Raw genomic sequence first — 241,231 nt, 5'->3', positions numbered from 1 at the left:
CAGGCCTGCTTTAATTTTGAAGACCAATCGGCGTACTTTCCGGTTTTGATCTGGCTGGCTTGACTCTACATCTGCGCCAGTCATCTGTCCCGGCTGCCGAGCCGGTGACGCAACCGATCTTTAATCACACACACACACACACACACACACACACACACACACACACACACACACACACACACACACACACACACACACACACACAGGCAATTTGAGTGGCCTAGAACAACTGCTGGCGGAAAAACCACTAGAATGCCAATAATATACATATGAGAACTTACAGTGTAAATTATGTACACAATGGTGATTTTGATAGTACGTTTTTGTTTTTTATTGTATATTTTAGTCATATATGCACCTGTGGTATAGTGACTTTAAAGTCAAACTCACTGTATGTTTAATCCATATGGTATTATTATCGCTATAATTACATTATTATATTCACAAAGGTCTGTGGTCTGTTGAGCACAAATAGAGAAAGTGCTGTCTTGACATCTTAATGTTTGTTTGTAAGATGACCACAGACATTGTAAGCTGAGGGATTTGACATAGAAATCAGGTCTTTGAGTTCAAGTTTCCATGCAGGCGACAGGAAAGAGTTAAATCCTCAGGCGAGCGTGAGGCGAGTCATTTCAGCACCATGGACAGTTTCCAACATGTCAAGTCAATAATTGGCAACGGGTATGAGAGAAGTGTGTGTGTGTGTGTGTGTGTGTGTGTGTGTATGTGTGTGTGTGTGCCTGCCATTTCGTCATCAATCCCCCACATAGGTTTTCCTCCATGTTTTACCCACGTACACTGACCGACAGGAACACGTGCTGCAGTACAGTTGCATTTACAGCGATGCATGGACACAACAGCCTTGAACTAAAGACATTTTACCCTCAGTAATGGATTTCCTTTAAGCCCGCACTGATCAAAAGCTTTTGTTATTTTGCCTAAGATGCCCTCCATCAAGGGATTTAACCAGGATGCACTTTGGTATGTATTCTATTCAATCCTCTGTCAGCACTGAATGCACTTTGCCCTCTTGCTCTAACATTGACTTAATCTGTATGGGAGTTCAGTCAGTGGCTCAGCTCTCTTATGTGTCTGAGAAGAATCTCCCATTTCTCATCCTGAGAGAGAGACATGGTTTAAGGGAATGGGGGGGGGGGGGGGGGGGCATGAAAGGAATCTGTTATGGAAAGTGTCAGGACAAGAAATATCTCATTTTCTAAAGGTCATGCAGAAGTGAACTGCTGGACATTCATTTTTTTTTTGCCTCAGTGATGATAACATCCCGTGTCAGCATGCTCTTTACCTGTAGGCCTCTTGCAGTTACAATATGATCCATTTTGCAAAAGAAACCTTCTCTACAAATGGCATGCTGATTAAAATCTGAGCAGAATCCTGATGGAAAGAATCTACATTCATGTTTTGTGCAACGAAGTGAGACTCGTGTTGTTCTGGCTGTGCAGCTGGGATATTTACGAGGTCCCTGACGCTCACTACACAAGCCTTATGAGAAATAACCCAGAAAGTGCTGATTCAGCCAGCTGCAGCAATATACAGGGCTCCCAATAATGGAACTGAAGCTTCCTGGAAATTATGATTGGATTGGTTTGGGATTTCTGTTTATCTGTTTTTGTCTTTCTCATTTTCAGCGAGGCCGCATTGATGCAACTACAGATGTGTATGAATTTTGTATCCACTGGAATTAGTATTGATTTTAAAATGATGTTAAGAGGCGGTGAGAAAGTTCCCTTTTGGTCTCTTGCTTCTGGGCTTTTCGAGCAGATGAGCAGCCTGAGGTGTTATTAAGGAAAGCAAATGGAATGTAAAACCGCTGCACAAGAAAAATTGAGAAAATGTAAAGGGGGAAAAAAAGAACTGTGGGGTATGACTGCTGCTGCTGCAGATTCATTTTGTGGAGTATGAAAAATGATGGAAAAACTATGAACAGCCTCATAGCAACAAGAATATCTGCCTCTTGGCACTAGTTCTCTAGGTAATAGAATAGGATATAGATGAGAATAACACACACAAAGTGTAGAAGTTAATAAAGATGAATCATTTTAACAAGCATACATACTAAAAGTAATGTAATAAACAGACAGAGTTACAGCATCTTCACCACTCACTTTTTATATTACCAAGTGTATAAATGTGAAATCAAACACACTAAAATGTGACAAATCCTGCACCCTAATTTGTTCATGTCACCATTATCAGCTCTACAGGTGGAGTCTGTGCATATGTAAAAGTCACAAGTGTTCTCATGTTCTGTAAGCTGCCACCTTGGAAACTGTACAGATGGCGGTGCTGTCATGGCGACAGCTGCTCCTCGGTCCTCTCCTGCCTCTTCTGCCTCCAGCTCCTCTGTGTTTTTGGGTGCTCACCATCTCCTGTCATGTCAGACCCCTGTCTTGCCTCACATGCCCACTAGCTGTTGTCACCTGATCCAGTCATCTGACTGCTCAGCTGCTGCATATCACCTCATTAGTCCCTGTGTATATAATGGGCAGATTACCTGCTGTTGTTTGTCAGGTGTTGCTGCAGTTTCCTGTCTAATTTTCATGTATGTGTTCTGACTACCTTCTGTCTCTGATGGTTTGCTGTTTACTTCTGGATTTGTTTGTTATGCTGACTGGCAACCAGAGGGGTATTATATCAACATACACAACATAAACAGGCAACTATTTTGTTGTAAATAGCATTAACATGCCCACCTTATGTCTGATAATATATTCTTTCTCTATGTGTGAAATCTTATTCTGGAAAATAACTCACAACTACAGTAACTACTAAAACAATGTAATATCAAATTTAAAAAGTAAAGTACCAATAGATATATAGAGATGAAATAAATGTCTCCTGTTTTGTTTCTCATATCTCTGGAAACATTGTCAGAAAGAAGAAAAATAGTGTTTGGACCCAAAAAAAAGAAATAAATGAAAAATTCAATAAAATATTTGAATTTATTTTTGTCAGATCTATACAGAAAGAGCATAAACATGAGAAATACACAACTCAGGTGCAACTTGTCATTTTCTACACAACTGAAACACTGAAACTAATTCATTAATTAATTATTTAATGTTTTATTATGATTATTATGATTATTATGATGATGGTGATAGTGGTGATGATGATGATGATTCTTATTATTATCTTAGTATTATGATTATTCTTCATGTATTTTTTTCCTTAATATGCAGAATCAAGTCAATAGATGATTAATATGATGATGATGGTGGTGGTGGTGGTGATGATGGCGATGATGATGATGATTATTTTAGCATTGTTTTAGCATTAATTTAGTATAATGATTACTCTTGATGTATTTCTTTCTGCTGTCTATATCCTGCTGCCAAATAATCTGGCCAGCCAGCTCTTCTTCTTCTTCTTGGGTTTTGTGTTTAAGGCCATCATCCTGAGCTGGAGATCCTCCATCCTGATAACCAGGTTGGTCTCTCTCCGAGCCCACTCATCCTCCTTTTCCTGCAGCGCTTTTTGAAGAGAGGCCTTCTCTTCCTCTGCCTTCTTCAATGCAGCCACAAGATTTGGCCAGCCAGCTCTTCTTCTTCTTCTTGGGTTTTGTGTTTAAGGCCATCATCCTGAGCTGGAGATCCTCCATCCTGATAACCAGGTTGGTCTCTCTCTGAGCCCACTCATCCTCCTTTTCCTGCAGCGCTTTTTGAAGAGAGGCCTTCTCTTCCTCTGCCTTCTTCAATGCAGCCACAAGATTTTGGTTTTCTTTTTGTTGCCGCTCTATCTCGTCTGTGTAGATTTTTATAGAGGATGTCTCAAATTCCATGGCAGCATTTTCCATTTTGCAGCGTTCAGCTCTGACATCTTCCAGTTCAAGGCGAAGAGCCTGTTTGACTGCTCTATACTGAGCAGCCTGCTCTTCCTGGTCCTTCTGGAGCTCCTCTGAACTCTGCCTGCCATCTCCTGCCGTCTCCTGCCATTCTTTTAGGTCCTGCCAAATCTGACTGCTAAAGGAATCGCTCAGATCAAGTTTGAGCTTGTGGATCTCCTCTATAAAAGGAGAATGTGATGTCATAGAATGTGATGTCATAAATTGGTCTATGTGTGCATTCTATTCAAGTTTTTTTTTCTAACTTCAGAATAAAATCATAAAATATGAGTTTGCAGTAGGCTTTATGCTAAATTACCCATATGAAGGTCAACTGTACCAGATAACGGCATTAAAAAAGTTACAAAAGTTACTTTGACATAAATGATCCGTCTGGCTGTTTTATTCGTTTATTTGAATAAAATTCTTACCCAAATCAGAATCAGCTAATTACCCTAATGATAAATTATCATACATGAAATGAAGTTAAGTATTTATGTTATGATGTTGTGCAGGGAACATATTCGTGTTCAGTGTTCAAAACTTTATATTGACTTAGCAGAAGCAACATACATAATCAAGAAAAGCTTCTACCAGCTTCCCTCTGCTTATTGGTCTCAGTTCCTTCAGTTACGGGTGCTGAGGAAAAAAGTCAGGACGCCAAGTTATGGTGCCACATTAGCATTAACAGACAGAAGCAGCAAACTGTCTGGACATTTACCAGCAGCCTTTTTTCAAGAAATACTCAACTCAGGTGCAACTTGTCATTTTCTACACAACTGAAACACTGAAACAAATCACAATTTAATGTTTTATTATGATTATTATGGTTATTATGATTATTATTATTATGATGATGGTGATGATGATGATGATGATGATGATTATTATTATCTTAGTATTACTTTAGTGTTATGATTATTCTTGATGTATTTTTTTCCTTAATATGCAGAATCAAGTCAATAGATGATTAATATGATGATGGTGGTGATGATGATGATGATTATTTTAGCATGGTTTTAGCATTAATTTAGTATTATGATTACTCTTGATGTATTTCTTTCTGCTGTCTATATCCTGCTGCCAAATAATCTGACCAGCCAGCTCTTGCATGTTAATGCCACCATGAATTGACATACTCACTTTTTTTTCAGTATTTCCAGCACAGTTACAGGATATAAAAGGACCTAATTTCTGCCAACAGTGCAGAGCAAATGACTACTGACAGCCAAGATGTTACTTTTTAATGTGCCAAACATTAGATGAAGGTCAATAAAAGATACACAGCTTTTCTATGAAGCACATTCTAAAATATTTCCAAAAAGAAAAGTGGTGGATACACTTTTGTCCAGACTGAGAGATCATAAAAATAAGTACTTACACATTTTTCATTTTAAGAAATTTGTAATTACATCTGTAAAAACTACTGAAACATGGACTTAAGAGGCCTGCAAGTGTGATGAGTTTCCAAAGAACCTGCAAAAACTTTGGAAATGTCCAGACAGTTTGCTGCTTCTGTCTGTTAATGCTAATGTGGCACCATAACTTGGCGTCCTGACTTTTTTCCTCAGCACCCGTAACTGAAGGAACTGAGACCAATAAGCAGAGGGAAGCTGGTAGAAGCTTTTCTTGATTATGTATGTTGCTTCTGCTAAGTCAATATAAAGTTTTGAACACTGAACACGAATATGTTCCCTGCACAACATCATAACATAAATACTTAACTTCATTTCATGTATGATAATTTATCATTAGGGTAATTAGCTGATTCTGATTTGGGTAAGAATTTTATTCAAATAAACGAATAAAACAGCCAGACGGATCATTTATGTCAAAGTAACTTTTGTAACTTTTTTAATGCCGTTATCTGGTACAGTTGACCTTCATATGGGTAATTTAGCATAAAGCCTACTGCAAACTCATATTTTATGATTTTATTCTGAAGTTATAAAAAAAAAACTTGAATAGAATGCACACATAGACCAATTTATGACATCACATTCTATGACATCACATTCTCCTTTTATAGAGGAGATCCACAAGCTCAAACTTGATCTGAGCGATTCCTTTAGCAGTCAGATTTGGCAGGACCTAAACGAATGGCAGGAGACAGCAGGAGATGGCAGGCAGAGTTTAGAGGAGCTCCAGAAGGACCAGGAAGAGCAGGCTGCTCAGTATAGAGCAGTCAAACAGGCTCTTCGCCTTGAACTGGAAGATGTCAGAGCTGAACGCTGCAGAATGGAAAATGCTGCCATGGAATTTGAGACATCCTCTATAAAAATCTACACAGACGAGATAGAGCGGCAACAAAAAGAAAACCGAAATCTTGTGGCTGCATTGAAGAAGGCAGAGGAAGAGAAGGCCTCTTTTCAAAAAGCGCTGCAGGAAAAGGAGGATGAGTGGGCTCGGAGAGAGACCAACCTGGTTATCAGGATGGAGGATCTCCAGCTCAGGATGATGGCGTTAAACACAAAACCCAAGAAGAAGAAGAAGAGCTGGCTGGCCAGATTATTTGGCAGCAGGATATAGACAGCAGAAAGAAATACATCAAGAGTAATCATAATACTAAATTAATGCTAAAACAATGCTAAAATAATCATCATCATCATCGCCATCATCACCACCACCACCACCATCATCATCATATTAATCATCTATTGACTTGATTCTGCATATTAAGGAAAAAAATACATCAAGAATAATCATAATACTAAAGTAATACTAAGATAATAATAATCATCATCATCATCATCACCACTATCACCATTATCATAATCATAATAATCATAATAAAACATTAAATAATTAATTAATTAATTAGTTTCAGTTGTGTAGAAAATGACAAGTTGCACCTGAGTTGAGTATTTCTTGATATGCATATTAAGGAAAAAATACATCAAGAGTAATCATAATACTAAATTAATGCTAAAACCATGCTAAAATAATAATCATCATCATCACCATCATCATCATATTAATCATCTATTGACTTGATTCTGCATATTAAGGAAAAAAATACATCAAGAATAATCATAATACTAAAGTAATACTAAGATAATAATCATCATCATCATCATCACCACCATCACCATCATCATCATCATAACAATAATCATAATAAAATGTAGAAAATGACAAGTTGCACCTGAGTTGAGTATTTCTTGAAAAAAGGCTGCTGGTAATGGCATACTTATTCGATCATTAAGTAGGCAGTATGCAGTACATACTGATTGAGTATGTAGTAGGCAGTACGTCAGTATGTGATTTCAAACACAGCCATAGCCTACATGGAACAATTCAATGAGGTTGGCCCATGCAAGTATCGAGTGTATAAAATCTATACTGTTGTTGTCCTAACACACACACACACACACACACACACACACACACACACACAGTTCTAAAACAAACATCCGGGGCTGAAAAAATGAAGCCAATGCGGAAGTGCCAAAAACGGCAGTTCCTTAAATGGCCATTTGAGGCTGGCTCTAAAAGCGAGTCAATCCCCATAGACCCCCATGTTAAAATGCCCAACTTTACAGCAGAAATAAACATGTTTACAGCCTGGTACAAAAAAACGGTTTTGGTCTCTATAGCTTATTTCTCCTTTCATGACAACTGTACGGAGAGGGGGTTATAACTCACCCGTTTAAATTTTATTAAACCGTAAAGTTATGCATAATGAAGGACATGGCTGCTTTGAGTGACAGGTCCGCCAGCCGCTAAGTGGCTTGTTTCAGCCATTCGGCCCACCTCTTTGCCCATTTTTGATTGGCTGGGAGTTAGGCAGAGTCACGCACTGCCAAGATGGCGAGGGCCGGAGCGGCTCACTTTGAGCTTAAAACCGCTCTTCAGAAACCAACGTGCGACGTCACGGTAACTACGTCCATATTTGTATACAGTCTCAATCTGCGTTCTTGTCTGTACTTGTGAAACGTCATCAATCGCAGCCCAAGTATTGTTCCAATTCAAAGTCCGCATCCAGCCAAGTACAGTCCAAAAGCCCGGATGTGAACTTGCTCTTCCCGTTCCATCGGGGATGCATCGGGAGGTGACTTGTGTGGACTTGGATGTATTATAAGAGCTGGATATCGGACTGAAAATGGCGCCCGTTCAGTCCCGTAGGAATTGTCGCGACCCGATTTGCATCACGCAGGCGCATCACTGCTCGATCTACACTGCGCATGCACGTAAACTTTGACAGCTACGTACAGCAACTCCATTTGGACAAACAACATTTGACTTGAGTTTAACAGTTTCTGTCACTGCTCGGTACCTGATGTCACAACAGTACCTACATCCACAAAATGAAAGCTTTCGAGTATTATCAACTTTTGAGAGATTACATTTCTAACGGTGTATTTCACCTCAGTCTTTCCAGGATGGAGCGAAGTGAAATGCACTTTGCCGCTTCCAACTTTATAATTAAGGGTAACTTAAACTCATTCGGCCAGTATGCACAGTAGGTTAAGTTAACATTTTCCCGGGCAAATTAGTATATGGTGACCAGACGTTGTCCTGGTTTCGAGTTGGGTGTCCCGAGTCCCGACATATATCTGTAAAACCCTAAAATGTCCTGGTTTTCAACATTCAGTACCAAATTGTCCTGGCTTTCACCAAAATTAAAATAATAATTATATTACTATACTTGTTTTCAGCGCTTACATAGACGTGTATCATGATCTGTCTGACTCATTAACGTTATCTCACCTAACATAAGTTAACCCAATATGAAAACATAATGCATCACACGTCTGAATTCAACACTGATAATTGTCGCTGCCCGATTTGCATCACGCATGTGCGAGCAGGTCCACCATCTTGGACAGCTAAGTACGGCAACACCACTTGGACATTTAGAGTTGAATTTGTCACTGCAGGAATTGCTCGACTGGCGCATATGCCAAAAAAGTTTCTAGCTTCCGGGTTTGCTTCCGCGTTGTGTGGCCCACTGAATATGCGCTGTAATGTTTCCCCCACTGGCCCCGCCCGCGAGCTCCCGCCCGGCCCATAAGCTTTACATTGTGATGACGTCACGGATTTTTAAATCGCTTTTCTCAGTTTGAGGAAAGTTTTACAAGCATAAAACCTCCATGCATCAAAAGTTCATAACAGAGAGAGTCATAATTGACGTTGTTTGCAGTTCGAGGGGTCTTGTCAACAGTTTTTCTCTTTTACAATGGTAGTCTATGGGGAAAATCCTTTTTGGGCCGCAGGGGGATTTTTCGCTGCAATACTGCGAGTGGCCACTGGGAAAAATTGGCTGCAAGGCTGAGGGGCGGCGCCCTATCCAGCTCTTAGGGCCTTTCTCAATCTGCATTCCTCTCTGTTCTTGTGAAACGTCATCAGTCGCAGCCCAAGTACTGTCCCAATACACAAGTTCGCATTTCCCCAAGACGGTTAAAATCCCCGGAAGTGTTCTTGACACGCCCCTATTAACGAGGATGCATCGGTTGTTAACTTGTATGAACTTGTCAACACAAATATCCCAGCATTCCTTTCGGCATCCAAGGGCAGCAAGAAAGCGGCAGAGAGAGAGGCGAACAGCGGTAAGTTTTTTTAATTTTCGCATGGTATTTCATCACTAAAGTCACTTCTGATAAAATTTGAATATATTTAATTTTAATTTTAATTTTAATTTTAATTCCTTTTTGAAGAAAAAGTACTGGTAAACAGTACTACCACCGCTGTTATTATTTCATTACATTCTGAGTAATGTTGTAACAATTTTTACTTAAATCAAGGGACATCTGAGGAAACCAGATCGCTAATCGAATGGCGAGCGGCAAACGAAAGCCTTTTCACAGGTCAGAGGAATTCCCCCAAAAACGGATGGGAGTGAGTATGCCTTTTGTGTCTCTGCAAGCCAGGGGTGGTGGTTGATGGGTGTGTTCAGTTGTGTCAAAGTTGCCAGCCTCTAAGAAAATTTTGATGCATCAAAAAAGAAAAACAAATCGATACTATAAAGTTCAGAAAGCAAATATTATAAAACTAGGAATCAAAGAAGTTGTGTAAATTGTAATCTGGTTAATATATATGACTTAAAGTGGGCTTCAGCACAATATCAAACGGTGTAAAGTACTAGTGACAGGCAAAAGAAATAGCACATGTGACAATTATGATGTAGTTATCAACTTAAACACCATTACTAATACTACTACTAACATTAACAATAATAACTTATTTGTAAAACTGTCACTCGACTGTTCCCTGCATATATGTACTACCCTGCACACCAAAGTGCAATACTGCCTTTATACTGAATTTCTGCATTGTCATACCATAACTTCATCATAATCAATAGTCTCCCTCAGCTTGTGTGTTATTCACAGTAATATGATGTTTAAGTTGTCTCTTTTTTTGTTTTTTTGTTTTTTTGCTTTGTCCAGAGTATTTGTGAACAAGTCAGGCTTGGCTATCACAGCCAAACAGGCCATGAAGAAATGGTAAAATCTAAAGGAGAAATACAAGGTAATCTACCACTGTATCTGCTTTTCAATATGCAACTATTTTGACTAGTGGAGAAAACTTACTTACTATACAGATGCAATGGGTAAAGACAAATAATAAACAGATGTGCTAAAATTGTAAACTAAACTACATATATACTAACTTCTGTTATTCATCAGCTCAAACAAGTCAAGCTGGAAACAAATATTCATTCATTAATACGTTACTTTTAGGAACTTGTGGATCCTCCAACAGGGAAAGGGGTGGAGGCGGGTGGGGTGACTGCTGCCATCTCAGTGTCTTTGAGAGACTTGTAGATAAATTGTAGATAAACATGTATATAATTTTAATTTAATGTTCCAGTCATTGTTTGTTCATTTCTTGTGTTAGTAAATATTTTAGAAGTTGAGTTTCAGTCTGTATGGTAGATAAATACACAGTTGTACATAAAGTGGTAACATTCAGGTAAGACATATGTTATTGAGACTTGATGTGAGACACCAAAGCATTTGGAATGCTTCTTCATAACTATGATTAATAGAGGCGTTTTTTTCCGTTGTCAATGCCATTCTATGAAGTGCATATTTAAAAAAAACAAAATAGTTAACCATATACACAATAATTTTTAATTATTCAAGAAACAAAACAATATTGATAACAATTTTACGTCAGATAACAACTTAACTATCATGATGATATAATAATGATTGTAACAATAACATTTTCATTTTACAATGTTACTGGACATTTTTCCTCTGGGTTTACCACCTTCGTTATAATCATGCTTCCTCAGACATGCAGGCAGCTCTCGAGGGGCAGACACCTGTGCATCAAGTCTGGCACGCGGGTTATTTCCTGAGAGCTCCTGATCATCATCAGGAACGTTCCCTTGACCTTCTTCATCCTCCTCATGACGTTCCTCCTCCTCCTCCAAGATGTCGCCGGTTGACAGACAGAGGTTGTGGAGGATGCAGCATGCTGCTATGACTTTAGGGGCGGAATTTCAAAAGCTCTCAAAAAAATGGCTCGCCAGCGGGTTTTAAGTATGCCAAAGTACGCTCAATGACGCTCCTGGCCTTGGCATGGTGCTTGTTGAAGCATGCTTCAACTTGGCCTGATGAGTAAAATACAGGTAACATAAAATGTATGTAGTGTTTCAAATAGATGGATAGAAACTTCAGTGATTCCAAGGGAAGTTCAGGAATGCAAAGTAACAAATGTAATAAACAATTTACTCTGTATTCTTACCTGCTACAGGCATGGGTACCCCCTGTCTCCAAGAAGAAAGAAGCCAGCCGGTGGATAGAGGGACTCCGTGTACATCCGAGATCTCCGGAGGACAAGGGCGTCATGGACTGACCCTGTGTTGCCGATGTATGTGTTCAGAAATTTCCCACTGCTATCACACACACCCTGGAGTAACACTGAAGGGAAGAGCTTCCGGTTAATGTAGCACTTCTTTTGTGGTTCAGCAGGTGGTAGGATTTTGACGTGGCACCCATCTATTGCACCAGCCACACGGCAGAATGCCTCATGACCAGCCAGACGAGCAAAGCCTTCCCCTACCTCCTCCATCTCTTCCAGCTTGGGGAAATGATATCTGCCGTTACTCTGTATGAGGTGCCACATCCAAGCCAGTACAGACAGACGGCCACCTCAATTTCATGGCTCCATCCATGTGGCTTTTGCCGAGGCAACATCTGCACCAGCACATTGATGATGTCCCTGGAGAGCCTAAAGGCTGGTTTCAGGTCAGCCTCAGAGAATAATGTGCAGAGGATAGGCACATGTTTGTTTATTTGTGCATACCTCTTAGAAGGAGTTTGATCCTGTTTTTTTTTTTTTTTTTAAATTACTTATCATGATCAATTAACATTCTAATAGTATTTATTAATTTATGTATTATTTAATTTAATATGTAATGTATTAATAAAGGCATTGATTAAAATGTATTAATATTTATTGTTCTTTTCTCAGGCTCTCATTACACATGATCATGTACTCCATTATTCCCTTGTATTGCCTCTATTATGAAAATTTCTGTTCCATCCTGTCCTATTCATTCAGGTTTTCTCTCCCAGTATTTCAGCACAAGGTGGGCACCAATAACAGTATCGAATGATAATCTTGACTGATGTGATCCAATTGTAAAACCGAATGGTTGGAAATTTCATGAATGAAGGTGGTGGGCCTACATCGTCACTGTTACGCTGAGGGAATCCTGTTATTCATGTTTTATACATAAATATTTCTATCTACTGTATTTACTGTGTTTATTTTCCATTATTAATTTTTAAATTAAGTGCAGCTTTGGGTAAACTTATTAAGATAACTTACGTAGTCGGAGAGAAACGCAAAGGTAGCAAAATGCCTTTCCATTCTCCTCCTCATCCTGGCTCTTCTCATTTGAATTCGCCTCCTCAGCTCAGCAGCCTCCTCTTCCGCTTCCGGTAAAGTATACCGACGGTAGCCGCTAACAATGCCCGGTTCATCTTTTATCTGCAGCTGTTTTACCTATATTTATTCTTCGTTAAATAAAACGTGAATCGCGAACAACAGGTTTTACCGGGGTTTTTCCTGCTGTTGGCTCGTGATGTACAGAAAATTCGGGGAACTTTAATGCACTTTAGGAAAAAAACAACAACAAGTAGTGTGAAAGGGGAATGTCGTTACTTTATTATTATAAATAGACATTACTTTGCTAGTGTTCAGTTGTAGAGTAATCAGCTGAGTTTAGCAAATTGTACAACATCAATTGTTTTGGGCCATAAAGCCCAGCTGTTATTTTGGAGGACTGCAGGCGGCCTCTGTGCTGGGAGGTATTGCGCAATACCCGGAAGAACGCATCGTCTCAAACTGTCAACAGAGCTGTCTGTGTGCTCGTGACCTTGCGAGTTCATTCCATGGATGTATTATAAGAGCTCTTATTGTACATCCATGGTTCATTCTTCCAAGAACGACTAGCAAGAACATTCTCCCCAAAGACACAAGTCCATTCTTTGCGTTGAGAAAGGCCCTTCTAATATACATCCATACTTTTTATAGCCAGGTATCCCAGAATGCATTTCTCACACATCGGCGGCAATGGCGGAGGAAATCAAAACGTACGACTGTAAGTTATAATTTTCGAAATACTAAAGTTGTGTCTCGGAATGTAGTTATACCATTTTTAGGCGAGAGGTTAATTGTTTATACTTAAAATCTGTGGTCGATTTATCAAGATAGAGCCGCCTTGAAAATTAGCTCCGACGTTTTCGGATATGTGAGTGATGTAAGCTAGTTGTAAGTTAGCCAGCATGCCTCGTCAGCTATCAAGTTGACCGGGTGGTCAGAGCTCATGGTACCCCACTGAGAACAGCCTTATTTCGGCAAGTCATTTTGAAATTTGCCGCTGGCTCTGATGTCCATGTAGTGGTTAAATACGGTATATAACTCGTTTTGGGTATATTTAATGGGGAATCTTTGGTCTCAGTCTGAATCTGTTGTTTTTCCACGGCAAATCGGTTCGGTTGAGAGCAGTCAAAGCTAAGGTTTATAACTTTTTAACGTATATATTTATTTAACTTTAACGTTGTACTATACACAAGCACTTAAGCACTTAAACTCTTAAGTCACCTTGTTCCTAATTTCAAATGTACAGTCAAAATTCTTTTATGTTTTTGTGATGTTTTTATGTGAAGCAATGGACTGTAGCACTGTGTGCCCAAGACTAACGTATGAACAATATTTTAATCAAGGGACAACTGAGGAAACCCGGGCCCTCATTGAGTTGAGGGCTGCCAATGAGAGGGTTTTTACGAGCAGGCAGAATTCCTTAGTCTGGATGGGAAAGAGTATTGATTTTGAGTGCTTGTATCATTTCCTGTATGTCTAGTGTCCATTCATAATGATTAATATCTTATAGAAGTGGCAGTGTGTCACTCTTTGTTTATGTTTTTGTTTTTCCCAGGGACTTTGTCACCACTTCTGGCCTGGCAACAACTGCCAAACAGGCCAAAAAGAAGTAGAACAATTTAAAAGACAAATACAAGGTAACAAAGATGCAGTGGCCCTTGAAATTAAGTGCACTTTGGGATTGTGAATACATTTTAACATTGAGGTTCACAGTGTACTAACTAATTTTCTGGAGCTTAGGGACCCACCAACAGGCAAAGAGGTAGAGGCTGGTAGTGTGACTGCTGCCACCTGGCATTGGTACAGTCTCATGGATGCTGCACTCCTGGGGCAGCACTCAATTAGTCCACCCCTGGTTGTTGCAGCAAACCTGACTGCCACTACAGGTGGCACAGTCAGCACACCGGCTTCTGCCCCTTCTGCAGAAGAAGCCAGGGTCAGCCAGGGCCAACGTAGGAGGAGGCCCTGGGAGAGTGAGGCTCTTCTTGAATTCATGAAGGAACAGGCTGAGAGGGAAGAGGAAAGAGAGAGAGAGGCACTAGCGAGAGAAGAGGAGAGGGAAAGGGCAGTGTCAGAAAGAGCAGAGATACTTAGCATTGTTTGAAAAGCTAGTAAATAAATTCTGAATAAAATTGTGTGAAATTCAACCCAGGCAACTCATTCTTGAAAGCAACAGTGTATTATACATATTCACAACAAAACAAAAAAATTATATAACCTACATTTTTGTAATATTATACACACACACACACACATATATATATATATATATGTATATGTGTGTGTGTATATATATATATGTGTGTATATACACATTTATATGTGTGTGTGTGTGTATATATATATATATATATATATATATATATGTGTGTGTGTGTGTATACATATATACCTATGTATTGAGTCCTATATTTTACAGTTGTAATTATTTACAGTCATGCAGTTAGATTTAAATTAGCCAGAACAAAAAAGAATATTGCAATAAATTAACATATATATATTTATATATGTATACATATATATATATATGTGTGTGTGTGTGTGTGTGTGTGTGTACGCATATATTTTCATCTATCTATCTATCTATCTATACTTCTAGTGAGCATGACTAGATCTGTAGCGGTTTACTGTCTAGATGTAGTCATGTTCACCCAAACATGCAGGGAGTTCCACAGGATCAGAAAGCCGGGCAGCAAGCAAAAAGAAAGAATTTTTTAAAAATTGTTTATTAATTGTTATATTCATGTATTTATTCCTTATTTATGTTTTTACTATTTAATTTTTATTAAACTGCATTCCCAATATGAATTGTCTATCAATGTTGAAGTCTTTTAGAAATAAATTTCTCTCTAACATCTGACCTGTTAGATCAGGTGCTTGCTTGTGATTGAGAAGGTTTCTATGTCTTTCAATACTTGATAGGTAGTGTAAGGTCACACCTGTCCTCCCAGGTTCTGAGTCAAAAAGTTACTGTAGCCTACATAATTACTGTATCATAGACATGAAATGTCCTGTTTGTGTTAAAGTCTGTCCTGGTTAATGTATGTGTATGTGACACAGATGAGGTACAGGTACTTGCATTGATTTATGGCGATGTATATGTGTCTTAACTATATCCAGGCTGTCAGACTGAGTATCAACCTCTTGATGTTTGAGTACCAAAAAGACAAACAGCAGGTATGTATGTGGAATGTAGGCTAATACAGTACAGTACAGTTCAACAGCACCACAAATTACAGCTGACCAAAAAAAAAAAGTCAATACCTATCTAATGAAGACTTGAGACAATATTAAACTACATTAGTTTTTATCTAGGTGTACCAAGTGAACTGTCAAATCTACATAGAAATGAGTAGACTGCTTAACAGAAAAGCATAATGTTAGACAAACGTACAAACTTATAGAGACATGCTAAAATGGCACGTGTCCTCTCCATCCTCCGTCGCATCCTGGCTCTCCTCTGACGGATTTACCACCTCAGTTGGGCAGCCTCCTCCTTCTCACTGATGAGAATGGCAACCAGCCTCTGATCCATTTCGATATGAGCTTTCAAATTTTCCGATGTCCTAAGTCTACTCTCTCACTTCCTACTTTTTCTCTGTTCGTAAATTCACCACCAACAATTCCCACAAACTAATTCCCGCCACTGGCTTTTTATATGTAGGCTACAGATCGTGTAACACAAAATATATACATATTCATATTTTTTTTTAATGAAAATGAAAAGAGGCAGGGTTGTGTTTTATATCATAAGTCGTTTTATTGTAAATATACATTACATTGAAGATAACCAGCGTAGACACACAGCGAATCAGAATTCTGCTTTCGGAGAAGTCTAAACTTATTTGTTCTCCCTTTCCCGCCATCACCATCACAACTAGTGCTGTTACCGGGAGGAGTCTCGCTAGCCAATCGCTATTAACGGATTCCATTTCCATCCGGTAACTGCTGAGTCATTGGCTGCTGTGGTAACGGGGAGGGCATGAAATTGACAAAGCTGACTGTGATTGGCCAATTCTAGACTGTTACCGGGTGAATCATAATCCGCCAATAGCGATTGGCTAGTGAGATTCCTTTTCTGTTCCGGACACACACATGCACACACACGTGCAGGGATAGCGAGACAAAGAGACTTGTCCATTACTCTTTCTGGTAACTTTTTATCCACAGTTTGAACTTACAGTCGCAGGGAAATGGAATATTTGGGTGGTGTACAGTAACAAGAGGGTTTTAAATCAAATCCTTTGCATTTGATTGGACTGCTAAAAAAGTGGGCAAAGTTTAGACACTTAGACACATACAGGGTGTGTTCGAAAACACAAACTAACATACTGCCTACTACATACTCAAAGAGTATGTACTGCATACTGTCTACTAAATGAACGATTAAGTATGCTTTTACTAGCAGACAGTTTACACCATGGATGTATAAAGAGAACTGGATACAGCATCGAAGGTGGGGCCTGTTCATTCCTATGAAAGTTGCTCAGTGGCACATGAAGCCAAAAAAGTTCGACTACCGTATATAAAATTACCCGGATCTTCCGGAATCACTGGGCCCCTAGAGCACGCGCACTAGAGACTTTCGCCAGCCAAGACAGCTACTACCGGGTTAGCCCTCCGGCTAACTCGAATGTGGATAAAACAATTCAATTGTGCAGCTCTTTTAGGCTTTCGAAATGTGATCGAACTGAGCGGATCAAATTCTGATAGTGAGACGAGTCGTTTTGTGGGGGTTGTGATGCTCAAAAAAATGTATTCGCTGATTTACGGACGTCTCTTTCACAATGTAAGTCTATGGGAAAAAGTCTTTTTGGGCCCGATAGTGTCACGTGACGTTGTAATGACACGGTTTGGCCGCTATGTCTAATTGGCTTCACAGCCCGGCGCTGTTCCTGGGGGCTTGGTTTACACTGAAGTATGCAGCCAAGTATCCCAGAATGCATTTCGCACCAACCGGCAGCAATAGCAGAGATTTTAAAGCAGGCTAAAAGCTGTTGTAATTTTTGTTTTTGCACTGCTAATATGTCATTTTATTAATTTTTAATATTTTTTCAGGTGAGAAAGTAACCATGCAGATTAACAATGTGTGGTCAGTTTATCCAAATAACGCCTGTTAGGAAATTTTCTCCAACGGTTTCGGAGACGCGAGGAGCCGCCTATGGGAGCCGCTGGCTGGGACTTGCCGATCCAATGAACTGATCTGTGCAGCTCTTTGGTGATTTACTGCTGGCTCTAATGTCTCAGCAGCATTTTGATATATGATATAATTCCTTTTGGAAGATAAATGTCAGTCTAACAGATGAAATCTAACAATTGCAGCTGCCACATTAGTTTGAATGTAAAGCTACGTGTTTTTACTGGACAGAACAGCGCTGCCTCTGCGGCTCTACAGATTGTCACCACATTTCAATAAATATAAATTCATAAAATGAACAGATTAGTCTATATTAAGTTTTGTTTTATTTTTACTAAGCTACATAACAGTTTGGATTTTTATTCCAGTTTCTGTTCGAACTGAACGGATCAAACTCTGATAGTGAGACGAGTCATTTCGTGGGGGTTGTGATGCTCAAAAAAATGTATTCGCTGATTTACGGACGTCTCTTTCGCAATGTAAGTCTATGGGAAAAAGTCTTTTTTTCTCACATTGGAGTTGGGCTGCTAGCAGCTGAGATGACTGGTTGGTCCCGGCTAGCAGCTCATAGCTGGCTCCTCATATCTCCGAAAATGCAGCAGATTTACAACCAGGTGTTATTTTGATAAATTGACCACATATTGTGAATCTAAGTGGTTGCTTTCTCGCCTGAAAAAATATTACAACTTAATAAAGTGACATATTAACAGTCCGACAGCGAAAATTACACCAGCTTTTAGCCTGGCTCATCTCCTCCATTGCGCAGTCTTAAGAGACACAATGCATTGTGGGGCAGTTGAGTATGTCCAGTAAGCTCACACCGCATACTCAGAAATTCTTGCTAATGTAGTATACATCTGGGTATTTCTCGCGTACACAAAATCCACATACAGTTCGAATGCGCTACATACTCAATTTGATGTCGTACTTGGTATTCATGGTAGTATGTCATGAATAGTACGTTAGCATGCGATTTCGAACACAGCCACACGCAAACAAATAGACACACACACACACACACACACAGGTCTCAAAGTCAAATCCTCACAAAGCACTGAGCAAAAGAGCGAATCAGAGTTATGCTATCGGAGAAGTGTAATCTGATTCGTCCTCCCTTTCCCGCCATCACCATCACAACCAGTGCTGTTAGCAGGGGAAATAGACACTGTACACACAATGGAAAAGTTATGGAAGAAGTGTTCAGATTAGGAATGAGCCCAGTATTTGTATTTGGAGGAGAGACACTGAGATAGCGATATAACCGACCTGCATGCTGGTATTTGACATGTTTTGTGTGTTTTTTTTCCCTGAAAATAATGTTTGAAATATTTGTATGAAGCAAATATTCAAAAAAAAAAACGCTTTGTGCTTTGCCGAAAAACGTATTTGTATTCCAGCACACCCCTAATTCAGATCTTAACTTAAGTAAAAGTATCGATACAGCAATGTAAAAATAGTCCATTGCAAGTTTAATACTCCATTACAGTGTAAACATAAACCCCTCATCGTGTGCACACACACAAATACATGCATAGAATACTATATATATAAAATGTATATATATCAAAGCTAATGTTGTGTTAATGTTAATATTACTGTTATTGTGAAATGTTGAAATATTGGGACAAATTGTGCTTTGATGTGTTAGCAACATTGTTCTTGAAACTTTCATGCTAAGAAGGCCCTTTGTATTGAATTGAATTGAATTTAAAAACAGGGCTACAGAGGACTGTTGGTTCCACACACACCTCCTCATCTGTTGTTAAATCAGGAGGACAAGGGAGAAATGAATGAATTAGACCTCAGCCACATTGTTTTGGAAATATAAACAAAGTTTTTGCCCACTGCTATCCAAACACACATTTCCTATCTTCCTATCTCTCTCGATATTTCTCTGTTAGCTACTACGACCCACTAATGGTGAAGTGCGGTTTTATAGGCTAGCTACTCACTCAAAGTCACATTTGATTTGGTGAACTTTGTTAAACACCTCTTTGAATGCAGGATGAGCAAACATTTGAGACTGTTTTACAGGAAGAGAAATTACTGGGATTTTGAGGAAAAAATTCTCTGGTACTGATTTTATGACATGTATTTGGCATATGACGAGATAAATGAACAATTAACACAGGGACACAGGATTAAAACTGGGAAAATGTATGCTAACGGAAAAATAACACACATCTGTCCCACATATGCGCAAGTGACTTTTACAAGCAGCATCTCTATTGGTGGAAAATCTACGGAGGTGTCATCAGAATTCTTCAAGCGCAGATTCAGTGTGGGCCTGCCTATTAGAGATTCTGGCAGCCTTTCCATCATTGCTATGGTGTGGTATCATAAAACCACATAGTTGTAACCGTTTGATGATGTTCTTTCAATAAAAAAAAATGTAGATTTTACAGATTTCACAGTTTTAGCTGGTGTCTTCACTATTGTGACAGTTGCTGAGGATCATGGGTAGGCTAATGTAGCCGCACAAACTGACAAAAAAAAGAACTTAATTTCTTAGAATCGAAAGAGATAATTAAAACCGGTGGCCATAACACTAACTCATGATATTGCTGAATTATCAAGGACACTTTTGTGTTTTTGTGTTGAGAAATGTTGAGGGTATCATTGAAATAGGCAGTGAGAATAAGTTACTTTCCGGCAGTGGGCCATCCGGTCCACCAAGAGGAGTGATAAAGAAATAAAGCCAAGGATAAAATCTTGTGATTAAATGTTGAATAATGGAGCAGTTATAGTTTAAAAATGAATTACAAACGAGAAAAAAACTACAGCTTCTGTACTTCCGAGTCCTGACTGACAGAAAAAATGTTCTGCAGGCACAAAAGGTACTTCCAATTGAAATATATTCATTTGAAAGTTGTGCTGAGTGTCACGAAAAAAATGGAAAATTTGTGTCCATGTACATGAATCGATAGATTAAATTTCGTGAGTATTTCACAAATTGCTGTGAAAGTGGGTTATGTAATTACAACTTAGATGTTGACATATTTACAAGTTGGAAACTCGTAATTACGATAACTCTGATATGACTGTAATGTGACATTAGTGGGTAATGTTTGCCATTTTAGTTTAGCATGTTAGCATGCTAACGTGCTCTAATGCTGAACTGACACAATGTCTCTCCTGTTATTCCAACTTGGGAGTGTTACCCATATTACTACTCTTGCAGTCACACCATTCAATAGCCAAAATTTGCTACTTTTGCTGTCTATATATTTAGAACATATTTAGAACAAACTGCAGGTGTTGCTGCAGTTTCCTGTCTAATTTTCATGTATGTGTTCTGACTACCTTCTGTCTATGATGGTTTGCTGTTTACTTCTGGATTTGTTTGTTGTGCTGACTGGCAACCAGAGGGGTATTATATCAACATACACAACATAAACAGGCAACTATTTTGTTGTAAATAGCATTAACATGCCCACCTTATGTCTGATAATATATTCTTTCTCTATGTGTGAAATCTTATTCTGGAAAATAACTCACAACTACAGTAACTACTAAAACAATGTAATATCAAATTTAAAAAGTAAAGTACCAATAGATATATAGAGATGAAATAAATGTCTCCTGTTTTGTTTCTCATATCTCTGGAAACGTCAGAAAGAAGAAAAATAGTGTTTGGATCAAAAAAAAGAAATAAATGAAAAATTCAATAAAATATTTGAATTTATTTTTGTCAGATCTATACAGAAAGAGCATAAACATGAGAAATACACAACTCAGGTGCAACTTGTCATTTTCTACACAACTGAAACACTGAAACTAATTCATTAATTAATTATTTAATGTTTTATTATGATTAGTATGATTATGATAATGGCGATGGTGGTGATGATGATGATGATTCTTATTATTATCGTAGTATTACTTTAGTATTATGATTATTCTTGATGTATTTTTTTCCTTAATATGCAGAATCAAGTCAATAGATGATTAATATGATGATGATGGTGGTGGAGGTGATGATGGCGATGATGATGATTATTTTAGCATTGTTTTAGCATTAATTTAGTATAATGATTACTCTTGATGTATTTCTTTCTGCTGTCTATATCCTGCTGCCAAATAATCTGGCCAGCCAGCTCTTCTTCTTCTTCTTGGGTTTTGTGTTTAACGCCATCATCCTGAGCTGGAGATCCTCCATCCTGATAACCAGGTTGGTCTCTCTCCGAGCCCACTCATCCTCCTTTTCCTGCAGCGCTTTTTGAAGAGAGGCCTTCTCTTCCTCTGCCTTCTTCAATGCAGCTCTATCTCGTCTGTGTAGATTTTTATAGAGGATGTCTCAAATTCCGTGGCAGCATTTTCCATTTTGCAGCGTTCAGCTCTGACATCTTTCAGTTCAAGGCGGAGAGCCTGTTTGACTGCTCTATACTGAGCAGCCTGCTCTTCCTGGTCCTTCTGGAGCTCCTCTAAACTCTGCCTGCCATCTCCTGCCGTCTCCTGCCATTCTTTTAGGTCCTGCCAAATGCTAAAGCAATCGCTCAGATCAAGTTTGAGCTTGTGGATCTCCTCTATAAAAGATTTTAAGTGCGACCACAAGCTTTTTGTTTTCTCTTTGCTGTTCTGTGTAGGAGATTTTGATAGTTTGTATCTCAAGTGTCTGCGGTGAAAAGGGTCTGTTTTATAATCAAGAGACAGGTTCTGCTGTCCTGCTCCTGCTGCCAAATAACCTGACCAGCCAGCTCTTCTTCTTGGGCTTTTTGTCCAACATTGCGATCATCCTGGACTCAAGATCTTCCATCCTGATTTCCAGGTTGGCTTCTGTCTGAGCCCACTCGTCCTCCTTTTCTTGCATAGTCTGGGAAGTCTCGCTCCAGGCTGGTGGCTCCTCAAACCACTGTGCAGCAGAGGTCATGTTTTGCTGCTGCGACTTCTTTTTTGCCTCTTTTCAAAATTGAGGCCTTCTCTCAGGTCCTGCCAAACCTGCCTGCTAAAAGAAGCGATCCGCTCAGCTGAAGTTTGACCTTGTGGATCTCCTCTATAAAAGGCTTGGTGTTCTTGCTGCAAGCCTGCTCCAGCTGGTGTTTGAGCTCTTCAATTGTTTTATTGGCTTCTGCAGCAGAGTTGGAGCTTTTACTGCGAAGGTCCTTCAGCTGGATCTTCAAATCAAAGACCTTTCTCTCAGCAGCTACATATCTACAATAGGACAGATGCTCATGGAATTGGGACTCCTCTAGATTTAGTCTTAGAGCAGCATTCTCCTCCTTCAGATCAGATCTGACTTGGTGCTCCACGGGTTTAAAGCGGTAACGATTCCGAGAGTCTGTCCCTGTTTTTTTCTCCAGCTTTTTGTTTTGCTGGGCTTCCGTGTTCCTTATCTTTGATCGAAAAGCTGTGTATCTTGTATTGACCTTCATCTAATGTTTGGCACATTAAAAAGTAACATCTTGGCTGTCAGTACTCATTTGCTCTGCACTGTTGGCAGAAATTAGGTCCTTTTATATCCTGTAACTGTGCTGGAAATACTGAAAAAAAGTGAGTATGTCAATTCATGGTGGCATTAACATGTGGAAGCAGCAGATAAACGCTTAACTCTGTGGATATTTGAAAACTTTAAGGTTTTTATACATTAAATAGGAAGAAAATCATTAAACTAAGAGTCTATGGCGCGCTAGCTCCTCTCTGATGTTGTGCTTCAACACAGCGGTGGTTTGAGTGAAATGTAAACGTTAGCATGCTAACATGCTTACAATGATAATGCTAACGTGCTAGTGTTTATGCTGCGTTCACATCATGTGGGATGCATGGTAGAGATGGGAAAGAGCCCCGTTAAACTCATAATTACAATAACTCTGATTTGATCTGATATGACTTTAAAGAGACATTTGTGGGTAATGTTAACCATGTTTACCATTTTAGGTTAGGTTTTAGGTTAGCGTTTTAGCATGTTAACATGTGCTCTAATGCTGAACTGACACAATGTCTCTCCTGTTATTCCAACTTGGGAGTGTTACCCAAACTACTAGCCTTGCAGTCACACCATTCAAATAGCCAAAATTAGCTATTTTGCTGCCTTATATATGTAGAACATTTCTTAAACAAGTGAAACTAGATACAAGCAAACAGTGAAATGCTCGTTTTTAAATTAGCTGAATCAGTTGTATTAGTGATTATACTGGATTTTACACAGATGTAACCAAGCCTCCAGGACAGTGCTTGCTTTGAAGCCAATTTGTCATCATGGCCAAACCATGGAATTACAACTTCCAGGTCCGACACAGGCCCAAAAAATATTTTTTCTCACACACAATCATGGCAAAATGAGCAGCTGTATAACAGTGGATACATTTTTTTGAGCAAGACAACCCCTGTGAAATGATTCCTTATACTATAAGAAATTTGATCCATTCCATCCGATCACATTTCAAGAGTCTAAAAGTCACATGATTTAATTGTTTTATCCCCATTCAAGTTAGGAGGAGGGCTAAACCAGAAGTTAGCTGTCTCAGCTAGTGGAAGTCCCTAGTGAGCATGCTCTATGGGCATTGGTGGGAAATCTCATCGCTGTCAGAAATTCCCAATATCTCTAACTCGGAATTATGACCAGGACACTAATGAATATTTTTTTGGAATTGGTTGCTTGTAATTATGGCCTAAACAATATGACATGAACGTAGCATACACACCCAAGTACACCTGAGTCTGATGCCAATGTTTTTAGTTTTTGCAGATATTTGATCATAAAACAAAGTATTAGACAATTTAAAATTTTAGTTATTACAATTCATGCTTAAGGAGACATCAATGTTTGTACCAAATTTCCTGGCAATCCATCCAATAATTGTTAGAGAGGTGGATTACCCTTGTAAAAAGAGATAAATTCTGTTAGAACTTATTGTCAGGTATCCAGCAATTTTCTCTCTGCGAGTATATTAGAGCATGCTTCACAGAGAAGCTGTGTACTTTTTAATGACCTGCATCTAATAATTTTGCACATTAGAAAGTAACATCCTGGCAGTCAGCACTCATGTGCTCTGCACTGCTTTCATTAATTTACTTTCTTCATTTACATATTTTGATTGTAAATCATATTATTAGATACAATACAGCATCTTTGGTTTTAGTGCATCGTGGCTATTTGCCTCAGCTGCATGCGGTGCGAGTGACTGAGGATGTGTGAACTCTCCACCACAGGGATCCACCAGCAGGCCCTCAGACCTGCAGCGTGGCGACGGCACCATGCCAGTCTGTGCCGGGCTCCCACCACAGCCTCATCCAAAACGCTTAATCAAAAGGGACACTCTCTCCACTTGGTCCCGCATGAAAAGGAAGCTGTTGGCCCATGCTGTGTACCTTGGCAGCTAGACAGAGAATAACCCAGATTGGTCTACTATCCACTACGCTGCGAGGATAGTGGAGAGAAGGCCTGCGATACAATCTGCATTTTCTAGCAGGTAATTGAAGCTTTGGGGACATGGTTGATGGTGATGTGTCCTGCCGTGGCCTAATCAGCCTTCCTGTCTTTACCGTCAGCACTGATGGATGTTTATCGTCTCCTCAAAATAGGGCCTGCATGTCTCTTCCTGCAGAAGTTGATTCGAACCGCTGAATGAATGTCAGAGGGAAATTACTGTAATTTCACTCGTCAAGCTTTATTGTAGTATGCACCCCAATATTAAGGTCAACTCTTTCTGGCTCCACTGATTCGTTTAGACACTTCCGTGCAATTTCTCTGCCAGACACACCACATGTATGAGTCTTTGATTTTACTTTTGAGGGTGCTTCTTTCTTTATGTTGTCTCCTGGTTTCTCCTAACATTCATGCCTAATTAATGACTGGAGAAAATGTCTGAGTAATTGGTTATAAATTCCCACCCTTGTGTCAAATTGCAGTGTTGCTGTATTTGTACTTGCAGTGTCCTCCAGCTGTAGATAAAACCAATTTTACACTTTTCTTACAGATTATGGTGCAATGGATGTCAAACCTCAGGTTAACTTCACACTCCCATTGCTCCAGTCCTATCAAAATCTACACTGATAACACTATTAGGGTCTTTAGATAAGAGTGTACCTTGGAACAAATATTATTACTAGATGCAGCAGCAGCAGCAGTAGTGGTTTGTTAGCGGCTAGTGATGCCTGAAATAACGTTTTAGTCACAAAAAATAAAATAAGTGGACATATAATGGCTTTTGTTTAGTAGAATTAGTTTTCAAACTTGAAGTGTTTGAACTGCTGCTTGGCCCTGACACATTTTAAAGTAAAATACATAAAATTTAAAAAACACCGTTTTGCTCTACTTTCTCAATTTGAGATTCATTGAAAGATAAACATCGTACTTGCTCCGGGCTTTAATGCTGACAGTCCCAAGGACAGAATAAATGTACCACTTTAGATTCAAAAGGGGCGAATGGGGGAACAAACAGGAAAATATTCAGATTTAGAATAAGGGAATTAACAAGACATTAAGGAGAAGAATTGTCTAAACTTTACCAGTAAATATCTTCTAATTAACATTCCTTCCTTCTTGGAAAAACAGTTCACACAACTTTCTCATGCTGAGCGATATGAAGTGTTCAAAGCGAGTCCCTGAAGTAAAATGTGATTATTGATGTGTGTGAACTCGAGCTGTGATCAAGGAAAAATTAGAAAAAAAAATATCATATGGAGTACGTGACAGCCACCAAAGCTTTTTACTTCATTGCCTCTTCCAGCCTTTGTTAACATATATAGTACGTCTCCAACAACTGGCATATCTACCAAACAGTCATGTAATACTGGATCAAAAAGTTTAATTAGGTCAATGTGTTCTGTAGATGTCTGTTAATGGTGTTTTTCTCTTTGAACTTAATTGTGTCAAAATACTTTTTCATCTTAAAAGCTCCGATCCTGTGACTGCAGTATGATGCCTTCGTTAGAAAAGAAAAATGTGTTTGTGTGCTTGTTTAAATGTGACTTATTAGAGCCACTGTTTCTTACTCTGAAATACCACCTTGAGTCGATATTCTGACTCTAAGCGGAACATGTAGCATTAACCCCTTCATTGTATGTGCATATTTTTATGCCGTAAATCCATCAAAGGTATCATTCCATTGGTGTGAAAGACTGAAATAGGAGACGTGTTAGTTTAATGTGTATTGTGTACACACACCACACAACAGTATTGCACTCTGATAATGTCAGGGGACTTGTGAGAGGCAGATTAAAAAAAGAATGGTCAAAATCAAAGCAGCAGAAGCCGAACTATCCTGGACCCTACATTTCCCAGCATGCAACTTGATGGTGGCTTTAGTCATACCCTTCCTGTCTGGTAAATGCCCATATCTTTCAAACTCTACTACTTAATTTTACAACACAGCTTTCTGGTAAAAAAAAAAAAAAAAAAAAAGTATCGTCTCCAATGTAGAGAGGAAGCAATTAATTGATTAGTCAATCAACATAAAACTAACTATTTTGATAATCAATTATAGTCATTTATTTAGCCAGGTGCTGTGTGGTCATCCAATGTATGATCCCATGCTGTAGTACATTAGCTTTAGCTTGCATCCGATTAAGGCTAAAACAAATGTACCGTTATTACGTAGCATTCTTTAAATTCATATATATTCAGCCGCTAATGTATCTCTATGGTTATTTATTATTACTAATAACCTAAGAAAAAGTAAGAAGACTCTTACCTTCTATTGTTTGTATAGGAGGGACAGTTGAGAGAAACAGAACAAGATGACAAGGGAAAATAAGTTAAGTCGTACCACTTGTTCCACTTCTGAACCATTGAGCTGTTCCTCTAAAAGTAATTGGCCGTTGCGGACACAGCGCTGTAACACCCACTCATATGAGGGCTTTGTGTCAGAACTGAAACTGAAAAAGTAAGCAGCAAAACTGAAAAGAGTGACAACAAAAGAGAAATCCTATTCAGTGAAGAAAAAGTGGAGAATTTTTTTTTTTTTTTTTATCACTGTAGCGCTCTTGTATAGTTTTATTTTAAGTTCTGCCTTTGAGGTCTCTTTTTTTTTACTTTTAATTTCATTTTTTGATGTGATTCTTGAGATATTTTGTTCAATTATTATGACATAAATTTAATCACCTACATCGGTGAAGCTGGAATGAACAAATGTTTGGCAGTTTTTACAAATGACCTGAACAATTAATCACTTATCAAATTTGTTGATAATTAATTTTCTGTTGATCAGCCATTCCATTTATTGACTAATTCAGAGGTGATTTTAAATGGCACCTTACCACTCCCCATAGTGAATGTGAACTAGAAGTCCAGAGAGATTTCACCATGTAGTGACATGGTGCATCTTAGGAGCCTGGTTTATGCAGTCATTCAAGGGTGAGTTTAATATCAGCAAATTTAATGAGAGGATCAAAACTTAACATATTTAGCTGCAATTAGGTGCAATCAAATCAGCTTACTATCCAAAATTTTGATTGCATCTTAACAGGCATAATTAGTGTAGAAAGTGCTTGTAACCTAGAGGGGGAATAGTTTGGCATTTCAGGAAATATGCTTACTTGCTTTTCTGCGGAGGGTTACATGAGAAGATTTATACCACTCTCATGACTGTACACTAAATAGGAGGCTAAAGCCAGCGGGCAGTTAGCTCCTTAGCATAAAGAAAACAGCTAGCCTGGCTCTGTTCAAAGGTTAAAAAAATTAGCCAACCAGCACTTCTAAAGCTTACTAATTAACTAGACTCACAGGTCAATCTCTAAATGCTTTGCTCATAGAGACTCAGGACAATCTCTTAGGTTTTGTTGTTCAAACTGGGTGGAAACAATAAGAGAGTTTGAAAAAAACCCTGCATTGCAGAACCAATCCAGATTCTTTAGGGTGGCCCTCATATTGGGGCAGTAACATGCATTTCATGATGGAGGAGAATGGGGAGAATGGGGAGAGCATCATTTCCTGTAAGGCGTGTCCTTGACAAAATGTAAAGGGGGCGTAGGTTTGTTAGCGGCCGTTCTCGCCACCGTTCAGGCAACTACCATGCATTTAGAAATCCCCAGGCTTCAGTAGGTGGAGATCTCCAATTGACCGGTATTGCAAGGCTAACTAATTAACATGTTATATCTTTTTTGTTTTATCTGTACATAAACTACATGTCAACATGTTGATTTGTAGTTTTAAGGAGCTATCTGTTTCCCCATGCTTCTACTCTTTATGCTATTTAAGCTAACCACTTGCTCAAGCATCATATTTAGTGCACAAATGTGAGAGTGATATCAATCTTCTCATCTAACCCTTGCCTTTATAATACAAAATGTCCATTACCTTTAATGGGGACATATTAGGCTTTTTGTGATATTTATATATTGTTATGATGTCGGATATCTATGCTAAACATGGTCAAAGTTCCAAAACTTGAGATAACCGCATGTAGAAATGCTCGCTGCAAGTCAAAAACCAGGGCTTCAACTTGCACTAAATGTTTCATTTGCAACAATTTTTTCTACCTGTCTCCCTAACTCAGGGGCAGCTTCCAAGAGCTGGCCAATCAGAAGAGAGCAGGCTCATCAGGAGGGGGACCTTAAAGAGACAGGAGCTAAAACGACTCTTTCAGACAGAAGCTGAAGTGAGGGGCTGTCTCAAGAATCAGTATGAGTTAAATAAGGACTTTTTTTTTAACTGTAAATCATGCAAAGATATTCCAGAAGAGCCCCAGATTTTAAATATAGACCTGTAAAATGTGCATGATATGTCCCCCTTTAAATCAAATGTATTAACTTCTGGTGTGGGCTAACACCTGAATGAAAAGCATATTGACACAATTGATTTAGTTGTGGTAGGTTGTTTCCCCTCAACAGGTCAAACTGTCAATATACATCCATTGTGTTACAACATAAGACACATTATACTCAGATGAAAACACACTAGCTTCTATAAGTTTTAATGTCCTTATTAATAAAAAAAAAAATAATGATCAACAGTGCATGCAGACACAAGCACATCAGTTCATTCTGGTGAGGTTTCTTCTGAATATGGCAGTTAATGGTCCATCTAGCCGGTGTGTGTCTGTGCCAGGTTAACCATGCCTTTGAGCTGAGTCAGGGACTATCTGGGCCACATGCCAAATAACTCTGGCAGTCAACAGTTCACTATTTTACAGCCAATTTACAGCAACATTGCTTAAGACTGCATGCTGCATGAATTCGGTCATCACACATTCCAGGCACACGTATCCTGGAAAGTGTCCCGGTCTTCGGCTTTGTTTATGCTTCCATTTTCCCAAATTGCATCCATGCCAGCTACCTGGCAGCTGGGCCTCTTTGTTGTATTAGCCATGGAGATGGAATAATTAGTGTCTGGCCAAATTGTGCCACGTGTGCTCATGCCAGCGGGTCATGATTTGCACATGAACATTTGCAGGTACTTTAGCAAGTAAGGAAAAAAAAAAAAAAGATTTGTGCAGCAGTCTTAGGGTGAGGTGTGAATTGAAATAAGTCATTATCTACAGAAACACCTTCCCGAGAGGCAGCAAGGAGAGGCTTCAAAAGGATACTTTATTGTCGCAATCCAGACACATTGCAGAAAATAGGAGAAGCGTGCAGAGAGAATCTCCGAGAGGCTGGTTATGGCAAGCTGCTTAGGTAACTGCATTAGACAACCAAACATCAAAGCCTTAAATATTCAAGGAGCCCTGAGATGGCGAGAAATGTACAAATGGATTATTCCTCCTTGAGTAAACACACATAGAATATAAGCACGCGGCGAAGTGAGAAAAGGGGTCTGCAAGGGAACATTTGACAAATTGCAGTGGTTCAAGATGATGGAAAATACTGTTGAGAATGAATCAAAAAAGAAAATGTGTTCCCAAGACAAGAGGTGGTTTTACCACAGATCAAACAGAATCAGACACCTCTTACCAGTAAACCCAATTCTGCTTCTCACAATATCCAGCTGTCACCACTGACAGTATTAACATTGTGATGCGCCTGTTGTGATCTCCTCCTACATTAGGTGCCATTTCTAAGGAAACTGCTCAACAAGGCGTCTGAGGCTGTGATGAAGCATAAACCTCCAGCCTGCGGGAACAAGTCACCATATCAGAGACGAATGGAAAAATGAGTCCGTGGAAGTTCTGCGGAGCAGCGGATGTATGGGTAGGATGTCTTGTGATGAATAGCAAACCTTGTTTCCTAAACTCTGTTCCTGTGCTGCAGCTTCATCACTATGCAGCTCTATCTTCATACATCTAACTCCCTGCCTGATTTATTGGAGAGTATGGCGGAGTCGCTAGACCTTGCATCAGACGCTGAGGAATTTCGTGCACAAGTACAAATGCTTACATACTGTAGACTGGGTGAGGAAAGGTACATTTGTGAAATAGATGAAGGGAGCCCATTAGAATTGCAAAAATATTCACATACTCATTTGAAGGATTTACATGGATTTGTTTGTTTAAAAAAAACTATTTTGATAGTGAAGAAAAATCTGTCTTGTGGCCCGGCAGCATACACAAGGTTTCCTTTAATTGGAACACATTTCACACAGAAATGATGATTGATTAGTTCAATCTCAATAGCCATACCAGAAGACTGACCTTTCCTTACCTGTTAAATATTCATGCTGTCCTGTTGTGGAAGTCCCTTCAGGATAAACCCACATCAATAAGAGATATTTAGTCTGGTATTAATTGAAAGAGGATTTTCGAAATTATTCAGGGGACGGATAGTCTTTTAAAAATGGCTGTGATTCACAGTTAAGATTTGTATTATGACCATCTGGTTAAGATTCAGAATCCCAGAAAGCTTGTGTCGCCCACTCGTAAAGCTTAGTGTGTTCTATCCTGTGGCCGACTATTTAAAATGCACCCTGCATGTGTGGATTTCTTCTAAGGATAACAGCAGCCCTAATGTACAATCTAAGAAGATTGTTCTCTAAGCCTTAAAAGATCATATCTGATAGAAAAGAGATGAAACCATTTCAGACAAAGCTTAGCGTGAGCCCCAGAACCGGTGCAAGAGGTGCAAGACCAGAGGCCGGGTTATTCTCTTATCTTAGTGGCCAAAGCTCTCTGGCAAAGCACCCCTCCTGGCATTTAAAACACATGTCTGCGATAACATCATTGGTTCTTTTCTCCCTCCCTCTGGCCTCCAGAGAGAATCTCTAAGCATCTCTAAATGTCACATTAAGTGCTTCTCTTGTCCCGCACTGACACAAAAACGAGGTGCTTTCTGAATACAAAGAAGGCCCATACTGGATGTCTGCCATAGCTCAAAGAGAGCGACAGTTATCTTCTCTTCTCTTTCCTGCTCTCTCCCTCATTCGTTCAAACTGTCAAAACTAACATTTAGTCTCTAATAGGGCTACCCAAAGGACGGCAATGACTTTTACTCATGGTCCTAACAAAATTTGCTAGACTACATTTATAAAGCACAAGTCATGTGGACGGTTGGTATCAACATTATAGTCAATATAACTCCAATTAACACAACCCAACCTGTAGCGCAGGTATATTTAAGCGCAAGCAGCACACTAATTGTCCTGTAACTTTATACTAAAGAGGAGAACATAATTAGAACCTCCAGGTGTAAAATCAGGAAAGCAATGGTGTAGAAATTATGACTACTTTGAATGCTAATGTCATAACAAGGTGCAATATTACCTGCCTGGAGCTGCGCCTGAACAAGTGTTAGAGAGAAATTAGATTTCTCCTTGTTGGGTTTCTATTCATAGCAGCTTCAGCAGTGCTGCTCTTGTGTTTATTTACATACAGGCAAATTTGAACACAAGGTGTTCACCTAGAAAAACACCTAGAAAAAGAGCAATTAAAACATGTAATGTAATGCAGAAGTAATGTTAAAGTGGACATACCATGCATGTTTCCAGGTATATATTTATATGCTGAGACTCTACTATATCTTTGCATGATTTACAATTCAAAAAATTTTTATCTTTTATTGGCTCTTTATGCAGCCCCTCAGTTCAGCCTCTGTCTGACACAGGTCGTCTTAGGTCCTTTAAGGCCGCCCCGGCCCACTACCACTCTGCTCTGATTGGCCAGCTTCCAGAAGCTTCCCCTCTGCAGACTTCTGGTGGCTTGGGAGGCTACATAAATATAGTAGCAGTCAGGTTTCACTTCTTATGTGGGATACATGAACAATCTGATGTCATCACAAGGACGAAGTAAGAGGTAAGGTGGCAAACGAAGTGCTCAGAGCAGGCTGAAACCCTGGCTTTTGACTTGCAGGGAACATTTTACATACATTTACCTCAAGTTTTGGACCTTTTGACCATGTTTAACAGACATCTGACATAATAGTATAAATATCACAAAAAAGGTTGCTCCTCTAACATTTCCCCTTTAAGGCCTTGATTCCCAACATTACCAGTGTTTTTGTTTTAAGTCCAGTGTTAATTTACCATTCATTTTTGCACGAATGTTTCAGTTGAGTATTTTGTGTTTCACAATGTTATTTTGTTGAAGGGCTTCAGTCCTGTTATTTTTGAGTTGTGATGGTAGGGCAGATCGTCTTCTTAATCAGTGATAGTGACAACAGGTGTGCATCATTAGCTGCACCCAGCAGTGAGTCATTAGGCTCTGTCAAGTTGACATAGGAAGGATAAAACTGTTCTGTAGTAAATGACATTCTGTATAATTTGGTGCACTCATAGCTGTGCGTGTGTGTGTCATCATAGGAAATTGTGATTGTCAGCAGTAACAGGTCAACGTCAGTGTTGTTCTTTATGTTTTGAAAGCGTGGTATCAGTCTAGCTCACCCTATGATTAACATCGTAGATGGTACGTTCCAGTTAGGTGAGGCTAAGAAGGTAAAAGGCCAGTCACTGAGTCAGTGAGTGCATTTACATGGACTTGAGTGTCCTGGTTATGAGGTTTATCCCTGTTTTGATCATATACGGGATATGGTGTTTACATTCATATCCCCATATACATGATAAAAACTAGTATCCCAGTTTACTGATTACTGCGTGCTAATTGTGCAGTAAGCAGTGCACCTCACAACACAAACCAGCTCTGTAACTGATAACCTTGACCTCTTTAGTTTTGATGTTTGGCCACATGACCTGACTTGCTCCACTGTACATGTTGGGAAACCAGCGTCCTGTAGCCTGAATACTACAAGCTTGAATAGATCAGCATTTTGATGCAAAGCAGTACTTTAGATTGAGTGCACACACAGGGCATCATAATGTTGAATGTCCTGCTGACGATGATGCAGTTATAGCTACTCTTTAAAGTAACTTTACATGTTTAAAATCCACACATCATGGGGCTCCTTGATAACCTACAGGTTAAAACGCAATGTTCACAATTTGATTCCTTCCTTGTATACCCCTCTCTCTACTCCTGTATACTTGGAATTGTTCAGTGTGAAAGTGAAACTTAAAGGGGAGCTATTATGCTTTTTTATGTTTTCTGTTATTTATATACTGTTATACAGATATCGATGCAAAACATGGTCAAAGTTCCAAAACTTGAGGTTAATGTATGTAGAAATGCTCCCTGCAAGTCAAAAGTCAGGGCTTCAACCGCCCCTGCATGCTTCATTTGCAATAATTTTTTCTATCTTGCCGGTGAGTTGATGTCAGATCATTGCACATGCCCAGTGTTTGCATTGTTCACTCCTATATTTCAGATGGGATTGCAGCTCAAACATGTACGGATGTATTTCAGAAGTTGACATTTCTAGTAAAGAATGAGAAAAAGAAGTAAAATCCTACTACTATAGTTTATTTTATGGCTTATTTACGTAGCCTCCTGAGCGGCCAGAAGTCAGCTGTGACGCAGCTTCCAGAAGCTAACCAATCAGAACAGAGAGGGCTCATTGGGAGGGGGGCCTTAAAAACAGCCTGTTTCAGACAGAGGCTGAACTGAGGGGCTGCATAAAGAGCCAGTAAAAAATAAATAAGTATTTTTTTTAAAACTGTGAATCATGCAAAGCTACTCTAGTGGAGTCTAAGAATAAAAATATAGAGCTGGAAATGAGGATAATAGGTCCCCTTTAATGTGCAATAAACAGTCTACAGTCTTTATAATTCATGTTCCTGGGTGGAAGTCAGTTCAATAAAGTAAACTTTGATTGATTCACCCGCTGCTTGAGGCAGATGTTACTCTAAAGCTCAAATGAAACAGTGACGCTTCCTGTAAGTTTTATGAATATACACATCATCTGTCATAATGTCTCCATTAGACCAGCTGTATTTACAGTAAGTGCGTTGCAAACAACATACGCACAGTAAATACAAAGAAAAGAACCTGGAAATATCCTATCAGGAAAGTGTTTGTTTAGTTTTATTTTCTTATTTAAACAACATCACTCATTTTATATCAGACATCACTTAATAAAGTGTTCATGAAAAAAGTATGGACTAAAAAATGAACAAAAACAATCAAAACTTGTATAAAATATGTTTGTGGTTTCTCCTGTTGGTTCTTAAGATGCTCTAAACTTCCTGTGAGTGGGTAGGAGGCAACTGTTAATCATCACCATAATTTCTTAAGAAGGTAATATCTTAGCCTTAAAATACCTCTGGGAATCGTGGCCCAGTTCGTTTCAAGAATATCCTGGCCTTAAGTGTTAAAAATGTGCTACAAATACTGATTAATTGGAAGATAAATAAGAAATGTGCAGGGTTAGGTAATGCTGCAGACACACGCAGGATTCCCTACTGTGTTACAATAAATTCTGAGTTTAGTTTTATACCCATGAGCACATTTATCATGCATTACTCCCTCCATATATTCAATCTCCATTACCTGTGTTTCCTCTAAAGGATCTGCTGCTGCTGTTGCTGCTGCTGCTGCTGCGGCTGTTTTGCCCTATAGAGCCTGGGCCTCCTAGCTCAGTGGGAGGATGAGAGAAAAAAAAAACAGTGCCAACCTCGTCATTTGTCTGCTATATATAAAATTCTTTAGTGCTTCTACCTCACCTGGCCTGAGCAACATTCATAAGGGACAATGAAAGGAAACGGTGGGATGCTTCTCTCTTTCTCCCCTCCCCGCCGCGGCGCTCTTTCATCTTTCCTTCCCACAAGGCTGATTCACCACTTGTGACCCCTGCGGCTGCCTCGTTGAAAATAGACAACAAAGATGAGATGAAAACCAGCGGGCAGTTGTAGGCTAGATTGCCGCCTGGCTTCAACTCGGTCGAGCAGTGGCGAGCGAGCTGACACTTCCATTTGTCTGGATTCTCAGCGTGTAAAAGAGAGCGGGGCTGGCACTGCCACGCACCCACATCTGCCAGCATCAACAAACACCAGCCTGTCAGACCTTTGCTATGCCTATAGAAGCGCTCAAAACACTTTTGAGAAAGTTATTCTTCTGATCCAAGTCGTGGAGGCAACCTTTGACTCTGCACCCCTCCTCTGAAGTTGCATCTCCTTAAACTGTTTTGAAAGATAAAAGCGACTATATTTGAATGCATCTGTCCCTGATTTATAAATTGCATGTGCACACACGCACAGAAACAGGCCTCCTTTCACCTCTGTATCATCTGGTTCTTCAAAATATCTCAGGATGCCTATGGAGTCATTCCTATGTTCCCAGGGTCCTATCTTCCCCAGATTTATACGGCACATAATGGGAACATGACAAAGGGTCCTATGTTCCCAAGGTCATATATTTCCAGCAGGGGTGCCACCAGGGATTTTGGGCCCCATGAAAAGATATCACATTGGGCCCCACCACCCCAACCCTAACCACCTGCTGTAACCACACCTCCAGAGCCCACTCAACCCATTTAAAGCTTTAAATAACTCTACCTTTGCAGGCTTGCAACTTTCCTGTAGTCCAGTATTTACTGCATGATATTTTCTGGCAGTGAGCTGTGAAAATATAACACTGTGCAGACATAGTATACGCCATCAGCTTACCAGGGACTGCATATGAAAATCAGCCTGTAGAGCTATAACTGGCACATTTACATGATGGACCTAAGTGCTCATGTTTATTAATGTGCATTGTCCCTTCTTAAATAAAATAAACATGAACATACATGCAACATTCTGCATACAATGGAATTCACTATTTCACGCAAGACTTATGCCCTCTGTAAGAATAAGCTCATTGTTTACAGGCTAAATGTAATTTTTATGGTAAAATTCTTGAATGTAAAATTATCTTAACATTAGTGAATAATTTAAAATAAATATAACGTAAATATGCATTAACCAACTCAATTAAAATACAGACTGAATCACGCAACACCTCAAACTGTCCAGCGTGCAATACAGACTGTGGGCTGTTTGTGTTTCATGTAATGATTAGTATGCAGGAAGTGAACACAGTGTTTGAATTCTTATCATTGAAAAGGATTTAATCATTTTTCTTTTTTTTCCATAATAAATACAAAAAAGGAATTCCCACAGGCCCCCTTGCAATTATGCTAGTTGACATGTTATTCAACACAATGCTGCTCACCTTCAGCTGGGAGTTTAGCTGGTTTATTGGTAGGGGGATGGGGATAAGGAGACAGAGCTGCTGAGCCTGGAGCTAAATCAGGGACAACTGATTTAGTATGAACAGCTTGCTAAAAGTTTGCCTGTATCGATTAACTGTCGGCTAAAAGAGGAGCGAAATGTAAACAGAGTTTTCCACCTCTTGCACCATGGACTAAGCTAACAGGTTCATCTCCACCACTCACTGACTACACCCACCATTAGTTTTATTATTAGTATGTAGTATGTATCTAATGTTCTCATATTTTTTTAGGGCCCCTGCAAGTCACAGGCCCTTAGAATTGTCCTAACATGTTTTGTTACTGTTTTTGAAGCCTTGTTCCAATATAAAAAAAAAAAAATGGGTCAATTTTGACCCGAACATACTAAGAAAGTTAATGTGTGTTAACAGATTACTGAACTGGGGAACATAGGACCTTTGGAACATATATACGCTCCCATGCTTATCTGAGAACAGACAAGATAATACAGTAAGCATGACTGTACACAGCATTTCAGTATGCAGAGTGGTCTGGATCCGTCTCGTCCTACTGCAGGGGAAGATAAGAACCTCCTTCATGAATAAAGATGTTTAGGCATCCGCTCTTCTCTGCGTTCAACGTGTACTTGCTACACTGGCTATTATTTATAGTCCCACTAAGGCCCAAAATGGTGAGAGTGGGTCTCATGGGAGATTGGGAAGTGGAGCCACCGCTACCTATAGTGGGAAAGATATACCACCTCACCCCCGCTGAGAACTTTGCACAGGAAATGAACTCATAAATCAAGCAGTAAATTGAGTGTAGGGCTGTGCTTACTCATCTCAAGAGGTCCGCTCCTCTTCCTCCACACACGCCTGCTCCTTTTTTTTACTGCATGACTAATGCGACGTGGCAACTGCCCATGTGTCTCTCGCTTTAAGCTCTTATCAAAAAGTGTGGATTTTATTTTTTTTTCGAGTAAACACCATAACTCTGGCCTGGAGGCTACAGTGTAGGAACATCTAGGAAAAGGGTAGAGGGAAAAGTCTAGCGAGGGAACATCAGTGCCTCGTCCTACAGCTGAACTTCACTGCCTCATTGTGATGCCACTGGTGAGAGATGCCTGTCTTTTCCCGGACACAGCCTGTGAGGAGAGTCTCCCCTGCCCGCCTCAGGCTATCCTGACAGTCACAGGCCCTGTCCGCAGGAATTAAAATCTCTATTTATCAGGACTCGACTGAAGCTGTCTGGGGATTGGCCGGGGAAATGGCACACAGTCAGCCTTTTCCAGCAGTGGGACTCTGATGGAGAGTTCAACACGCAGGGATGTGCCCGTGCAGGTTGTTTCTTGACAGTGTGTGCAGTGTTTTTAAAGAGAAAATCTCTCATCCTCTCATCCCTGCTTCACACTTTGTTTCAGTGCCGCGCCGGCGCCAGCGCTGTTCCGAATTCAGCTCATGCTTCCCAAGAACTAAAAAGTAACAATTTAAGACTGATCCTTGAATACAAGCAGTGTATGTGTGTGCTTACGTGTGCATCCACCCTGCTGAGCTTTGCTTCCTATTAAAGCGGCGACTCTGCCGCCTCCCGCAGCTGCTCTCCATCACAGCAGCGGTAGGCAGCATTTCCTCTGACAGAGAAGGAAGACAGGAGGGAGGAATCATGGCCATCACTGCTTTCCAGTAAAACCACAGTCATTGCAGTGCTGAGTTAAGATCTCTACTGACCTCTGCTGGGGAAATACCAGTACCTGTAAGGGCGGCTTCCTCAGTCATGCATATCTACAGTATCACAATGTGTGGCTGTAAGACCCTGATATTAAAGGGTTAGTTCATCTAAATCACAACATTTGTGATTAAGCTGACCTTTAACCTCTTGCTCAACAAATATCCTTTTATAAACATGTTATTCTTTCTATTTTCTCTCAGTTTAGATCATCTTTAGTTCAGATTCTTTATTTGCTCCAATCATTGTCATTCAATTTTCCTACTATTTGAACTTGAATATTTAATTAACCAATAAACCTACTAACCTGCTGTATTCTGCTTGCTCACAGAACTAAAATTCTTGTTTTCACGACCACTTCAAAGTTATAAATATATTTTTAAAACATTTTTCAGTGTTTGAAAGTGATAAAGTACATTTACTTGTACTTGTACCTAGTACTGCACTGAAGTACAACTTAGAGGTACTTGTACTTTAATTGAATATTTCCATTGTCTGCTACTTTATATTTGTATTCTGCTACATTTCAGTTGGAAATACTTTTTATTTCATTATATTTTTGACAGCTGTATTTTCTACTTTTCAGATAAAAATAACATTTAATAAACTTATCAAATCCAATACATTTTTATAAAGTAAACTGGTAGTTTCCAGTTTTTTTGGCTTGTGATTTCTTACAGAAAAAGCAATGTCCATGACTTGTAAGCAGTTACACCAAAGAGTGATTTCATCTCTATATTTCTCAGATGGTTTCATTTAAATAACTGTTTGAGGCTCAAAGATGTAAAATTGTCCAATATTTCACAAAAAAATAATTTAATTTTTTGTAGCAAAAGTTCTCCTTTTTTTTTACCCCATTAATCATGTTTGGAGGGGTCTGACTGGACTATCTTTAATAAAGTAGTTAAAAAAAATCTCCACCTCAAACAGCTATAACTATGAAATGCTGTTTACACATTGATGCATCAGTATTAACGTTCTAATAATGTCATATATGATAATATATCTTTCACAAGGGAGTATTTTTTACTGCATCTGAATATTTCTTCCACTACTGCTGCTGTTAAAGTAGTGCCATCATCACAAGGTGTTGGGTGATGATGAGTCTAGGATTCACAGCTGCAGTTGAGTTGTGAGTAAAATCAAACCAAAGTATTCATAACTAGAATATACAAAACTGTTTTTATGCCTCTACACTGAAGACAGCCTTGGCCAGAGGCATTGTGTTTTCAGGTTGTCCGTCCGTCCTATTTTTATGAATGTGATATCTCAGGAACACCTTGAGGGAATTTCTTCAGATTTGGCACAAACATCCACTTGGACTCAAGGATGAACTGATTACATTATGGTGGTCAAAGCTCAAGGTCACTGACCTCACAAAACAGGTTTTTGGCCATAACTCAAGAATTCACAAAGTTTCACACAAAAGTCTAATAGGATAAAATGATGATGTGATGATGTTTTATATCCAAAAGGTCAAAGGTCAACTTCACTGTGACATCGTATTGTTCTGCAAAAACACTTTTCTGGCCTTTATTCAACACCATAACTCAGGATCAGAAGGGGAGATTGTGACCTTAGTTCACATTTGGTTGGATACTGAATTGGTGACTCTAATCTTGGTGCCACCTTGAAACTGTGGTGATTGTAAAAATGTTCTGTGCTGCCGGGTTGAAGATGCTTCTTTGCAGCAACATCCATATCTGAAGCATCGTCTACTGTCACAACTTTGTGTTCTATCAGAATCAGCGTTATTGTCGAAGCATTTGAACACACACACACAAGGAAAATACACTTATATTCCTTCAAAGTCTTCACTACTTATATTACATGAGTCTGGACAGACATGGATATAAACTCAAACTTGACAGGTTGACAGAGGAATACAGCCGCGAGGAGGTATTTCTAATTTAGTTTTTTGTTGTTTTGTTTTTTTTTAAAGGAAAAAGTCACCTCCAGCAGTCAATTTCACAGTATCAGGTCAATGGGGCCCAATGTGAAAAGGAGTTGATGATAACTAATTCAGCCACAAGGGGGAGCTCTTTTATAAGGCCAACACACTGCATTGAAGTTTTCGAAATCTTCACTTCCATCCCTGGGGTGGTATTGGTGGTTATTTCTGTATTTCAGCCTGACATTTGGTGTCTGCGTTTTAATAACGTTTGAATCTGTTCTATTCTGTTCTTTTCTTCAGCTTGTTCTTTTCCCAAGGTGGGAACGCCTGCAACCCCGAGTCCCTGATCCCTGTTTTCAGACCCCGTTTCAAAGCCCAGCGGTCTGCTGCTCCCCTCCCCCGCTCACTGCGGGCTGCGTCAATCGCAACAAAATAACACCGGAAATGAGCTTTTCCTCCAAAATACAGGTTCTGCATGTCTCAGTCCTAGATTGTGGTAGATGAGTGGTAGAGTGGTAGATGTTCCTATTCGTTTGGTTGGTGAATCTCGAGTCTTCTTCACAGCTATATGCTGATTTTATACAAAATAAGATGACATTTTATCCCGTGGAATTTGGTCATTTTAGCAACACACAGTAGATAAAACCTGATAAAAGAAGTTGAAATTGATGAATTATGTCAGAAACAGAATCAAGTTTGCACATACAAGGAGTTTGCCTTGTTGTTTTGGTGTATAACAGCCAAAAAAAAATAGACAAAATTAAGTAGTCCTAAACAATATAAAAAGGAAGAAATGTACAATAAAAAAAATTGTAAGAAATATTCTGAGTAACAAGAGCTGCTATTGTAAAGTGAACAGAATGAAAAGAAATGTACAAAACATTGACCAGGAGTAAACAGTGTATGCAGTGTGTATAATAAAAATAGTAATAATAATAATAATAATAATAATAATAATAATAATAATAATACAATTTGCATTAATGCAAAGTGCCATGTTTGATCAAAGATCACAGATGTGTAAATATAAGATTATGTGCTATAAATTGCATAACACATTGCATGTAAAGTATAGAAAAACAGTATTAAAAGGCTTGTAAAATATATCAGCAGGATAAAAAAAAAAAAGAATAAAAATAGATATAATTTATAATAAATTATACAAATGTCAATATATGTCTGTATAATATGCATAATTTCAAGTAACATATGACAGATGACATGAAATACGAGGACCTGCAAAATAATGTAAATTCCTTCTGGAAAATGTGCAAATATAAGAAAACAGTTACATGAATGAATTAAGCGTTCTTGCTTTTATTGTTTTTATCATTTGTTTTTTGTACTGTTGCTTGTTTACTCTGTAAAACACTTTGGGTATGAAATGTGCCTTAGAAATAAATTTGCCTTGTCTTGTAGTATTTTGTATTATGGACATATTGTACACAGTCTGTATATAAACATGTCTAACTTAACACAGATTTTGTTATTTTTATCTGTAGTATTAGTCCAGACTGTTGAATAGTTTTATTTCTCACAGGTTGTTCTTCAGTAAGCCATCTGTTTTACTTTGAAGGTTCCGGAAGTGCCGTCTCTATTGTCGTTAGCTTGACGACGGTCTCGAGCAGAGATTTAGGAATGTGGAGACCAGCTTCTACGTCACCCTCAAATCGCCTGCTGGGGTCCCGTCGTAAGAAAACTTTTTTAAAGGCCGTTAATTAATAACACCAACCACACGGTGAGTTATTTTGACGTAGTCCTTAAACATACAACCCAACATTTAATTGTCACATTTGTTGCTGATGCTTAATGCTTTTTTAAAACGTTGTTTTAAGTTTTCCCCAACACGTTGACTAAAAAAATGTCCGTTAGCTCGTCAGGCAAAGACAGGGTTTGAAAGACAGGATACATTTCGAGCTAAGTTAAGTTGAATTTCATTATTCAGAACCTTCTGGAAACGCTAACTACATGCTTTGTGATTCAAAATTGCCTTATTGTGCTCAGAAAGACATCTTAACCGTCGGGCAAGTTCAAGCATGTGTGCCATTGTTTAGGTGGAGGTCAAGCAGGAGGATAAAAAGCCTGCCCTGACTTGTAAAGGATTGTTTCAGAAACAAGAGATTAGCGGTATTCGCTGTTAGCAAGGAAACCATTTTCACTCAACCTTTTCGTGCTCAGGTAGATTTTTATTCAGCTTTACACAGTGCTAATGTTACAGTCGAGTGAGCAGTGAAATGCATTGCAGTCTTTCCCTCAGGACACACGGCTCGTCCTCCACACACTGTAGGGAAACATTTGCCCATTGCCTCGCAGTGTTTTGATAACAGTTCTCTCCCCCAGGGACGCTCGTTTATGTCTCCATGGTAACGTTGTCGCGTTGAGCCGCCTGCGAGGGGGCGGCACCGGAGAAGAGCGGCGGGTCCTCGGTGTCTTTTCTCCACGCAAAGGCGAAATCAGTCGAAGATGGTAAGAAGAGCGCGGCTGCATCAGGACAGCAACAGCTCTATAGGTAGATGGAGACTGACTGTGCTCTGCAGAACAGATGCTGCTGCTGTCTTTTTGTTCACTCTCTCTGCCTGTGATTGTGTGAGGAATATTGGGCATTTGATGCTAGTGTGAGGTGCTCTGGTTTGCATCTTTTGTCTGTTTCAAGTGAGGATTGAAAATCTCTTTGATCTTTCTTTCAGCCATTTCACAACGGAGCCTACTACCCATACACCAGTGACACCCAGGGGACCCACTCGTCAGCAGGGATCCCATCCCTCCTGAATTCTCCGCTCAGCCAGCACTCTGCAAGCAGCCATTCTGTGCCTGCACCAGGCATGACTCCATCCAGCGGCGCCTCCACCGTTCTCCCCTTCAAGTTCCGCCCGCGCAGGGAGAGCGTAGATTGGCGGCGGATCAACGCAGTGGACATAGACCTGGTGGTGAGCCAGCTGGATGTGGACGCCCTGCAGGAGCACATCAGCACGGTGACCTTCTGCAGCTTGGACGGTGAGCGATGTCAGCGGTGCCAGAGCCCTGTGGACCCTGCTCTGGTCAAGCTGTTGCGGCTGGCCCAGCTCACAGTGGAGTGGCTCCTCCACTGCCAGGAATTTCTCACAATCAACCTCCACACGGTGGAGGAGAGGCTGGCGGCGGCTGGAAGGGATCGCGAGCAGCTGCTGGCTCAGCAGAAGAAGCAAGAGGAGAAGGTGAAGACGCTGAGCAGCGAGCTCAAGCAGAGGAAGAAGGTTATTCGCACCCAGCAGTCCCTGCTCGCGCCACGAATCATCAGCAGCCAGAAGGTACTGCTGATATGCTAAACGCTCTCTCTGTTGGGGGGGTATCGGTTACCATTTGCATTTCACATATGTATGGCAAGCAGACAGCTAGCTCCCATCACCCCCACCCCCTTCTCTCCTCCTTGCCAGGGCCCCCGCTCTGTCATTGTTCCCTGCATCTATTCACAGCTCCGGCTTTGTCCATTTGACATCAGAACTTGGAAGGAATAAGGAAAATATCTGAAGGCTTTCATCAGAGCCTGACAGCATTCTTGTTATTAAAATGGTTGTTATGTATTGTAAGACCAGGCATGGCTGTGTTGTTTAGGTATGGTTATAATAAGCTTAGTTTACAGACTGGAAGAAAAGGATTTAGAGCTGTAGAGCAGATGGTGTCATTTGGTGTCAATTAGTTTTTTTCAATCCACTTACAAAAGGTTGACAAGAGCATGTCTGGCTGACTCCCACCTCCCCCACCTTCATATACACATGTTCATGTGGAGCGTTTTGTCCTGTGAGTGTGACATTTGTGTGTGTGTGTGTGTGTGTGTTTGTTTGTTAGATACTGCTGGATATATTGAAGCATTGTCCTGTCAATACAGCCTCTCATGTAGCATAGCTTTATTTAGCATAGCTACATTTTCCATCAGGTTATTTATAGCACAAATCAAAAATCTTCCCCCCTCTGTTCTTCAAGTGTAGGGCTGCTGCTGACCTGGCCAAGCGGTTGCCAAGGCAACAGATATAGTGTGTCATGACAGCATGTGGTTGCTAGGTGTGTGTTAGCAGCTCAGCTAACAGAGGCGGCTCAATAATTGATAGAGAGGCCGTGTGTGTGTGTGTTTGTTTGTGTGTGAGTGAGTGTCCTTCAAGAACCTTTGGCATTTGTTGTTGTTACATTTCCACAAAACAAACACACAGGACACGTCTGAAGATTAATTTAATTTTTAACTCCTATTTTCCACAGTTATTCCAAACCATCACTTAAAGACCTAATTATTGTAGCGGCACGTTTCAGTGCCGTGAGGCTGCCTTTCAGCCTTTGCCACCATATGGCGCGACAAGATATCAGTAGCAGCAGGTTTAACATTGAATGAAGTCACAGGCACAATGAGTGGCAGAGTTAAATGTAGCGTATGATGCGAGTGTGTGCGCGCGGAGCAGAGGCAGCGTCTATTCAGGTCTATAGTGTTAGTGAGCTGGAGTGTGGTGACGCCCGCCGCAGGGAACAAATCAGCATCACTCACGCTATCTGTCTGTACGGAAACGCATGCCTGAACTCAGTGGATGCTGCTGTTTTGAGGCTTAATCAGCTGTTTGAAACCACGCCCTCGTTCACTCGCTTTGTGCCATGGACACTATACAGTTCACAAATGTCACACTGAGAATTGGATCCAGAGAATGTCTCAAAAGGATTAATCAAATATCAAAATAGTTACCGATTAATTTAATTGATTAATCAGCTCTACTATATAGTAAATAGTATGTTAGGCCTGGGAGCTCAAGTCACTGCAATTAAAGAAAACATTGCAAATAGACAAAACACAATCAATCAATCTTCACCACTTTGACAACACATACGCAGCCTAAGAATGCAAATATAGAAAACTCAACCAAAAACAAACAGCTGTATTGTCTGTAATTGCAGCTGGTTTCTATATTTGGTTGTTTCTGTATTTTCAGCTTGTTCCCTTAAACTGCACATGTGTAATCTAACTGATGAATGTTTCTCAGTTTGCCTGTGTTTTATTTATTTGCAGTGTGTTTGTTCTTTTCTCAAATTGGCAAAATGTTCTAATCTGCTGGTGTTTTCTTAAGCTGCAGAGTGTGAGCTCTCAGGGCCTAAAATAAAGAGTGAGAACAGACACAGCCCTGATTCGTGTGAGTTGTGAACCAGTTGTTGAAGTACAATAAGAGCAAAGTGTAATAAAGTTAGGAAAATAATGTATGATGCTGTGACAAAGTGAGACCACACCATTTGTTCCTGTTGCACTTTGCAGCATTGCTTTCACATACTATCCTGGGTTTGTTTGTTTGTGTGTAGAATTGTTTTGTTATATTTATTTCTGCATTTCTGGTTTAATCAAGACAGACAAGTATTGTTGAAGTTGACCTACTGTTTATTGATTCAAGTCCTGAATGTCTTGAGTTATATATTCACTTGTTTTGTTATTTATTCACCATGCTTTCAGGAGACAAAAAGGGGAGGCACCCAACCACCTCCTGCTTTTAAGCTCTCCAAGTACAGGGGGGAATTTATTGTATTTAGTTCAATATTTGGGTTAGTATTCATGTTATTTGTGCTTATTTTGACTTATGGTAGGGAATCTGGAAAATATTGTTTATATGGGCAATGTGCACTGATACAAGTATCGTTGTAGTTGACCTGTTCTAGGTGTGGGAGACTGGAGCACCCCTGCGAGAAAGATGGTTCAGCCTAGACAGATTGGAGGGCTTATTTAAGGGGAGAGTTGTTGTTTGAGGAGAGAGTTGTGTGCATGTGATCATGTGATCATGCCATAGTTTGTTGAGTTTTCCTGCATTAAACCAGATTTCTGCCTCCGACCACCTTCCTTGACACTTCATCACAGATGCTAACTTCACTATGAATCATCAAATTCAGACCAGCGTCTCACTCAGTTCATCTAAACTGTCCTTTTTAGTTTCATGTTTCACCATATTTATGGCAACAAAGATTTGCTTTCTCTCTGCACAAAGTGATATATTAATACCCGTCTTTTTTTGTTGTTTCTTTTAGTGTCCACACTGTGATAAAAACTTCCTCAATTCCTCCTTTCTCCAGAATCACCTGCAGCGTCGCCACCCCGATGAGTATGACATCCGTAAGTCAGCCAGTCAGAAAGGTTTGCTAAGCAGTGTAGAAGAGGGACAGAGAGAGAGTGATAATACAAGAACAAAGGTAGGAGACAGATGAATTACTTGCAGCTGGAGGACACATCAAACAATTCAAGGGTGAAGTCTTGTGAAGACAGGTCATAATGTGAGACATTTTCTCACATTGTATTGTTATATACGACTTTCTTTTTCTTACTTCCCTCCAGAGTTGCGATCAGACAGTGAGAAGAAATCTCAGATCGAAAGTCTCAAACTGGAGATCAGCAATCTGAAGGAGCAAATTGTTCAGCAGCAACAAACCTTGAAAGACAAAACAGCTCAAGTAAGAAAACCAGGCCGTTGTTAAACGCTGCATGGGCCTCTTGTCACTGAGAACAGCATAAAAAAGCGTATTTGATTTCCTTTCATTTTTTCTGCTGATTCCAGGAGAAAGAGCAGCAGTCCATGCACAAAGACCTGCTGAGAGAACTGGACCGTTTTAAGGCCGAGGAGATGGCGCGCATGGACAGAAAGATAGAAGACAGCAGGGATGGCATCCGCAGGGAGATGGAATTTCTTTACACTCGAAATATTCAGGCTCTGAATGTACGCAAAGCATACTTGGATAATCCCTTCAGTAGCTTCTAAATGGCTTTTTTTTTAAATCATACCTTTTGACGTGTACTTTCATTCACTCATAGGAAGTAAACCAGAATCAGACAGCCAAGCATGAAAAATCAGCCAGCCCTGTTCACTCACAGCCCGAGAGAGACCTGGACAACTACAAAGAAATGCAGATACAAGCCATCCAGAAGCTGGAACATCAGCTGAAGAAACAGGTCAGTATAGAAGGGGGAGAACATTTTAAAACCTGATTTTTAATACAACCTAACTCACTCAAAATATCCTCTTCTAGGACAAAAAGTGGGAATTCAGGCTGCAAGAAATAAAGGCTCAACATGAGTCAGAAAAGAATCAGGTATGTTGTCATAAATATATCATCACCACAGCTTTTGTTAGTAATATCCTGGTTAAAAAATGCATCCTCTTCTCATCGTTATCCAGTTGCTGAACGAGCTGAGCAGGATGCAGTCGTCTGTGTCGGAGCAGCAGGAGCGCAGCCAGAAACTGCAGCAGGAGATGGGGAGGAGACTTCAGGAAAAGGAGCAAACCATCAAGGCTCAGAGAGAGCAGGTTAACACTGTTTCACACTCACACTCATCACCGCCCAGTGGGAGATCATGCCAAGAGAGGAAGTGACACGGAGGGTCAGCTCTTGTTCAGGATTTCCTGTATTCGCTACACTGGCTGAGATTGTGTTGTAATGAGATATGATGATACTGTATATTTGACATGGGTCATAGTGCACAGGAAGTTCATGCTTTTATTGGAGTAGTTGAACACACAAGTAGCTGAAAACTGTTATCGGTTCATTTAAGCTTTAAGCTAAGAGTTTGTTCTTTTCATTTAGTCTTTTTCAAGCATGATCATGTTGAATAATAAGTGTTTTTTTTTTTCAACTTACAGATAAGGAATATAACCTCAAATCCACCAACCAAAGTAGTTGAAGTGCCAGGTATGGATTTGTTTTTAGTTGTTTTTTTGATCAGGAAAGTATTTAACTAAAAGGAAGTTTCCCTCTGTCTGTGTGATCCTAATACACTCATCTCATTTTCTATTTTCCAGTGATAGTCAGTGCACCAGCTCCGGAGCCTAAACCAAAGAGAGTTGTACTTGGTGAGTCAGTAGAAGCCAGCAGCTGTCATGAGAAAATTAGAATATAAAAACATTATCATTCCCAGTGAGGCTGCGCATGAGCTTTTCTTGCATGAAGGATTTACATAAAGCAGTACTGTCACCACATCCCCCTCCTCGTTTTAACGCCTATTTTATCTGAATCCCTGACTTCCAATGACCTCATGTGCTGTCCAATTAGAGGAGCCCGCCTCTGCTCCTAAGCTGGATCCTATACAGGAGCTGTCAGAAGAGGAGAAAGGTAAAACAGACGCTAAAGCCAGCAGAGCCGATCGACTGCATGCTGTCTGCATGGATGCATCAGTCTGTTCTCAGCAGCCTTTTTCCTGAAAAGTGTGTCAGGACTGAGATCATCTTCATCCACACTGACGTGAGAGGCGTTGAGATGAACTCAGTGCGAGGAAGCTTTTTGGAAAGTCAGCTCACGCTCCATGATATTCTGTGATGCCTGTCATTAGTTATGAACATCACATCCATCCGTCATCTTGTCGCCTTCTTTGTGGCAAATATAAACTTGTAGACGTTCTCCTCTTCTGTCTGCACCGCCGCAGTCACATCCGTCTACCTGACTGAACATTGAGCTTGATGTGGAGTTTGGCAAATGCATGCCTCCTTTTTTTTTTCATCATTGTTGGACCCTAACTGTCGATAAACAACTGATAAAGTGAGATTTCTTTTACAGACTCAAGCATCTCTGAGTTGAGGCCAGTGGAGAAGAAGCCTGAGCCCGTACCAGAGAAGAAACAGAAGGTGTTGAGGAAGCATCCCAACATCAAGAAAGAGATGCGACTACACCTTGAGCAGGCTGTCATGGAGAAGCTGGAGAACCTGGGGGTCAAGCCTGTAAGTTCTTACACACTTTTACATAGGAGAAGAAGTTCTAATGGAAAATACTCTTAGATGTTATAATAATACAGCTCAAACCTAGAAGCTTTTTTTTCATTCCCTTTTCATCCTCTCAGGATCAGAATGGTCTAAAGAACAAGGAGCTCAGTTCCATCCTGGCTAAGGTGCATTTGAAGCGGGAGAGCATTGCGAAGGAGATGCCTGACTACTGGCGCCATCGGGAGGACCTGTCCACCTCTGTGGAGCAGAAGCTGGGCGGTCAGAGGAGAGGCAGTGACCCTGCTCCAGAGTCTGAGACCAGATCCAGACACTCAGTTCAAGGTGCTTTCCAGGACTGAGTCATTTAAGTGTAGCCTCTTAGTTCATGAGGTCATCTTTCTAAGATCTTACTCCGCCCACAGACCATGACTGAAAACACTCCACTACTACTATGCTTTACTTGAATTTAAAAACACATTTATTGACTTGGTGGGTGTTTATTGACATCTTACAATTAGGGATTTTAGTTGCACATGAATGAAGTCATATAGGTAGTAACTGGTTTTGACTGTGTATACAACACTCTATCAGTTTAATCTGTGAAGCCTGTTTACCGCCACATAAGCTGACTTAAGCTCTGACACTCTGTCAGTGACTGATCCGCTAATTGTATGTTTTCTTCTTTGTAGTGTTACAGATCCGACCTCGATCCAGTAGCCTGCCCTCCAGGGCCACCCAGGTGATGTCTGGACCTGCAGTCAAACAGCCCAAAACCCCCCAGCCGGCACCGAGGACCAAGACCACCACCCAACCCAAGACATCTACACCCAACACGAAGACTGCTCTGAGGACCTTCACAACCAAGTAAATAAAAACATTTGTGTAAAACTGTTTCTTGAGTCCTCGATAATTGAATCATTGAAGGATGCGAGAATACAGTACAAATACTAAAGCACCTTCAGAGAGGGACAACAGAGAAATTATCTGTTGTCCAGCGCAAACAAGAGACTGCAAGCAAAGTCAAAATGTGAAGAGCTTAGAAGAGGGTTATTGTGATAGTGGTAACCAAACATGGTGGTGCCACAGTGTGGAGGATCAACTAGGTCTGTATGAAAAAGACCAACGATGTATTGTCAGGTGAGCTCTTAGCACTGTGGAGACAGAACTGTACACTAATCTGTTGTAACATTATGTTTCAAAAAAAGCACTTTTACACTTAGGTCACAATCATGAGTGTGAGTTTAAGTTCACGCTGGGTGCAAAGCCAGCTAGGACGCATTTTAGATCACTTTGCATCCATGAAGCATCCCGTAGTGGTTTCGCTTTTCTTAAAGGAGCACAGCGACTCCGAACAGGTCAGCAGGTGCTTTCCACCACATTACTCAACATGTCTCAAACCAAAGAGGACGTAAAGCAGTTTAAATCAGTTAATGCCATAATGTCTTACTCCTCTAAAATAGCAATGATTGATTACTACCTTAACCTTTTCTCATAATTACCAGCTTCTAATTATCTCTTAGATAAAGATTGAGTGCTGAATGTTGTTAAAAAACATCATGTCTCTGTGATTCTTGAGGACTCCTCCTTTCAGTTCAGACGAGGAATCTGAAGAAGAGGACACGGACATGGAGGAGGAACAGCCGCAGAAACATCAGAGGGGCAAAACACCGCAGCCCAGGTTAAACCAGGCCACTCCGCTCCACATCAGAGCTAGCAAAGCTAGTCCAGTCCAGGCAAGGCAGGCTCCAGCCGGGCACTCTTTCTCCTCCAACCCCCTGCAGTCCCGGGGGTCAGGGGGTGGTGTGACCAAGACAACAGTCACAAAGATGGAGAGTGACGACGACGATGATGATGATGATGAGTGGTCAGAGGTCAGCGAGCTGCAGGAGATTGATCCCAGACAGCTCCAGAGTTACAAAGACCAGAACGGCAACGTGGATAAGAGAAACTTTGGTAAAGGTAAGTTGTCTGTTTTTAAAACTGCCAGCAAACAATGTACATTAAAGTCATTTGACTCTGTTTATTCAGTCATCAGTCTTTTTGATAGTTATGTTGTATGCATTCAGAGTTCCCAGTTTCAAACTTTAAGATCGTTAAAAGTCCAAAAATCCACAAGAATACTGGAACAAAGGAATAAAGGCCTGGATAGGAATCAGAGGGTCTGCAACATATGAAGTGATAACCCTCCTGGAAATGAGTATCACATTTGAGGGGAAAAATAGAAATACTTGCCAAAGTACTATTAAAACCATCCATTCAACAGATTTTGTTATTACAGTCACTTATGTTTCATTCATTTCTTTCAGAGAACAAAATCAACGACCTGGCCAGAAAAATGGAGAAGCAGTTTGCAGAGAGAGCGGTAAAGAAACCAGCAGGGGGCGTGAGCATCCTACCAGAGAGGAAGGACGAGGTGCAGGAACTGACGGTGAGACGACAGTGTATCGCTTCAGTGTACAATGCTGCCAGTTCATTTTATATCATGTAGTAAAAGTAACGTTAGCCTCAAGCTAGTTGGACTAGGTTTGATGTATAACAAACTTTCTGGATAGTACAATATATGAATGATTAATGAATGTTTGTGTTTGTGGTGACAGTACACAGATCTAGAGGAGAGCAGTGAGTGGCTGGTCTCCTCCTTAGAGGATAGACAGGAAAAGTCTAAACCAGCCCAAAGCTCTGGACCAATGAGGAAGAGCCTGGACTCACCCAGCACCAGCGTCTGGGGAACTTCCACAGGAAAGGCTCCCAAATCAGGTCAGTGCTCCCAGAAATCACTCACTGACCATTATGATCTTTATAGCAGGACATGCTGACAACTGGAGTATAAAAGTGAGATGATGTCCTATCTATAAACACAGCTCTCTTGTGTTTGTCAGGTTTGACTGAAGCTGGAACAGGAAGTACCCTGAAGAGCAGCCTGTGCTCCCTCAGTGACATCAGTGACTCCGAGGACATTAGCAATAAACACTACAGCTGATCAGGTGATGTAGCGCTACGCCAAGCACAGACACTAAGACCTCAGTCAACTCCTCTGACATCTGCAGTCTATGCCAAACAGCCGTATTTTATTCAGCAATACTTCTTTAGTCTGAGGGATTCAGAAGAACATATCTTTAATATTTGTAGAAATAAATGAGATTCCAGCTTTTCTTTTTCAGTCTCACCTTATGCCTTGTGCCAATTGTTTGCTTGCCTTAGACCTTTTCAGTGTTCATCTTTTAATAGATTGTCTTTTGTATATTCAGTGAAATACTCCATCTGAGGTACTGTATGTAGTTTGTGTAAAAAAACAAAGTTTGTACATCAAATTTTATAATTCCTTCATGTGTCAAATGAAGCAGTGAGATGTGACTTTTGTATAGAAAATATTTATACAAGCAATAAAAGATTTCTTTGTGGAATACACACAAACTGTTACATGAAACATTACAGTCCTGGCTTTTTATTTTGTCAAACATGCACAATAATCAATCAGCTAATTTATTTTTCAAGCTTGATTTTATAAAGAGGATTCATATTTCCAGCCATGCAGGACTTCATCAAGTCTTAGCCAAATAGAAAACAATCCAATATTTATTAAAGAAATGTTTGAAAAGGGAATTATTTTTGTGAATGATATTGTTGTTAATGATTGTAAGATAATGTCATATGGACAAGTGACTGAGATGTATGGATATGTCACTTCAGTACAAAATCATAATCAACTTCTCTTGGGCTTACCGCAAAAATTAAAAACTGAATGTGCTAAGTTATCAAAGAATAATAAATATATAATTGGTGTAAAAGGAGGAAAAAATAAAGATTTTTTAACAGAATAATAAAGGTCTCTTTGAAAGACTGTAAAAACTCAGGATAAATGTGAACATTCTTGACATACCTCTTCCATAGATTTGAATGTAGGAAACAATTATAGACTGCTTTTCACAAGAATTACTATACAGAATACTAGCAACAAAACAAATACTAAATATACAGGATACACTTGGAACAGTTGTCAATATGCAGATTTTATAACAGCATAGTCATTAACTGACATATTTTGGTTCTGCCCTCCAGTGGCATTTTTCTGGCGCAAAATTGATGATGAGCCTGATCATCCTGCTTGGAAAAATATTTATTTTCCACACAAACGGGTGTAGTAAAGCTTACACATTGTATTATTTGAACCTGCTGTAAAATTTTACTGTTCAGGGACTCTTGCCACAAATAAACACATGTAATTCAACTAACTATGTAGTAAAACTAAACTGATACTACAATAAACTTTAAAACACTTTTACATTGCTGTGTTACGATTTTTGTGTGAACACTGTAATGTCACCTAATTTCTTCTCACTTTTGAGGCTCTACACTGAAGTTACTTTGACCCTCTTGCCTTAGTTAATGATTTAAACTTGCACAGTCCCCCTTGTATTCAATAACTGCTGTTAATTCTCTCCTGTAGCTTACCACCGGCTTTAAAATGTCCTTTAGTCCATGTTAGCTCTGCCACCTACAAGTGTGAGTCATTAAATTAATAGTAACTGTCATCTGTCATGCTGTGAGACAGCAGACATTAAATCCTCTACAGCAGTGCCTCATTCTCACTGGCTCAGTCGGCCATGAACCTGATTTGTAATATGAGCGACTGGGTTTTTATGGTGAGCGACAGCTGTACTGGCAGCTTTGTCCTTCTTAAATATCATTGGCTCATGTGCGAAAGGCTGGCAGGCTGTGATAGGAGGGCTGTCAGTGCTCATGGGGCACTGCTATGTAAATGATATAGATTCTGTTTTAATTTATTTAGATATTCAGGTGCACATGAGCCAGTCTGGCTTCAGACTAAGCTTCAAAAATTAAATTCTAAATAAAAACACTTTTTCTACAGTACTGTATGCTTTTATTCACCAGACTTTTCTTCATGTCAGGTGTCTGAGATTGTGTCCAGTTTCCTCATATAATGAACAGCCCACTCATCAGTCAGGTATAGATCACTATAGATACTAATCATTCAAGACAACATGGTTGTTTGATTCTCTGATGTTGAGCGCCATCGTCTGGCGAGCAGAGACTTAACAGACAAATGTGTTGATGGAGCCACAAAGAAATTTGAAAGGAAATGAAGGGAGGGCCTGTTTGAAAGGAAACCTAAAGCTGGATTAATTTTGTCTATCACTAAATACATAAGTCTCTGAAAGCTCAATATACACTCTTAAAAAATATTTTACAAAAAAACTAATTAAAAAACATGTACAAGGAAAAACAAAGAGTATATTCCAAAGAGGAAAGTATAAATGCAGGACACAATGAAACAACACAACTAAACAAACTTGGTTCAAGTCCCGACCTCACACTCTGTGCACTGTTATTGTCTGGGGGCTACACACCCATTGCCCAAAGGTTGATGCTAGAAGTGTCCCGAACACAGCAAAATAATAAGAAAATACAGGTAGAGGGCAGAGTCGCTGTACATAGTTTTTTAGTAAAATCCTGCATAGTATAGTCTTTTCTTTGTCTCAGCCCTTCTTTGACTCAGACGAAGTCGTCCCTGTTGAAGGTCCGAGGAGTTCTCGTTGGTGTTCTGGTTGTTCTGCTCTTCCTGCCTTCATAGAACAGCGGTGGCACCAGAGTCACTCTGGAAGATGAGGCCGGTAGCATGTAGGTCCGTCTGGTGCGGGCGGTGGCGTAAGTGGCTGGTCTTCGTGGTCTTTGCGAAGAACTGGTTGTTGAGAGAGGAGATAACAGGAAGTCATTCTCTGGTTCACTATTCATGCAAAATACTTCGGTCCAAAATAAAGCTAGTTAGTTTGAGTGATGTTTAGGAGTATTCACCTTGATGGTAGGCCTTCTTTTCCAGAGAAGTAAGTCAGCACAGTTCCTCCACAGATTAGAAGGATGGAGCCTCCCCAACCAACGAAAACCGCAGCTCCGATTTCAAATCTGAACAGCACATATTGAGGTATATCAAGAGTAGTGGTTTGTTTTTCTGCACTTTTTAGTCTCTCTTTAAATATAATTTGCAGGAACCTTGTAGTTAAATTCATGCTGTTTAAAAAGTACTCACTTCTGTGCCCTGAAATGTGGATCCAAAAATTCTGTAACAACTTTGTTGGCCCACCATGAGTAGGTGATCATACCACAGAATCCTAACAGAAAACATGCCATATTTTAAACACCATGAGTGCATATTTTACACAAGTTTAATATTCTTGAAAAATATCCCAAAACCTTCTTACCTGAAACCAGGTAGGTTATACCGCCTGCAAACGTCACCCTTGAATTGGCAAGATCTGATCCGCCTATCTTAGTGCATTTCATCCCTATGAGTGTGAGGACGCCTCCGAAGAAGCCAGTGATGACGGCGCAGACAGCCAGTGCTCTGCAGGCGTGTAGAAACGCTGCAAGAAAACAGGTGACACACAAATGCAGCATAAGTTTGAAAATCTTTTAGCCATGCTAGTGGCTCTAGCGATGGCAATGTCAGTTGGTCAATCAGTCGTTCCACCACTGTCGGGTGGATTGCTGTGTCATTTTTTACAGACATTCAGGGTTCCCAGAGGATGAATCCTGCTGACTTAAGTGAACCTCTGACTTTTCTTCTAGTGCCACCGTGAGGTTGACATTTGTGGTTCAGAGTGAAATATCTTACAACTATCAGATAGACTGCTGTGAAATTTACAACAGATTTAAGTTCCCTAGAAATTTTAAGTCTTTGGTGATCCAATGACTTTTCCTCTAGCGACACCAGCAGGTCAAAATTTTCACTTATGCTGTGATATATCTTAACATCTACCAGATGGATTGGCACCAAATTTGGTGCAGACATTCATGGATCCCAGATGATATATTCTAAAGACTTTGAGGTTGACATTGTAGTTATTTATTGAAATATCTCAACCACTATTGGATGGATTGCTGTGGAAATTGGTACATTCATTGTCCAGAGGATGAAGTGTAATAACTATATCCAATACTCAGGTTTATGACCAAATACCTGCAAAACTAATGACTTTCCCGTGAACCTCAACTGTACTTTGTGTTTATTGCTATTAGCCCAAGTCTAGCCTCACAGAGCTGCTAGCATGGCTGTAGACTCTTAGTCTAATACACCTAAGCTAAAGGAATTTCTATTAATCAGTGCTTCATACTGTGCTCTATCATCTAAATATCTTTGTCACAAAATTCATGAAATATCTTTAACTGTTATGAACATTTTGTGAATAAACAGTTTTCACCGTATCCTACCAGGCAAAGCCAACATGGAGGGGTAATCCTTGCAGTCGGACACCCCCGTGGTGTCTGAGATGCAGTCCCTCCACAGGTTGGAGTAGTAGTTGGAGGTGGTCAGCACGATGCTGCCCACCTCAGAGAAAGTCCAGTACTCTGTGGGAAGAGTGGAACACACCAGGATCCAGCCACACAAGCAGGACACGAAGCAGCCGATCTCCATGTACATCACCACCGTCCTGTACTTCATGGTGAGTTTCGTTCCTCAACCAAAAACAAGCAAAAAAATGACTAACAAGGTCTTAAAATTGATGTCCAAACTTTAACCCTCACTGTGGAAAACTGGACTGAGCTCTGCCACTATGTCATTGCTGATGTGTGGGTGTCAGACCAGCAGTGTGGATGTTTGGCTTGTTTCTCATCTTATCTTTTAGACAGTTTTGCCTGGTAAGCATCCTTCATGTTCCCAGCACTCAAGCAGAAACAATGGAGGATGACGTCTTGCTGGTTCATGCTGTCATTATTGTGTAATAAGGTTTGTGTTTTGTTTTACTTCCCTATTGTTTGGGGTCCCACAGACCCCGGTGCTATATGTATAATAATTTCAAAATCAATCCATTTTTTTCTTATTTTCTGATCTTATTAAATCCCAATATGCACAAAAGTATTGAAGTTCATTTTGTCACAAACTGCACTTTAACATTTTATGTAAATGACAAAACACAGACATGCATTTTTTATATGTTTTATGGACTGTCTATGAACAAATATATTGTCAAAAAATCATTTACAGACAAAGAAATGTACAGTATTTTATCCTACTCAGTTATGTTATTATAAAACTCCAATGACGGAAAAGACTTATTTGGAATTTTGGAGGGGACCCCAAGAAACTATAGTGTGGTTTTCTGTAGCACACATCTGAAACATGTCACTAGTTCAAAATCATGTTTTTAAGCAATTCTCATAAAATTAGGAGAAGTTATGAAGTATCAAGCTGATAAAACAATGTTAAGTATGTTTTTTGAGTCACCAGGACACCCAACAGAACATTAGAGTTAAACAAGAACACTGTGTAGTTTGTTCAGAAACGTGTCAGTGTCTTAATTCTGAGAGCTCCCTGTTTTGGTGAGGTTAGAAAAATAATAACAGAGGATGGAAACTTTTTTCTTTCTTTTCAATGTTTATTTTTCCTATGTACAGATTCTTTGGTATTATTTTACACAAGACCTTATAACACCTTATATTTGAAGCGTGAGAAACAGTATTCACACACTTGCTATTCTACGCAGGGTTGTAGCTGACAATGAAAACACTGAGGCCATGTCCTCTGTTTTGTTTCTGGGGAAGTCTTACAATAACAGATAGATTACACATTGTGTTTTTTAAGTCATACTCTGGTATTGTTCACAGTCAATATCATTAAATGTGACCGTTTTTTAAGGCAAAACAAGTTAATATCATTTACTATGTTCCTGGCAGTACAGAAAATTGTAAGCTTTAACTTATGGCCTTGAATCTGTCGTGTTACACAATCACAACAGAAGACATCTTGTAGGAAGAGATGTATTTGGAGCTTTTTGATGGTGAATATTGTCTATAAATGTGCCTTTTCTCTCTCAGCACTTCTTCTTCTTCTTTTTTCTCTCTGATGGAGGGAGCTGTGGGATGTCCGCTACAGGGAGAGTGTTGTATCCAGTCAGAAAACAGCAACAAGAAACAAAACATTTGTGAAAATTTGGTCATTTTGCCAGAGCATTTCTCTTCTAGGCTTGCATTAAATAGGTAAAATGATTCAGCTAAATGTTATGTTAACAAACCTTTTTGGATGTATAACTCTGCATGCAGTTGCACAGTGAATGCTGCAGCCAAGTAAGATGAGGAAACTGCCAACCAAGCCGAGGTAGAGGGGTGGTCCAATTTCATAGCTGAGGAGATAGCACTTTTAACAGACTACTCACGTTTACTTATTAACGAGGGTTATTTAAAGACCACACATTACCTCAGTTTTGAGGGATCTGCTTTGCTGTGTAAAAAAGCTGCGGCGACTCTGTTTATGTATAAACAATAACCAGCAACGACTGATACGCCTGCATGAGGGAAGGCCGATGACACATGGGGAAAAAAAAACAAGACAAACCAGTGTGTTATGAGAAGCTGCTCTCACAGACGCTGAGGCTTTGTAAACGCAAACAGATCCCACTCACAGCTGACCAGATGGAAAGCAGACGCTGTTACTAACATCCTGTCATTGCTTCTCTGGTCTCCACCGATGTATGTGCACTCCAGTCCAAAGAACGTGAGCACTGTGCCAATCAACCCCAGGCAGAGGCCCATCATCAGGAGCCCCCTGACCGCCTGGATGTATGCTAGACGACACATATACTTGAGATACATCCAAAAACATGTCATAAATTAATGCAATCATTGTTAGAATCATCTGTGACTGGACGTCAGTGATTATATGTCAGTGTACCCACATTTGACTTTCCACAGCACCCCGAAGTCCACACAGTTCACTACAGCAGAGGAGTCTTCATAGCAGTCTTTCCACAAGTTTGACCAGTACCAGGCAGTCACCACTACAGAGGAGCCCCCTTGGCCCCCCAGCTGGGCTACCCTCCAGTGTGGAAATACAGCATATGAATGAGTGTTAACATCTACTCTAACCACAAACTTTCTCTCAATTTGCCCTCCAAGAACTTTAAGTCTATCAAAATTCAAGAGTTCATTGGTTTTTAAGTGGTTTTGTTTACAACTCTTATGACTCCAGACCAGAAGATCAACCAGTTGAGCAATGTAAGGTGTGTAATGAATAATGAAGAGTTCAACATTTTGGGAAATACAGTTATTCTCTTAATGATTGATAGCAATCTCTTATCATTACGAAGCTACAGCCAGGAGATGATTAGCTTAGCATAAATACTGGAAACAAAGGGAAACAGCTAGCCTGGCTCGGTCCCAAATATAAACAAGAGATAACGTGAGCTGTAGAGATGCTGGTATTTGTTGCCAGTTCAATAAAAACAGCCTCAATTTGATGAGAACAGGTGCTGTCCTGCTTTCAGAGAGGCTGGTCCAGTGATCTTAACTACATTCCAAATAATTGGTGACATATAAGTTAACATTTGAAGTAACTATGAGTTAACATTCACTAATTGATGATCCTTTAAGAATGAACTAATCATAAAACACATAACAACTTGATCATTTCTTTATGGTGAACGACAGGAATTCATGATCCATCCTGTGTTAAATCATTATGATCCATTAGTTAGTATAGCTATAGTATAGTTAGCATTAGTTATGCATTACTGAAGCAAATGTTTTATACTCTTATTATAGTGAATGTCTTGTGTAGTTTGGTTAAATCAGACCAGCTCTTTAGAGGTTTCAGTTCTTTTTCCACAGTATCCAAAAGTTGTTTTGAAGTTTAATCACAATCAAATTAATTTGTATCATCTGAAAATTAATTAACATTAATTGCTCACATATGAAATATCATATTCATGAAACATTGGCACTCTCAGCTCACACTTCAGCAAAAATTGTGCATTTATACTTCTTATGTCAGTTTGTTTGTCACATTAGCTATTATCTGCAGCCACATAGCCACATTCTCCCTACAGTTTTATTAGCCAGGCTGTGTAACAGGTGCATTCTTCTATTTTTTTCCTCTAACTGGTATTTGCTTACCTCCAGTGGTCCATAGCAAGGGTGCAGCCCACTAAGCACCAGCCAAGAATACAGAGCAGCAGGCCCAGGATCTGAGCCAGTCTCCTCCACATCACTTCAGTCTGGTAAATAGGAGAGCTTTCTGTTTTCATGCTTTTCATACTCTTGAATGTGTCTGCACTAATAAAAGAAGTTTCTAGCTAACAGCCAGATGACTTAAATTCAGCTGGAAAAGCAGAGCTGGTTATCTTATATGTGAAGATCATTAACGCCTCCCTACCTTGTAAAGAAAGTAGTCCACTAGTAATTCAAGAAAAATAAAAACCACAAGGGTTTTGCTTTAAAAATATTAAAGCTGCAGAGTTCCAGTCGTCTTACTGCTGCTGCTTGTGTTTATGTGTGAAGGTTTGAATAACAGCGAAGCAGACACTGTTTACTGTCAACCAGACCTGGTCGGCCTGGTGAAGTTTTATTTGTTGTCTAAAAGGCTACACAAAGGCTGACAGTTCTATTATAAATTGATGTGTTCCTTAGTTATGTGTTATATTGAATAAATATATATTATGTCTTGTGAGAGTTATTACAGATGATAAACATGAGCAACAGGCAGCAACAACCTCACACAAAACAATTCAATTAAAAAGATTTTTTAAAACATATTTTTAAACAGTTTTTAATACAAAAGACATACTGCAGAATTAGTTTTTTTCATACATTGAACATAAAAGCATCAGACATTCATTAACTTCTGTCCCTCACTAATGAGTCACATTTATTTAAATATAGGAGTTTTTGATGAACGGTGTGGTCTCACTCCTGGAACTGCCAACGAAGACACTGTCCGGCTGCTGCTGCTGCTGCCGCCGCTGCTGCTGCTCCTTGACTCAGACAAAGTTGATATACTGGACCTGGAAGAGAGGCCGGTCTCCGATCCTGACCCTGATCCTGACCCTGACCTCGACCCTCCAGACCCTGCAGACCTGGTGGTTCGCCTCGTCTTTGACGACTGCTCCGACTTTGCTGTGCGTCCAGATTTGGATGTGCGTTCAGATCTTGAGGAGATGCCAGACACGTCTGAGCGCTCAGAGTTGGACGACAACTCAGAAACAGAGGACACTTTGGTCTTGGAGGTGATCTCTGACACTGTAGATAGAGCCGTGGTGGTCTTGTTGTCCTCAGGGTCTGGTACTGGCCGGATGGTGATTACCCTGGAGAGAGACACACATTTTTGTCAAATATGACGAGGCTGTTGAACCTCATATACTGTACCTAAAAAGATAAACAATTTCTCAATTTCTCATTTCAACAATGAGCTTAAAAGGCGCTAAAACACTGTGTGGAGCTGACAAACTCTGCTTGCCAGGTTATATTGGAGGAGGAGGATGTCTAAAAACTTACGAGGAGATTTACATTTAACTGGGTGTCAGAGAGACTTTGGGAAAAGGACTATAAAGGCAAAAGTGTACGCTGCAGTTTATACTGTATATAGGTCAGCTTTGGTGTGGATTTCTGTTCTCTGAGTGCCTTCTAGTGGTAAAATTGATGCATAGCATGCAATTTTTTTCTTTCCTCATTTGCTCAGGGAAACTGTTCAACACCAGGCCAGTGTTTGTTTACACCAGTGGTTTTAGAGTTATGCTGCAGGGCGTGTACCCACAGTGAACATCTGCACGCTGTGGGTTGTGGATAAGGAGTCATGCCACTGAAGCATACGAGACGCTGGTATTTATTGAGGAAGTAGAGACTGGGTTTATTATTCACTTCCCCTAATGTGTCTGTACTCACGTGTGTTGTCCACATAGCGGTTTACACACCGACCACAGATAGAAGACACCACCAGTCATGCTAAAGGTTGAGCCCACCCAGCCGAGGAACAGCGGCGTGCCAAGGTCATACCTGTCGGTGTAAAAACAAAGAGAGGCTATGAGATGAATATTTTTTTCTTGCACATGTACAACATTTAAGCCTGTCAACTTACTTCAGTCCATTAAAGTCAGGGTTGAAGTACTCTACTGAGACATACTCCGCATAAACAGCATACCCACATGTGGATAGCAAACCTGAAGACAAAGAATGTTGAGAGAAAGAGAGAAAACCTGTAAGCTGCGCTGCATATTTATGGCTACAAATAGCAGCAAGATGGTGAGAAAAGAGGTCAGGAAGTAGTTTCATGTAATGTAGCATTCACAAGATAAGATAACAGGGTCACAAGATAAGTCTGAGGGGCCACAAAATTATCAGTAAGATAGACAAGCAGAAAAAAACATATTTCTGTTAAACAAAATTATGTTGTTTTTTTTATTGTTGTTTTTTAGACTATCCTCTAATCTTTGCTTTTTTTCTGTGATCTTGTGAATTACTGGATAATTTTACCTCCCTGGGCCTCTAAAAATATTCAAATAAAACAAGAAAAAAAATGTTGCTCTTTGGTGGAACTGGTCACAAAAGGTAGATATATATGCAACCTGTGACAAGACGTTACAAGAAGACATTGCTTCATTTTAAGGGGTCACAAGCCAAGAAGGTTGGGAACTGCTGTTCTATGATCATGGTCTCAACCAGAACTCATGCAGTCTCATATCACAAGATGATAGGAAAATGCTTCCTTTTGTCTATTTACTGAAAAATAGGTGTTTGAATGTGATTTGTGTGTTCTGTCTTATTATTCATAAATCAACCTCATTTTCAGGGTAATTCTGTTGGTAGTTGCTAACAAATCCTAAAAAATAAGCTGAAGAGGCATCCTGCCAGAACTGAGTGTAGATATCATCAGAGTGTATAATTTACATAAGATTACTTGATTTCAGATATGCATGTTAATTAATTTGAATATTGGGTTAATGAGGTTTAGCGTCAGGCTTCAAATGAAACAAATTAACATTTAAATTTGATCACCATTTCTACATTCTAGGAAAAAAGTTTAGGAATTATGTTCATTCTTCGCTGATATTTTATCTGAGTGTTATAATGCTATGTAGTTAGCAGTTAGGTTTTGTGGCAAGAAAACAAGCTAGCAATAATTGTCAGAGATGATGGCATTTGTGTCTTTTACTCAATTTTACACATGAACAAAATTCAATGGTATTAGATGTAATAAGTTATTACAATAGACCCTTTTCATGGCAAACATTTTGACATGTCGAAGCAGGAGAAGCACATGTGGAATTAATAACATTAACAATGGCAGAACCCACAAATCATTAAAAGCACTATTATAGTGTTGTTCAGAGGCCTGATTGGATGATCTCAGGTCATAAAAATCTGAATTGAGTGTGTAAAATAAATAATAAAATGGTTGTTTAGAAATGGGGCTAAAACTCTACTCTTTACATACACACAGCTGACTGTCCATTTATTAAAACTAGACATTTACCGCTGATTATGTGACACCATCCCCCGGTGTAGATCTTCTTGTACTTCGACCGGTCTTTTCCCCCAATAAAGGTGCACTCCATACCCATCAGACTGAGCACAAACCCCAGCATTCCCAGGGTAAGAGCTGCCATCAGCAGGCCGCGCACTATCTGGATGTGGCCTGGAGTCACACAGCAAGACACAAATAGACATTAATGAGAGTCTAGATGTCAGTTTGATGTCGGGGTTTCTTAGATTGGGTGGAAGATGTTTTACCTACCCTCCACAGACCAGAGCACAGGGTAGTCGTAACAGTTGCTGACAGCAGTTGAGTCTGTAAAACAAGATCTCCACAGGCTGGACCAGTACCAGGCAACCTTAATGATGGAGGAGCCCCCCATGCCCCCGATGGAGGTGATCTTCCAGCCCTCCATGGCCATGGTGCAAGCCACAAAGATCCAGCCCAGCACCGTCATGAGGAAACCCCAGATCTGGACCACACGGATCTGCATGTCTAGGCCTCTGGGTGAGTGGATTCCTATCTAGATGTCAGATCCACAGAAGCTTTTGTTATATTTTCTCAAGCTTGATCATTTATCCACAATCCAATGATTTTCTTTTCTTTCTCGTTTTTTTAATAGCGTCTTCACATGGCAGTCCCTTACTCATGCAGGAGCCGGACGTCTAGTTTTCACCTAGAAGCAATCAGATGTCGGAGTGGCCTCCTTCTCAGCTGCTGTTCTCAGAAAAGGAGAGGACGAGTGGATCACAGGTACAAGGCAAGAGTGTGCTGTTGTTTTCCAGGTATTACTGTACATGTGGGTGAGAGACAACAGTCCCTCAGGTTCCCATGGGTCATAGTTGAGTGTTGTCAAGTTTGAATCTAGACTGAGAGTGCTCACCTAAGCATGTATCTCGAATTACCAAAGACATCATGCCCTCATCAGACTGTCCTGGACTCTCCCTCACATGCAGACACAGTTTAAAAGATGGAAGATCTGTTTATAGCGTCAGTCAGTATATCTTAATTTACAATTTCCTCAATTATGAACAGCACTGTAAGTTTTCATGAATTATTTCACTTTGATAAAACTGGTACTTACTGGTCTTGTAAATCTATTTATCAACTCATAATTAGCTAAACTGGATCTGAAACCTCTCTAAACTTGATCTTTTTCTTAAAAATAAATGAAATTATTATTTAAAATGATGACAATCTGGACCACTTGAAATTATTTAAAAGGTCACATTTTTCTCAGTTCTCTTAGACTTCTTTTTTTCTAACTTTAGCATATATACCATATATTTATAATTACATTGCATTGCCTGAAATTTAACCAAAAACAGTGTATATTTCTGCATGAATGACCTTTACATGTACCATGAAATATGTAATAACACCGCTGCTATGACCTAAGCTGCTCGAAGCATCAGTCCTGACTTTGCCTCAGGCTTTAAGCTGGTTATTAGTGATTTTACCAAGACCTCACTGTGCTGTGGGTCTCATAATTACAGCATAAAGTCTCTGCGCTGTTATAATTAGAGTTAACTCTGAGGTAATGAGAGTTATGGGGAGTGATGAATGTTCTTTGAGGCAGGGATGAAAGAGCTCCTCTTTGTCTCCAAGTCCTCTCGGCTTATGACAAAGTTATTGGTATATTGGGAGATATTGGAAATGGTGGACTGCTGGGAAACCTTAATTTGTTTGGTGAGGGTGGCTTTAATTAGCTTTAATTAGCATGAGATTAAAAAAAAGGCATCTTTATACAGAATGAAAGAATCCTTATGTGACCTGAACTGATAAGGTCTCAAAGTAGCTGCAAGAAAAGCCAAGAAAAAATTACAAATGCCAAATCTGAGTGAAAGTTACTCCTATATTTGGCTCATATGGTCGCTCAATAGTTAGGTTCAAAGGACGCATTTTTAACCATTACATATTGTGAAGTTTCCTCACATCTGTCAACCATTAAATGTGCATTAATACTGCTCTCTGCTGTTTTGATTGTATTAATGCATTCAAATATTGATGGGGGAATAATGTGGCTCTGTACCCTCACACTGCATCCTTCTTTATTTTGCTGCTACAACGACTACTACAGTGGTTACAATCAACTGTGACCCCTTGATACATGAGTGGTGAGCAGTTGTGTGTGATTGTTCCTTCTTATATGGTTTTATTTGAATAATTTTTAGCCCTGCGTGGCTCTAGGAATGGATATAATGGTCGTTCAGTTGGTCAGTCCACTTTGGTCCAGAAAATATCTCACAAACTATACATTTTCAGAATTTCATGGTCCCCAGAGGATGAATCCTAATGATCTTGGTGGTCCCCTGACTTTTCCTCTATTGCCACCATGAGGTTGACAATGAAACCACTCAACAACTGTTAGATGGAGTTCCATGAAATTTGATACAGATATTCACGTTCCCCTCAGGATGAACTGTAATAACTTTGGTGATCCATCTAGTACCATCATCAGGTCCAAATTTTAAATTGTCCAGTACTTTGGTTCATGACCAAATACCTTCAAAACTAATGACATTCCCATCAGCCTCATCTGTATTTTATGTTTAATGCTAATTGGCTAATACTAGCATGCTAACATGCTAAACTAAATATTGCTATTCTAATTATTAGCCACTGCATGAATTTCACATGAAAAAGCACAGATTAGAGAATTTATCTGAAATATTAACATAACTGGGTGTAGCAGAATTTAGTTTTTCCTCATTTCCTGCCCCAGTAATCATCTCACAACCTCTTAGTTTCATCTTCTGGCCCCTCATGGGGTCCTGACCCCCAGTTTGGGAACCACTGGTCTTAGTTACCTGCTTTGTACAATTGCACTGTGAAGTTGAAGCGTACTTTCACAGTTGGGTAACTTCAGAATACACCAGAAACACGCCACAGACAGAGGAGGAAATGTATTTTCAAATTATTCCTTCAAAATGTATAATTCTACACATTATTTCCTTTAAGATGTTTAGTTGTAATCAACAACTCCATTTAGATATAACTTTTGTGAGCTATCATATACTGCATTTTAAAATTTTCTTTCAACAGAAAATAATTTAAAAAGTTTAAGCTAGAAGCAGTTTGATGCATTAGATCTGGTTTTAACATGCTTATATGTAATGCAGATAGTAGACGATACAATACCACCATTCTGCAGAGCCATGGACACCTGACACTTGTTTACGGATGCAAGGCGGCGGAAAGCACAGGGCAACTGCTCTCTGCCAGCTGGTTCAAGTATCCAACCTCTGGGCCAAAAGGTTTTGCGTAACATAGCCTGGGGTTCCTATTGATAATAATTCCTAGGTGGAGATGGATGGCTGATAGGAGGGGAAACCTCCGGTCGGTCCTCCAGATCTGCATAGCCATCTCTGGGGTCAGATGTGACCTAGTGACCTATAGAGGTCAGATCAGTCCAGACCAAGAAAGCGAGAAGGCCTTCATATGGTTCATCTTTCTGTTTAAGAAATAGTAACTGATGCAACTTTCAACTCTATTTCCTTAGAGCAACAGGAGGATATTAACTGGAGGATATTAACTGGAGTTATATCACAGCTACCCAGGTTTTAATCAATTTTTAGTCACTCATTAAAATAATATTTGGTCACATTTACACAATTTGTTGCTTCCAAAACAGCATCCTTGTAATAGGTCTCTATAATCAAAGGTAGGCATAACACAAAAATGTTATTCCATGAAGAGAAAACTGCTTTAAATGATGTTGCTTTTGGGTAAAACATACAAAGATGCATATTTCTAACCACTGAATTTCCAATGTCATGATTCCTGATTCCAATACACAATTGTTTTACAGTTTTCATTAATACATTTTAGCAAGAATTATGAAAGAAAGATGAAGTGTATGTCTAGTCTTTGTGAGACAGGTAGTAAAGACTGGCTTGTTGAAGGTGACCGGAGAGTTCGAACAGTGTTTTGTGCCAAATCAAATTTCCTGCCCTAAAAGAAAAACAAGCTTATATTTATGAGGTATTGACAGAGATTACCCAGTAAGTAGCCATATTTAAAAAGGAAGCTATATTTATTTGAGATATTTTAGAAGTATTTTTTATTGTTGTTGTACTGTCAAAAACATAAATGGTGGCTTACTGTTGTATCATAGTCTCTCATGTTTAAACAGCTAGATGAGCATATCAGCAAGCATGGCCTCTTAAAATCTATAAAATCTGTAAACTGTCACATTAATTATACTTTCCAGCATTTATTTTCATAGTTCACGCACAAAAGTTCATAAAAGTAATCGCTCCTTGCCTCTTACTGGTGAAATAGTTTCTGGTAACCAAAAACTATAATGTTAAGTTCCACAATCAGCTCAAGTAACAACAAGAGTCCAATTTCACACATAGGCATTTCTTCCAAACTGCCTTGACGGCTCCCGTGGTTCCTTGTGGAGGCTGTTGGGTGTCTTGCTGTGCTTGTTGCGTGCCGTCACAAATGATGCAGCTCCACTGTAGGAGTATTCAGCTCTGCAAAAACCAGGAGAAATGAAGAAATGAAGAGATAAGAAACAAAACTAAGATCAACAAGATGATTAATTAAATAAGCACCAGTCAAACCTAAAATGGTGAAAAACAATGTAGAAAATACGATTGAAATATGACATTTATGTTTGTTTCATGTATTAATTTGAGGAGCGTTACAGTCTCATCATTGTTCCACACGGATCTGATGTTTTTGCAATTTTTTTGTCAATTCAGTGGATTGGAAGCTTCAGGGAACATTTATGTCACATGCTTCAATTACATCATGAGTTATTCACCAAGTCTTTTCCACTGCCTTTAAAGATACATAAACCTTTCCACCTCAGCCAAGTGTAAAAACTTTTTTGCAGTGTTAAAAAATGTAACCTAATTTTGAGCATTTCCTCTCAGGTTTTGAATTGTGCACATTGAAAATGTGAATAAAAACAGTTGAATGGAAGTTTCCACATCACACTTATGCAAGTTGCATACTGGACCATGATTGGATTCCCAACTAGCTGTAAATTTTATCCTAAGGGGAGCGTGCATGTCTGTACCAAATTTAATGGCAATCCATCCAATAGTTGTTGAGACATTTCACTCAAAACCACAAATGTGAACCTCGTGATGCAATAGAAAATGTCAGGGCATGACCAGAGTCATTAGGATGCGTCCTCTGGGGTACAAAATTTCCTGTTAATCCATCCAATAGTTGTTGAGATATTACAGCCTGGATATCCCTAAAAGAGAAGGGTTGCTTTCTTAGCTCGCCTGATGCAACATTTCCCTATAGGCGCCCTCTGTCAAGGTGACTTTCACTTCAAAAAGGTCCTCATTACTCAACTGTAACAAAGAAAACATTCAGCCGTCATCCGTGGCTGAACTAATCAAAATGACGATCATACAATTTGCCCAGTAGGTACAGCAATTATGAGACAAGATGTTGAGAGAGATTACTGGATGTTTTAGCCTTTAACCATCTCTCCATTCCAGTTAAAGTAATTATTTAAATTGCCTGATTGAGTTAGCAAATCTGCAGTTTAGAGTCAATCCAAGTCCGTTTTCCTTACAGCCCTTGTGGCTGATGACAGATGTGGGATCACATTGTTAGCATCCAGCATGTTTTAAAACTAAGCAACTTGCCTGATACTGAAGCCTTCAGACAGGGAGAGACAGAAGATAAGTCCTCCTAAGATACAAAGCACAGATCCAGCCCAGCCGATAAAGAGAGCCGCTCCCAGCTCAAACCTGCAGGGTTGAAGTAAAAAAAGAAATGTATGACCAGACTTCCTTTCATCTGAATGCCCTTTTTATCTGCTGTCAAACAAACCTTTCTTTTAAATCCTAAATAGCCTACTTACTTCTGAGCAACGAAGAGGGGGTCAAAGAAGTCAGTTGTGATCCTGTGAGCATATATAGAGCATGCAGTCAAGCAGCAGAGGCCTGTGAAGAGAAATAAAAGGATTTCTACTTCAAATTCCCACTGAAGTCAAAGCAAGAGCTGATAATGTAAGATAACAGACATAGAGAAAGATATTCAACGTTAGCAGCAGAGTTTGTTTTTTTTACCACTGAGAATGAAATGGAAGCCCGAGAGGACGGTCAAACGAGCTTTGGTGGTCTCTGAGCCTCCTATTTTTGTGCACTTCATTCCTATCAAAGCGAGGATGGCACCAAAGAAACCCAGACACACAGCGGTGATCATCAGACCCCGACACACCTGGATATAGGCTTCATGAGAGAGATAGAGAAGAGGGGAGAGTGTTTTAATCTAATCGTTCTCAACCTTTTTGGCCCTACAACTAGAGGTTATGACCTCAGTGTGGTCATAGGTTGTGAGCAGTGATTTTTCCTTCTTGGATTAGTCACATTTTAAGGACATTTGGAGGCCTGAAGAGGCTATTTTAATGACTTTTAGAGGCCAAATGCAGTGAAAGTTAAGGCATTTAACTTATTTGATTTTTTTGTCAATAATTTAGATGAGAAGATCAATACTGTTTGTACAGTACATATAAAATTACAACAAGCAGCTGGTTAGCTAAGCCGTACGTCACTTTTTACACTTTGGTTTTTGTAAAAATTAAAGAAACAAGATATATTGTGTGAATTAATGAGCTTTAATATCTGGTGGGCAGATATTGTTCCTTTGGGCCTGCCAAGCCAGTGGTTTCACTCTGTTTCCAGTCTTTCCCATCTTTATGCTATGCTAATCTAAGCTAATTGGCTGCTAGCCCTTGCTTGGTATTGATCTCCTCATTTAACTCTCAACAAAAAAATGAATAAGCATATTCCCAAAATGTCAAACTATTCCAATTTTCGCTTTAGAGACCTTGAGAGTTGAAAGAATCCTATATGTTAGAAAATTTTAGAGGAGTATGGGGTATTTTGCTCATTTTAAAGCCCCCCTCTAGACAAAAAAATGTTTTTCATCTTGTTCCTTCAGTTGGATTTTTGAGCATCTCTGTGCAGAATGATGTATGTGCAGTTTGTTTTCACATTCATCTGCTGAGGGGAGACTGTTTCTCTGTGCTCACCTTAAATCTGGTTGAAACTCATGTATGCATGCATGTATGATGTATGTGACATCACAACTAGTCCGGAGCCAATCATGGTCCAGTATTCAAGTTACTCAAGTGTGATGTGGAAACTTGAAGCCTCCAGTGCACAAACACTGAATGGTTCAACTTTTAAAATGAACAACAGTTGGATAATCATAAATTTTGGAATTTTCAATTAGGAAAAGGGGTAATGAGATAAACCTCATTAGACATAAATGATTAATTTATGTCTAATGAGATAATGACATGTCTTTATATGTCTTAAAATATGTTCACCTGAAGAGGTGAGAGAATCTAGTATTTCACAAGAAAAAAAGCAAAAACTAAAATAAAATATTTTCATTAACTGTTTTTTAATCATCTGGTGATGCCTCACATTTATCTTAGGACCCCTGGAGGGGTCCCAACCCCCAGGTTGGGAACCACTGCTTTAAACCCTTGTAGGTAAAGGACCAGAGTTTAAATTTGTCCTTAATCAACACAAAGTGGCAACAGATGAATAATCTGAATAATAAGTCTTTGAACATCTCAAAATGCCATTAGAAAAATTCCATCTACAAGCAATGCCTTTCCCTATTGCTACTAGCAAGTAATAGGGAGTGAACGTGGCCTCTGTATGACTGTATGACTTTCTCAGATTGCTTCATTTGGAAACATTAGGAGGTTGTCTCAGCCCAGCTCAGCTCCTTTGCTGAAATATGCCTCTGTTGGCCTTTAGCTTTAAATGTGGTGGTTGTTTGTGGACTGAAGCCAGAGTCAGAAAAGGAAATATCAGGTTCCAAATGCATTTGTTTACAATGGTAGTCATTCATCCAAAAACAACAGGTGTTCCAGATTTTGGGCATCAGTGCTTCACTCAGATGGATATTCGCAGCTGCTTGGTTCCTCAGAAACACACAGAAAGATAGATGTACCTCTGTCTATGACCTCAGGAAGATAACATCATACACAATCACAGTCATTACCCTGAACTCACCATCCAGAGCCAGCATCGAAGGAAAGTCCTTGCAGTTGGACACACCGGTGGAATCAGTCACACAGGTTTTCCACAGGTTGGACCAGAAGGTAGCTGTGGTGATGACCGTCCCGTCCACAGAGGACACCTTCCAGTAGTCTGTCGGCAGGGTCGACGACACCAAGATCCAACCCGAGATGGTTAGGATAAAAGCGATAATCTCTGTTGCCATGTTACCCATTTTTCCTCTGGCTTGGAGGACAGAGAATTTTTGGAGGTGCTCGCTGGAGAGGATTGGTCTTTCCTTCAGAAGTGACAGAGGGGAGGTGGGAGGGTCGGTGCAGGGCAGGTGCGTCAGCGTTGGCTGTCCTGCAGAATTTTGCTTCTCCTTCACCTGCTCAGCTAAGGATCTATGCCTGAGAAGGAATACTTCATTCACCGAAGTACAATAACTACTTGTATATTGTGTTTGTGTGTGGTGGTGGTGGTGGTGGTGGTGGTAGCTGTGCGGTGGGGGGGCACACGCTACTCATCACTCCACACACTGTGCATAGGGTCTGCAAGCGGATCTGCAGGAGAAGGAAGTAATTAATTGGAAGGATCTGAAAAGTCTCTGACAGAGAAGGAAGACAAGATGAGGAACAGAGATAGGAGAGACTTGTATGGTGGATATGAATGAATGGATGGATGATGTATAGTTTGTATTCTATTTGGGGAGACAGTTCATTTCATAAGGTTCACCAGAGGTTGACAATAAATAATTTCAAGTCTTCATCATAGAAACAACACTAACTAAAAGCAGTGCCACTAGTAAGAATATAATTTTATCCTGGTTTTACCTGCAGTCATTTTGTGGCATTATGGCTCCATCAAGTGGCAACTGTCTCATTTCCTCATTTCTCAGAATATCCCTCTGCATATAGTATCAGTACATGTAATTGTAATCTAGCAGTGGTTCCCAAACTTTTTGTCCTGTCATATCCCACAGTCATATAAAATGAGATTTGAATTTTAAATAAAACTATTTATTATGTAAAAATATATAATACAATATATTTTCCATAAAAGACATATAGTAATACTAATACTATTAATAGATCTCTCTTTACATTTCCACTATTACCACATGGAGTGGCAGAAGCTGGACATTTCAGCAATTTCTGTATTGCTTTTAGCTACAGTATTTATCGAAACTTCTCTGATTACATGCTAACTATTTTTCTCGCACTCTCAATCATATCATGTGGTGTTAAAGCAAGATTGTAACTTTTGAAAGGCGAAATAATCATTTTTTTCCTCTTACAAATGAAAAGCTGAGAGAGAAAAACAAACCCTTGTTTGTTTCATCACACTCTTAGTGTTTATGCCGCTACACCCTTACTTGGTCTTGTATGACCAGTAGCTTGTGATGGCTAATGTTTGCAAAACTTTCATAGTTGTTGCTGTGTAACTGACATTTTGCAAGCTTTATGAATCATTTACCTTTGTAGTGTAATTGTCAACTGTGGTCACAGTGGTTTTTGTACAGCAAAGGTTACATACCATGGCCTCACTTTAAGGTGTTGCAGCTGACTCAGGGGGGTGTGGGAGGCATGTTTCGTGCAATTGGCCTATACTGTATAATTTTTAGTCCACTGATGTCATTTTGCAGATAAGATTTTTCTTACAAAACATATAATCAGCTTCTAAAATATGTGGTATTGTTCAATGCATAAACTCCCCCTCTTATAAAGTCATTTTAGTCTGTAATTTAGTCCTTAAATTCCTATTTTCTTTTTTAAAAAGTGAAGAAATCAGCCAGTGCAAACTCTGTTTTTAATGGAAGTGTCATTTTTCATCATTCTAGCGCATCAACCTGCCTTTTTTGTCGTTTTTTCAAGCTGCACCTATTTCTAGACAATAATTTTATGAATGAAAAACAGTTTGAAATATTATCACTGCACTGACAGTTTTTCTGTTGTTTTCCAGTAAGACGGTCAAACATTTAGGTTGTTGTTAATCGGTAGTTTTGCAGATAAAACTGCAGTAAACTATATAAAGCATATATATCTAGTGTTTTCATATCTGCTCATACAAATGTTCATGTTATGTCCTTGTTCTCTGTGATTTTTAATCTTCTTTTATCTGCGTTGTTGTCATATTCTGATATGTGCTGTTCTCTTAACAGCACACTTTGTGATTAAGTTGACACAATTTGGCTGTTACTATTGGATAACATGATTTATGTTAATAATGATCATCAACAGTAAGATAACCAGAAAAGCCGAATCAAAAGAATACACTTAAAGGCAGGAATACTGTATGATATGACAGCATTTAGTGGAGAAACACGTAATTACAGATGGAGAGGCTTCCTGTGTTTGTTGTCTCAGCTCACTTAGGGGCTGCCGGGCAACTATTAAAGCTGCAGGATTGAACTTTGAGCAATGAGTTTAAATGGGGAGGAAGGAGAGATGGGAGGCATGATGAAGAGAAAGGGCAAAGAGTGAAGGAAAGAAGGAAAACATGGTTTGAAATTAATACCAAGTCATTGAAAGACAGAGATAATTAAAGGAATCGTAAATCTACAAGTAAACAATCCACTGAGCAGAATGAGGCAGCGGGCCAGGTACAAATTAATTAAATTCCTAATCTTGTACTGAAAAACCGTTACAGTTATGAGTCACCCTCTCTTATTGCAGAGCTTTTCTAAACAAGGATTAGATCTAATCTCTGTTTGTAGAGAAAGGGGGATTGTTTCCGGGGCAAACACAGTAATTACCCCAAACATTTCCAGACACCTGAAAGCCTTCTGGTTGTAGCTGCCCCTGCTAACCCTGATCCGGGGACAGTTTCTGGGGTCATAAAATCGGTACAGGTACAGTGTTTCATGTAGTCAGCATTCCAGGAAAACTAAACCCAGGTGTTTTACTGTCAGTAAACAACGGTGAGAAGGTGCTGAGAGCATTGTTGCGTAAATCTCTTGATAGTTGAAGCCTTGATGGCGCGTTTCCATGGCTGCTGTTGCTGAGCAGTCCCAGAGGGGACCCTAATCCTGTAAACCTACTAATGAAAGGGAGGCAGCTGGAACAGGTTGTTATCTGTGTTAACCTGTTGATGACATCCCATTAATACCATGAATATGACTGTCTGATCATCGTAACCTCTCCATTGTAAGGCAAATCACTAATGCAGGACATAAGCAGGTGTCTTTATTGATAACTGCTGTAACATGGATACATTTCTTTCAGTGCAAATGCATCAATGCTGGTCCTGTCTGTCTGTTGCTTGGTCCACCGCTTTGGTTCGGACTGAAATATTGGTTGGATTGCTGTGAGATTTTGTATAGACACTCATGGTGCCTAAAGGATGAATTCTAATAACTTTAGTAAACCTCTGACTTTTCCTTTAGCACTACCATGAGGTTCACATTTGTGGTTTTGAGGGAAATGTCGTAACAACTATTAAATGGATTACCATGACACTTAGTGCAGACATTTGTGTACCCCTTAGGATGTCTCCCCTGACTCCTTCTAGCACCATCGCCACAACAAAATGTAAGTAGTCTAGTACTTTGGTTTATGGCAATAGCACCTCAGAGTGTGCCTAAGTAGACTGTGTCATCAAATCCAGACTATATACTAATTCTGAGCAGGTTTTAAGTATGTAGTGTGTGTTCATATCATTCATATAGTCAAAACAGTTGAGCCCTTCATTTCCAGTATGCTGTTGATGGACGCTATTCTTCCACAATGCAATGCACAAAGGAAATGGAGAGGCTGTTCACAGATAGAAGTTGAAAGTAATATTGGATAGTCATGAAACAGTTCCAGGAATACCCCAAAATGAAAAACAACTGTTTTATTTTTTTTTCCATGTGATGCTACTTTATATTCCCACTCCACTACATTTCAGAGAGAAATGTTGTACTTTGTACTTCTACTCCACTAGATTTATTTGACAGCTTTAGTGATTTTTCAGATGAAGATTTGACACAATGGATAATATAACAAGCTTTTAAAATACAACACATTGTTAAAGATGAAACCAGTGGTTTCCAACCTTTTTGGCTTTTGATGTCTTACAAAAAGCAGTGTGTAGTCGGGGTCACATTTCACATGTCTATGAGTTGTTAACAGCTCCACCAAATAGTGATTTTGCCCTTTAAACTTCTCACATGGTTTCATTTCAATAAATGTTCAAATGAGCCAATATTTCAGAAATCAAAGATGAGAGAAAAAAAACTGAAAACAGATTTGTGTATCAGAACTTTGTTTTTTCTTCTTTCCTCTCCCATTAATCATCTCATGACCCCTCAGATTTATCTGGTGACCTTTTAGAGGGACCCTGACCCCTATGTTACACATTGATGCTCCAGTATTAATAATTTAACAATGTCATATATAATAATATATCGGTCACAGGGTCAAACCACTACTTTACTTCAATACTTTAATACAATACATTTTGCTGCAAATATTTAAGCAGGATTTTTCATGCAGGACTTTTACTTGTAATGGAGTATTGTTACATTGCTGTATTGGTACTTTTTATTAAGTAAAGGATCTGAATACTTCTTCTACCACTGGAAAATAGTATATACTCTACTGTATATAATTAGTATGTGGTGTGGAATTGGGACACAGGTAGTCTTGTTAAATTTTTGGGAAGGTTCACTATATAAGTCTATGGCTTCCTGACCTGTCCTTTCCCCCTTGTTTAAGTCTTTTATCTGTTTTCATGCTGTAAATTAAATGCGAAATTAATATAAAATCTGTCTGTCATGTCTTATCTTTTGATATTTCCGTACTGTTTCCACATAGTGATACTTATAACTTACTCCATCTGAACCACATCAAATAGACATGCTGCATAAATCTTGTAAATTAATTTTTTAAAAAAAGATAAAACAAGGACTGTGAGCACTTCTTCTCTTGTGTTCACTGAAGGGAGAAAAAATAGGCCTATCACACGGCTGGGATAGCATGGGAAAGGAGTGTTGATCCCCTGCAGATGAATGTTATTGGGCTGAGTTCAGCTGCTTGTATTAATCTCCTGCTGGCTTTTTTCCTTTAGTCCTTTTCCCAGTCGGTGCTAGCTAAACATCAACAGAGGGATAACTTGCATGGTGTGAGGGCCAGGGCTGTCTTGTTATCATGAGCTTTTTAGTGTCAGGATAACAGTTTATCTTGGTTGCATGTGACTGAATTTCTTAGGTTCCTTTGAACAATGAAACAAGAGATGGGTGAAGTTTTATTGTCGGCCAGCAGGAGAGGAGGGAGGTGTTGTGGTCTCTCTAGTCACCAACCAGTCCTCAGTGCAGGAAACACCTGTGGTGTGTTAAGGGACATCTGTCATCTACAACCCTCTCTTTATTTATCTGATATCCGCTTTGTGTGTGTACGTCTCGTGTCTTTGTGTTTGTGTGAGGGACAAGTTAGTGAGAGACAGAGAGCAAGCAAACAAAATTTGAAATGCAGGTTTTTTTTTTCTCTGCCATGGAAAAACTAGGATTAGGAAACTGCCTAACTCTCTTGAAATCGCTTCAAATTGAGTCATTCTAAACATTATGATGGGCACGCTACTTCCGTTTATCAATAGTGACACATTCACTTTGTTATCATGAAATGAAGTCAGTCTGCCAGGCTGCATGACTGTACAATTTTGCTCGTCAGTGTGTGTGTGTGTGTGTGTGTCAGTGTGTGTGAGAAAAATAAAGAGAAACAGACAGAGCAGAGGAACTGGGGATTTCTTCTTGAGTTATTCTGATAATATTACTTTAGGTCACACACACTAAAGGAAGTTCTTGAATCATTGAACTGTGGAAATACTGAATTTGTGAAAACTAGGATATTTTCGCATGAGAAAACCTAAAACAAATAAAAATGCCTACAGTATATTTTAGAATGGTAGTAGTTGTTTTTATTTTGAACACACCTTTTTAAAAGTATTTTAACATATTATAGGCTACAAGAAACAACCTCTGAATAAATAATTCCAGTGAGACATTAAAACTTAGGCCATGTTTATGATAATAACCTTATGTTCATTTTAAACCCATATAGAGGCTACACATTTTTACTCTTACATGTTGAACAGTATTTTCATGTTATGCTTTTAAACCACATAGACCTAATGTGAAGTTGACTTCTAGAAATACTTTAACCATTGGGGTTATTATATCATTCCAATTTTTCATGACTTTGTCAATCAATTTGTTCCTAATGACTTCATATCATTGTTTTCTGTTCCTGTTTTAATTAGTGCTTTTTTAAAAATACCAATGTATTAGAGTCCTGGAGGGCCCCAGTTACTTTGCAGTTTTAATAGATGGAACTATTTATTGAGTTGTTGTTTGCCTAATTTAAAGTATCACATATTGTCAGGGGGTTAGGGGCACCCTGTCAGTCATTTTGAAGGCTTTGTGGAAAGATTGTATTTGGGATAAAAGCTGCAATTTGTATGAAAGAAAAGTATATATTTTCATTTTACTCAACATGCAAATTACCTGTAACTTTCCTTAAGTAATAAGAATCTATCTAATCTAACATATTGCTATGATGGTTGTTTCTTATAGTTTATTCTTGGGGTTCCCAGGGTAGTCCTTATATGTTAAATATGTTGGTAGGATGAGGGTTAACACCACATATATCCACAAGACCTCCACATATTGTTATGAACTGTTACTGTAAATGTCGCCCCAGCCTGTCCGTAAATCCAGCACAATACCTTGCCAACTATTTTCAAACATTATTCAAGGTAAATGTGAGTCAAATTAGTTCATGTTGATCCCATTGTTTTGCCTGTTAATGTTCTCAGCCAATCGCAGAGAACAAGACAGGTACGTCAGTGCTGCTTTCAGCCAATCAAATGTCTCCTGGGCGGACCCAGCAGAAGTGGCTCCTTATCACTAACAGGATAGCAGCTCGTGGTCAACAAGGAGTACGTAACACACCTTGAGGGTGCCGACCCCCGGTTAACATGTGCATGCTGCGGAGTTAACACCACATAGCCCGGAGCAGGACTTTTCGGAGGGGGGAGAAAGTTGAAGGGAAACAACCGTGTGAGTGCGGACGACAATGGAAAAAGTCAGTAAAGATGCCAAGACCAACCCGGCAGCGACGGCCAGTCTTTTGTCCAAGATATTTTTCTGGTAAGTCGACCAAACACACCGGTTGGTGAGCAGCGTTAGCCGCGGTTAGCGGGGGATTTAAAAAGGAGCCAAAGTGTGTTTGTCATTGACCGCCATAGTATGTAAATGTTTGTCCCCTAAGATGCAAACCGAAAGCAAGAAGTGTAGCTTTTGAGCGTGCAGTAAAGGCGTGACTACGTTTAAGTCACACATGAAAGTTGTTTGAGAGAAAATCTGATGGTAAACCTCAAACGTCCCGGACTTCATTTTCCTCCCCGTTTATGCGACGATAGTTTCCTGCTGAATCATTTGCTTTCATTGCTCAAGTCTGACGGGAAAGTTGGACATGTGTGCCGTCTCTCTCATGATACACAGACCACATTAATTACTGAAAGCTTTTTTTTATTTTTTTGGAGAAAAGTTTGACAGTAGTAATATTGACTTCAACGCCGTTCACATTATGAAGGGTTGGTTCAATACATATTTCACACTAAATATTGAAAGAGTTCAAAGTGACATAAAATGGGCAATTTGCTCACATTAATAGAATATACTAAAATGTATTATTTAGCCGAGGCAGGAAAATTGTACTTGGTGTCACTTAAAAAAATATAAACAAACATGTCCACAAGATAAAAACATCAATTTAACAGAACAAAGATTTCTCAATTGTACAACATTAGTGCTTTCATACCCTGGTCTACACTCATATTTAAATTTACTGTAGCTTGTTGATCCCATTAATTGCATTTGGGATAAAAATGCAAGGGATTTCCTTGCCAGGAGTTCTCTATAGCATCACCCTGATGGGAGCAACTCAAACTCAGGGTGGAGGGGATGTGTTTTGTCACTGATGATTGACAGGACTTTCCTGTGTACAGCTTTGCTGTAAAGGTTGGCTTTTGTTGCTGGCCTTCTACCTTTCCTGCTGTCTTAACAATCCTGAGGCCTGTACTATGAAGCAAGTTCAACATACCCAGGAAATCTTTTCATTAGCTGGCTTCACTGAGCCTAATTTTAATCTTCCAGATAACCAGTACTATGAAGCTGGCTATCAACCAGCTCAATTAACTCTGGGGTTTCCTATCCAGCTATGAATGCATTCATGTGAAAGAGGCAAAGTTGTTGATTACAATCAATATTATCAGAACCATGAATGAAGTAGGCTACTTAATATTTGATAAGAGATTAAACCGTGATACTCTGTACTTGTGGGAAACTCCTGTTTGAGGAACAACAAAAAGTCATTCAATGAAGTGAAATGTAAACAAGCCTGTTTACAAAAGAATAAGAAGATGCAGAAACACTAGAAATAATTTCCACATATTAAAAGTAGTCTAAGGCTTAAAATACATTAAGGAATTATCATATATGACTTAACTATAACTTTGCTATTTAGTGGGATGTTGATGAAATCATTCTGAATATGTCACATAAAAAAAACTTAAAAGTAATGCCAAACTGTTTCTGCTACCGAAGCAAAGAAAAAGTAGTTAATGACTGATGAGGTCTGTCTGACTGAAATGTTGCTTCTATAATCATGGGAGCCAATTAACAGTGTGTGGATGATTTTTCTAATAAAAGGCAATCTTTCATTATAATTTCCAGTTGTCATCAACTGACACCCAGGCCAACCACAGGTAATGGATTGTGGCCTACTATAGGTCAAACCAGGGCTCTGGGTAAAACTCACGGGTAAATTGCGATGGCCCCCGCTGAGGATAATGTCATCCAACTTTAGAAGGCTGTGCAGCATTTCCTCCGCTGTCTCTCTGCTTCACTGAGTTCAGTTCAGTGTGTGTGGAGGGACTAAACTTTCAAGTGAAATACAGAGAGGAGAGGAGCAAAACTAGTACGACCATAAATGACAGCAAAATGCAGTAGAGACTTGCGCCGAGCTGAAATGAGACAAGTGCACATAAGTTAGGTAAATAACATAAATAAACATTTTGTTTCTCTCAGTAGGGGGAAGGGGAATCCTGTTAAAGGAACGAGCCCCTCCAAGGCACACGCTGAGCACATAGTCGTGACATCACAACTCGTATCACTATCCAACTTTGATCCATTCGGTCCGATAACATTTGGAAAGTCTAGAAGATTACTGCACGATTAAATGATTTTATCCCCGTTCAAGTTAGCAGAGAGCTAACAGGAAGTCTCTTGTGCGCATGCTCTGTCCATAGAGCATGTATACGTTCATCTGGCTATTATGAGAATGTCAAACCCGACACCATATTTAAAAACTCTGTATCCTGTGAGAGAGATTTACCTGGTGGTGATGGACTTAATCAGCACTGTGTGAACTGGTTTGGCAAGGGCTTGAATGTAATGGATGTTTGTTTATATTTATATGTAAAAGCTCTGCACTGCAGGTTTAAAGTCACAGTTTCTGAATACAGGGTGTTTTGATACTTTCACAGTATTTATATAGCACCTAGACCTGCTTTTTATCAAAAAAGAAATGGAAATCTCTTTAAAAACAAGGATACTCTCTATCAGACTTTTCCAAAACATCAAGACTGACCCCAAACCCCTTCAGTTTCCTAATTAACAGTCTCTGACTAGCTTTCTTACATATAAAATGAGGAAAGGAGATAATAATGTCTGTGAAACAGTCAATTTTTCATCTGTGTGTTGCCAGATCCTGTTGGTCACACAGTGTCAGTGATCAGAGTGGGTCTGCTTGGTTTAGAATAAGTTCCTTCATTTTTTCCAACATTAACAATCAATGAATACGTCTAACAAGTGTTGATATCATGTTTTCCAGTCCTGCTGTCTCATCCCATCATGTAGAATTGATAATCATCTGAATTAAATCATGAAATGATGCCATGTCTCTTTCTCTCTAAATCCTCCTGCTCTGATTGCAATGTTTTTCCTCCTTCAGGTGGCTCAATCCTTTGTTCACCACTGGATACAAACGCAGACTGGAGGAAAATGACATGTATGAAGTGCTGGCAGAGGACAGGTCGCAGAGCCTGGGGCAGGAGCTGCAGAGGTAGAGGAGCATTTAAATCATCTCTCGGCATGTAATAATTACCACCGCGAATTATCCCAAGTACGGTTTAAAGTTCAGTAGTTCAAAGTTCAGTCGTTAATTCCTTGTTATTAACAATATCTGAACGATGGTTTTTGATGCAGGTACAGTATCGTTAGTTGGAATGCATTTGTAGGTTTTGAAGTGGAACCATGACTAAAATTTCAATGAGAGAGAACTTGAATATGAGGTATTTCTAGTTAAAAGACTTTCAAGAGATCTGTATAAAAGGGATCGATATATAAATTGTCAGGTAAATAGTTTTTCACCCAACCGGTCCTTCTGACACATAAGAACTCTCGAAGTTTCAGTCTGACTCAACAAACTGCTGTATTAGATATCAAAGCCAACGTCATAGGAGAGCAGTTACAAGAGTGTTTTCTTGTGTGTATCGAGAGATTTAAAAATGTAGTGTTCTCGCTGGATATTTTGCACAGCTATCAATAGGATGAAGAGCATCTCAGCCCCTTTCAATTCACAGCACACCCCTGCTGCTGTTGGCAGAACAGCCACCACCATTACTTAAAACAAAAGTGATCACTACATTGATCATTTTCCTTTTTCCTCCTGTCCGGTTCCTCATCTCATAACCCTTAAGATTTTTCTTGCATCCTTTTTAGAGGGAGTCCCAATCCCCAGGTAGGAGAGCACAAGTGTAGTCAATCAAGTGTAAGGGTTTAAAATGGCTTACCGTTATGCCAAGAATTAGCCAGTTTCAAAACCCAACCTTAGACATGTGGAAAAACCTAACAGTTAGACATTTTGTTCCCTATAAGCAGGGAAAAACAAAATGTTTGCATGGTAGGTGGTTGTAATAAGGACCCATGTTAACTAATGTTAATTCAAAGATTTCCAACATTAGCAGGAAGCTGCGTGCACAGTGCAAGTTGTGATGTTTAACTTCAGACAAGTGAAAGACAGCGTGCCAGGTTAATGAGTGAATGTATACATGTGACTTTTTTCCCTCTTTGGTCTTGTGAAGCCTTGCGTCTTCCAACACGTGCAGGCTGATAACAGGCACAGACAGAAGAGTTTGTCTGACTTCTAAACACAAACGCCCACTTCAGTAACTCTTCATAAACTCCGGGCCTGCAAAAAATGTACTGGTTGTGTTCTCCTAATGTAGAGAAAAAGAGGCTTGTTACTCAGTCTTGATGGGGACTTGACAGGATCCAGTGCCTGAATTTGGACACAGCTATTGATTACTGAGCTGTTTTTATGGTCTGTGTGCTGAGGGGTTTCTCAGTAGTAAAGTAACTGCTTATTGTCAGGCATTTAATTGCCAATGAAATCTGAATTTATCAGTGGCTGACTGAGCATGAAATCCTGTGGAGCATGCTTGACATGATTATTTGTTGCTTTTGAAGATTGCGGCCTCTGAACTGCTCTATTGACAGAGGAAAAGGAGCCATGTCAGTTCTCCAAAGATAGGAGTACAGTCTTTGCATAGAGCGCAATGAAATAAAAAATGTGTATAACAGTTCAAACATTTTATAACTGTACAAAGTCTGGTGCATTGTTTCTGAAGCAGTGTAATTTAGCTCATGATTGGATCACAAAGAAGTCTTGTGTTTCACCTCAGGACAGACTTATTCTCTATTTTTCCTATTGTCAACAAATCTCATGAAAAGACCAAAGATTTATGTCTTCAGTAAGAACCAGTGGGCTTGGGACTGAGAGCCACGGAGGAAAGGAAAGTCAGAAAGTATTGATGTACTGTCACAGTTGGTTTTGGTCTTCATTGGATTTGTTGACAGTAATATAAATATCGCCAGCCTTACCTTTTTTATGTGTATTTATCTTTAATAATCCAAAATCTTGAAGCAACAACTGAGATGTTTGAACCTAATACCCATTTGTTGAACTCATGCTTCACTGGTTTACCAGTTATGCAAATTTTCTTGAAAAGAGGAATAGTTCAGTTTTTTCAGGTTGTGAAACTGTTTCAACTTTGTCATTTTAAAGTTATGAAATTTCATATTAGGGACACAGGGGACCATCATTACTACCTCTACAGCTACCACAAGAGTTGCCATTAGCAACCAAGACTAGTGGCTGTGAATATGATAATTATCATTGCAAGTTATGACTAGCGTATGACCTCACATATTGCCTGATCTCCTATTTGTCGTGTACAGTCTTATCTCAAGCATTGCTATTAAGTGAAAGGGGAGCCGTTCTTTGATTACGCAGTTATCTGATCTGATTCTGATCTGCCTCACAGGCGAGTCCTGACTCATCTTGATGTAAGGTTCAACTTCTCATTATGCACACACACAAATAAAATAAATAAATGCACCAAGTAAATTGGCATCTTTCTGTGACAGATACTGGGATCACGAGGTTCAGAAGGCTACCAAAGAGCTGCGCCCACCTAGACTCACCAAAGTCATCATTAAGTGCTACTGGAAATCATATGCAGTGCTGGGATTCTTTACACTGATTGAGGTTAGTGTGAAGTCTGTGTTAAGCTTTGGAAACAAAGTGAATAAATTGCATCGTCTTTAGATTTTACATGCTGTTGAAAATCTTTTAAAACTATATTAAAGCATTTTACAAGCATAAAAAAATAAACTGTTCTGGTTGTATTGGTTTGTCACCATATATAACACAAAACAAATGTAACAAATAACATTAACAGCTAAAGCAGGGTGCCGTTCCACAGATTAGGACATGCTGTGATGTCTTAATTTAAATGTGACGGTCCACTGCCTCGCTGTAATTAGTGTGTGGCGATGCTCACCCCTCTTCATCCCTCCATCTCCACCCCGCATATCAGGAGGTCATCAAAGTCATCCAGCCGGTCATCTTGGGGAAAATGATTAATTACTTTGAGAATTACGACCCAGACAACAAGGCAGCCCTGTACGAAACCCTCGGCTATGCAGTGCTATTGTCTACCTGCACCATCGGCCTGGCGTTGCTCCACCACCTCTACTTTTACCACGTCCAGAGAACAGGCATGAAGATCAGAGTGGCCATGTGTCACATGATCTACAAAAAGGTCAGTAAGAGAACATCCGAAGGAGAACATTTCTGCCTAATTGTCATCGAATGCTGCCTAATTTACATGTTAGGGGTGCTACAGACCATTCCCGCATTCTTGTGTTTGGCGCAGTCTGCCAAGTTCTGTCATGTAATCCTTTAAGAGCTGACACAAAAGCAGGAGAACATTAATAACCTTTGAATGAGTTAGTTCAACAGAAAAGCCCTGAAACAACTCACTGGTTCATTTAGCATTTTATACCTCTGTCTTTTATCTGCACCCGCTCATGTGCAAGGCTGCTTCAAATACTTAATATGACCACGGAAATATAAAATGTTTTTCAGATTCGTACAGCATTCAGCAACGTGTGATTGGACAGAATTTTGATACTTAATAATTGCAATGGAGTAACTACTTTGCCCAGAGGTGTTTAGTTGCTCACGCCTCGTTGGTTTTTGAAATGCAGGTATGTGTGTGATTGATGTCGCTTCACCGATTTATCATTCCTGTCTTTCTTTCTAGGCTCTCTGTCTCAGCAGTTCAGCCATGGGAAAGACCACCACAGGCCAGATCGTCAACCTTCTGTCCAATGACGTCAACAAGTTCGATGATGTACGTGAAATTTGAGGATTTTAGAAAAGAAAGGGCACAAGGGACTGCTATTTTTGCTGCAAAGTCAAGGCCTTACAAAACAGCTGGCCTCTTATATCTCTCTCTCCCTTCCTCAGTCCTTCATGTCATCCATTCTCCAACATCTACTTCACAGTAGGGCCTCACTTCCACCAAAACCTTTCGAGCACTGTAGATGCATTTATCTTAAAGAAATGCCAAACCAAAATAAACTAGTAAAAATATACTGGGGACCTATATGAAAAGCCAATTTGGAATAGAAAGTATCAAAAAGTATCAAATGGCCTTGTGCAATAAATCACTCCATATCACACTTTTTCTGTCTTATTTGTGATAGCAAACGACCTGAGGGCTGTGTGTGTGTGTGGGGGGGGGGGGGGGGGGTTGCATTCCTCAAACATGAATTTGAACTTGGGAATCAATTTGAATCACTAAAAGGCTGCAACTGCACTTTTCTTTCTTTTGATAAGACATTTACAGTGGGTTGCATTTACCTCAGTATTCTAGTGAGACATCAGCTGTATCAGCACCATCTCCACCTGCTGCTGTTTCCTATCTCTTTCTCCCTATCTCTCCATGGTTGTGGCGGTTTGTATTTTATTTTGTGCCTTCCCTGCGTCATATTACGTCTTTATAATTTCTCAAAAAGTTCCCTTGACTTCTGTTACCTTAATAATCTAACTAAAGTTAAAGATTGATTAGGCCTAACAGATTTTCTCAGTAAATCTGGCCCTACGTTTACAGCAATGACTGGGCCATACAGTTTGCTAATGCACTTAAACTTCCTGTAGCTAAATGAAGTCCCAGAAAACCTGAAATATTTGAGAAAGGTTGATTTGGGTTTGTAGCCCATGATCAACAAATTCTAGATGTATAATACTACTTGGATGACATTCAGAAAAAGAAGTGTCGTCTGGTGACGTAAATGTGAGGAATGCATGTTTGCAAGTTACCACACATGAAGCATCTGAGGTCTTTTGCGTGATTGTAGCTGCAAGGTATACTGGTTGGATGGGTGTGATATATTGTGTGTCTGTGTGTGGTAACAATATGTCACGCCAGTGCTGTCCTTGGAAACACTCTGGGGAAACACCAGCAAAATACTCCCAGCTTGAAGTTCAGGCTTAATTATACTCTGAGATTTTGTGGCACCAAACCCAGTTTGTCTCACGCAAGTGCTGAGTTTCATTTTAAGCAGTGGGTCAGTGCCTGCTGTGAAACTCCACTTTCTTGAAGGCATTTTGTTTCTTGGCAGTAGGCTTTTAATTACACCATGCCAAGCTCTCATGCTGGTTTTGATTAAAGTCTTTGACAGTAACTGTTGAATGTCTCTACTCATCCTGTAAAATCCACCCTGTACTGGATGTTAACAGATGAGTAAACATGCTTCTTTAAAAGTGTCAGAACTAACTTGGATTTGACGTCACTGTATGATTTATGTGTTTTCCTCTGTTTTGTAATGGGAAGTTTGCTCTGTTTCTACATGCTTTTTGTGTTACTGATCATATTACAGCTCATTCATGGCAACTTCTCTTGAACAGGTGACTATCTTCCTGCACTTCCTGTGGGTGGGGCCCCTCCAGGCAGCAGCAGTAGTGGGGCTGCTGTGGGTGGAGATCGGCCCATCATGCTTGGCAGGCATGGTGGTCCTCATGTTCCTGATGCCTGTGCAAACTATGTTTGGAAGACTGTTTTCTAAGTTCAGGTAACACACACACTCATAACATCTGAGTCCAGATATTCCAGGCAGATCTTTGCAATTGACCCTTCACTGAATGCACCTGTCAAGCTTTCTAATGCAGCGTATGCAGTTTACAGTGATAAACCGTGGCAGATTTACCATCGTTTTCTCATTTCTATCAGGCAACCATTAATTTTATTGGCGGGTGACGACTATCTCCAGCAGATTTTATCAACTGGCTAATTAATACCAACTCAGTGAGCTGGATGAAAACTCTGTCTCCAGACGACTTTTTATTATTTCCTCTTTTAAAATGAGAACACTGGAAAGGGTCATAAATATGCAAATATTTGTAAATGTAATATTATCCTGTTCGGGTGCTAACTATAGCAAAACATACTTGAACAAGCAGCACAGACAGTATATGTATGACAGTAGATAAGGTTTTGAGCATAAGTACTAACTGATTAGTTCAGCAAATGTAACACTATCTCGTTTAACAAGTTTGCATGTAGTTAAACTTTCAAATCCAATAAAGAGCACAAGCAGTTCTAAATGTTAAAACAGTTAAACACACACTTTTGGAAAGGCAATAAAAAACAACCCGACCCCCCTCCTAACTACTTGAATGCTGAGTATCTTTCATAATAGAGTCACATGCACTCTGCTGCAGCATGTGGAGAAATTCAAAGCTTGACAGGTCTGCCATAGCTAGGTAAGGTTGCTAGCCTGTGATTGGACAATCACTATTTGGGGAGGAGTTTAGCAAACAGCCGTTTGAGCTAGTCATAATGTCATCTCTCTGCCTAACACACACCTTTTTTTTCTTTAATTGTTTAAATTATTATTTTTAAAATTATTCAATAGAGAAGTCATAAATGAGAACCTTGTTTATTTGTCCATTTTTAAAATTCTTGTCTCTGTTGATGGTTAATGAGCCCAGTACTGTGTGTCTATGTAGAGATATTGAGTACATACAGTCCTGTGTGTAGAGATATGGACAAGGGTCAAGTCATAATATGGTTGTAAAATCGGCCTCAGTCATAATTTATGACCTCCTCTAAAAGACAGCTGCAGGCTGAACCTGCATTATTGTAGGCAAAACTGACTGTAGTGAATAAGTACACTTTTTAAATGATTTGAAGTGGAAGTAGCTGTCCCTTATGTGACTTTTGCCTAATTGATTTTAGGAATTTGCTACAAATAACCATTTTTTTCTTGTTTTCCCAATCTCCAATCAACCAATCCAAGTTGTGTAGGAATCAGTGCACAAATGCAATAACATACAATCTCATCTTGGATGTTGTCAACTTTATTTTGTTTTAAACAATATTTCTGCAGTATTTAAGCAAACTTAACTTTCTCCTCTACAGGAGTAAGACAGCAGTCCTCACTGACAGCAGAATCCGCACAATGAATGAAGTGGTGTCTGGAATTAGGATCATCAAGATGTACGCCTGGGAAAAACCCTTTGCAGCTCTGGTGTCTGAGGTCAGAAGGTAAAAACATGAAAGGCTTCTTGTGTGAAGCAATTTTCTTCACAATAAAGATATTTTTAAATAGATCAAAGTACACATTTAAAGAGGTATGGGGCTCAGTGTAAGTGTTTTCATGTTCTTTGTCACTGGAAGCTTTAAGCATGGACACAAGAAAAAATGAAAAGTACAGATTGGGTTTAAGTATCTTCAGATGCCTAATATTTTCATTACCATTGTGCATGTAGGTAAGAACAAAAATGTTTTGGTGGACGTCAAATCAGTAATAAGGGCAAGTTACAAAATTACTGCATAATCAGTGTAAATGGAAGCTTCTAACTGCCATCTGCCCCAGTGATTTCCTACCCTGCCAGATCACTACATTCTCAGCCAGCTTCTCACAACTTTGCCAGATAATCTTAAGTTATTTATTTTTCAGTTGCATGAAAATCAAAATTTTTAGCTAAGTAAGTGTTATACTTATGATAAGGCCATTGGCCATTAGAAATACCATTAGGTGTAAATTGCTCCTATGTTTTTAGTTTTAATTTTTTGTTTGGGATGCTGGGTTTTAAAACTATTGGGCTGTGTTTCGTTACACAGAAAAATAGGTCCAAATAGGGAACAATGGCTGTGCTCCATTTGGCCCTACATGATAAACATGCTGTCTCTGAAATACAACCATTTAGAATTGTTTTATGTGAGGCTGAATTTAACCAAAAGTCAGATATCAGTGTGTGTAGTTTCTGATGCATTCCTCTGGATGGATGATTGTAAAAACGTGAGATGTGTTTTAGGAAGGGAACATTTTTAGTGTCAGATTTAATTTGCGGGGCCCAGGACAGAAGAGAGTTTTGTTTGTAATGTAAGAAGTTCTATTCCTATCTGACATACATTTCACCACTACAACAGTGTCTTTTTGTGTCTTAAGTCCATGTGGGCTGGACATGTGCATGACATAATAAATAATATAACTAACTGACATTATGAGCTTTGTGAACTGATCTGGTTTTGGACTGAGGCTGGAGGGCCTAACAAATCCCTCCACATTTGTCCAGAGAGGCAGTTATTAAAATTGTCCTGCCAAACTCCTCATACCTCTCATTTCTCTCCGCTGTCATTCCTAACTGATGTGATCTGGATCAGGAGTTTAATTCAAGGATTAAAGCAAATTAGAGTAGATTCATAGAGAGAGTAGAGTAGATTCATGTGCTTCTTATAAAGGTGTTTTTAGATTTGTTGGCAAGATGACAGATTCAACCCTCCATTACAGTGGTGCTTGAAAGATTAACCCTTTAGAATTTGCTGTATTACTGCATAAATATGACCTAAAACGTGATCAGATTTCCATACAAGTCCTAAAACTGGATAGAGACATCATTTAAACAAATGAGACAAAAATTTTATATTTGTTTATTTTATTTATTGAGGAAAATGATCCAATGTTACATATTTGTGTGAGGCAAAAGTATGTGAACCTCTAGGATTAATTCATTGGAAGGGGAAATAAGAGTCGGCTGTTTATCAATGGGATGACAATCAAGTGTGAGTCTGGGAGTCCCTGCCTTATTTTAAGAGGAGAAATCTGGGTCTTCACTATCAAAGTCTGAGCTTCACAACACAGGTATGTGGAAATATGTTATGGCTTGAACAAAGGAGATTTCTGAGGACCTTAAAAGAGGAACTATTAGCAGGCTAGCTTAGCAGGCTAGAAAGGGTTACAAAACCATTTCTAAAGAGTTTGGACTCCACCAGTTGACTTTCAGGCAGATTGTGTACAAATGGAAGACATTCAACACCAGTGTTATCCTCCTCAGGAATGGTAGAACAACAAAGATCACACCAAGAGTAAGGAGGTCACAAGGGACCTCAGGGTAATGTCTAGTAAACTAAAGGCCTCCCTGGGAGTGGCTAATGTCAATGTTCATGAGTCCATCATCAGGAGAACATCGAACATCAATGGTGTGTACGGCAGAGTTGCAAGGAGAAAGTCACAACTCTCCAAAAAGAACTTTGTTGCCATCTATGTTTTTCATCAACACCACGTGGGTAAGCCAGAGGGCAGTTGGAAAAACGTTCTGTGGACAGATGAGACCAAGATCAAACTTTTTGGCTTGAATGAGAAGCGTTATGTTTGCCGACAAGCAAACACTGCGTCCCAGCATAAGATCCTTATCACATCTATGAAACGTGGTGGTAGTATCATGGTTTTGGCTGCTTTGCTGCCCCTGAACCAGGACAGCTTGCAGTCATTGAAGGAGCTATAAGTTGTGAGTTGTACCAGCACATTCTACAGGAAAGTGTCAAGGTACCCGTCTGTGAACTGAAGCTCAACAGAAAGTAGGTCATGCAGTAACAAGTCATTCTACCAAAGAATGGTTAGAGCAGAAGAAAGATAATGTTTTGGAATGGCCAAGTCAATGTCCTGACCTTAATCCTATAGAAATGCTGTAGAATGACCTGAAGCAGGCAGTTCATGCAAAGAATTCCACCAACATTCCCGAGTTGAGACTGTTCTGTAAGGAGGAATGGGCTAAAATTCCTCCAAGCTGATGTGCAGGGCTGATGAACAGGTACCGGAAACATTTGGTTGAAGTTATTGCTGCAAAAGGGGGTCACACCAGTTACTGAAATCAAGGGTTCACATACTTTTGCCTCCCACAAATATGTAAGATTGGATAATTTTCCTCAATAAATAAACAAATAAGTTTAATGTTTTTGTCTAATTAGTTTATTTTGGTTTCCTTTATCTAGTTTTAGGACATCTGATCACATTTTAGGTCATATTTATGCAGAAATAGAGAAAATTCTAAAGGGTTCACAAACTTTCAAGCACCACTGTATTATGAGAAAACTTCTTGGCACATATTGATTACTCCTTTGTCTGTCCATCATCCCTAGAAATGAAGCTCACATGTTTTAAAGTCATGCCATGTGAACTCTTGTCTTCTTAGGAAGGAGATCTCCATGATCATGAAGAGTTCCTACCTACGGGGTCTCAACATGGCCTCCTTCTTCTGTGCTAGCAAGATCATCGTCTTCATCACCTTCACCCTCTACGTTCTTCTTGGGAATACAATCTCAGCCAGCCGTGTGTTTGTGACGGTGTCATTGTATACTGCTGTGAGACTCACTGTCACTCTCTTCTTCCCTAATGCCATCGAGAAGCTGTTTGAGAGCCGTGTCAGCATCCGCAGGATTCAGGTATGGTGCCTGTAAAGATTTCTTAATTTCTAGCTATTCATTTTATTTTTTTATCTTTAAAGGTGGACACAAATGACCACCACCAAAAAGGCTTAATTCATTAAAAATCAAATACACTTTAAGTCGCAGCAGTATCAGTAGCAGTCAAAAAAAACTCCCCTCTCTTTATTAAAAATGTGGGGAGGGAGAAACATGCAAGTCATCAGACCTTATTCATACTTGGACTTGATGCCTGGCACAGCTTCAGTGCATGCTTAAAGTCTTGCTCGAAAATAATTCCTCCTCTATGCAGTTTACAGAAAGGCACGCCTCTGCAGAATGGTTTGCTACCTCTGTAGTCAGTGTGAAGGCTGATCCTGTGCAGATCAAACTGCAGAACTAGAATATTTACACCCCCATGTTTGTTTGGCAGCTGCTCAATTTAAATTGAAAAGTTAACTTTATTTTTTAATTTCATAGAAACGTTAATGCAGTTTCATTAAGCATATAAAAGCAGATACAAGCCTACAGTGTTTGGTTGTATCCAGTTCTTATGCTGATATCGCAGCACAGGTTGCTTATCTCTCATCATTTAATCCCAAAGCTGCAGTTTGCACATGGCACCATGGTGAACTTGAAGTTCCAGCTTTGTAAAACCACATTTCCCAGTTTTTTTTTTCCTCGTCTCATAAAGATATCATCAGCTTCAAAATGTCATTCGAAACCTGCTAAACTTGCCGTTATGAAACATTATCCAATGATTGAACCCGACGACCGCAGCAATAGACTCATCTAAAAACGCACCTTGATCACTACTGTATCCATGTTATGTAATACCCGAGGAGACGATAGTGTAAATGATTTTACTGTTATATGATCGAGGGATTGATGTGTGAGCCTTTTGACCCTGGCACTGACTCTGTTCTGTTGTTTTATGGTGAAGGAGTTCTTGATGCTGGACGAGATCACAAAAAGCAGCACTGCAGTGGCACAGGATGAGAAGAAAGATTCCTCTGTGGAGATTCAAGACCTGCTCTGCTACTGGGACAAGGTCAGATACCCTGTGCTCACTGGAACAAATACAAGGAATATGCCCAGTGTATCCCATGACATTTTTAAACACACCACACCTCGAAAGTGCCAAAACATCACTAGGACTGTGCAAAATATTATAACCATCAAACTCAAGCTGCATATGTTGTATTTTGTTAATGCAGAACTCTTTAGCTGTTAAACATGTTTAAATGACTTAACTGTAATGTAGGCTTCCTTAATGCTAGGTGTGCACGTAACCAAAAAAGATTGCACTCTACAGATTTCAGGAGAAAAAGTTTTATTTTCAGTCTTTATGGATAGGTGCATGATTTCTGGATTATTTATCATATCTTTAAATATATTTTCGCACCTCCTACAGAGTCTGGATGCTCCGTCTTTGCAGAACGTCTCGCTCACTGTGAACTCAAGTCAGCTGTTGGCTGTTATTGGACCAGTTGGAGCTGGAAAGGTCAGAGATAATTTCATCTTTTCAGAGTCAGAAGGCAGCTAGAATTGTGACTTGCATCTGACACCCGAATAAGAAAACTGCCGTGTAATAGTTTAGGTAGTTTAATGTGTGCATTTTTTCTCCACCTCATCAGTCGGCTCATGTCTCACTTTTCTCTGTGCCTGCATGTTCAACCAGTCATCACTGTTGAGCTCCATCCTGGGAGAGCTGCCTACTGAAAAGGGGGTGCTGAAGGTCAAAGGTCAGCTGACCTACGCCGCCCAGCAGCCCTGGGTGTTCCCCGGAACCATTCGCAGTAACATCCTGTTTGGCAAAGAGATGAACCCCCAGAAGTATGAGAGAGTCATCAAAGCCTGCGCTCTAAAGAGGGTAAGAGTGTAATGGTTAATTTAGATGCCTCATTAGCAGTACACATTAGGGGTTGGATAGATAAAGGTTGAAGTCATTACATGTAGAAAAAAGGTCATTAAATACTTTGTTTCAACAGTAAAGAGGATAGGGCAACACATTATTTTATAGCTCTGTAATTGATTGATTATTTCCTGGAAATACATGTCATTGGGTGCAAATGATAGGCAAAATAATGAAAACAGTGTTCAGCTTCTTAAGTGCAATAAATTGCTTGAGAAACCTAGAGTATTTTAGTCGGTGCACAGCAGGTGAAGATGTTAAATATGTTTAACACATACATACATTTCCAATAATAATAATAATGGATTAGTATTTAATTGGATTATAATTAGCAAGGAAATTCCTCTCCATCAAAAACTGCCTATTAACTGTAAATTCTTACTAAAGTAAGTCTCAGACCTGTATCTGTTTTCTTTATAACTTGTACAAATGATATGATTCTTTCCATGAGGAAACTAGTAGGAAATCACAGACCTTTAAAATAAAGCATTACTGGGGATAGTAAGGTCATAGGTCGTGAATCTACCATTGCAGTGCATGAATAAATACTGGTGTTCATGGGCAAATTGGACTTGTGTTGGTCTGTTAGTCCAGGATAAGTGTGCTGCAGACTAATAAGACAGGAACTGGTTGTGATGCTATATCAATCTGATGGCTTCCTATGTAAACAGGGTCAGCAGTAATTGTTTTCTCAGTGTTTGATAGAGAGCAACAGGCTACATTCCTGAGACAAACAAGTGACACTCAACAGTCTGCTGTCAGAAGCAGTTATAACAGACTTGTTTGTTACAATATGATTTCCAATATTAATATGAATTAATAATATAATAGGTTTAGAGAATTGTTCCAGCATTTGTAGCACACTGATCATATACCCAGTAACTTGATCCACTCTATTTTTATATCAGCGCCCTGGATAACAGAGAGGTTGGCACTTGTGTTTCTGCACAGATGAGTCCGTCAGTATGAGATTTCTCCAACAAGCCGCCACTTTGCCAGATCAAAATTAACAGCAGAAGCCGGGGCACAGCTAAAAAGACAAAATGGAAACCACAATAGCTCTAAAAACACGCTGACTAGGTGCTGCTCATTCATTCCCCAGCCAGTTACAGCAGTGATCTGTCGGACAGAAATAAGCATCAGCAGCAGTATCTTTTTGCCTGTAGACTAACTGTATTTGAATGGTAGCGTGATAAACAAAGGGATTCCACAGAGAGGCAGAGGCCTAACTGAAGACAGCTGTAAATGGTTGAAACTTTTCTCATGTGGTTTAGTGGCTTAAAATGCGAGCTCGTTCACTGCTGCTCATTTTGTAGGACTGTGAGATCTCTAAACGCAAGACACTCAGCCACATGTGTCACTTCATGCTGAGGTGTTCTTCTGTCGCTTTGTTTGGCCAGTTAGAGAACTACTCAGTCTTGGTTTGTTGCACGTAACTGCAGGTCTGAAGATATGAGATGTGTGATGGTGCTGGTCTCTGCTCTCTCAGATGTCTGATTGGTAGAAACACCAGAGGTTGTACTATGGCTACATTTAACTGGCAGCTTCAGTAAGTGGCAGGTTAGATATACTGAGTCCAGTTAATGAGTTACATGTGAGTCCTGTGACTCTGCTTACTTAAAATTGGCTGGTATGAACCTGAATTATCCAAATAAAAAACAGTGAAATAAATTGTTCTGCTCTGACACAGACTAAACATTCTTGTCATCTTTGATTGAACTATTACAGTCACACACACACACACACACACACCATCTGTTTCTTATCTCATAAACCAGATGAATCTTTTTATATGCAGTCATATATAATGTGGCTGATTTCAGAACAGAAATGTGAGTTCACATGCGGTAAGGTATCTGTTATTGTCTGCTTGTGTAAGGATTTGACATACCACTTCATCGCCACAAGGGATGAAATAGTCTCAACCCCCCCCCCCTTTTTTTTTTATAAAAGGTTTCTATGGGGAAAGTAGTGCATGCATTCTTTTTCTTTACATGTTCATACGTGTCAGAGTCACATCACCAGAGGGTCGGCCCTGACGGTCTACCTTTCCAACCCAAAATCTATAAGAGCCTTGGATTGTATTATTGTGTTCTCTTTTCTGTTTGTACTGCAGCAGGTTGTTATATTTGTTAGGTTAATAATTGTGCAGCTAGTCTCTCATATTGGTGGCTTTCAGACCGTATCTTGTCTGCCAAGCTTTTAACCAATCAATGTACATATTAATAGATGCACAGTTACGGTGGGAGAGCGTGCCTTTGCTGAAGAACACTGAATAGGAGAGTCCTGGTGGCTCAAAGGTTTGGGATCCTGACAGTGAGCTGGTGTAGTCCTTGGTTTGGGTCGGGTCAGGGACCTCCTCTCTCTCCCCTCATATAATGTCTTATACTGTCAAACAAATGCCTGGAAAAAGACACTGTAGTTGACCCTGACCTCCCTGTAGCAAGGGAAGGATTTACTTTTTATGTTTTGAATACATAAATCTATTGAAACTATTAAAAATATTGTGTATGTATAAAAGTTCAGTGTGGTCACCCCTCTGTATTGATGTTTGTGAGTTCCACAATAACTCTACTCTGCCGTGTGTTTGTGCAGGACCTGGAGCTGCTCCCAGATGGAGATTTGACACTAATCGGGGACAGAGGAGCCACACTCAGCGGGGGACAGAAAGCTCGTGTCAACTTGGCCAGGTAAGAGGGACTGTCCAATCAGACATGTTCTCGATTTGAAATGATATTATTTTTATTGTCAGTGTTACAAAAGAGTGCAGGTGACCTGAAGATAACCATTCTTGATTTATCATACCAATTAATGTTGAGTAAAGAAAGTGATACAAAAAAAAACGTTTTTATTAAATTGTGTATTTATGGATTTATACATTAAAGAATTTATAATTAAATAAGGTATCATATAATGTAGACTAGAGTGAAGTTGAAAATGGATGATGCTGGTTAGTGAATGAAGTCAGTTGTTTTAAAGACTAGTGTGTGTGTTTTCAGGGCTGTGTATCAGGATGCAGATATTTACCTCCTGGATGATCCTTTAAGTGCCGTGGACGCTGAGGTCGGGAGACACCTGTTTGAACAGTGAGTGATTTTAAGACTAACATAGTGTGTCGGGAATAAACTCGTCTCTTCACCGACGTGTGCGACGCATCCAGTTTAAGTCGCTGTGGTTCGATGCCCTCCACACAGTATGCAGATTTTGAGCAGTAGGATAAGGTCACACATACACGCACATTTATTTGATCTACCAAACAGGAAAATACTGGAGGGTTCCAGTCAACACTTCACCAAGGAATGCTTCAAAGCTGGAACGGAAAGCCTTCAGCATCCGATCACAACAGTAGAAAGTTCTCGGGAAAAAGAGGGCAGGAAATGTATCTGCAATGTTACATAAGCTAGCCTTTTTCCAGAGGTGGAAGAAGTGCTCAGATCCTTAACGTCAGTAGAAGAACCAATACAACAATGTAAACAAACTCCATTAAGTAAAAGTCCTGCATTAAATGTCCTACTACAGTAAAAGTACATAAGTATTGTCAGTTTGATGTAGTTAAAGTATTGCAGTAAAAGTAGTGGTTTGGTCCCTCTGACTGATGTATTATTATATATGACATCATTAGATTATTAATACTGAAGCATCAGTGTTAGAGCAGCATGTTACTGTTGTAGCTGCTGGAGGTGGAGCTAGTTTACACTACTTTATATACAGTTAGCTAGTTTAGTCCAGTGGTTCCCAACCTAGGGGTCGGGCCCCTCCAAAGGGTCAGCAGATAAATCTGAGGGGTCGTGAGATGATTAATGGGAGAGGAAAGAAGAAAAAACAAAGTTCTGATACACAAATCTGTTTTCAGTTTGTTTTCTCTAATCTTTATTTTTGGTGAAATATTGGATCATTTGAACTTTTTTTTTTTTTTTTAATGAAAGCATGTGAGAAGTTTAGAGGGAAAAATCACTATTTGGTGGAGCTGTTAACAACTCATAGACATGTGAAATGTGACCCAGACTACACACTGCTTTTTGTAAGATGTCAAAAGACAAAAAGGTTGGAAACCACTGGTTTCATCTTTAACAATGTGCTGTGTTTTAAAAGCTTGTTATATTATCCATTGTGTCAAATCTTCATCTGAAAAATCACTAAAGCTGTCAAATAAATGTGGTGGAGTAGAAAGTACAACATTTCCCTCTGAAATGTAGTGGAGTGGGAATATAAAGTAGCATCACATGGGGAAAAAAATAAAACAGTACAGTACTTGAGTAAATGTACTTAGTTACTTTCCACTGCTGGTTTTTTACTTCGTAGAATATATTTGGAGGCCAGCAAAAAGCTAAAAACAATGAGAGATTGGTATCTGCAGTGATATATCAGATATCATTAGTTGATAGCATTGTTGTCATTTTTAATTTTCAGTATTTGCAGTAGAGTTTTTTTGGCACATTGCTTTGCAATCTTTGTTCTCACTAGAGAACAAAGATCAAGGAAAGGTTCTACAAGTGTTAGAACTAAGGCAGGAAGAGGTGCGGTGCTGCTACTGTCACACAGACAATTGAATTTAGCCGTGTACTTCCTGTTTCACTCTTCCCCTTGAGTAATACAGTCCCGTTACGTAACAGCAAAAATAAGAAATAGGACGCCACACAGACTCAATAAGTGTATGTGAAAATTGTTTTTCTTTCTGATTTCTGAACATAAGTTGCTACTCTGTTAATAAGACATATGTATTAGTGAGAAAACCTGACACAATGTGTTCTGTGTGTTCATGTATCAGGTGTATCTGTGACCTGCTGAAGAACAAGCCTCGCATCCTGGTTACCCACCAGCTGCAGTACCTGAAAGCCGCCGACCAGATTGTTGTCCTCAAGGAGGTGGGAGCCTGTAAAATAATCCCTACATACCCAAACACTATTTAAATAAACATGATAAGTTTAAATTATTAGTTATTAAAGTAGGGAGTTTGCGTAGGCCTGTTGACAAAGAGCTGATGGTGAGCTTTGATGTTCAGCTGTAGACGCAGCTGCCTGCAGCAGGCCAGAAAGTTTGCCTGCTGATCTCTTGCTAGCTTGGAAAGTGTGCTGTTTCTGAAGTTTTTCCATTTCGTTTTGATTTATTTCTTTTACATAGTAGTTCAAACGATGAACATCAAACCATTTCACTGTCTAGGCTTCCTGCAGTGTGTTATAGTGATGACTCACCTGGAATAAAGACCACCAACATCAGCAGAAATGATTGTTTTTATTAAACATTCAGCCTCAGGGAGAAAGAACAGGTGCTATATCACACACTAAAGGCCATATATTAAATGAGGTCATTGTAATTAGGTGAGATGTCAATCTAATCTGATTCAGCTCAGCAGATGATGATCAGTGGATAAGTGACTGATTTGCTTCCTGGTGATAAATCAGTTTCAGTTATATAAACAGAGCAGGTCCAACAGCCAGCTGATTTAGAAGAGGATCTCCATATTTTTCCTCTAGTGCCACTATATCAGTCCAGAATTTCCACCTATGTATGCAAAATACAAACATCTAATGGGAAGACTGCCTTGAAATATTTTGGACATTCTGTTAGCTTTCCTCTAGCACCCCTATCAGGTCAAATAGTCAACTATGCCCACATAATATCTCAAAATGTAAAACAGGTTGTGTGGAGCACATTTATACCCCCAAGGGAATAAAACCCTTTTAATGAAATTTTCCTGGTTGTCTCCCTCAGGACAAACTTCAGAATTTAAGCCTCCCCAGTATGTTGTTCCTCGCAACAACACAATGAACATAGCAGCCTGTACTGGTCACTAGCTACACTGTTATTGTTTCAAGAGGTCAGGACCAGCTTGTCTGTATAATTATATTTATTAACCATAAACTTGTCAAAGTGTGTGTATACATGATGAGATGGTGTTTGCAGTGATTATATAAATACAAGTGCGGATGTGTGAGTATCTAACTGTGTGTGTTCATGCACATGTCAGGGTCACATGGTGGCGAAGGGGACGTACACGGAGCTGCAGCGGTCTGGAGTTGACTTCACCTCGCTGCTGAAGAAGGACGAGGAGGAGGAGCAACAGCAGCCTCCTCCAGACGATCTCGCCCGGAGCCGAACTCTTTCCCAGAACTCCGTGCTCTCCCAGGACTCCTCTGCGCAGTCCGTCAAGGATGGAGACCACTTAGCGGTTTGTATTTTATTTCTCCTCTTCCTCTTTGTCTGACCCTCAAACTGCAGATATGAGAAGTGATTATAACATGTCTGTGTTCAGAATAAAATGAAATGTGCTGAGTCAATCTCTCCTGAGGAGGGCAGTATCACTTTATAATGGCGTCTATGACAAGGAAGTCTTCAACAGTAACAAAAGACAGTGAGATGTTTCAATTAAAGATGATATAAATGAGATTCAGATTGAGCCTTTATTCCTCTGTATTGATCTAAATCATTATATACAAAAGCAGTGAAAGGAAACAGAGGGGTGTTCCATAAAGCAAGACTTATTTTCATGAACTTGTTTTTCATAACGGAGGTTTAAATAAGTCTTGACGTATCATATCATGTCCCTCCAGACTAGTCTGCTCCTGGGCAGCTTATTAGCTGACAGTTCAACTTTACTACTACACTGTGAACAGGAGCTAGTTTGCACTCACTGTTGGGGTTCTATCTTTTTCAATCTAAAGTCAACATGTTTTTAAAGGACTGCAAATAAAATAAGATAAACTACTTTGACTCATGGCTGTAGTCTCTTTATTAGAAACATTTTTACCACTTTTCTCTTTTTAAATGTTATTTAAATAAAATTAAAGAAACAGACATTCAGAAATCAGGCGATTAAAAATATATGAGGAGCAGACTGGTAAAGTGAACAATATTTTCACCATGTGGAGGCTGTTATGTCACTGAAGACTGAACCAGCTGATAGTTTAACATTTGATGGTTTTTGATAGTTTACAGTTGTTTAATGTCACATTTGATCTTATACGTCTCACTGGACTACTGAAGTCTGAGCTCACCATTAGCCTACACCTTGCTGCCAACTGAATCGGCTTTATGAAACCACTTAATCCTGTTTCAGTTTGTTGGGCTCATTCAATGTTTTCACAATGAAACACCCCTCTGGACTGTTTCAACAACATAAACTGTTATTTAACCGGAAGTTAGAGCTGTTCACTCTTTCACTCTCCACACTGCTGCATCACTTACTGTTACACAAGTTGCAGATAAATGACACTGCCATTTTCTCATTTCATTGGACAAAATCTAACTCATAAATGGAGTCAGTTGGTCTTTCTTAAATGTTGATCTCCTTTTATAATTCTTGAAATGCGCCTTGCAGTCTCTGTCCATGAGTAAATCCAGTGTTCTCCTCACAGGCAGAGCCAGTGCAGACAGTAGCAGAGGAGAGTCGTGCTCAGGGAACCATCGGTGTCAGCCTGTATGTCAAATACCTGAGAGCTGGAGCCAACATCATGGTTCTGCTGTTTGTGATACTCATCAACATTCTGGCTCAGGTATGCAAAATACTCAAAAGTTCAATTAATGCCACTGTTGTATCACTTTTTACATATTAATTTGGTGAGAAAATGTGGACCCAAGTGGTCACATAAAGAGTATAAATCCATAGTTGTCACTGTCCACTCTTGAGATTAAAGACATTAACCTCTTGCCTGTGTGTTTTATTTTAGGTGGCGTACATCATGCAGGACTGGTGGCTGGCTTACTGGTGAGTATAAAAACTACAGGGAAAAAAAAGAACAGATGGGACAACACCCAACAAGTTGTACGCTTCACGATTCATCCATTACAATTATGACATGTACAAACTTGGAGGGTATTATCCTGTTTATACCATGGCCACTTCAAAAAACAAAATGCCATCTGTTAAACCAAATTATAAATATTAGTCATTCATTTACACATATAACAAATGTTGATCTCGCTTTTCAGTTTTAAACATCATAATATACTGTGTAGTGAGAGATTTTACTGATTGCTCTCAATCTCAAGAATAGAGAATAGTGCTGCATCCTGCTACATCCATATTATTACAACTTTAAAACACATCTTTTGTGTTATGAATTCCTCTCTCTCAAATTCAAGAGTCATTGACTTGTTTAAGTTACATTATTGGCAAAGCCAAATAACATATATTCAATAATTATTTTACAGAAGAAAACAAAATAGATGATCACAAGATGAGACTGGTGATAGTGGTTACACAAATCTTACACAAGTATTTACCTTCAGTTTAATACTGAAGCATTGATTTGGAATTACAGACAAACAGGTGCACTATAGGTGTCTGGTTAATCTACACCTTCCAAGCAATCAGAATATTCAGTGGCCATGGTATACTGTACATTAATCCCTAGTATTGGGATTTACCTCACATGTCACTGCTTTTACATGATTTTCAAACACATCTGTAACATTCTGACTCATCAGGTCTGACGAGCAGGAGAAGCTGAATGTTAACAGCACCATCATTGAAAACGGAGTAAACGTCACCAAAGAGCTGAATCTAGACTTCTACCTGGGCGTTTATGGAGGTAACACCTATTCTGCTCCACATGTCACCTGCACTGTATGCGCTGTATGCTACTTCAACAGTGTAAATGTTGTGCTGCTTGTTTTACAGGTTTGACTGCAGCCACCATCATTTTTGGCTTTATGAGGAATTTGCTCCTGTTTAACGTGTTGGTGAGATGTGCACAGTCCCTGCACAACCGCATGTTCAACTCCATACTCTGCACTCATGTGCGCTTTTTTGACATCAATCCTATCGGTAAGTAAAGTTTAAGCATTGCCTTTAGCTGATAAGCATGTATTCATGTGTTCTGAGTCTTTGTTTGTTTGAGTTGCTTCCCTGATGCGAGTTACATGTATTTGAAAAACAGAGTCTATCATTGATTTCCAATTAGAAATATAAACTGTATTTCTCTTTTGTTACTAGTGCTTCTTCCAAGCTGTTTTTAGTTTTGCTATTTCAGCGTTAACAAACTATGTGGGGAAAATACATTATGGAGCAATTTATGATATCAGAATATTCTCCAAAGACACAGAATGTAAAGATGGTTCAAGTTTTAAGTTCCATAGTTTAATATCTCTCTTGTCTCACCTCAGGAAGAGTTTTAAACAGGTTTTCGAAGGACATCGGCCAGCTGGACTCCAACATGCCGTGGACCTTTGTGGACTTTATTCAGGTGGGGACAGATATCACAGCAATGACACAGCAGCTCATAAAAGCTTAAACACTGAAGCTGGAGAGTTAGTGAATCTCAACTATCAGTATATATATTTATGTGTGTGACCGTATGGTGAAGGTAAATAAAAATGAGATCACTCAGAGTCTGGTGTCTGATGTGGTTTCTGACTCCATAATCTAAAAATGTACAGAATGATGAGCCGCTGTCAGACATTTACTTTGTGATGGCAATTTAACATGTGGGTCTCATGTCTAGATAAACTTTTATGTTAAAGTCACAACAGCAATCATACACAGAGAGAAATGAAACACGTCATGTTTCATCACTCAATAGTCTTTTGCACAAAGACGATAAAAATCTTTTGTAGATGAGACCTTACTTTTTACAATGCAACAATGAGATTTACAATATTTTTTGTTTATGGCAGTAAATATTATGAAATTAGATCTAGCTCTATCAGAAGTCCATTCATTTACATTTACAAATTGTTTCTGACAAGTGATGATTCGAGAACTATTTGTAAGCCATTGAAACACTTTACATACAGCATGGAACAAACTGTCCGCAGAACTCTTCATCTAATAATTTTGAATGTGATGAGAAAATGTATTCTGGCGTTCACTAGTGAGAAGCAGAGTGAGCATCTCTCACACTCAGTCTGCTCATTAATGAAAGCTTCAACTGCAAACTAAAATTTAAAATCCATCACTGATGCAGCTTGTAAGAGAACAGAAAATGTGTTATTTTTTTCTTCATCACACTCTTATACTCACTAGTGATTTCCAGCAGGAACATCATTCCCTCTTGTGCACCAGCTGCCAAATATCATACCAGCATTGTGGCTCTCTGTAACAGACACACTGCTGTCTGAATGACAAAACGTCATCACTTCACTACACAGATGAAGCCAGTAATGTTACATTTCATGTGTGAAAAGGCCTCAAGATCTGGTTTGTCATGTTAAATGTATATTTTTCTGTGAGCAGGTGTTCCTGCAGATTCTTGGGGTGATTGCCGTGGCAGCGTCAGTGATCCCCTGGATCCTCATCCCTGTGCTCCCCCTCCTCCTCTTCTTCATCTACCTCCGTCGCTACTTCCTGCGGACCTCCAGAGACATCAAACGCCTGGAGTCCACCAGTGAGTATCCCACAATGCAACAGTGTGTGTACCTGCACAGTATGTAGGCATTTGTGGAGTTTGACTTCAGTGACTGTACTGTTGATTCTTATCAGCAATAGAAACTGTAAACCCGTTAGTGGTTTCTGACACGTCTCATCTCCGTCTGTGTCGTCTTCCCTGCAGCTCGGAGTCCAGTCTTCTCCCACCTGTCTTCGTCTCTTCAGGGCCTGTGGACAATCCGAGCCTTCGGAGCAGAGGAGCGCTTCCAGAAAACCTTCGATGCCCATCAGGACCTGCACTCAGGTTGTCAGCATCAACACTTTGAGACTCACTGTTCAGCATCCAGCTTAAGAAAAGGACTGTTAAAGGATTTATAGAAACCAACAATCGATATGACACTTCAGTGTTCCATTAACACATCACTTCCTTGTTTTGAACAGAGGCCTGGTTCCTGTTCCTGACCACGTCTCGCTGGTTCGCCGTCCGCCTCGACGGCATCTGCTCCATCTTTGTTACCATCACCACATTTGGCTGCCTGCTGCTCAGAGACCGTGAGGAGGAGCTTTTATCTTTTAATGTTGAACACTGACTTTACACAGCTGTCCACCACAGTGTCTTATCTTGATATCACCACTAGGGGACACCAGAGTCTCATTTATTTCATAGTGTTAGACTATGTGAGGTACTGTGGGGGTCAGCAGATGTTGACTGAAGATTTGACTGTTTGTGATGTTAAAAAGGTCAAGTGCATGTCTTTGTAAAATATCAAATGTTTTTTTCCTCACAGAGCTGGATGCTGGCTCCGTGGGTTTGGCTCTGACATACTCTGTCACGCTGATGGGTATGTTCCAGTGGGGCGTCAGGCAGAGTGCTGAGGTGGAGAACATGGTAAGATTTTGTCTTTGATTTTTATGGTGATATTTTATGGGATGTGTGTAATTTACTGAACTGAGTGAGTCTTGACTATTCAGATCTTTAGGCTTTGGATCACATTCAGGTGCATAAATCGTCAAAATGTCAAATGTTATTCATAGTTCCATTATATCTGTCAAAACAGACATTCTCTGACACAAAACTCACCATTCATCCCTCAGAACAAATGTTTAAGAGGGAAAAGCAGAAGCATGAAGTAAAAATAAAATGGGAAAGAAATGCACACAAATAAACTCATTCAACCTCAGTGCTGAGACACACTGGTTCTTTAATTATCTTACATTAAACTAATCATTACATATACTGTCCTTACATGGACACATCTATTCACACATTTAAAAATCAAATACAAAGGGTGGGTTTGCCAGTTTTATACACAGTAGAGCTGCAACAATCAGTCGATTAATCAGTTAGTTGAGCAACAGAAAATTAATTGGCAACACTTTTGATAATCTAATAATTTCTTAAGCAAAAATTGAAAAAAAATATCACTGATCACTTCCAGCTTTATAGTTTCTGGTTTCATTCTCTTCTGTGATAATAAACTGATTATCTTTGGGTTTTAGACTGTTGGTCAGATGAAACAAGACATTTTTAAAAGTCACCATGGGCTGTAGAACGTTGGACATTTTTCAAAATTTTCTGACATTTTACAGACTACATGAATTAATTGAAAAAATAATCGATGAATTCATCTAATGAGAGTAATCGATAGTTGCAGCGTTCACTTTATGATGAGATGATCTCAAAGTTTAATTGAAATGTCATATTTATACATATCACAGTCCTGTTAAACTCTTCAGGTAAAATGTTGTCAGGTTACATATGAAGACAGAAGTGTGTTTGACCTCCAGGTTACAGTCTGGAGCTGAGCTGGTGTCAACTGTACTATACAAATGTGTCTACTGCATTTCTACTGTCCTCAGATGACATCAGTGGAGCGAGTGGTAGAGTACACTGAGCTGGAGAGTGAAGCACCCTGGGAAACCCAGAAGCGTCCTCCTCCTGACTGGCCCAGCAAAGGCCTGGTGACCTTTGACCAGGTCAGCTTCTCCTACAGCGCTGATGGACCGAAGGTGCTGCATAACCTGAAAGCAATGTTCCGACCCAAAGAAAAGGTCAGACATGTTTGTCTCCAGAAGACCTAATATATTTCATTTGACATAATGTCAAGCCTAAGCTGATGATGTTCTCTCCTGTGTGTCAGGTTGGCATTGTGGGTAGGACGGGTGCAGGGAAAAGCTCCCTGGTCTCAGCTCTGTTCCGCCTGGCAGAGCCACAGGGAAAGATCTACATCGATGGAGTTCTGACCTCTGAGATCGGCCTCCATGACCTGCGCCAGAAGATGTCCATCATTCCTCAGGTAAACATCAGCTGACTGTGCTCAAACTGAGAGCACAGGATTTGTGCCATGACCAGACTCGCAGCCCAGATCATTTCAGACTTCTGAGTTTACATTCTTGGTTACAGTCTGCTTGTTTATCCCATGATATGATCTTTATTGACGATTTTAGTTTATTTTGGAGTCGCTCACCCTTTCATAACAGTGATGGCATTCACCCCAGGTGCATCTGGCGTGCGTGCCCTCATAGCCAATATAGTTCAAATCACACCAGGCAGTTGATAGTGTGATACCCAGACTTTTTCATGGTCCAATTCTGCTCCATATGCCAACTCCTCCCTTCAATCTACCCTGTCACAATTAGGCTTATATATAGAGGCTTTCAGATATGCAATCTTAATGTTTGTAGCCTCACTCCTAAACTAGATGAAATTAAGCTGCTCCTGGTGGACTCAAAAGCACATATACTGGCTATCTCTGAATCATGGTTAACCCCTTGTATCCCCAGTAGTTTTCTTTATATTGAGAATTATCACTCTATCACACAGATAAGCCTGGTGGTGGAGTTGCAATCTATGTGACACAAAAATATAACCACAGATTTTGTGAAATCAAAACATTGTCTTAGTCCTTCTTCCTAGTTGTAAACTTAACAAATAAATATGCAACCAGTTATTGTCACCTTCAAACCTCCACATGTGAGTTCAGCCCTGTATTTGTTACAGCTTAGTGATGCTTTTTAAGTCTGTACAAATGAAGCAATGTATTATACTGGGTGACATGAACTGTAAACTGTGACTGAAATGATAAGTCCTCTAAACCTTTCAAAGTCCGTGCTACAAAGCTGTGTGTTTATCAGTTAATCACAGACCCAACTAGAATTGGAAATACAAAATGTTCAGTTTTGGATCTTATATTCACAAATCAACCTACAATATATTGATTGTCTGCTGTCGTCCATACAGCATCCTCTTGTATTTGCTATCAGGAAAACAATAAAGACACAACAAGTAACTTGTAGAATTCCAAAATCTAAACTGCATGCATTTCACACACAAATCAGGCTAATTGATTGGAGTGATGAATTATCACTAGATTAAACCTAAGCTATTGTTTCTAAGGTATTCATTTGTACTATCGACTATATTATTGACTTCTCTCCTCTTCACTTGGCTCTATTTTTCCAAGACATAACTACGTAAAAGTAAGTAGAATAAATGAATTAAACCCAATACCTACCTCATTTTTCTGTACATACACTACAATTTAAACATTTACACAAATATTTCCTTGTGAACGAAAACTGCTTGTATTTTTTTGCTAAATGCTGTATTCTTTTATTGACAATTCACTCTTAAAAATAGAGGTTTCAGCCCATATATATGAAGAATATTCTTTGTTTAACTTTTATTCTTTGCCCGTCTTATTTTTGTAATTCTCTTGTCTTCACTGTTGGATGGCAGGAAACTTGCTGGAAAACATTTTCTAAACAGAGTCAGGCTCACAACTGGTTATGTTCTACATTATTCTGCTGTTTGTTCCTGCTAGAAATCAAATGAAATGTGCTGTTTGACCAGCACAGTATGTGGAAATGACTGAGACTGAATATGTAGACCCAAAACAAACTGGTATTTTGATCCTTTACAGACAAACGGCTCTTTGTTCTGTAGCAGCAAATCAGCCATCAAAGCAGGAAGGTCTCGTGGTATTTTTTGGTATTTTTTTCCCTATAAATTGTGGATTAGGTTGCTTTGTGGTGTCGGGCTAGAAAGAACTGACAAGCTTTTGAAAGTGGATTATCCATCACAGGAGACAAATCTTACAAAGCTTTATTTTGGCCACTTAATGATTTTAATGTGCTCAAGTGCTTGTTGACACTCTTTAAAGTCTACAGGGATTAATCAGAAATATGTCACCTCAACCTCTAAAAATACTTAAATAGTTTCGGATGTAGACTTTAATTCATTTTTTTCAAGTAGAGTAACCTCTGATGTTTCCCTCCTGTTCTCCAGGACCCGGTGCTGTTTACTGGCTCTATGAGGAAGAACCTGGACCCTTTCAACCAACACACAGATGAAGAACTGTGGAACGCTCTGCAAGAGGTCAGTCACACCGTTATCTAGAACAATACCCCTCCTCACACCTTGTAAAAGACGAGCTAAAGCAGTAAAGACAACTTCAGTGACTTGAGTGATGAGGCAAAATTGAAAATGTAATAATTAGGAAATAGAAAAGTGAAGAAAAAAATGCAGCAGGATGTTGACTAAAGTTCCCAACTGAGCAGCAGTCTGAAATCTAACATCTTCCACTCACATGTCTGTTTTTATTGATACCTGGAGCCTCAAAATGCTGACTGGCTAATTTCCAAGAGAGCACCAATACAGAACATTAGGGACGAATGATCTGAATAAACTGCCCTCTTCATGACAGGGTATTTAATGTAGTACTACAATTAGGTAGTAAAATGTAGACAATAGAAATAAAATAAAACAACCGTAGTAATAAAACAGATGAGACCTGTTGTGTAATAAACAGTTTAGAGAAGTCAAGCCTCAAATCTTCAGGCAGGGAGTGCAAAAGCCCGGTCACCTTTAGATTTGAGCCGGGATTTACAGGAACAGCCAGAAGGGCCTTACCTGAAGATCTGAGGCTGAAGATCTGAGGGAGTAATAACTCAGCAATGTAGCATGGAGCTAAGCCATGAGGTGCTTTAAAAGTTGTCAGTAAAATGTCAACATCAATTGTAAAACTGAGTGGTAACCAGTGAAGAGAGGCTCTAACAGGAGTGATATGATCTTGTCTCCTGGTATTTGTTAGAAGCCGAGCAGCTGCATTTTGTACCATCTTGAAAGCATAAGATCCTTTTTTTTAGCTTAATCCTGAATCCAGTGAATTACAATAATCCAACTGAGATGATATAAAAGTATGAGAACATTTTCTAGAATCAAACCAAAAACTGTTTATGGATAAAACAACCAGAAAAGAATGTCTGTTTTGGTTAAAACAGTAACTTAAATGCCTCACAAATCAATGTAGTCACACTGATGCAAAAAAACTTATCTGTAATAAAGAAGACCTGCTCATTGATTTTTATTATCGCCCTAACAATAGCATGACTAGTCTGCCCCACAATGTTTCAGTCCTCACAGTCCTGTCATTCTGTAAGCTGCAGTTTGTCGTGTCATGGCATGGAGCAGTAGACTTCTGTACTAATAACATGAATCCCTGTCTCCGTGTTCCCTGCAGGTCCAGCTGAAGAGCGTGGTGGAGGAGCTGCCTGGGAAGCTGGAGACGGTTCTGGCAGAGTCGGGCTCCAACTTCAGCGTGGGCCAGAGGCAGCTGGTGTGTCTGGCCAGAGCCATCCTGAGGAAGAACCGCATCCTCATCATCGATGAGGCCACAGCCAACGTGGACCCCAGGTACCACCTACACAGCTCTCCTCATTGGCAGCAATTGTAGGGAATACTCTTGTCGATTTGTTTTCCATCCTTGAAGGGAAATTTGACACATTCTGCACCTAAAATCATGGCCTGTACCAAACAGTCAGCTTCATAACAAGTACCATTGTTCCAAAACCTGTTTACTTAGTGTTCCTGGAGGAAAAGAGTATATCCACTAGGCACCAGATCCAAGCTGAATCACCCTTAGCTGACCCTGGAATATCATCCTCAAGAACTTCTGATTTTGCACATTAGTATAGTGGTGACACTCAAGGAGGTTAATATACTGTATATTGTTAACGTGAAGATCATAGCAGAAAATCCAGCAGTGGCAAAGCTCTGTTACTTTGTCTTTGAAGCTATTCTGCCTGTAAGAAAATGGAGGTATTTTTATTTGGGAGTGTTAAAATTCATGAAAATATCCAGATAGTCCATCTTCTGTAAACTCAGTATGTTCTAAATTCAAAAGATCACGCTACCAGGAAATGCTGTTTTCTTATGAAAGACTTTATTCATGTAATTGTGTGTGTCATTAATGTGTGCTCTGTGTCTGCAGGACAGATGAGCTGATCCAGAAAACCATACGAGACAAATTCAGAGAATGCACCGTGTTGACCATCGCTCATCGTCTCAACACCATCATAGACAGCGACCGGATACTGGTGAGTCCTCTTCACCTCACTGATACCAGCAAACAGTACTTACAGAACTTCTTAGAGCACAGGATTCACACTCAGCAGTCAGTTTATTAGGTACACTAGGTTTTCTGCAGAGTGCTGGAGGAGTAGAGCTCACATGGCTCAGAGTGTCATTGAGTATTAGCTGTTCGGTACTGAAGTGGAGATGGAAAGTGGTAATCAGTGGTTTTATATGGAGTTGTGTGCTGGAACTATCTACAGTCAAGTCACAGCAGCTACAATGTTCACACTTTGACCACAGTTTTGTGTTTTGAACTTTTCCAAAACATTTCATCCCTTACCTTCAATAAGATCTGAAATTGTTTCACTATTACTGATGGGTAAGTGCACTCTGCTGTACCTGTAAACACCTCCACAGTGCTGTCACATTACAACTAGTTTGTCAGGTCTGCCCACATATGTAAAAACAACAATTAGTGGTTTTATATGAAGTTGTGTATTGGAACTATGTCTTGATGAACAGCAGCAGTGCTTGTCTTTAGCATCATGGAGTCTCGTCACATTGAGCCTGAACAAAGACTCCAAAACCACAATGACATATCTGGCAACCCACGTTTGTGGGACACTCTGCACTCTAACACTGGGCAGATGTTGTTCATCAAGAAGTAGTTGAAGCACAAAACTGTTCTCCCTTTTGTTTATGGGTTAAACAAAATTATAATGTGTCAATTAGTGATTTTTTAGGTTAGTGTGTTTTTTTCACCCTGGACAGAGCCAGGCTCACCGTCTCCTTGCCTCCAGTTTTTATGCTAAGCTAATCTAGCAATGTCCTGACTGCAGCTCCCTATTTAACACACAGACAGAGTGATATCAGTACTTAGGTTGAAAACAAAGCACTAAAGTGTATTTTCCAAAATGCTGAACTATTCCTTAAACTCAAGTGTTTAGGCTGCAAGACAGAAGGTAGTCTTACACTACTGACTGTCAGTGACACTCTTCCCTGTATGAAGTCTGTACTACTGCCAGCACTCAGCTGTCCTCACAGTCTTTATTACATTTCACACTGGCTTAACACAAAGCTGAACAGCAGTTGTTTAACGTGTGTTTCACCTCTGGCCACACCCTGAAGCACTGACGGGTGGTCAGTAGTGCGCTCCGTCGCACCTGTGAATTTAGTTTTAGCTGCCATCCAGCAGTGGAACTTGTCACCTTGTAGCACTGATGTAGCTGTGTAGTCCAGGTGTGGTCAGTTCACTCTGACATCTGCTGACTGAGACAGCACACTGAGTCACTTCTCACACATTACTGTGGTGCACTACAAACTGATCAACAGCCCACAAGAAACTCTCTTCAACCATGTTTTAACGAGCTGACAATGGATTAGTTTTATTACAGTCTTAAGATATTATTGCATGTATTAGCTCAACTAATTACTAGTTGTTCAACAGCCACTATACTGACATCCCATCTCCTCTTTCCTGGCTGAAAGAGAAATGCTGCCAGAGGACACTAAAACCTGTTGAACAACTAGTAATTAGTTGAGCTAATACATGCAATAATATCTGAAGACTGTAATAAAACTAATCCATTGTCAGCTCGTTAAAACATGGTTGAAGAGAGTTTCTTGTGGGCTGTTGATCAGTTTGTAGTGCACCACAGTAATGTGTGAGACTCAGTGTGCTGTCTCAGTCAGCAGATGTCAGAGTGAACTGACCACACCTGGACTACACAGCTACATCAGTGCTACAAGGTGACAAGTTCCACTGCTGGATGGCAGCTAAAACTAAATTCACAGGTGCGACGGAGCGCACTACTGACCACCCGTCAGTGCGGCCAGAGGTGAAACACACGTTAAACAACTGCTGTTCAGCTTTGTGTTAAGCCAGTGTGAAATAGTGTGAAATGTAATAAAGACTGTGAGGACAGCTGAGTGCTGGCAGTAGTGTCACTGACAGTCAGTAGTGTAAGACTACCTTCTGTCTTGCAGCCTAAACACTTGAGTTTAAGGAATAGTTCAGCATTTTGGAAAATACACTTTAGTGCGTTGTTTTCAACCTAAGTACTGATATCACTCTGTCTGTGTGTTAAATAGGGAGCTGCAGTCAGGACATGGCTGGATTAGCTTAGCATAAAAACTGGAGGCAAGGAGACGGTGAGCCTGGCTCTGTCCAGGGTGAAAAAAACACACTAACCTAAAAAATCACTAATTGACACATTATATCTTTGTTTTGTCCGTACACAAAAGTGAGAACAGTTTTGTGCTTCAACTACTTCTTGATGAACAACATCTGCCCAGTGTTATAGAGTGCAGAGTGTCAGATATGGTCAGTGAGGTTTTAGTATGAGTCTTTGTACAGACACGGTTATCTCACTGTGACCAGACTCCACGATGCTGCATCCAGCTGCTGTTCATCAAAATAGTTCCAACACACAACTCCATTTAAAACCACTAATTGTTGCTCTTATGTTTGTGCACAGATCAAACAAACTAGATATAATGTGACATCACTGTAAGAGGGGGGTTAACAGATCCGATAGGAGGTTAGGGATGAAATGTTTTGGAAAAGCTCAAACACACAAAACTGAGCTGTGACTTGACTTGGCTGGACCTGGTTTTGTCTCCAGGTTCTAGATGCAGGGAGAATCCACGCCTATGATGAGCCTTACACCCTGCTCCAAGATCCAGACGGCATCTTTTATAAAATGGTGCGGCAAACTGGCAAGCAGGAGGCAGCCGCTCTACTAGAGGCAGCTAAACAGGTGAGTGTTACTCTTAAAAAGTCTTTACACACATTTTACAATGTGAAACATTTCTGACTCAGCAAAAATGTCTTTCAGGCTTATGAAAGTGGAAGCCGTCCAAACCTAACAAACGGACACGTACAAACTGCAGACGGCAACTTGGTTATCTTTGAGACGGCTCTGTGAGCTCAGGGAGGCTTTGACTGACCGCTTTGCCAGAAGGCTGCAGAAAGTGCCTGGGCTGTGTGACGCCCCCGAAAGCACAGAGGGCTTTGATAGAAAGCCATCATCCACTCCAGCTGGTGAAGTGACGACCTACAGCGGCTCCGGCCTCAGTGTGGCCTTGAATGGCTTTGAATGGCTGAGCCAAATATACGCACGTTACGCTGTTTCCCTTCAAGCTGAGAGCTTGGAAATCACTGCTGTAAAAACTGACATAGATCACTATATTTATTTTCTATGCCTCATATTTATCACATGTTAAATTGCTGCTCACTATACTGATGCCTTTAAGAAATTTTAAATGACCGCATGATCCTTAAACAACTAAGTGCCTTGTTTCAGATTTGTACATTTTAATTTAACCAGTGACAGTGTTTATACATCTCTATCCAAAGTTAAAGTTGCCTTTGTGTTTGTAAATACGAGTAGGCGTTGTTGCACAAGATTAATGATAATCAAATTTCACAGCCGCATATGTTTCTGCAATTTCAGTCAAAATCTGTTTTTGTATGTTTATGTCTTGAAATTTACTGACCTATGAAAATGTGTTGTTCTAGCCTTCAGGAACAGTAAAAAGGTGACGTTATATAAAAAATATTCCCACCTTGTAGTGAGTTTACTGGGAAGAAGATCAAGTGGCACTCTGGATATAGCTGCTACTACAGAGGTGGACACTGTTGAATAACATGCGTTAGTTTCATTGTTCAAATCTTGTTCATATATTCTAATACATGTTTTTTAAATTTGGCATCTGACATAAAACCTGTTCTGCTCTTTCAACTTGAATATTTTTGTTGTGTTAAATACTGTAAACACCTGTAAATGTTACTTCACTGATATTTGCCATGATGGGTTCAGCAAATAGCTTGTTATTATCTAATAAGATTAAAAACAGTACTGACAAGAATAAAAAATAAGTCACTTTTATCAGAAAAAGGATGTACAAAACAAATGATGCATATTGTGACAGTTTGTATTACAATTAAAAGTACAACACCATCATGTCAACATGAAGTCTCACAGGTTGGACTTTACAGTTTGGTACAAATCAGATTCACTGAATCCTGAAAATGTTTAGTTAAAATGAGAACAGTAACTACAGACCTCACAAACATCACTCATTTGCACAGCTGTGTGACAAGACAGGCTGTTTCACATGTAACAATGAGATTTTTTTTATTTTCTCCACTGCTCCAGAAGTAAAAATTCAATGTCCACTTTTCCCTGCTCTCAATTATTGTTTCTAACTGTTAGCGAGTAGATTTTTGTTACAGAGTACAAGTTAAAGATTTGCGTCTTCTTGTTTATGAGTGTGATGGACGGCCTATGTTTCCTTCAACGAAACAATGCTCGGGTGTTCTCGGATTCTACTTACATCTGAAAACTGGAGTGTGTCTTGTTTCAAAATCCTCTTCCATCAGCTTCAGGCTGTCAAGACTGCTGTGTCGCCTGCAAAAATGTAAAAAAAAAAAAAAAAAAAAGATCAAACTCTGGCATTACAAACAAGCCTGTTTTTTTACTAATCAACTATGTAACATTTAACCAGATAAACATTCATATTTTAAAATGACAAGAACATTTTTAATGGCAAATAATCAAACACTGGAGCTCAGCTCACCTTCCTGGCTGACTCCAGCAGGGCCGCTGCCTCCGCCCGGCCGGTCTGTTGCACCATCTTGTAGAGAGCACCCTCTTTGTTCTGCAGCAGTGTGTAGGGACAGTCCAACTCCTGGATGCTTCCACTGTCCAGCACCTTAAAGGAGGATAAAGACCAACTGTAAACATCAGTTTAATGGACAGATGTGTTGAACTTACAGGATTGTGTCTCTGTGGCATTAATGTAGATGAAGCATTCTCACATGCCACAAATGCAGGACAAATTAAATTTACTGTACTTCACAAAAACATCAATTCAGACCATAAAAAACTTCAGGTAAGTCAAATATAAACCAAATGCAAAATCAGCAGTACAAGTGCGAGACACAAACTAGAATCATTTATGCAATAATGAATCTGAAATAATGGATTTACAAGATAAACTAGTTTCCAAGTCATGTGATAATCATCATGTCCATGCAGCTCTAGGTAGATTATTATGATGAGTAGTATTAAGTACTATTTAAAGTAAAATAACTCACTTTGAACAATCTGCACTATGGTTTATCTTCATCATCTTTAAGTTATACTGTGGCAAGCTGACAAGTTAAATATATATAGATGGAGTTGAGCATTAAGCTAGAACAAAATAATGTAAAACTATCTACATTACATAAGGTTTCACTGAGACAGAAGAGAGGACTCACCAGTATCCGGTCGCTGTCTATGATGGTGTTGAGACGATGAGCAATGGTCAACACGGTGCATTCTCTGAATTTGTCCCGTATGGTTTTCTGGATCAGCTCATCTGTCCTGCAGACACACAGTAACAACAAAAAAAGGTCATTGGTAGAATTGAATCGGAGAATGATGTTTAAAATAAAATAAATAATGTCCAGACTCAATATTTGTAGTGGAGACTTTGAAGGAATTTAAGTGTATTTTCCTTGTATGTGTTCACATGCTTGGCCAATAAAGCTGATAGTTGTAGCCATGACAGTAAACAAAGCTTCAGATATGGATCTTACTGCAAAGGCTATCTGAGGCCAGAGACCTGTGAGTCGTGCATGAGGTTGTCTGCAGTACCTGGGGTCCACATTGGCTGTGGCCTCATCGATGATGAGGATGCGGTTCTTCCTCAGGATGGCTCTGGCCAGACACACCAGCTGCCTCTGGCCCACGCTGAAGTTGGAGCCCGACTCAGCCAGAACCGTCTCCAGCTTCCCAGGCAGCTCCTCCACCACACTCTTCAGCTGGACCTGCAGGGAACATGGACACAGGGTCAGGGAAGAGTGCATGTGTGAAACGATGTGAGCTAATAACTCATGAGTGTGCTGATTGGATACTAGCCTCTTCCAGAGCTTTCCAAAGGGCTTCATCAGTGTGTTGACTGAAAGGGTCCAAGTTCTTCCTCACAGTGTCAGTAAACAGCACAGGGTCCTGAAGAAGACCAACAAGATGGATTTCCTTAAATTCCCAAACTGGAAAATTTTATATTGCATCAATTGAATTATTCAAGAAGGTTATATGGTCAGAATATAAAAAAGACCAGCAATGCCACATTTTAGGTGATGTTAGGGAAGTCGAAAGTATTGGTGGACTAACGTGTTGGTTTTGGTCTTATCATGAGATTTATTGACAACAGCAAAAATACAGAACAATGCCAGTCGTATCTTCTAAATAAAAACATGCTAAATAAGTATGAAAATCCAACTTACTACCAAAAAACAAGGATGTGGCAAAAGAAACCAGAATATTTTCATTGATATGGCATTCCTAATTCTCAGAAAATGAAAAAAAATACATTAAATGGATGTTCTTTTATGTTTTAAAAACCTAAAACATTTTAGGCAAACTGATTTCATGTGGTTGCAGTCAGCTGATGTTTACCTGAGGAATGATGGACATCTTCTGGCGCAGGTCATGGAGGCCGATCTCAGAGGTCAGAACTCCATCAATGTAGATCTTTCCCTGTGGCTCTGCCAGGCGGAACAGAGCTGAGACCAGGGAGCTTTTCCCTGCACCCGTCCTACCCACAATGCCAACCTGACACACAGGAGAGCCAAAGAAACTATGACTGATCATCACCCATAATCTCAGTGCGGCTTTGGATTGGATTTGTGTTGAAAAAGGAGACTGTGGTCATCTGGAATATCTCACCTTCTCGTTGGGTTGGAAGGTGGCACTGATGTCTTTGAGGACCAGCGGTCCATCGGTGCTGTAGGAGAAGTTTACCTGGTCAAAGGTCACCAGGCCTTGGCTCGGCCAATCGGGAGGAGGATGCTTTTTTGTTTCCCAGGGTGCTTCACTCTTTAGCTCTGTATACTCCACCACTCTCTCCACTGATGTCATCTGAGGAGACAAACGGGTCTTTCCAGTTAGCTAATTGTGCTTCCTCGTGTCTTCACACATATATTCACTCCATTTCCTGCTCTCTCCATTATAAGAGCTCCTCCTAAAAACACCAACATACTTTCTGTCTTCGGTTTTTAGAATGACTTTACTTTCATTCATTTGGTAATCTTTCCATAAATCAAAAGCAGCTGGGCTTGCACTAGGCATCATGAGGCCTTTGTATCTATCCATTATTCATCTATCAACATCATTTTAATCATGGAGAACATCATCAAGCCAACGTCACAATTCAATCTCAGCCTTGGTTCAGTTATGTATCCAGTTTGTTACAGACTGAGCCTCTTTACCAAACACTAACTCACCATGTTCTCCAACTCGGCACTTTGCCTCACCGTCCACTGGAAATTTCCAATCAGTGTGACTGCATAGGTCAACACCAAACCCACCTCTCCCGCCTCCAGCCCTAATAAACAGAGACACACACTGAAAATGACTGTGCTTCAGGACACTTTTCTAGACTGAACTGACAACTCATCAGCAGGTCAGTGGGTGTCATTTCCAGCTCTTCTCTCAAACGCCTTCCATTCAGGTTCAATTAATGCTAGACTCACACTAAGCAATGCCTTGGTATCAATGGTGGTTTAAACAATCTCTCCTAAAATATATTTTATTGAACAAACAGATATAAATGTTTCCAGACTCTTAGAGTGCTATGTAGAGTAGAAATACACTACTTGAGAAGTCAATATGGGGGATAGAAGTATAGCATCAAGGTTTTAAAGGGCAAGTAGGACATTTAAATTGTTCAGCCACAGAGACAATTTTCATATTGATTGAGCAGAAATACAGGCAAAAATCAGGGAATGCCAGACCAAATTGTTGTCTGGGTTTATACAAGTGAGATTTTTATAGTATGAGAGAAATTAAAGTATGACTTAGTTTAATTGTTCAACAGTAAAAATATAGGAAGAAAGAGGTACAATTATTGAGGAAGGAATATCATTTTCAAAACAAGTTTTCTGTTTTTAGAAAAAAAAGAAAATTTTAACAAATTCAACCTCCAATAGGTAAAGGATTCAAAGGAGGTTCCAAAAGAGAACTGGTCTAACACATCTTGTAGTACAAGTAAAGATAACTAGCACGTTAATACAAGGCTGTGCAACATACAGCAATATGTCATCTGCATAGAGAGAGATCTTGTTAAATGTATTGCATGAATAGATTCCACAAGTGGCTTTATGGCCAATGTGATCAGAAGTGGATATAAGGAACAACCCTGTCTAGTGCCCCTAAAGCAGTCATAAATTTGTAATTAATTATGCAGAAGGTTTTAGTTATCTAATAAATGACAATTTTCTAAACCAAACAAGTAAGGCCATTTTACCAGGTTAATGCCTTTTCAGCTTCATGTGATACAACAAAAAGATTGTCCTGACTGGAATATAATTCATTATATTGAGGAGATGTCTCAGATTATGGAGAGGATTTCAAAACAATCTCTTATTACAGTAATAAGACTGCACTGATCTAAGAAGCTTAGCTGTAAGATAAATGAACAGTCCTTACCGTCTCTGAGTAAGAGGCAGCCAAATGTTGCAACGATGATAAATATGGAGCAAATGCTGTCCAGGCGAAGTGCAAACCAGCGGGAGGTCATCAGGAACAAAAACCATGCCTCTGAGACAAAAGTAAGGAACAATAATAATTACATTCTTCTTTGTCAGTTGCAAATCCAACTTTACATCAGCTGTCAGGTTAAAATGTTAAACATTAAAACAATATTAACAGTAAAGGAGAACCTGAGTGACTGTCCTGATGTGTGTCAAACGCTTTCTTTAACCTGTCCTCCGCTCTGAAGGCTCGGATCGTCCACAGACCCTGAAGAGATGAAGACAGATGGGAGAAGACTGGACTCCGAGCTGCAGGAAAGATGACACAGAGGGGGTGAGATGTGTCAGAAGCTGCTAATGGCTTTAAAGTTTTTCAGTTATTCATCAGTATCAGTTCTCCTTGCTTTGTGTATTTAAAAAGCTCAGTTTACATATTCATCTGCCAAAATAGTGTAATTAGTGCAAGAATGCATGAACATACTTGTAGACTCGAGACGTTTAACATCTCGTGATGTCTGGAGGTAGAAACGCCGCAGGTACAAGAAGATAAAAAGCAGAGGTATGACAGCGATGAGGATGTGAGGGATGACTGACGCCGCCACAGCAACCACGCCAACATTCTGTAAAAATAACTACAACAAAACGAGCATCTCACTCAGAGGAATACTGAGAAAGTTAAGAAAAACAAGATCTTGTCAAAAGTCAATAAACTGCAAAAACAGTAGTCTTCATCTAGTGGTTTTAATTTCTCACTTGATAGAAGTCCACAAAGGTGATGGGTAACATGGAGTCCATCTGGCTGATGTCTTTGGAAAACCTGTTGAGAATTCTTCCTACAACGCAGGAAGAAGCAAAGTTAGTTAGACAAATACTCTCTGCTCACTTTACCAGCAGGGCTAAACTGCTCCAAGAGGTGAAGCTCACATAAACAACAATTGTATGTGCACTAATTGTATGTGAAACCTGCAGTATATGTCTTTGGAAGATAAACCTAAGGCAATTGACTGCGACTGCAACTGCAACTGGCTATAGGCAGCCTGGTTTACCCCCACATTAGAAAACAACCTAAAAAGGACTTTGGGATGATTTTTAAGTGGATGTGACTCTTTTAACTCTTTAAGTTTAAACTCAAAGTTAAATTCTGACCAGGGCTGACCTATGGGGTTGACATCAAAGAAGCGAACAGGTGTGCGGAGGACGGCACTGAACATGCTGTTGTGGAGAGTCTGAGCTGATCTCACCAACCAATGAAAGATCACTAAACTCCGGGCATAGCCAAAGACCACAGCAGCAGCTGTCAAACCTAAAAGCAAAAGCAGAAAGACTTCTTTAGATCATAACGTTTAACATATGTTTAATCTAAGGACAAGTGCTATTCAGCATGATGGACTTCCTATAGTTAAAAATATTAGATAAATATAAGAATGGAAGGCTTACCTGAATAAATGCCAAGGTAAAACGTGAGACCGAACTGTTGATCTATGCGAGTCCCGTTATTAGCATTATTTTTAAAACTAACAGCATTGGTTGTGCTGTTGAGAAACTGCTCTCCTCCTCTTGCCCTGTTAGTTGACAAGATAAACACATCAGACCAGGCTCACAGTAAAAGTACATCTACATTTAACAACGCTCATATGGATAAAATGCTCACCAATATACCAGCCACCAGTCCTGCAGAATATATGAAACCTATGAATGAATAACAAAGAATAAACCAACATATAGAAACATATTAGCTTTTCAGTGTTTTCATGCCAGCAGGCAATATAGTAGAGCGGGCATCTTTTAGCAGATTTTGAACCAAACTCCTCACTTTTCTGGTTAAATAAAGTTCATGAACAGTAGTAGTAGGACTGAGGCCTGGCTTACCTCGGCTATGACACTGAGCAGGACTATAGCCAACAAGACCAGAATGTTACAGCCCACAGTGAAGTACTTGAGATAAATGTGGCTGCCGACATTTCCTTCAACTCGAGTCTCCTCTGTCATGGTACGAACCGCTTCAACCTGAAATACAAGTAATTACCAATCAATATTTTAAACATGATTCAGTCAAGGAAACAGCCGATTTAAGCGACAGATCTGTACTGCAATACTAGACATACAGGAGTATTTTAACTCATGCTGGTCAAAATGTAAGTTGTGGTGTATGAATGAACCTGTGAAAACTCACCAAAAATCACACTAAAGAAAATGACAAATAAATGAAAGGGAAAATGTTCAGAATACCTTTATAATAAAAAACAAATGAACCACTTGTGCTGTAATTTTAACAGTAGCAATATAATTTTGATTTATGGATCTTGAAAATGTACCTACAGGAAGCTGGTCAGCACAGTTGCCCTCAGGTGGCAGGAGGCTGCTGTATGAACAGTGTGAACCGTGTGAGCAATTCGTCCTCTGGCTGTGTATTGACAGTTTGTCTCGATCAGCTGACCCAGACAATCGCTCCTGCTCCTCCTCGCTTTTCAGCAGGGACACGATGTCTAGGCCAGAACACTGAAGCTCATTGTAGGTACCCTTGGCCATGATATGACCCTAGGAGACACAAAGAGAAAAAAAAAACTCATCAACAAACAGCAATACCTAGAAGTAGAGTTCTGACTTATACTAGCCTCTAAACTTCAAACTGACAGAGCCACGAAGTTAGATTTTGCTTGAAATCTGTGGTATTGCTTTATGGCGCTAAATTGAAGGTGCTGTTCCTGCAGAGCAAACAGAGCGGAAGCTTTCAGTTTGTTGCAATGGCAGATGGTGGAAGGAGTGACTGGTCGATGGAATATGTTTGTTCTCTTTAGAAAAGCACACGTTTAAGAAGCAGTAGTGGGCTTTATCAAAATATTTTCCACTGAGGGAGCACAAACCTCCTTGAGGACCAGGATCTGGTCAGCTGCCCTCAGATGCTGCAGCTGATGGGTGACCAGGATACGGGACTTGTTCTTCAGCAGGCCACAGATACACCTGATCATGAACACAGAGGCAGACATTAAAACTATGTAAATTATCCAAACATTTAAATGCGTGCTGTGTCTCAAAACCATACTACATTTTAAATTCTGAGCAGAATAAAGTATACTCAAACCAGTTGTGATAATGGATCTTGTTCCAATGTGCCGTCAATGGACAGAATTCTCCCACAATACAATGCACAAAGGAAATTTTGCAGTCTATTGTGAAGTTTAATTAATTGCAGTATGATGTCTGATGTCACACATAATGTTATTTCCTCTTTGTATAAAAAGTTTGTTTATCTTTTTGTATTCTAACTGCTAAAACCGTATATGACAACTGGTGTATTATACATACTGTGTAGAATTAGTCTGTATGGATTTGGGACAAAAAAATCGTCACTCACTGTTCAAAAAGATGTTTCCCAACCTCAGCATCCACAGCACTTAAAGGATCATCCAGGAGGTAGATGTCTGCTTCCTGATACACAGCCCTGAAAACACACACACTTCCAGTTTAGTGTGTGGAGTGTTACAACACAGGGAACAAAACTACAGACAGAAATTTTATTACAAGTACAACAAATGTAATAGGCCAATAATCTCAGTAGACTATTTCAGTAAAATTAACAATTGTCTCTTAATTGTGCCAAGAAAAACACTAACTTGTGTACACATGTAGAGTTCAACAAATGTTACCTGACATGTTGCTACTTGTTGCTTCTGATGTTTCCAACTTAGGCATGCAGCCACAAAGCGAAGCCAAATATGCAAAATCAGTTCTCATTAATGTGCCTTCGGCAAAATACAGATAAACGTCCTCTTACCTGGCCAGGTTGATGCGAGCTTTCTGTCCCCCGCTAAGGGTGGCTCCTTTGTCCCCAATTAGTGTCAGGTCTCCATCTGGGAGCAGCTCCAAGTCCTGCACTCAAAGACGATGGAGGTTGACATTGAATACAGCATTCGTCCATGAAACAAAGTTACAATGTGAGACAATAAAAGTTACCAATATTTTTTAAGTTTTAGCTGGTGTATAAAGAGCTGCTCTTTGGCAATTAACAGTTCCTACTCAGTTCTGTTTACAAGCGCAAACACAATATGGCCAGTAGAGGGTGTGCTCCATCACATGAAAGCCTGATAGTGGTTGTGCAACAGTGTTAATATCTCACCTTCTTCAGAGCGCAGGCACTGATGACTCGCTCATACTTCCGGGGGTTCAGCTCTCTTCCAAACAGGATGTTACTGCGGATGGTTCCAGGGAACACCCAGGGCTGCTGGGATGCATAGGTGAGCTGCCCTCTGACCTTCAGTGTTCCAGTTTCATGAGGCAGCTCTCCCAGGACGGCACTCAGCAGGGATGACTAGTGGGAACATGCATATTATGGACATGTGAGACGGATAGAAAGTGACAGTGAATTAAGTCAATGCTTTATCCTTTTGTTACTGCTCAGATAAACTGTGTATTTAAATAAGTTGCAGGCCACATTCCAAACTATTCACATGTAACCTAAGCATGTAAACTAAGCATATAAACTAAGCTTGTTTATACAAGCACTGACCTTTCCTGTCCCCACTGGTCCAATTACAGCCAGAAGTTCCTGTGACCTCACAGTGACAGAGACATTCTGCAGAGATGGAGTGTCTAAACTCTGAAAGGAAAAGACAAAAAAAAAAATGGAGAAAACCATTGTGAGAGAAAAAAATGTTCATTTGTGAAGCAGAGATGTTCAATGTTCAACTTATGAGCTAAGTCTTTTTATCTACAGGGCCTCCAAGGTCTCATACAAGAGATGTTTTAGCTTCATGGCACCAGGCTGGGAGATAAGGTGGTAGCCTTGGATGGGTAACAACAACTGCCTGCATTATTTTCTAATTAGAGTTCATTCTGATACCAAGTGTCCTTGTTTCTCCCCTCCTTGGTGGTGTGACCTGAGAAACTCTATAAGAAGTGATTGTTTTCCTGTTTGTGCTAAGTTTTTGGTATGACTGTATCCATGTGCACACTGTGCCAAAGGCTTCTCTGACATCAGATATTTGTTCTCAATAAACTTCATATATTCAAGTAAGCATCAACTGGAGCATGAGGAGTCTCCAACAATTATTCAACGAATACAAGATTTTCCCTATCAACCATGCAGCTATAACTGGTGTTACTTGACAGATTTGGCATTTATGGCATCATGAGTGGGCCTTTCTGGCCTTTACACTTTGAAATGTACGTTTAAGGCTTCTAGCACAGTATATGAGCACAGCCATGTCCTTTAAAATAACATTACACCACTCTGTGAAATATGACTTTAAGATTAAAATATTCACCATATCCCAGTAGCAGGTAAGCTTCTCAATCTCAATGGAGTTTTCGTTCTTTTCTTCCTCCAAAGTCAGTCCAACGTGTTTTCTGTCGACCTCTTCCAGCAGGAGGAAATTCTGAGAGGGAGTTCATAGACACACATGGCTTTACACTGTAAACCCTATAATCAAAACCCATACAGTGTACAGTTGTGTTGTTTTAAAGGTATACTATGCAGGATTTATCAGTTAGTGTTTGTAAACACAGAGCATTCAAAGTTGGCCCCTCCTCCCCAGCTTGAGCTAAGATCACAGAGAGAGAGAGCAGCAGTGGTCAAGTGAGCTAGAGAGTGAATGAGTGAGAGTGGGTGGCGCTGGTAAGAACAAAGCTGTGAAACAGATAAATAAAATGTTATTTTCTGATTGATACACAGGACTTATATTCTCAAGCACAAACAAATATGTCACCACCACCTCCACACCACACTGCAGGAAGGTGCCACATTGATGGTTGTTGTGTGATTACAGAGCTTCATCCTGTCGGCTATGGCCTCTCTGCTCTGCGTGTGTGGTTTGCTACGCTACGAGTCCTGACCTCACACCCTGCGCGCTGTTATTGCCTAGGGGCTACACACCCACTGCCCAAAGATTGATGCCAAGAATCATCCTGAACACAGCAAAATAATAAGAAAATACAGAGGGGGATTACTTTTGGATGAATCTATACATTGTTTTTTTTTTGGAAAATCCTGCATGGTATACCTTTAACTATGATATTGCATTTCTCACTAACATTAACTCTTGAAATGCCTAACAGCTTTCACAGTTAATCTGTTCATTGCTCTAACCTATCTTTATCATTCACACTGTCAAGAGTTTCCTAAAAGTCGTTAAGAAGTAGATTATGTAACGTGTAATTTAACGCTCAGATGAGATATATCTTCCCATGTCACCCTCAAGCCATTATCTCACTTGAGCTAGCAAGAGTTATTTAAGAGGTCGGGCATAAATTTTAGTGTCCCTTCTTCAATGCAATGTTTAGTTTCCCACCATAGGAGGGAGTCTTATTCCATTCAACACACTAAAGTGTAATCTGTGGCTTTTGTACCATCCTTTCAGGGCTGCAGCAATGTTCAAAGTCATTGAAGAAACGTCTTTAAGGTACAGTAAAAAATTATGGCTGCTAGAGAAGTAATACATGTTTGCTAATAACACTTTGCCTTGAGTCACTGGAGGACACTGACACGGATAGCAAGCATGGTTAAATAATTTTAGATACAGTTCTTGTGCCAGAAGCTCAGTGGTTTTAATGACATGCACAAATGTGTGTAACCTCTGTCAAATGTCACCGAATGAAACACTACATTCTGGACAGACTGATCTGAAACCCTCTTAGATACAAAGGCTTATACAGCAGGGGTGATTGTGTGCTCTAAATTTATAAGGAAAAGCAAAACAAGACCAAGTTTTGCAAGACTTGCACTAGTTTCCTGCGAGATACAAACTGGGAGACAGATTTGTGATCATGTATTTTGGAACTTATCAGTTTCACAATAAGAAAGCGTGAACAGAAAGTTTGGGAATTGCTCAAGTGATTCTGTTGAAATAATGAATGATTTATGAGGTCATTTACTATCCTAGAAATTACAAAATTGCTAACCAGATAAAAGAATGTCAACAGCTACTCCCCTAAACTCATATGCAAATAAAATTATAAACAAATATAAACAGCTGCTGTAATTCATTAGAGAAAGCAGAATTACCTTAATCCTGCGAATGCTGACTTCAGTCTCTGACAGCTTCTCGACAGCCAGAGGCAAGAACAGGGTGACTGTGAGCTTGATGGTGCCATAGAGAGACACAGTGACAAACACACTGCTGGCGGTGATGGTGTTGCCCAGGAGAGTGTAGACGGTGAAAGTGGCAAAGACTATGATCTTACTGCTGGCAAAGAAGGAGGCCATGTTGAGTCCTCGTAGGTAGGAGCTCTTCATGATCTGAATGATTTCTTTCCTGGGAAGAGAAAACAAAAGGAGAAAATGAGTGTGGTGTCTTAAAGTTTCAGGTACACAGTTGAGTTTGAGTTTTCATTCTGCAATAGTGCACTGGGAGACACTGAGCAACGCATAACCCTCCAGTGTTGTAGCCACTTTTGGTGTTTGCTGGATATTTTACAGCATTTTACTGCTTTGGTTTATGACCAAATACTTGCAAATATTAACATTACTTTCAGTCTCTTCTGTACTTTGTGTTTAGTCCTTACTAAAAAATGTTAGCATGCAACATGGTAAACTTTATACCTGCTAAACATCACCATGTTATGTCATTGTGAGCATGCTGACAATAGCATTTAGCTTGTGGCTGAGGACTCACAGCTACAACAGCAGTCCAGTCAGTCTGGCAGTCCAGTCATGGTCTACGTAACAGGAAACATTCAAAGCAACAAAAAAAAAAAAGAATCTTCACACTGTTTAATGACATTCTGATGTCAAAAACAATCTCTTATCCTGTATGTTTTAAACCGTAAGCCGTTACAGATGGGGTTCAGTATGTTCTGACATGCAGAAGCATCAGATGATTGTAGCTTCCGGCATTACTACAAGCCATCTTACTGCTGGAGTAATAAAAGTTATTGCCAAGCATACTTGGAGCACAGAATGTTCAATAAGTTTTGAATCTTTTCCCTCTTTGTGAGGGAGATTGCAGAGGCTTCGGCATTTTATTAAATGTTCAGGTATGTGAAATATAAATGTTGCTCGCTGTTCTTGAGTGAGAGCAGACCTTTTCCGCCATAGTGCATGCCACTGTTGATATTAAGTGTCCGCAGGCAACACCTGACAAAGTCCACATTTTGGGCATAGATGAATGAGCAACCAGGAAGATGTAGCAGGCTTTGAACTGTTCTTTAAATAAAAGATGAATTCCTCTTCCTTTACTTATACTGTATAAAACTTAAAAATCAGCAGTAAAATTCTGTTGCAATTTTTACCATAAAATATTGTACACTGTTTTGTAAGTGGGTTTGGGTTTTAATTACTTCAGGGCCACAATTTCCAGATACTGAAGTTTCTTAGAAAGGAGTGATAAGTAACTATGGATTTCTTAAGAAGTGTGCTTAAGTAACGTCAATCTTTTTTTTTTAATATAATCACACTCACCCCCTGCAGCTTTAAGGGTGGCTGTAAAAAGCACTGTGGCTACAGTCAGCTTGTATATATGACAGTTTTATAGTGAATTCCAGGTTTTCAAAGAGGAAAAAAGGGTTGCCATGAAACTACACTAAAACCTGCAGCTTAATCCGCTTCTCCACTGTCCATCCACACATAAATGTTCAGTGTTATTATTTTGCTAATAATTCTGTCACCTCATACCTCATCACCTTATTTGAGAAGAGCAATTAAATTACATTTCAGTTTACATCATTGGTATCCACTGTGTCTAACTGAAGACAAGCTGATGGCAGCTGCAAACTTGTAAAAGCCACCCTTCAAGTCTACGGTATTTAATATTCAAAAGATCGGTTTTGAGTGGAGTATCACTCCTGGAAAGACCTATGAGATGTGTTAACTATAGGAGATGATGTATTAACTACTGTTCAAACAGTGTAAAGGATTATCATTAACAAAAGTGAGAAATAAATGCTAGAAATGAAGAAATCAAAGCTGCATGTCTATTCAGGAACTCTCTTAGACCACCTCAGTTGTTTTAACAAAGCAAATACTAGAAAGGATTATCATTAGCAAAAGTGAGAAAAAAATGCTAGTAATGAAGAAATCAAAGCTGCATGTCTATTGTTGAAGAAAATCACTCAAGTCCTTGTTCAAAGTTTGCTGTGGTGGTGGTGGTTTAATAGCATTCCAGAAATGCGTTGAGCTTACTGACACAGAGCTGGTCTGATACAGTAGACTGACCCAGAGCAGAAAAAATGGAAAGACTTTATACAATAAGGATCAAGGCAGTGATCAACAAATGGTAAACAAAAGGTAGGAAGGGAGGGCAGTTGCATACAAGATCAAGGGTCAACATATTAAGGGAGGCTTCTCAGGTAACATAGTAAGGGGGGGAACACTCTCAGGTAGGTGAAATCAAGGGGCAGAAATAGGAGAGGGTGTTGCATTAAGGCAGGATCAAAAAGGTCAAATCAGCCGGGGTCAGGAGACTGGAAAGACACAGCTGGCATATGGTTGATCAAGGGGTTGTTCCCAGACATCACTTGAATATCAAGTTTCTACCAAATTGTGGATTCTCAAGCCTGTACCAAAATGTGTATTCTTCTTCACTATTGAGGAACTCTCTTAGACCACCTCAGTTGTTTTAACAAAGCAGTAAGGAATGTGGTTAATTCTCAAAAGTTACTTTAATCAGAATAATCCCCATGCGCCCCATAAATCCATCTTCAAAAAGATACTCTGACTGACTCACATTTAAATATCAAACAGTGATGAGTTCTTTAAAGAAACCAGGATAAGGGTGATTCGGTATAAGTTAAGTCATGATGTGTTTGAGTACCTGTCTGGTGAGCAGTGTATCGCAGCCTCTTAATGCCTTAAAGTCGTTCATCATTGTTGATAAAGTGATGCTCGCAATAAGATATGCAAGTTAAACCTTCCACCTGGTACTCTTGAGTAGTGACCTTTCATGCTTACAGACAGAGCACTGGTAAGATGTTCAATACTGATCTGGCATTAAAGGGATGGATGGCTAAATCTAGACCTTTAGATCAAAGTGATTCAAGGTAACATAGATGATGCTTGCCTCTGGGCATCGTGGAGTACCACAAGGCTGTGTGTTGGGACCCATGCCAATCAGCCTTCACATGCTGACAACACATATGAGGGGAACACAGGACTGATTTCTATAGCTATGAGGATGATAAGCAGTTGCACATTTCTGTTTCACTCAATGGCATAAGATTTTACTGATATGCTTAAAAGACAAGACAGGGGCTCTACTTAACTTAAGTGAAATAGTACAGTATTAAGCCTCAAACCAGCTGCCTTTGACACGGTTAACCACCAAATCCTCCTCTCCACACTCACTGAGCTTGGTATCTCAGGATCTGCCCTCCGCTGGTTCATGTCCTACCTCTCAGGGAGATCTTTTGGAGTATCTTGGGAGGGGAGAAGTGTCCAAATCACACAGCTTATCCACAGGGGTTCCTCAAGGGTCAATGATTGGTTCTCTTCTCAATATACACCACCTCACTTGGTACAATCATCCGTTCCCATGGTTTTTCATACCATTTCTATGCTGACAATACTCAGTTCTTCCTATTGTTCCAGCTGGAAGACCACACAGTCTCAGCTCGGATCTCGTCATGTCTTGCCAACATCTCAGCATGGATGAAAGAACACTACCTTCCGATTAACCTCTGTAAGACTGAGCTCCTCGTCATCCAAGCCAGTCCCTCTATACAACAACAAATCAGTATCCAGCTCGAATCAATCCAACTCATGCCCACAAAGTCTGCCAGAAACTTGGGTGTCATGATTGATGAACAACTAACATTTAAGGTTCATGTGGCCTCAATCGCTTGGTCATGTTGATTTGCCCTCTTTTGCATCAGGAAGATCAGACCCTTCCTGTCTGACCATACAGCACAACTCCTGGTACAGGCTCTCATAATATCACGCATTGACTACTGCAACTCCTTACTGGCAAGCCTCCCCGCATGTATGTTGAAACTTCTGCAGGTGATCCAGAACACAGCAGCATGGCTGGTCTACAATCAGCCCAAAACAGCACACGTCAACTTGCCGTTGATATTCCTCTGCTGGCTCCTAGTTGCTGCCCGCATCAAATTCAAGACCCTGACACTCGCGTACAAAACAGCAACTAAAACAACTCCCACCTACCTCAACTCCCTCATTCAGGTCTACGCTCCCTCCTGCTCACTACGCTCTGCCAATGAAAGGCACCTGGTAACACCACCACAACAGGGTCCTAAGTCGCTAGTCAATTTAAATTATGAAGCCTAAATTGTATTTGTATTGCCAAAATACAAAAAGGTCTCTGATCTACTCCAGAGGAACAGAGGTTTGTTCTGGCAATGAATACACATTTCATCCATTTTAGTTTTTCAAATTTTACTTCTCTTATTAGTAATATCTCTTCTTTTTTGTGTTTCTCTTGGTGCATCAATTTGTGCGAATTTAGTAATTATATATCCTGAGTTATGATGCTGATTCATTGATCGCACGGGTCACACAGCACATTACTGATACTTTAATGACGGAGCTTCACTTTACCCTTTCATCATTTCAAACCATCACCTCAGGGATAAAGACAGAAACCACAGTGTTAGGTAACTTTGACAAGATAATGAACCACCAATTAGTCATTTTACTCTACACATTAATAAAGATCACAGCAGATCAGAAGAAACCAGTTCCTCAAGTTTCTAAACCTGCAGTAGACTGATCTTCACAAATTCCACAGTTAAGGCCTTAGGGTAGGCTTAGTTGGCATGAAAGTAACACAAAATCTGAACTTAGCTGACACTTTATAACAAAATAATTTAAAGCCAACACACACCAGCAGTGTCAAACGTGTGTCAGAACACCCACACCTACTGTTTTCAATGGAAGCCACACACCAGCATTGTCTTAATGCACTATCCTATTCTCCAGCATTGTCGAGTGTCAACTCCCCAGAAAAGAAACTGGTGTGTGCAACAGGTGTCAGTTGAAACACTAAATGATGCGGCTGTGTGTCTCGCCTTTAACAATATGAAATTTGGGACATGAAACGTTCATGTCCCAGTGGTCCCAGTAAAAGTTTTACAACTTTACAAAATATATTTTCATCATTACCTTCTGACTTCAGTAACCAAGGCTGAGAATGGTTTTTCCCAGGCATACATTTTGATGATCCTGATGCCAGACACCACTTCATTCATAATGCGGATTCTGTTGTCAGTAAGGACTGCCGTTTTACTCCTGCAAAAAATACAATTCAAATATCATTTAGTTTCCAATTTTTCATAATGTTGGGAAAACTACAATATTTACATTAACTGGCAGATAAGCAAAATGAACAGGACTTTGTTTGAAAAATAAGTAAACAGACATAAACCAAGAGAAGGTAACAAAGGTGATAACACAGGTTTTGGTGGATAATGTATTCACTGTTACCAGGCATGCTACACCTGCAGTGCCTACATTTTTAGATGACACATTCAGTCAAAGTGCATGAGGTGAAAATTTATCTGTCATTAAAGATGACCTTGTAACTCTCCAGGTATCTTGTAATGTTCTTTACCTGAAGATTCCAAAGAGCTTTCCAAACCAGGTCTGCACAGGCACCATGAGGCCAACAGCTGCCACACCTGCCAGGCACGATGTTCCGATCTCGTACCAAAGGAAAACAATAATCACCACAGCTTGTAGAGGTCCCACCCACAGGTAGTGCAGATTGATTGTAATCTACAGAAACAAGGGTGCACAAATATGCACAAAAAATTATGCAGGAACAGTTTCAACAATTCTGTTAAACAAAAATATTGTCAGGTCTGTAACAGAGCAAAATACAAACAGAAGGTTTGAGAGCATAAGGGTAGCATACTGTAGGTATTGCTTTCAAAATTCAGCTGGGCCTTCACAACATCTAGCAGTAAAAATGACTTGGAGTTCATTCTCAGCTTTTACTTTTCAGATTTGTTATGTGTTCAAGCACATATTTATGTTACCTTACCTCATCAAAACGGTTGACATCATTTGAAAGCAGGTTCACAATTTGTCCAGTGGTGGTTCGTCCCATGGATTCGCTGCTGAGACCAAGAGCCTGGCAAGAGAAATTTCAGCTGTATAGTGAGTGTTACTGCAAAAGTTCCTGGCCTATTCCTGAGGGTGACGACAGTCTAAAAAAATCTGCATCTCTGCTGCAAATCTGCAAAACCTTCACTGACCTTCCTGTATATCATGTGACACATGGCAATTCTAATCTTCATGCCTATTCTTTGGACACGGTAGTAGTAGAGATGGTTGAGGAGAGTCAGTCCAAAGGTGGAGAGGGACATCGCAGCAGCATATCCATACGCCATGTGAAGACTTCTCTGGTCGTCTGGGTCATAATTCTCAAAGTACAGGATTATTTTCCCCATGAGAAGTGGCTGGATCACTTTAATTGCCTCCTTTATGACAAAGACAGTGACAAAAACACACATAAGATCATCAGATGTGCCAGTAACTTAATATTCAAACTCCCCTAACAATCACAAAAAACTCTTGAACAACTGCCAATGACTCTGTTGCTTGAGAATTCTGTTGCTCGAAAGCAGGGAGTATTACACCACTTATTGTAACCATTGGCTTCCATTATATCAAAGAGAATTCAATACCATACTGCTCATTACTCAATATGTGACTGATGTGCTTCTAAAATAGGAGCACTGAGATCATCTGGAACTGGTTTCTAGTAAAGCTTCTTTTACTTACTATGCTCCACACAAACACTGAGTAACTTCAAAGCTGTACTCTGTTCTCTACTGCCTTTTGATGTTGTAGATTTATATGCTTTTATTCCCTATTATGACTCCCTCAAATCTTTTACAGTATGGATACATTTACACAAACATTTTCTTTTTAGAAATGACATCAACATCTTTCTTTACTTCACATACAAGCCACACATGTAAGTGACCTTAGGGACAAAAGACTCCAATGTTCCAAACAATTTTCAATACAAAAATATTTTTAGTTAGGAAACTCATCATTATCATTACATATCACTACATTGTCATAATGACAAAATCTAAAGGAAACTTTATAAAGCCAGAACATACCAGTGAAAATACAAACAACCCAGCTACTGCGTAGGCCTTCCCATAGCACTTAATGAGGACTTTGGTGAGTTTTGGCTTCCGAAGTTCCTTTGAGGCCTTTCTAACTTCAAGGTCCCAAAATCTGCAAGAAAGCACATGTAACAGTGTATTCATTCTGCTGTCAATTACATGATGGATGGCTCCCAACTGACCTAGTGCCCATGGAAAACCTATGGTATGCATGTGATAAGATACAGATGTGCAACCCCATATAAGCTATGCACCGACAGTGGTACGTTGCCCAGACCATCTTTGTACATGGAACGGACCCGATGGCCATCGTCTAATAAACGTCTACAAAATAAGAACTTCGTCAGCTCTTCCTTTGAACGATATCATCACACATCCTTCCTTTCACCTAGGTAAGCTTCCCCAAGCCCCTCTCCACCCTCCACCCTCCTTTGAAAAATGTGAAATAGATGAATACATGTGCAGCGATCTTTTGAAACAAATACACAACCACTAACTAAAACCTTTCACATGACATAATCTAAAACCAAAACATATCAAAGCTCTGGGCAGGCACCACAAAGTCATGCATTCAATAGGAGTCCTGGGAGCATGTTAACCACAGCTCATTCCACAAATATTCCGCATAATTGGCTTGTTATATCTGCGCCCCCCATTAGATGGCACCCTAGATGGTTGCCTAGGTCACCTATAGCTAGGGCTGGACCTGATCATAGTGATGTAGTACCTTTGCAGCTCCTCTCCCAGTATTTCAGACCCATCCTCTGGAAGAACACTGTACATGTCACTTTCCTCCAGCCTCCGTTTGTGTCCAAGGTGCAGCAAGGGGCTTATCCAGCTGAAACCAACAGTTAAATAGAAAATGAATAACACTGGTATCAAACACCCAGACTCCCTTCTGATTATTTTAGGGTGTTTTAAGAGGAAACTTGGTTCATCTTTTTAACAATTTACAGACAGAAACTAAAATCTGTAAAAACTCTGAGAAGACATACTATTATCCTGCCATGACTACACTGATTGGAGCGTTTTTGAGGCTGCAGATACAGACCTGGATGAACTCACTGACACTTTGATATTGCTTTTGACGATGTGTGTACCCACTACAACATTCTCCATATGAAGCCCTGATTTACAACTAAACTCAGGCCAAGGAGGAGGCCTACAGAAGTGAAGACAGATTCCTGTGCAATCAGGCCAGAAACGTGACGTCACCTGACGTGCCAGATGGTTTGTTGCACAGAACCATCTGAGAAGTCATCCTTGGAAAGGGCAGGCACTTTCAAAAAGTACTTGGCAGGCAATTGGATGAACCATGTATCACCATCTGACCAAGAGGGGTAAAAAGAAGCTACTCTGAAAAGCTGAAAAACAGATTTTCAGCCAACAATCCTGCACCAGCATGGAGAGGCCTGCAGGACATCACCTGCACAAATATGCACAAAAAACCTGCCCCCACCCCCACCCCCACCACTCCCCCACTGTGGAGAACCATTAACTGGCTGACTACCTCAACGTGTTTTGCTGCAGCTTTGATAAGACCACCCTTCAACAACAAACAAGACATCAAACTACCAACTCCACCCCGCCCCGTGCAGTTTTCAGAATCCACTGACCTGCAGTGGAAGATGCAGGTCACCATAGGACTGCACCACATCCTGCAACACCTGGACTCCCCAGTGACACACACAAGGATTGTGTTTGTGGACAGCTCAGTGTTCAACATCATCACCCCCTCTACACAGATGACTGCACCTCATGAGACCAGTCTGTAAAACCAGTTCTACACTGCGAACATCCCATCTGCTCTCTAGACACTTATCGCTGAGAACATACTACAACAGTTTGGAATGCCGGAAAAATATAATTGGTGGCAACCTGCCAGGACTTGAACACCTCCTGACTCAGAAAACAGACATTAACAATCTCTCTCAACCCCCCTGCAACACTAAAACATCTGTTGCACTGTAAATCATATATGATAATACACATTGTGAAACAACAGGTACATATTATCCATCATTGCCAAGTAAGAAGACTGTCTTCTGTACAGGATGGGTTTACGTGGCCTAATTCCTTGTATGCATAAAACATACTTGGCAAAAAAGTAAATTCTGAAATTAATTTGGTTCAAGTTAGATGGGTTAGTGGTTTATCTGACTCTTCTCATGTCAGGGATAAGGCTAGGCAGGGCTGCATATTTTCTCTATTCCTGGTTAACTTGTAAATGGTTCATAGAAGACTTTGGTAGATAACTGTGTGTAAAACAGGTTGTGTTTCTAATAATTACAATTATTTTCAAGTGCAGATGATTTGCTGATAATTTGATTATATTGTATTCTGCAATACAGTACCAACTGCGACAAATGTGGTGATTGCTAAATGTAAAGCAGATAGAAATTGAATATTTCCTAAATTTCACTTGTTTTGTTGAATGTAAAGAGAACTGTGTTGATAAGTAACTGCAGCTTAACTTTAAGGTGCCATACTGCTGATGTTATGACTGCATGATATTGGCTGGTTTTGGTTGCTTCATATGAACAACATTGTATGTGTCCTTGTTTAATGTTTGAAGCTTTTTTTTTTTTTTTTTTAATATTTTACTACTGTGGACTATGGTATGCAATAAAGTACATTGTACTGACGTATAATATCTCACATTTAACAGCACCTGTTCTGCAGGTTTTCCTTTCCTGACCTGACACACAGCTTAATATTATATTAAATGCGGACAACATGTTCAGACACGTTTCCCTCTCAACTAATGGCCTGGCACATGGCTGAACAGGACAAGTTGGATCACACAAGTTTATCTGCATGTGTCCCACAATCCAGATACAATAAGGCCAAAGTCCAGTGGATTGAAAGGAGAGGAAAACACACAAGTGTGTTGCTATTCCTAACTTCCTATCTCCCATCCTCACAGATGAAAATAATAACTATATCAAGAGTCATCCACACAACTTCCACAACTGCCACTTCTTGTACAAACAATGATTTAATTAAGCACACATAGTAATACAGAGCATATAATCCAAATAGATTACTTGACATCTCTATGTCTTCTAAGCATTACTGAATGTAGGTGCAACATATGATTCTCTGCCAACAGCTGCCACACCTGCCAGGCACGATGTTCCCACATCTCTTTGATTCAAATCCATATTTACAATGTCTCATTTTCACCATTATAAACTGGAACCTTACAGTTGAAACAGCTGCCCTCTACTGGCTAAATTACAAACTCATTCTTTGAACACTGCCTGCCAATGAAACAGAAAACCTTAGAGTGAACATTTTACAAGGAATGCATGACATTTGATTTTTTAATATAAATCTAATATCCGATTTGCCGATATTTCCAACTCATTGTGGCCGATTGCCGATACCGATATATGCACATATTTTTTTCCAGCTGGCTGAGGAGACTATTATACATGCAAGCATAGATTGCACTAACTATGATCAAGAAAGATAATATATGAAGAAAGAACTTAGGAAGACTGGAGTTCAGGAGCTCAGCTTCAATGAACCTGCCAAGTGAGCAGTGGAGTTTTCTTTGAGTCTCTGGTCCACACTCCAGAGCAGAAGGTGGCGGTAATGCACCTGATACGCTGGTTGCCAACCGCCGGTATAAACCAGAGGTATAAACCAAAAAGAGTAAGTTTTTCCCCCCTAAACAGAGTGATACATCCTGGCAGCCGAAGTGTTTCCTATCAGTACAGCTGAAGGTAGCAGCTCCTCCGCGGACTGTTTCACGCCGACGGTCCCGGTCCTTTCTCCGCATGCTCCACCTCACTCAAGCTGCCCGTCAAACCCGCTGCTTCTTCCCACTTTAACCTGAAGAAGGAGGCTAACGTTAGCTGAGAGGCTGGCGGGGCGTTAGTCGCAGCATGACCGGGGGGGAAGCACAGCCAACTAGCCTCCCAGCTAACGTTAGCCCCGGCTCTCCATGTGGATCCAACCGGAACACCGAGCCCCGGTTTGTTATTCAGGTTAAAGTGGGAAGAAGCAATGGGTCTGACGGGCAGCGGAGTGAAGTGGAGCCTGCGCAGGAAGCGCCGGGAACGTCAGGGTGACACAGTCCATTGAGTCAGGTGGCGGAGGGAAAGGCGACATAACGGCCTCTCATAATCGGCAGAATTCGCCGATGCCGATATTTGACTTTAGAGCTTTTAACGGCCGATAGCGACGACGTGCCGATAATATCCCTACATTTTATTGTTGCATTTACTAGAAAGTCCTATGGAGACAAACTGCTGACTACAACATAAATCTGTAAACATCACTTAAAAAAGCTTTCCTTACATTCCTATGACTGTTTGTGGAAAAATGACTTTGAATGCAACAGGTGGTTCTGATAATCTAATTATCCAATTAACAAAAAGGTAAAATACAGAAAGTATTCAATATATATATGTACTGCATAATATATATGAAATATGTTAATGCCAATTTTGTGGGTTAAAGCTAAGTGGGGAAACTGCAGGGAAAAGTTTGCAACTTAAGTTGGGAAACCTGTACAATATGATACACAGTATCTCACTATTCTAACAGTCTATGACAAGACCATGCTGCGAAAGCTAACACTGTGACAGAAATCACTTACCATAAAAAGACCCTGGAAAAAAAGCCGGCAGTTGCCAGTGGATTGCGTCTGCCGTCTGTCTTTCTAGTGTCCGTGGTCATTTTGGCATCAGCTCATAACAGTATGAGCGCAGCAGCACACACTGGCAGGACTTCACTCACAGCACGTGTCGTTAGCTAACACCAAGTAAAGCTGAGACTCGGCCAATAACATTGTTGCAACTGTGAGGGTCTGCGTAGGGATGTCTTCAGGTGCTGTTAAGTTACAGCGTAAATAGGAAAAAAAAAACACCGACTCAACAAAAAGTAACAAATGAAAGTGGAAGTGTGACTTTTCTGATACAATGAGATGTGGCGTTTGGAGCTACAGAAGGATTCACGTTTGACAACTTTATATGGGTTTGTTGTTTAATATACATTTACATTAGGATACAATTTGCGTGTTTTAGAAGTTGGCCTTTTAGCTTACATGTCGAGGTACTTCAGCACGTATTTCATTTTAGGTCATTTCATTTATATCCATCATTTCAATGGTATTATATTAGAGATTTAAAGCTGCTTTTTGATTATTAAAATGCATTATGTTTTCAGACTGGCTCTCATGTAGCCCACTTATCATCATCACGAACATTATTATTGTGATTATGAACTTATTCATAATTATCAATAAGAGTACTACTGATACTACTACTACTAATAATAATAAAAATAGTATAGACTCGTGGTATTTTTGTGTTTTTTCTTATTTATTTTGTCAAAGGTTAAGGGTCAGTTAGACCACATATCAGAGTATAGACTACTTGAATTTGGCCTCAGATTTCGCCCTATCAATTCAGTGAAAAGCGTGTTTGTATCACTGATTAGATACTTGTGAAGACAAAAAGTTATCGCCTCTACAGCATATACGAGGACAAGCGGTGTATACCTTACAACTCATGTTTACGAGCAGCACTTGAAGGCAGCGTCTGGGCAACATTTGTTTTCCACGCCTTTCTTCTAATATGGTAATCACGTGCAACATCCGATGTGGACGAGTGCAGGCACGCGGAGAATGGCCAAAATTAAGTTAATTAAGTACATAAGAAAAAAAAAAAAGAATCAGTGGTTTTCTCATGAAAGAACATCTGATATAACTGCACTCAAAGCCTGCGCTAGATCTCTGCAGACATCCGCAGAAGGAACAAAAGTTACAGAAAAGCACAGTTCAGATGCTATAGAGAGCTGTACAGGAGGATGTGTGGACGGAATATGTTAGTGAACACCCGAAGGCTCAAAGCAGGCTACAGTGTGTATGAAACATTTCCATCATAAAGTACAAATCAGTGTATATGTTATAATAAAGGGCTCAAAAAGATGTGTTGAATGATGTATGAGGACTGAATCAACTTTGTAGAAGCAGCAAAAAAAAAAAAAAAAAAAAAAGAAAGACAAAACTAGATATGATGTCCTAACAAGTCGGCCAGAACAAAGGCCCAAGGAGCTAGACACCCCCTACTGACAAAACAGTGTGAAGTACAAAATAATCTTTTGTTTTGAATCCTGACAGAACACTACACAGAAGACAAAGCTGCTGTAATCCCCCTCTGTTAGGAACATCAGTCACAGCAGGGAGCTCTACAGCAACCAGCTATCACGGTTTATGCCATCATAGAAACTTCATTATGATGCCACTGCATTCCTTGATGTGACTGAAGACTAACCCACCTAACAAATGCAATGAGGGTTTTTTTTTGCTGAAACCGATGCCAAGAGTCCAAAGTCTTCGTACCGTATGACACAGTTGTTGTTTAATGACTCTGCTGTTTCTCCGTACATGAAAAAACTGACAATTAAACAAATGGTCAGGACACTATTATTTAAAAAGTATATTAAATACATGTATTTTGTTAGTCCCGGTTTGAATGCCAATCAAGTGGTTGGTCCTGTATTCAACTTTTAATAAAATTAAACCATATTTGATGTAAAAATCAGTTCCTATGTGATGACACTGGGTTGACAACAATACTAATTTATCCCTTGTAAACATTTTGAAGATGCTTTTAAATGAGACTGCACTTAGGACAGGAGATAGAGGAAACATGAGAAAGCTGCTATGTGTATTTATATTTATTTGAGGCATATTTGCAGTTCCACAAAGCCACCAGTAGAGGGAGCTGACAGTCTATTTATGAACGTTAATGCTCTGATAGCGGTCATCCTTTCCTGTCTCATTTGGAGAGGATGACTACAGCATTCAGGCCCTTACAAATGGCCTATTAAGTTACATTAAAAACCTTTTTGGATAGTAAAATAACTTTTACACACTGCATTCTTCCTCTGTCGCTCAACCCTAAAGAATATGCCTGAAAGCCCTGCAGTGTCAGTGCAGACATGCTGCAGCTTGGTCATTATGGGATGGGACCAATGTCCCTTTAAGCCAAAAGGTTTGGAAGATTTAGTGAAAGTTTAACTAACGCTGCCATTCAAGAAGCAAAAGGAAAAAGTCAGATATCAGACATATGCATGTGAAAGATGTTATCTCGATCCAGCTGTTAAGGCTCTTCTCCTTTTTTAGTTCAGTTTGATTTTAATGTCTTTTTTCTCATCAATGTTATACCGAGACAAACCTGCCCATACAGACAGAAATCTATTATCATAACTCAAAGATGCTGGGACACAGCCAAAGCCAACAGACAACAGTTAAAGTGTAATTTAAGCTTACCTTCAGTGACCACCTGCAATATTTCACAACTTAATATTTAAAAAGACATACTTTGGGGGAATCAGCATACATGAATACATCTATTAAAATGTACCTGATTAAAGTTATCATCACTGACAAGCTGTTTTTCTGAGTGCAAAGATTCCTCAGTCTGTTTCTACTGGCTGTCACCGCTGCATCCCGGGCCCCAGCTGTTGCTGTGTCACATCTTGTTTACACCAGGGGCCAAGGCTATGTTTGACCTAGTTGCTGAAAAGCCCGAGAGGCAAAGTCAAAAGCTCACTATAACACAGACGTGTGGAAAATAAAGAAGCCATTTTGTCAAAGACTTTTGTTGGTTGGCCAGGTCTTCAGACCTTTCTCCAAGTATGAGCACTTTGTTCTACTTTCTTGTGCAACAATATTGGAAGACAAGTTGATAACTGGAGCTGATTTTTAACTCTAAGAGAGAAACTTTTGGTACAGTAGACATATTGTAAAACAAGCTTTAGATGATTTTATCTCGGTGTGTCAATATAGGAGACGCTGCGTTTCTTGAGATCAAGTGAGGACGTTTTATTAGGTTGTATATCACACAATTGCAACTTGTCATTTTGACTTTGGATCACATTTGTTGTGCGTCATCACCGTGTATTTTCTGTCACACAGAAATATATATATGGACAAACAATCTAAAAATATTTGACCACCATTGACAGGTGTTCCACATGGAGTCCACTTTAAGATTAATAATCCCAATGACAGTATGGACTTTGTTGATACCTGGAAGACATGTCAATCTTTTTTCCTCTATGCTCTAACAAGTTCATCTTGATCAGGAGTTAAATTTGAATGAAACACTGTTTTAAATTAAAATCAAGACCTGTTTTAGCAGCCATATAATGTCAATGTGGTCTTCACATTCAGTGAAAGACTTGATGTAAAATTTTGCTGATGTATTCTCTGTTTGCCCCCCAATGACAACCTGTTTCACACACACACCTATCGTAGCTACTCAACAACCAGTATAACCATTGTCTCTCAAGGGCATATTTTCAGTAGTTGGTGAAACAACAACAGTGTCTTTGAATTCAGATATGAAGCAGTTTCCATTCAGTTAGAGAGAAGATGTGTGAAGTCCAGGCAAGAGAGTGGCCCATTTATCCTCAGAGGTGTGTGAAGTCCCACCTTCAAATGTCCGACAGATAACAGGCAGTAAGGCAGCTACTGTCGCTGGCTCTTTGAGTCCTGAGCGACATCCTCGTTCTGCGGTAAACTGAGCAGTTCCTGGATCCTCTGCATGTCCTTACTGGTTTCCTCTGCCTGAGAGCTGACGTTCAGATCGCTGATCAACTCGTCTGTCAACTGCAGACGGGCCGTCCTTATGGTTCAAAAGGAGGAGAGTGACGGGTTATCAGTGAAACATCAGGATGACTACTAATTTGAGTGTAAAGTTGGGTTGGTGTGAAAGTAACCTTCTAATTGAACTCACCATTCTGCGAGTCTGAGCTCATAAAGCTCCCTGCGCTCTCTCCTCCTCCTCTCTCGGACCGTTTCTCCTGCCAGCGACTGCATGCTGATGATCAAAGCACCAGTGGGAATCCTGAGCAGAAGTTAGTTTATATTATTATAAATAATACATTGAGTATATTTGCATTAGAACACAATACAAAAACAGAAAAATACACTTTATTCTTCTATTGTCTGAGCACTGCTGCTTTGGGTGCAACTTATACAACGCATGAAAACATCAGCTACTGTAACTAACATGTGAAAGCACTCCACTGACTACTTGCTGGACACGTCAACACTGGAGAAATTGGGTATGTTTTTATTCCCAAAATACTTTCTGCTATTGCATAATCTGTTCTGTAACAAACCCAGCTGTCACATTCATGTTCTGTCAAGGCAGCTACTTTCATTCCAAGCTGTCCATCATTTACACAACTGTACCAATTAAGTGTCAAATTTCCTCTCAGCTTTCTCTCACAAATCACATCGTCTTCTGCAATCCCCTTCCAGCTCCACCAAAAGCTTCCAGTCACACCTCTGTCATGTGCCAGGATGAGGGGGACAATTCTGGGGTGAGATCTGGAGCGTGATGTGCTTTCAGATTAGATGCCTGCTTTCATTTCTGCCCCTACTGCACCTGGCGTAGACAGGGCCGGGGCGGTTTGCACACATCAAACGCTCCAGGTGGCTGTTCGCTCAGGCAGAAAGTGACACGGAGGGGAGGAGGAGGAGGAGGAGGCAGCAATGCTAGTATCGAGCCAATAGGAGAACCAGACTAGGGCTGAGCCAACGCGGAGCCGATCACAGACACAATCCAAACCAGCCCCTCAAGTCTGTTATGCTATCAAACACCTCACACTCAATGACCATTACAGGATCAAATTCAAATCTGCTCTTGGCTCTGTGCGCTTGGCTGAAAGTGGCCAGAGGTACGAGGGAAAAGTGGGGCAGAGAGAGAGAAGAGAGGGTTGAGGGGAGAGAGAGAGAGGAGAGATGAGACTGTCCAGATCAGACCATGGTAGATGGAGATGAGAGGCTGGAATAACAGAGATGGTATAAATGGAGAGCGGCAGCTGCTGCCTTGGTCTGCCTCCTTGCTCTTGTACCCAAAACATGGCCCTCTGCGGTGCACATGAGTCCCTCTGGCACCCAGCACAGAGTTAGAGGTGGGGGGTGGGGGGGGGGGGGAGGGTTCAGCTGTGCGACAGAGGGTTGCTGGGAGGGGCGCATCTGGCTGCCAGAGTGCTCACAAGCGCGCGCGCGTGTGTGTGTGTGTGTGTGAACGTGGACACGCACACAAGCGTGAGCGAATATGCGTGTCTGTTAAAAACATAAATGCACAGCAGCTTCTGTCAGTGTCACTTAGCTCAGTAATCAATGGCTGCGGAGGGATGCTAACCTTACCCCAGCACTGCTCCGATGATGGTCCCTGCCACCAGCCCTCCCAGGCCCAGGTTCAGTCTGAAAAGGCCTCCAGTCACAGCTGCTCGTTCACACCACCCACACACATACACACACACACACAGAAAGTTTTACATCATTCATAACTTAATTTGCTGGCATATGTACTGTTTGTCATCTTTTCAAATGAGCACTTTTATACACTCACTGGACACTTTATTAGCAACAATCTAATGCAGTCCAACACAACAGCTCTGCCATAAATTCTGCTTTTACAAAGCTTATACATCTTCAGTTTTTGTTGACGGTGTAAGAAAGGTGATGATTCTACTTTATGTTTATTATTGAGGTCGTAGTGGGTGGTGGTGGTGTACTGGAGTGCATTATATTGAATGGTGTTCCTACTATTTTGTCCACTCCATTAACATACATGAGGGGGGCAAAATATTAGGAACACCACTCAGTATGGGACAGTGGATATAAAAACATAATTTCTGCACAATATCAAATTAAAATTTTCCTGACTGTGAATTTCTGGAGATAATTTGATCGTTTTTCATTTTAATTATAATTTTTGGGGTATTTTTATGCCTTTATTTAGATAGCTGCAGCAGAGTGTTGACAGGAAATAAGGGGGGGAGAAGTGAGGAATTACTGGGAGCGAAGGCCCCTGGGCCAGATGTGAACCAGGCACGTTGCAGTTCATTGTCAGCGCCTTAACCCTTAGGCCAGCAGCAACAGTGTGAACTCTGGGCTTGTATAAGACACTTTCACAAGACGGAAACATGTGGAGGTGTGTGAATGTGAAGCGGCCTTGTTGTGACGCAGCGTGCTCAGTCGACTTTCCCTGGAATTAAACAAAAAGGTTTACAATAAGAGTGTGACCAGATTCCGAGGAAGCCTGTGACTCACCTCCAGCGGCTGCGTAATGGCTGAGGGCGTACTTATCTCGATACACAGACAGACCTGTGCTGACAGAACTAGAGAGGGAGGAAACAGACAGATCAGGGTAAGAAAGATAAAGAAAATCCAGGGTGATCACTTGAGATAAAAAAGATCAAATAATGAATACATACATACTAACATTGATAACATTCTACCGTACAACATTAGATTAATTACTGTTGGAGCTAAAACATACGGAAACCAAAGCACTAATTTGTTTGCCACAGAGCTTGTAACAACAATCCAGTCAGATGAACAATTCAGTAACTATTCCATTACATTTCACAACAAGTCTTAGCTTGGTCATGATGACAAATTATAAATTTTCTGCTCTGGAAAGCTTTGTTTAGAGAAAAATAGCTGAAAATCACCATCTAATGTGACTCATTTGTGAGACAAGTTAGAAAACACTTTCCAAAATGGTTTCCTTTGTAAATGTTTAACCTAATCACATATCACATTGTCCGGCATCAGCTACATTTTTTTGCTTACTTGAACAAGGTGACAAATACGGCCACTCTCCAGCTCCATCTCACTCCGTATCTCAAGAAACCTCGGATAGCTGCGTTATGGGCTGAGCGCTGATTTAGACAGAAGAGACACACACACACAATACAATAAGAATGCTGCTGCTTATTGTGTTGAGTCATAACATTATATTTCTTTCACATGGTGCTGTCCTTTTCTACTGGGACAAAGTCATTAGAGATTAGTGTTGGGTAATCATTTTCAAGAAATCACAACTTCAGGAGTGTCTTCTAGTTGCAAATCTTCCCTCTTCAAGTATTCAATGCTGGCATTAACGGCACACTCAGATTCCGATTTCACTTACCACTGCTTCCACACGACTGTTGTAGATTTCTGCCTGGCTGACTTGGATGTACCTCTTCCTGGCATGGCGAGCTGCTGGCAGGCCTCCGTAGATCAGGCCTGCTACTGCAGCGACAACCCCGCTCTTCACCACGTTGGTCAGCTCCTCTGGGTACTTATGTGTGGCACTACAGGAACAAAAGAGTGATAGAGCCGTTTCAGTGCCTCGTATTCCTGACATTCAGACACTATAATGGTGTATTTTCAAACGCTTAAAAAAAGACCTGACAAATTCACAATCTATTAAGTAATTAACTGGGAACACAGAGAAGAGAACAAATTAAATGATGGCTGGACGCCTAGAGCAGGCACACTAATGAACATTAAGTTTTATTTTACAAGCTACTGGCTGTTAGCTGAGTTGTTATATAGCAGTGGTGATCATTAAGTCCATTATAGGACAAGGCTGGCAATATTCAGTATTTTTGTTACTGTCCACAAGTGTTTTTTTCATGGAATTTGTTGAGAGTAAAGAAAAATATAAAATATTATCAGACTTCATCTTTTAAGGGAGCAGTGTGTAGGATTTAGTGGCATCTAGTGGTGAGGTTGCAGATTGCAACCAAATGAATAACCCTCTCCTCATCCTCCCCTTCCAAGGTTGTAGGAGATCCTACAGCGGCCACGAAACTCACGAAAACACAAAAGGCCCTCTCTAGAGCCTGTGTTTGGTTTGTCCATTCTGGGCTACTGTAGAAACATGGCAGTACAACATTGCGGACTCTGTGAAAGAGAACCCGCTCTCTATGTAGATATAAAGGGCTCATTCTAATGTAACGAAAACACAATGATTCTTATTTTCAGGTGATTGCATACTAATTAAAACATACTTATGAATATTATATTCTATTGCTGCCAAGTCTGTTCTGGTAGATGCTAATAAATTCTACACACTGCACCTTTAAGCTATCCACTATTACACTAGACTTTATGCCAATGTAGAGCATGGCAGGGTGTACATGGTACAGCAGTGGTTGTACAAAATTCCACTGAAATGTTCGTACACAATTATACATCATAAAATGTTCATGTTCAATGCATTCCATGGTGGGATCTTGCACTTTAAAACTTGTGCTTATCCCTCAATGTGTTTAGTCTTACAATTCAGAAGCTGGAACAAGGGAATGTTTGGCATTTTTGCTTGAATAAAAAAACATTTTTTTTCGACATCAGGATAGTTGCCAGTCTACCTATAATATTCTCTGTTGAACGGTTCACTGGATTTGACATCACAGTGTACATCTGTAGTATAAACAGCAATAAAACAACAAACAAAGAAACAAAAGAGAAGTCAAGACAGACAAACACACAAGCACTAACTCTCTCTCAAAGAGGTCCTTGATGCGGTCCCATCCTGTGTCTGGGAATTCTGGCTTGCCCATGTTGATTGGCACAGTGCTGGGAGTGGGGATGGGTGCAGGAGCAAGACTGGTGGAGGAGGAGGAGGAGGAGGAGGAGGAAGGAGAGGGCATCTGTGCAGGCTGGGCAGCAGCCACATCAGCTGCATGGACCCTGGGGAGCAGGAAGCAGAAGGAAAGAGGCCTGGCGCTCTGGATGAGGCCCTGCAGTAGGCCGGTGCTCAGGGTGCCCTGGGGGGCTGAATCTGCCTGTCGTCTCCGCAGGGCGAAGCCTGTTCTAGGCCGTTCTGGATGCATCATGCTTCAGCTGGCGTTAGGCTGCAGCAGAGAGGCAGAAACACATGGCCAAGGGTTGGGATGTTGCACTCACTACTTCGACTTAAGCTCCATCCTCAAAACAAATAGCCTTAAGGCAAGTGAAATCCTGGCACAGGCTACACAGGCTGTCCGGCTCAGCAGCTGTTAAATGGTGCAGCCCTATCAAAACACGCTGGGCACACAAGCAAACTATCTGGGTAAAGACTGCTTTCTTGACTTCAAAATTGAGTTTTTGCTGCATTGCAGGGCCCCTCTGGCCCTCAGAGCAGGGTGTGCTGGCTGGTTCAGAGTAAAAGGTGAATAAAAAAGGTGACTATCTTTGCAAATTTTGTTCTAAAACTCAGTAATCGCCAGCCATAAATGTAAGACTAACAATCTCTGTCATTAGCAGTAAGAAATTACTCAAGAGCAACATTTTTCAAGTATATTTTGTAATTAAATGATGCTTGTCCAAGTTAAATAACATCTCCTTCACTTACTTTGTTCCATATGACCTTTATTCATTAAACAAAACATCCTGCATGCCCTCACTTGTTGCCCAATAATGTAAAGTGGTACCCAAAAAGTTGAATAATCAATAATAGACAAACAATTAATCAAGTCTAATTCTAATAACCAACTGTTTTAATTTTTTGTCCAGTTCAGACACCGACATTTGCTTGTTGCTATATTCATAAAATAGGGTTTTGTCTGCTGGTCAAACTAAGTAAGCAAATTTTTGACAGAAATTTCGCCTAACTTGAAATTTTCCATCACTTAGGTTTTATACGTTTATAGAATACATTACTAATTTACAAAAATACTTGAAAGGTTAATAAATTACGTAAAAAGTCAACTACAGGCAACTTACTCCCTAACTAGCCTAACGCTGTGCAGGTATGCCAGGTCACACTAACATGTCCTACTCTGTTTCTCTTTGACAAAAATGGCGACATGCCATTGTCATTGCCAAACAGGTTTACATTTTAAAAATTCAGTAGTCTGGTTAAATTGCCTTGGTTGTTCAAAAACGACTGCAGAAACTGAAATAAACCCAGTGTCCGATAATGGGAGCCTTAACGTTATCTGTTAGCATGCTATTAGCCTCTGTCACGTTACAGGTAAAAAGCAGCTTACCAGCGACCAGCGCGGACCTCCAGTGTAACGAACTGCTAGTTTTATGAATTGCAACAGCTTTGGTTAATGCATATTAATCCCAGTTTATGCCTATATGTGTGTGTTTCATTGATGCCCTTCCACTGTTTCTCACGAGTGACTTTCGGTGGTGTCTAGATGGTAATTCCAAACAAGCGCAAGATCTCGCGAGAGTGATCATTTTAACCCAAACCGTGATCTTTCCCTAACCCTACCCCAGTGTTTTTTGTGCGTCAACCTAACCAGACCTTAACCACAGCGTTGTCACATCATATAATATAATTATTTTGTACAATGAAGAAACAATGCGTACAAATCTCGCCAGACTGTCACAAATCTGGGGTAACCATCTGATAGTCTACCGGTGTTCCGACCTTTAACCTGGTTACACAAATCAAACTGGAAAACAGCGCCGCCCGATGGTGGAGGACTAAGTATTACGCTGCATGTGCACCAGTTTAGATAATATAGGTAAGAGCATTACTAGAAACAGAATTGAACTAATACTTTTTTCTAATTTCTAAAACGAATAGTAATTCAGTATTAACCATAGCCCTTCAGTATTTAGCTTTTACTGTTACTTCTACTACTATTACCCACCTTTTTGCACTTCACACCACCAATTGCACTGGAACTGTTCTTGGCTCTCCATCAGTTTTGCACTACACTGCCTTCTGCACTATTATTTATTTTAGTTGCACAGTTTTTCTTTCCATTCAACAGTGTTCCTTTAGTTCATTGGCTTTGCAGTGCAATGCCTCATGCACAGAAATTCAGGTTATATAGTTGTAGTATAATATATATTATAGTATTGTTCTGCTGTGGTCGTGTACTTACCCATAATGACTTTTTATTCCTGTTTTTTTTTTTTTTTTTTTTTTTTTTTTAAATTTGTTTACTTTCCTCATGCACATGTAACCCCCTGTATTCTCATTCTGCGTAACACCGGACTTTCCCCCATGGATCAATAAAGGTTATCTTATCTTTTAACAGTAAGTACAGATCATTCCTACCCATGCAACTAGTGCTAACTGCAAAACTGAACATGCGTGAGCACATGTAGAAAACATTGACACAGACGTGAACAAAGAAAAACTCAGCTCAACAATGTCTTAAGAACCAAACATTTTATTGGCATAAAAAATTGCTACACAGACTGTGACAAAAACCTGAATGTCACACTTTGACCAGGTGTATGATCACAGCTTTTTGGTCAAATCAACATACTAATGGACCATCTTTACCACAGCTCTGAACAATGAAACATAACACAACCTTGCATCAGTGAGAATCTGCTGGTTCACAGCACAATGTGAATACTACAACATATTCAACATCATGCTGTATCAATCATGCATTATCCATCCACTTTTAACAAGACAAAAGGTTAAATCAACTGACATGAGTGTTTATTTTAAACTACATGAAACTACATAAAAACTAAATAATACTCTTTTATTGCTTTAGGTTGGCACTTTGTGTGGAATGAAATGTTGACTGCAAGTAAATGTATGGCTGAATGCATCCAAATGCAGACACCTTTGTTGCACTGTTTACAATACACATGTCAATCACAGTCTATCTTTTGCAATGAAACTTAAAAGGTAAAGGTCTGCTGTAGTTTCTTCAGTTGTCCAGTAGAGGGCAGTGTAACAAAGCTGATGTCCTTTGCAGGAGGAAGATAAAATTCAATGAACTTGAAATGAAATCAGTTCATTTCCAGCCAGAGATGCTCAGCAGGAAGAGTGACACAGCTGATTACTTCTACTAGCCTATAATATTCAATGTTAGTGATGCAACAATGGCTAAAAGTATCATTATTGGCTAGGGAGAATAATTTCAATATCATTCTACATACAAAGTTATTGCAAATAAGCATTACATGTGGTGCTTATGATCATGTTTCCGTTTTCAGGAAATTATTTCAAAACAATACACTACAGTAAATGTGTAACGGCATGGCATCCATAACTAGTATTATTCTTGGTACATTCTTCATGGATATTTGAGTAGCTGTTGACAGTTCACATCACACTGTGCTGTGCTACTATTCAAGTAATCAAAATTAGAGTTACAGGTGCTCCACACAATATGACACAATATTGGGTTTTAGTGAAGAGGTCTGCAGGTAGCAAGAAACTGCCTGACTAATATGCAGTAACAGCCTGTCATAATTTACTTCAGCAAGGCACTGAACTTCTTCCACTCAGTCCTTATAAGTTACTACATATAACCAAGTTGATGTTCATGTAAAAGATGCAAGTCCCTACTGTGCATGTTAAAGGGGTACTCCAGCAATTAAGTATGTCACTACCATAAAGTTGGGGGACTCATGAGAGAAAGATCAAAAAAATAATGGTCAAAATCGAAACAGCAGAGTCCAAAATATCCTGACTTTTAGTCCCTAGTATGAGTCAAACTCCAAAAACACCTAGATCCTACACTTCCCATAATTCAACTTAACTTTTTTTTTTTGTAATTAAAACTTATGTCTGTTTTCGACGTGTGCTTATGTAGGCTTGAACCAACCAATAATATCATGACATCTATCCATCAATCAATCTTCAACTTTTCGTGGCATGGAGCTAAGATTCATTATGACGCGCCCACTTTTTATGATGTTATGTTCTGCCTGTCTATCCTGTTTCACTCAGACGTACGTCATGATACGGAAGTTAGATACTCTCAAAATGCTGTTTCATCTGGACTTAAAAAAAAAAAAAAGTAGTCTAAGCAATGATGAGTAAACTAAACTTGTAAAATCTGTGGGGCGCCTCTTTAACAAGTTAAAAAAAAAAAAAAACACAGCTCACTTGGATGTTAATTTGCTGGTGAGTACAGACAGTAGACACAAAAGGAATTATTTTTAGAGGTAAGTTAACTCACTGAACCGCAAAGCGATCAATGACTCAGAATTGGCATTATAGGCTCCCTGGTGGCACCTGAAGGTATGGCAGGAGTAACAGTCAACACATTAAACTGCAGCTATGACTGTGTACCCTTGTTTCAAACTACTCTGAAATGTTTTGTTCATTTGCACTTAACACAAAAAGGCAATCAAGACTTTGCTAACGACAGGTAGTGGAAGTTGGCTGAAAAATACTACATACTACCCTGTAACAGTTACTTCTGTAAGGACATGTGACCTATAGGGATCAGCCTTCCTCCGTGTTAGACTAAAACACTGAACTCAATAGAAATAAAAAGGTAAAAACTATTCTATTCGACTTGCTAAAAAAAAAATGTGCTGCAATTATGACAAAAGAGGAACACCAGCAACAACATGTAATGTAGCGTGTGAGGAAATCATTTGTTGTGGTGAAGCAATTACATTCATTAGTTTCCCTTCACTACAGCTGCCCTGGTCGCGCAGAGTCCTCCCTCTTACAGCTCAGTCCTGCTGGCTCTGTGGATAATCTGATTGTACTTGTTATTTCTTTTGGGTTTGTAGGTAAGAAGTTGGCTGAACTCAGTGAGGAGTCTCTCCCAGTAGCAGGAAATGTCCTGCATCCGCAGGTGCTCGAGGATGAATTCCTGACCCCTGTAGGGAGGGGAGAGGAGCAGAGAGTGAGATTGACACAGGTTTAGTTTCTCATTTGTGCATAACTAGAGAGATGGGAAATTTATAGAGTGTAACTTCAACACTCACTTTTTAAATAGAGCAATAGTACATGGCTGCTGCTGTAAATTTTCCATTAAAATTCAATCATAAAATAGGATCTGTTACCTTCTGGCAATCTCCTGTGCGATAGCGTCATTCTCTTTGACAAACTGTAGTAGTTCCCTGAGGATATAGAACATGTAAAAACATATTAACATTTACCATACACATAAAGGAAATAAAGAGTAAGGCATATTAGAATTTATACCCTGAAAACATTCACACACCTGTGTCTTAATGAAAAAGCGCCTTTGGTAAGTAAAGTAAGTAAGGAAAATTTATTTATATAGCATCTTTAACAGACACCAGTCACAAAGTGCTTCATAGGCACGCACACACCAAAAAACTAATAAATAAATAGATCAAAGTTAAACAACAAATAAAACACAGGAGAAAAAAAAAAGGCATCATAAAAAACAAGTTAAAACATAAAATAGCACATGCTACCTGAACGCCTGTGTGAACAGATGGGTTTTTAACTGCTTTTTACAAGAGTCCACAGAGTCCAGAGACCTCAGACTCTTAGACAGACTGTTCCAAAACTTAGGTGCTGCTGACTGGAAAGCACAATCTCCCCCCCGAGTCTTAAAACGTGTCTGAGGGACACCGAGAAGACCACGATATACTGTGGAGCCTGGTCATGTAGGGCTCTATAAGTGAGCACCAAGATTTTAAAATGAATTCTAAAACTAACAGGAAGCCAGTGCAGAGAGGTTAAAATAGGTGTAATGTGTGACCATCTGTTGGATCGTATTAACAGCAGCATTTTGGACGGTTTGTAAGAGGTGTAAGGAAGATTTATTAAGGCAGGTAAAAGAGAATTACAGCAGTCTAGACGTGAAGAGATAAAAGCATGTACTGGCATCTCCATATCTTTAGTATTGATTCCATTCATTTAAGCAGCGGCTGGCACATTTGGGAACTTCACTATGAATTTAAATGAAGGACACAGGTGTTTGAATGTTAACATGAAACTTCTCAGGTTTCTGCTCCTATGCCTTCACAGGTGTCGTTGTATGACGCCGACAACATTGGTTATAAAAGTACAGAGCTAAAACAATGAGGCAGTCTTAAGAAAAATAATAAACAATAATTTTGAAGTCATTTAGCAGGCAAGACTGCCAAATGTTCTCAGATTCTACCTTTTAAAATGTGAGAATTTGCTGCTTTTCTGTGTTTAAACTGAATATCTTTGGATTTTGGACTGTTTGTTGGACAATACAGGTAATTTGAAGATATTATCTTGGCTTATCTTCACTATTTTCTGACATTTTATAGACTGCACGAGTAATTCAAAAATAACCCCTAGATTATACCATTATAAAAATAATTGTTAGTTGCAGCCCTATAAAAGTATTAGAGTACATTTAATCGTTTTCTGAAGAGTCACCCTTCATTGCAATATGCAATTAACATTCATGAATTGCATGAATATTTGAGGTCACACAAAGGAAGTGTCAGTTTTTCATACTCTGCCCCAGTTGATTTTATTCTTTTCCACCAAAATTATAGGCACATCTTTGTATACTTAGCTGGAAGCAACATATGAACTTTCACCCACATGTAATTAAGAAAATTTCATCAAGGAATGCAACGATACAAGTATACAAGAACATGTGGGCCTAGCTGAAGTACCTGAGATCAGAGAGATCCTGCTTGACTGGGATGTAGTGAACCCAAGGCTTGAGCTGAGGGTAAAAAAACTCCTGCCATTCATCGCCCACATGAAACACCAGCGAACCACAGAGGAAGAGATGTTTGAAACGGAAGCTGGCCGCCACACCGCGGAAGTTGAATAAATATCTGCAAGGGAGAGAGAAGTAGAGAGGATGTCTGTGAGATGACAAAAATCGTGTGTTTCTATTATGTTGAGCTGTCTCTTATTGTTGATTCTTTTCAAAATGAACACACACTTACTTGTATTTGCAGTGATCAACCAGTGGGATCTCTTTAGCTGGTGGTCTACCTAGTGTATCCTGTAACAGAAAGGTGTCATGATTGGTAAATAATCAATATGGATTCACTTGACTTGCTTCAAAAACATGAACTTTTCCTTTAGCATTAGGCAGATGTTTGACTCTGGTCTGGTGTGGTTTCATGACTGACCTTCTCAGACTTCCAGGCCTGGTTCTTTGTGTACTCTGCATCCACCAGCTCTGGGGTTTCTCTGGACAGAAGGATCAAAGGGTCGCGCTCTGGACTGGTTCTATCAAAGGAACAGAGAGAATGAGCAAATCTACTTAAAAAAAATAATTAAGGAGTTTGTAGATTTGATTTATTGATTGGGACAGTGTGCAGTTTTAAACATTAAAGATGCACTGCACTGGAGTTAGCTCGAAGCTAATTTGCATCTGTAGTTGCCCACAATCAAAACAAACAACAACACAACAACAAACAGTACAAAGCAAAAAAAAACAAAACACACCATACAAAATACAAAGCTACACACAACAGCACATTATACACCCACAATGTCAATTAGAAATGAACAAGGTAATGTAAGTTATGAAAGACATTATAATAAAATACAATTACCTCAAAACATAGTCACATCCTAACATTTTCAAGCAAGCAACAGACTCTCTCATCTGTGCCTATAAACACACATCTGAGATTATTTGAGTTACAGCCAAATTTTACTCGGTGCCACATGTGCACATGTGTTGTTCAGATGGTGTGCAGTACGACTCCATCTTCCTAATTTAGTACACAATCTGTGTGATGACAGGCAGAACCCCGTAAATGTAATTCTCAGACGATCCTCAGTGTGGGGTCGACTGTTTGTATGCAGTGGATTAAGGCTGCACTTTGTCACCAGCAGTGATAAGAAGAAGGCTGATTAGCAAACTCAGAGCTGATAAGAAAATAAAATTAGAAACATGAAAACATTTTGATTACTGTGTAAACTCACATAATTACAGAAACTAGTAAATTGACTGGACTGACCGGGAGCCTCTGAAGAATCCTTTAGACTCTTTCTTCTTCCATGGCCACTGTGCTGCAGACCTAACACAACACAGTATATGAATAAGACACTGTGAAAATACTGCATATACTTTCAGCACAACTGAAAAGGTTACCAGAGACAATGGGCCTCATGCATGAATGTTGTCTTATTTTTCTCTTATATTTGTTCTTGCACAAAGCAATAAGAGGAAAATAAGAAAATCCTACATGGGGATACAACAAACTCTCTTAACTGCCTGAACTTGTCGTAAATCGCTTGTTTCAGCCTGAGGAAGCCACCTGTTCATGAGGAGGTGCATGTTTGTGAGATGTGATCATAAGCATAATCCACATACCTAAAACTGCCATATAAGGCTCCGTGTTCTGTTCCGTTTGTGGGTGAGTTTCAAAAAGTTCCCAATGAGTAAAAACTTAAGTCTTGCTTTCAGAAACCAGAAGACAAATACATTTAGGAGTGACAGTAGGAAACTATTAGAAAATATGAATCCAGCTAACATGTCGTCAGAGCAGCTCTGCATTGTGACAGAAATAAAGAGGGAATGATCTGACATGAAGTTAGATGCTAAAAAAAACATCTTTCTAAAGCAAAGCGCTTCGTGATGGGAGGCGATCGAGGGACGTGACAGTCAGAGAGATATTAGAGGAGAATATTATAGTCTACAGGTCATACTTCACTGTCAGCTGCAGCACAAGATGATACTTATGAAAATGACAGAGAAACGCAAACAAATCTTCACATTTCTAACCAGAAAAGTACACAACAGCTCTTCTGGGTGCTAAACTTTACTTTTTAAGGTCGTCCCTCATCAGATCCCATCTTCCCAGTCCAGTGGGGTATATGGGCCACACAGCAGGGCCGCCCTCCCAAAACGTCCATGCAGGGTACATGATGTCCTGGTAGTCAGCAGTCTACTCAAATCACACACACACACACACACACACCAACTGGTTATTTCTAAAACAAACTTTAATGTGTAATTTGTAGTGTATGTGCAGTCAAACTTATTCCTAGAGTCTAACCTTACTGAAAGAGAAGACAGGAAGTGTCGGCTGCACCCAGTTGGGGACTTGAGGGTAATCTCTGACATTCACCACCATCTCCAAGTCAGGTAATTTGTCAATCACTTCTAGTATGAAATGTTCCACCCCACTGCACCTGAAAAAGGAAACAGGAAACTGGATTACACTCCAGGCATCACAAAATAAAATAATAGCTGAGGTCCTTTTTTCTTAATTATTTTTCTCCTTACCTGGCAGGAAACATACAGTTCTGTTCTCTGTACAGTTTATGTCCAATAATCTGGTAGTGGGTGCCCACCCCTCTTTGAACTGTGGAAGCCATGACGTCCTCGGAGATTCCCCCTTTAAAGGGCTGCAAGTCATGTTGTAGGACACTGAAGTACAGATCATGACAAAATGATCAGATCAAAATTATTTATTTCATGATTAAATCCTACAAAGTGGGAATGTAACTAATTATTTGTCTGATTTGTATGTTTGTTTAAAAAGAAGCTACAAATATGGTATTAAATCATTCAAAAATATCAGTTTCTTGCAGCATGATCACTGCTGACTGTGTCCAGTTAGTTGCGAAAACGCTGGTTTACAATATATGAAGAAAAGCACACACTCCGGCATCACACCCACCTTAGATGGCAGCTACAGTTGGCAGGGTTGCATGGACTGTAGCCCTTAACAGCATCAGAGCTCTTTTCTCTCATTTTCTTCCACTGTTTGCCTGCAGCAACACATAAAAAATGTATGTGTATTAATATTGGATCAATCCTGTCTTATTTAATGACGGGTCGTGAGACTGATTCATCCGCTGTTAGGAAAGAGCGGCTCAGCATTCCCAATGAGACTACGAAGACCTCAAATGTCCTTAAAATGGACCCAAAATGCAGGTTGCAACAGGTTGCATCTCACACAAAAATACAAATAAATGCGTTTTGTAAGCTTTGTTTTTCATTCAAAAAGCATATCATGACTTCAAGTTACAAATGCAGCATTAAGACCAGTCTGTGATGGATGACTGTGAACAAATTATCGAAATAACTGTCTCAACATTACTGCTAGAGCAGCATAAGCATTTGTTAGTGCTAACTAGCTTTAGCTGACCTGTTGCCAAAGCCACGTCCAACCGTAATGACTATAACTATCTTAATGAATATATATATCTTATTTATACACATCTTATTTTACTAAAACATATTACCTGATGCAGCAACCAGACATATATCACACACTTGCAACAGAAATAAAAACCTCCACAGCCAAACCCGCTCCATTTCTCTCTCTATCCTCCAGCTTTGTCTGGACACGTGATCTGTGATCTGCTACTTTTGACTGAATGCAGTCATTACGGTAACGCGCACAAGAATATGCATAGGTTACGCTACCGTAATGTTCCAAAGATTGGCTCAAAGTGGCTTTACCCTCACACACTGTTCATATTCTGCAGTGGTGAAAGAAGTACTTCAGTAAAATTACCAATACAGCAAAGTCAAAATACTCTGTTATAGCTAAAAGTTCTGCAGGAAAGCTCCTACCTAGATAAAAGTACACAGGTTTTAGCAGCAAAATGAATGAAGTTAAAGCATTAAACTGGTATTGGTTTGGTCCCTCTGACTGATATATTATTATATATGACATCATTAGATTATTAATACTGAAGCATTATTGTTAGAGCAGCATGTTACTGTTGTAGCTGCTGAAGGTGGAGCTAGTTTACACTACTTTATATACAGTTAGCTAGTTTAGTCCAGTGGTTCCCAACCTAGGGGTTGGGCCCCTTCAAAGGGTCACCAGATAAATCTGAGGGGTTGTGAGTTCTGATACATAAATCTGTTTTCAGTTTTTGGACTTTTTCTCTAATATTTGATTTTTGGTGAAATATTGGATCATTTGAACCTTTATTGAAATGAAAGCATGTGAGAAGTTTAGAGGGAAAAATATTGGTATTTGGTGGAGCTGTTAACAACTCATAGACATCTGAAATGTGACCCCGACTACACACTGCTTTTTGTTAGAGAGTGGAAGTATAAAGTAGCATCAAATGGAAATACTCAGGTAAAGTACAAGTACATCAAAATTGTACTTAAGTGCAGTACTTAAGTAAATGTACTTTGTTACTTTACACTACTCATATTCTGACCCATCACAGTATCGCCTAATAATTATTCTCTATACCAAATTTCTAAATCATTCATAAATACCTCATCAGTCACAGACAAATGTGTGATTAATCCTTAATGAAGCTTTCAAAGAGCAGAGACTTTATTCTTTAGTTTTACACTTTTTGTTTATGGAGAAAAAACATTTATAGTCACACTTTATAATGGTCCTATGTAACATAAAACAGGATAACAAAATGAGTTCAATTAATTATATTAAAAGTAACGAATGCAACAATTTTCTTGAATAAAAATGTGTCAAACACTCAAAGCCAAGGTCACAAAAATGTTTTTTCAAAAGTTAAAATATTTCCATGTTTATATATTCATTCACATTCAGTTCAATCAATTATTTGTTAGTTTAATAGCATGATATATGAGTTTTCAATTCATAACCAAATACCCATTTCATTTCATCATCCTTGCTATGGATAAAGTCATTGCTGATTAAATGGCTGACAAAATCCCCGAAGCTTCTCTGCTCTCATTTCTGAATCTATTTGAAGGGTATGAATGACTACCTCATGAATGATTGTCCTTTAAATGTGCTCTATAAGGCGAGTTTCTCCGTCAAGGAGAGAAAAGGAGGAGGAAAGGTTCTCCTGGGAGATTTGGGGCAGTAAGTCTAAATGACGGAGAGAGGAGGAGACAGAAGACAGGTGGAGAGGGAGAGATATCAGTCAAGAGCAATAGCCGAGAGAAGCAAAGACAGAGGGAATAATGATGAAATATTAGTGAGAATATTTGATATTTCCTAGAGTGAGATCAGATCTGTGGGTAAATTTTATCTGATCTTTTCTGTATGATCTTTAACACTCTTGAATTTGGGCTTTTAGAGATCTTTCTTTGCAAACTTCATTCAGGCTTGCAGACACCTCCACAACTGAACAACCATGAAGCAAATCTGGCTCTCTCTACTCTCTGGCCTCTGCCTACGCCTGGTTTTCTTTTGCGCTGCTGAGGAAGGTCTCGAGTTCCCTAATTTTGACGGGAAGGACAGGGTGCTCGACATCAACGAGCGCAACTACAAGAAGGCTCTGAAGAGGTACGACCTGCTGTGCCTGTTCTACCATGAACCACTGCCAGCCAACAAGGGTCTGCAGAAGCGGTTCCAGATGACAGAGCTGGTGCTGGAGGTGAGAAAGAGGGGCTAGAGAGGAGGGAAGAGGAGGGGGAGTTGGAGGAGAGAGAAAGAGAAAGAAAAACCAAAGGTGTAGAGATGAATGCCGATATTCTCTCTCTGTTTGAGTTACACGTTTGAGCCTTGAAAAGGGAGAAATCTGAAAAAGTGAACTTGTAAAATGAGATAATCCTTCTTCTACATTCCAAAGATGTAGAGGAATATCTACAGGGCTTCAACTAATGATTGTTTTCATTACTGATTAACCTTTATAGCCCCAGGCCAAAAGCTGTGTTTTTGTGTTATGTGCATTCATCTATTTCTATTTCTGTTTGTCTGTTTTTTTCCGGATAGTTGAAGAAATATTTGATGTGAATAGTTGCATTCAAGATTTATAATGTAGAATACGTGTTCGCCTAAAAAATGTCTGTTATAAAATGATTTTCTTCAGAATTCTGAAGATGTCAGATATGATATCTCATTGCAGAACAGTAAAACAACAAACCAGTGAAATCTGTTTGACTGGCAGCAACTATGGGTTTACAACAGCCTCATAACCAATATAAAGCAGGTGATAAAGTGCACCTTTACTCAGTTTTTATTCCAGTCAAGACCATGTTACTAACTTTTCTGGTGTCGATGTAAAAAACATAAAACGTGAATAGTTTACAAAAGCATTACAACCAAAAATAACATAGCAACTTAATTTCTGCTTCTTCCCCTATTAAGTAGAATGGGACACAACCAAACTTTGATGGACATATTGCTTTGATCGCTATAACAATACATAGAGAGAGGGTTACAACCAATCATGATTGCTCATTTTGCTTAGACTCATGGGGTCAATTCATCAATCATTTTTTAAATTAACCAATTAAATGTTTAATCTCAATGTATTAAAAAAAGGTGGAAAATCCTCTCATTTGAAATGCTGGAATCAGAACTTTGATGTTTTTCTTCAATACTTTGCATAAATGGTTAACATTTACATTATCTGTCATTATCAGCTCATTGATGGATTAATTGTTTCTACTCTACATTTCTACAAGTCTTTAATTATTAAGTAATTTTTGTGACACTGCAGCTGACTTCTTCTTCAGGTACAAAAACCCCTGAATCCCGCTTGGAAGATGTCATTACTGATCAAAGCCGAGACCCACAGTTGAGAGATGTATCAGTTACGACATACAGTACCCTGACATATTTGATGTCACTGATAACATAAAAATGTCAGGCTCAAATCCCTGCGGGTTAGACTTGCAGCCTCATCGCCACGCTCATTTGACTCTAACTTGTCATAACAAGTCATTGTATAGTCAGTGATCCCCCTTAAGTTGGAAAACCAGACACTGAATTGCCTTATTCTTCTCTGTCTCCTTGATGTGTACACTGTCTGATTAACCATAAGGTGAAGTGAAGAAGGCCTCACAGCTGTCATACTGTCACAGTTTGACAGACGGAGTCCGTGTTTCACCTGCACAATCTCTTTACTGGCAAGCAGTGATTTTAATCCCATCATGTTCACTCCTTTGTGGTTCACATGTATCCAGGGACTGTTTCTAGGTCACTCTGTTAATTAGAGCATGTTCCCAAAACTCTTTCTCTAACACTATCTGGCTGTGAACTACTCTTGCATCTCTTTCCTTAATTATGAGCCAGAAATATATGAGAAAGAGATCTGCGTTTATAAAAAACCTTGAAATTGTTAGTCTTTTCACCTACTCTCAGCCACCTTTTCAGTAAACAGTTTTGTATTACTGACATGTTTGAAAGTAGAAGCACATAAAATCAAACAGAGCCCGAGTCTCTTTTCTTCAGTGGTATCTCTAAATCTGTTTTCCTTCCTCAAGAATGGTGAGCTGAACAGCAAGCAGTTCTGACTCACAACTTCGCTCTAACTCCACAGGGGGCCCTCAGTACACACACACACAAACACCTTGGTAATGAAAAGATGTATTATCAAAGACAGCAGCAGCTGTGGATGCCAGTTCAAATACACAGTATGTGAGTGTTGAGCTAAATGCACAGAGCAGAGAAGAGGGTGTTGGTATGTTTTGATCTCAAACTGATCCATGGAGTCTGCACTTAACAGTTAAGGTGATTCCAGTTACTCTTGTTCAAGGATAAAATGGTCATTATCAGGGCTGTAGCCAAGGTTTAAGAAACACTGAACTCACTTGTTGTGTATGTCAATGATATGTTGATTTTGAGATTGTTACATTTAAAACAATCTTAAAACCCAATGTTGGGATGTTGGGAAGCATTGGACAAACTGAAATTTTGACATAATGATGGCACTATATGAAAAGTCAGAAGATCCTACAGTGAACTGGTAGGTTTGGTTAGATTTAAGATATAGTTTAAACATGGTATGATTTGGAAAGCGCCTTAGATCATTGGGGAAGTTGGTCCTAGCCCAGTAAGTAATGTACAGACCAGTAGCATTATTTTAAAAATCAGTTCTCTGACTTACTGGTAACCAATGCAGAGACCTGAGAATGGGTGTAATATCTTCATATTTCCTTGTTTTGGTTAGAGCTCTGGAAGCTGCCTAACAGACTGTGACATTAAGTCTAACCTTGAGATGAATGCGTTGATGCATTTTCCAAGATGCTGTGTGGACATGGTTCATCTTACTTAATATTCTTCAGATGATAAAAGGCACATTCTATAACTAATTTAATAGGCTACGGTTGATAAAAGTTTGGCAAGTCCGAGACAACTCCCAAATTTCTTGCCCAACTCACAGTTTTTACAGAAAAAGAGTTAAGGTGCGCAAGAATTTTGTATCTTTCATTAAGGAGACCAAAAAGAGTCATCCCAGTTTTGCCTTTATGTAACGAGAGAACATTCTGGCACATCCAGTCATTAATTTGTCTGATGCTGATTGATATTTCTCTCTGTGAACACCCAGCTCACAGCCCAGGTCTTGGAGGACAAAGACATTGGTTTTGGGATGGTGGACTCCCACAAGGACGCCAAAGTAGCCAAAAAGCTGGGTATGACTAATGTGTTATCATCATTTCATGATAGCCTTCCAGAGTATCATTTGCGTTACTATGCATGCTGTATGTAACTAAGTTCAGATTTTGCTTTTACCCTGGATTTTCTTTAAAACCCACTCTTAAAATCTTGTAAGCTTTCTTTTTGTGCCACAACATTGACTTTGCTTATAGACACCACTTACCAGTAATGTACGTTCAGTATTATGGCAATAACATTTTTGCTGCTTACTTAAAGTTCTAGACAATTCCTGCTGTCTAATTAGGTCTACAGGAAGTGGGCAGCTTGTACGTCTTCAAGGACGATCGAGTCATTGAGTTTGACGGAGAGCTCTCAGCAGACACGTTGGTGGAGTTCCTGTTGGATGTGAGTGGAAAATCTGATTCTGACATTTTCAGATAGATAAATTTAAAGGAATATTTTGGCATTTTGGTAAATATGCTTATTTGCTTTCTTGCCAAGGGTTAGATGAGATAATATCAATCCCCCTCTCATGTCTTAACAGTAAATATAAACCTACAGCCAGGAGATGATTAGCCTGCTGGGGCTAGGCTATTTCTTGGCCAGGTGTAGTGACTTCCTGACGTCCCTATTGGTTAAGTCACTGTTCCCAGCCAAGAAATAGTCTGGCACATAACTCCCCATAAAACCACAAGGTGTCATTTTTATACTTCGGCTTTAGTCTGAATTAAACAAACAGGCTATAACACGTTAATTAGAGAGCTTTAGAGGTGCTGGAAGCAGATTTGGTTAACATTGGACAGAGCCAAGCTAGCTGTTTCCCCATGTTTCCAGTCTTGGTGTTACTGTAGCTTCATATTTAACAGACACACACTTTATGAAATCAATTTTCCCTAATATGTCCCTCTACTGCTTTAAGTTTTGCTACTTTTCAGTGTTTCTTGGCAGTGAAAATAACCTACCTGTGTTATACCGCCCCCTGTAGGTTCTGGAGGACCCAGTAGACATGATCAATAACGCAATGGAGCTGCGAGCCTTCGAGAGGATGGAGGAAGACATCCGCCTCATTGGCTTCTTCAAAGGAGAGGATTCATGTTAGTTTACCACCAAACTCATGTGCCAATGTGTATGAGTGTGATGTGTGTATTTATGTGCTTATTTTTGCATTAAGAAAGACAGAGTGTGTGATGGGTTGAAAATACATCTACACTGTTCCTCTGCCTCTTGAAGTCGCCTCACTGTGTCCCTATAGACACTAATGGGATCTAGAGGCTAATGGAGCCACATCATCATGTAGCTTAACCGGCTGCTAAAGGGAAACCTGATTCCAGACTGTGGCACGATCACTTAGTCTCACGAGAGCCTTTAAATAGCTTCTAGTTCTCTGTCTAATAGGTCAAACTGCAATTATAGTTTCTTTAAAAAAAGGGAGAAAAAGTGTGACAAGGAAGATGCTATCCCATCCAATATGACAGTGCCATGAAGTTTCATTATGGGGCCTATTTCTGTCCAGAGATAGGTTGGTCCTTGGTTGTGACCTTGTTGGGATGAGAGCCAGGAGCATGTTACAAGCATATAAAACTGTATTAACGGAGACTTTGGTACAAGGTTGAAGACAGTAGTATCATGATAGGAAATTGAATGAAGTGAGTGGGTTTCTCTTCTTGCCTTCCTGATCACATACTGCAGATTTGACTAGGAACATGACCAGAATGTGAATCTGTTTCACTGGTTCTTTACTTTCTAAACTTTGGTTTCTGTCATTCTCTCTTCAGCTACCCACCAATCTCACTCTCTCTCTCTCTCTCTCTCTGTCCCTTTCTCCCTCTCAGATTTCAAAGCTTTTCAGGAGGCCTCGGAGCGTTTTCAACCTTACATCAAATTCTTTGCTACATTTGATAAATCTGTAAGTTTTGATGTACAAAATAGAATCTACTTCTAAGAATCATCATGCATGTATTGCTGCAAAACCCACTTTTGATTCCTCTCACATACACAATGCTCATTAATACACTCTTCAAAGGAATAGTTTGACATTTTGGGAAATTTGCTTTTTTTGCTTTCTTGCTGAGCTTTGAATGAGAAGATTAATATTACTGTCATGTGTGTATGCTAAATATAAAGCTACAGCCAGCAGCTGGTTAGCTTAGCTTCACACAAAGACTGTAAAACATGCGGAAACAGATAGCCTAGTTCTAAAATCTGCAAAACAGCACTTCTAAAACTCACTAATGAACATTTTACATCTCGTTTGTTTAATCCGAACAAAACCAAAGTGTAAAAATGACAATTGGGGTTTTATGGGGGGTTATGTGTTGGGCCAATTCTTGGCCGGGAGCAGTTACTTCCTGGATTCTTGCTGTCACTGTAGTGTGGTAATTAGTGAACGTTTAGTGGAACTAGTCGGCAGATTTTGTTACCTTTGGAAGCAAGCTAGTTCTTTCCGAGTTTCCAGTCTTAGCTAAGCTAAACTAACTGGCTGCTGGCTGTAGCTTCATATTTTACAGACAGATATGAGTGTTGTATTGCTCTTTTCATGTAACTCTCTGCAAGAAAGCATATTTGCCAAAATGTTGTTTGAACACAGAAGAGTGAAGCATCATGTGAATAATCAGAGCTTAACTTTTTTTTAAATGTTAAATGCATAAATAGAAAATGATTTTTTAAATTAAATCCTTCAGGTTTTCTGTTTGTTTAATGAGTTTCATCCGCTTATTAAACACAAGACCTGATTATTTCTTCAATTATGTACACATAATGAAATCCTGGTGCGTTGTGTGTTTTAGGTAGCCAAACATCTCTCCCTCAAGATGAACGAAGTGAATTTCTACGAGCCGTTCATGGAGGAGCCCGCTATCCTGCCTGGCAGACCTCTGTCAGAGATGGACATTGTTGACTTTGTCACCCAACACAGAAGGCAGATTTGATTTATATCTTTTAGGGGTTATATCAGAACTGTTAAAACAAGGTTAAGTATTTTTGATTTTAAGAAAATATAATCTTTACAGGGCTACTTTGAGGAAGCTCCGGGCAGAGAATATGTTTGAGACATGGGTGAGTGGCTGTTCTGTCTTACCAGAGCAGAGGGAGGAGGCTCCCTGAACTAATTTGCATAAATGTTTTTTTATAGAGCTATTTTCATATGATTTAGATCTTGATATGTATTAGAACTGATTTTAATCAGTCTGTTTTGTGAATCAGATCAGGTCTACTATTGTAAACTATTTTCCATTTTCTAGGAGGACGACATGGATGGAATACATATTGTTGCATTTGCTGAAGAGGAAGATCCAGGTCTGTGCCAACTCTAATACTTTTCTTTTTTAATTTAGCAGCTGTTTCCATTCTTATTTTGTTTAGTATCTGAAGGTGGGCTCAGGTACCTCTGTGCTTTCTTTCGCAGATGGCTATGAGTTCCTGGAGATCCTGAAGGACGTAGCCAGAGACAACACCAACAACCCAGAGCTCAGCATCGTCTGGATCGACCCAGATGACTTCCCTCTGGTTCTGCTTCATCATTAGATAAACATTTCTAACAAGAGTATCAAAAATCTTTCTCAAAAGTGGTTTGAGTTCTGTATGCAATTGTATTTTAACAAGAATTGTATTCCTTTCAAATGTAAAATAGTTCTTTGTTAAATAAGTTCATTTTCTGATCCCTCCAGCTGACAACTTACTGGGAAAAAACCTTCAAGTTGGACCTGTTCAGACCTCAGATTGGTGTGGTCAACGTCACAGATGTAAGTGACAATTAAATTCTCAAAAGTACATCAAAGCGAAGACTTCAGACTTCCCAGACCTTTTTTCTCTGTGCTCCAGGCGGACAGTGTGTGGCTGGACATGTCCAATGATGAGGACCTGCCCACAGCGGAGGAGCTGGAGGACTGGATAGAGGATGTCCTGTCAGGGAGGGTGAACACCGAGGATGATGACGAGTCCGCTGACGACCAGGAAAGCCCTGACAGCTACATCACAGAGGACAGCGGCGAAAGTCATGACCCAGATGAGGAAGATGACAGCGATGACTAGCCTGAATGACGAGGACTGGTGGAAGTTCACATATGAGTCACAATACTGAGCTGAACAGGTGTGCCACTTTAGAAGCAGATTACTGAGTGAAATTTAAAGAGTGTAGTTTAAATTGTTTTAAAAATAGAACTGATTAAAGATCGTTATGGGAAAATCTTTGGACCAGTTCATCATAAAGTCAACACGGTGCATGAAACACTAAATCTCCTGAACTCACCAAGGGTAAAGATATCAACATACTAACATTTCTGTCACATAAATTGAACCTGGATTAATGATTTTTTTGCCACTTGGGAGCAGCACAACAAGCTGTAAACACAACAATGACATATTATCACCTTAAAAAGTTGATATGGCTAATGTGTTAGCCTGTTAGCCTACACATTACACATTACACATAGTAATTTGATCCAATATTTATTATAGTGGCTTTAAGGTTGATATGTTTAAGATAGTTAAGTGGAGTTCTCTTAGTGTGTGTGTGTGTGTGTGTGTGTGAGTGTGTAATATGTGGGAAAATACATGACAAATGGTTTTGTTCTTTTAAGTATAATGGCACTTGAATTGTTTACTTGTGATGGAAAAATCAATAGTTCTATATATTAAATGTTTATAGACGAGCACTTACAAACCTGCATCAAAAGAACAGAAAAGTATTAAAAATGCACTTTTTCCCGCAAAAAATGCCAGGATGTAAAATAGTTAATAAAAACACATAACACAACTATGTGCATGTCTTTTCATATGAATTAGCTCTGCTATTTTTAAGGTGTGTATGTGAGATCGCACACTTCAGTTCTCCCTCATTAAGAAGGTCCAGACTGATGCTCAAGACAGCAGATTGGAACATTTTCTCCCTCCATCAATGAACATTTTTGCCTTGAATTATTCAAACACCAGTGAATAATTCAGCATCGTTATGCCTCCTAATGGGAGTAGGGACCTGGACGGAGAGGCCGGGGGAGGTCGGGGGTAAGGGAGTCAGGGTTGAGAGGCTCAAAGGCTGCCCACCAGGGTCCAACAAACTGCATAAGGAGCAAGCACACTCCTGCTGAACCAGTAACGCTGGCCATGAATTAATAATACAGGACCATGCAAGAATCACGGTTCCCCTGGAGGTGGATATGATGCAGTGTGTAAACAGGATGTTTATATCATAAGGATTCGCACACAATCCATGCTATACATAGAGAGGACAATAAACTCTGTGTGTGTGCATTTAAATGTGACCTGAGGCAAGACGACATGTCACACTCTCTTCTAAGGAAAGAGAAGCAGACGGTGTCATGGAGGAAGTGTTGTGATGTTCTGCAGGGCCTTTAGGTTACATAATCCTGTGAATGTCAAGTGTGATGGTGTTTTACATGGACGCTGACTAAAAGGAGGGCAGAAGGACTTATCTCTCTCTCTCACACACACATACCTCCTTACTCTCAAGAGATGTTACTGTACCAAGGATGACAGTAACACAGTAGGTGTGAGGTTCAATATAAAACAGCAGAGAACAAAGAAAGGACAGGAGTACAATGTATCAATGTCTATCTCTCTTAGCACTGTTCAAAGCTGAAGCCACTAGAAGCTGAAGGGATTTCCTCTCATGCCTCGATCTGCACATAACCAAGTCATTACCAAGCAAATAGAGAGGAAGGAATGAAGGGAAGAAAAACATTCCATTTAGATGCAAATGCTCCTCATTTTTCTCTCTATCTATCTCTCCTCCTCGTCCCGGTCCTGCACAGAGCAGGCGGGTACGGGAGGGGGATTAAGCTGGGGACAGATGAGTTCCGACAGGCGGTCTTGCGCCCTGGGCTCGAGGAGGGATGAGGTTGTTCGTTTTCAGCACTGGACACTGACACTGACATTCATTTACCCACAAGGCCCGGCTGCGCCGCTTTGACAGGCTGACGGCAAGCCAATTACCATTGAGCTCCATGACAACAAAAAGCCATCGAAATAAGGCCGAAAAAGCTGATATTTTTGCTCCGGTGTGTCACATAGCAGGGCCAGACGATTAATGGGCAGCGACAGAGGAGAGTGTTAGCAGGCCTGCAGCTGGGCCAAGAAACTAGTGTATATGGAGATACTGAGGAGTAAGTTTGGAAGAATGGGAAACATGTAATGAAAGATGCTGTACACCTGAAACTGCACCAGAGCTACGCAGTTTGATAGCAGTTTAGTGTTATTACAGGGAAAAAGGGACAAATTTAAATCATTGATAAACATCACTGTCTGATATGGAAGCCTAGAACGGCCATGGTCGCAATCATTTTATTTTATTAGTAAGAATTCATCAACTCAGGATAGCAGAGTTGTTTCCTCATAATAAAGGGATAATTATCTTGAAAAAAGAAAAGATTGTTTTCCTGACATGATGGAATAACTAAATGACCAATTGTTTCCTCATGAAAACAACATATTTATCCCATTATCTCAAGAAAAGGCCCAGTATTTATCTCGAGACAGCATAATTGTCAAGGCTGTAATCTTGGCATAAGGAGACAATTAACTCACAATCTCAAGATAATGAGGTAAAATCATTTTAATTTTTTTCGCAACCATATGGCTGTACTTGGCTTCCGTAGTACGAAGTATTTTCAGGTGCAAACTAATATTTTAGGGGATTCTTACTTAACGTCAGAGCAGGTCAATTAAGAATCCTCATTCTGGGAAGAGGTAAAAGTTTAAAAAAAAATAAATTCAACAATGAAACCGGGCATCATTATTAGTTCTCAAATGTTAGAAATATCAAAGGATGGAATTATCCTTTAAATGCAATTAAATTCAGAAACTGAAGTGAATGTGTGTGAATCTGGTTCAGGATGTGGCCTTGATATGGAGGCCATGATCCCGCTACAAAAAGGTCAAAGGTTGAAAAGACAGTAGTGTCACTTTGCTTGAGCAAAACACTGGGTGAGCTTCTTCTCAGCACTATTTAAATAAGTAACAAACATAAAAAATGACCTTTTGGTGACAAATCAGGGCCATTCACTGCATAATCTCAACAGCAACCCCGACACACGGCAGTTTTACAAATGTTCATAAAAATGTTTATTGTTTCTTCTTTTACAAATGCTAATGCTGTGAAACTGAAACGTCTTAACATTGTCACGTCATCATAAAGCTGTCCAACAAAAACCAAACCATGACAGAGGACTGTAACCTGGCAACAGCGTGACAAACGGTGATGTAGAGGAGACCGGGGTAAAGGGGGGGGTGGTGGTGGTGGGGATTAGGGGGGGGGGGGGAAGGCTGGTCATGTGAACTGGAATGGCATACATACACACATGCTCGTTTACATAAATAGATACAGTGTAAAAACAGGAGGCACAGTCACATTGGGATCATACAAAGTTCATCTGTCAGTAGGTACAAAATATGACCAGTGGCAGCTGTTAAAAAAAGGTATTTGCTGTTGCTGCATTATGTAGGAAACAGCAATAATGTCTTTTGGAGTTCTGTCCAGGTGGTTTAGCAATTTTTTACAGTGAAAGGTTTTTGCAAAAATGAACAGTATCTTTATGTTTTGTGTGAAAACATGTTGAAACTGACAATTTCAGGTTCACCAGCCAGGGGGCAGTAGGGGACAACACTGCTCATAGCTACAGGAGATATTATTAGCATGACACATTTTGCCTCTTGAGTGAGTTATAAAGATCAATATGATTTTTTTTTACCTTTATTTTACCTTTATGGAATTAACCATATCAGTAGGGGGGGCTTACACTTCAAGTTTGTGTGTTGACAGAACCTTACAAGTCATTTTAGTAGGATTATCTTGAATTGAATTGTTAGAAAAATGCCTTCTGAGTCAGTCCAGTGACGTGACGAAACATTCGACACAGCTGACCTCAAGGTATTCACTGTGAGCATGTTTGACGAGACAAGGTAGCATGGGGAAAACCAGATGGTCCAGTTGGGAAGGAGGTTCCACCCTTCACACTTTTGATGCACTGTTGATTCAGTGTCATCTATAATGAGTTCTAGTGATACACGCGAACCGTGCAAGCCCTGATAGATGAGATCATACTTTAAATATTTAGAAGTAACCCACATAGGGGGAAATCTGGTTTGAAGTAATCAGTAGTACTTTTTTATTTTAGACATCGCGGCTGTTTTCACTCTGCTCTGCCTTCCCTTTCCATCACGTCAGGCAGATACGGCAGACATGAAAGACCTGAGAAGGTTACTGAACCGATGAGGCAGGGCAAATGTTTTGGGAATTTGTTTTGATGTGTGTGCATCTCTGAGGATCTCTTTACTGCATGATCTGGTTCATGCTGAGTTCACTGCAGCGTTTTAAACATAGCGTGTGTGTGTGTGTGTGTGTGTGTGTTGTTCCCAACTGGAGTGGAAAGTGATTTTGCTCCGTTGCACCTGGAGAAGACTCATGTCCCAAAACAACGCAAAGCGTCCCACTTTGGCTGCTAAATATAGCTTTCGAGGGTGCTGCTTAGGCTGGACGTGACACGGGTTGGAATTTGACATCTCAACTGTCAAGAAAAGCGTTTGTCCAGAGCTGTGTAGACGTCCTGAAGTACTGATGAGGAGACTGTGGCCAGAGGAAAGTAGTCCAACATCCTTTTTGAGCAGGCTGAGATTTCCACTCCTTTTTAAGCGTAGTCATTTAATTTATAAACATACATAAATGTGCATTTAATGCAAAGTCTGATTGAATTTCATTTTTTTAAATTTGGTTTGTTTTTAAGGGGAGATTAATCCTTCTGTTCATGGAGAGAATGAAATCCATTCGAATCTGTCGACGTCCAAAAAGAGTCTCCGAATACTTTCAAATGTTGCAGCACAGGCAGGATATTTGTCATGTGTTTCCGTCAGGCTTCAAATATCAAAATCCAAGTCACACCATTGCAGTCTTTAGTGGTTTGTCTGTCTGTCTGTCTGTCTGTCTGTCCCGTGGAAATAAAGGAGTGATCACAAAGTCTCCGTCGGATCGTCAGAAACAAATGTTCCCATCATGTTTGGCTCCAGCATCTCAAATGTAAAAAAGAACGAGTGATTGTGTTGACACGAAATGACACACATGCATACACACGTACAGCACATATACACATACACTCACACATATGTGCACACAACCTTTTTTTTTTTTTAAAAAGTCTGTAATCCTGCGTCAAAATCATGTTTCTTTCTTTTGTTTTTCATCCAAATCAAACATAAAAAGATCAATATATTCAAACATGTGTGTAATATATATAGATTCATATATAATATATAAAAATTCCAACAAAAAAAAAAAAAAAAAGTAAAAATAAAAACTGCAAACCCAAAATGAAAACATTTGAGAGCAACGAAACAGCGTGAGGAATAAAAATTTGTTAAAAAAAAAAAAAGCTTGGAGTCCTACACTGAGGTCTCGGACTGTAACCGCAGGACAAACTTGTGTGACTTGGGGTCGATGTATTCCTCTGACATTTGGATGTAGGGGATCTTCTTAGAAGTAACCACCAGGCTGAAGTCCACAGACTTGAGCACGAAGACAGTGCCGTCTTTCAGGCCGCTGGTGACTGACGCCTCGCTGATCAGCGTCCAATGACGGGCCATCCAGTGGTCCCGGCTGTACTGCAGGGTCGGACCCGGGCTCAGGTAGCTCTCTAGGAACGCCTGGGCAGGAGGGAAAAACACACAGAAACATGCTTATAACCTTCTGACATATCTTAAAGAAGTGCATAAAATTAAACCTCTCAAATAATCCTGACTGCCGTGCAGTTAAGGTCAAAGGTCTGACCTTGGGCGTCATGTTGTTGGTGATGCAGAAGGCCAGGTGCTGCTGGATGCTCTCCATGCTGTGGCAATGCTGCTGCTTGGTGGTCCTCAGGTACTTCTGCAGGGCTCGAGCCATGGATGGGAAGATGGCTTGCGCTGCCTCTCGCGGGTCCATCACGTCCCCCGGAGCCTTCTTCTGCTCCTCCTCCTGCAAGTGCTTGATGTGGGTGAACGCCTCCTCTACTGCCACCACCAGCCTGGGAGGAAACACGCAAAACAAAGCTAATGTCTCATGATGGAGCAATCTAGTTATTCTTTGTTTATTCATTTATGTAGTTCATATTCCATAGCTCAACTAGAGCTCCATCTAGCTCTAGCTTTGCCTTAGCCTGGCTGATGTCTTAATCAAGTTTAGGCTCCTTGAATTGTAATCTATTTTCCGTTGTTTTGACTCACCGGGCTCTGCGCTTGCGGACGCGCCTCTCGTGCTCGGCCTCCTCGTAGTACAGCTCGTTGTGGCTGGTGTCTCTGCGGCGGGCAGCGGCTGCGATCATGGCTCTGGACTGAGAGTGGGCCAGTCCTGCTGCTGCGTTGTTCCCTGGACCTGTCGTGAGAGAGAGATGAGATGTTTCACAGCGTCGATCACAGCTTTAGACAGGAAGGTAAAGCAACAAGGGATTCTTTGGTGATGACATAAAGTGCAATGTGAGTGGAGGAGGTTGATTATTAATGCACATAAACCTCGGTCCATTTCCTTTTATCACCAGGGATATTAAAGCCCCAGGAGCAGTCAAGAATAACCGCACGCACAAGTCGTAATTTTTAATTGTTCCGAGTGGTACGATCATTTGAAAATCTAAAACGCAGTGCTCTCCCACGTACGGCTACTGCTATCCAAACATTCCCATTACTCTGCCACTCAGTGCCTTCAGGAGACACGGGGCGTCCAATTAAATAAGCGACTTGAGCAACTTCAAAAGTTTACACTTTTGGAATTAGGAGAGGAGGCTGCTGACGAGCCCGGCCTGATGTTAATGCAGGTTAAAAGAAGGCAGACCTGGTGAATTATTCATGCGGGCCAGGGATCATGCATGAACAGAATAATTCATGGCAGAGCAGAAGGGAGTTTTCAGCACATCCCGCACTTAGTATTACTGCTGCTAGATGGGATTTACGGGGTGAGAAATGTTACGTTGAAAGGACAAAAGAAAAAAAAAAAAAAAGTGTCCGTTTTAACCACGTTTGGAGAATTGCTTTGCAAAAAAGAGCTGCAAAACCCCCCCCCCCCCCTTTTATCCGTTGGGATTCAATTCCAATTCCCAATATGTAGAGCTGAGAAAACAATATAAGGACCAAATAGCTTGTCAGGCATCATAAAATCACCTGAACCCAGTTTGGATGCAGCGTAATTGAGTGTTACGGCTGCTCTGCGCTCGGGGCTTCACCACTCTTTGGCCTTGTTCACACCTGGAATTAACATGCATCTTGGGTGATCCAATCACAAGTGGACATCTCTATATACAGGTGTGAACGTGCCCAAGACGCATCCAGGACTCATTGAGAGTTGATGGCTCAGACCACTTTGGATGCGGTCTGAGCTGCTTATGGCTACATTCTTTTAGCAGTGTGTACGTGAAGCTACACTGAAGGACCACCTACTCAACTGACGTCCCATTGGGGTCATATTAAAGTGCAAAATAGGGTTGTGCATCGCCAATGCCTGATAGTCATCAACTGTCACTTCATTGGGGGGGGGGGTGTTGTGATTTAAAAGCCCCCCCCCCCCCATTCAAAATTACAGGTGTGAACTGACATACTTGTCCACCTTTAATCAAGGAAAAATAATTGTCTGCCCCCTCCCCCCGAGGGTTCGACTTATTTATTACAATTCTGCAGAAAGACAGAGGGAGGGATAAAAAGGAGCGAGGAGCGGGAGGTAAAAGCTCCAGACAAGAGAGAGAGAGGGAAAGAGAGAAAAACGGAGAGAGGTCCCTGAGCAGCTGCTGCTGCAGGATGAAAATGAAGGAGGACGAGACACGAGAGAGAAACGACAAGACCGGCGGAGTAATAGCTATTGATTTATCAGCCGTCTCAGACTAGTCTCCTGCTAACATGTGAGAGGAGGAAGGAGGGAAGGAGGGAGACGAATGGCAGCAGAAAAAAAAAAAAAAAAAAGGAAGAGGGAGTCAAGTTAGTGCACTTAAGTGAAGCTTGAGTACACTTAAGGGAGAGTGATAATTTAATAGAGGGTTTGTGTTACATTCCACCAGCTGTTGTATGGACGACTTTGAACTTTTTCATCCACCTGTGGCATGCAAAGAGTGAAGAGGAGTGAGTGAGTTTGTGTCTGGGAAGGAGGTTTTCATTTAGCTTCAAGGACAGAGATTTAAGGATAGCTTTTATAAAGTGAACACCGGCAGCCTGTGAGTGTGTTTTAGTTAAAAGCAGCATTGAATTTACTTACTGTCCAAGAGGTAGGCTTTCAGTTTAGCTCTAAAGAGGTCTTTAAGGGTTAGCGCCAGTGTAAAGAGACACATGAGGAGAAAGGAGAAAAGTCAAAAGTTGAGCCGAGCGGTTAAGAAATTGCTCAAATCTCATTCCCACCTGCTCTAAATGTACTGGAGGGTTTACTGAAGCGGATATCAAATGACCACACTTGTGTTTTTTGCATGTTCTAACCCATTAATTACAAATCACCAACGTTTTATATCACTGTCGACAATTTTCCAAATATGCCATGTTTGCAGATTGATTCCTTTTCCTCCCAGGCAGCTGTTTCTTTTACACGCATTCCAGCACAGAAGGAAAAATCAACTTGCAGAGACTTGAAACCTGCTTGAAATGTGTAATATGTGACAGGGTAGCGACTCGGAAAATTATTGTTGAATTAATGCTAAGTACTAATGCAGTCGCGAGCAGTTTGAAAAAGTACAAATGTACAAAAAGGTTCGAGTGGTTCCAGCTTCTTGAATATGAATATTTACTGGTTTTTGGTTTGGTAAACTGAGTATGTTTGGGAGGGTTGCCACCTTCCTGAAATAGAAATACAGAACACCAGCGTCGGGGGTGTGGGTTAGGGTGTGGGGGACTATATATGACCTTAGACTAAAGAGCTCTGACTACTGTGGATATACTATAACAAATATTTGCATAATGCTCATCTTATCCAAAACAATCAGTCTTACACATGCCTTACCCTTCAGAAGCAGATTTATAACATAATACCTAATTACATACTCGGTTGTGAGAAGTCCTATACATACAATACATAATCACATCAAGCACACTGCAATGGCTTCAACCATTTACCAGACAGATTCTGGCTCTACAACATCAGTGTCTCTGCCATGCAGCTGGATTTTGGCCTAAATGTGCACACTCAGCCGGACCATGCTGGTTTTGAAATGCCCACATAGCTGTGAGGCTTAAAGCTCTGCACATCAAACAATTAACGGTTATTTTTAGATACTGCACATAACATGCACAATTGCCCACATATTAAACTGTGGGACACCAAATAATTTCTGCTTTGCAATCATGTATGTAAATATTTATTCACATTCTTGTCCCAGCAGATAAAAAGCAATAGAATTACAGACTGTGCTGACACATTTGCAAACAAAACTCATGTCCTTAAATAAAAAAATAGAGCACACAGTGGCCATGTGTGTCCTGTCTATCCTCCCTTTTTTTTTTTGCGTTGTACTCTGTTTGTCTGTGTCCTTTGGCACTGCAGCTGGTTTCTCTCTGCTTGATGTGCCGCGCTGACTTTAGCTCTTTTTTAATGTCATTTTCACCACCTTGTTGGTTTTCTGGAGGTTTAGATTTGAAGTTTAACATACATACAACCTTGCAGAGCAGTTCACTGATAGTGGAACATAATATGACAGACTGGCTGAGGGATAACAGAGCAAGAAGGTTTCCTTTCATCTCATATAAACTGCCCTGTCTTTTAGTTTCCAATTACGGGATGATTCTGTATTTTACGGTCAACCTGATCTTTGGGATTTGGACTATAAATCAAACAAAACAAGCATTATGTCAACATGGGTTTTGGGAAATTGTGATGAAATCTTTTTTTTAATCATTTTCTAAGAGTCAGGCTGGCTGTTTCTCCTTTTTTCCAGTCTTCATGCTAAGTTAAGCTAACAGTCTCCAGGCTGTAGATTCATATGTAGAACACAGAAATGAGAGTATTTTGCGTTTCCTAAAATGTCAAACTGTTCCTTTAACTATGCAATTTGTAGTTAATGCATTAAAATGTGCAATTCTTCTTTTAAGAGAGAACAAGACAGGCAATGTAAATCATCAAATCAAGAAACAAAACACATTATTTTGAAGTAGAAACCTTCATATGTTCTATCTAAGAAGGCTGGCGTTAGGAAGCAAAAGCAGACTTTCGAGGCTCCCACCACACCAGAAAGCACACAGAAAAACAAAAAGCACTGACAAACACACAACATGGAGTTCAAAGACCATCCCACTCACCCTCAGCGGGGCCTGCTGGGAACTCACCATCCACGTTGTAGACCTTGAGGCCGGCCAGGTGCTTAGCGGCGCGGGACTTGGAGGCGGAAAGCAAAGCCGGGTTATGTACTGGGAAGTCACAGTAGTAGTGCTCTAAGATGGCAAGTGCTGCCCGCTGGATACTGGAGAAAAGAAGACAAGATGTGGGAGACAGAGAATAAAGATGAGTTTTAGCCAAGGGAAGTGTTTTAATTAAAATCCAGGTAGCTCAACGCTGGCGTGAGAGGTTGAGCTCTAAAAACAGAGAGAAGAAGGTGAATACAAAGTACCCCACGTACCGAGTCGAAAACAAAAAAACAGAATGACAAAAAGAGAAACTACAAGAGAAGAGGGGGATGGACAGAGGCGATACAAGGTGACTCTGACGGAGGAAAGGAGAGGAGAAACAAGACGACAACACCTGCGAAGTAAAAGATCTATCAGGAATACATAAATGATTGCCTTGGTGGGAAATTCCCTAAATGCTGAAACATGAAAGTACTGAACAACAAATCAGGACAATTTTCCAAACAGCCAGAAGAAAATACATTAGAGAAGATTAGAGAAACACAAAGGGGAAAATAGAGGAAAAAGGAAATAATCTTCTGAGTTGACAGAAAAACGGTGTTTATTCAAAATGACTCATAGCATAAACAGGATAAGAAAAAAATGGGAACATGGAAAATTGAAGGCCCTGAAAGGGCGGAGTGACAAAGACATTAATGGTGCATTAATACTGTGAGCAACCATGATCATCATTTCACTGGAACTTTATGAATTCCCCTCAGAGCTCCTAGCCGTAAACAGCAAATCAGATCTCTGCATTTTCTTGCAGCTCTATTAATATGATATGATTATGATTCATTAATGGCAGCACTGCCTGGACACTGCAATGTGGATGAGAGGAGAATTACAGCCTAAAAGAAAAGGTATTACATGATAAAGAGAGAAGAAACACAAGTGAAATGAACTGGAAGAGGCTTTAACTGCTATTCATGTTTTGTTTTTGGATAACTGATTACTTGGAACTTAAAAAAATTATGATAACTTCCAGGTCCATCCATCTTTCACACATGAGTGAAAAAAAAAAATCAGATATAGGACATGTTGAGCTGCGGTGTGATAGTTACCATAGCTTCCATATAAAGACTGACAAACAAAACATAGGACGAGATGTTTGAGGTGACAGGAAAAAATTCAGGAGAAGGAGCGAGCGGCATGAAAGGGAGGGGGAACGAGTCAAGGCAGCCAGAGACTGATGCAGGGTGGATTTTATTATTGAGCAAGGTAGGCAACTGCCTGGGGCCCCCAACTGAAAGAAGCCCCGAACAGCTATAGATTTATTATGACTTTTAGATATGAAACAGATCCTTAAATTCACAATACTACAATACAGAAATACTCCATTACAATTCAAAGTCCTGCATTTAAAGTTTTACTATGTTACATGTTACTTGTATCATTATTACAGCCTTATTAACAAGATTTGAGTGTCAATTTTAACATAATTTTGAGTTATGTGGGTAGTTTTATCTATAATGAATGATGCATCATACTTTATCACTTCATATATTTTGTATCAAAAGTCTTATTATTCTGTAAATATAGTGGAGTTACCAAGTAACCTAGTACATTTATTCAAGTATTATGCTTTCAGTTATGAAGTACATGTACTTTACTTTAATATTTCCATTTTATGCAGCTGTATACTTGTACTCCACTTCTGCTATTAGGGATTCAGTTGCTTCTATTTCAGAGGAAACACTGACCACGACTGAGTTCGCCTAGGGCCCCCAAATCACTAAATCTCCTTCTGGACTGGTGTCTGCTACTGAGCAGCAACCGTAGCCCAGATCCTGATCCTTTACACTGGGGATCAGATAGCATGCCATGTCTTGTCCCTCATCACTGTAAAACCAAATATACACAAGTAGGGTGTATTCACATGTTATACAACATAAATCATTGGCTCATTTATAATATTTTGCCTCTATGTTCCTGGAAGTGAGCTACATTACAGGTTAAAGCAAGACTTTAAAAAGAAGAAATAACACATTCTTCCTCAACAAGTTGAATTCATAAGCTACAAACACACCCTTGCTCAGTTCAACACACTCGGGGGTTTTGCTGCTACCAGCAGCTAATGATGGCTGATGTTAGCTTATATTAGCAAACTTTAAGTAGATTTTGTTGCGTAACTGACATTACAGATTTAGTTTGAACTGCAGTTAGAACTGCCACTTGTGGCCACAGGTTGGCAAAAGTTACATAGTTAACTGGTCTACAGATTACAGAATCTTAAATATAGCTTCATATAGAAATCAGTGTCTCTTAGTATTTCAGTTCATTGTCACTGACACACAACTTGTTGATTTTTTGGCCTGATTACATCCTTGATAAATGCTTTAAAACTAATATTTAAATATTAAAGCTGTTCTAATGAATATTTTCACACTAACAATGAATGATGATTACGTGTAATGTGAAAGGGTTCACTCATAATAATGAACCCACAGAGAATTATTAGAACTTTCAGCTCATTGTTGTGGTTTTATGGCCTTCAAATTTACTGTTTTGGTTCACTCTCACAGCTCTCATCAGCATTGTTTCCAGATGTAGCACACTGCTGTTTTCAGAAAAAAATCTCCGATAAACCCAGTGTACATTATCTGACCAATACTGACAGCAAAGTTAGCAACTAGCTGGTGAATGTAGTTCAGGGGCGTTTTGCAGCTCAAGAGCCAGATATTTCCCTCAGGAGCTAAAAGGAGAGTGAATATTAAATTTATATTTGACAGGTGATCAGAAACACAACTGTAAATGAATCTAAATGCTCTTTAAATGTTAAACTAGCAAATGAGTTTTAAAGCAGTAACTCACAACATATAGCACATATAGGGATTCAGTGGCTGTTACAACTCTGTTGTGACGCCACAAGAGCTCAGTTCAGATGACCTGCATTTGGCACAGGCACAGCAGATGCTGACAGCTGTTTAACTGACCTACAACATGATTTTACTGCTTAACACTGGACCCTTTTCATTCAAACTGTGTGGTCATATTCAGCGATGTGTGAGTCCTCACTGTGTTCTGTGTCATTCTTTAGGCCACGTGGTGAAATAACTCAATATGCATGAACAACAGCACATGCTAGCCTGCAGCATGCGCTTCCTATTACCCAAAGGAGAATCACAGAATGACTCCAGACCCACTGATGAAAGCACTTTCAGATACTTTCTGACCTTTATTCTCTTGTAACTTCCATTCCTTCCTCAGAACAAACCATACCTTAATTAATGGGCCATTTGCACAGACACACAAACTATTTAGACATTCAAATGTCAGTCATTCTTCCTGCTTTGCCATCTGGTGACAGTCACATGAACAAGAGCTGATAATAACATCATAAAAGGCTAACAGAGTTACAAGACAGATGTTTAGATTGGACTAAAAAATACATGATGTGTGAAAAGAGGATGGGGGGCCGCTGTTCATGTTGATCTATAGAATTTCACTGCATCTAAAGAAAATGAAAAACTGAGAGGAGAAATGATGAAAACAAGCATGCAGTCCTTACTAAATCCTTACTAAACCAGTCAAGATTCAACATACACTCTACATTTGCTCATTTAATGATTCATGCATTACCATGATGTCTTAATCATACAGCAGTACTTAAAGAAAATAGTTTCCATTTCACTAAAGAAAGGTATGATGGCATTTTTTTTCGGGATTTTGTGTTTCTTTTTGGACAAACTACTTCAGTTGTGTTTACTGTTGACAGAAACAGGTTTAATAGTTAAACAGATACCTTAATATTATACACCTTACTGACTGAGTTAAAAGGAACATCTCTGTCCAATCTGCCAATTGACAATTTTGTGTCACCAAAAAGCATCTTTGCCTGTAACCACAACAAACTTAAAACTCATTTTATTCACTTTTGTGATAAAATAATTAACGCAGTTTTGCCTTGTTTATTTATTTGCCAGATCAATACTATAAAAAACAAGCGCTGCACTGAATTTTAATAGATTTATGTTTACTGATGTACTGAATGTAATTGAACATTTATGTGATGCTTACACGGGACGAGTTTTGCAGACATCAAATTATCTCTTCATCAGGAACAGAGGGCCTTTTTATAAACCTTTACTGAACTAAAGTTATCTGCAGCCAAAACCAGTGTTGGGGAAACTACTTTAAAACTTTACCAAACTACTAGCTACTTCACATGGAAAAGTCGTTAAACTACATCTTAACTACTCTCAAAAAAAAAATTGCATTTCAAACTAAACTACTTCCAAAAAGTAGTTGAACTACATCCAAACTACATCACAGGAAATGATCACAATCTGAGCCTGGAATCTCATATTGTTACACGGAGGTACAACTGAACTGACACTGTAGGTGTGTTTGATTTAGGAACTAGGGCAGGCCAATTGTCACATAGGCAGCATGAGGATGTGTTTTAAGGAGAGGACACGGAGCAATTGAGGTTGAATCAGGAAAATGCAAAATTTCTAGGGAAATTCATCATATTGAATCGCAGACATCTTGGTCGCAAGACACAGGTGATTTTAATCAAATAACAGGTGATTGTCATTACAATTAGCTGTGGCATTGTGCCATATCGTATGGCAAAGAATGTCATTAGTGCGTCTCTTATGTGTTAGAGAAATATGACGTCAATCACAGCAATAGATCAAAGCTTCTGCATTATTTCGAAACCCTACAAACAGGCGATTGTGACACACTGTGCACTGATAATTTCTCAAATAAGAGGTCCAGATTACATCAAAACCTTGAAAATCTGCCAGATGTAAACAAACTGATGATTTCGGCGACAGAGGGACATTTTAGGATCATTTATAAAAGCCACAGAGACAACGCTCATTTCCTCCACAGAGGCAGCAGGGAGTGTGATAGCAACTCTCTTGGTTAACCCAAGAAATAGCCTTCTCTTGCATTAAGCATTTAGAGCACCACAGACAGGACCATTGTTAAGTGGCCAGTTGCGCAAGTGCTGAGTCAGTTCCTGCCTCTTCCTTACTTCGAATCAATTATTAAACTGAGCAAACATGAGACAAAACCATTCAAACAGAGCAGCTTGACTGGCAGCACCTAGGAAAGGGTTCAGAATGTAAACTCAGCTCAGATGAGGAAATAAAGTACCTCACTGCCCCATAAGAGCAAGGTAGATTACCACTACGCTAACACTGCTGGTCGGGAGTGACCGGTCGAGGAATGTTAACTGGGAAGTCTCCAGCAGTGAATGTGTTTAACCCCCGCCCCCTCTACAACAACTCTCCCAGGCTGTAAGGAATGTGTTCATATTCAACTTGTCTGTTCTGACAAGGGTACAAAAAGAGGCTTCCTCTGGCCCTCAGATTGGCATCAAAGGCCAAGCAGACAGAGACGAGCCTTCAGGGCCCCGGGGCCCAGGCAGGGTCCCCTTTGTGATAAGGCATCGGATGAATGCCAGAAAAACAGGAATGTGAGGAGCAGCCGTCTGTTAATAGAGGAGAGATGCATGAGAGATTGGCTGAGAAAATGTTTGTTACATTGTTCATGTTTGTGGCTACACGTGCATGCACATGAGTCATTTGCATCTATATGGTCCAATTACCCACGCACACATGTATCTATGTTTGTGCGTGTCCATGCGTGTGTGTAAAGCTGACCAGATGCTGTGCTCCAGTCTGCAGGGAGCACTAATTAGCTGTGTGTTTACAGTCACAGACGGACAACAGAGCGAGGCAGGGCCTGCTGCCGGCCAAACAGGGATGAATGGCACAGCTTACAAAGGACAACACCCCCAAGGCAGCCGGCTAACACACCAACCAGACCATTACACAGACACACATACACTTGTCTGACCTGTTTCTACCGATGCAAAATCAATATGAACATCAATACACTTTTTAGCCTGTTAGGAGTTAAAGTTTCAGTGAGTGCCTTGTTTGTTTGAATTATTCTGCTGTTTTTTACACATTTTAGCACATTAGCTTCAGATTGCATTTATTTAAATCTCTGCCAAGAATATTGCAGGAGAACAATGAGATGCTAGATGAGCTCCCAGGCCTTGTAATAAAATCTGGTGACGCTGCTTTTTTTTTATGGTCCCAGTTGCTGGAATAGAAACTTGATGGGTTTCCTTTTTCCATTGTCTTTCAATAATGAGTATTGTGTCTCAGTCATTCAATACGCTGTGTGTATGTGCATGTGTTTTCCTGTGTGCTCGCCTATGACAAAGCATTATTTTTCTTTCATTTTTAATTTTCAGCTTTAGCATATTGAAAGGATATTGATTTCCCCCCAGGTATGGAATGTGCTATTCAAATAAAGTTTGTCTCGCCATGACATATACTTTTAGACTGATTTCTCTCCAGCGCCATGAAAATATGCTAAGATATTGTTGTTGACACATAAAACTACACACTGAAAACTAAGTATTTCCTGTTTGTTAAAGAACTGTTAAGAGTCTAACTTATTAAGACTTTTTGCAAATCAAGGGTTAGGGTTACGGTTAATGTTAGGATTAGGGTTAGGGTTAGGGTCAATGTTAGGGTTAGGGTTAATGTTAGGATTAGGGTTAGGGTTAGGGTCAATGTTAGGGTTAGGGTTAAGTTTTGGGGATAGGGTTAGGGTTAGGGTCAATGTTAGGGTTAGGGTTGAGTTTTGGGGATAGGGTTAGGGTTAGGGTCAATGTTAGGGTTAGGTTTGGGGATAGGGTTAGGGTTAGGGTTAATGTTAGGGTTAGGGTTAGGGTTAAGTTTTGGGGATAGGGTTAAGTTTAGAGTTAATGTTAGGGTTAGGGTTAAGTTTTGGGGATAGGGTTAAGGTTAGGGTTAATGTTAGGGTTAGGGTTAAGTTTTGGGGATAGGGTTAAGTTTAGAGTTAATGTTAGGGTTAGGGTTAAGTTTTGGGGATAGGGTTAAGGTTAGGGTTAATGTTAGGGTTAGGGTTAAGTTTTGGGGATAGGTTTAAGTTTAGAGTTAATGTTAGGGTTAGGGTTAAGTTTTGGGGATAGGGTTAAGGTTAGGGTTAATGTTAGGGTTAGGGTTAAGTTTTGGGGATAGGGTTAAGGTTAGGGTTAATGTTAGGGTAAGACTCATTCTACCGTATACTATTATTGTCCATACTGTATATATCATAGTCATATACCCTCTTACTATCACTACTCTATTTGTTAATTGCTCCTTCTGTACACCAATTTATATTTATCTCTATATGCACTTTGTGACTGTTTGAACTATAAAGTTCAAGTCTACTGTGACTTTTTGATCAATGGAATTCAGTACAGAGAATTTTCCATGTCTGGTTTAATTGCAGTCATCCTGACAGATATATTTAACTACTGTGAGTGCAGGACACATCTAGTATGAAGATAAAAGATACAAACTTGAGAATTTAAGTGCAGATATAGGATAATATTTCACCCTTCCTGTCATAAAAGAGGTCCATCTATAAATCTATCAGCTTTTATAGTTAGCCGTAAGCAAGACAGTGTGTGAGACAGGGGACTGCATTGATACCAGGCAGCAGCAGGAGAGCTGCTGTGTTTGGCTAAAAATGGGATCTTCCTGTTTTTCCTCAGAGACGGTAAGGTCATAAAACCCTGGTTGGTCTAGCCTGAGCTGTTCTTTCCTACACACAGACACATGCCTCCCTTTCTTTCATTCCCACATACATTTTAGGATTCTTCAACACCACCCTCCCATTAACTATTAATCCCTCTTTCTCTATTCTCTCTTTCATTCCCTCCTGTAGTGTTCTCCCTGTGTCGGTCTCTTGGGTCTCTCCTCTGTACTCCGCCCTCTGTCTGCAGCTCTTTTCTGAGGAGATTCCTCTCTGAAGTCTTCCCCACCCTCTCCTTTTTCTCCTGGCACGATTTCCTCTCCCTATCAGACACTTTGTCTACGCGCCTTTTTGTCTCCGCATTTTCCTTCTTCATTCCTTCCATCTCTGGTTTAACATTCAATATCTTCACCTCCCCTTTCCTCCACTCTTTGCCTTCAGGCAGATCCCACTGTTTCTTGACTTTTCGCGTGTCTTTCCTGTATGAATTCCTTCCTCCCATCTCCGAGTATGTAACCAGTTACTTCCCTTTTCCTTTCACGTCTCTCACTTGAGGTGTCCCAGTTTCTGTCTTTCCCTCTGACTTCATCTCGCCCACATGTCCTCTGTTTTCCCTCCCTTTCATCCCCCCACGTGCTCCTCCTCTATCCCCTAGTCCCTCATATCAACCTAGCTCCTTCTACTGTACCTACTCTCCTGTCTCTTCCTCTTACTCCATCTGTCATTAATCTCTACATGCACAGAGGTCATCTGGGTATTCACTGCTACCCTGCTCTAAATGCTAACAGCATCTCTTAAAGCCTCTATAAGTCATACAAGGTTGTTGACTATTTTATGGTCATCAAAAACAGCCATTTACAGGAGATTTCCATCTAGATATTCATCTGCATGTCTTATACACCTACTATAAATCACTAAGTGGAGCTATAACAGCTCAGTTACAAGTGTCCCATCTCCTCCTCCTCCTACTGATACACCATTATTCACTCTATTGCTGGCTTCTGTTAAAGTAATGGCTTCTTGTCATTCAGACAGAGATGTTAGTGTAAATGTTCATTACGGCTGTAGCTGGTGTGAAAACAGCCATTTATTTTAAAAAATGCAAGGATTCATAATAAAAAGTAATCTAGCAGAAACATGTAACATGTAATTGATTAGCTGATGCTGCGCTACATTGCAACAAACTTTGATTCAACTTTTTTGCAGGACAACATAATTTATTAGACAGCAAATTCTGCTGCATATTTTTTAAAGTTTGACATTGCACATGAAATGAATGAAAAGTGGGACTCTCATTAAATTTCTGTTTGTTCACATTTTGTATGTAAAACATGTTGCTGGATATTCATAATCAAATGGAAATACTATTATTATTGTTGTTGTATGAAAGGTTTTTCCCTGTACTGCAAAGTTAAAATATAAATTTTAAAAGCTTATCTAACATGAGTAGAAACAGTGTTTTATGGTTCTTTAAACTGATTTCTTTGTGTTGTGCATAACATATGATAATTAAGTGATAAATCTAATGCAGCGTTCATAAAAAGAAGGAACATGAAGTGCCAATATTCAATTCAGACTGGTGCTGTGTTGGAAAAGTTATGGAAATGTTACAGTTCTGACCTAGTAAGATCTCTGTCTCAACTTTTTTGTGAAATTAAGCAGCTGTGGCTCAGGAGGTAGTGGCTCAGTTAACATATTGAAATGTCCTAGGGCAAGATACTGAACCCCAAATTGCTCCAAATGGCCATCAGTGTGTGAATGATTAGTTTCTACTGATGAGCAGGTTAGCACCTTGCATGGCAAGCCTGAATGTGTGTGTGAACGGGTTAATGTGACTTGTAGTGTAAAAGCACTTTGAGTGGTCAGAAGACTAGAAAGGTGCTATATAAGTGCAGTCCATTTCCATTTATCATTTAACTCTGGCACTACACGAGACCAGCATGTAAAATTGCTATAAAAGTTACATAATGAGATCCATCTGAAAGGGGCTTAACAAAACACAAACAAAGACTGAACAACTAGCTAGCACTTTGCCTGTCAATAAGTGTTAGACTTAAGAGGTCAAAACTCCAGCAACACTTGTATATAAAACAACTTTATTGTTAGACCAATGCATTTCAGCTGGTGGCCTTCATCAGGGTCATGACATTACACGTTTTTCCCTTCTCCATGTGCCTTGGAAGTGGGTGAAGTGGTGCCAGAAACCCCTACTCTGCTTAATAAGTGTTAGATTGCCACTAGACATTAAAAAGAGGACATTTTCATCCAAAGAGAGGCTGTCAGCACCAGCAACATTAACAGTTAAAGTGACAATATGTAACTTTTGACTCAGGGTTTTTTCTGCTATAGCCTTACATGGTCTGGTATGACCAGTTGCTGTGTAACTGACATTACTGCATCAATTCACTGTCTTTATAACTCTTCTCTACTTGTGCTACTGTTCCACAAAGCAAATCACTGAGCACATCTGCCATGTTGGCAGCAGATTTTTAGAACAAACATGAAGGTAAAACACCAAACTTAAAGTTAAACCCCCCAATATACAAACTGAAACTTGTCCCTTGCTGCCTCTCACCTGAGCTGTCCCAGGTTGTAGTGCCTCATCTCGCCGTCTGTGGAGCGCGTGATGCACACAGAGAAGCACGGCTGAAGCTGCCGCAGCTCGAGCAGGACGATGGCCAGGTAGTGGATGAAGAGCAGAGCGTCCACCAGCGACACAGCATACTGCACGATACCCTGGTAGTTCTCATCCTGGAGGGTAGAGTGAGGTAACGGTCGGCATGAAAACTAAAGTCTATTCTATCGACTATAAGTGAATGCAGTAAATATGAGCGCAGACATTTCCAAACAAAAAACAAGTGCAAAATACTCCTGCAGGGATATACAAGACAAGATGTAGAGCATATGAATATTTAGATACATTTCAAAGGAATGCACATGCATATGCGTATGTGTGTGTGTGTGTGTTTTCCTACAAGCATTCTGAACGAGGGACCAACAGTGATTTTAAATTATGACTCACACAGTAAACACAGATCACTGGGGAACACGAGTATCTGTGTTTTGGTTGTTTCCTTGTGATTTTTGTTTAGCTCCTAAAGGCATTAAAAATGAAAGTGTCTGCAATATATGAAACGTCTCCCTGTGCTATTGGAAATATTTGCCTCTGTGTGTGTATGTGTGTACACTCACTTGAATTTCCATGAATATTTTTAGTGAAGGGTGTAAGTTTACAAGCAATGATAGCTATTATATTTCACCGCCTGCATTCCCTACTCTTCCTCTCCTCTCAGCTCACCTGTGAGTCGAGTATTCTCACACCATAGAACAGCCAATAAGAGACCACAAAGAGCAGCACCAGCACAGCAAGCAGCGCCCGGAATACGAAGACCCGTGGGAGGCCGGCCCGCGGCGGCCGGAAGAAGAGCGCCCACACGGCCAGCAGCAGTATGAGCAGCTTGAAGGCCACGGAGATGAAGAGGCCCTCGCAGGCCGTGCCGCAGCTCTGCAGCCTCTCCGGCCACAGGAGGTGGGGGAGCACCAGGAAGGCCAGCGGCGTGAGGAACACCAGCAACCCCAGGATCACGGCAAGGGTCAGGGTGAAGTAACGGCGGCAGTCCAGCCCCACGCTGTCCTCCAGATCCTTGGTGATGCGGACGATGTCCTCCTGAGAGAGGCTGTGCTCTGACGTGCCGGTGACGGCCGTGGTGGTCTCGCCCCAGTTGTCATCCTGGAAATATGAGGAAAAGGAAAGGAAAAAACGAGCTTGAATAAAACATCAATGAATGTTATAATATAATTAACTTCAAAAAAACCGTTGGTGTCATTTGGCTCATTAATTCTTCTGCTCATTCCCTGAGCAGCTTTTTAATGCACGTGTGGATTCTTGTCCAACAATTCACTTCAATGTTTCCTCATTTTGCATATTTCCTCACATCTTCAGTGGAAGGGACTGAGCACAAAGGAAAAGAGAAAAGGATGCAAGTGAGAGAAATGTGGTTGTAATTAAGAGAACTGAGATGCACCTAATGACTCGAGCAGTTCCAGCAAATTCAAAATATCAAAAGAGCAACAGTAGAAAGGGGTTTGGGCCAAATATAGCTTCTTAACTGGAGGGAAAAAACGTGAGAGACGACATCAGAGGATTGCAAATAAAAAGAGACAAAGCCTTTATCTGAACTGTGCTCCTGGAATACTGTTTGGCATCTCACTGCACTGTATTTGACTGCATTCTCTCTCTCTACCATCACATTTTCCAACAGATGGGACTCTAGTGGAATTGTATTATAACACACCCCCCCCCCCTTTTTTTTTTTTTTTTTTTTTTTGACGTTTGAAACGTCAGCTTAACGAAGGGAAGGGAGGTTATTTCCAATCACGTGAGAAAGAAAGGAATAGAAGATGGGAAGTGGAAAAAGTAAACAGAGAGAGCTGCCAACTGGGCTACGCTGACGTCTGGGTCTGACTGCATCCGTAGATAATGAAGGTCAGTGGTGTCGGAGCAGAGCCGTTAGAACAACAAAGATAAGGACTCTTTACACCGTAGTCATAACATGGCCCTGCGAGCGGCTGAGTGCTGCCCCTGCCAGCGAAAAAAAAAAAAAGAGGCAGATCAGCTACAAGAACGTTCAATAACATTACCCACAGACACGGTTACCGAAATGCTATTCTCATTGTGGACGGGTCCTAGCTTAAGGAGAGTATCAACAACATTAGCGCCACCCTAGCAGAGAGGGGATCATAAAAAGGGTCGTGGAGAAGATGCATTATGATCACTTTAGACTGGGGGGGGATTGGGAGGAGGAGGAGGAGGAGGAGGAGGAGGAGGAGGAGGAGGAGGAGGAGGATGGTGCATTGGGACAGAGAATATCCCGCTGGCCTCAGGGTTAAAACAGCAGAGCGAGATGCGGCAGAACAATGGGAGGTTCCAGGCAGTATGCTCAGGTTATCTTTGAAGCCAGAAAGAAGCTGCTGCATATACTCATGCACTAATAATAGAATTTATCACTTTACTATACAAGATACTGTATCAATACTGCAAACAAGAAGATGAGGGGAAAAGCCATATTCACTATTTGTTGACCTTATTTTTTCTCATATATTTTGGCATTTTAAAGGATGGTGATATTCCACATTTTTCTTATTGTCAACAAATCCCATAAAAATACCAAAACTAGCGATGACTGTATATGACTAAAAGGTATTCCCTGTGTAGCCAAAGCCTGATATAGTTCATGTCTAGCAAACTAAACATGTATTAATCTGCAGCTGAAAATAGTCCCCAACAAATGCACTATTTCCTCCTGTTTGAGTAACATTTGCTGAGAACTACAGTTGCTTTAGGAAATTACTGAGCCTTTTTATAACTGAAACCATATATTTGTGAGTTGTTTTTAAAGACTCACCTCTTCAGTATTAACACATGGACTTGGGGTGACTGCCACATAGGGTAGGGTAGTTGGAAAGAACTGAAAGCTGGACTAACACATTGTTGGTTTTGGTCTTTTCATAATAATACCAGCTTTATCTTTTAAAGTATAAGTTTTAAAAGCAAAACATAAGAGGGTTTTTGCCTCTTCATGATGAAATCAGGAGAGTGTCTGTGGATCTGTTTCGGGCTGTTCATACATAATCCACAATATCTCAGATCCCACTGATCATATTTCAAGAAGACCTGGGAAGATCATGTGTGTTTTTTGTCTGTTCAGCATTTTCAGTGTTACACTGCTGCTTTATGTCTTAGGCAGCAAAGAATGACCCCTCATCTACCCTTTAACCTACCTCACAGAACATGAGTAGGGCTCATTATAGAGCAGCTGGGCGATGTGGTGGAATATTTTTCCAATGGAAATATATTTCATTACACAGCAGATGTATGCTAAGTAACATAAAATATTCATGTCGATGTCCATTATAATAAACTGACCTTCCTGAGTTGGTTATTAAAAAAAATTAAAAACCCGGGAACAGATCGCACATTCTTGATGTGTGAGGACATAAAATCCAGGCAGTTTAAATCTGCTCCACTTAAAAACTCCAGCTACTTCACAGTGAAAACCAGTAAAAACCTTAAACATGAGGTAACTTTTCTATTTATAGCACTCGTATCATTCATGGGAGTCGACATGTTAACTGATTACTTGTGGGTGTAGGTTTTCACCAACAGTCTTGTTGATCAGGTCCAGCACTCAGAACTGTCTCAGTTTCTACTGACCTTTGACATGACAATGCGGTCATAAATACTCATCATGTCTGCAGTGCTTTAAAAAGAGCCGGACGTCACGACTGACCGATCTCATGTGCAGTAAACAAGACGTTGGAATGCAAGATTTGGGTTCAAAAGGTCAAAGAGTGAAGACGTTATCACGTCCCTGTGAGGACACAGCCTGACATTAAGGTGTGCTAGGGGCCAATATGTTTACATCTTATTTGTCCTTGTAAGTATATTAAGTATAATAAAGACGTGTAAAGCTAGAAAATATAAAATTTAAGACAAACTGAAATTTAAATTTTTGCAAAGAAACCAGCATACATATATTTAGTGTTTGTTCTGACTTGTGTACTTAATTTGTCAAATTCGTAATTACCAAAAAGAAGAATTTTAAGTTTGAAAGCAGCACTGAGTGCACAAGAGCTGCCTATGATTCAGCAGGTGTTGAAATAACAAGAAGGATGCTAACATGCTAACATGCTAATGGTGGTTGAATCTTGTGAGAGACAGATGTCTTTAATCGGTAAGGTGAAAATAATGTCTTGTATCAATGTTTCTATACAGCACTATGTCATGTTCAGTCAGTAGTGCACCATGGTAGTTAACAGTGTGTCTCCTCGCGACCTACCTACCTACCCAGAATATGTCCAAACAATAGTTTTACTCTGAACAGTGTAAAAGTATGAACAATCACTGAAGTATCACAATAAGTGAGGAGAGTTTGAATTCCAGTTCAACTCTGTATATCAAGTTCATGAGTTCATGTATTTAACTTCCAGTATAAAAGTCTGATAACACAATGTGACATATTGTACACGCACAAAAAATAAATAATGCATATTTCCATCCAGTCAATTGAAGTGCAGATTGTTTTGGAACAGAAGAGTGAAAACCACTTCATTAATAATGAGAGAGGCGGACTGGAGAGGGCCCTCAGCCTCTCCACGGAGACTTATGCAACAGGCTTTTTACTCACATGAAGCAATTATCCCCTACAGAGAACTAAAGTAAGCAAAACCTCATTAGTTTCTTCTGTGGAGATACTGTAAGCGCTCCACAAAAGGAGAGCCACAAGCCTCAGTTACACGGAGATTCACAAATCATCTAGGATGACAAGTAGCATACCTAAGCAGTTACACGGCGGCATGGAGATATTTTGTCGGAACAAAGCACAAAGCCCTTTGACATACATCTATGTTTAAATATGGCTCAATATCTTGATTCAATCTGTTATGTAAATATATGTTTTAAGCGTTTGAATGAGTAAACCGAACAACTGATCCGTGTGGCGTCTGGTGCAGAGCATCTGTCCTGACCGACTACTGACAGATTCTCAAGTCTAACTCCTGTCTGACTACAGTCTAGCTGGTGAAGACAAGCATATGCTGTGTGTGTGTGAGAAAGAAAATCAATAGGCATTAGTTGTAAGAAAGAGTGTCTCTCTGACCACGTTGTACATCAGAGAACACCCCGGGGAGACATGAATCACAGCTTTTCATGCCTCGTGGTCGGGATACACTCATCAGCGCTCATCACTCATTGCGCTTGTTTCATACCCCTGAATCACACACTGCTTAAGGACTCTATTAAGATCTCTATCACCGCTTTGACACAATGTGTTCAGTATGGCTCCAAGCAGAAACAGGAGTTACGAACAACACGTCAGGGTAGCGTTAAGTGATGTGGCGAGTACAGCTGAAATGACTAGTTGATTAATTTGTTTTTAAGCAGCAACGGCAATAAAATTCCTGGTTCCAGCTTCTCAAATATGATTATTTCCAGATTTACTTAGTCTTCTGTGAGAGTATATTGAATATCTTTGGGTTTTGGACTCTTTGTCAGACAAAATAAGACATTTTAAGACGTCATCTTGGCCCCTGGGAACTTGTGATGGGCATTTTTTGCTATATGCTGATATTCTACGGACCAACCTATTAATTAACTGATGGTGAAAATAATCGTTAATCGCAGCCCTAGTCATACCTTCTCATTGGCAGAGCCATCTTTGGTGTTAAACTGCTCCAAATTTCTACCAAACCGTTTGAATTTCACACAGATTGCAGCTAATCTTTTGAACTACTCCCAACAGGATTTCAGGCTGTGTCAAAAGCACACATTTGTATTTTCCAGGTTTCTGGTGCTGTACTCGCATCCAAATAAAGACAAATTAAATATGAAGCTAGAGCCTCTACATTTTATTTATTGACACATCTCTTGTTCTCCTTCCTGGAGTCTTGTTATCACTGTGAGGTTGCCAAGCAAACAGAGACTCCTTGAAGTCATTGTGTCCAGCCAAGAAATAGTCCTGCATATAACCCCCAGTAAAACCACAACTTGTCATTTTCACGCTTTGGCTTTTGAACAGATTAAATAGACATAACATGTTAATTAGTGAGCTTTAGAGGTGCTGGAAGGCATGTTTTGTTTTGTTTTTAAACCTTTGGACAAGCTGTTTGCCTGTCTTTTCCCAGTCTTTGTGCTAAACTAAGCAGTTGCTGGCTCGAGCTTCATACTTACTGCATAGACATGAGAGAGGTATTGATCCTCTGATCTAACGCTCAGCCAGAAAGTGAACTTGCCTTGCGTTAATAAATCTAACAAGCAAATTATAAATGATTATTTGCACATGTATTCATGACACAATCCTGTCTAGTAAGTGGGTCTGCAACTAATGATCATTGTCATTATGGATTTATCCGACTATTATTTTCTCTCTCATTTCAACCCAAAATAGTAAATGTTTTCATCATTATTTCCCAGACTCCAAGCTTGTGTTGTTTGTTCAAGTTAAAAACCCAAAGATATTCAGATTACTGTCACTAGACAAAGAAGAGCAGCAAATTCTCACATTTCAGAAGCTGGAACTATGTAATGTTTGGTATTTTTCAAATGATTTAATAGAAACCAAAAAGTTTAATTTGGCCTAATGTCCAGCATATTCACCTATAAAGTATCAACAAGCTCTCCCACACATTACACCTGCTCTATTGCAATGGATCAATTGATTTTTACTGTTTTACCTGGGCTTTCCCTCTGCTGGCATAACTAAAAATAGACAATAGTGACCCACATCCTCACAGGATTAACTAATCACCACAACCTGATCTGGTTCAGTACCAAAATGCTTTCAGCAGGCCCAGTCTCATTCATCACATGAGAACTGGTGAAACAGAGAGAGAGAGAGAGAGAACAAAGACGAGAAAGGAAAAGGGCAAGAGTGCGACAGAAAGGTTCGATAACAAGACAGCCAATTAAAAAGAGGAGAGGGATTGATCCAGAGAGGGAGTTGGAGATAAGGGCAGTGCGAGGGCCAGAGATGATTACAGCACACAGGCAAACCAACATGTGAAATCCTCTGCTCACAACTACATGAGTCAAGAATACACGTACTGCCAGCGCAACACCTGTCAGGTTTACTCTTCTACTACATCTGCAGTGATTTATTCAACCCAGGTTTTATAAGCGAGTTTTCTGCCCAGGGCGGAGCCGAGGCGTTCCAGGAGAAACTAAACAGCCGAACAGTGGAAACATTCGATATGACGTGTTCTCACATATCACTAAGCAAGCAGATGGAGAGAAGAGAAGAGAAGAGAAGAGAAGAGAAGAGAAGAGAAGAGAAGAGAAGAGAAGAGAAGAGAAGAGAAGAGAAGAGAAGAGAAGAGAAGAGAAGAGAAGAGAAGAGAAGAGAAGAGAAGCTAATGAGACGAAGAACTTGATAAACCAAATAACGAAACCAAACCCTTTTAACCCAACTCTTTATTTCTCTAATTAAAACATTCCTCTTATCCTTTATACTTTATCCCATTTGTACCACATTTTTGGAACACAAGCAACCCGAGCTGACCAATAACTCTTCTTGCGGTCTCATTTTCATTTTTCAAGAAGCGGACGTCAGCTGTAACCCGTAACACTCATCTAAAAAAATCCTCCTTTATAGGAATATTTTGACATTTCGGGAAACGCTCGTATTTGTTTTCTTGCCAAGGGTTAGATGGAAATTGGTGGATTGATACAACTCTCATGTCTGTGTGTTAAGCATGAAAGCTCAAGCCAGGAGACAGTTTAGAGCAGCATAAAGACTAGATGTAAGGGGAAAAAGCTGGCCTGACTCTGTCTGAAGTTTCAAAAATGAAAGCTCACTTTTAACATGCTGTATCTCGACTAAAATGTGATTATTAGTACATTAAGACTCCCGTTAGTCTTTATGCTAAGCTAAGCTAATTACCTGGCTCTAGCTACAGACATACAGACGTTAAAGTGGTATCAATCTTCTCATCTAACTTTCAGCAAGAAAACAAATCCTTATTTCCCAAAATGTCAGACTAATCCTTTAATATGCCTCGGCGACTGACGCACAGTAAGCAGTAACCCTCCGTCTCGAAAATGTTGCCAGAACTTTTGACACTTCTTCAAAAGGAAAAAGAGTGGAAATTCATTCAGCCACCTGCAAAACCCTAAACTAAAGAGAGCATGAAAATTGTATTTAGTCAAGGAACCAAAGCAAAGAAAACAAACACGGCATCTAAAATGTGAACTAATCTAGCACCAAGGCCAGCATCCATAACGACAGCATTGTGCAGCCAACTCTCGGCGGTTGAGGAAATCACTTTCTCCGTCACATTCCACCCAGCATTAACAACGGTTGAAGAGAGCAGTTTCAAAAGCATGCAGAGAGCAGTTGATAAGGCACAGAGTGTGCCATTAAAGTATTTCTTTGATGAAAACGTGGTGCGGCTGCAAACTAAGTCCTGTAATATGATACAGTAGCTGCTGAGCTTTAAAGACATCCAGCGTGACATTTGAACTGCAGTGAGGCACTTGTTTGGATGCTTGTTGGGTTAGGAGGGGTTTTTATCATGTTATGCGGCCTTGAGGGCGTTGTTTCATGATAGATTACATGACAGCTCCAGCCTGCCAAAAAACAACTAACACAATTTCTTACGATCCTGGACTGTTGCAGTAAAAGTTTGCACGTATCGATCTGCAGAAATACAACTACTGACATAAACCCGTCATGGAAATACACAGCGAACAAACAGTCCAGACCCCATTTCATTCTGAAAAACACTGTAACAGTAAGGAAAATGACAACACTATGTATGTGTTTGCATGTGTAAGCGGGTATACACTGGCTACATACACTATCATGCTATCTCGTGCATTTACAAAGCTTTCAAGGAAGTGTTTTCGGCATTCTTCATCCAGCGGAGTATAAATAACAGCTATTGTCTCTCACAGTAAATCAAATATCCACTAAAAGCCTGTTTTCTGTTGTCCAGCTCTAAGTGGGTTGCAAACAAAAGCCCCTCGCTCCCCACAAGAACAAGTGCACTCTACTCACTCCTGGGAGGCAAGGTGTGTAAAATATAGCAACAGCCATCATACATTCCCAAAGAGCTCTTCACAGCCATTTAAAAACCACCTTTGTTCAAACTGCGGACAGCGTGCCAGGCTGCCAAGAACTTGTCAGAACAAGGAGGGGAAGCACTTAAAAAGGTTTCCTCAGATAATTCACAGGACAGTGAAACAATAGAAGACTGACAGTAGAGCAGCGCTTTGATTAAAAGGCAGATTGCTGTATGGTTGAAATGGATTAAGCACAGAAATGTCAGGTAACCATTTGGAAAATATAGAACTTCTAATTTAGCAAAACAGAATTTGGTGTAACTAATGTGTACTATTAGAGTGAGAAGTGATGCAGAAACCTGGGTCCATATATAAACTTCTGAGAATTACACTTAAGACGCATTACACTTACTTTAATACCTCCAGTAGCAATTTAAGTCAAATAACAATCCAATATATTTACAATAAATAAGGAAGAATGAACAAGAAATTGGCTGAAATGGAAAAGAAAACCACGCACTACTGTATTTGTGTTGTTTGAACTCCTGATGAATGCAAGTAACAGGCTAAAACTGTCCAGTTCTGATGAATACGTATTGTGCCAGCAATTTTTATTCTCAAGTTTGTGAGTAGTAGTAAAAGTGAAGGATTTTTATTTTTATCTTTCACTTTAGCCCAAACTCTCACTGTTAGCAGTTTGCTAAATATGGGCCCTGGTGTGGTTGTTGGAGGAAAGACTAACTGGACTGGCTACTGTACTGTCACTGATATCATCTAAAGGCATCTGTCTTCCAGAAAGCATTTACTGCAATGTCAAACTGAAAGAAGGAAGGATAAGACAAAGGTTAGCACAATATGTGCAAAACATAATGTACTAACTACCAAGTATCAACCAGAGTTGAGCTGGAAGAATCTAAGGTCCCTTTCACACATGTACTGCAACCCTGAACTTATCTAGACATTACCCAGAGAGCTGAATGTGAGAACACAAATGTCCGAATCAGTCAGACTGGACATTAAACAGACTTTATCCTGCCAGCTCCCTAGTACAAAGTACATGTAATGTGTAATTGAGCCCATGTTTGAATTGAGCAGGTCAATATCTGGAGAATTCACAGTGAGTGAGTGGGTGTGTTGATGACGTTTCTATCATACGATTGGCGTGAAACCAGAAGACCCCTAACCTTAACCAAACCCAGTATTTCCAGTAGGTGAGAACGTGTCTGACATGGACAATCTCCTGTTGGGTGCTACATGTGTGAATGGGTAACTCTAAACGATTCCCAGACCTGATTCTCCAGACATTTTCTGAGAAAACGGCTTAATTCAGTTCTTCATGACACCTCACAGACCAGATCATAAAGCCTTTCTGGGACAATGTAAATGCACTGGCAATACCATTCCAACTGTGACACGATAGACCTGGGATGAACTGAAGATGCTATACAAGGAAGACACAGATACCTGGCACAAATTAGTGATCCTCCAGGAGAAGAGCACTGTGTTCATTTATTTAATGGAAGACTTGATCTATCTTTTGAAAGTTAAAGGAACTATTTATGATGGAAAACGGATCATTTACATGAAACAAGATGCTGAACAACTTGACTGTTTGAATATGGAATAACAATTCAATTTTTGTTCTATGTTTTAATGTATTTGTACTATCATGTATGTTGTCGTTTTTCAGATTTGAAAACCCCAATAAAAATTCATTGAAAGAGAAAGATTTCAGATGTAAGTTTGTTAGCAATGACATAAATGCTAGTGTCTCCTTTCCACATCAGCAACATTAAAATTTAATGTTACAGCACAGAGCACTTCAGTATTGCTCTCAAACATGACAAACACACTAAAGTGCCAACATATACATGCATATCTAACACATATACTATATACACACACACTGTACACCTACAACCATGTAAAAGCAGAGTTTGTGCCTGAGCAGGCCTTTATCCAGGGTCAAACTATGTCTACATAGTAGCTGTACATAGATCTGTACATCCTCAATCATTAGAATAGAATAACAACTTCTGTAGATTCACCACCTACAGTAGCAGCCTGTCAGTACATCAGTCACTAAGGCATCATTCCTACTGAGTCAGCAACCATGTTGGTCAGCTGCCCCTCTCGGTCTCACCTGGCTTGGTTTGGTCCCTGGTCCAGAGCTGACCACTGGAGGTAAGGTTGTATTATTAGAGTCTTCTTCTGTGGTGGTAACAATCACCTCCTTTATCTCCTCTACAGTCTCACAAACCTCAAGCACCTGCAACACTTCATCACCGGCCTCCATTACCGTTAGCGACTGCATCCTGAAATCCTCCATTAAACTTTACCTCCGCACAAACATCATCTCTGTATTCAGCTGCTGTTCTCCTTCTCCCGATCCATCCCAGAGTCTGTGGTACATGTGTGTGTGTGTGTGTCACCGCCCTGACTCTCTGCTGATCTCCGCTTTATCCGTCTTTATATAGAAATCTCTCCCATCATGCCTCAGGAGGTATTGTATGGGACTGTGCGCTCACTTGCCACATAATGTAAGGGGCTTTATGGAGAAAGATTGAGAGCGAGGGAGCGCAGCGGAGCAGAGTGGGAGAGAGGAAGAGGAGTTGGGGGAGAGGGATGAGACCATCACATGGGATATCCTGACAGCAGCTGGGATGGAAAACGGGGGGATAAAAAAGATGGATGGATAGAGGGAGAGAAAAGGGAAAAAGAAAGATGGAGGAGTACAATAAATAAACATCTGAGTCCCCTCTCTAGCCCAGCCAGAGACAGAGTAAACAAAATAACACACCAATTAGGCGCCATCGCCGTCAACCCAAAAGATGTGTTTCTCCCATTGTCCTCCTCACTCTCTCTCCTTCCCTCCCTCCTTTTTTTTTATCTGTCTTTCCCTCAAGGCATCCTCTCTCATTCTCCACCTCATTCTCTGCTCGTCTCTTGCCTCAGCGCCACTCTCTGTCCATTGCTTCTGACCCAGTGAGCACTGTGGTGTGGCCTGCTGCCACTGACATGGCTGCATGTGTGTGTGTGTGTGTGTGTGTGTATGTGTATGTGGGGAAGGTAAGACAAAACCTGTTCCAGCCAACTGATTTACAGCAGAACACAACAACCTGACAGTGATCTTAAAGGAGTCTGAGGATATTCTATATTTTTTCTTATTGTCAATAAATCCAACATGACAATATGTATTTAAAATGACCCACACAAGTCTTCATCAGGGTCACTGTCAGCAGTAGCTTACACGCCTATATTAAGTTACACTAATGAGTTGAGTGAGAGGATGGTTCTCCCTCGATGTGTAAGCCATTTGGACAAAAACAAGCAAATGATACATTATAAATAGAAGGGAGAAGGGAAGGAGAAGGGAAAGAAGGGAAGGAGGAAGAGAGGAGAGGAGAGGATTACCGTTTTTTAAGTAATATTTCACAGAAAAGAAGAAAGGTCTATCTCATCATTGAAGCCTGTGTATTTTGTTGCTTTTAGTTGTACAATCCAAAATGTCTTGTGTTGGAGTCTTTTTAGGTGGTCGCCTCTTCTGATGTCCTTTTCCACGACTTCTAAAACCATGACATTCAGTGGATTAGGGTTACCATGTCCCATTTGCATATAATGTGATGCCATAGCATAATTAACATTCTTTATGTGGATGGCATTTATATTCTGCAACTCGGCCTTTTAGTCTTCGTTTTTGGTCGTCCTACATAGGAACAACCACAGGAGCTGGTGGAACTACATGTGTGGTGTTGCAATTGGCAAAGTGTCTCATTTGATATGTGCGAGATGTGCTCCCATCTTGAAAAAATGATTGGTTTTAACGACATTATCACAGTGATTGCAACTCCCACAGGCCCTTTGTGGCCAGGTTGTTCGTTTGGGAGGGGGGCGATAGCGGCGTATCACCCATAGACTGTAAAAAATAATGGACGTAGCCACCGTGATGTCACACATTGGTTTGTGGACTCCTGTTTTGAAGCCTCGAGTCTGCATTTTGACTGTTGCCATCTTGGATATTTGGAGCCAGAAGTGACCATATTTGGGTGTGACGGTGGCACTGACCCTAATGCTAGGGGCTAGCTGCTAGCTTGGTTAGCATGGTGCATTTACAGTCTATGGTTAACTGCTGCTGTATTCCAAATACAGTTTTAGGCTCTTATTGGTGTTGGTCAAATATTTATGAAACTCAAGGCAGTCTAGGTTTTTTTCTAGTAGCTCCACTCATTCTGTGAGTGTTCTGCTTTTGCCTTATTCAGCATTTCCATCAGGTGACATTGCAGGTCTTCCAAAGTATTTGAGGTCCACCACAGTCTAGTTTGTCCCACCGCAAAGCATCTCTCACACCCAGTCAGTCAGCTGGTACTGTACCTGCATGTTGATGTTGAAGCCCGTGGTGCTCGTGATTTTGATGTTGGGTTTGTCTGAAGGTGATTTGTTAATGTGAAATGATTCAGGTGTGTTTTCACTGAGCTGTCAAGACCAGAGCCCTGCTGCAGTTGCATGCAGGTTAAATACGGTTAGTTCTAGCTACTAGCAGCCACTTCTACCTGTAGGCATGCTAATAGCTAAACATCAGTGCTGGCGTTACAAGTGTGTTTGACTCAATCTGGGGATAAAAACTACAAATATTGTCTTCAATATTGTCTGTTTCAAGCGTACATTTTCAACACAGAACACAATGTCAGAAAATAATTATAGTAGCTTATAATTAATGTAACGTCTTCAAATGTCATGTATGACACACAAAAAAGCTTAAAATCATCATCTCAGAAGCTGCAACCAGCAAATTTTGTCATTTTTGATTATTTGGTTATCAAACTAGTTACTGATTAATATTCTGTTGATTGACTAATTGATTAATCCTTGAGCAGATCATTTTTTTTGTCCATGTTTTCAGCAGAAATAAGTAGTGAACACACAACAATGTCAGAAAATAGTTATAATAGTTGCTTTTATTTGCTGTGTCATCACCATTCATATCTATACAACCAATGTGTTTATGATAAATTGTTTACTAGAGCACAAAATTGTTTACAAGAGCACAAAGTTCTTGCCTCTCAGAGAATGCTTATAATAGTTGGTTATAATTTCTTAGAGCAAATGGCGATGTCTCTAAATGTCATATTTTGTCTGATCATTTGATTATTTTGGTATCAAAATAGTTTCCAATTGATTTTCTGTTGACTAATCAATTAATCATTGCAGCTCTAACTTTTATCCTCCCGTTTCCATCAGCAATAAGAAGTGATCACAACACAATGTCAGAAAACAGTTATAATAGTTTTATTTGCTGTGTCACCACCATTCATATCTATACAACCAATGTGTTAATGATAAATTGTTTACTAGAGCACAAAATTGTTTACAAGAGCACAAAGTTCTTGGCTCTTAATTTTGCTCTCAAAGCGCACCAGATTGATGCATTTAACGTAACAAAATGTACAAAATTTTCCTCTGGGGGAGAATGCCCCCAGACCACCCCAGAAGGTCTGAGGTCCACCCACCACAGTCTCACAAAATCCTGTGGGAAACACCGACCACGACGTCCCCCGTTCAAGTCCGACAGGGGACCTTTGTTTCACGTTGTCCCCCATCTCTCTCTCCCCTTGGTTCATGCCATCTCCCTACTGTCGCCTCACTGGTAAAAGCATAAAAAAATGTCCTCAAATACTTTAAAAAGCCTCTCCAAATCTAGCGGGGGGAAAAAGCGGTAAGAAAAATCTCTTTCTCTCTGCTGCATACCCACCCACAAAGCTTGCATCCTGGCAGAGGCATGCAGCTTACAACAAGCACAGACACACACACACAAAGCTCTGGGATAACCACGAAGCTCTGCGGGATTCTGTCTCACAGGAGATCGAGCCAGAAGGAACTCACCACAGGAAAGACATCCCAAACATGAATGCAAGAGCTCTGCCTCTTCCAAGAATCCGACATGGCTGCCTGCGCGCCCCACGGAGACAGGGTCGACGGTGGTACCTGCGCCATGCTCTGCTCGTGGAGTCGTGGAGCTGTTGCCGAATCGCGGTCCGGCTCGAGAGGGCTAGCAGCTGCTATCACAAATGCAGCTGAGTGTAATTGGGTTGAATTAATTGAGCTGCGGGGAGGGTGACAGGAAGGTGAAACAGTGGGCGGTTTAGGGGCACGAGTTCATGGAGTCGAGGGAAGATGGGGAAGAAGAGAAGGTGCAATTTCGAAGATTTTGCTGGTTTTATTTTGTTTCATTTAGCAGACACTGCAGTGACAGCCTGACAGTTTTGTAAATTCTTTTAAGTTACCTCTCCAGGGTGGTTGGAAACAGCATCAGTATGTTGTATGTCTGCGGTGGGTATGAAAGAATTTGGATGCTACGCTTTGGCACACAACAAGAACTCAGTGTGACAATATGAAAAGCTGTTAACTGACCTAAATTTGAATGTAAGCTACAAAAGGTTGTGCAATCAAAAGCCAGCCATGCAAAGCAGATAGGTTTAAGTGCATTTTGAGCCAAGCTGTCTTTAACTGTTTCCTTGCCAGAAAGCACCTGATCGCTGCACAAATGAACAAAAGTACTGGCAAGCGCAGGGGGCAATGCATGGTGCTAAATTCTCTCAAAGGGGATATAAAATAAAGAAACAATCAAACACACAAAGGCATTACGAGGTTATTTCTCTAAACTGCACATAAACATCCAAAAATAAACCCCAGCTCCTCTCCGTCTCTCCATTTGTTGGAACAGAAAGGCGCTAATTCTTCAAGAATGCTTTATGGTTTAAACGTATCACATTTCTCCTGTTTGACACCTCATACGATGCCACTCCACAACACACTCCTAAGCCCCAAATCTGGCGTGCTACACTGACCCGAGCTACTTCAATCCACCTCTCGCTATCCCCTCCGATATCCAGTTACGGATAACAATAACAGCGGGATGAATTGACCCAATTACTCACACAATGTAGTGTCAGGCCATCTATGGAAGGTCCATACCTCAGTCCAGGCTTTACTCATCTCCATTGTCCTTGGAAAAACACAAGTGAGGTGGACTTGCTGCAGACATCTGCTGATACCATGTGTTCCCATCTAAAGATTTGACTGCTGAAGGAGCACTTAGAGTGGATTTTTCACATTAACGCATCAGCATACAGCCCGGAGCTTTGGCTTGCCTCTTGAAATTGGAGCAACCTGCTGGAAACTTATCAATCTTAGGTAACATAAAGAGAGGTGTACGATCAAGCTTATAGATACAAAAAGTGGGTCTTCAAGGGTAACTGCGCCCAAAATACCCTATAAAAAAGGGTATGTTTTTGCTTTTGACTTTATACCTGAGCTTAAATGTGGCTCACAGTTGCTTGGATAGGTCTCCTGCATCTTGTGAAGGCTTGCTGCCAAGTGAGATTCTTTTTTAATCTGTTATAACAAACACACACAAACACCTCATCTCTCAACAGCAGGCAAATCCTCCTAAACAATCCTCTGCCTGCTTTGGATTTGAACTCAAATCTCCACTCATGCTTCCTGACACATTTACATGTAAAGCGGACCCCTCTTCTTTTATAATTCCCGTGGCGAGGCATCACAGACACATCGCTGCCATGTGAAACTTTTGTGCCGGGTCGTGAGGACATCCCTGCCCCGAGCGATGTGCTGCTCTGTCAGCCGAGAGTCTGATTAAGTCCCAGCAGCGGAGTAATGAGCGCGGTGCTGAGCGGTTAGACTGTGACACGAGACCGACGCGCACAGACGCAAAACAGTCACATACAGGAGCATATGTGATAGATGGCAGACCCAAACACACACATAAACACACACACACACACACAAGGATTTGTGCTGAGCCTCTCTCTCAGTAGAATTGGTGGCCCTGATTACTCAAACTAAAGCCAAACACTCCACTCCCTGTCAGCGGCGCTACTGCAGGCCACGGCATGAATAAGACATGAAGAGAAAAATACTAAGGATGGCTGTGCTGTGTGGCAAATCCTGTCATGTGTTAAAATTAGACACACTAGGCAGACAAAAAAAAACACATTCACACATAAAGGGGCACTGCTAACGAGTCTTTCCACAAGGGAAAGTGAGCGCCAAGTAGGTCAGTAAATGATGATGAACGTTGGATCGACAGTGTGTTTTTGTATTTGTATTTGGGTTAAGCTGAACACTTGATGAAGGCCACTGTGTCAGACAGTTGTTTGGCCTAAAGAACGGGTCAGTCGCGGGTAAGATGTGTTGCTAAAATCTCCATCTCTTCTTTCGCTAAATACATATGACTGTTGCCAGAAGCAAGTGCTGAAATTCCAGCTTTCCGAGCACGCTGGAAAAACAACTGCGCACATTTCACAAAACAGAACATCAATCAACTGCTCATCAAAATGCCTAAAACCCTCCTCATGGTCTGATAACTGAAAGTATCTGGAGAGTTTTATATATAAACTATAAAAGCAGAGATAAAGGATATTCAGATATGGACAACAGATGAAGGGACAAGCAGATGTAAAAGGGTCAGTCCTCTGACTCAGAGTGACCTCGAGGATTACAAGCTGTCATCGACCGAGCTGAGTCGTCGCTTCCAACTCAAAGCCACGTGATCAAATCCAGAGGGAAAACAATCCAAATCCAGAAGCTGAACAGAGGCTTCAAGTGTCTTTGAGTTTTGAGGAGAGAAAGATCTCATGCTACACTGGTTAAGAGCTGCTGAATTCTTGATGGGAAGGAAACATGCTACAGCTGTGGGATGCCCTCTAAGGTCAGGTTTACTATTTTGGAAACTGTCGTGTGTTACAAAACTTCCCAGTGCCAGACTTTCACAGCTACACGACTAAAGGAATATGTGCTATCAATAATGTAAACTACTACTAACCAACCACACAAACACACCATGTTACTATTTTTGTATTAAGAGTCAGACAGTAAGATGGGACAGACAAGTGCTCTACCTAAAGAAACTTCTTCGTGTCAGTACAAAAGGCAATAAAAAAAAGCTGTTGTGGATAAACAAAGTAAGAAGACGTCCGGTCACGCGGTGGATGAGACAGTCACAAACTGGGCTAGGTTAACGTTACTCGTACATGTATATTAACACTTCTCAAAAACTTGTGTCAACAAAGACAGGAAATATCATTAAAAAAAAAAAAAGTTTAGCACCTGAAGCATCACCATTCAATTAAAGCACTTACAGTCCCTAACACCTGTAATTAGACACATCCGCTGGAGCTATCAGCAAACAAACCACAACATTACTGAGTGCTATTTCTGTTTGCTGCTCATAAAATTGTTGATCATTTTTCAGGTTCTAAACCAACAATTAAGAAATTTTAAGCTAATTGTTAAGATTAACAGAAATACTTCATCTAAATCCTGATGTGTGATCCTATATATCATTTGATATTAATACCAAAAAAACTTTGCAGTCATAAAGACTTCACGTTATTTTAAAGACTGTCGTATTTGGATTATAGTCAACCTTTAGATAGAAACATTTACTACCTCAATGTTCTCTTTATTTAAGGGTCATAAAAATGAGTCATGTTTAAGCATAAAAAAACCACAGATAACTTAAGGAAACAAATTGGCCATTACTCATTTTCTTTCACAGTCATCGCTAATAGTCTGAGAAGTCTTGTATCCCCTAAGTGCTATCAGGAATTTCACGCCCTAACATGCCAACTTGCAGCAAGTACCACAGTAAAGTTCCATGGCACTATCTGATCAACCTGTCTTTATTTGTTATTTTATCTGACTCCAAGAAACATGATCAGGTGGCTGTCTGATATATTAAATCAAATCATGAGTCACTAGACTGTCTACCACAAACACATCATGATGGTGTAGCCTACACATTACCTTATGCTCAGCAAATGCCGGGGTTATCATCTAAACTGTAATAACGTGCAATAAACAACTGGCAAAATTATTAATTATGATAAACCATTTCCTACCTTATATTTCTCGCTTATCAAATAATCCATCACATAATCCATTTTTTGACCTTGCATTCACAGATATCAAAGTCAGCATGATTATTGAGGGCAGAGTTTGAATTTTGACTGACAGTCAAAACAGCTTAGCTGCTGTTTTGCCTCGGCCTGGTCCATTTTGGCAGGGGCCACTGAAGCCACCTCCCCACCTTGCACTGGACCGGATCATCGACTGACCTACTCCCTGCAGTGAAATACAGTGTTTGCGCATGACAGAACAGATAAAACAAAGTTGTAATGACCAGAAAGGCAGCCTACTGTAACCGTATCCTGTTCCAGATAGTTGTCGGTAATATATTTCCTGCAAGGGACAGCCCAAAAACTCTGCAAAAGTGGACTGGCCCTTCTGGCTTTTGCCCTGAAATACCAGATGGCCTGTCACAGCCCAGGCAGATAAACACAATTATCATTCCATCTCATTTTGACCAGTGACCGATAAATCTCTGCTGCTCTAAATCCTTTATAAATCAGACTGGAGTTACCCAATCTCATATTAGAAGCAACCATGGAAAAACTTGTAGCAACTTGTAAGGACATTGCTCAGTAATAATAGGTAATTCAGGTTAAAAGATGAATGTATGGAAATTGTGAGGTGACTCTGTAATGGAATGATGTGAAACAGGCTCCAGGAATAGTCTGATGCAAGATTATTGTGTTTAAGTGATCGTGTTGTGTTTACAGATTGCACACGGTGCTGTGTTCAGCCCTACCTGGACCTGCTCACCCCGAACAGCAGAGTCGCCCAGCAGCGGCTCTGCAGGTGGCGTGTTAATTGTTACAGACTTTTCTGAGCGGCTGTCTTTACTGCGGGACTTGTGGCGGTCCCGGCTTCGCTCCCTGAAAAGAAGAAGAAGAATCATGGTTAGTGTCGTACAAAGAAAACCAATCCACTAAAGTAAAAAAACTTGAGCCCAAGACACATTTAGCATCAGGGACAGTAAAGTACATCTTATCTCATAATCCTTAAGATTTTCATGTCATCAAACCATGTTTTTGATGCTATTTATGGTCACCATGTTTTCACCAGTAGTCATCCAATGTATTTACATTTTGTAATGACCTCTTCTATATAGTTGTTTTCATTGTTAGTGTCGGGGTCTGCCATTCCCCCTCTGGATTTAAATTGCCTCCCTATGTACGAGGGATTCACAGGAAACAATGCATGTATGTAATCCAGCATTACTGTTCTTAATCTTAGTCTTTAATCTCATTGATATCAGCCACTGTTTACTGGTCACTTTCCTAATGCCATATCAGAGCTGTATTAAGTTACTGCTAATGCTAACCCCACTTTTTTTTTTCCAACTGGTGAAACATGGGGTGGGTTTTATTATGAAGCAGCCACAGGAAACCAAATGTATTTGTCTTCATTTCTGACATTGGATTTGATTTAAATATTGCAGGGAGTAATGGAACAAGGAGTAGCAATCACAATAAGCTGTTAGATGAAGAGTTGAGGGTGACAGGCTGCACAACAACTCCTCATCAAAGTAACAACTCCTTTAACTGTGTCCTGCTGTCCTTTTCCATGTGCAGAATGAAATCATAAAGGAAAGGTCAATCATTGACTGACTTCTTTATTAAGACAATGTAAGTGTTGTTTGGCTGCACTGTAAACAGATATAGCAGCTGCTCCTCTTCTTCTGTTATATTTCTGACAAAGTAGCTGCTCAAGTGTTGGCTGTCCCCATAATTCTGGGACCTGTAGTACTAGCAGTAACCATGTGAGTCCTAAAATCAACTGGGACTGAAATCTGAAGGATTACTGTATAACTTTAACAACCCTGGCCCACAGATAAGTTACTAAGACAAGCATGCTGGAAAAGACACTGAGTTTCATATACAGTGTGAACATGCAAACAGAGATCAGGGACAATGTAAAACACTGGCTGCTGCTGCTGCTGTTTGAGTCAGATAAGACCAGAGCTGCTCCCTGTGTGAAAGTAGAGAAATTAAACTGTGCTTTGTTTTGGTCTCGAGTATAAAGCGTACATGAACTCTGCCCCACATAAACCCCTCCCTCTGCATCCTTCCTTACTCTACCCACCTCCCGTCCTCCTCCCTCCATCACTGCATCACTCTCTCTACAAGGCCCTCTGTCCCTGTGAGCTCCAACATATGAGCTCCATTAGCCAGACTGACCCTGCACTTAAAGCCCTAATCCTTTGTGGAGCGTGAACGGCGGGTCTCCACATCCTCCGCCCAGCATCACCATCGCCACATGGCACAGTGCCCACTCTGCAGCTCCATTACCGCAGAGAAGCTCAACAGCCCCAGTTAATCCCTCATCTGTCTCCTTCCCCCTTTGACAGCTGCCATCTTGGATATAGTACACATTTTATAGTTTAACGCACAGATCAAAATGTAGCAAAACTGGTTAAACAAAGGTAACATTATGAGGTTTTCTGCAGCGAATTTCAAAATACGTCAAGTTTCATTTGTATGAGAGCAGTTGTATTCCCCAGTTGTTGTGTTTGAGAGCTGTTGGAGTGCACTCAGACTGCATAATAGACAACAGAGCCAAGGCAGATCTCATATAGATATGACATGCTGAAGATGCTGTAAAGAGATTACTGGACAAACACGCTAGACATCAGGTAAATGAGAAATGAAAGAGAGCATGTATAAAGAGGACAAAGGATATTTCGAGATGCTGTTTTCTTTGTCTTGCTAAATGCTAATTGAGCTTCCTGCTGTCTCCAAGCACGTTGCTTAATGGTAATCACTTCTTTTATATGAGCTACATTAGAACGGGACTGTAACAAATTAATTTTCCACAATGCAGGAGGCTTGTTTTGTGTTGCTCTTATTAACAGGCTTCATTAAGTCACTCTAAAACACTGTTACATGCATTACCTGTCTGTCCTAAACCTGATATGCATTATTCTTCTGTGCCATAGAGCTCCATTGGTGTTTAAACTATTAATAAATGATGCTGTACCATAAATGTATTACAAGAGCTAGATATTGTATTATAGGATGGGGCTCATTCATTTGGATGAAAATTGCTCAGCAAAAAAAGTTTTATTAGCTTCACACACACATAGAAATAGTTTTCTAGGCTCTGAAAAGTTTTACAAATACAAAACCTTCATGTATTAAAATCCATAACAGAAAAATTAATAGTTGATCTTGTTGCAATTGAAGATGTCCTGTCAAAGACAGTGCAAACATGTTTATCATGTTCACCATCTTAGTTTAGCTTATTAGCAATAAACATAAAGTAAATGTAAAGTGAATGTCATTAGTTTTGCAAGTATTTGTTAATACATCATAAGTGTTGGACACATTGTTCTTATTTTGACTGGATGAGGGTGTTTATGACTGAAAATAGTCCCCAAAAAATGCACTATTTACTCCTGTTTGAGTCACATTTGCCAAAAACTACAGTATCCAGCTGTTTTAGGAACTTCTGTTGAAATTAAACTACATATTTTTATAAAGACACACATTTATATCTCCACTAAGAACAAATGTTTGTGTTGCTTCTGGAAGTTAGAAGATATTACTGAAACAACGGCTAACATATTGTTGGTTTTCGTCTTTTCATGGGATTTGTAGTCAATAAGAAAAATACAGAATAATACCAATGTTATCATTTCATTTATTAAAAGCCAGACAAAAAAAAGTCAGACATTGCTAAATAACTGCTGCCCATAAATAATGGCTCAAACCTCCTGTGACCCTTAAACGCTACTCTCTCACACAATAACAATTCATAACCGTAATATACAGGATATCCTGCCTGCAGGGTAATGGAGGAAACAGTATGATTGACAGCACTGGAACTGCTACAGTCTAATAGAGTTGTGTTGGATCCAAGTGTTGTGGTTTAAGGGTGTTAACCAGTCTGATTTCCGCCTTTATTCTTGTACTTCCTTTTGAATGTGGACGCAGTCTCTCACAGAAAATCACAACAACTGCGACTAATGTTTCAAATCCGCACACGGTAAGAAAAAGCTCATTTGCAGCAGCCTGCAGCATCCTCCATCACTGACAGAATGACTGACATATTCTTATCTAATAAATCCAGGAGATTAGGAGGCTGATGTAAGCCTTTAAATATATTACAGCTATCATCATTACTTTGAATAATATTATGGCTATCATAATCACTGTAGCGATGGTTATTCCAGCAGGAGTGATCATCAGTCAAATGCTGTCACTGATTATGATTATTAATTGGGGAGGAGCGCTGTAGGAGCAGGGAAAGGGAGGAGACTAGGAGGAGCAGCAGGGCTCACAAATCAAGAATCCTACTTCAAAGTCATCAGCGGAATATTAAGCAGCTGTGGAAAATGCAAAGGAAAGGTGAAAGCTACAGCAAGTAAGGAGGAGAGTGCAGTAGAAGTAAATTTTACTCTATTTTTTAAACACAGCTATGTGCGATGAACTTCAGTTGTTTGGCGTATTTATCCCATTCCTGTGGACAACTAGGCTACTGATGTACTGTGTATTATAATGGGTTAATGTTAATGCATGAACAGAAGTGTAAGGAAGAAACAGCTGTTCCTCAACTGACACTAAACTCAACGGACCAGAATGCAAAGCTGTCAGTGTTTACATCTGTATAAATGCCATTACAGTCGCTGACAGTGTTAAATCTACTGGAAAACAAAACGACTATAAAATCACTACTGATCGCCACCTACACAACTCTTTCTCTGAGCATTCACATGTAGGACGTCAGTAACTGAATGAAAACTAAGTAAAGCAAACTGAAGGAAAGATTTTTAAAAAATCCTGTAACGCCTGGAACAAATTACAATCTTACTAATCTTCCATCTAAGAGCAGAATTTTTCTTCCCTGTCTTTGGGAATTGGTGTATTAGTGACGTTTAATATTATTGAGTTGTTAGATAATGACGGGTATCTAATCTGGGGGTCAGGGAAGGGGTCATAAAATAATTAAAGCAATGATTTGCTTTCTTGTCTTGTTAAATTCTGGATTCCTTTACCTCTCCCAGCCTCTAAAAGTCTTTCAAATGACACAATCTGAGAAGAAAAAAATCACTAAACTGCTCACAACGCTCATGCATATCAAGGTGATGACCTCTAATGAGAGGTTACAAGCCAAAAAGGTTGTGAAATACTGGCATAAAGCAAACAATGTGTGTATGTGTCTGTAACACTGCATGTGTAATGGCCATCTGTATATCTCAGCGAAGCATGATTCATTGTGGAAGTCATGCTGCAGTCAGGAACAAAAGGTGAGAGAACACATGGTTCTCACCCATGCTGGCCAGACTACAATAGTGTAAGAAAAAGACTCCAAAATGATGCCAGTTGGACATCGACAAGCATTTTGAAATGTGCAATTGTGGAAGTACGCAGGCGACCAGACCTGTGGGCAGCCAGGGAGTGGTTTGAACAGATCGGCCTCTGTGTAACCAGCTCCTCCCCTCCCCCAGCCCGTTTTCTCATTCCCCCTTCAGCGAGCTTCTGGGACAATCGCACTATGGTGAAACCTCTCTACCAACGCACACATGCACACACACACACACCTTCTGCTCCTTCCTCCCCCCCTTCCCACATCCTCTTCCTGCCTCATTAGCATGCAGCAGGCTTGTTGGTATTCCAACAGCGTGCTGTGCTATGATTTGATTAATGGAATTTGACTTCCAGCGTGGATCACTGAAACGGGTATGGCTTTTTGGAACAGAGAGGGCGGGGAGGGGGGAGGGAGGGTCCTGTGAGGGCAGAGATGCCTGGCGAGCTGGGGCAGAGTCCTGCCAATTAGGCCCTGGAAGCATCGTTTCCCTCTAACACCTGAGGATGATTGTGACTGTGATCGCCTTCGCCACCTCACATGGAGGGAGTCGGGTGGCGGGACAGGTACAGACGAAGTAGAGCCAACTAGCGTGGCACGCCAAACTGTCTGTGGACCAATTTGTTCTCTCTCTGGCTGGCAGGGCAACTGACACACCTGTGTGACAAAGAGCTTTGTGTCAACGCGGCCTTCTGAGCCAAAGCACTGGTGGAAGCTTCCACCGCAGCCAAATGGGTAGAGTCTTGAAGCCAAATAAAAACTGACCGACTACACACTCAGCTAAGTCACCTCAAACTCATAACATGTTATAGAGCAAGTTTCCCGGTCATTAATTTAAATTCACCAGTGATCATTGTTACTTTGAAGTGACTGATTAACTCCACCAATCATAGTGAGCACGGCAGCACGTGCAATCTGGTGTTGACCCAGGTTGAGTTTGAGGGAAACTGGGTGTGATAAGCAGCCCCGTGGCCTGGCTGCTACCCAGGATTAGCTTCATACAGATAACACTACAGTAAGGTGACACATTCCTGTGACACATAACACAGTCCCACAGCCAATGTGTCCTCACAGCGGAAAAAAAAAAGAGGCCAAGCTTAAGAGCGTAATGTCTCCTTTAAGAGCAGTGTCGTCCGGGAACCTTTGAATGGTATTTTAACTGTGAATATGCTTAAATTACTCACTTGGTCCCATGTGAATGCTGCGTGCTGCTCTATAATTGGAGTTATAGCAATCAAAAAGAACCAATTTTCCACATGAGCGGCTGCTAATATGCGATTTGCAATTTAATAATCATTTAAATACTCAAAATTGACGACAGCGAAGGAGACGAGCTTTTGAGAACTTTTGAGAGAGGGATTGAAGCGACTAAGTGGCTCAATACCAAACTTTCATGCTCCTAAAAATCTCTCCAGTTTAAGGCCATGACGCTGAGGCAACGTGGCAAAATATTGACATAATACCTTTTTTTTTTTGCTCAATATTGCAGTCACAATAAGTAAAAACGAATTTTACTACATTATAATTATTTGTGCTGATAGAAAAAAGAAAACTCACAGTTTCCAGCCTGATATTTTTACCAAAGTCTTTGGATTTACCCAGTAAGAACCCTTTAAAACATGCAGCCTGATTTGATTAACGATGATTATGCAGAGTTCTATAATATGGTCTATTAAGAATATATTTGAACAAATAAAACTGTTGAAACAACTTCTACATCAGCAAAAGCTTTGCAGCTTCTTCCAAGAAGTCTTGTGGTAATGGAATATTAAGTCCAACTAGGGAAAATCATATCAACACCCTTCCCCCCACAGTTAATTGTGCAGTTCTGGATTCTGACTGAATACAAAATGAAAATAAGTGAAACTAAGTGCACCGCTGTCTTTTATTACAATTATTGTAAAGCTTTCCCCCCTCTGGTATTAAGAGTTTCGCTCCAGTGTAGTTGAACTCGGTCAGAGGGGGATGAAAAGAATCACTATCTGCTAATAGAGAAATGGTTTTCTCAGCATGTTTTGTCCACAGACGGAGCTGCCACTCTGCCGTTACTGGAGAGCCAAGGGAATGTTTTGTGTAAGTATCTTGGACACCGGTCGAGGATTGTCTGACGCAGGACGTGGGAGGCAAAAAGCCAGCTATGAGATGAGACAACTCCAAAAACTCTGCACCTTCTGTTAATAAAAATCTAAGCCAATCCCATTCCATTCTGACAAATTATATTTAAGAATGACTCATGGACATGCGAGCATACATAACGGCAGGATTATCCTACTGTGTGTGTTTATTTGTATGGGTGCAAATACACCAGAAGTGAACATACTCCCACATGCCTGCATCCGTTCCCGCCACCGGCGTAATTAGACAACAGTGATCCAGAACTGCCTCCTGCATGGCACCCCTTGGTGCAAAAAGATTATCTTCAGACAAGGATGACAAGGGCTTTCAAAGGCAACAGTTTTGTTATTTGATATCAAATTAGAGGCCAGCCGGTGGCTTTGGCACAGTCATAGTTGGAGCGGAGGAGCAGAGGAGCGGAAAAATCGCCTGGCAGGGATGCCCATATGTTCCTTTCCAACTCCCTGTCACTCACTTGAAAGGCTGCAGAAACAGTAAAGAAGAAGGCCACCACCACTCCTCCGCTCTATCTTTGATTCTAAACTAAGTGTGACCACTTTTCCACCGCATACCTTTAGCTACAAGGGCACATTCCTGCCTCAGGGGAACACGAGCGAGCGGGGAACAAGATATATGCCTGCAGCTAACCATCCTCACAGAGTACCAAGGAATCCATGTAAGAGAGGGGAGGTGGAGGGAAGGGGGGGCGTTACAGAGAAGAGGTCAAGAACGAACGAGAAAGGGGCAGCTGCTGCATTCATATCGCAGTGTAGCAAAACATGAGCGACAGCGGTGATGATGTGGAAGAGGAGAGGAATAATATAAAGAGGACAAGAGCGAGAGGGATGAAGAGCGAGAGGGGATGAGACGGAGACAGAAAGTGGCCGACGACATGAGGGAGGAGATGATGACATGAGAGCGCCGGGGGAAAAGCTTCACATGTTTCGAGAGTCCCTTACACGGCAACAGGTGGCAGCGAAAATGGGAGTGGCAACGGGAGAGCGGGAGAGATATATGGCGAGCGAGCGAGCGGGAGGGGGGCCGTCGGTGACATAGGGAGGGGCTGTTGTGGAATAGGAGCCTCCTCTCGTAAGCCCTCCTCTCATCTCCTCTCAGGCTCTCCACGTATCTGCTGAGCCATCAGTCAGTCAGGCTTCTTCAGCACCTGTCTCCCGTTGCCTTCCTGAAGCCTGTCAACCGCAGCCATTTCACCGCTGACAGACTAATGCTCCTACACTGGTTGCGGGCTCCACACATGCCGGGCCCGGAGAGGAGGATAGAGAGATACGAGAGGTGGAGGGATCATGGAGGTGGAGGGAAGGACGGCGTGTGGACGTTATGAAGAGGAAGCTGATAAAAGTCGCAGCAGATTCTCTGTCAGTGAGGTGTTAGTGAAATAATGAGGAGGAAATAAAACCTTTCTTTTTTTTTCTTCAAAATAAGAGATTATGAACGGAAACATTTATCAGCGATTGTTCAGATCTTTCTCCCGGATGTGACAGATACCAATTCTCAGAAAAAACTATAGTGATTCAAATTTTACACTTCTGATGCAGCATCTTTTAATTTCTAAAAGCATTAGCTCTAATCTAGAACCGGATGCTTTTCTAAATCATCCTAAACTTATCAACAGTGAACCTGCCCTCAGGTCAGAAATTCTTTGTTTCCTATTGCCTCAATAAAGCAGAAGATAATACTCACATACTGGAATAAAGCTCTGTCCCAAACATTCAAATGTGACTATTCAATCAAATCTGTATATTTAGAAATGATTTAATATCCTTTAAATAAGACTCCTGGTTTGTAAGAATTTGGCAACTCCTATTTAAGTATTTTACACCTTTGTAATATTTCACACTATAATCCAAATATGAGTGAAAGTTTCTATGTTTTCCACTTACTGACTCAAGTGGATACTTGTATATTACATCTTTTTGGCTTTATTATGGTTAAACTGAACAACATCTCAATAACTGTTATCTGTATGTGATGCAAATTGCTCAATACAAATAGAGAAAATAGTGAAAATGTCCGTTACGATTTCCCAAACTGCATGTTCTGTTCAAGCGATGATATAAAACTAACAACTAAAAATGATATTCACTTCATTAGCAGTAACTTTGTGACATTTTTGCTGGATAAAAAATGTAAAGATCCCCTCCAGTCATGTTTTAAGCTATGCTTTGAATAATAATTTGTGTCTGATATGTTTATCTACAAAAAAAGCTTCAAGTTTCCACATCACACTTGTGTAAGTTATACTGGACCATGATTGGCTCTTAACTAGTTGTGACAAATCATGCTGGTAGGTACACGCTTTAAACTCAGATTTAAGGTGAGCACAGAAAAAGAAACATCCAACTGAAGTAATAAACAATGAGGAAAACACATTTGTGAGTGTCAACAGTCTAAGTGATTAATCACCTTATTGTTTCAGAACAACAACAGATACACATTGCTCCCTTTTTGGAGGTCAAAGTGCAAGTTCAGCTACAGAACAGCAGCCTTGGACCTGGTAGGGATTTGGTGACTTGTGATTACTAACACAGGGCTTAAGCCCAGGTCACACTCTGGAGAATGCACTTCAACCCTCCGGAGAAAAGCGTAGAGAAGAAGAAGCAGAGTCAATTCAGTCTTACCCATGCCTGTGGGATCCCCGTGAGCGTCCGGAGTAGTAGGAATAGCCCGAGTAGGTGGACTCCGTGTCCATGGTGATGCAGTCCTACCCAGGCAGCTGGGCTGAGGGGCAACACAGAGGCTGCTCGGCTCGACCGCTGGCGGACGCAGCGGAAGCTTGTACCCGGTCTTGTTGAGCTGGAGGCGATTGATTGGCTCACTCAAGAGGCTGACAGAGGTGGCGAGCTGTCGGCAGTCAGGCTTGAAAGCAACCCTGGGGGCGCCCGATGAGGAAACATCAACCTGGGAGAGAGGGAGAGGGGGGGGGAGCAAGGGGAAGACAGACGAAAAAATTTGAATTCAGAATGTGAAATGTCTGGGAAACGTGCCCACGTTTGACTGATAGAGACAGGAGGAGGATGAAAAAAGTGACATTACAAGAGAAGAAGAAGAAGAAATATTTCAGTGGAGTTATTCAATCAATCATTCAAGTCTCAGGCTTTTTTTCATCACATCTATTTTTATCATTTCGTCATTGTTCGCCCTCCTTATGCATCATATGTTTATCTTTATCTGCAGCTGCATTGAAATAAGTATCTTCCAGCTACAAACCTGCACAGAGACGACACTCTACTTCACAGGCAGCTCCCAGGAAGTTGCATTCCAGCTGAGCGTTCCAGATAAAAGAAACAGTGCTACCGTGAAGCAGCAATTTGCTCTTATTCCCACAAGGCTGAAAACTGTTGTTCAGAGGCCCGCTTTAAGTCACTGACACACAGCAGACAATTTAAGCCTGACACTGACAAGCTTTGTGGTTGATGAATGCGGCGAGAGTGCGGCGGAGATAAAAGCAGGAAAAGTTCAACGAGATGGAAGCGTTGCTAGTTTGGGAGCAAGTCTCGGAGAGTTTGGATTTGATAGCAAACTAAAACACAAAAGAATCCGTCCTTGTTTTTCCTTGAGGTTTATGTATACATATCATTACATTTAATAAATAGTTTTTTTGAAATTTTCATTACTATGCTCCTGAGCCCTGCAGCAGCATGGCAGAGAGGATTTATAAATGATACAGAACAAATGAATTGCTTGTGGCTAGGACATGCTTCATCTGGAAATAATGAAACTTTTGCAGCGATGCGTTACATGATATCTGTGACAACACTTCTGCACAACCTCAGGATGCCTTTAATAGAAGGCTTACAAGAAATACAATCTTCCAGCTTTCTTTTCCAGCTTTCAAAGACCTCCTATCATTATAAAGTATTAGAAATAGTATTATAAACTATATCTTATATGTGTACATGTAAAGACTTGAAATGGCATTCTGTTTCCTATAATTAAAATATACATTTCATGGGTTTTGTTTCTAATATGCAGAGGTGGATAAGTTGTTGTTGCTCCAGCTGTTGTAGCGTTTATTGGTTCCCTGATATGAGTGAGAGCCCGAGAAGATGTTAACACTTTGTTCTGGCTCATAGCTCATAAACATTATTTATCAATGTGCTGGTGTTACTTATTAGCTAGCAAACATTAGCTAAACTGTTATTATTGTCACCAAACTACTTCAGGTGCATCACATCTGGCCAATGGAGAAACATATATGTGGCTGATTGTAAAGAAGAGTGTATTTAAATTGCATTTTTTTCATTCTATGATTATGAAAGTGAGGGGAACAGCTCACACCCCTTCAGAGAGGAATGTAAACTCTTGGTTGTTAAGATAAGAAATTACACAATATCACTAAGGGCTTGTTAACTGGTAATTAATTGTTTAACTGTTAATGAAAATGATCATTATTTATTCCCTTTGTGCAGCATTCCTATATGGTGAGTGTATATATATATTTTTTCCTTTTTTTAAGTTATATAGGCAGAATTTTATGTATATTTTTCTTAATTCAGGTTTAATATACACATACAGGTTTTTTGTTCTGTTTTTTTAATTATAGTTATTTATAATTATTAAATTCCCAGTGAAGTTCACTGTTACTCTGTTTTATACAATAGAGTTTATTGTTAAACTGTAAATTATCCTTTGATAACCACATTTGAGGGATCACTGCAAAAAATGTGCATTTATGTACGTATATATTCTGTATATATAAGATGATTGGCTGATATATATTGATATCAGAATTTTTATACTCCCTAATATCGGTAACAGCATCGGCCCCAAAAATCTAATATCGGTCGGGCCCTAAATGCAACACATTTTACTCTATATGCATTTAACTAAAGTTGTAATCTGTCAATCTGGACAGATGTCTAAATTATCAAAAGAGCCTAATAACACTGTGATTGCATCAATTATTATCAGGGACTGTTTCAGGGGAACTACGTCGGATGATTGGACCTACATTAAGTCATTTCCAGTCACTTCTTCAAATCAAGCCGCATTCTTTCCCCAAATGCATCAACATGCAGGAAAAAAAAAAAAACTCTGCAGATGCAAAGTTAACTCAAGCATCAAACAGTTTGCAATACCAAAACCCCCCCAATCTAACTCCATGCATGGTTCCTGAAGCAGGTGGAGGGTTTAAAGACTGCATTAAGGGGAAACAGCGGATGATAATTGAGTGCTCTTGATCTGGCATGATCGGAGTAAGTGGACAAAGATGGTTTATGAGGCAAACTAAAAGATAAGAGCCGGTGTGAGGCATTTGAATGAGATATTTTTGGCTCAAAAGACCGGGATTAAAAGCACATATTTGAGTAACCGCACAAAGGGAGAGAGAGAAATGTGAGTCATAGGTAGCTTGGGGCACACTTGTAAACAGTTAACACACCCTTGTAATGCACCTGCACACACACACACACACACACACACTCACACAGCTTCTCAAACCGCTCGGGGCGAGATGAAAAATGTGAAGTGTTAAATATACAAGTAGTTAAATCAAAATCATGCTCGGATAACACTGGCTCCCCTGTACCCATGCACTTTGAGCCGGCCCACCTACACTTGGCATCAAACAGTTGTAAATCCTATGAAGTGGAGGGCTAATATAGTGGATATTAAATCTGAGCTGATACTAACCAGAAGGCTTTCTCCGAGAAGAAGAAAAAAAAACGACTGTTTGAGGTTGAGGTGACACCAGATGAAGACCTGTTTAAGGTTATCTATCAGCAGATGAAGTATGAACGGGGTTTTTTTTATTTTTTTTTTGGAATATCTGCATCCATCATCCGGAGAGCGCTTCAAAAGCTTCTCTCAGCTCTTATTTCATACCCGTTCTGTCCTGACACGGTGCGAAGCCGCGGTACGCCTCCCCATCGAAACTTGCTGTGAAACTCGTAAGGCCGGGCTTCCAGCGTAAACACAAAGATTTATTGGTTGATGATTTATGGCTACGGTCGCCTTAAAGGTGGTGAGAAATCCAGCGAGCCGCCTTCCCTACGCGAGATATCCCCCCCCCCCAGCTTCTCTGTGTTCACAACTTTGGGAGAAAGAGTAGCTAGATTTAGTGCACAGACTGTACTCCTTATCTGCCACTTGGGAGGGAAAACACACACACACACATCACTGGGTCCAAAAATATTTTGTGGCACAAAAACATCTAGTATGACCCAGATCTGAGGAGTGTGGCATCGGCACATCTGTGACTCTGCTGCTGTGTGTGTGTGTGTGTGTGTGTGCTACCATGACACAGGCACAGGCTCCTGGAAACGCTTTGAAGGTTGCGCAAGTGCATATTTGGATATGCTCATTCTGCAAATCATTTTAAATGCCTGAATCATCGTCGCATGGTGACAAATCCTCCCACAACCGGTTCTCCGCAGTCTCACAGCCAGCCGGCTGCATTACTGATCCATGATATTCCTACTGAGTATTCCAAGTAAAGCAGGGTTTCCCAAAAATCCTTGGTTAGCATGAGTAGCTTTTTATCCTGTCTTCTGAATAGATTGCTTCCTTTCATACTGTGAATACAGATGTGGAAATGGACAGGCGAGCAGGGGTGTCAAACTCAAATTGGACATGTTGTTCTCTAACGGGGGGCCGGTGAGGGGGGGGGGTTTGCTTCTCACTTCAGATCGTATTCCTGGAGAGCAGCAGCTTTCTCTTTGCAGTTGAGACGTTTTCAGTTTACAGCTTATTTGATTAATGGAATACTTAACTGACACAGAATTAATCAGTAACTCTTTTAATAACTGATTAATCGTTTAAGTCATTTTTTTAAGCATAAATGCCAAACATCTGACAGTTGGAGCATCTCAAGTGTGATAACTTGCTGCTCTTCTTTGTCTTAACATCACAGTAAACTGAGCATTTTAGAGGTTTGCACTGTCAAAACAAGAGAGGATGACTTTAGCTAAAACTAGGCTCTTACTCTGAAAAACAAAATAAAAATTGATTTCAAGGTCGGATTTAACAATGAATTCTAAACATGTGTGGGGGGGGGGGGGGGTCGCCGGATCAGGCCGGGATGATGAGTGGTCAGGCTTACTGCTGTACTGCTGGAATTTAAATAAGGGTTGCTAAGCAAGCTGGATACCATCACAGATTCATTTCCATCACCTGGTTTAATCCTCTTAAAAGTAAGGGCACGCGGCTAAACGGGGGATTAATAGGGTTAAATGAGTGCGTGGTCCAGGTTCAGTCAGAGTGCAGCGATGAGTAAAGAGAAGCAGCTGATCGATTATTTCCTGCTTCAGTGTATTTACACAGTGCCTGCGCATACACACACACCCCATACACACATATACACACACACACATCTCTGAGCGTTTCAGATACTTCCAGCTGAGCAACTGCAGGCCGCCAACCCACAAAGACCGGGCTCTGAGGTCTATACTGAAGTGAAACAGGATATGCCGGTGTTCTTACATGTGGTTTCTGTCTTTGCCATGCCAGAGAAAATTGGTAAGCGGAACCACTTCAAGTTTGTGGGGAGAGTCTGAAGCTGAAATAAGAATCCCTCCTCTGGGAAGGAGGGAGGGCGGGAGTCCTAGCAGGTCCTTCACAGTAATCCAAGACCCCTGCTGAGCTGCCGGCTTGTCTGTTTGTCCTGGCAAACGCTGGCAGCGAGGGGCGGGAGAGAAGGAACGGCAAAATTATATCACTGCAATCTAGCATGAAGGGTACGGTCTCTCACAAGGCCAGGTCCTTCGCTTTGTGAAAATATAAATCCCTGTCTGGGAAAACTTGTGTGTGCTAATCCTATCCCACAGTCCTTGAGATAACAGATTACATATAGACTGAGAAATACGGAAATGCTCCGACGAAACAAGTAAAAAAATCAGGAAAACTAACATCTACTAGCAAAAACACACACTAACAGGTGTAACAACCCGAGCGTACACACTCAGAGAACAACCAAAGAAGAAATATCCGGCGGCATAAACTGGAAATGTAAACAAACAGCTCGAGAAAATACTTTCATGTCTGAGCACAGAGACGGAACAGAGTTACGCCGGAGCCATGAGACATCTGCTGTCAGCCGCCACAAACAAATCAGTGCTGCTCAGCTGCACCTTTCATATCTCATCCAATAAAAGCAGCCAGCGTCACCACTGGACCTGATTCCATTATCAACAGATAAAAACCGCACACTTGCACACCTGACTTTAGCATGTTACATCTCAAACATCAGTGTTCTCGTTTACCGGACGCTACATGTTCTGTGTAGTTTGCAAAGGTGAGACTGCAGTAATCAGCTACTGACTCCAAAACCTGTCTGGTTCAATTATGTAACAGCTGTTTTATAATCCAGATCACCAAAACATAAACACTGCAATGTCACTTTTTTCCTATATTGTTCTTTTGTTTTGCAGTGTTGTACGTAAATAGACTCCAGGTGCTTTCACACCTGGGGCCAGATGTGTAAATGATGCGTATGCACAGAAAAAAAAAAACATGCATACGCTATTTCCCCACACATAAACTGGTATTTATAGACCGGATCAGACCAGCGTACACATGTTTTCCTAAAGTGATCTGAGCGTGATGTGATGAGGTGGAGATGAAATATAAGCTGAGAGACGCCATCTTTATGTAAAACATTGTTTAAGTTGCTAATCGGCTGCATTGATTGTTACACAGAGATTTTATCATTCTTTTAATTTACATAGGAGCTCTTAATATTCTTATTTTATCCTTAGTTGTGTCACATCTTGTGCAGTCGGTTACTAACTAATCACTGATTACATTTCTGAGATATCAGTGCTGACGATGATTTACAGGTCCGTGTGATTTATGATGATGACGGTATAACAGGTCGTACAGCTATGCGTAATGGTCGTGCATAATGACAGCTGTTCTGCTTTTGGTGAAACTCGCCGGTGCAACACAGTCGGTGAAACCGTATTTCTTCTTCTCCTTTTGTTTGACTGACAGGTGTACAGACTGGTGGAGCAGGCAGAGAACTGATATAAAAAATATGGATGGTCAGGGTGTGTCTTCATCCATTCATGGATAATTGTGGGAGTAGAAACGAGACCCAGTCAGTTCCTCAATGACTGAGATTCATAAAACAGAACCATGTGTACATACGGCTTTATAAATCTGATGAAAAGAATGCGTCTGCATATTTCTGGCTTTGTGCCTTCCAACAGTCTTAGTCATCAATCTACACACAGTTTTATGCATCTGGACCCTGTAGTTTAGTCTAGACCATGAAATAATTGTTACCATTTACTTGTGGTCCAGTTCATGTTCACACTGACTTATTACAAACGAAGCAAGAGCTGTGATTGATGATATCACTCTGCATCATCAGCTTTATACGGACATGGGAAATCAAATTTGGGTCACTGACAAGTCATGTTGCACATGAATGCACTTTATATGTTTTTATTTTTCTCTGGCGTCACAAAGAAATAACTGATTGTGAGCTTTGTGTCATAAATGGTGACAAACAGGTAGAAACTGGACAAAAAGAGGAGTTTTCACAGGGGTTGTTACTGTGTGGTTGCTACATTTCATTCTGTTTACTCACTTTTTCTTGGGGAACTAAGTCAATTAATTATTGATCGACAGAAATGAATCACTAACCAGTTTGATAATCAAAAAAATGCCAAACGGTTGATGGTTTCAGCTTCTCTTATATGAGGATTTGCTGTTTTTTTTTCTCATAGTAAATTGAACATCTTAACATTTTACAGTTAGTCAGGAAAAACAAACGTATTGAAGACCTTAGTGTTGCCTCTGAGAAATTCTGAATGCCATTTTTTCACTATTTTATAACATTTCATAGCCTAAATAATTCAACTAATGGAGAAAATACATTTGATTTGCTTTCACACCACACAAAAGTCAGCTTGGACCTTCTGAAAAGGCGGGTCATGGTCCGGTTGTTTATTGGGCAGCGGGTTTAATTGACAGCTTTCACACTGGCCAAAATGAGACAGACATATCCAAACAGGTTATATGAGACAGCACCAGAAGATCATTTTATTTATAGTATTTTAAAATGTCTTCAATAACTTCCTTATCTTAAGCATTACTTGTTACAACTGCAGCTTGAGCTCATTAAGAACAATTTATGACGTTGTCCTTTCTGAATTTCTTGAGGGAAACTCCCGGGAATGTCACACTAGGCACATGGCTGACTGAGAACCTACCGGACCTATTAACCCCACGACACACTGATGCTGCCGTCTCACAGTCTGAAGTCACTGAACCTGTAAGTTGCTGCCTTGCGAAATGACCTCTGAAGACACGCTTACTCTATGAGTAGAGGCTGGGATGCGAGAAGCCTCCACTTCTACTGTGTAAAGCGGCAAATTAAGCATCTAATGAACCAGATAAGATGATCCGTTATGTTCTCATCTGAAACCCCCTTTCAGGCAGGCTGTTCATCCGCACTTCCTTTTGTAGAGTGGAAGTGAAAAGCCCCCCTGTTACTCATTCACACTCAGCAGTGATTAATCCTAAAATCCTGCAACCTTTTACGGCAATTCTTTCATTTATGTACCATTCCGATAATAGTTTTTAACACTGATCTGCATTGCAAATAAAAAGTAATAATAATCCAACTGAAATGCACAAAATCACATCTGCACCAGTCATTCATAAAAATGAAATTAGCCTGCTCTGTTACTTCCAGCTCGTTCTCCCTCTCGCTTCCTCCTTCCGTAACCAAGCGCTGCCTCTATTATCTCTATATAACACATCCCCTCGCACTGTAATAACACACAAACACTACACGCAAACAATAATAACTTGACTTTGGAGGAAAGAGAAGGTAAGCTCATGTAGGACGCAGTCACGAGACATGCTGGGACATGAGGGAACATGAAAACGAGTCACTGTGGGAGTCTGGCCCCATCACATGCTCGCTATGTGGCTATTCATGACTGAGCAAATGAGGGCCATTACTTCTCTGGAATTCAATCAACATTCTCGAGTGTCACTGAATTTAACCCCTCATATATCCAGTGAGGGTCTGAACGAGGCAGACGGAGGTAGAGAGGCAGACAGAGAGTCGCAGCTGAGACAGAACGAGGACTGCAGACTCACTCTATTAGCATTTAAAGTGATTCGATTATTAGAGTCTGCTGATTGTTTATGCAGGTGGTCGTTGACATGCAGCTTTTGTGGCGCTGTGTTAATTACAGACCGCTATCGGTTTCTGTTTGCTCTCAGCGCCTGACTCACGTTTTTTTTTTTTTTTTTTTTTTTTACCTGTTGCATTTTTGTGCCGGTGTTACTAGGCAACCGCAATGAGCTGATCCTTTGGTGGTCAGTCAATCAACCAGATGTTGTGTTGACTGCATTAGCTGGAGTGAGGTTATCCAGTTGTTCTGATCGATGAGGATCATTGTAAAGACTGTGAGTCTGTAACTCTGGTTGCTGATTTAAGGTTTGTATCATGAAGCAAGTTTAGTGGGTTAGCCAGCTATCTTTGGGTTTAACTTGCCTACTGGCCAATCAGATCACTGGAGAAATGAAGTCATCATTCCTACAGGATCCCAGCTAGGCCTGCAACTAATGATTATTTTCATGATCAAGTTATCTGTTAATCATTTACTAGATTAACTGATTAGTCATTTGGTCCATAAGATGTCAGAAAATGGTGAAAAATGTCATTCACTATTTCCAAAAGCCCAAGGTAATGTCTTCAAATGTCTTCTTTTATCCCGACCAACACTCAACAATCCAAAGATATTCAGTTTACTATCAGTGAAGACCTGAAAATATTCATATGTATTATATTATATTCATTTGAGAGGCTGGAACTAGAGAATTTTGGCTTTTTTTTTCTTTAAAAAAATTATTAAAAATGATTATTTGATACCAAAACAAATCAGCGGAATCACTTTACTTTCCCTGATAATTATGTCAGAAATAGTTTTCTATACAATCATGTGTTTACTCAAATTCAGCGATTAAAAACCCCCTAAAAACAGCAAGATAGTAAACTAACATAGCTGCATATTAACTGTACTAAGCTTCTTTCTCTCCCCAAAGGATTCTCATCCTAATACTGCTGCTGCTGAGGATAGCAGGAGGTGATAATTGAAATAACATACACCCTCTGTCACTTTTAATTAGAAAAGAATCTACACATTGTCAATTAGCACACTGTTAATTGGCATTCATTGCATTTCTTCAGGCCTTTTTATGTACAGACAATAGGTACTTTTTCTCTCTGCTTTGCCTTATTTTACATTTTTTAATTGTTTTTATTCATAAGAGTTTGCTCAATCATTAAAATCTCACTATGGAATATTGATTAATTACATTTTAATAATCCATATGTAAAACACTCACACTAGACTTTAGAGCATGTTCAAAATGCAGCCTTACTTACATTGCCTGTAAATCACTTCCTGCTCTTATAATTAGTCTTAGCCTTACTTTCAATATTTGGACATTATTCAGACTGTTTCTACAGCTTCTTATTCTATTGTAGCAGTATGATTATATTATATGTATTTTACATTGCTGTATATTGTTTTTTGTTGCTCCAATTACCTAATTTCATAGTTTCTCTCATACATGGCCTGGAAACCTGGAGTTGACTGAGTCAGTTGATAACCAGCTTTGTGATAGCAGTTCACAGGATCACAGATGTTAGACTCAGAGCAGGTAACCCAGAGAGAGCCAGACTAAGTTGAACTGCCTCATGTTTACTGTCTTGAAGGACCTTTTAATACAATGAGACAAAAAGACAGCAACACATTGCCTGTTTCCTCTCAAGAGAGTAACTTTTCTCAACTTTTTCTACAAACTACAAGCTGAGAAGTCAAACAATGACAGTGTGACTGTTGACCCGTTTATGAAATACAGATAGAGGGGTGAATAAGGAAGTCCTTTCTTCTTCTTTTGTTTCCAAAAGGGACAGCACCATTCACCTGAGTCCAATTCAACAACTTAAGCAAATTACATTCAAAGTGTCACTTGGAGCTATTTAACAAATGATGTTTTATTCTAGCAGTGCACATGAGGTGGTTGAACTTCTTGTTTATCAAAATCACCATGGCAACAAGAAAGCCGTTTGCCATTGCAGCGCTACTACTGCTAATGCAGCACTGTGCGCTCTGGATACAGGAGATGTAACTAGAATAACTCCGATTTAAAACATAAACTTGAGTTCCACGTCCAGATAAACCTGTAAATGCCGATGTTATTAACATACATGTTGTCAATTCCCTAAACACCTGTGTAGTTTTAATGACCACTACATTCACAGCACTCACGCATCTAACAGATCTTGACAGGTGTCGTCATTGCTACTGATATTCCCTCTGCAGCTGTCATGCAAAGCAGAATCACTACTCTGGCACGGAAAGTGGAGAGGAGGAAATAAAACCCACCTGCAGTGAGATGAGAATCACACAACTCTCAAACGTTAGTCTCATCGCAAACATAAAAGTACTTGATGATAATGAGGGTCTTGCATAATTTATGGAGAGGAAGAAGCGGTTGTTGTCACCATTTAATGTTGATCTGGGCTGTCAAAATGGAAACTTATCATGCAACTTTTCCTGTGTGTTTCTATTGCAATTCATTTGACATGTTGTATATTAAACGTTTTCTTTGATTTCTATGAAATAATCTTAACGCTTCTTTTCATTTTCAGGTGATACACTTATACTTATCTGCTTGGTAACTTGTCTACTACACAGCAACAACACAGGGGCAATACATCTGGCACCTACAGTTGGCACTTAAGTGTGTAAAATTATGATATTAACAAGTATCGTGATACAACGAGAGCAGAAAAATAACATACGTGATGTGGAGGGAATTCAAAGCAGCAGTCTGTTAATTATTGGGAACAGTTCAGCACTTCAGAGGGGATAAATTGTCAATAACTTAGTTATTTGCAAGCCTAAATCTAACCATAGGCATTAATCTAGGCCTAGTTGATTAATCAATCAGTTGATTGGCAGCTATTTTGATGATCGATTAATCATTTAAGTCCCTCATCAAGCAAAAATGCAAAACATTTGCTTGTCCCAACTTCACAAATGTGAAGATTTACTACTTTTCTCTGTTTTACATCATCTTATATTGAATATCTTTGGGTTTGTTGTCAGTTGACATCAAAAAATGATAACGAACAGAACAAACAGCCAATAAGGACTATTAAGTTAATAATTAGACGTCACTATATTAAACTCATGCTACAACAGCACCTGCTTAGCATTTCTGACCATCTGTACAAGGCAGTAAATGAGATGCTGAGCTGAAACAAGGTTGAGACAGTCAAGCAAGAAGGAAGAGTTATATTATGGCTGCAAGAATTTAACTAAAGAGGAACGAAGAGGGAAATTTATGACTTATATGTTTCACTTTCCTAAAAGTCTGTCTGCCCCTTGGAGCTCCACAGCAGGTTTGTCCGCCCAGCCCCTACCTGTGACCCGGCAGGCAGGCGGACCTAGAGGCAGGAAACTCCCTGGTTTCACCGTGGCCTCGGGAGCCCCCCCTAACCCCCCCTCTCCCCTCTTTCTCTCCCTCACCTCAGTATCTGTGCGACTACTTGAAAAAACAAAGCAGAGCACAGTGGTTTCTGTATGTTTTTTTGGCTTACTGGTTGTTTTCTGAGGCTGGGAGTGCTACAATGTATCCGTCCGCGTCAACTCTGCCGCCCGCCGCAGGTTACAGTTACAACAGCTGAGCTGCGGTGCACCAGCCGGGGTAATGCGGATCCAGTCAACCGTACAGTTGACTTTTCTCTTGGTCTCCACCTGGGTATAGCCAGTTTCTGTTTGACAAAGCAGCTACAACAACCTCTAGTCGCCCAAAACCGACAATGTAAAATAAAATAAAAAAAACTCGAAACCGAAGCGAAAAATAAACAAATGGGGTTAACTTCCACAGCCAGGGTTAGTGCGTTGGTCTGACCGCAGTTTCAGGGCATTCAAATGAAGTTGAAAGCATTCCCTTTCATACAGGTAGGCAAGACAGTAAGGGCGTGTTCCCAAGTCTTTCCTTATAAAACACACATTCACCCTAACACTGAACTACTGTCTTTGTTCTAGGTAGAGACACGGTAACCTACATTTTTGTAGGCTACAGGAATCTAGACAGGACATTATAGCCTGTAAGACAGAGCCTCACACACACTACAGAGCCCGCACACTAACATGTGCAGAATATGACCGACAGTATCTCCTGCGTTATTAAAACATAACTCACCTTTTATTGGTGGAGATATCATTCCCGTGGTTGATAATTTATCCAGAGGTTATAAATAGTTTGCCCAAGAGCACACGGTAGGCTACAGTAGGAAGCAGCCCTTGGTAACCGTAGGAATCACTCTGGCAGTCAGGAATTTCACAGGGGGCAGTGCTTTACAGCATACGGGGGGTGTAGTACCCCAACATGGCGCTAGGGGGGTGTCTTCACTGCCAATATTACAAACACCAAGTTAAATTGAACCTGCTGTATAATGAGCTGGTTAATTAAAGAAGTGCGTTGCACACAGGGATGGTAGTGATTCTAGTGGCTCTCAATGTGGGTTCCACAGGAGGGGCGGTGGTTACCACTTATAAAATATATATGAATACAGAGGCAAAACAAAAAGAGCAAGAGAATATATATTATTTATACATGTTATATATAGCATACAAAAATATAAACTTAAAGGTTCCTTCCAGATATATAAAATGCACTGCTTTCAATAGTAGTTTGGTTGATTTGTTTTTTTCCACAAAAAAGCTCAATCACCTCATTAAGGACTGAATATGCAAATATTATTAATATACAAAGATTTTTCTGAAAAGTTCATTCTTAACGCATGTACACTGGAGATCTGAAGTTTCCACATCACATTTGACCAAATTGCATACCGGACAATGGCCAAATTAGTTGTGATGTCACAAATCCTGCTCATGTACATTCAATTCAGATTTAAGGTGAGCTCATGCAAACTTTCTGCCCTCAGCAGATGAATGTGAAAACAGATTTCTAGTGTCAAACTCTGCACATACATCACTCTGCATAGTGAACTAGCATTTATAGTTTAAATCCCAGCATCTGAATAGCAACTCTGAAGTTGCTGGAGACTGACTGAGTTGCTTAACATCACCTCAGCAGAGATGTTGGTCTACATGTCCTCTCTGATTTAAAAAAACTGTACCTTTACCTCATAAAGCACCCCTCTCCTCTGCTCATTATCTTGTCAGATGCTACGCCAACCAGTGGGCTGAGAAACAGCCCACTGGTTGGCTGAGAAACAGCTGAGAAACAGCTGATTTAAAAGTGACTCCAAAAAGCAGAGCCGCATGAGGACTGCAGCACTGTTACCGTACGTCCCAGCAAATATTTGTGATGAGGAACAATTATCTATGAAAAATCAAAACCAGAAGAAGCCATTTGTGATCAGTGATTTCGCCCTAAACAAGCAGATGGCCTTCAATGGCAGGATCTCACACAGTTGCTGTTGCATCAACAAGTCTTAGATTTGCATTACATGGATGTCACACCAAAACTGACAACCAATCAACAAAACTGTCGATACCATGGAAACAAGCTAGAACATCTCTCTTCATGCAAAGCAATGCATGCTTTTTCTTTAGCCAGTTTTGGTTTTACTGTTCCAGGGTAGAACATATTAGAGGTATATGAAACCAAAAAAATGGTTTTAGAGCTTTCATTGTATTGTTTTTAATAGCGTAACAAATATAAAGTTTACAGACTTTTTCCACAAAGGCTTGTTTGATATTTAAAAAAGAACAAATGTGTTTTTTTTCTCTCTCCTGCCCATGCACAGGCAAGGTTTTTGTCACAGCTCATGAAGTCGAACAAGGTAAACAGTTAGTGATACAACTGTTCACTTGCTCAAAGCAACAAACCAAAGCAGTGGAGTGATAAATCCCCAAAACAGAGTCCTATGAGCTCAAATGAAGTCGAATAAGGTAAACAGTTGTCAGTGATACAATCACTCGCTCAGAGCAACAAAACAAAACAGTAGAGTGATAAAAATCTGACCTGGACACAGTTTGTGAAAAAGACACAATAAAGTCACTGATGCCTTGTAGCGCTCTCTTAAAAGGGAATGTAAACAAATGTTCCTCTTTTCCTCTAGATAACTTTCTCTTCTTTCATAAAGCAGAACACAGAAATATTTGATAGTCATGTTTGAGCCTCCCCTACTGCTATCACTCACTGTAAACCTACTTTAAGTACTACAGAAAGAGCCTGGGGGCACTGGGATTTTCACTGACATGAAATAATGCTTTATTGGCCAAGTCTCTCCTGGAGAAGATATTTTGGGGGATATTTTTTTAATAAACTGTGGCTCAAGATGAGAATAATAGTCTTCATGCTGATGTTTTGGAAATGCAAACAGTCTGTCTGACAGAGTGGTTTCCAACCCGGGGGTCAGAACCCCACTAAGGGGTCGCATGATAGATCTGAGGGATCACAATTCAATTAATAGGATCATTTATACCATGCAAAATTATACTTATTTTTCCTGACATTCCTCTTCTTTTTGCTCTTTTTTTTTTTTTTTTTTTTTTACCTCTTCAGTCCTCTTCATTATCTTACAGGCAGCAACAGTTGGTGTGATGCATTAATAAAAGTTCAACAAAATAATGGCTTCAACATGTTTTAAAAATGTATTCACACAAACTAAATTTCAGCAATGAATGCATTAAAACATCGTGTGCATGTGCATAAGTAGACAAAATTTCCATTTCCTATAGGAGGGCACCTTTAACCTCACTGAGTAAATCTGGTTAAATAAAGGTACATAAAATCAATTAAAACATATATCCCCACCAATTGATTTCGCATTTCCCTGTTGTTGCTGCCGTTCTCCCTCTATTGTGTCATGAGACAAAGGGGGGGCGCAGGCCAGTTCATTCAGACTCCAAACACACATGAAAGTTCAGACCGCAAGGCAACAGATGCCTCCAGCAATTACATGGCTGTATATGAATCAATATTTTGTCCTCCTTTGAACTGCATCTGCCCCCCCCTCCCAACACACACACACACACACATACACACACAAACACCCTCAGATATATCTCATGCCCTCCAGAACACAATGCAGGTCATGACTGGGACATGACCCCTTTCCTTCCCCATGGAGAGTCAAATACTGATGATGTGTCAAGGATGGGGGATGGAGGAGGGGGCTTGGATGTTTAATTCTCTATATCAATATTTGTATACACCCAAATTCATGAAAAGGGTCACAAAATAAATAATGAGATTTTTTTTTCAGTCACAATGGTATATACATGAATATCAACATAGTGCTTCAATAAGTCAAACACTAGAGTTCAGCAGTGTTTATGTTATGTTGCAGATTTTTAAAGGGATTCCTGACTATTAAAACTCACTAAAGTCTTCTTGTGTTTTGTTGTTTTCTTATTTATCATAATTTAGCTTCATTCTGTATGGATAAATATCTTAATGTTGATTCAGAAAATCTGTGTATGCAACTTTCAAACATCATAGTTTAAGATAAGTGCGCCACCATGTGGCACTTTGCTGCCATTACATCACTGAAAGCTTCAAAATGTAAGTCAAAACTCCATCTGTCAGTCAGAGGAATGTTCTCTATATATATTCGCTGTAATTTACGCTCAGAATGATTTTAAAACAAATATTTTTAATCAAATAATACAATTATTAGTTCTTGTCATATTTCAATCTGCTTGATTGGTTGTTTGTTCAAAGGCAATGATGCTATTATTTATCTCTATGTTAAAAGTACAAAGTTAATATCAAGAAGTGATTAATAGAGAGTGTTTTTATAATCAACATGGCATCCACAAGTTAACAAAAGACCCTCGTGCCCCGATGTGTGAATCAATCAGCTGCTGTGAAAGCAGTGAAATCAGATTACACAGCTGAATGGGAGCGTCGTGTGACGGCGAGCAGCAGCACGTGCTGTCACTTTTTCACGTTTATTCAAAGCTGGAAGCGCGCGCAGATGGCCCCTATTGAGAGAGCAAGGTGGGGGCCCCTGAGATCAATTGAATTCGGTGTCCGGAAGATGGATGGATTCCTCCCCAAAGACACGGAGTTTATGAGTTTAGGAGGGTTTTTTTTTTTTTGGTAAATAGAGAAGAAAAATGAAAGCGCGTAAAAATGAAGACGAAGTGGGAAGAGATGCAGTTTATGAGACCACACGCATACATGCAGAGAGAGAGAGAGAGATTCTGTCTGAAGCAGAATGAATGAGACTTTTCACAGCAGCATCACTTTAGAGTCACCCAGACGAGATTCTCTGTTTAGGAGCCAGTTACATTCAGTGTGTGACAGATCCGGATAGACGTACTATATGGTTATAGTTAATAGATGGCTGTGCAGATGAAATGACTTAAAAAAAAAAAAAAGTTCATAGGTTTCATGTAAAAGTACAAGTCTTGTTTACTCCAAACCTCTTTATTCCAAGCAATTAAAAAGAAACAACAACAAAAAACAAACAAACAAAAAAGTTTATTCCTGATAAAATCTGATTAATTAGAAAAAAGACTATTTAGAGCTAAAACATTCATGTCTCTTCAATTATCAATTATGTCTATGAATAAAAAAGATTAGATAAACGTCTTTGATGCCATGCAGGCCGAATGAAGAGTCACAGCAAGAAAAAAGGCATTAAAAAGAAGTTTTAAAAAACTAAAGTACTACATTATAAACTACTCTAAATCTACTGTTCTGTACTATATACAGAAAGTATGGAATAACTAAAAAACAAATGCACACAATCATAAACAGTAACTGCAAAATATATTGAGACAAACATAGTCACAAATAACCAAGGCTGTATTACCAAATGCACAAAACAGGCAACTGCCCAAGGGCCCGAGACCCTCAGGGGACCTGAAGGCCTTATTTAGTGGTGACAATAAATAATTGGTATTTTGATTAATTGCAAATTTGTGTAGTAATACATACCATTTAATATAAACTCATATGATAAGGGTCTTAAGGCTTACATTTTTACTGAATTCACAGGGGCCCACAGTTAATTTTTGCCCCAGGGCCCCCTAGCAGGCAGCCCTGCAAATAACACGAGGAGACAAGAAAAATGAAATACAAATATTGCACCTGAATAGAAAGTAAAGATGAGACTGACCGATCGATTAATTGACTAATCGTTTCAGCTCTAGTCAGTATATAATATCTGAGTCACTCCACACCTGTCATTCATCGTTTCAGTTATTGCTCAATCAAAAATGTAAAATAAATAAATAAAAATCACTGGTTCCAGCATCTTAAATGTAGATATTTCCTGCTTATGATAGTCAACTTAACATCTTTGGGGTTTTGGACTGTTGGTCGACCAAAACGAGACATTTTAAGACATTTCAGTGCTCTGGGAACTGGTGACATTTGTTGCTATTTGCTGACTCTGTACAGACCAAATGATGATTCGATTAAAGGAGAAAATAGATTAATCGATAATAAAAAAAAATAATCGTTAGTTGCAGCGCTGCTGACCATTCTGCTCTGCTATAACTTGAGGAATGATAAAACGTTCCTAGCAATTATAAGTTAGTTTTAAGGCAGTGATGAGCAAATAATTTGTTTTTCAGGGGATTAAAGTTGAGATAATTCTTCCTTAATCAGTAATTATAAATCTGCATCTTGGCTGTGTGTGTGCACTCGCCCTCTGAGACTCAGAATAAAAAGGGACAGCAGGATGTTGAATAAACTCTCCCTCTGACTCACGGTGACTCACAACAAATGAGGCAGCCATAACAACGGCCCAACAATTGGATTTAAAAGATCTTAACCAAATGGAGAACCCAATGAATATCACCATTTTAACTCGCCAGATTGGGCCGTGTGCCTTCGCCTAATGCATGCGCGCACACCTTATGACAGGCCCGCGGTACAGATGGTCCGAGCGTGAGTCTGAATGAGAGGGGGACCATCCGCGGCTGCTGACGCATTGTGGGGGGACGTCGTCTTCAATACACCACTTAATGAGAACAGACTGACTCTTTCTCCCTCCCCTCCCCTCCCCTTCTCCTTCCTTCGTCCATTCTATTCCCCTCCTCCTCCTCCTCCTCCTCTCCCTCCTCCTCCTCCTCCTCCTCTCTGATTCTCCTCTTCTCCTCTCCTCTGCCCATTTCCATCTGTTTGGAGACAAAGGGCCACGAGCCAGCTCGAGCCCCGGGACCCTGCTGGTGAAGTAGGCAGGGATAATACGGCCCATCCCGGGGGCTGCATTTCAACACATGGACCAGGCTTTGTACTTCTGCTGCACGAGCACCCTTCATACTACACGCACACACACACACACACAGAGAGAGAGAGGGAGAGAGAGAGAGGATGTGCATGCTTCACGCACTCCCTCAAACACACACCTCTGAGAGAGAGGCGTGAGGGAGGAAAAGGGTGAGGGGGTAAGAGGAGGGAGGGAGGAGGAAGGGGGGGGGGGGTGCGATATTGTTGGGGGAGTTCTTGCCTTGAACATGAACACTTCCATAATACCCAACGACGTGGAGAATAAAAGAGAGGGCGAAAAAATGAGGCAGCACAAAAAACCCCAAATGTTGTTCCTCATACTGTGAACATATGGCTGTTTGTTATCATACTCTCTCTCCCTGTCCAATTTACACAGAGCTAGTGAGCTCTCAGAATTAAATGGGTGTGTAGAGCTGTGTTTGTGTGTGTGTGTATGTGTGTGTGTGTGTGCGCTCCTCCTGGCTTTGAGTATACCTGAATGATGATGAGAAGGATGTCCAAACGCTGATAATGGCTGCTGTATAATCCCCTGCTGTCTGCACACACCTCCTGACATATGGTCACTCCTCGGCCTCCACCATTACATAAGCCCACGGTGCAAAAAGGGTGGGGGGGTTTGTGGTGAAACGTGGTACTTTCTCTCTCACACACACACACACACACACACACACACAAGCATGCACAGGCCACACTGTCAGCCAGGCTGTTCAGTGCCCTCAGCAGTTCGGGCTTCGCCTGTCACTTTTCTCTCCCCTGCCCCTTCTGGGGGTTTGTAAAGAATAAATTGAAGAGGACTGATGCTACGGAAGCTTTTGGGATGAGGAGCACAAATGGCCTTGTAGTGCTTCACGGCGACGTACAGATGGACTCCTCCATTCAATAAGCTTGAGCAGAAGTCTGTCTCCACGCCATGCCAGAATCACAGAGCTTGTTTTGTCTTCTCAAGAGGACAATCTGTTGATGCAACATATTGCTGTTTTCTTTCTCTCTTTTTTTTTCTTCTCTTTTTTCTTTGGTTAAGAGCATTGATAGAGCTGAAATAACGGACAAATCGGACTTGAATAATGTACAACAAATGTTCAAAAGATGATTATCAAGCATTTAAATGTGTGATTCTTATGTGATGCTGACTAATCCATCGCCTTTATTTTTTTCTCTGATTCACAAGTTGCCTTGTCTCCGCTTCATTTGCAGTGGGATTTCGGGAAACTTTCTGGGTAGCAGCTGAAGGTAAAAGAAGAAAAAGTCACTGTGTGCACAACACAAGCAGAGGCCGATGACTGACAAACTGACAGATGCCAAACAGAGAGAGAGGAGACGCGGGAGGCCCTTGAGCTGAAAAGGAAAGAACATTTCATGCTACCTTCAGTCGCCGTGGATAAAAAGATTTGAAATGAGAAATGTTGCTCCCCTGAAACCTTCACGGCAGCTGCTACCCAAACATTGATAGATAGATGGATGGATAGATGAATAGATAGATTTTTAGTGTTTCTAATCACACATATTTGACATAATGCACTCTGTTGCTCCATTGGAACAGCTTAACTGTGGCATTTCCAGGGTGAGGGGTTCGATTCCCACTGGGGGCCACCCGTGCTCTGAGAAAAAAAAAAAAGCTTCACTCATGATAATCTAATGCGGCTTGGATAAAAGCATTCACACATCATCCGCTTCCCCTGTTCTGTAACTCAACTACAAGCTTTTTATAGTTCAATCGATGGGAATGGGCCTATATCACAAATGAATATAAATATTTGGATCTTTTTTGCTCATACCATTTGGCAATATTGCATCTCGGCGCTGAGCTCGCTCATAAATTTCCATCTCTCCCATCCCTCCTCTCTCCCCGGGTTTCCCACGGGAGGTGCCAGACGGCCAGTAATTTGGTTGTCTTGGCTCGTCTGGAGTAACACCTGCCCCCTCTCTGGGGAGGGAGAGAGCCTTTCAGCCAGGAGCACACATGTAGGCTACCACTGCCTTTAGCTGCTGACCACTGTGTGTGTGTGTGTGTGTGTGTGTGTGTGTGTGTGTGTGTGTCGGTGTGTGATTGAGAGAGAGAGAGAGAGAGAGAGAGAGAGAGAGAAAGAGAGAGAGTGAGAGAGAGAGAGAGAGAGAGAGAGGGAGAAATTGTGTGTGTACAGGGTGAGTTTCTTCCATCTGCATGGGTCTGCACTGATTTCATGTTGCATTGTGTGTGTGTGTGTGTGTGTGTGTGTGTGTGTGTGTGTGTGTGTGTGTACAGTAGCCTGAATGTGAGTATGTGTGTGTGTGTGTGTGTGTGTGTGTGTGTGTGTGTGTGTGTGTGTGTACTATCTGCATGCTAAACTGGATTTCACTCTTATTTCACCTTGCATTATTGTACAGTAGGCTTGAATAAGTGAGTAGCCTTGTGTGTGTGTGTGTGTGTGTGTGTGTGTGTGTGTTTGTCCAAGAAGCTTGCAGTACATATGTGCTGATTTACATATGCACTTATATCACCCCGGCACGTGTGCAAGTGCGCGCGCGCGCGCGTCCACGCCAGCGTGAAAGCTGACGTCATCCTGTGCCACATTCATCACCACAATCAGCTGAATAATAGCCGCAGCCGCCACACAGTCACTACTGTTAGCTCATCTTGATTCCCAAGTCCAAAACCTTCGTGAGTTTATTTTTTTTTTAATATTTAAAAAGAAGAAAAGATTTTTTTTTTCAAGTATTTCCATTTTAATTAAAAATAACACCGGAAAATATGAAAAGTTTGTCCATTAGAAACCAGCTGTCACATGATACCTCTACTACAAAAGATCTGCATAAAGCAACAAGTAGCCTACACAACCCTGAAGAGACAAAAAATCTTTGGATAGAGGATATGTTTTTTTTTTCTTCACTATAAAATTACTTATTGAATTTCGTCATACAAATAAATAAATCCAAAATAATAACATCCAGATAATTGAAAACAACAAAATAATAAATTCAGATTTTTTTTTTCTCGAAATTATTAGTATTATTTTTCTTTTTTGGTCACAGCAAAAAAAAAGAGGTTTGCTTCTGAATTGTATGATAAACCCTTGGTGGTAGAAACTGTTTGACATAATCATTCGTCACATGATTATAGATACATTTTCAAATCGAAATTTTTCATAGCCCAATTCCTATTCCTGGAGCAACCTCTTAACACAAGGGAAATAAACATTTTTTTGGGGCCACTGAACCCCATCTTGAAGTGCTTATCGTTGCTATTGATAGACAATAGACGTGACATTAAAAAGAAAACAAAACAAAAAATAAAAGGTTATGACATACATCAAACATACATCAAATGAATAAGTTATGCTATGGATTAACAGAAAGTGCCATTTTAAAGAGAACACCATCACTTTCCAAGTTCAATTTCACAGCCTAAAATATAGAAGCAACAAACAATATACATTTATACAAAAAGACGCCAGCCTATGATATCAACATAAATAAATTAGCCTTAAATATTAACACAATTAAATAAATAATTCCATACACTTTTTTTTTTAAAAAAACGATTAAGGTCACAATTTTATATGTCATAAGTGGCACTTACGCATTTTTTTTTCTTCCTTTACGGAAAACATCGTCTAATCTAAATCTAAAGCAGCTATCTCCTTTACATCCTTTCATTTCGATTTTACATTTGAAAAATGCCCCAGTGTTTGTTTTATTAGAGCTCAAATAGACATAGTGAGAGGAGGACTCAGTTTAACCACTTTTAATAGGCTGGAATATATTCATGACACTAGTTAGAATTAAACTAATAGCGTTTTATGAAGGTGATTTAATGAGAAAAGGTTTCTCAAAAAATCTGATTTTTTTTTAATTTTCTTGCCAGATTCACATCTTCTATCCTCCACTACGTCACTCGTGTCTGGCAGGGACACATGAATGCCTGTGGGGCTCTTAACAGCCCATCGGAAAATAATCATTATTCTCATTATTGCATCCAACAGCTCAAACGACTCGGCGCTTGTTGCTTTTTGTTCAGTGAGCGGTCTGGATTGAAAGTTGAGGCTTTCAGCAGTTTTTTTTGACAACTTTGTACCGCTGCCATCATAAGAACCAATGCTGGACTCACACTGGGTGTCAACTAACAGTCAACTAAGGTATGGCAAAGTCCCAGCATCCGGGGACGAGATGGTGGCATTTGGTCACTGGGAGAAATTGTTGGGGTTTTTTTTTTATAGATTTTTGCCCCTGAAGGCGGTTTTTTTTTCAAGTTTGCTGATTTTGTTGTTGCAATTAAAATCTCAAAGTTATAACTCCCTGAAGTCAAAGCAAAACGAGAGCTCATGTCACAGGTGTTATCGACCGATATATCTGTTTGTTGAACCGAGCCGATATTGACCTTTTACCTACGTTAGCAGGTTCCTCTCTAAAAACAAAACTGGAGTGTAATAGAATTTTCTTTGTGATTTATTCTAACTTTTATTAATTATAAATGTTCATTAAGGTTTAAATTTTGTAATCTCTCTTTAAGGACAGCAGGCCATCACGCTTTTAAAGGGCTGTCAAGAGTAAAATTCCTGAATCTTTTCTCCTTTTTTTTCACAAATTTAAAGGTAGGCTATTGAATGTCTGCACAAAATATGAGCTACTGTATGGGACGCTTCAGCTACAAAAATACTGGGTATCTGCTTTAAAATATCTCCTGTATCAGTCGACCCTATAACTGCCAACCTTGCCATACCCAAATGACGCCCATGAGTCCCATCTACCAACCCAACTAAACCATTTCTGTGTCAAGGGGAGGGTGGGAGGGGTGGGGGGGTCATCTTTAAACATCCAACACGTGATTGAGATAGGAGATGTAGCATATAGCCAGTCTAAGGATCTCGATCTTGGAGAGTTTCTTGTCCGGGGGCAAGGTGGGGAGTAATTTCCTCAGCTCCGCGAAGGCCACGTTGAACGCCTCCACCCGGATCCGCTCTCTGGTGGCGTGGGCCGAGCGGTACTTGGCCGTGGCCCTCCGCCTCCTCCTCTTCTCCTCTCTGCTCAGGGGCTGCTCGGATTTGCACTTGGGTCTGTCCTCCCCCTCCGCCGGTTCGTCCGAGGTGCAGCCGGCCGACTTGAGGCCGTTTAGCATGCTCTCCGGGTCGGACTGAGTCCAGGAGAGGTCCGCCTCAGCCTGGTCCGGGCTTAGCATCATTTTTATTCTCCGGTGTTGGCAGTCACTCCTCCTGAAGTACCTGTAGTGTGGACAAAACCAATCAGATTTATGCTATTCTCACCATTTAAAAAAAAATGTATCCTAATGCAATTAAACTGCACATGACACATGATTATAAAGGTTTCTCAAATATAAATAACGAGTCTGATTTCATCCTCCAATGCATCTCTTCCTAATAAGCCTGATATAGCCAGAAAACAGACAAATAATGGAAAAGCCGTCTGTGAAATGTAATTGTTTTAAGTGTTTTCAGTCTGTCTTGCCACCCTGAGGCCCAGTATGAGAAATCCCACAGCGGGTGCTTGTTTGGGTGCCAGGGCCCCACATAAATCCAAATGCAGTTCATTGCATAATAACATTAAACTCCATAAATAATGAATGCCAAGAAATTCGCGCAATGCTTAATTTATTAAAGCCTAAGGCCTTAAGAAGAGCCGGGCAATTTGAAAAAGCATCACATTTTTTGAAAGAGTGTGACATTTTTAATAACTGATTTTTCAAATTAATTTTTACCAAGTTGATAGTTTTTTTTTTATTTTTAAAAATGTAGGTTGTGATCTTTTTTTTTTTAAGGAGAAACTCCCTGTTTTTGAGAATTAACATAATCAGAATTGGCCATCTGTCACAGTGTGATGAACACATCTGCTTGGCTGAGGCCAGAGTGACTTGACAGCATGGAGGCATAAGATGGGGAAAATAATGTTGACATCTGCTGGACATGAAATAATTGGAGCTATTGTGTTTTGTTTTGGGTTTTTTTTATAAAACGAGGAAAGTAAAAAAATATATATTTATCAGCGCCACACAAAACAACAAAAACAGATGATGGAGGCAGAAACATTTTAAAAACAACAACTGATTTTTTTAAATAAAGCGCATGAAGCGTTTTTTCCCCACATTTGAGACTCACCTTGACAAAGAGTTGGGAGGCAAATTTTCTTGGAATGAACTTAAAAACGCTCTTGAGCGGAGCCCCAACTCCAAATTAACTCATATTCCACCGGCCAAACAACCATCAGATGTTACAGAGATGAACCTTCAGTTGCACGGAAACGAAAAAGGAAAAAAAAAGTTGTTTTTTTTTACTTTTTCAACCGCGAACTTGCAACATGGGAATCACACGGTGGTCGAACATGCAGGGGATCAAAACAATCTGCAGCTCGGAGTCTTGAGATGATTAGAGAGAGAGATCGGTCGATTAGGGGGGAGATAAAAAAAAAATGATAATAATGATGTGAGCAGGGATCAGTCAGCCCCCCTGTGTGATCCCAGCGATGGAGAGACAATAGAAGAGATGAGCAGATAGTGGTGAAAGTGCAGCCAGGGCTACTGGTCCATCCGCCTGTAGAAGATGGAGATAAAGAGGCGAGATAAGCGAGGCTCTCCCGTGTCAGGAACCAGCGGATCGGAAGGCAGTTCACAGATAATCCCCTTCTTTTTCTTCCAGCCTTTCTTCCACCGAGTGTCATATGCCAGATAAGATCCAAACGATCCCGACTAATAAAGGCTCACTTCGGGGACGGAGGGGATGGAATATATTTGAGGAATGGTATTGTCTAACGCCGCCCCCTCCCTCACTCACTCTCTCTCTCCCTCTCTCTCTCTCTCTCTCTCTCTCCATCCCTCTCTCTCTCTCTCTGTTTCTCCCTCACACACACACACACAAACACACACCTCCTCCTTCTCTCCTCACGCCCCTCGGCCCTCAAGCGCTCCCCCTCCCGTGGGAGTATAGTGGGCAAAAGGAAAGCAGAGATGTGTGCATGATAAAGGATGGAGGGGGGAAGAAAAATATCATACGTGTGTCCGTGTTGTGGATTTGTGCACGTGAGCACGTTTGTGTTTTGGTGATGATTAAAAAAAATGATTATATTTTTTAAAAAGTGCAGGTAGAGAGAGGAAGAGAGAGGGAGGTTTTAAACAGATCTGATAAAAGCTCTTTGGAAGTCAGATGTACATCCTGAATATCTCTAGGATAGGAAGATGAGATGAAATGAGCTAAATTGAACTTTTTTTCATATTTGATTCCTTGTTTTCTTGTAATATTGCAAATAGCCTTCATATGTATTTTTTGAATTTTCTTTCTTGGCACGTATTTGAAAATTTCAGTATTTTTGTCGACACTAATTTGGGAAGAACACTTTTCCTTTCCTTGGATGTGGACACCCACCTAGTTGGCTGCAACCACATCTTTGGGTGGAACTATGACTTCTGTTTCTTCAATGACACAAACTTGAGTGTGTTTGATTCTTTAAACCTATAACAAAGGGCCTTTTTGAAAGGAATAACAGTGACTAAGAGTTGAGTTGTCAATCAAGCTCTTTTTCAGGATGGTTTAGACATGACACATCCCCTCCATAAATCTCTGCTCTGTGCTGTCTGAGATTTAAATGGAACCTTTTTCATATTTAATTCCTTTTTTTTGTCGTACAACTCCTTGCCATGGGAGAATGTCCTATGTATTTAT

The 241,231-nt window shown here is 40.2% G+C and overlaps 11 protein-coding genes and 2 long non-coding RNA genes across 22 annotated transcripts; 5 read left to right on the top strand and 8 right to left on the bottom strand.

The window, feature by feature from the left end:
* Positions 1–9,066: 9,066 nt before the first annotated feature.
* On the top strand, positions 9,067–11,854 carry LOC121892150. The gene is made up of 6 exons (XR_006094308.1): positions 9,067–9,390; positions 9,586–9,679; positions 10,231–10,312; positions 11,085–11,423; positions 11,549–11,665; positions 11,764–11,854. It is a non-coding gene; the product is annotated as an uncharacterized LOC121892150 (long non-coding RNA).
* Positions 11,855–12,921: 1,067 nt separating this feature from the next.
* On the top strand, positions 12,922–42,345 carry LOC121892149. The gene is made up of 5 exons (XR_006094307.1): positions 12,922–13,403; positions 14,029–14,322; positions 24,972–25,231; positions 30,745–30,887; positions 41,086–42,345. It is a non-coding gene; the product is annotated as an uncharacterized LOC121892149 (long non-coding RNA).
* Positions 42,346–42,361: 16 nt separating this feature from the next.
* dzip1 (DAZ interacting zinc finger protein 1) lies at positions 42,362–52,890 on the top strand. 3 transcript variants are annotated; one of them, XM_042405001.1, is made up of 18 exons: positions 42,362–42,523; positions 43,126–43,251; positions 43,473–44,072; positions 46,852–46,891; positions 47,111–47,226; positions 47,331–47,489; positions 47,585–47,722; positions 47,800–47,862; positions 47,949–48,077; positions 48,411–48,459; positions 48,570–48,620; positions 49,321–49,481; positions 49,601–49,805; positions 50,153–50,327; positions 51,040–51,422; positions 51,770–51,891; positions 52,061–52,220; positions 52,343–52,890. In XM_042405001.1, the coding sequence occupies exons 2-18, from the start codon at positions 43,249–43,251 to the stop codon at positions 52,441–52,443; spliced, it is 2,655 nt and encodes an 884-aa protein (XP_042260935.1). In that variant the 5' UTR covers positions 42,362–42,523; positions 43,126–43,248; the 3' UTR covers positions 52,444–52,890. The 3 variants fall into 3 exon arrangements, with proteins under 3 accessions (XP_042260935.1, XP_042260934.1, XP_042260936.1); XM_042405000.1 differs by having other exon boundaries at positions 46,807–46,891; XM_042405002.1 differs by having other exon boundaries at positions 43,126–43,294; positions 46,807–46,891.
* Positions 52,891–53,390: 500 nt separating this feature from the next.
* cldn10d (claudin 10d) lies at positions 53,391–57,115 on the bottom strand. The gene is made up of 5 exons (XM_042405003.1): positions 56,691–57,115; positions 55,682–55,843; positions 55,510–55,591; positions 55,278–55,385; positions 53,391–55,164 (listed from the first exon to the last, which is right to left on the bottom strand). The coding sequence occupies exons 1-5, from the start codon at positions 56,920–56,922 to the stop codon at positions 54,978–54,980; spliced, it is 771 nt and encodes a 256-aa protein (XP_042260937.1). The 5' UTR covers positions 56,923–57,115; the 3' UTR covers positions 53,391–54,977.
* A 3,855-nt stretch (positions 57,116–60,970) lies between these two features.
* On the bottom strand, positions 60,971–64,219 carry cldn10e (claudin 10e). The gene is given in 6 exon segments (XM_042405005.1): positions 60,971–61,176; positions 61,179–61,555; positions 62,133–62,243; positions 62,326–62,407; positions 63,721–63,882; positions 63,982–64,219. Coding segments are annotated over 6 exon segments (1,017 nt in total). The 5' UTR covers positions 64,214–64,219; the 3' UTR covers positions 60,971–61,123.
* A 3,518-nt stretch (positions 64,220–67,737) lies between these two features.
* Positions 67,738–71,949, bottom strand: cldn10a (claudin 10a). Its single transcript, XM_042405186.1, has 5 exons — positions 71,730–71,949; positions 69,765–69,926; positions 69,557–69,638; positions 69,339–69,443; positions 67,738–68,201 (listed from the first exon to the last, which is right to left on the bottom strand). Exons 1-5 carry the CDS (start codon positions 71,947–71,949, stop codon positions 68,072–68,074), a joined length of 699 nt encoding a protein of 232 aa, XP_042261120.1. The 3' UTR covers positions 67,738–68,071.
* Positions 71,950–78,580: 6,631 nt separating this feature from the next.
* abcc4 (ATP-binding cassette, sub-family C (CFTR/MRP), member 4) lies at positions 78,581–114,130 on the top strand. The gene is made up of 31 exons (XM_042405284.1): positions 78,581–78,840; positions 81,707–81,817; positions 84,184–84,304; positions 84,636–84,860; positions 85,365–85,454; positions 87,014–87,177; positions 88,527–88,652; positions 91,583–91,832; positions 92,755–92,862; positions 93,226–93,315; positions 93,493–93,684; positions 96,322–96,416; positions 96,726–96,812; positions 98,495–98,591; positions 99,695–99,895; positions 101,082–101,219; positions 101,394–101,431; positions 102,154–102,257; positions 102,347–102,493; positions 102,832–102,911; positions 103,901–104,051; positions 104,217–104,336; positions 104,474–104,584; positions 104,821–104,921; positions 105,893–106,084; positions 106,174–106,329; positions 108,321–108,410; positions 109,555–109,727; positions 110,305–110,410; positions 113,012–113,146; positions 113,225–114,130. The coding sequence occupies exons 1-31, from the start codon at positions 78,767–78,769 to the stop codon at positions 113,312–113,314; spliced, it is 3,963 nt and encodes a 1,320-aa protein (XP_042261218.1). The 5' UTR covers positions 78,581–78,766; the 3' UTR covers positions 113,315–114,130.
* Positions 114,131–114,257: 127 nt separating this feature from the next.
* Positions 114,258–141,478, bottom strand: LOC121892305 (ATP-binding cassette sub-family C member 4-like). Of its 4 annotated transcripts, none has more exons than XM_042405283.1 (31): positions 141,395–141,478; positions 133,667–133,777; positions 132,931–133,051; positions 132,055–132,279; positions 131,841–131,930; positions 131,409–131,572; positions 130,961–131,086; positions 125,912–126,161; positions 124,176–124,286; positions 123,419–123,508; positions 123,029–123,220; positions 122,687–122,781; positions 122,267–122,353; positions 121,776–121,872; positions 121,231–121,449; positions 120,781–120,918; positions 120,563–120,600; positions 120,349–120,473; positions 120,068–120,214; positions 119,665–119,744; positions 119,393–119,543; positions 119,101–119,220; positions 118,868–118,978; positions 117,664–117,764; positions 117,107–117,298; positions 116,837–116,992; positions 116,297–116,386; positions 116,033–116,205; positions 115,654–115,759; positions 114,969–115,103; positions 114,258–114,799 (listed from the first exon to the last, which is right to left on the bottom strand). In XM_042405283.1, the coding sequence occupies exons 2-31, from the start codon at positions 133,720–133,722 to the stop codon at positions 114,782–114,784; spliced, it is 3,804 nt and encodes a 1,267-aa protein (XP_042261217.1). In that variant the 5' UTR covers positions 133,723–133,777; positions 141,395–141,478; the 3' UTR covers positions 114,258–114,781. The 4 variants fall into 4 exon arrangements, with proteins under 4 accessions (XP_042261217.1, XP_042261214.1, XP_042261213.1 ...); XM_042405280.1 differs by lacking the exon at positions 141,395–141,478 and adding an exon at positions 137,549–137,867; XM_042405279.1 differs by lacking the exon at positions 141,395–141,478 and adding an exon at positions 136,473–136,741.
* timmdc1 (translocase of inner mitochondrial membrane domain containing 1) lies at positions 133,693–148,137 on the bottom strand. 3 transcript variants are annotated; one of them, XM_042405287.1, is made up of 9 exons: positions 147,727–147,985; positions 146,255–146,610; positions 144,897–145,062; positions 144,557–144,645; positions 144,032–144,099; positions 143,123–143,201; positions 141,699–141,809; positions 141,395–141,587; positions 133,693–133,777 (listed from the first exon to the last, which is right to left on the bottom strand). In XM_042405287.1, the coding sequence occupies exons 2-8, from the start codon at positions 146,590–146,592 to the stop codon at positions 141,431–141,433; spliced, it is 1,008 nt and encodes a 335-aa protein (XP_042261221.1). In that variant the 5' UTR covers positions 146,593–146,610; positions 147,727–147,985; the 3' UTR covers positions 133,693–133,777; positions 141,395–141,430. The 3 variants fall into 3 exon arrangements, with proteins under 3 accessions (XP_042261221.1, XP_042261220.1, XP_042261219.1); XM_042405286.1 differs by lacking the exons at positions 133,693–133,777; positions 147,727–147,985 and adding an exon at positions 148,058–148,137 and having other exon boundaries at positions 140,762–141,587; XM_042405285.1 differs by lacking the exon at positions 133,693–133,777 and having other exon boundaries at positions 140,762–141,587; positions 147,727–147,984.
* A 719-nt stretch (positions 148,138–148,856) lies between these two features.
* poglut1 (protein O-glucosyltransferase 1) lies at positions 148,857–156,710 on the bottom strand. The gene is made up of 11 exons (XM_042405391.1): positions 156,588–156,710; positions 156,020–156,110; positions 155,623–155,766; positions 155,393–155,528; positions 155,160–155,281; positions 154,352–154,411; positions 153,512–153,611; positions 153,323–153,381; positions 153,041–153,208; positions 151,472–151,528; positions 148,857–151,285 (listed from the first exon to the last, which is right to left on the bottom strand). The coding sequence occupies exons 1-11, from the start codon at positions 156,658–156,660 to the stop codon at positions 151,129–151,131; spliced, it is 1,167 nt and encodes a 388-aa protein (XP_042261325.1). The 5' UTR covers positions 156,661–156,710; the 3' UTR covers positions 148,857–151,128.
* A 1,702-nt stretch (positions 156,711–158,412) lies between these two features.
* Positions 158,413–165,747, top strand: LOC121892183 (calsequestrin-2-like). Its single transcript, XM_042405071.1, has 11 exons — positions 158,413–158,681; positions 161,580–161,664; positions 161,934–162,034; positions 162,615–162,723; positions 163,462–163,535; positions 164,416–164,546; positions 164,638–164,683; positions 164,869–164,923; positions 165,033–165,133; positions 165,295–165,369; positions 165,449–165,747. The coding sequence occupies exons 1-11, from the start codon at positions 158,439–158,441 to the stop codon at positions 165,656–165,658; spliced, it is 1,230 nt and encodes a 409-aa protein (XP_042261005.1). The 5' UTR covers positions 158,413–158,438; the 3' UTR covers positions 165,659–165,747.
* A 2,933-nt stretch (positions 165,748–168,680) lies between these two features.
* On the bottom strand, positions 168,681–227,703 carry LOC121892112 (vang-like protein 1). 3 transcript variants are annotated; one of them, XM_042404937.1, is made up of 9 exons: positions 227,568–227,703; positions 215,006–215,285; positions 205,693–205,819; positions 186,765–187,196; positions 186,042–186,217; positions 175,868–176,028; positions 171,836–171,983; positions 171,402–171,636; positions 168,681–171,277 (listed from the first exon to the last, which is right to left on the bottom strand). In XM_042404937.1, exons 2-9 carry the CDS (start codon positions 215,074–215,076, stop codon positions 171,017–171,019), a joined length of 1,611 nt encoding a protein of 536 aa, XP_042260871.1. In that variant the 5' UTR covers positions 215,077–215,285; positions 227,568–227,703; the 3' UTR covers positions 168,681–171,016. The 3 variants fall into 3 exon arrangements, with proteins under 3 accessions (XP_042260871.1, XP_042260873.1, XP_042260872.1); XM_042404939.1 differs by having other exon boundaries at positions 175,895–176,028; XM_042404938.1 differs by lacking the exon at positions 227,568–227,703 and adding an exon at positions 226,960–227,037.
* Positions 227,704–238,371: 10,668 nt separating this feature from the next.
* On the bottom strand, positions 238,372–239,726 carry LOC121892367 (helix-loop-helix protein 2-like). Its single transcript, XM_042405394.1, has 2 exons — positions 239,675–239,726; positions 238,372–238,783 (listed from the first exon to the last, which is right to left on the bottom strand). Exon 2 carries the CDS (start codon positions 238,741–238,743, stop codon positions 238,372–238,374), a length of 372 nt encoding a protein of 123 aa, XP_042261328.1. The 5' UTR covers positions 238,744–238,783; positions 239,675–239,726.
* Between the last annotated feature and the right edge of the window lie 1,505 nt (positions 239,727–241,231).

The sequence above is a fragment of the Thunnus maccoyii genome, chromosome 24 (assembly GCF_910596095.1).
Source record: "Thunnus maccoyii chromosome 24, fThuMac1.1, whole genome shotgun sequence".
Taxonomy (NCBI): domain Eukaryota; kingdom Metazoa; phylum Chordata; class Actinopteri; order Scombriformes; family Scombridae; genus Thunnus; species Thunnus maccoyii.
The sequence above is the reverse complement of the archived record's forward strand: the minus strand, read 5'-3'. Positions and strand labels throughout refer to the sequence as shown.

Bases quoted from the DNA above. Each gene is read 5' to 3' on its own strand.
- timmdc1 (XM_042405286.1), bottom strand. From the start codon at position 146,592: ATGATGCATCCAGAACGGCCTAGAACAGGCTTCGCCCTGCGGAGACGA. The intron at 144,646-144,896 runs GTAAGTGAAATC...TGTCTAAATCAG, and splicing joins ACAGTCGTGTGGAAGCAGTG to CGCTCAGCCCATAACGCAGC. The intron at 143,202-144,031 runs GTGAGTCACAGG...GTGAACGAGCAG, and splicing joins CCATTACGCAGCCGCTGGAG to CTGTGACTGGAGGCCTTTTC.
- LOC121892183 (XM_042405071.1), top strand. From the start codon at position 158,439: ATGAAGCAAATCTGGCTCTCTCTACTCTCTGGCCTCTGCCTACGCCTG. The intron at 162,035-162,614 runs GTGAGTGGAAAA...CGCCCCCTGTAG, and splicing joins TGGTGGAGTTCCTGTTGGAT to GTTCTGGAGGACCCAGTAGA. The intron at 162,724-163,461 runs GTTAGTTTACCA...TCTCCCTCTCAG, and splicing joins CTTCAAAGGAGAGGATTCAT to ATTTCAAAGCTTTTCAGGAG.
- LOC121892367 (XM_042405394.1), bottom strand. From the start codon at position 238,743: ATGATGCTAAGCCCGGACCAGGCTGAGGCGGACCTCTCCTGGACTCAG.
- poglut1 (XM_042405391.1), bottom strand. From the start codon at position 156,660: ATGGAGCGGGTTTGGCTGTGGAGGTTTTTATTTCTGTTGCAAGTGTGT. The intron at 153,382-153,511 runs GTCAGTCATGAA...TTTCTGTTACAG, and splicing joins AGGCCTGGAAGTCTGAGAAG to GATACACTAGGTAGACCACC. The intron at 151,529-153,040 runs GTACTTCAGCTA...CTATATCCTCAG, and splicing joins CAGGATCTCTCTGATCTCAG to GGAACTACTACAGTTTGTCA.
- dzip1 (XM_042405000.1), top strand. The intron at 48,460-48,569 runs GTATGGATTTGT...TCTATTTTCCAG, and splicing joins CAAAGTAGTTGAAGTGCCAG to TGATAGTCAGTGCACCAGCT. The intron at 51,423-51,769 runs GTAAGTTGTCTG...CATTTCTTTCAG, and splicing joins TAAGAGAAACTTTGGTAAAG to AGAACAAAATCAACGACCTG.
- LOC121892305 (XM_042405279.1), bottom strand. From the start codon at position 136,726: ATGCGGAGAAAGGACCGGGACCGTCGGCGTGAAACAGTCCGCGGAGGA. The intron at 120,919-121,230 runs GTAGGTACATTT...CTTGTATTTCAG, and splicing joins ACTGTGCTGACCAGCTTCCT to GTTGAAGCGGTTCGTACCAT. The intron at 119,544-119,664 runs GTGAGAAATTAA...GTTTTGTTGTAG, and splicing joins CCTTTGTGGACTTCTATCAA to TTATTTTTACAGAATGTTGG.
- cldn10d (XM_042405003.1), bottom strand. From the start codon at position 56,922: ATGAAGTACAGGACGGTGGTGATGTACATGGAGATCGGCTGCTTCGTG. The intron at 55,592-55,681 runs GTAAGAAGGTTT...GTTTTCTGTTAG, and splicing joins TATAACCTACCTGGTTTCAG to GATTCTGTGGTATGATCACC. The intron at 55,165-55,277 runs GTGAATACTCCT...CTCAACAACCAG, and splicing joins AAAGAAGGCCTACCATCAAG to TTCTTCGCAAAGACCACGAA.
- abcc4 (XM_042405284.1), top strand. From the start codon at position 78,767: ATGGAAAAAGTCAGTAAAGATGCCAAGACCAACCCGGCAGCGACGGCC. The intron at 101,220-101,393 runs GTATGCAAAATA...GTTTTATTTTAG, and splicing joins TCATCAACATTCTGGCTCAG to GTGGCGTACATCATGCAGGA. The intron at 101,432-102,153 runs GTGAGTATAAAA...CTGACTCATCAG, and splicing joins GACTGGTGGCTGGCTTACTG to GTCTGACGAGCAGGAGAAGC.
- LOC121892112 (XM_042404937.1), bottom strand. From the start codon at position 215,076: ATGGACACGGAGTCCACCTACTCGGGCTATTCCTACTACTCCGGACGC. The intron at 187,197-205,692 runs GTAGGGCTGAAC...TCATATTTCCAG, and splicing joins TTCGGGGTGAGCAGGTCCAG to GATGACAACTGGGGCGAGAC. The intron at 186,218-186,764 runs GTGAGCTGAGAG...TCTACCCTCCAG, and splicing joins TGAGAATACTCGACTCACAG to GATGAGAACTACCAGGGTAT.
- cldn10a (XM_042405186.1), bottom strand. From the start codon at position 71,949: ATGGGTAACATGGCAACAGAGATTATCGCTTTTATCCTAACCATCTCG. The intron at 69,927-71,729 runs GTGAGTTCAGGG...TCTCTCATGAAG, and splicing joins TTCGATGCTGGCTCTGGATG to CCTATATCCAGGTGTGTCGG. The intron at 68,202-69,338 runs GCAAGTTGCTTA...TGGTTTTTGCAG, and splicing joins TCTGAAGGCTTCAGTATCAG to AGCTGAATACTCCTACAGTG.